This window comes from Ornithorhynchus anatinus, chromosome 15 (assembly GCF_004115215.2).
Source record: "Ornithorhynchus anatinus isolate Pmale09 chromosome 15, mOrnAna1.pri.v4, whole genome shotgun sequence".
NCBI classification, from domain to species: Eukaryota; Metazoa; Chordata; class Mammalia; order Monotremata; family Ornithorhynchidae; genus Ornithorhynchus; species Ornithorhynchus anatinus.
In genome coordinates, this window is record NC_041742.1 from 376378 (window position 1) to 649745 (window position 273368).

General features: G+C 61.5%; 10 protein-coding genes, 4 long non-coding RNA genes and 1 other non-coding gene across 20 annotated transcripts; 7 read left to right on the forward strand and 8 right to left on the reverse strand.

Annotated features, from left to right (window-relative positions):
- The first annotated feature begins 1011 nt into the window (after positions 1-1011).
- Positions 1012-15616, forward strand: ACSS2 (acyl-CoA synthetase short chain family member 2). The gene is made up of 18 exons (XM_029080068.2): positions 1012-1172; positions 4178-4373; positions 6183-6274; positions 6525-6628; positions 7704-7776; positions 8233-8308; positions 8710-8833; positions 9951-10088; positions 10947-11117; positions 11381-11514; positions 11785-11917; positions 12118-12174; positions 12518-12598; positions 12781-12889; positions 13037-13105; positions 13790-13966; positions 14108-14182; positions 14531-15616. The coding sequence occupies exons 1-18, from the start codon at positions 1046-1048 to the stop codon at positions 14656-14658; spliced, it is 2064 nt and encodes a 687-aa protein (XP_028935901.1). The 5' UTR covers positions 1012-1045; the 3' UTR covers positions 14659-15616.
- A 379-nt stretch (positions 15617-15995) lies between these two features.
- Positions 15996-28274, reverse strand: GSS (glutathione synthetase). Of its 3 annotated transcripts, XM_029080163.1 has the most exons (14): positions 28196-28274; positions 26205-26340; positions 24473-24618; positions 21493-21568; positions 21104-21243; positions 20680-20796; positions 20368-20448; positions 19800-19877; positions 19249-19315; positions 18578-18772; positions 18245-18322; positions 17510-17591; positions 16662-16851; positions 15996-16442 (listed from the first exon to the last, which is right to left on the reverse strand). In XM_029080163.1, exons 2-14 carry the CDS (start codon positions 26331-26333, stop codon positions 16319-16321), a joined length of 1503 nt encoding a protein of 500 aa, XP_028935996.1. In that variant the 5' UTR covers positions 26334-26340; positions 28196-28274; the 3' UTR covers positions 15996-16318. The 3 variants fall into 3 exon arrangements, with proteins under 3 accessions (XP_028935996.1, XP_039770128.1, XP_028935999.1); XM_039914194.1 differs by lacking the exon at positions 18245-18322; XM_029080166.1 differs by lacking the exons at positions 24473-24618; positions 26205-26340; positions 28196-28274 and adding an exon at positions 23317-23408.
- Positions 28275-35799: 7525 nt separating this feature from the next.
- On the forward strand, positions 35800-38498 carry LOC114817070. Its single transcript, XR_003764922.1, has 2 exons — positions 35800-35957; positions 38268-38498. It is a non-coding gene; the product is annotated as an uncharacterized LOC114817070 (long non-coding RNA).
- A 5693-nt stretch (positions 38499-44191) lies between these two features.
- On the forward strand, positions 44192-66824 carry MYH7B (myosin heavy chain 7B). The gene is given in 44 exon segments (XM_029079699.2): positions 44192-44277; positions 45008-45243; positions 45793-45896; positions 46574-46717; positions 47037-47193; positions 47525-47552; positions 48772-48868; positions 51077-51100; positions 51946-52038; positions 52331-52394; positions 52547-52645; positions 52945-53051; positions 53286-53424; positions 53621-53739; positions 53843-53992; positions 54078-54248; positions 54870-55049; positions 55346-55478; positions 55623-55699; positions 56167-56254; positions 56662-56779; positions 57014-57137; positions 58435-58571; positions 58686-58941; positions 59449-59691; positions 60253-60429; positions 60542-60687; positions 60846-60936; positions 61172-61561; positions 61686-61785; positions 61788-61811; positions 61908-62026; positions 62248-62444; positions 63252-63601; positions 63843-63967; positions 64085-64200; positions 64420-64612; positions 64756-64959; positions 65063-65188; positions 65336-65506; positions 65588-65692; positions 65887-65982; positions 66090-66227; positions 66515-66824. Coding segments are annotated over 43 exon segments (5832 nt in total). The 5' UTR covers positions 44192-44277; positions 45008-45152; the 3' UTR covers positions 66536-66824.
- Positions 55853-55943, forward strand: MIR499 (microRNA mir-499). The gene has a single exon (NR_034713.1). It is a non-coding gene; the product is annotated as a microRNA mir-499 (primary transcript).
- Positions 66825-66908: 84 nt separating the features above from the next.
- On the reverse strand, positions 66909-82817 carry LOC103164904 (transient receptor potential cation channel subfamily C member 4 associated protein). Its single transcript, XM_029080152.1, is given in 21 exon segments — positions 66909-67103; positions 67255-67466; positions 67469-67562; positions 67751-67957; positions 68070-68182; positions 71402-71510; positions 71749-71889; positions 72116-72206; positions 72503-72586; positions 72766-72867; positions 73333-73391; positions 73913-74044; positions 74220-74356; positions 74575-74763; positions 75099-75300; positions 75650-75778; positions 76194-76249; positions 76927-76984; positions 77621-77737; positions 78141-78269; positions 82706-82817. Coding segments are annotated over 21 exon segments (2643 nt in total). The 5' UTR covers positions 82793-82817.
- Positions 82818-87077: 4260 nt separating this feature from the next.
- EDEM2 (ER degradation enhancing alpha-mannosidase like protein 2) lies at positions 87078-94615 on the reverse strand. The gene is made up of 11 exons (XM_029080111.2): positions 94444-94615; positions 94198-94308; positions 92402-92441; positions 91769-91874; positions 90848-90973; positions 90408-90619; positions 90172-90313; positions 89056-89180; positions 88818-88962; positions 87833-87954; positions 87078-87611 (listed from the first exon to the last, which is right to left on the reverse strand). Exons 1-11 carry the CDS (start codon positions 94548-94550, stop codon positions 87138-87140), a joined length of 1710 nt encoding a protein of 569 aa, XP_028935944.1. The 5' UTR covers positions 94551-94615; the 3' UTR covers positions 87078-87137.
- Positions 94616-97745: 3130 nt separating this feature from the next.
- Positions 97746-101342, forward strand: DYNLRB1 (dynein light chain roadblock-type 1). The gene is made up of 4 exons (XM_029079592.2): positions 97746-97901; positions 99294-99369; positions 100282-100449; positions 101015-101342. Exons 1-4 carry the CDS (start codon positions 97899-97901, stop codon positions 101056-101058), a joined length of 291 nt encoding a protein of 96 aa, XP_028935425.1. The 5' UTR covers positions 97746-97898; the 3' UTR covers positions 101059-101342.
- A 2759-nt stretch (positions 101343-104101) lies between these two features.
- ITCH (itchy E3 ubiquitin protein ligase) lies at positions 104102-138209 on the reverse strand. 4 transcript variants are annotated; one of them, XM_029079765.2, is made up of 24 exons: positions 138133-138209; positions 129578-129672; positions 127823-127964; positions 125171-125295; positions 122964-123101; positions 121616-121658; positions 120417-120574; positions 118688-118931; positions 117678-117773; positions 116799-116973; positions 115388-115457; positions 114135-114219; positions 113480-113608; positions 112798-112870; positions 111976-112047; positions 109475-109563; positions 108085-108244; positions 107733-107866; positions 107234-107374; positions 106966-107086; positions 106676-106780; positions 105633-105729; positions 104784-104856; positions 104102-104304 (listed from the first exon to the last, which is right to left on the reverse strand). In XM_029079765.2, the coding sequence occupies exons 2-24, from the start codon at positions 129645-129647 to the stop codon at positions 104205-104207; spliced, it is 2640 nt and encodes an 879-aa protein (XP_028935598.1). In that variant the 5' UTR covers positions 129648-129672; positions 138133-138209; the 3' UTR covers positions 104102-104204. The 4 variants fall into 4 exon arrangements, with proteins under 4 accessions (XP_028935598.1, XP_028935597.1, XP_028935599.1 ...); XM_029079764.2 differs by lacking the exon at positions 138133-138209 and adding an exon at positions 132367-132642; XM_029079766.2 differs by lacking the exon at positions 138133-138209 and adding an exon at positions 130824-130996.
- Positions 138210-152002: 13793 nt separating this feature from the next.
- On the forward strand, positions 152003-159851 carry AHCY (adenosylhomocysteinase). Its single transcript, XM_029079999.2, has 10 exons — positions 152003-152126; positions 154862-155052; positions 155226-155301; positions 155649-155801; positions 157573-157685; positions 157803-158010; positions 158104-158191; positions 158301-158418; positions 158614-158808; positions 159640-159851. The coding sequence occupies exons 1-10, from the start codon at positions 152099-152101 to the stop codon at positions 159769-159771; spliced, it is 1302 nt and encodes a 433-aa protein (XP_028935832.1). The 5' UTR covers positions 152003-152098; the 3' UTR covers positions 159772-159851.
- A 13015-nt stretch (positions 159852-172866) lies between these two features.
- Positions 172867-179073, reverse strand: LOC114816897 (agouti signaling protein). Its single transcript, XM_029079604.1, has 4 exons — positions 178931-179073; positions 178598-178770; positions 174390-174487; positions 172867-173632 (listed from the first exon to the last, which is right to left on the reverse strand). The coding sequence occupies exons 1-4, from the start codon at positions 179056-179058 to the stop codon at positions 173462-173464; spliced, it is 570 nt and encodes a 189-aa protein (XP_028935437.1). The 5' UTR covers positions 179059-179073; the 3' UTR covers positions 172867-173461.
- A 35625-nt stretch (positions 179074-214698) lies between these two features.
- LOC114816979 lies at positions 214699-229912 on the reverse strand. The gene is made up of 5 exons (XR_005660876.1): positions 229463-229912; positions 229178-229321; positions 219901-219963; positions 219692-219748; positions 214699-216648 (listed from the first exon to the last, which is right to left on the reverse strand). It is a non-coding gene; the product is annotated as an uncharacterized LOC114816979 (long non-coding RNA).
- A 3238-nt stretch (positions 229913-233150) lies between these two features.
- LOC114816978 lies at positions 233151-246732 on the reverse strand. The gene is made up of 5 exons (XR_003764796.2): positions 246649-246732; positions 244095-245269; positions 241818-243869; positions 240517-240585; positions 233151-233520 (listed from the first exon to the last, which is right to left on the reverse strand). It is a non-coding gene; the product is annotated as an uncharacterized LOC114816978 (long non-coding RNA).
- EIF2S2 (eukaryotic translation initiation factor 2 subunit beta) lies at positions 239975-249088 on the forward strand. The gene is made up of 9 exons (XM_001509962.6): positions 239975-240120; positions 242025-242205; positions 242842-242945; positions 244119-244254; positions 244986-245086; positions 246702-246850; positions 247288-247344; positions 247952-248037; positions 248625-249088. The coding sequence occupies exons 1-9, from the start codon at positions 240106-240108 to the stop codon at positions 248798-248800; spliced, it is 1005 nt and encodes a 334-aa protein (XP_001510012.1). The 5' UTR covers positions 239975-240105; the 3' UTR covers positions 248801-249088.
- Positions 248991-252366, reverse strand: LOC114816980. Its single transcript, XR_003764801.2, has 2 exons — positions 252243-252366; positions 248991-249844 (listed from the first exon to the last, which is right to left on the reverse strand). It is a non-coding gene; the product is annotated as an uncharacterized LOC114816980 (long non-coding RNA).
- Positions 252367-273368: the final 21002 nt, after the last annotated feature.

Below are 273368 nucleotides of genomic sequence, written 5' to 3' on the forward strand. Positions count from 1 at the left end.
AGGAGATGAGAGGCGGGGCCGAGGGGACGAGGGCCGGGGCTGAGGGGAAAGGGCGTGGGGAGCCGAGAGGACGAGGCCTGCGGCTGAGAGGACGAGGGCCGGGGCTGAGGGGATTTGGAGTAGGGCGCCCAGAGGACGAGGAGCAGGACCGAGGGGAACGGGACACTGGGAGCTGAGAGGGCGAGAAGCGGGGCCGAGGGGACGAGGCCCGGGGCTGAGGGGAAAGGGCGTGGGGGGCCGAGAGGACGAGGCCCGGGGCTGAGGGGACTCGGAGTAGGGCGCCGAGAGGATAAGGAGCTGGACTGAAGGGAAGGGGACTCTGGGAGCTGAGAGGGCGAGAGGACGAGGCCCGGGGCTGAGGGGAAAGGGCGTGGGGAGCCGAGAGGACGAGGCCCGGGGCTGAGGGGACTCGGAGTAGGGCGCCCAGAGGATAAGGAGCAGGACTGAAGGGAAGGGGACGCTGGGAGCTGAGAGGGCGAGAAGTGGGGCCGAGGGGCCGAGGGCCGGGGCTGAGGGGACGAGGGCCGGGGCCGAGGGGACTCGGAGTAGGGCGCCGAGAGGATAAGGAGCAGGACCGAAGGGAAGGGGACGCTGGGAGCTGAGAGGGCGAGAAGCGGGGCCGAGGGGCCGAGGGCCGGGGCTGAGGGAAAGGGCGTGGGGGGCCGAGGGGACGAGGGCCGGGGCCGAGGGGACTCGGAGTAGGGCACCCAGAGGATAAGGAGCAGGACCGAAGGGAAGGGGACGCTGGGAGCTGAGAGGGCGAGAAGCGGGGCCGAAGGGACCAGGACCGGGGCTGAAGGAAAGGGCGTGGGGAGCCCAGGGGACGAGGGCCGGGGCAGGGCCGGGCTGAGGGGAGACGGTTTTGGGCTCGGGAGAAGGGGGCGCGGCCAGAGAGGGCAGGGGGCGGGTCTAAGGGGATGGGGGGCGGTGGCCTCGGGGCGGGGGGGGGCGGGGCGGGTTCCCGCCGTCCCCATTGGCCCATCCGGCCCCCCTCCCCACCGGGCGGCTTTCCGGGGTCGTCGGCGGGCCCCGGGTTGGGAGCGGGATGGAGACTCCGGAGGAGCGGCGCGGCCGGCCGCGGCCCCCGCCCCCCGACCTCAGCCGCTCGGCGCACGTCCCCTCCCTGCAGCGATACCGGGACCTGCACCGACGATCGCTGGACCGGCCGCACGGTGAGGACCCGGGCCGGAGACGGGACCGGCCCGGCCTTCCGCCCCACCGTCATCATCGCCGCCGCCACGGCTGAGCCCTCACCACGTGCCGTCGGAGGGCCGGTATTCGTCAAGCGCTTACCCTGCGCCAAGCGCTGGGGGGATAGATGCAGAGCCACCGGGTTGTCCCGATGGGGCTCCCGGGCTCAGTCCCCCTTTGACCGATGAGGCCCCCGGGGCACCGAGCGGAAGAATCATAACGCCGGTGTCCGTCACGCGCTTACTCCGCGCAGAGCGCCGTTCTCAAGCGCTTGGGGGATGCAAGGTGACGGGGTTGACCCCCCGTGGGGCTCACGGTTTTAATCCCCATTTGACCGGTGAGGTGACCGAGGCACCGAGAAGCGAAGGGACTCACCCGAGGTCACGCGGCTGACCGGCAGCAGAGCCGGGATCGGGACCCGTGACCTCCGACTCCCAAGCCCGCGCTCCTGCCACTGCGCCGCGCTGCCTCTCGCCTGTCCTGGGCGCTGGGGAGGTCACCGGGTCGGGCCCGCGCGGGCACGGTGGAGGCCACCGAGGCCCGCAGGAGCGAAGCGACTCGCCCCAGGTCGCCCGGCTGCCCGGAGGCGGGATTTGAACCCACCGCCACGCGGCCTCACCGTCGGCGGCGTCCTCGCGGTCGTCGAGCGCGCCGCCGAGGGCCTGAGCTGGGGTGGGAGGGTGGGGGCCGCCCCGAGGGATGGAGACGGCGCGGGGCCGGGGGTCCGACCCGGGCCCGGGGTCCCCCCCTTGACCCGCCGGGCCCGAGGGCGCGACGCTCGGGGACACGCCGGCGGGAGACGGCTTCGACTGCGGGAAGGAGTCCGGCTCGGCCCGCTGCTCCGCGAAGCCCTCTGCGGGTTCGTGCGGTCGTATTTATCGAGCGCCTGCCGCGTGCCGAGCCCCGTACTAAACGCCTGAAAAGTACAGTACAGCAATAGAGACGATCCCTGCCCACAAGGCGCTCGCGGTCTCGGGGGTGGTGGTGACAGCCGTCAATACGTTTTTAAATAGGTATCGATATAAATAGAATTATAGGCGTATACACAGAGAGCGAAGCAGCGTGGCTCAGTGAAAGAGCCACGGGTTTAGGAGTCGGCGATCGTGGGTTCTAATGATAACAGTGTTATTTGTTAATAATAATAATGTTGATGATTGTTAAGCGCTGACTATGTGCGGAGCACTGTTCTAAGCGCTGGGGAGATACAGGGTATTCAGGTTGTCCCACGTGAGGCTCACAGTTAATCCCTATTTTACAGATGCGGTAACTGAGGAACAGAGAGGTCAAGTGACTTGCCCACAGTCACACGGCTGACAAGCGTCAGAGCCGGGATTCAAACCCGAGACCTCTGACTCCCAAACCCGGAGCTCTTTCCACCGAGCCACGCCGCTTCTCGATCCCGGCCCCACGTCCTGTCGGCTGTGTGCCTTTGGGCAAGTCACTTCACTTCTCGGTGCCTCAGTGACCTCATCTGGAAAATGGGGATGAAGACTGTGGGCCTCACGCGGCGGGGCAACCTGACGACCCCGTATCTCCCCCGGCGCTCAGAACAGTGCTCGGCACATAGTGAGCGCTTAAAATACCAACATTATCATACCTAAGGGGTGGCGGGGGGGGGGCGGGAAGAGCAAGTCAGGGTGACGGAGAAGGGAGCTGAGAAAAAGCGGGGATTAGTCTGGGAAGGCTTCTTGGAGGAGGTGGGCCTGCGGTAGGGCTTTGTGGCTGCCAGGGACGGCGGGGGCTCTGAAGTCACTTCTCTGGGCCTCAGTGACCTCATCTGTAAAATGGGGATTATGATCGTGAGCCTCATGTGGGACAACCTGATGACCCTGTATCTGCCCGAGCGCTTAGAACAGTGCTCTGCACATAGTAAGCGCTTAACAAATACCAACATTATTATTATTATTATTATCTCCCTCACATCAAAAAAGAAAAAGGGAGGTGTGAAAGTGCTTGGGATAAGGGGAGGAGGAAGGAGGACACACGGGCTTCAGTCCAAGGTTTGTGAAAAATTGTCTAAAGCTAAACAAATTCAGCCCCTGCATCCAACCTGCGCCTACCCGGGTCGGGGTGCGCCCTCGGGCCACCTGAGGGAAGCCGCGTGTCCCAACGATAGCGCAGCAGCGCGGCAGCGAGCTCGGGCCTGCAAGTCAGAAGGTCGTGGGTTCTAATCCCGGCTCTTCCGCCCGTCCGCTGCGAGAACCTGGGCGGGTCACTTCACTTCTCTGTGCCTCGGTGAGCCCATCCGTAAAAGGGGCAGTAAGACTGTGAGCCCCACGTGGGACAACCTGATCACCTTGGTTCCTCCCCAGCGCTCAGAACGGTCCTTTGCACGTAGTAAGCGCTTAGCAAATGTCATCATCATTAAGTCACTTCACTTCTCTGTGCCTAAGTTACTTCATCTGTAAAATGGGGATGGAGACTGTGAGCCCCGTGTGGATGTCCCCCACCCGATTGGCCTGTTTCCACCCCAGCGCTCAGTACAGCGCCTGGCACACGGTGAGCACTCAAGCAGCGTGGCTCAGTGGAAAGAGCACGGGCTTTGAAGTCAGAGGTCATGGGTTCATATCCCTGCTCGGCCACAAGTCAGCCGTGTGACTTCGGGCAAGTCACTTAACTTCTCGGTGCCTCAGTGACCTCATCTGTAAAATGGGGATTAAGATTGTGAGCCCCACGTGGGACCACCTCATTCCCCTGTGTCTACCCCAGCGCTTAGAACGGTGCTCGGCACATAGTAAGCGCTTAACAAATACCAACATTATTATTATTGTTATTACCGTAACTAGTCGGGGGGCCGGGGTGTCTCCGACGGGCCCGAGAAGCTCCGAGCCCCGCGTCTCGCCCAGCGGCCGGGGCGGGCCTTTCCCCGCCGGCTTGTCCGTGGGGGCACTGGGACTGGCAGGGGGTGGGCAGGTCCCCGCACCTCTTCTCCGCCCCGCCCGGGTACCGCCGGCAACGCCCGCCTCTCCCTCTCTCTCGCGCGCAGAGTTCTGGGGAGACGTGGCCAAGGAGTTTTTCTGGAAAACCCCGTGCCCCGGGCCCTTTCTCGACCACAATTTCGACGTGACGAAAGGGAGGATCTTCATCGAATGGATGAAAGGGGCCACGACCAACGTCTGCTACAACGTGCTGGACCGGATCGTCGGGGACAAGGACCTCGGGGATAAAGTCGCCTTTTACTGGTAAAGTGTCTATTCTCCGGCCGAGGAGGCATCCAAACCGACCGGAGTTTGCCCCCGGGCCTCTCGACCCGGCAGCGAACGTTCGGAAACAGGTTTGGAAGCGAAAGCGGAGAACCCGCCTCGTGAACCTGCCCAGAAGGAAGTAAACTCCAGGGGACACGTAGTCTTGCTGCAGAAACCCATTGTGCAATAAGTCTGGGACCCGAGAGGGTGAAGGAAGAGGCCCGCCCCTCCTCCGCCCCGCTCCCCTCCCTCTGGCCCACCCCCTCGCCCGGTTCCTCTCCCTAACGACGATAATAACCGGGGGATTCGTCAAGCGCCGACCGGGCGCCAGGCACCGTACTAAACGCTGGGGTGGAGATGAGCGGATCGGGCCGGGCACGGTCCCTGTCCCCCGTGAGGCTCACGGTCTCCATCCCCGCTTTACAGATGAGGTCACCGAGGCCCGGAGAGGCGAAGCGGACTCGCCCCAGGTCACGCGGTAGACAAGAGGCAGGGCCGGGATTAGAACTCATGACCGCTCCGCCCTGCTGGGCCGGTCTGGCCCGGCCCACGCTGCCCCCGGGAGAGGGGATCCGAGAGCCACGGAAAGGTGGGCAGACTCAAGGGCAAGGCTGGTCCGGGCCAGACGCCGCTCGGGCCAGGGCCAGCCTAGGGGCTGGTGAGAGGAGCAGCACGGCCTAGTGAGTGGATCCACCACGGGTCCGGGAGTCGGAAGGTCACGGGTTCTAATCCCAGCTCCGCCACCCGTCTGCCGTGTGACCGTGGGCAAGTCACTTGGCTTCTCTGGGCCTCGGTTTCTTCATCTCTAAAACGGGGATTGAGACGGTGAGCCCCACTTGGGATAGGGACTGTGTCCCACCCACTTGGCTTGTATCCACCCCAGCGTTTAGTACAGTGCCTACGCAACACACAGCAAGCGCTCGACACGTACAACGATTATTATCATCATTATTACGTCCAGGCTAGGAGTTGGTCAGGATCGGGGGCGAGGGCCGGGGAGGGGCAGGGGCAGCGGCCGGTCCAGGCCGGTGCCCGGCTTTGGTGTTCTGTTCCCGCCCAGAGCGGGGAGGTTAGGAGGGGCTTCACCCCAGGGCACCGGGGGAGGGGCCTGAGCTCCCCCATGAAGTCACGCAGAAAAGCTCTGCCTCCATATCGTCGTGAGTCGGGAACGGGGAGCCCCCAGCAGTCTTTCTTGGCTGGCTGGGCCACTTCGTTCCCCCCGCCCCCTTTCCGTCCCCCCTACTCCCTCTCTTTCTGTGTCCTCCCCTTCCCACACAACACATACACACACACACTTGGGTAAAAGCCACCGAGAGAGAGAGAGAGCCGCGGCCCATCTGCCCAGTTCAGGCATGGGGCCCTGTCGCGCTGGGAGGGGTTTGCACTTTGCCCTGCGGGTCCCCGAGCCCGAGGAGATTTCTCTGCCCTGCGGCTGCTGACTCGACTTACTGTGCTCCCTGGACTCCGGCTGGGGGGCGGGGGACCCGGGGCCGAGGGCTGGGGGCAAGCGGCAGAGCTGGGGCGAGAATCCAGGCGCCCTGATTTCCAGTCCCCCGCTCTCCGCTGCCTCCCGGTGTAATATCCCCATGGTGACAGGGCTAAATCCCCCACCGCATCCCCCGGCGCCTTAATCCATCCGCCCTCCGCGGACCGCTCCGTCTGCGGCCGGGGGAGCCCCTGCCGGCTTCACCCCGAGGCGCCCGGGGGTCCTCCTTCCCACCAGACAGGGAGCGGGGGTGCTCCGGGGGTGCCGGGAGACCTCGGCCCCGGTCCGCTCCCGAAACGCATGCTGTCGGTGCCTTTCAGGGAAGGCAACCGGCCCGGGACGGCCTCCACGACCACCTACCGAGAGCTGCTGGCCCAGACGTGCCGGTTCGCCAACGTGCTCAAGACGCTAGGTGCGGCCAAGGCCGCCGGGCCCCGGGGGGCCGGGGGACGTTCCTCCTCCTCCTCCTCCCGCTCCCCCCGGCCCCGCGAGCCCGGCCCGAGACGGCAAGACCTCTGGGAACTGGGGGAAGGCGTTGGCCGCCGGGATCCCCCAACCCGCCGTCAGGCGGGTGGGGAGGGGGAGGAGAAGGGCGGGGAGGGGCACGCGCGCCTGCCGGGCCCGCTTCCCCTCTCCCATGGTCTCCCCTCCCTGTCCTGCAGGAATTAAGAAAGGCGACCGGGTGGCCATCTACATGCCCATGATTGTGGAGCTGGTGGTGGCCATGCTGGCCTGTGCCCGGATCGGAGCCGTCCACTCCGTCGTGGTAGGACTCGGTCCTGGCCCTCCCCCCGTCGCGGCGACTGACCGGGAGGCTGGCGGGCCTAGGGCCGCGGGGCGGGGATTACCCTGGTGGCCGACCGGACCCCGTGGGTGGCCGGGTCGCTGGTTGGGATCCGGGGTCGGCCGGGTCGCCGGCCGGGATCCGGGGATGGACCGTGTCCCTGGTTGGGATCCGGGGATGATTGGCTGGCCGGCCGGGAAGTGAAAGCAGAGATCCTGCCCGGCAGGTAGTGAATGCCTCTCCGTAGAAACCCCTCCTGCCAAACTCCTAGGACCCAAGAGGGCCTAGGCCCGCCGGTCCCCTGCCCCGTTCCTCTGCCTCCGGCCCGCCCCCGGCCTCGCGACGGGGGGGATCTCAGACCCATGAGAAGTTGGCAGACCGAGGAGCCGAACCTCCTTCAGGGCGGGGCCGGTCCGGCCCCGAGGCCGGTCAGGGGTAGGTCCGGCCTAGGGGCCGGTCAGGACCAGGAGCGGGCCCCGGCTAAGGGATGGGGGCCGGCTGGGATCCAGGAATGGCTTAGGATCCGGAGATGGGTGGGTGGCTGGAATGGGGGCAGGGCTGCAGCAGGAAGGGGGAAGGAGTGTCCAGGAGGCCGATTCAGGGCCGTCAAGCCCGCCACACGGGATCCGCAGATCCCCTCCTCCTCCCCCTCCTTGCAAGTTTCTCCTCCATTCCAGCTCTCCCCTCCCCGCTCCAGGTCCCTCCCCTGCCCCGGACCCCCTCCTCCTCTACCCCAGAGCAGTTAAGGTTTGAGGTCTCACAGATCCGGGCAGGGCTGCAGAGTCCGCGGTTCCGGCCCGTTCCGCTGCCGCCGGGAGGAAGCGCGGGGGGACTCCCGGAGGCCTCCGCGGCAAATCCGGCCGACCGAGTATCGCGGTCCTGGGTCCGGCGTTGACGGTCCGAGGCCCGGGCCACGCGCAACGTGGGCTGCAGGTCGCTTCGGGGTCTTGGCCCTGGGGGAGCCCTCGGCCAGGGCCAGGCTCCCGTGCTGGGCCCCCCACCGCCGCCCGGATCCAGCTGGCTACCTTTCCCTTGAAGTTGCCCCTTCCCCGCCCAGTTTGCAGGTTTCTCAGCTGAATCGCTGTGTGACCGCATCATGGACTCCAGCTGTGCCCTCCTCGTCACCGCAGGTGACTGCCCCCCACCCTGGGAAGGGACGGGACGGGACGGGGGACGGGGGGCGGGGGGAGCGTCCCCAGCCCTCCGATTCCATCCAGGGCCAGTCAGGAGAGGTCTCTGACCCTTGCTTGCACACGGAGGGGCAGCGGGAGCCGGGAAAGTGGGTGTGGGGGAGGTGGAGGGAAGTGGGACCCCAGAGACCTCGTGGGGAAGGAGGAGACCCTGAGACTGGGGGGTCGGGAGCGGGTCAGGGCCCGGGCAAACCCTCGGGCATCGTTCTCCCCTCCGGCTACCGAGGGCTCCCCGCTGGCCCGAGCCGGTGCCCCCGCAAGTCTCCAGCCAAACCCGAATTTCCCGGCTCCCGCTCTTCCCGCCGCCAACGGGCTCAGAGGTGGCCGGAGCGGGAAGGAGCCGGGGAGAGGAGGAGAAGCCCCCGGACGGGGCCTGATACGGCCCCCTCCTTCCAGATGCTTTTTTCCGCGGAGACAAGCTGGTTAACCTGAAAGAGATCGTGGACGAGGCTCTGAGAAAGTGCAGAGACAAGTAAGTTTCTGGGAAGGCCTCGTGGGAGGAAACGGAGCGGGGGCTCGGACGTGGCCCGGGGCCACCTTGCGGGCCCGAGGCGGAGCCGGATGGAGAAGCCGGCCGCCGGCCTCAGCCAGTCAACCCTATTTAGCGAGCGCTTACCGTGTGCGGAGCACTGTACTAAGTGATCGGAAGAGTACTTTATAAAAAACACATTCCCTGCCCATTACAAAATTACAGTCTAGAAGGGTGAGAGGGCAAATGTGTGGGAAGGGGGCAGGAAGGCTTGTGTTGGATGCAGCAAAGGTCAGTCGGGACTCCCTGTCCCGGAGGTGGCGGGGCAGAGAGCCTCCCGGCCTCCGGCTGCCCCTTCTCGGCCCGGCCCGGTTGTGACACGCGGCTGCCTCCGGCCCCGCCAGGGGCTTCGCCGTGCGCCACTGCATCGTGGCCAAGCACCTGTTCCGAGCAGCGCCGGCGGCTGACGGCCCGGGCGGACGGTCTCCCCCGTCCAAGCGGCCGTGTCCGGACGGGCAGGGCAAGCAGGTGGGTCCGGGACCGCCGGGGCCGGGGGTGGGGCCGGGGGCGCCGTCCCCGTTCCGCAGCGATGGGACCGTACCGGGTGCTTTCGCGTCGAGGAAGGCGGGGGTCCGGAGCGGCGCGGGGGCGGGGCTCCGGGCTAGCGAGGGGCCGGGGCTCCGGGCCAGGCGGGGCCGGCGGGGCGGGACCGGGCACGGCGTCTCTGTGAGAAGGGCAGATTCTGCGGGCTCCCCGCACGCAGACCGTGGGCACGGGGACGGCGGCGGCCCCCCGGGCTCCCGCATGCAGCCGTGGCCGCGGGGGCTGCGGCGGCCCCTCGGGGTCCCCTTCGCCTGCTCGTCGGGACTTGGTTCTGCCTGTGGACTGGAGCTGGGGACCCTGAGCCTCGTGACCCGGAGGGAGGGGAGCAGGCCCACCCCCACCCCAGCGCACCCGCACATTCCGCCCCTTGGGTTTCGGTCCCCGTGGGAAACTGGACTCGGCCCGAGTTCTCCCTTCAACCCAAAGCCGAGCTGGGGGGTCGCCGGGTCCCGCCCCCCGCCTCGTCCCCTCACGTTCTTTGACCAACATCCTCTTTCTGGCCTGCCCCGGAGACGGTCGCTGAGGCGGCGCTTCGGAGGACGCGGGGCCGAGGCCTAAAGCTTCTCCGCGCTCCCCGGACGACCAAAATGAGAACCCCCCCCCCGGCTCAGAGGCGGGCACGGGGCGGGGGCAGATACCCAACCAGATGGGCAGCCGCTGTGCCCACGGAGGCCGCTGGTTTCCGGTGGCCTCGGGCCAGCCCCGGCGGGGCGTAGCAGCGGTCGGCCCGGAGCGACGCTCAGGCCACAGCTCTGCTCCCGGTGCTGCCGCCGGCCTGATCCGGGCCCCGATCGAGGGTCGGCGAGTTCGGGCCAAGCCGAAGAAGGGAGCGGGAGAGGAAGGGAGGGGAGGGAGAGAGGCCGGTGAGTTCCACCTCCCTGACACGGCCTCGCTGGCCCCGTCCTCGGGGGCGCCGGGAGCGGTGGCGGCCATCGGTGCCCGGGGGCTCCGGATTCCCCCGCCTCGTCCCCGCTTGGGGGACCCGGGACCCGCCCCTCCCCCCGGCCCGGGATCCGGAACGCAGGACCTGTCGGGTCCCCAGATTCCCTGGAACGCGGACGTGGACCTCTGGTGGCACGAGCTGATGGGGGAGGCGGGCGACACGTGCGAGCCGGAGTGGTGTGACGCCGAGGACGTCCTCTTCATCCTCTACACCAGCGGCTCCACGGGCAAGCCCAAGGTTCGTCCGCCTGGGCCCGGGGCCGGAGGGACGCCCCGGATCTGGCTGGGCTTCGCCCCGGCCGGTCCCCCCCCCGGCTTCCCTAGTCCCCTCGGCCCACCGTGGCGTCTCTGGCCCCGGGAGAGGGGAGTCCGGGGGTGGGAGGCGGGATGGGCCCCGCCCCGTGTCGGCTGAGAGACTGGGCGGCTCAGCGCCAAGAGCCCGGGCTTGGGACTCAGAGGACGTGGGTTCCGATCCCCGCTCTGCCACTCGCCCGCTGCGTGACCTCGGGCAAGCCACCTAACTTCTCCGTGGCTCAGTTACCTCATCTGTGAGATGGGGAGTAAGCCTGTGAGCCCCACGTGGGACCAACCCGATAACCCTGTATCTACCCCAGCGCTTAGAATAGCGCTCGGCCCACAGTAAGCGACGAGAAGCAGCGTGGGTCAGCGGAAAGAGCCCGGGCTTAGGAGTCAGAGGTCGTGGGTTCTAATCCCCGCTCCGCCACCTGTCAGCTGTGTGACTTTGGGCCAGTCGCTTAACTTCTCTGGGCCTCAGTTACCTCATCTGTAAAATGGGGATTAAGCCCGTGAGCCCCACCTGGGACATCCTGATCACCTTATAGCCCCCCAGCACCTAAAACGGTGCGTCGCACACGGTAAGAGCTTATCGAATACCATCATCATCATTATTATTACTTAACTTCTGGGTGCCTCAGTTCCCTCATCTGTAAAACGGGGATGAAGCCGGTGAGCCTCACGTGGGACAACCTGATGACCCCGTATCTCCCCCAGCGCTTAGAACAGTGCCCCGCACGTAGTAAGCGCTTAACGGATACCAACATTATTATTATCGACGAATCCCATCATCTCACGGCAGGGCGTCGTGCACACGATGGGCGGCTACCTGCTCTTTGCCGCCACTTCGTTCAAATACGTCTTCGACTACCACCCGGACGACGTGTACTGGTGCACCGCCGACATCGGCTGGATCACCGGTCACTCCTACATCACCTACGGCCCCCTGGCCAACGGGGCCACCTGCGTCCTGGTGAGCCGCGGGGGGTCGGGAGGGCCCCTCTGAGCCCGGGTGCCGTCCCGGGAGGCCTCCGTCAAGTCGCAGGCCTGAACCTCGGGGGCAGAAGCCCCCGGAGTCAGCTGGTGGGGGCGGGTCTAGGACCCCCGGGCGGCGGGATCTCCCAGCCGAGCGCGGCGCGGGATCGGGCCGGGGGGGGGGGGCCCGGCGAGGGATCCGGGGGGCGGGGGCGGGCGGGGGAGCCGGGCGCCGGCGGGACGCAGCGTGGCTGTGCTCAGTTCGAAGGGCTCCCCACCCACCCCGACCCCGGCCGCGTGTGGAGCATCGTGGACAAGTACCAGGTGACCAAGCTCTACACGGCCCCCACGGCCATCCGGCTGCTCATGAAGTTTGGGGACGAGCCGGTCGCCAAGTGAGGCCGGGGACTGGGGGTCGCCGCCCCGTGGGGGTCCGCCCGGCTTGCCCCCCCTCCGTCCCCGTCCTCCCGGCCGTCCTCACTCGCTGGAATCGTCTGTCCGTCTGCCTCCCCTCGAGTCCACCCGAAGCTCCCGGAGGGCGGGGCGGGTACCTTACCTTGGCCGCCGCTCCCCACCCGCTTCCTCGGCCTGGTCGCCCCGGTGCCCCGCCCACGGCAGGCGCTCGGTAGGTAGCGCTTCCAGAGGCCGGTGCTGTCGGTTTGCAGGCACTGCAGGCGGTCTCTGAAGATCCTGGGTACCGTGGGCGAGCCCATCAACCCCGAGGCCTGGCTGTGGTACTACGCCGTGGTGGGGGAGGAGCGCTGCCCCGTGGTAGACACCTTCTGGCAGACTGAAACGGTCGGTAGACGCTCCCCGGTCGCCCTGGCCGGCGGGGGCGGGGGGGGGGGGTCTCTGCTGCCCAGGAGAGGAGGCGGTGGGAGAAGCCCCCCCACCCCTTAAGGACCGACCGCGAGCCCGGGGACGGGGTGGGAAGGGCGCCTGGGGCACCGGCTTCCGCCCCGGACACCCCGACTGACCGCCCATTTCCATCCCCGCAGGGTGGCCACATGCTGACCCCTCTCCCGGGGGCCACCCCCTTGAAGCCTGGCTCCGCGGTGAGTTCGCCCACCCCCCGACCCCGGCCCGGGGTCCCTCCTCCTCCCCCTAAGCTTCCAGAGCAGGGGAGAAGGGTGTGGAGGGTCCAGGCCCAGCCTGGGGGGTGTGGGTGGGAGTTAGGGAGGAGGGGAGAGGGCGGGACAGGACCGGGCCGCCCCGGAGCGGGCGAGGGGAGGGAGTCGAGAGGTCCCCGCCGGACTCCCGTGGCGGCCGCAGCTCTGCGCCCTGAGCTTTCCTGCCCCGAGGAGGGTCTCGGTGGGGGTCCGGGCCCTCCTGGCGAGGCGGCCCCGGAGGCGGCGCCGGCTGGGCCCCCGCCCCGGATTGGTAACCCGCATCTCGCAGACGTTCCCGTTCTTCGGCGTGCACCCTGCCATCCTCAACGAGGCTGGGGAGGAGCTGGAAGGAGAGGCCGAGGGCTACCTGGTCAGTGGGGGCGACCTGGTCAGCGGTGGGGGGTCGGAGGCTGGAGCCGCCAGGGGAGGGGAGAGTCGACCGCCCGCGGCTCGGCGAGGGCCACTGGACCGGGGAGAGGCGGAGGACGCGGGGGAGGATGGGCAGGCAGCACCCCCGGCCGACCCGGCCTCCCGCCTCGTCGGCCACCGCAGGTCTTCAAGCGTCCGTGGCCGGGCATCATGCGCACCATCCACGGCGACCACACGCGCTTCGAGGCCACTTACTTCCGCCGCTTCCCCGGTTACTTCGTGACGGGCGACGGTGAGGACCGGCCCCCGGGGCCGGGGGGTGCGGGGGAGCGTCGGAGGGGAGGAGGGGGGCTCCGTGCCGGCGGTCGCCGACTGGGAGGTGGGGGCGGGGGGAGGCCGAGGCCGGGATGGCGATGACGCCAAGCGTGGGACACTCCAGGCTGTCGGCGGGACCGGGACGGCTACTACTGGATCACCGGGCGTATGGACGACATGCTCAATGTCTCCGGTGAGCAGGGCCACTCCCTCCCCGTGCCACTCCTGGAGCCCGGAGCCCTCCCCAAGCTCCCCTCCCCCCCCCCAGCTGCCCCCAGGACCCGCCGTGAGCCGGGGCAGATCCCGGCTCTCGGGGGCACTTCGTACCCCGCCCTCCTTTAGACGGGAGTGATCACGACGCTGATGGTAATGACGGTATTTGCTAAGCGCTTACTACGTGCCGAGCACCGTTCTAAGCGCTGGGGTAGACACCAGATAATCAGGCTGGCCCACGCGGCACTCACGGTCTTAATCCCCATTTTACAGATGAGGTAACCGAGGCCCAGAGAAGTGAAGGGACCTGCCCCGAGTCACGCAGCTGACAAGTGGCGGAGCCGGGATTAGAACCCGCGACCTCCGACTCCCCGGTCCCGTGCTCTTTCCACCGAGCCACGCTGGGACGCCCCAGAGGGGGAGAGGGCAACACCTTCCCTTCTAGCCGAAGGGTCCCGAGAGCCCAAGCGTGGGAAACACCAGGGTGGGGAAACACCTGGGCCAATCTACGGCCAGCAGTCGCCCCCGGGGCAAGAACAGACCCCCCCTCCCCCCCAAGGACCCGGGCCCACGGACTCCCACGGAGACCCCCGGCCCCCGCCCCGCTCTCCCGGAGGGTGGCAGAGACCGTGACCCCGGGGGATTCTCCTCCCCCGTCCCGCAGGTCACCTGCTGAGCACGGCCGAGGTGGAGTCGGCGCTGCTGCAACACGAGGCCGTGTCCGAGGCGGCGGCGGTCAGCCGCCCCCACCCCATCAAAGGGGAGTGCCTCTACTGCTTCGTCACCCTCCGACAGGGCCTCGCCTTCACCCCCGCCCTCCAGGAGGAGCTGAGGCTGCAGGGTGAGTCCCGCCCCCGCGACGAGAGCCCCGGCGCGAGGCCGGAGGGCGTCCTGGAAGCGGACCGCGGGGCCGGGAGGTCGGGGGGTGGCGAGGCCGGGGCGGCCGCCGACCGTCAGGCGTCTCCCTCGCTCCCCCTCCCAGTTCGAGAGAAGATCGGCCCCATCGCCACGCCGGACTACATCCAGAACGCTCCGGGCCTGCCCAAGACGCGCTCGGGTACGACCGCCCCGCCCCTGCCCAGCCCGAGCCCCGGTCACCGACGGCCCGACGGGGGCGGGGGCGGAGGGAGGGCGCGGCGGGAGGCGCCTAAGAAAGAGGAGCCCGGGGCGAGGGGATGGATCCGCGACCCGGCATCCGGTCCGCGCTCGGCCCTGGCCCGCCGCTGACGGGACGAGGACAGGCCCCCGAGCGGCCCCGGGCCTCGGTTCCCTCCTCCGTAAGACGGGCGGACGGCCCCGGCGCGTCAGGCCGGAAGGGCGGAGGCGGCACCGGTCCACGGACGGGCTCTTCCCCCCGCCTTCGCCCCCGACCCTCCCCCTCACCCGCCGCCCCCGTCCTCTCCAGGGAAGATCGTGAGGCGGCTCCTGCGGAAGGTGGCCCGGAACGACCCAGACCTGGAGGACGTATCCACCGTGGCCGACCCCTCCGTCATGACTCACCTCTTCGAACACCGCCGCCCCGCGGCCCCGTGACCGGCGGGGCCGGCCCGGGAGGTCGGGGCGGGGATCCCGGGGTCCGGTGCCCTGCACGGAGTGAGCGCCCGATAGGAACGGTCGAACGGGCGAATGGCGGGGCGGAGGGGAATCCACCGGTGGCTGGGTCTCTCTCCTAGCGGAGCCGGCCCGGCCCGCCTTCCCGCTGCTCCTCTCCATTGCCCCGGACACCCCTTCCTCCGCCCCCGCTTCCTTCCTCCCTACTGTTGCTCCTCTTCACGGCTCACTGCCCCTCCTGCTTCTGCCCCGAGCCCCCCTCCCGCACCCCCGCTGCCTCCCCCCAAGCCCCGAGAACCCCCTCCTTCCCGCCGTCGCCGCGGACGCCCGCTCCCCCCCGCTACTTCCCATCTGCGGAGGGGAGCCCGTCCCCGGGGTTGACCCCAAGAGGGTTGGGAGGGGAGAAGGCGGCATCGAGGCCGGTCAACTCCTCCCTCCCTTCCCCCGCACCCCACGGCTGGGCAACACGTGCCCAGGCGGGGCGGACGGCGCCCCCCAGCCGCAAGCTGCCGTCGACGGTCTTCCCGGTGCGCGCCGAGCCGGCAGCGGAGGCGGCGCCCATCCGGCCACCCGTCCCTCCCCCGAGGGCGGCCGGTGCAGCGCAGCCTACGGGGCCCGACGCCTGCCCCGCCCTCACCGGGCCTGCACCCTCCGCCCCAGCCTGGCTGTCCGCAGAGCCCCGGCGGCGGCGCCGAGTCCCGGGCCCGGCCTCCGGAGGCCTGCGGCTGGGGGCCCGCACCCCGCCCTCGGGGCCGGGGAGGGATGGATGGTCGGACCTCCTCCTCCTCCTCCTCCAATCCCCTGGTTCCCTGCCCAGTCCTCGGGGCTGTGGTTTCCTCTGACGGAGGGCGAGGGGCCGCGGGGCTGTCCTCGCGTCCCACCCTGCCCACGCTTCCCCACGCTCTGCGCCGGGAGGGACAGGAATAAACGCCCAAGAGAACCTCGGTCCGTCTGTTCCGCGCCGTCCGCTGACGCGGGTCCGTGCCCCCGCCCAAGCGCCGGGTACAGTGCCTTGCGCACGGTAAGCGCCCGGTAAATACGAAGAATGGACGGATGGGGCCGAGCCTCCTCAGGGTCCTCTCCCCCGCCCACTCCCCACTTGCCTAGCCACGCTGGGTGCAGGGTCTGGAGAAGGGGAAAGTCCCGGGCCTGACTTTCACACAATCCCACGTCGGATCAGCGGCGCCCCCGACCAACGGCGGGGCTGTTGTGCCACGGGCCACCCGAGAGGGGGCAAACGGCCGGCCGAGCGGTCATCCCGGGGACCGGGCCCGCGGCGGGCCTAGGGAACGTGACGAACGCACACCCGCACACGCAAGCATCTTTAACCAACGGCTTTAATTAGGGGCCGAGGGAGGTGAGAGTTGGGACAGTCACTTGCACAGCCCCCGCCACCATATTCCCACCACCTGCCCCGGAGCCCCGGAGGGCAGCCCGCTTCCCGCCCGCCTTTGGCCCCCGGGCTCGCTCCTCCTTCCCCGCGGCCGCACTCCCCCGCCCCCCGGCCCCCTCCTGCCGGTCAGCTGCAGAGGGATTGGGAGCGGACGGGACCAACGGGTCGGTGCCCCACGGATCCCGGGAGGCGGCGGCGGCGGCGGCGGGGGGGCCCAGGCCCCAAGCGGCGAGCCGGCGCCCCCGGCTCTCACACCGGGTACGGGTTGTCCAGGACGGCCACCCCGGCGGCCACCCCGCCGTCCGCGTGCTCCACGGCCTTGGTGCGGAGGAGGTGCCCCGCGTGCTCGTTGACCAGCAGCTCGTCACCGCGCCTGGGGAGGGGCGCCCGACGCCCGTGGGACCCACACGGAGAATCTCTCACCCGACGCCCGGCCCACGGGCCCCGCCGGGACCGCCCCTTCGGGCCTCTCCCCTCTCCGACACTGATGGTCTGGGGGCTCGGGGCTCCACCCGGGCCGAGCCCGCCCCCCGGGGCCAGCTCCCGCTGGCCAACCCCCCTCGTAGGCGCCCGGGGCCCCCGGCCGGCTCACCTGACGTAGACCCCGAAGATGCCGAGCTCCGAGACGCAGTCGGCCAAGCGGACGGGGGCCCCGGGCCGCAGCAGGCAGGCCCGGAAGGGCTCGGGCTCGATCTTGTCCATGAGGATGTAGGAGGCCCGCTCCGCGCTGCCCTTCAGCCTCTCCAGCTCTCGCTTCATCTCTTCCCCGTACAGGTTGTTGCCTGGGGACGGACGGCCCCGTCACTCCCGCCCCTCGCGCCGGCCGCTGTCCTCGGGACCCCCGCTCCCAGCGGCCCCCAGATTATCGCCACCCACCACTCCCTGGGCCGGCCCAGAGGAAGGAAGCAGCCCGACCGACTCCCGGGGTTGTGGGGGTGGGCGCTGCAGAGAGCGGCAGTTCCCTGTAGGAAGCCGGGCAGCGACTGCATCCTCTCCCCAGGCCCCCACCCCGCCGCGCCGGAGCTCCCCTCCAGAATCCCGCAGGCCCCTAAGCCCCGGGTGGGCGGGACCCCCACCCCAGTTCCGAGGAGCCACCCCTCCGCACCAGGGCCGCGCCCGGCTCGGGGTGAGGCAGGGTCTGGAGGTCGGGAGGAAGCAGTAGCCTCCCCCAGGAGGAAGAGGCATCAGGGGCTCCCGGCGAAGGGCGGGGGGGAGGGACCGGGACCCTCGGAGGCCGACCCGAGTCGGCCACGGGAAGCTAATGTCTCCGGCCTTCGCATCTGCCCTTCCTCCCGAGCCCCCGTGCGCCCCCTTGCCTGGCAGGGGCACCCGCCCCCCACGACGACGAGCGCAGTCATACGTGCACAGGCGCGCGCACGCTCTCTCGCTCTCTCGCACGTACGTGCCCACAGACGAGGGCCCGGGGACACGACCACTCACCTCCGCCCTCCCTCTGGGGCTTGAGGACGAACCGGGCCGGGGCTGCGAGGGCCCGAGCTACCGCCCGGTCTCCTTCTTCCCCCTGGGGGAGCAGAGCGGTCGGCGTGGCCCTACGACCCGCCGGGGACAGGGTGGGGCCGGAGGAGGAGGAGTGGCGCCAGCTCCCTCCTAACCCCCCAGCCACCGTCTCCTCCTAGGTCATCTCCCATCTACCCGTCTCCCGCCGGATCCTGCTCTCCCAAGGGCTTAACACAGAGCTCTGCTTTCAGTAAGCGCTCAATAAATACGACCGACAGATCCTGCCTGCTGTTGAACTCTGCCCCACCCTCCCCTTCTCACCTCTCTGAAAGACTTGTTCCCCCCCTCCTTTCCTTCCTGACCACCGTCTTCCACCGCTGACACCCTGATGGCTCCTTTCCCGCTGCTTTTAAATATGCCCAAGCCTCCCCTAGCCGAAGATCCCTTCTCCGGCTTGCAGCCCGTGGCTCCTTTATTCTTTGCCAAACTCCTCTAGCAAGTCATCCCCACCCACTGTCTGTTTCCTTCTCTCCAGATCTCTCCTTGAGCCCTAATCTGGCTTCCACCCATCGGGTCCACGGAGAGCGCTCCCTCCGAGGCCCTAACGACCTCCCTCTCGCCAAATCCGACCGACTCTACACTAACCTCATCCCCCTCGACCTCTCGGCCGCCTTCGAAAACGGACCCCCACCTCTTCTCCTGGAAACATTATCCCACCTCGGCTTCACTGACCGTCCTCTCCCGCTTCTCCTCCTGGATCTCCGGTCGGTCCTTCTTGGTCTTTCGCCAACTCCCCTAATTCCGGGAGTCTCTCGGAGCTCAGTTCTGGGTCCCCTTCTGTCCTCCGTCTACACTCGTTCTCTGCCACGGCTTCGACTACCATCTCTAGGTGGATTATTCCCACATCTCCCTCCCCAACCCAGACCTCTCTCCTCCTCTGGCAGTCCCACATTTCCGCCTGCCCCGGGGACGGCTCGACCCGGACGTCTCACGCACACCTCAAGCTCGAGGCTTGAGGTCGGCGGGGTCGGAGGAGGCGGGGCCACGCACCAGGTCCAGGGAATAGAGGCCCACGAAGGTGGCCCGGAGCCGCGCGATGGACTCCGTCTGGCCGGGCAGCAGCGTCTCCAGGACCCCGGGGCGGCTCAGCTCCTGCTGAACCTTCTTGGTCCCGGCGAGGTGGGTGGCGATGTCCGGACACTTCACGGCACGCGACCTCTCCAGCAGCAGCCGGGCCTCCCAGTTCTGCGAGGGGAAACGAGAGGCGGCCCCGGCCCCGTCAGACGGGCTCACGGCTCCCCCTGCGCGATGCGGCGCGCTCCGGCACCGCGGCGGGCACGGGGGGATCCCCGCCCTGCCCGCTCGCGGGGAGGCAGAGCTGCACGAGGTCAGGGCGGCGAGTGGCCGAGGCCGCGGCCCCGGCCGGACTGGGGACGGCTGAGCCAGCCCACCTCCCCGCCCTCATACGTGCGCGCTCACGCAAAGAGGCGGGCGTACGCACAGACACGCCATGGTGATCGGAGATTGGGATTTTCCAGATCGGCACCCGTCCGCCACCGACAGCCCGTCTTCCCGCGCCCGCTGGGATTTTTTTCCCCCGCCGTCGCTCAGTGCCGGTCGGGCCGGCGATTCGGCCCGGGAACCGGACGGCGACGGGGGTGGCGGAGCGGGAGCCCTCCTCCCCCGGTGCTCCCGGCCCCTCTCCTGGGGCCCAGGCCAACCTGAGGGCTGTACTGAGCGGGCATGTAGCCGTCCCGGAAGTAGACCACGGCGATCTCCCGGCCGTCCCTGGAACGCAGAGCGGGAGGGCGGTCGGGCGGTCGGTCTCCCCGCTCCCCTGCCCTCGCCGCCGCCCCCCACTGCTCATTCTGCCGGGGTCCACCGAGGTCACCGTATCCTCCCAGGAATAACGCCGGGCTGGCTCGGCAGAGGCAGAAGGGCCCGTGACGACCGTGACGTCCCCATGGCCCAAGAAACCATCGCTCCCGGACGATCCGGAGCGTGGGGGAGTCAGGGGCCCGGCACCGGGGAGGTCAAGTCAGAGGCCAGAGACCAAGTCGGTGGCTGGAGGCCCGGCGTGGGGAAGACCCAGATGGGGGCTGGAATATTCCCCAGAGCTGCACCCGAGGACTCCTTTCTGGGCTTCTGCCAAGGAGCCGCAACTCATCGTTCAACTCGGGAGGGGCCCCGGGGTCTGGAGGGTCCCAGAGTCTTGACCATTTTTTCCCTCCCCCCGCCCACCCTTGGTCCAGGGGGTCGGCAGAGAACTCACAGGAACAGCTTTCGGTCCTTATCCAAAGCCGCTCTTTCAGAGACATCTTCAAACGTGCACCGGATCACCCGGATATTCCTGGGAGAGGCGAGGGCGAGGAAGTCGAGAGAGGAGCCCTGGGGACCGGGGAGCTGCGGCCAGCCTTCTGGCACGCGCGTCCCTCCTCCCTCCCGCCTCTCCCCCTCCCGGCCAGACACCTACTTTTCGGCCCCGCCCGGCCCAGGCCGCGGGATGTCTCCGGCTGAGGGCAGGGGAGGCCCCACTCTCCAGCCAGAACCCCCACCCTCGGGCTCACTTCCCTCCCTCCCCCTCTTCCCCAAAGGGCTGAGCCTCCACCGGCTCTCCGGGAAGCCAGCCTTGCTGCCGAGCAGGAAGGGGAGGAAGGAGGAGGCAAGAGGAAGCGATCCCCGGAGCCGCCCCGCGACCATCCGGCCCACCCGCGGCCGGCCGGCACCGCGCGAGCCCTCAGAAACCCGGGACGGGTGGACCCATACTAGGGCCGGAGGACGGGGGTGGGAGGGGGAGGAATCCCAATCCCCAACAGCGGCGACGAGCGCGGGTCACTCACCGGGCAGCCAGCTCATACTCCACATAGCGGTGGTCAAATATATTCCTTTCCTTCTCCTGAGCGACGAGCAGCACGACAGCCCTGAGAGCAGCGAGAGAGTCAGAACCGACCACGCCCTCTTCCAGGCGGGGCCTCCGGCCACCCGTCTCCGCGTGCCCCCTCCGGGAGCCCGTGGCCGCCGGGGTGCTCGGGGCCGAACCCGTTTCGGATTCCGGGGAGGGAAGGCCCGGGGCTCAATTCCACCCCGGGAGAGGGTCGGGCCGCGCCCGAACCAGGCACCCCGCGGCTAGCGGCCCACCCGCCGGCCCCTACCCGGAGCAGCCGTACAGCTCCCACGCCTTGGCGATGCCCCGCGCGAGCCCTTTGCTTGGGTTGTTGGGAAGGACTTCGGCCGCCTCCTCCGGCTTGCCCGACACGGCGAGCACGTGCCTGTGGAGAAGGAGGGCGGGCGGACATCACGGGTTGCGGGCCGGAGGGGGGCGGGCCGAGGGCTCGCTCCTTCCCTGGGATCGCCTGCCCGCAGCGGCTCCTCTCGCCCGAGTCAGAGCTTGGGGGGGTCGGGGGGAGGGATGGGGAGAAAAGCCCTCCCCCATCCTGCTCCGCCCACCGCAGAAAGAGAGAGGAGACGCGGAGAGACCCCCACAACGCCGCCCAGAGGGCAGAGACCATACCGCCCGCCACACCTCGCTCGGCCCCACTGACACCAAGCGACGCCGGGGTGGGCAGCGGGCCTCACCGATGGACGGCGGGGGTCTTGGAGGAGAGACCCCCGAAGCTGGCGGCGATAGTGTTGATCTCCACCTGCTTCAAGGCCGGGGGGCCGTCGGCGCCGCGGTGGAACATGTAATCGGAGCGGTTCAGTCCCAGGAACACCGTCTGCGGAAGGGAGCCGAGGGGCGGGCGGTCTGTTCGTCGTATTTACTGAGCGCCTACTGGGGGCGGAGCACTGCACGGAGCGCTCGGGAGAGTACGGTGTAATAACACAACAGGTTTACAGTCTACGGGGGGACACCCGTGCGTGACCATCACCGGATGACCGGCCCCCACCCCCCCCGAGCGGCAGCGGGGGGCGGGGGATGGGGGGGCAGCTTAACCTGGGCAGTGAGGTGGGGCGGTGGGGGTTACCTGGGCGAGACCCTCCTTCAGAACCTGCTTGTAGATGCTGAAGAGCTGAGCAACGAAGTCATCCATTTTGATGGTGCTGGAAGGGGTGGCGAGAGGGTGGGATGTCAAGGAGGCGTCCACCTCTCCCCCCCAGCGCCCCCCTTCTCCCCGCCGGCCCCTCCGACCCCGACAACTCTGCCACACCACCGAGGGCCCGTACCTCGGGCGGGGAGGGGCGGCTGAGCGACAGAGCCCCTTCCCCCTCCAGGCCCGGACTCCGGGAAGGGGAGCTCGAGCACACCTCTAGTTTTGGGCCCCCAAACTGACAGAGGCCCAGGGAGGCAAAGGCCCACCCCAGTAATCATCCGGTGGCCACCCCGATAATACCGATGATCATCATCTAGACGGTAAACTCGTCTCTAGATCTGTAGGCGCTTTTTTTTTTTTTTTTGCCGTTGGTCTAAGCGCTTACGACGCGCCAGACGCCGCTCGAAGCCCTGGGGTAGATACAGAGTCGTCGGGTTGGACGCAGTCCCCGTCCCGCATGGGGCTCCCGGCCTCGATCCCCACTTTACGGACGAGTAACCGAGGCACAGAGAAGGTAAGCCGCTTGGCCAAGGTCACAGCAGACAAGCGGTAGGGCTGGGATTCGAACCCGCGTCCGCCCGGCTCCCACGCTCCGTCCGCTAAGCCACGCTGCTTCTCCAGCTCGTTGTGGGCAGGGAACGTGTCTACCGACTCCCTTCTATCGTCCTCTCCCAAGCACGTAGTAAAGTGCTCTGCACACAGTAAGCGCTCAATAAATCTGAGTGAGAGAGTAATGATAACGGTGGGATCTGTGAAGCGCTTACTATGCGCGGAGCACTGCTTTAAGCGCTGGGGCGGATACAGGGTCATGAGGTCGTCCCACGTGAGGCTCACAGTCTTCATCCCCATTTTCCAGATGAGGGAACTGAGGCACAGAGAAATTAACTCACACAGCTGACAAGTGGCAGAGCGGGGATTCGGACCCATGACCTCGGACTCCCAAGCCCCGGCTCTTTCCACTGGGCTACGCTGCTTCTCCAGTGTAACAACGTACACCGTTGTTGTATTGTTACAGAACAACGTAACAATACAACAGAAGCGTTCCCTGCCCGCAGCACGCTTAGAATCTAGAGGGGGGCACACAGGCATGACCATCACCAGAGGGTGGCATCTTCTGAGCGCGTTCCGTGCCCCAGGCACTGCGATCGATAATCAGATTCGTACACAGTCCCTCACGGGGCTCCCGGTTTAAATAGGAAGGAGAAGCGGTGGGGAATCCCCATCTTAAAGATGAGGAAACCGAGGCCCGGAAAACTCCAGCGACGCCACCGAGGTGACCCGGCGGACGGACGGCGGAGCCGGGACGAGAGCCCGGGTTCCGACTTGCGGGCCCGCGCTCCGGCAGCAGGGCCGCAGCGGGCGGGGCTCGGACCGGGCAAGCATCCGCCGGCGGGCCTCCGGGTCGGACCGCCCGGCCGAATCCCAGAGATCCGAGAAGGAATCCGCCGTCGCCGCCCCGGCCGGGTTCGGCGCGGGGAGTGGCGCAAGGGGACACCGGGCCCGCCCGCGGTGACCGTGGGCGAACGGCCTCTGCCGTCCCGGTGGCGAGGAGGAGGCGCTGCTCTAAGCCAAGGCCGTAAGCCATCCGACGGTGCTATTTACTGAGCGCCGACTGCACGCCCGGCGTTATACTAAGCGTCCCGGAGAGTTCGGTAAAGCCGGTAGCCGCGATCTCCGCCCACAGGGAGTCTGCAGTCTACGGGGGGGGACGCAGACGCTGAAATAAATTACGGAGAGGGGACACGGACAGGGACGTACGTGCCGCGGGGCGAATATCAACTCCTTAGAGAAGCGGCGTGGCTCAGTGGAACGAGCCCGGGCTTGGGAGTCAGAGGTCTCGGGTTTGAATCCCGGCGGCGCCGCTCGTCAGCTGTGTGACCGTGGGCAAATCACTTCTCTGTGCCTCAGCGGCCTCATCTGGAAAATGGGGATGAAGACTGTGAGCCTCGGGTGGGCCAACCCGATGACGCCGTATCTACCCCAGTGCTCTGCACACAGTGAGCGCGTAACGCATACCGACATTACGGATCCGAGAGCGCAGACTTCCAAGCTCGTCTCTAGGCCGGAGGCTTGTCGTGGGCAGGGGGTGTGCCTGTTATATAGTGTTGGGTCGTACTCTCCCGGGCACCTAGTACAGTGCCCTGCGCACAGTGGGAGCTCGATAAATATGACTGGCAGATCGAGGACACAGAAGGGAGGGCGAGGGCAAGTTAGAGAAATCAGGGGTAAATCAGGGAAGGCCTCTTGGAGGACACATGACTTCAGAGTGGCTCTGAAGATGGTCGGAAGGGAGAGGCCAGAGGGAGGATGCGGGCAAGGGGTCGGCGGGATCGACGACACCGAGGAGGTGATAATATTAATACTAATAATACCGATAACCACGGTGTCTGTTAGGCGCTTACTATGGGACAGGCTCGTCTTCAGAGAGTTGGGGGTAGATGAAAGATAATCGGTTGGATAAAGCCCCGTCCCGTCGGGGGCTCACAGTCCTAATCCCCGTCTTAAAGATGAGGCGACTGAGGCACGGAGAAGTTAAAGCGACTCGCCTGAGGTGACACGGCGGACCGACGGCAGGGCCGGGATGAGAACCCAGGTCCTGCCGACTCCCGGGCCCGTGCTCTAACCGTTGGGCCACACGGCTCGGGGGCTGGGTTGTAGCGGGAAATGAGCGAGGCGAGGGAGGAGGGGGAGACAAGTGAGCGCTTAAACGCCGACGACGGGAGGCTCCCGAAGGGTGGCGAGATGCGGGCCGGGGCTTTTTTTAAAAGAGGACCGATCCAGGCCGCAGAGTGAAATACGGACGGAAGAGGGGAGAGCGAAGAGGCTGAGGCGGGAACGCAGGCAGGAGGTGACAGCGCTCGGATTGACGTGCCGGGGGTTGGGATGGAGGGGAGAAGGCGGACCCTACCCGTACCTGGCCAGCGTCCGCTCCAGGAAGGCCGGGCTGCGGCTGACGGCGTCCAGGAGCCGGTTGAAGTCGGCCTGCGCCGCGTAGGCCTGTTCCAGCAGGGCCCTCGGCACCGCCGACGGGAACAACGTGAACGGGGCGTAACTCACCACCTGAGCGGGGAGAGCCGCCGGGCACGGCTCATCAGCGTCCGCGCAAGGCCGGCCCTCCGTCCGGCGCCCGCCTCCCCCGGCTGCCTCGGAGCATCCCGGCGGAAATATTGACCCACGCGCTCCGCGAGCGCGAGATTCATCTTCTCACCGGGATTTACATTAATCCATCTCTCAGTGCTACTTTCGGAGCCCCTGCTATACGCAGAGGGCTGTACTCGGAGCCGGGGAAGGGTACGGTAAAACCCCCGATACCCGCCCTGTGGGAATTTACAATCTAGCTGGGTGGGGAGATGGACACAAAAGAATTTACAGACAGGAAGACAAAGGAAAAGAGGACAGGCTCTTAAGTCAGTGCTTAGGCATTATTGACCGCTGCAGATAATAATAATAGTACTTGCTAAACACCATCCTAATCCCTGGAATAGATACAAAACAATCCGCCGGACACAATCCCTGTCCCAAATAGGAGTTTACAGTCCTCATCCCCATTTTACAGATGAGGGAACAGAGGCCCAGAGAAGTGAAGTGACTTGCCCACAGTCGCAGATCCGGGATTCGAACCCACGACCACGGACTCCCCAGCCCGGGCTCTTTATAATGTCGGTATTTGTTAAGCGCTTACTATGTGCCTGTTGTAAGCGCTGGGGTAGATAAAGGGTCATCAGGTTGTCCCACGTGAGGCTCACAGTTAATCCCCATTTTACAGATGAGGTCACTGAGGCCCGGAGAAGTGAAGTGACTCGCCCACGGTCACACGGCTGACAAGCGGCAGGGCCGGGATTCGAGCTCGTGATCTTTCCACTGAGCTACTCCGCTTACGGGCAGAGCACTGTACGAAGCGCTCTCTCACCGCGCCCCGCGAGTCTCGGTGAGAATGTGGCCGACCGGGTCAAGGGCGGGCCGGTGGCCAACGCACACGTCCACTCTTGCACGGGGCAATTCGCTCAGGGGCCCGTTCGGGGTCGAGGTCTGTCCCGTATGTTCCCACCGGGAGACTCCGGCCCTCGGGAGCGCATTTTTCACAGGGAGGGCTGCGGTCACACAGAGGACGAGAAGTAACCTGCCTAGTGATTAGATCCCGGGCCTCGGAGTCAGAAAGTCACGGGTTCTAATCCCGGCTCTGCCGCTCGTCTGCTGTGTGACCCTGGATGAGTCACTTCGCTTCTCCGGGCCTCAGTTCCCTCATCTGGAAAATGGGGATCGAGACTGGGAGCCCCACGTGGGAGGGGGATCGCGTCCAACTCCATCTGCTCGGATCCACCCCAGAGTTCGGTGAGGGGCCCGGCACATATTAAGTGCTTAACAAATACCGTTACGATTTTTATTATTATTTTTTCTCCAAGTGCCTCGGCCCCCTCGGGGGCAGGGACCGCGTGCCCCGACTCCTCCGCCGGCGTCGGCCCGGCGCTCCATCAACCCGCTTGAGGGGTGGTTGGCCTGAGGTGCGGCGCCGCGCGGGAGGTGCCAGCGACCCCGGGGAAACTGAGGCCCTGGCGCCCCGGCTCCGGCCGCTCGCCCGAGAGAGACGATGACCGAATTCCCTATCCCGTGGCAGCCGGGGGAGGGGGGCGAGGGGCGAGCCTTACGTGGGACGAGCCGGGCGAGTCCTCGGTCCGCATCAGCACGCCCTCGACCAGGGCACGGTCGGCGGCCTGGGCCGCCAGCTCCTCCAGTTGGGGCCCTTCGGCCAAGGTGGCGGCCCAGCTGGTCGCCATCGCAGGTCTGGAGGGGAGACAGAGGTCGAGGGGGAGAGAAGGATCAGACCCCACGGGGACCCCCTCCCTGAGGGCCCGCCCTCAGCCACGCTCCCCCCGACCCCGACCCCCGGCTTCTCCCGACATGGAGGGGGTGGGAAGGGGAAGAGGAAGAGGAGGAAGGAGACAGAGGGGGAAGGAAGGGGCAGAGCGGTGCCGTGCACGTAATAAGCGCTCAATAAATACGATCGCGTGAAATACGGCTGAAAGAAAGGGGCAGAAGGGGAGGGAAGAGCGGAGGGGGAAGAGGAAGAGAGAGGTGTCGGAAGGGGAAGGAAGGGGCAGAGCAGTGCTGTGCACATAGGAAGCGCTCAATAAATACGACTGAGTGAAATTCGGTTGAATGAAAGTGGTAGAGGGGGAGGGAAGAGCGGAGGGGGAAGACGAAGGGGAGGAAGGAGACCGGGAGAAGAAAGGGGCAGTACAGTGGTCTGCACAGAGTTAGTGCTCAATAAATACGACTGAGTGAAATACGGATGAATGAAAGGGGCAGAGAGGCGAGGGAAGAGCGGAGAGGAAAGAGGAGGAGGGGGGAGGAAGGGGCGGTGCCGTGCACATAGTATGTGCTCAATAAATACGACTGAGTGAAATACGGTTCAATGAAATAATAATGTTGGCATTTGTTAAGCGCTTACTATGTGCAGAGCACTGTTCTAAGCTCTGGGGGAGACACAGGGTCATCAGGTTGTCTCACGTGAGGCTCACAGTCTCAATCCCCATTTTACAGATGAGGTCACTGAGGCCCAGAGAAGTGAAGTGAGCAGAGAGGGGAGGGAAGAGCAGAGGGGGAAGAGGAGGAGGAAGGAGATGGAGGCGGAAGGAAGGGGCAGAGCAGTGCTGTGCGCAGAGTAAGCGCTCAATAAAAACAATGGAATGAAAGGGGCAGAGAAAGGAGGGAAGAGGAGGAGAAAGAGGGGAAGGGTGAGAGCAGTGCTGTGCACACAGGGAGCGCTCAGTAAATACAATGCAGTGAAAGGGGCAGAGAGGGGAGGAAAGGGGGGTGGGAAGGGTCAGAGCAGTGCTGTGCACAGAGTGAGCGCTCAATAAATAGGATGGAATGAAAGGGGCAGAGAGAGGAAGGAAGAGTGGAGGGGGAGGAAAGGGTCAGAGCAGTGCTGGGCACATAGTAAGCGCTCATTAAATACAATGGAGTGAAAGGGGCAGAGAGGGGAGGAAAGGGGGGTGGGAAGGGTCAGAGCAGTGCTGTGCACAGAGTGAGCGCTCAATAAATAGGATGGAATGAAAGGGGCAGAGAGAGGAGGGAAGAGGAGGAGAAAGAGGGGAAGGGTGAGTAGCAGTGCTGGGCACAGAGTGAGCGCTCAGTAAATACAATGGAGTGAAAGGGGCAGAGAAAGGAGGGAAGAGGAAGAGGGGAAGGGTGAGTAGCAGTGCTGGGCACAGAGTGAGCGCTCAGTAAATACAATGGAGTGAAAGGGGCAGAGAAAGGAGGGAAGAGGAAGAGGGGAAGGGTGAGTAGCAGTGCTGGGCACAGAGTGAGCGCTCAGTAAATACAATGGAGTGAAAGGGGCAGAGAAAGGAGGGAAGAGGAAGAGGGGAAGGGTGAGAGGAGTGCTGGGCACAGAGTGAGCGCTCAGTAAATACAATGGAGTGAAAGGGGCAGAGAAAGGAGGGAAGAGGAAGAGGGGAAGGGTCAGAGCAGTGCTGGGCACAGAGTAAACGCTCAGTAAATAGGATGGAATGAAAAGGGCAGAGAGGGGAGGGGTGAAGGGGGCCGGCCCGTCCTGCGCGACCCCCGTCGGTCCCCAGGAAGGCCTCCCCCTCCCCCCCCGCCCCACCATCCCCCTGGGCGGGAGGGCGCGCACCCTGCTCGGGCTGTCCCCTCTCGGCCGCCGTCGTGGGCTGGGGGAGGAGGGCCCCGCCCCCCCGCGCCTGCGCGGTAGAGCCGGCGGACGCCCGGCCCGCCTCCGGGCTGCGCATGCGTCCCGCGGGGTGGGGGGGGCGAGCCGTCCGAGGGGGGCGGGACTTCCGGGCCCGCGCGCAAGGGAGGGCGGGAGTTTGGCCCTCTGGGCCCTGAAGCCTCCTGAACCATCGTCGTAGTCGTGATGGTGCTATTTGCTAAGCGCCTGTCGCAGTGATACTAATGATGGTGCTCTTTGCTGAGCAATTACTACGTACCAAGCCCTGTTACAAGCATGATGGCATTCGCTAAGCGCCTGTCGCAGTGATACTGATGATGGTGCTATTTGCTGAGCGCTTACTACGTACCAAGCCCCGTTACAATTACAATCGTGATGGCGTTCGCTAAGCGCCTGTCACAGTGATGCTGATGATGGTGCTGTTTGCTGAGCGCTTACTACGTACCAAGCCCCGTTACAATTACAATCGTGATGGCGTTCGCTAAGCGCCTGTCACAGTGATGCTGATGATGGTGCTGTTTGCTGAGCGCTTACTACGTACCAAGCCCCGTTACAATTACAATCGTGATGGCGTTTGCTAAGCCATTGCTACGTGCCAAGCCCTGTTACGATACTACTACTACTACTAATAATGTTGGTATTGATTAAGCGCTTACTATGTGCAGAGCACTGTAATAAGCGCTGGGGTGTACAGGGGAATGAGGTGGTCCCACATGAGGGTCACAGTCTTCATCCCCATTTTACAGATGAGGGAACCGAGGCCCAGAGAAGTGAAGAGACTCGCCCACAGTCACACAGCTGACAGGTGGCAGAGCTGGGATAATAATAATGTTGGTATTTGTTAAGCGCTTACTATGTGCAGAGCACCGTTCTAAGCGCTGGGGTAGACACGGGGGAATCAGGTTGTCCCACGTGGGGCTCACAGTCTCAATCCCCATTTTACAGATGAGGTCACTGAGGCGCAGAGAAGTGAAGTGACTCGCCCACAGTCACACAGCTGACGAGTGGCAGAGCCTGGATTCGAACCCATGACCTCTGACTCCCAATCCCGTGCTCTTTCCACTGAGCCACGCTAATGAGGGTTATATTTGCTAAGCGCTTACTATGTGCCACACACTATTACAATAATACTAGTGATGGTGCTATTTGCTAAGCGCTTACTACGTGCCAAGCCCTGTTGCAAGTATAATAATGGTGGCATTTGCTAAGCGCTTACTACGTGCCACGCACTATTACAATGATACTAATGATGGTGCTATTTGCTAAGCGCTTACTACGTGCCAACCCCTGTTAGAATGACAATAACGATGGTGGTATCTGTTAGGCGCTTACTACGTGCCACGTCCTGTTACAATGATACTAGCGATGGTGCTATTTGCTAAGCACTTACTATTAGTATCACAATAATACTAATGATGGTGCCAGGGAAGCAGCGTGGCTCAGTAGAAAGAGCCTGGACTGCGGAGTCAGCGGTCATGAGTTCGACTCCCGGCTCTGCCGCTCGTCAGCCGTGTGACCGTGGGCGAGTCGCTTCACTTCTCTGGGCCTCAGTGACCTCACCTGGAAAATGGGGATTAACTGTGAGCCTCACGTGGGGCGACCCGATGACCCTGGATCTCCCCCAGCGCTCAGAACGGTGCTCTGCACATAGGAAGCGCTTAACAAATACCAACATTATTATTAAGCGCTGACTACGCGCCACGCACTATTACAATAATACGAAAGATGGTGCTATTTGCTAAGCGCTTACTGTTAAAAACAGCATTCTGAGCATAGCAGCTCTCGATCTAAATGACTCTGTTTTTGTCTCAGGAAGTCCCCCATTTCAGGTGGGATGTATATCACATCCGCAAATTTCAAATTCCGGGGGACAGGAGATTGCTTCTTACCCAAAACAGAACAGATCAAGAGAAGCAGCGTGGCTCATTGGAAAGAGCACGGGCTTTGGAGTCAGGGCTCATGAGTTCGAATCCCAGCTCTGCCACTTGTCGGCTGTGTGACTGTGGGCGAGTCACTTCACTTCTCTGGGCCTCAGTTCCCTCATCTGTAAAATGGGGATGGAGACCGTGAGCCCCACGTGGGACAACCTGATTCCCCCGTGTCTACCCCAGCGCTTAGAACGGTGCTGGGCACATAGTAAGCGCTTAACAGATACCAACATTATTATTATTATTATCAGGCCTGCTAAGAAGAGTCTCTTTCGTCACTGAAGAAAACACACTTGTCCGAGTTCTTTTGACGTCGGCTACTTCTCCTACATGTTGCAAATAAAGGCCCAGCCCAACAGGAGAGAGGGGCCGTTGGGACACTCCTACGTGGCTCAGTGGAAAGAGCCCGGGCTTCGGAGTCAGAGGTCACGGGTTCGACTCCCGGCTCCGCCGCTTGTCAGCCGACTGGGGGCGAGTCATTTCACTTCTCGGTGCCTCGGTTGCCTCATCTGTAAAATGGGGATTAACCGCGAGCCTCACGTGGGACACCCTGATGACCCTGTATCCACCCCAGCGCTTACAACAGTGCTCTGCCCAGAGCGAGCGCTTAACAAATACCAACATTATTATTATTACCTCTCCGTAGGTGAACGGGCACTCGGTCACATTCCTCCCTTTTCCGATCTAACCAGCGCTGTCTCCGAGTGTTACTTTTCCTTGCTTGCGACACCACCTCGGGTTCGAATCCTCACTGCCTTTTTAGTTCCATTCTCTTTTCCAGCACACTTACTACGTGCCAAGCCCTGTTAGAATGACAAGGATGGTGCTATTTGCTAAGCGCTTACTACGTGCCACGCACTATTACAATAATACTAATGATGGTGCTATTTGCTAAGCGCTTACTACGTGCCACGCACTATTACAATAATACTAATGATGGGGGTATTTGCTAAGCGCTTACTACGTGCCAAGCCCTGTTAGAATTACAATAACGATGGTGGTATCTGTTAAGCGCTTACTACGTGCCACGCACTATTACAGTGATACTAATGATGGTGCTATTTGCTAAGCGCCATGTGCCAAGCCCTGTTAGAATAATACTACTGAAGGTGGTATTTGCTAAGCGCTTACTACCTGCCAAGCCCTGTTAAAATAATGCTAATGACGGCATTTGCTAAGCGCTTACTACGCGCCAGGCACGGTTAGAATTACAATAATGATGGTGGTATTTGCTAAGCGCTTATTACGTGCCACGCCCCGTTACAGTAATATCAATGATGGTGCTATTTGCTAAGCGCCATGTGCCAAGCCCTGTTAGAATAATACTACTGAAGGTGGTATTTGCTAAGCGCTTACTACCTGCCAAGCCCTGTTAGAATAATATTAATGATGGTGGTATTTGCTAAGCGCTTACCACCTGCCAAGCCCTGTTAGAATAATACTAATGATGGTGGTATTTGCTAAGCGCTTACTACTTGCCAAGCACTGTTACAATTACAATAATGATGGCGGTATTTGTTAAGCACTTACTAGGTGACAAGTACTGTTATAATAATACTAATGATGGTGCTATTTGCTAAACGCTTAAAGCGTGCCAAGCCCAGTTACAGTTATAATAATGATGGCATTTGTTAAGCGCTTACTATGTGCCAAGCGCCGTTATAATAATAATAATAATAATAATAATAATAACGATGGTATTTGTTAAGCGCTTACTACGTGCAAAGCACTGTTCTAAGCGCCGGGGGATACAAGGTGATTAGGTTGTCCCATGTGGGGTCACAACAGTCTTCATCCCCATTTTCCAGATGAGGGAACTGAGGCCCAGAGAAGTGAAGCGACTTGCCCAAAGTCACACAGCTGACAAGCGGCAGAGCGGGGATTAGAACCCACGACCTCTGACTCCCAAGCCCAAGCTCTGCCGCTTGTCAGCTGTGTGACTGTGGGCAAGTCACTTCTCTGGGCCTCAGTGACCTTATCTGGAAAATGGGGATGAAGACCGTGAGCCTCACGTGGGACAACCCGATGAGCCTGGATCTCCCCCAGCGCTTAGAACGGTGCTCTGCACATAGTAAGCGCTTAACACATACCGACATTAATTAATCGGAAGGTAAACGTTCTGTCCCACAGAGATCTCCGGGTCCAATCTAATTGTACTGTATCTACACCAGGACTGAGGCCTTGTGCTCGAAACAAAGCGCTTGGCAAAGAGCATTATTATTATTATTTGGCAAGCCCCAGGTCACACGGCAGGCAAGTGGGGGAGAGTGGGGATTGGAACCCAGGTCCCCGGTCTTCCGGGCCCGTCCCCTTTCCTCTGGGCTTCACAGCTTCTCCAGGTTCAAAACTAAGTGACCGCCAGCCAAACCGGATCGAAGCTTTCGGTCGGGGATCCACAGGCCCCCCCCCCCCCGGGGATTGTCCACCCGAGCGGCCGGCGGCCTCCCGTCTGATGGCGGCCGCCCTCGCGGACAGGGGCGGGTCGGTGGGAATTGGCGGCAGGTTTTTGGCTTGGTGGGGAAATTCTTCCCACAGCCCTTCGGCTCCAATGAACGTGCAGCTCTTCATATCCAAACTGCTGACAAAAGAGCGGCCTCTGCCAACGATGCGCAAGGAGCTCTGCCAAGCTCAGTCAATCAATCGACGGAATTGATCGAGTGCCCACCGTGCGCGGAGCACAGTGCTAAGTGCCCGGGAGAGTACAATCCGACCGACTTGGCACCCGCGTTCCCTCCCTACAAGGAGCTTACAGTGTAGAAGGGGCGACACACGTGAATATAAATAAAGAAATCCACGCCCGTCGCGCTACGAGTGGACTTTGCCCGCCTCCGGTTTTTCTCTGCTGCCTCTGGGGATTTTGCCGCAGGTTCAGGCATAAGCGATGGGCGTAAATCTGATCTTCCGCCTGCAGTCCGACGTTTAGAGAAGCAGCCTGGCTCTGTGGAAAGAGCCCGGGCTTGGGAGTCAGGGGTCATGGGTTCGAATCCCGGCTCTGCCACTTGGCAGCTGTGTGCCCGGGGGCGAGTCACTTCACTTCTCCGGGCCTCAGTGACCTCATCTGTCAAATGGGGATTCACCGTGAGCCTCACGTGGGACAACCCGATGACCCTGTATCTCCCCCAGCGCTTAGAACGGTGCTCTGCACATAGTAAGCGCTTAACAAATACCGACATCATTATTACCGCATGAGGAGGCGAAGCGGGATCCCCGGCCAACCTACGAAGGCTTCCTTACCCCGCTGTCCCGGCTGGAAATAATAATAATAATAATAATAATATTGGTATCTGTTAAGCGCTTACTATGTGCCGAGCACCGTTCTAAGCGCTGGGGTAGACATAGGGGAATCAGGTTGTCCCACGTGGGGCTCACAGTCTTAATCCCCATTTTACAGATGAGGGAACTGAGGCACAGAGAAGTTAAGTGACTCGCCCACAGTCACACAGCCGACAAGTGGCAGAGCTGGGATTCGAACTCATGAGCCCTGACTCCAAAGCCCGTGCTCTTTCCACTGAGCCACGCTGCTTCTCAATGAATGAGGGTCTTCCTCCTCACTGCGCCGTTGGCGCAAACCACGAGCACTGAAATCGATTCCTTTGAACGTCAAATTAGTCCCGAGGTCTCAGACTGGGGCCCCTCCATCAGCCCGGATGGGAGACTCTGTCATCACGATCACAGCGTCACGATGATAATAATAATCTTATATTAATAACGATGGCATTCGTTAAGTGCTTACTACGTCCCGAGCGCCGATAAGCACTGGGACAGATGTACGATAGTAAGGTCGGATGGAACCCGTCCCAGCCTCGCGGGGAGGGAGGTGGCTGTCCAGTTCCCATTTTACAGAAGAGGAAACTGAGGGATGGGGAAATGAAGGGTCTTGCCCAAGGTCACGCAGCCGGGGAGAAGCAGAGCTGGGATTACAGCGGCTCTCGGGCCCAAGCGCTTTCCACTAGGCCACGCCGCTCCTCTGAACGGTGCCCGGCACACGGGAGGTGTCCAATATGACGCTGCGCACGTGGCAGGCGCGCAATACAGTGCTCTGCACACTGTAGGGAAGGAGCTCGGACACTTCTTCTCCGCCAGCGGGCTGGGAGTCTGAGCCCGGCCCCCTGCATTCCCCAGACACTTCCGAGCCCGAATGGGACGCGGAATGAAGGATGGGGTCACGACGCACCGGTCGACGGTTGGGCCGGACCTCCGCTCCCCACCCCACCCCACCGACTCCCACTGAGTGCCCGTCCCCGGCTGTCCCGGGCCTCTCACGCACCGGCCCCCAGGCCCGGGACACGCACCGGCATTCATTCACTCATTCTCTCCATCGTATTTATTGAGCCCTTACGGTGTGCAGATCACTGGGCCAAGAGCTTGGGAGACAACGCTATAACCATAAAGAGACACGCTCCCGGACCACAGCGAGCTTACGGTCTAGAGGGGGAGGGAGAGAGAGACGTTAATATAAAGAAATAAATCACAGATAGGTACGGAAGTGTCGCGGGGCCGGGAAGGGGGATGAAGGAAGGGAGCGAGTCCGGGGGACGCAGAAGGGAGCGGGAGAAGAGGAAAGGAGGGCTTAGTCGGAGAGGGCCTCTTGGAGGAGGTGGCCTCCAGTAAGGCTTCGAAGCGGAGGGGGAGGGTAATCGACTTTCGGATTTGAGGAGGGAGGGTGTTCCGGGCCGGAGGCGGGAGGCGGGCGAGGGGTCGGCAGCGAGATGGACGGGATCGGGCCACAGCGAGAAGGTTGGCGTGAGAGGAGCGAAACGCGTGGGCCGGGTGGTAGAAGGAGAGCGGCGAGGTGAGGTTGGAGGGGGCGAGGCGACGGAGTGCTTTGAAGCCAATGCTGAGGAGCCGACCCCCGGCAAGGTGGGGCCTAGAGGAACCCTCCGTCCTCCCGCCGGGCCTCGGACGACGCCACCCCGAGGTGTCCCGGGACCCGGAAGGAGGACGGCGGCCCGCGCCGTGGAGGCCCGGCCTGGCTCGGTGGGCCACCTCGGGGCCCGGGAGAAGGCGAGGGGGCCCCGAGGGGCCGCCGGGAGCTCCAGCCACCGAGCCCGCACCAGCCAGGGAAGCCGGGGGGCTCCGTCCAGGGAGCGATACGGCAACAATGCGGGAGACACGGGAGGCATCTGGCACCGCCGAGAAACAAAGAGACAAACGACAGCAACTGGGTGTTATCTCCGAGCCCTAAGAATAGCAGCCCGAGCGCCAGGGACGGACAGCAAGGGGCACCGGGAGTGGGGCGCGGGGGCAGGGAGAGAGAGGGCTCCGGCTGTGGGGAGCCGGGGGGCAAGGGGCGGGGGGCCGGGAGCGCGGGATGCTGGAAGAGGGGTGCCAGCGCCGGGGGGGAGATGGGAGCGGGGTCCGGAGAGGACGCGGGGGCAGGCGGGAGCGGAGCCGAGCGGCCCGCGGCTCCCCCGTGTCAGCGCCGGGCCCCCCGGCTCCTCCTTCTGCCAAAGGACTGGAACGTCCTGACCGGAAAGACGGGGCCCGGGGGGCCAGGTGCGAGCGTCCCACCAAAATCCTCCATCGCCCATGGGCACTCCAACCCTCTGTCACCCTCTTTGGTCCAGCCACCCACGACGTCAGGTTCCTTCCACAGCACCGCCCTGTGTACAGACACACACACACGCACACACACGCACTTCCACACACCAGGTGTGACTGACCCCGTGGCCCATATTTCACGAGCTTTCACATATGCTGAGCCCCGGGAGGACACAGAAACCCTCAATGACACTCGTGATTTGGGTTTCAATGCTTCTCTTCTTCTGCCAGACTCCAGGGTGAGCGGGGTGAGCGTAGGCAAGAGAGAGGAGCGGACAGAGGGGAAAGGGGAGAGGAGGAGAAATCGGGGGGCACGGGGGGGACCGGAGGAGCGTTTCACGGATCCCTCGGGCCTCGACTCGGCGGGACGGGACCGGGGGCTCCGGAGGGGGCTGCTGCGGGAGCCCCTTATACCGGGCCAAGGAGGCCGGTCCCCGGGCCTCCCGCCCCCTAGCTCCACATATCAACCAGGGCCCCGGGATTCATTTCAGGGGGGTGGGGGGCAGGCTGGCGGGGGGCTAATCCTCCCCGGGCTATTGTTTGAAGTCGGGAACAACAATTGAAGGGCAAGGGAAGCTAAAGATAGGCCCGCAGCTGCTGCCGCCCGTCGCCGGCCCCTGGGGGCACCGTGCCCGGGCATTGTCTGCTGGGGGGGCAGTGCCATGGGGTACGTGGAGCCTGGGGGGGGGGTCACGGCCATTTATAGCAGGAGCCAGAAGCCCTCCCCTCCCCCTCCCGCCCACCCAGCTGGCACTCCCCGAGACGGAACCAGGGAGCTGGGGGCCGAGAGGGCAGAGACGGGCGGACCGACCAGCGGAGAGATGGAAAGAGCCGGAGGCGGGCAGGCGGTGGGATGGAGAGAGGCCGGGGCGGAGGCTTCAAATGCCCCCCACCCGACCGGTTCACTTCAGCCATCCCCCTGCCGCCAGGCAAGCCTCTGCAGCTCTGCCCAGCTGGACACGGCCCTTTCCAAGTTCTTGCGGAGCTCAGAGTGGCCTCCTCCCTCCCCTCCGGCCACTTTTCCTGTGGCTTGTGCCCCCTCACCTGAGGTGAAGAATAATAACAGTATTTATTAAGCGCTTACTGTGCGTCAAGGCCTGCTCACAGTCCCGGCCTTAATCCCCATTTTACAGAAGAGGTAACTGAGGCCCAGAGAAGGGAAGTGACTTGCCCAAGGTCACACAGCAGACACGTGGAGGAGGGGGGAAGAGAAGCAGCGTGGCTCAGTGGAAAGAGCCCGGGCTTTGGAGTCAGAGGTCATGGGTTCGAATCCCGGCTCGGCCACTTGTCAGCTGGGTGACTGTGGGCAGGTCACTTCACTTCTCTGTGCCTCAGTTCCCTCATCTGTAAAATGGGGATGAAGACTGGGAGCCCCACGTGGGACGACCTCATTCCCCTGTGTTGGTATTTGTTGGTATTTGTTAAGCGCTTACTATGTGCCGAGCGCTGTTCTAAGCGCTGGGGTAGATACAAGGAATCAGGTTGTCCCAAGAAGGGCTCACAGTCTGCATCCCCATTTTACAGATGAGGTAACTGAGGCACCGAGAAGTTAAGTGACTTGCCCAAAGTCACACAGCTGACAAGTGGCCAAGCCGGGATTCGAACCCATGACCTCTGACTCCAAAGCCCGTGCTCTTTCCACCGAGCCACGCTGCTTCTGTGTCTACCCCAGCGCTCGGAACAGTGCTCGGCACATAGTAAGCGCTTAACAAATACCAACGTCATCATCGACCCTGGTCCTTCCGACTATCTTATGCCCTTCTCCTCCTCCGGTGTTCTTGTTTGATCAAGATCATGATCACGATCTTTGATCATGTTTGATGATCAAGCACTTCGATGTTCCCCCTCACCCTAATCCCACAACACTCCTATCCATCTCCTCGTACTCTGTCTCTCCATCTCCTTACACTTCCCCATCTGTGATTTATTTTAACGTCTGTCTCCCCTACTAGACTGTGAGCTTCTTGAGGTGAGAGATCACATCAATCAAACCTGCCCTCTCCCAAGCGCTTAGTTCAATGTCCCCCACACGTTAAGTGCTCAGTAAATAGCACCGATCGTGTGACGGATATTCCCCAGGCTGGGCTCCTCACCACTTTCCCGGCTCCGGACGTGGATCCTGACTCCCACTGTCCTTCATCCCTTTGGGCCCTGTGGCTGCTGTTTGCCCGCCTGAGCCTCTCCCTTCTCTCCCTGAAGGGGCATCTGCTCATCTGCTCTCAGGGCTTCAGAGTGGCCAGACTCCTGGGATCCCCTTTGGGGAACACGGTGTTAGAACTGACACAGGGCTGACTCCCTCAAATCCCCTGAGGTCCCTTCCTCTTTGGCTCTTTTCTCCCAAAAGAGTGGCTGGTTTCCTCTTGTCCTTGTCCAATATCCTCTCCCCTTCCTCTTCTTCCCTCTCCATACTCACCCCTTCTCTCCTTCCTCCTCCTTCCATTGCCCCGTCCCCACTTTCCTCCTCCCTGTCTTGAGTCCTCCCTCCATACCCTCCTTTTCACCTTTTCCCCATTCTCCCTCCTTCTCCCTTCCTCTTGCTCCTCCTCCAGGGCCTCGCCCCGACTCCATCCTCCGGCACGGAATTCAGAGAGCCTCATACGCGCAAGGTTCTGGACGAGACACTGTAAAAGTCCTGGGATAATGAGAGGACGTGAGGCCCTCCCTCTAGGAGCTTACAAACCTAAGAAAACAACACTCGGGAAGGCACACGTGGTCAGTTCTCATTTATCTGCACCTGGAGACATGGCAAATAAGGAGGCAAATAAATAATCAAACCATCAGTCGTGGCTAGAAGTGGAAAAGAATTGCAGGAGGGGCAGGATACTGCCAGGAGGTGGGCATGTGAGCACGTGAAGCAGGTTGGTGAGGGTGAGTGGCAGGAATCCCTTGGGATCATTCAGAGTGGAGCGACGGTCAGGTGTGGGGAGGATCAGAGACGAGAGGCTGGTGGAGATGCTCGTTGCGGGCAGGGAATGTGTCTGTTTATTGTTATACTGTACTCTCCCACGTGCTTAGTACAGTGCTCTGCGCTCAGTAAGCGCTCAATAAATACCAGTGAGTGAATGGATGAATGAATAAGAGCTGACGAGGGGGCAGGGACGGTGGGGTGGCCACGATCCGGCAGGTAACCGGCGTCGTGGATAATGTGCAGGAAAAACGTGGGTCCGTCCTAGGCAGATGTCAACCTCTAAATCGGGTGTTTTCATTCTGTAGCAACCTGGGTGCGAGCTCTCTGGGGGAGGGGGTTGCGCCTGCAGCCTTGTCTCTCTCCCATAATCTCCACCCCAGGTGATCTCTCCATGACCCCTCCCCTCTTTGCATCTCTCCCAGTAAGATGGGGGCCAAGCCCCCACTGCTCACCCCCAGGAGCAGGGTCTGGACCTCGGGGGGTTCATGAGAAACCCTGGGCCCAGGGGGGAGAGAGCGTGCAACAGGTGCCGGACGAGGGCCCTCTGGAAAGGAGGAGAAAGACTCCAAACTTGCGCCCGACCTGGGAGGGAGATCGAGCCCCCAGACTTCCCTCATCTTCCCTCCCAAATCCTCTCCTCCCATACCCTTCCCATCCCAGTTGACGACTCCCCGACCTCCCTGTCTCAGAGGCCTGCAACCTCTGCGTTGACACGGTCCCGACCCTCTACTTCATTTACCGTATTCAGTCTGTTCACCAAATCTTGCCAGTTTTTCTCCAGAGTTGCAGCATTCACCCCTTTCTTTCCATCCAAGAGGCCACCCCACTGGCCCAGGAGCTCATCCCATCCGGCCTCCTCGCTGACCTCCCTGCCTCCTGTCTCTTCCCCGTCACTCTGCTGCCCGGATGTTTTGTCCAAAATCTCATCCTGAGCATGTTTCTCCACCTCGCAAGGGTCCCCGTCAGTCGTCCATTCCCATCTGCATCAAGCAGAAACTCCACTCTGTCGGCTTTAGGGCCGTCGGTCCTTCCCCAGCTACTCATCCTGCTCTCCTCTCCTACTACGCCCGAGCTCGCAATCTCCATTCCTCTTGTGCCAACCCACTCACTACTCTCCCGCTGCCGTCTTGCTCAGCCCTTAGATGGTGAGCCCCCCGACCCGAGGGACAGGGACTGTGTTTAATTCCCACCTGGGAATTCTCTAGCAGTACTGAGTAGGGTGGTCAGTACACAGTAAACACTTCATAAATGCAATCACTACTCTTTTCCCTCCTACCTAGAATTCTCTCACCCTTCACATCCAGCAGGCCTCTCCCCATCTCCAAAGTCCATCTGAAATCACAGGTCCTCCAGGAGGCCTTTCTTAACATTTTCTAGGGGGGAAATGCCAGGCCTGGGAGTCAGAGGACCTGGGTTCCCATTCCGACTCTACCACTTGACCGTTGTGTGATCTTGGATAAGTCACTTCACTTCTCCATGCCTCGATTTTTCAATCCCTGCCCTCTCCCCTACTTAGACCGAAAGCCACTGGTGGGACAGAGACTGTGCCCAACCTGATTATCTCCTATCTTCCCTAGTGCTTGGAACAGAGTAAGCGCTTACCAGATACCACGATTACTGTTATCCATCTCCATCTCTCCTCCCTATCCCCCCCTTCCCGACTCCCCGCCCCGATGCCGCTTGAGCGCTCCGGTCGCACTTAAGCCCTTCGGTGCTCACGTCTTTCCAGAGCACTTACGCAGACATCTAACGCAACCTGTTACTTAAGCACTAACTTCTCCACCTATCCTAGGAGAGCAGCTTGATATGTGCTGCATGAAAAAAGGACCTAGAGGTCAGAGGAGACCAATGGAAGTACATGCATCCATCGGGCAGGACTGCGGTCCCAACTCCAGCAAGACACCGTGGAGACGTGACCATCAAAGGGGAAAACTGAGAGCGGTCCTTTCATCCTTTCATTCCCCTCGCTGCTGCTGCTGCTGCTGCTGCTGCTTCCGTCGACCCTCGCACCCACTTCCGGGAGCCCCGATTAGGGAGGGTGGGGAGTGCTCTGAGAACACACAGTAGTGGGGAAGCAAACGGGACGAGGGGCAGAAGATTCAGGAAGCGGACGGCAGTGGGGCGGGGGTTGCGTGGCCTGACTGGAAAGAGCCCCGGCAAGGGCCAGGGCAGGCGGGGTGAGGAGCGGGGCCGGGTCCCTCCTGGAGTGGGGAATGAAGGGACCGACTTTTACGAACCCAGACCACTCAGGACTTCAGAAGCAGCCCGGTGTATTCATTCAATTGTTCAACCGCCAAACTAACTCTCTTCCCCTCTTCAAAGCCCGACTGAGAGCTCACCTCCTCCAAGAGGCCTTCCCAGACTGAGCTTCCCCTTTTCCCTCTGCTCCCTCTGTGCCCCCCTTCACCTCCCCTCGGCTAAGCCCCCTTTCCTCCCTTGCCTTCTGCTCCCTTCCCCTCAGCACTGTGCTTTGTACATATTTTTATTACCCTATTTATTTTGTTAATGAGGTGTCCATCCCCCTGATTCGATTTATCGTGATTAAGTTGTATTGTTTTTGTCCATCCGTCTCCCCCGATTAGACTACAAGCCCGTCAGTGGGCAGGGGTTGTCTCTATCTGTTGCCGAATTGTACATTCCAAGTGTCTAGTACAATGCTCTGCACATAGTAAGTGCTCAATAAATACTACTGAATGAATGAACGCCTGTGTGCAGAACACTGTACTAAGCGCTTGGGATGTACAATTCGGCAACAGAGAGAGACCATCCCTGCCCAACCAAGGGCTCACGGTCTAAACGGGGAAGACAGATAACAAAGCAGAGCCAGTAGTCAGGCCTCGATACCATCAAGATAAATAGAATCACACATCTCTACACATCATTAACAAAATAAATAGAGTAATAAATAATATATACAAATACGCACAAGTGCTGTGGGGAGGTGGGATCAGAAGGTCTTGGCTCCTAAGGCCAGCTCCACCACCTGAATGCTGTGTGACCTTGGGCAAATCCCTTAACCTCTCTGTACCTCGGTTACCTCATCTGTTTAAAAAAAAAAAAAGGGGGATTAAGAGCGTGAGCCCAATCCGGGACAGGGACCGTGCCCAACCCGATTAACTGGGATCTCCCTCAGTGCTTAGAACAGCGCTCGGCACCTAACGCATAACAAGGACCGTACTTGATGATTAACTTGTGAGCCAAAACTCCGGCCCCCTCTCGCCCCGTCCAGGGCCAGGGCCACAGCTGGGGGCTAATGGTCCTGGGTGAGCCACGAGCAACTCTGAGGAAGAGGAGAAAGGAGAAGAAGGGCTGTGCGGGGCAGGGGTTGGGAGGAGGAGAGGAGGGAAAGAGGCGGGGTACTCATTCATGGAAACTTCCCTGAAATAGCTGCGAGTCAGCGACCTCCTATCTAATCAGCCAAAGCTGTAGCGGCTCCTGTCCTGGGACCGCTGTCAGTGGGAGCCGTGCGGGGATGGAGGCTGTCAGCACCCGGCCCCCGCCCCCGGCACACATCCCCAAATCTTCCGACGGGCCCCATCTCCATCCTACACACTCCCCCCTACCCCGACACATCCCCCGGCCCCGCGGCCTAAGGCGGCTTGTTCTACCCCTGAACCCGGGTGGGCTCAGGGACTATTAACATTCAGTATTTCCTAGTTTTCTTTGGCTCTCTTGACTCTGTACAAGATCGTGCACTCGTTCAATCGTATTTATTGAGCGCTTACTGTACGCAGAGCGCCGTACGTGCAACTTCTAAGCCTTCCTTATGGCTGAGATCTTCCCTCTGGGCGCGGAATCCCCATCGCCGCTCAATGCTGCCCAGTTTAGGTTCGATCGGGTGGTCTCTCGCTGTCCTTCCTGGGCTTCGCCTAACCTGGGACCCCGGGCTGCTCTGCCAATTTTCCAGAGGGGAATCCCGCTTTCCCGAGCTGGACCCGGGGCAGGAGAGACGGTCTCCACTGTGTCCTCTCCAGGTGGAGCCCTAGGGACCCGGGATCCCCGAGACCTCAAGTCTCCCCAACATCAATGCGCCGATTTTTCTCTTCCCCTTGGCAGGCTGGGTGCCCCACCCTTGTGCCGGGACCCAACGAGACTCCATCACGGCCCCCCTTCCCCAAGGACCCCCACCAGCTGGAACACTACTAATAATAATGACGACGGCATTTGTTAAACGCTTACTCCGTGCCAGGCACTGTACTGAGAGCCGGGGTCGATACGAGAGAAGCAGAGAGGCAGGGTGGCCTGGTGAAGTGAGCACAGGCCCGGGAGTTCGGGGACCTGGGTTCGAATCTCGGGCCCCCTGCTTGCCCGGCTTTGCGGGACCTCTTACAAGTGACTTGATTTCTCCGTGCCTCGGTTTCTTCAACTGAAATATGGGGATCCAATACCTGTTCTCCTCCCCCCTTAGACCAGGAGCTCCATGCGGGGCAGGGACTGTGTCCGACCTGATTATCTTGTATCTGCCCGAGTGTTTCGTACAGTGCTTAGCCCATAGTAAGGGCTGACTCAATCAATCGTATTTATTGAGTTCTCACCGGGTGCGGGGCACTGTACCCATCTCTTGGGAGAGTACAAGACAACAGAATTAGCAGACACGTTCCCTGCCCTTAACGAGCTTAGAGTCTAGCTGAAGAAATACCACGATGATTATTATTATTATTATTGTTGTTCAAGAGACTCAGAGCAGGAGGGCCCCCCACCCCACTGCATTTTCCCCTCCCCAATCCACCGCAGGAGAGGACGACCACCACACTGGCCCCGTTCTCCTTACCCGTTGCCCACTGGGACCAGAGATGGGTAGGACCTTGGGTCCAGAGCCGATGCCCAGAGAGGAGGCCAGAGGCTGAGTAAGTAATAATCATAATATTAATAATGGTATTTGTTAAGTGTCTACTCCGTGCCGAGCCCCGTAATAAGTGTCGGGGGAGAATCAGAATAACCGGGCTGGGCACGGTCCGTCTCTCAAACGGGGCTCGCAATCTTAATCCCCATTTTACAGACGAGGTCACTGAGGCCCAGAGGAGTGAAGCGACTTGCCCGAGGTCACCCAACGGCCAAGGGCGGAGCCGGAATTAGAACCCGGGTCCTTCTGACTCCCAGGGTCGGGCTCTATCCACCAGACCCTGCTGTTTCCCTCGAGTAGCCACAGTAGCCCCTTCACCGTCCACCCCGGACCACGGCTCGGAAGGGGTGGCCCCCTGAGGGGGAGGGGGGGGCAACTAGGGGAAACCCCCCATCTGGGAAGACGGGGGAGCCTGGAATCTCTGGACCAAACCGGCCGGTCCAGGGTCCGTCTCTTTCCGCGGGGGAAACCCGGAGCCCCTCATCTGCCTCCGAGACAGCCACCGGGGGACGGAGCCGCCCCCTCCCCTGAATCTCTCCGTCTCTCTCCCTGCGCTATCTCTGCGAGTCTGTGTCTGGGCTCCGCCTGACAATACAGTAAAAATAGATGGAGGCGGCACTGAGGGGGGAGATAAAAGAGAATTTGCCTTTTGTGTCAGTGGCCGGTGGCGGGCGGGCCGGCCCCAATGGGGGCCCGTGACACATGGGGATTGCTCACATAACTTTCTCTGCTGACCTTGACGGGGACAATAAAAGGGACCAGGAGCCCGCCGGCCCCCAGACTCTCGCTTCTGGGTCTCTGCACTGGGGTTGGTGACCACGGCGGCCCCGGGGCGAGGCGCGGGGTGGCACTCGGGTGGGTCCTGGGGGGGGGGGGCGAGGCCTATGGGTGAGTAGGTACGAGAGAATGTGTGCCGGGAGGCGGGCGGGTTCACGGGATGGGCGGAGGACCGCCTGCACACGTACTCCAGCGGACGGTATCTGTGCTTGGCACTGTGGATGTGTGAGCAGGGTGGGAGCTGGTATGTTCTGTAAAACCAGCCTTCTCTTCTTACCTGAGGAGAATCCCCTAGTCTTACCGGTTGGGAGCAGAAGTGGAAGCGGAGAGGGAGTCGGAGGACTGGGGGGAGCGGAGGGGATGGGGATGCGGGTGTGGGATTTGGCGGGCCCCCCCCGACCCAACTTCCATCCTGTGCTCTGGGTGGGTCGAACCAGGTCGGAAAGCCAAAAGAGAGTCGGGATAGGGGAGGGCAGGAGCCGGGAATCACGCTTGAGTGGCTGGAGGAGGAGGAAAATGAGGCGGAGGAGGAGGAGGAGGAGGAGGAGGAGGAGGAGGAGGAGGAAAATGAGGAGGAGGAGGAGGAGGAGGAGGAGGAGGAGGAGGAGGAAAACGAGGAGGACGACGACGACTATGACCACGATGAGGAGGAAGCTCTGACGGCCCCAGCTCAGAGCCCACCTCCCCCAGTCAGGCCCACGGGGCTCAGGTCCCGCTCAGGGTCCCGGCGGCAGGCACCTGATCTCCTCTTCCTTTCCCAGGCTGGGGAGTCGGCGCGCCGAGGAGACCCACCTCACCGAGGACACCCGGCCGGTAGCTCCCGTCTCTCCCCACTCACAGCTCCGCGGTTTCGTCTCCGGGTCCGTCTCTGCTCCGTCCGCTCCCCTTACCTCCTCCTGCTCTGCCATGATGGACGTGAGCGAGCTGGGCGAGGCCGCCGGCTACCTGCGCGTGAGCCACAAGGAGCAGGCCAAGCTCCAGCCCAGCCCCTTCGAAGGTGAGAACCGGGGAACGTGCGCTCACACGTGCCTATTCGTACTCACTCGCAAGCACCTGCACCCACACAGACGCGCGTGACACACTCATAGAGACCTCCAGGAGAAATATCTATTCCTCCACGTGTACACACACCTCCCCGCTGCTCGGAAGGGGTGGGTGGGTTGTGGATTGGACTCCATGGGCCTGACCGGTGGGGTGTGGCTGGAGGTCCCTGGGGTATTATGGCAGAGACCAGGCCCATCCCAATCCCCCCCACCCCCCACAAGCCCGTCACCCTAACCCGATGGGCAGGGAGCAGGCCGAGCTCAGTCGAGGACCAGCGGCCGGGTGGGGAGGAGCGCCGGGGGGAGGAGAGCGGCAGCTATCGGGTTCTGTTCCAGGGAGAAAACTACGTGGTGGCGTTCGAGGTGGACGTTGGGGGAGATCTTTCAGGGTGCCGGGGGGAGGTTGTTAAGGGGGATGTGACCGACGATCCCCCCCCCCCCCGGCCCCAAAGGGGCCGCCCCCACCCTGACCTAAGCCACGCGTGCCCTCCTCCCAACCCCAGGGAAGCGGCGGGCCTGGATCCCAGACGAGAAGGAGGCCTACGTGGAGGTGGAGGTCAAAGAGGTCTCTGGTGGGAGAGTTACCGTGGAGACCAGGGATAAGAAGGTGAGGCCGCACCCCATCCCCCGGAGCAGCTCCCTGCCCCTGGGCCTCCCCCGCCCCCACAGCTCAGGGCCGCCCCTCCCCACGGGCACTGACCCTGCTCCCCTTGAGAGCCGTTAGACGCGGAGACGCAGACACGTGCAGACAGATGCGTGGACACCCCCCGCCCCACCTCCCGTCCCTACCGAGCCGGGGACCTGGTGTTCGACCCGACCCCACGGCGGCCCGGGAGAGCACCAGAACGGGGAACTTTGGCAGGAGCACTGTGGGAGGAAGGGGTGGCTCGAAGGGCCTGGACTGGGGGTAGGGAAGAGGGGGAGAAGTGGGGGAAATGACCTGGATTAGGGGGTGAGTGGGGCAGGGGCAGTCTGGTCAGTGGTGGATGGGAGGGATTCAGAGAGGGGTCCAGGCTGTGGTTGCACGGGGCGACGGGAAGGGTTCAGGAGGGGTCCGGACAGCGGTAGCGGGGGGTTCGGGCAGGAACGGAGATAGGGCAAGAGCAAGAAGGTCCCGGGCTGGAGGGATCGGAGGAGTCCAGGAGGAGTCTGGCCCAAGACAGGGGCAGGAGGGATCCGGACGGGGGGGGCCGGGAAGAGTCCAGAGGGGTCCGGGCCGAAGGGCCCGGGAGAGTCTGGGGAGGGCCCGGGGCGGTTCCGAGCCGAGCTCCGCCGGGCCCGCAGATCCTGACGGTGCGGGAGGACGACGTCCAACCTATGAACCCGCCCCAGTTCGACACGGCGGAGGATCTGGCCACGTTGAGCCACCTGAACGAGGCTTCCGTCCTGCACCACCTGCGACGCCGCTACGCGCAATGGATGATCTATGTGAGGGGCCCGGCCGGGCCGGGGGGAGGGGTCGGGGCGGGGGCCCGGGTGGCTCCGGAGCTCCGCCGGGTGAGGCTCCCGGCACCGCGGCTCCCCCGCCACCCGACCCCACGGTCGCGATCGGGTTGCAACGTACCGAGATCCGGAATCGGCCGCCATCTCGGGGTCGGGTTGGTGGAGGTCGGGGGAGAAGGGAGGGAAGGGCTCCCAGTTTAGGGAGTGGGAAGAGATGGGGACCCGGGGCAGGAGGCGCCCGGGCGGGGAACGGGGTTCGGCGCCCGGCGGCCTGCGTCCCAGCCCTCTGCCTCTGCTTCCCCAGACCTACTCGGGCCTGTTCTGCGTGACCATCAACCCCTACAAGTGGCTGCCGGTGTACACGGCACCTCTGGTGGCCGCCTACAAGGGCAAACGCCGCTCGGAGGCCCCTCCCCACATCTACGCCGTGGCGGACAACGCCTACAATGATATGCTGCGAAGTAAGGACTGACCCCCTGTCTCCCACCCCCTCCCACGGCCCCCATCACCACAGGCACGTGGGCGGTGGGTGACGGCGGCCCGGGGCTGCCCGCGTCTCCGGGGCCTCTACGGATGGCACGAGACGGCCCCTTCCCGCCTCGGACACGGCGGGCCCCGCTCGCCCTCTGGGGCGAACCCCGTCCAGGGCCGCCAGCTCCCATTCGGCGCGGGGACCCGGGCGGCCTCAACCGGCCGTGAGGCCCGGGCCGGGGTCGGACGGCCGGGGTCGGGACGGAGGGCGGGGGGACCGGGGCCGGCCCGCTCCGGCCGACTCTGCCCCCTCCTCTGCAGATCGTGAGAACCAGTCCATGCTCATCACGTGAGTGTCTCCCCCGACCCGGGGGCCTGGGTCCCCGCCCCACACCGGGCACCCAAGGGGAGGCGGGGGGGCTCACGGCGGGGTTGCCGGCGACGCGGGGTCGGGGGGGGCCGGGAAGAACACGGCGGCCCACTCTCTTCCCCGGGACCCCGGCCGGGGCCCGGTTGACCTCGGGCTGGTTCGGGCCCGGGGCGGGACGGTGCACGGGGGCGGAGGGGCGGAGGGGCGGGGTAGGAGAGAGAGGAAGAGCCGGGAGCCCAGGGGGAGGAGATTTCCGCTCCCTGGACAACTGAGGCCACGGGCTAAATAAAGCACGGTCGGAGCAGCCCGCTGCCAGGAGCCCAGTGTGCCCTAATTTGGGTTTCAGCCCCCGTCTGACCCAGCCGCCCCCAGCTGCGGAGCCGGGGGGAGGGGGTGGGGCAGGAGGGGTCTGGGAGCGTGAGGTCCGGTCATCCCACAGCTCCTTGGGCTCCGGGCCAGTTGGCAAGCGGGTCCCGCTGTCCGAAGGGCACCTCCCGTCACCCCACCCCGCCGCCCCATCCTCCGCGATCACCTCATCCCGACACCCCGCCTCTCCCCATCACCCCGCGCTCCTGCGAGGGGCCACGCCTCCCCCACGTCTCCCCCCCAGCCACCCCACGCTCCTCCGCCGTCACCCCACGCACCTTCACAATCCCCCACCACCTCGCACGCTCCCCGTCGTCGTTCGGTCGGCCTGACCGAGCGCTTACGGGGCGCGGAGGGCCGTGCCGAGCGCTTGGAAAGTACCCAACGGCAGTCAAGAGAGACAGTCCCTGCCCACGACACGCTCACGATCTCTACACCCTCATCCCCACAGCGGCCAGTCACCCTGCAGCCCGAAGCCAGGCAGTCAGGACACTGCTGACCTTCTGGGAATTGGCCACTCACCCCGGGATTAAGGGTCGTCGGGAGGAGGGGGCGGGTGGACCAGGGCCCCGGATCCTTCCAGCAGCAGCTCAAGCTTGGGGGGCGGGGGGGGGAGGGGGCCCGAGCTCCCCAGCCCTCCCACCCCCAGCGGAGCCCGGCTTCCCCGGGTCTCCCGGTCGGCTGCGAACGGCAGCTAGGAGAGGTGGGCCGGGGAAGGCGGGGCGGCAGCGGGGAGGGCCGGGTCGGTGCGCGACCGGAGACGGGCGGCGGGGGTTGGTGGGGGGGGGGTCGGGGGCTCCCGCCAATGACGATGTGTTTCTGTTGCCCTAAGCGGCGAGTCGGGCTCTGGTAAGACAGTTAACACCAAGCGGGTCATTCAGTACTTTGCCGTTGTGGCCGCCCTGGGCGAGGGGCCGACCAAGAAAGCCGTAAGACCCCGGGCCCGGCCGCGTTGGCCGCGAGCCTCTGCTTTTCTCCTCTTCCCTCCCGCGTCTGCGCCCGGCCCCCTGAGCCTGTGCCCGCAGGACTCGGGCCCAAGCAAGGCTTGACCTGCCCTGACTCTCCGTCCAGCAGCTGTGCCGGCCGGGCCGGCCGCTGATGCCCCCTGGGGAGGAACCGGCTCCTCCTCTGCCGGAGGAGGCAGCGTCCCCCCTTCCCCCTTGCCCGTTAAGCCTTGCTGTGGGAGATTTTCGCTCGTTTTGGCTTTTTCCCGGAGCTGAGGACTTTGGGTTGTTTTCTTTCCCCTGTGGGGCCTTTTTGAATTTTTCCTTTTTCAAGTTTGCTTTTCTTGTTTTCCCCCTATTCTTCCTCCTCCGTCTGACTCTCCTCCCTTCCGTCTTCCCTCGTTTTTCCTTCCTTCGTCCTGGAGATGCAGATGGGTACGCCACAGAAAGTAAAAACTAGGCCAGACCACTGAGGAGTACAAAAAAAAAATGCAGGCTAGCAGCGATAAAATCAGGAAAGCCCAAGCGAAAGAACCAAAAACCCAAACCAAAACAGCCGCCACGGGCAAGGCTCACTTATAACGGGAAAGGGCGTTTCAAGTTCCACCCGCTGGAAGGAGCCAGACCGGGAAGGAAGGCACTAGGATAAACAATAATAATAATAATAACCCTTTTCGCACAGCGCTCTGCACAGCGTAAGCGCACAATGAACGAGAGTCAATCGAATAACCGGTCGACGCTCGAACGTACCCACCTGAGCTCTCGGGTCTCATCCGAACGGGAACACCGACTGCTGAGAATCGTATGGTTCCTAAGAGAGAGAGAGGAAACTGCTCAGTGTTGACCTAATGAGAATCGTGGTATTTCTCATACACCGACTCTGTGCCGAGCACTGTGACTAAGCCCCGGGGTAGGTACCAGATGATGAGGTCAGACCCCGTCCCCTCGGGGCTCACCGTCGAGGCAGCAGAGGCTCCGGGGGTTTCCGTCTCGGCCTCGCCCGCAGTGAGTGTTATTCCTCTTGAAGGGCGGCAGAGATTCTAGGCCTCGGAGCGGGACCCGCCCCGTCTGCGGGGCTCGGGTCCCTCCGCCCGCCGGGGCAGGCGGTCCCGAGGGGAAGGGGACATTGCGTCCGCTCTGGGCTTAACGGGGTTCACGGCCCCAACCTGCGGGAGCAGGGCTGGCCACGTTGAAGATGAGGAGGGGGAGGAGGAAGGGCAGGACGATGGAGATCTTGAGGTCGCGAGGGGAGGGGGACCGGGGCGGGGTGGAAGAGTGTCCCCGGAGGGGCACCTCTCCCTCCCCGCCTCCCTCGTCCTCTTCCTCATCCGACGTCTGCAGGGATCGCGGGTCAGAGGAGACGGCCGGGGGGCTTGGACGGGGGAGAGGGTGCGGAAAACTGGCCAGAGCCCCAACCCCATCTGAGAAACTCTAGGTCCAGGGGCCAGGGCAGAGCAGGCGGGGGGCAGAGATCTCAGGTCGGGAAGGGGAAACGCCAGACCCCAGCGGTCAGCTCCATCCATACTGGAAGGGCGGAGGGCGACAACCTCTCCAAGGGTTAGGGTGAGAGCCGTGGGAAAGGACGCCTGGGGGAAGACGTTTAATCTTCTTCCCCTAAGAGATTCCAGACACATCGTCTGTGTGGCCTCCGACGGGTCCTATTGGCAGGGGTGGAGAGTGGGCGGTGGGAACGGGGATCTGATTTTTTTTCCTTTCTTCTCCTTCCCTTTCACCTCATGGAGTCATTGCTTCTCTCTCTAGGATACCTGAAGCTCCCTAAAGAGGCCCAGGGCACGGCAAGGCCCGAGGCCAGGACTGGGGACGGGGCTAGGAAGCAGGGGGGAGGGCAGGGCCAGCGCTGGGGACAAGAGGCAGGATTTGGGACGGGGCAGGGGCAGTGACAGGACAAACCAGCCGCTTCAGCCATCCACCAAGCAATACACCAACCCTTCCGCCCTTTCCCCCTCCCTGTGTGGAGGCTGCCCTCTTCCTCCCCCTGCTCTTTGGTGTTTTCTTCTTTACCTTTGCTCTATTCTAATCCATTTAACTAGTCTTCCTGGTCTCAAATGGTTTTCTCCTCTCCTCCTCTTTTGGGACCGTTTGGTGACTAAATGTTAACTCCCTTTCCCCGGCCTCCCCGGGCTCCTCGCCTCTCCGTCTCTCACCTCTGTCTCCTTTGCTCTCTCGTTCTAGCAATTCTTGGCCACCAAGACCGGGGTGAGTAGGAGCTGGTGGGGCGGGGTGGGAGGCCGGGCCGGGGAGAAATATCAGGGCGGTGGGTGGGGGGTGTGACAGAGGGAGGAGGGCAAGGAGGGCAGAGGTGGGCCCCTCGGCACTTTTGGCGTTATAAGAATCCCCCGGTCCTCCTCTGACCTGGAGGCAGGGGACACCAACGTCCCCACCCCGTCTTCTCTCCCTCACCTATTACGTTCAGAGAGCTGTGTCTCCCGGGGGCGGAGGAGTGGTGTGCTGGGCACGGACCACCGTAAGGCACGCCCATCAGGTGCAGATTGCTGCATTTTCTTGGGCGCATATGATGGCCCAGTCGCTGCCCCTCCTAGAGCTTACAGTCTAATGGGAGAAACGGGCAGACTGAGATAACAGTTAGATACAACAGGAACAAAATAAAACCTAAATACAACGGGTGGTAAGAGAGGTAAGCAATACGATGACTAAAGGAACCACCAACTGAGTAGGTTAAACCCTCTGAGACTCACCGATATCCGTGCGAGGGCTGGGGGGGAAGACTGATGGAAGAGGTGGGGATCAAGGATCCTCTGGAGGTGGGATTCAAGAGGCGGGGAAGGGCACGAGGGTGAGGGGGATGGAAGTTGCCGGGCTGGGGCCGGGGGAGGGTGGGGTTCCCTCCACTGAAGACGGAGATGGGGGAAAAGGAGGAGGGAGAAGGGGAGGAGGCTCCGAGCAGCCTTTGGGTCCTCGATGGGGGCTGGGGAGACGAGTCACCCGGTTGTAGGGGCTACTCGGTCTGGGGCAGGGACACAAGGGCCTCCCCCCTCCCCCGCCCCGAGCCCCCCACCCCACTGAGACGGCCCCTCCCGCAGGGGACCCTCGAGGACCAGATCATCGAGGCCAACCCGGCCATGGAGGCCTTCGGCAACGCCAAGACGTTGAGGAATGATAACTCCTCCCGCTTTGTACGCGGTTGTTGGGGGACGGGACGGGGCGCCGGCTGGGAGGCCGGGATGGGGTGCGGGGTGGCTGGGCTGGGGCGGGGGGGGGGGGGGCGGCTCGGGGCTGCCTGTCGGAGGCCACCCCGCTCTGGTCAAGGTTATTGTGAAAGCTTCTCGAGAATCTCCGGGACCCCAGGTGGAAAGTGCCAGGCCTCCCCTTCCCTTTGCTCCCGGGATGAAAGGACTGGGGCACGTGTGGGGGAATACCCGTCCTCCTCGGGCCCGGGCCAACCTCTGCCCCTCCCCGCTCCCCCAGGGCAAGTTTATCCGCATCCACTTCGGACCATCCGGGAAGCTGGCATCCGCGGATATCGACATATGTAAGCCGGGCCCGGCGGGGCAGAGTCGGGGTTTGGCCCAGGAGGCGGGACCCGGGCTCACCACCTCTTTTCTTTTCCCACCTTTCCATCCCCGCCCCCCCTCACCCCGGCTCCCATCCCGGGCCCGACCCGGCCCGTCGTCCCTCTCTCAGACCTCCTGGAGAAGTCCCGGGTGATCTTCCAGCAGGCGGGAGAGCGAAGCTACCACATCTACTACCAGATCCTGTCCGGGAAAAAGCCCGAGCTACAGGGTCAGCGGGCCGGAGGTCACGGGCAGGCCGGGGCCCGAGGGCGGGCTGGGGGACACGAGCCGGGAAGGGTCCCTGGCGGAGTTACAAAGGCGCGACTGGGGAGAGGGTGAACTCCAGGACACGGTCAGCCCGTCGCGTCTGCGGCGGACTCCGCCGTGCCCGCCCGTAGCTTCTCTCCCAGTGGGCGCTCGACCGCTGGTGGGGGAGCCCGGCCGGGAATTGCCCCGGTCCCTGGGCCAGCCCTATGGGGACGCCCTCCCCGGGGCCCAGCCTGACGAGGCCTCCCCGATGCCCTGCAGACATGTTGCTGCTGCTCTCCCGGAACCCCTACGACTACAACTTCTGCTCCCAGGGCGTCACCACGGTGGACAGCATGGACGACGGCGAAGAGCTGATAGGGACTGACGTGAGGAAGGCGAGGCGGTGATGGGGGGGGGGGATGGGGGGAGGCGGGGATGGGGGGGGATGGGGGGAGGCGGGGATGGGGGGGGTGGGGGGAGGCCAGAACCTCACCCACTTGGAAGTGCGGGCCAGCCCCCACCTCGGCCCCTCCCTCTTGGCCTCCCGCCATCCCACGCCTCCGCCCCGCCCTCTCGGCCCCAGCCCCTGCCCCCCCCTCACTTCTGCCCCACTCTCACAGCACGCCATGGACATCTTGGGCTTCAGCGTGGAAGAGAAGTGCGGCAGCTACAAGCTGGTCGGGGCCCTCATGCACTTCGGCAACATGAAGTTCAGACAGAAGCAGCGGGAGGAGCAGGCCGAGGCCGACGGCACGGAGAGTGAGCGAGGGTCCGCCCCCGCGCCCGGGCCCACCGCCCCCCCCCCCCCGGCCCCGGCTTCTAGGGCCCCCGACCCCCGGCGTCCGGCTCCCGCCCGCTCCAAGCCACCGGCCGCCCGCCCCGTGCCGGTGGCCCCAAGTCCCCCCGCGGCCCCCGCCCTCCTGACCCGCGGGCGGCCCGGCCCCCTCGCCCCCAGGTGCCGACAAGGCGGCCTACCTGATGGGAATCAGCAGCGGGGACCTGGTCAAGGGCTTGCTGCACCCACGCGTGAAGGTCGGGAACGAGTACGTGACCAAAGGGCAGAACGTGGAGCAGGTGAGCGGGACCCGGGAGGCCAAGGGGCCCGGAGAAGGAGCCCCGGTGGCCGGCTCCGGCCGGGTCTCTTCCTCCTCCCCCCTGACCCTGGCCCCTCGCACAGGTGATCTTCGCCGTGGGGGCTCTGGCCAAGGCCACGTACGACCGGCTGTTCAAGTGGTTGGTGACCCGCATCAACAGGACCCTGGACACCAAGCTCACGCGACAGTTCTTCATCGGGGTCTTAGACATCGCCGGCTTCGAGATCTTCGAGGTGGGCCGGCCCGCCGCGGCCGGGCGGGAGGGCCGGGCCGCCGGCGCGGAGCCCCCCTGAGGCCTCGCTGTCTGCCTCTCCCCAGTTCAACTCTTTCGAGCAGCTGTGTATCAACTTCACCAACGAGAAGCTGCAGCAGTTCTTCAACCACCACATGTTCGTGCTGGAGCAGGAGGAGTACAAAAAGGAAGGGATCGAGTGGGAGTTCATCGATTTCGGCATGGACCTGCAGGCCTGCATCGACCTCATCGAGAAGGTGAGGGCGGGGACGGGCCCCCGGCGTCCGGCCGCGGCAGCCCCGGGGCGGGGGCCGGGCCGGACCGAGGAACGGCACGGCCCGGCCCAGCGAAAAGAGCAAGGGCCCGGGAGTCGGAGGGTCCGGGTTCTAATCCCCGCTCCGCTCCTTGCCTGCGGTGTGAACTCCGGCAGATCGTTGAGCTTTTCTCTGCCGCAGCGAGCTCGTCTAGAAGACGGCGACTGAGGTTGTGGGTCCCACGTGGGACACGGACTGTGTCCGACCTGTCATGGGTTCTAATCTCGGCTCCGCTTGGGCCAATCACTCAACTTCTCTGCGCCTCGGTCGCCTGATCTGTAAAAAATGGGGATGAAGACCGTGAGCCCTACATGGGACGATCTGATGACCCTGGACCCGCCCCAGCGCTTAGAACGGTGCTTGGCACAGAGGGTGCGCTTAACAAACACCGACGTTATCGTCATCTACCTCGGCGCTCAGTACGGGGCCTGGGCCAGAGTGAGCACTTAACACAGACCCTGTTAAAAAACGCAAAAAGAGAGCGGACCGGGGCCACCAGCCCCCCGCCCGGCTTGGCCCCCGGCCTGGGCTCCAAACCGACCCTCCTCGCTCACCCGCTCCCAGCCCCTGGGGATCCTGTCCATCCTGGAGGAGGAGTGCATGTTCCCCAAGGCCTCTGACGCCAGCCTCCGGGCCAAACTGTACGACAACCACGCCGGCAAGTCCGCTCACTTCCAGAAACCGCGTCCTGACAAGAAGCGCAAGTTCGAGGCCCACTTTGAGCTGGTGCACTATGCTGGAGTGGTACGTCCTGCAGCCCCCCCGACCCCGGCCCCGGCCCCCGGGGCACCGAGCCCCGCAGCGGAAGCCGATGGCCCGACGCCCACCCGAGGACCTTCTAGACCGGGGGGCGTGGCGGTTGCCGGGAACTGGAGTCGGGCAGTTGCTCTGAGGCCGGGCCCCGGTCCCCCAAGCCCCAAATCCCTCTAAGAGGGAGGGTGTCCACGGTGGGCGAGGGGGGTGAGGAGCGGACGGGTCCGGCCCTCCCTGGTCCTCGGCGCCGCCCCAGTCGTCGGTTGCGGTCGGGGCGGGCCCCGCAGGTGCCGTACAGCATCGTGGGCTGGCTGGAGAAGAACAAGGATCCTCTGAACGAGACCGTGGTGGCCGTGTTCCAGAAGTCCCAGAACAAGCTTCTGGCCAGACTCTACGAGAGCTACGCCGGCTCCTACTCAGGTGGTTCGGGACGCCCGCTGCCTCCCTCTCCCCGTCAGCACTCGACCCCCCCTCCCCCCCCCACCGGCCCCGGGTAGAGGGGGAGGGGAGGGTCCCCGTCCCGGGGGAACGGGATCCCCGGCTGACGGGATACGTGCCCTGCAGCCGAGCCCCCGAAGGCGGGAGTAAAGGAGAAGAGGAAGAAGGCGGCTTCGTTCCAGACGGTGTCTCAGCTCCACAAGGTGACGGCCCCCCACCCCAGCCCAGGGGCAGGGACCCCACCGGTCCCGGCAGGCGGCGGGGACGGCGGGTAACACGGTAGCTTCACGTCCCTCGGGGGACCGGAGGGCTCCCGGCCCCTCCCCACACGCTCCCAGATGCCCCGCCGTGCCTTCAGCCTGGGGGGGCAGCGGTTAAGACTTGTAGTGATGTTTAGCTCATCTCCACGTGAACATCACTGCAAGTCTGTGCTGCTTCTCCCCTCCTCCCTGCCGTCGGAGCTGCAGTTCCAGGGGCCCGGGGAGGTCGGCCCGAAAGCCGGAGGGCCCGGGGTGAAAGGGCCCTGGGGCGGGGATCTGGCTCCACCATCCGACCCCCCAGATCCAGGAGCCGGGGTGGGCTCTGGGCAAGGGGGGGAGGAAGGGGGCTTCCACCCCTGCCCTCCTCCCCAGCCCCGCCTCACCCCCGCACTCCCTCTCTCGGCCCCCAGGAAAACCTGAACAAGCTGATGGCCAACCTGAGGGCCACCCAGCCACACTTCGTCCGCTGCATCATCCCCAACGAGACCAAGACCCCCGGTACCGGCCGCCCGCCTACTGGGGCGCTGGGGGAGGGACGGCTGTGGCCGCTGCCGCTCGCTCGGGGCGGGGGGCGGGGGGCGGGAGAGACCCGGCCGCTCGGCCCCGGGGGCGTCCCGGGGAAGGAGAGACACCGAGCCGTCCCGGGGGAGTAGACAGCCGCTGGTTTGTGGGCGAGTGGTCCCGGGGGAAGACAAATGGACTTCTTGGGGCTGCTACGTGGCGAGCCCAGCCGGCCCCCGCCCCCAGCTCCCCACGGACACACACACACACACACACACCCCAAACCCGGTTCCCCTCCTTGACCCTCCAGTCCCCGCCCGAGGCCAGAGACTGGGGGGGGAGGCCAGGGGCCTGGCGTCAAAGAGGGAGGTCTCTGAGCCCCTGTCCGGTCCCCCGTCCCCCAGGGACCATGGACGCCTTCATGGTGCTGCACCAGCTCCGCTGTAACGGGGTGCTGGAGGGAATTCGCATCTGCCGCAAGGGCTACCCCAACCGCATCCTCTACGCCGACTTCAAGCAGCGGTGAGACCCCCTCCCCGAGCCCCGAGCCCCTCCCCCCCCGCCCGCCGCAGACCCCACACCCGCAGCTGGGAGACGAGGCGGGGACTCCCGACCCGGCCCCGTCCGCCGCCCAGCCGGCGCCCGCCCCGTCGAGCTGGAGCCGGGGCCCCGTCACCTCTCCGACCCTCTTGCCGGGTTCCCCGGCTCCCTCCGCCACCGCCCTCCCCCGCGCCGACCCCTCGCCGCCTCCCACAGGTACCGCATCCTGAATCCCGGGGCCAGCCCGGACGACAAATTCGTGGACAGCAGGAAGGCCACGGAGAAGCTGCTGGGCTCCCTGGACCTGGACCGCACGCAATACAAGTTCGGTCACACCAAGGTCAGAGGGCCCGAGGGGAAGCGGGGCCGGATGTCGGGGCTAGGCCGAGGGCGGGGAGCCCGGAGGGCAGCGGGTCAGCGTTTTAGCATCCCCTCCCTCAACCGGGGGCTCCTTGAAGGCAGGGACCCGATCCCCTACTCTCTCTGTACTCTCCCAAGCTAAGTCCAGCGCTCTGCACGCAGCGGTCTCCCCGAACGGTGCTCCGCCTCTGGCCGGGCCCGGGGCCCGCAGAGCTTTGGTGGGTCTTTACCTTGCGTGGCTCGGTGGGAGGAGCCTGGGCCTCGGAGTCAGAGGTCATGGGTTCGACTCCCAGCTCTGCCACTTGCCGGCTGGGTGACTGTGGGCAAGCCGCTTAACTTCTCTGTGCCTCAGTGACCTCCTCTGTGAAATGGGGATTAACTGTGAGCCTCTCGTGGGACAACCTGATTACCCCGTATCTACCCCAGCGCTTAGAACAGTGCCCCGCACATAGTAGGCGCTTAACAAATACCGACATCATTATTATTATCCGTCCTCAGCGCGGCCTGGGTCGGCCCGGGCGCCGGTCAAGACCCGTGGGAGAAGGCGGCGTGTCCGTCTCAGCTGGGCAGGCCTGGGAGGGGGCGGCCGGCTCCCGGCTAGTCGGTCCGGGCTAAGGGCCGCCGCCGCCCTGACGGTCGTGACGGGGACGCCGGTGCCGTCACCCCCCTCGCTGCTTCCGCCGTCCTAATAATGATCATACCAATAGAGAAGCAGCGTGGCTCAGTGGAAAGAGCACGGGCTTCGGAGTCAGAGGTCATGGGTTCGAATCCCGGCTCGGCCCCCTGTCGGCCGTGTGACTTTGGGCGAGTCACTTCACTTCTCTGTGCCTCAGTTCCCTCATCTGTAAAATGGGGATGAAGACCGTGAGCCCCACGTGGGACAACCTGATTCCCCTGTGTCTACCCCAGCGCTTAGAACAGTGCTCGGCGCACAGTAAGCGCTTAACCAATACCAACATGATTATGATTATTAACGGTACTTGCTGAGCACTTACTACGTGCCAAAGACCGAACTAGGCACCGTTCTATGAGTCGATCAGGTCGGACCCAGTCCCCGTCCCCCCTGGGGCTCATAGTCTCGAGCCCCGTTTTACGGATGTGGTCCCCGAGGCCCAGAGTGGTGAAGTGACGGCCCCAGGTCACCCAGCAGGCACGCGGTGGAGCTGGGATTAGAAGCCCGGTCCTCCCGACTCCCGGGCCCGGGCTTCCGTCCACTAAGCCGCGCCGCTCCCCTCCTCGGCTCTTTCCCTTCCCCTCCCGGCTGCGTCCGGCCCCAGGTGTTCTTCAAGGCCGGGCTGCTGGGGGTCCTGGAGGGGATGCGGGACCGACGCCTGGCCAAGATCCTCACGCTGCTGCAGGCCCACAGCCGCGGCTGCCTCATGCGCGTCCGCTACCGGCGGCTGCTCAGCGGCAGGTGGGCCACCGGCGGCGGCCTGGGCGGCCCGCGCGGGATCGGGGGGGGGGGAGGGACGGGGCAGCCCTCCGCCCCGACCGCCCCCGACCCCCGGCGCCCCGTCTCCCCCGGCAGGGACGCCCTCCACACCATCCAGTGGAACATCCGGGCCTTCAACGCCGTCAAGAACTGGTCCTGGATGCGGCTCTTCTTCAAGATCAAACCGCTGCTGCGCTCGGCCCAGACGGAGCAGGAGATGGCGGCCCTCAAGGAGGAGGCCCGACGCGTCGGGGAGGCCCTGCGGAGGGCCGAGGCCCAGAGGAAGGAGCTGGAGGAGAAGCAAGTCACCATGACCCAGGAGAAGAATGACCTGGCCCTGCAGCTGCAGGCGGTGAGGACCGCTGAGAGGGAGGGCTCCCCCCAAATCCCCTCCGACCCCGGGGCGGGGACAGGCGGGGACAGCGGGGGATGGCGAGTCAGGAGCTGGAGGCCCGGTTCCTTCTTTGTCCTGCTCTCCCCCCGGGCAAGCCGCCCATCCTCTCTGAGCCTCAGTTTCCCCCTCTGCAAAAGGGGGATCCTAACAGCCACCTCCCGCTGCCGGCGCGAGGCTAACGTGACGACGAAACGGGACCGGTGTGCACGTGCTCCGGGAAAGAGGAAAAAAAAAATCTAAGCGTCATCCGCACGCCAAGCGTTACGGTCATTATCCTTTTGCCCGCCGATTTCCTCGAGCGTAGGGACTAGGTTCCCTATTCTCCGAGCTCCGGGCGACGGTGGGGGCGTGGGGTGGGATCCTACCCTCTGATGTCTGCCAGTCTTGGGCTTCTGCCTGGCTCTTTGGGGGGGGGGGATCCCGGGCCCCCACCAGCCCCGCCCTCCCCCCTCCCCCCTCTCCCAGGAGCAGGACAACCTGGCGGACGCAGAGGAGCGCTGCCATCTGCTCATCAAGTCCAAGGTGCAGCTGGAGGCCAAGGTGAAGGAGCTGAGCGAGAGGCTGGAGGACGAGGAGGAGATGAACTCGGACATGGCGGCACGCAAGCGGAAGCTCGAGGACGAGTGCTTGGAGCTGAAGAAGGACATCGATGACCTGGAGCTGACCCTGGCCAAGGTGGAGAAAGAGAAGCTCGCCACCGAGAACAAGGTGAGGGGAGAGCGTGGGGCGGGTCGGAGGCCCGGGGGACGGAGCGCGCCGGGGTCGGCGAGACCGGGCCCGGGGATCGGGGGAGCCCGGATGCGGATCCGTCGACCCCGCTCCCCCGAGCTGGAGCTCCCTCTCCTCTCCGTCGGCGGGGCGCAGCTGCCCCCGCCACCCCAGCCAGGCGGCCCTCCCCGGGGCCACGTTCCTCACCCTGGGCCAACTCGCCGGTCGCCCGCAGCACTTGCGTATTCACCCACCTTCATCCGTTCCTTATTTCTTCAGCACTCTGCAATCGCATTCTCGATCATTCTACCACTCACACCGTCAGTAAACGTTTCTCCCTCCCGAGCCCGAAGCTCCGAGGGCAGGGACTGCATCTTCTGCTTCCGTTGGACTTTCCCGACCGCCCAGTGCCAGGTCCCGCACGAGGCAGGCGGGGCCCCGCCTCAAAGACCGCGTAGACCCTCGAGGTTCGGGTCTCATTCCTACCCGTCCACTCTTTCCCACGGCGCTCTGCGGGCTGAAAGGACTCGATCCTATTACCGATCCCATTTATTATTCCAGGGCAAGAATCTTCTGGAGGAGATGGCAGCGAGGGACGAGACCATCGCCAAGCTGACCCTGGAGAAGAAGGCCCTGCAGGAAGCCCACCAACAGGCCCTCGATGACCTGCAGGCCGAGGAGGACAAGGCCAACACGCTCGGCAAGTCCAAGGTCAAGCTGGAGCAGCAGGTGGATGATGTGAGTAAAGCTGGGAGGGGTTCTCCTGGGGGGATGAGGGGAGATGGGGTGGCGGGGAGCGGGCGGGCGCCTCCGACGACGGGCCGGTCCCCCCCCCGTCCCTCCCCCGCAGGCCGAGAGCTCCCTGGAGCAGGAGAAGAAGCTGCGGCTGGAGCTGGAGCGAAGTCGTCGCAAGCTGGAGGGAGACCTGAAGCTGACACAGGAGTCCGTCATGGACCTGGACAATGACAAGCAGCAGCTGGACCAGAAGCTCAAGAAGTGAGCGGAGCAGAGGGCGGTGGTCCCAGAGATTGGGGGGGGGGGGGGGAAATGGGAGGAGAGGGGTAGGGGGGATGGATGGGGCGGAGAGAGGGCTGGCACTCCCGCCCTCTCTCCCTCACGCCCCCCCCCCCCCACCCGCTTCCCGGCCCCCGCAGGAAAGACTTCGAGCTGAGCCAGCTGAACTCACGCCTGGAGGACGAGCAGGTGCTCGGCTCCCAGCTGCAGAAGAAGATCAAGGAACTGCAGGTGTGTGTGGCGGGGGGGCGGGGGACGGGAGCAGAGGTAGGTGGGGGGAGGGCAAGGCTGTAGGCCGGTTCCGGGCAGGGAAGGTGTCTGTCAGAGCATCCTCTTCCAAGCGCTCGGCACGCCGGAAGCTCCAGATAAATACGAAGGAACGAAGGAACGAAGGGAGGCCCCCGTCCCTCCGCCCCCGGCACCCTGCGCGGTCCCCCCGACCCCATCCTTTGCCCCCCGCCGCCAGGCCCGCGCGGAAGAGCTGGAGGAGGAGGTGGAGGCGGAGCGGGCGGCCAGGGCCAAGGTGGAGAAGCAGCGGGCCGAGGTGGTCCGCGAGCTGGAGGAGCTGAGCGAGCGGCTGGAGGAGGCCGGCGGGGCCTCGGCCGTCCAGCTGGAGCTGGCCAAGACGCGCGAGGCCGACTTCCTGCGGCTGCGGCGGGACCTGGAGGCGGCCGCCCTGCGGCACGAGGCCACGGCCGCCGCCTGGCGCAAGAAGCACGCGGACGCGGCCGCCGAGCTGGGCGAGCAGGTGGACAGCCTGCAGCGCGTCAAGCAGAAGCTAGAGAAGGAGAAGAGCGAGCTGAAGATGGAGGTGGACGACCTGGCCTCCAACGTCGCCCACCTCGCCAAGGGCAAGGTGGGCGGCCGGCGGGAGGGGCCGGAGGGACGCGGGGGCGCGCGCCCCTTTGCCCGGCGCCTCGGCCCCGAGGAGGGACCGTGGCGGAAGGGCACAGGGGCCTCCTCCTCCGCCCCGCCGCCAGGCCAACGCGGAGAAGCTGTGCCGGACCTGCGAGGACCAGCTCGGGGAGGCCAGGGGCAGGGCGGACGAGCTGCAGCGGCAGCCTGGCGGACTGACCGCCCAGCAGGGCGGCTGCAGACGGAGAGCGGTGAGCGGGGGGGCCCGGGGGTCCGGGCGCCGCCGGAGGGGGGGACGGCCGGTCCCCTCCGGCCCCTCTGACGGGACTCCTCCAACCCCGTCCCAGGGGAGCTGAGCCGCCGGCTGGAGGAGAAGGAGTCGCTCGTCAGACAGCTGGGCCGAGGGAGGGCCGGCTTCGCCCAGGCCCTGGAGGAGCTCAAGAGGCAGCTGGAGGAGGAGACCAAGGTAGGGCTGGCCGGCCACGGGGAGCCCGGCCGGCGGTCACCCGTACGTGCCCGGCGCTCCCGGGGCGCGGGGGGCCGGCCGCGGGCTCGGGGGAGTAGCGTCTCACGGCGGACGCGTCCCCCGCCCCCGGCGAGCCTGCGGACCGGAGGGGGGCGGAGGAGGAGGGAGGAGAGGGCCGGAGGCGGCGGCCGCCCCGACTCACCCTGCCCACCGCCGCCCAGGCCAAGAGCTCGCTGGCCCACGCGGTGCAGGCCGCGCGCCACGACGGGGACCTGCTGCGGGAGCAGCTGGAGGAGGAGGCCGAGGCCCGGGGGGAGCTGCAGCGCTGCCTGTCCAAGGCCAACGCCGAGGTGGCGCAGTGGAGGGCCAAGTACGAGGCGGACGCCATCCAGCGCACCGAGGAGCTGGAGGAAGCCAAGTACGTCTCTCCCTTACCTCGCTCCGCCCCCCGGTCACCCCGACCCCTCTCCCTCGCCCGCCGTCCGTGACCGTTGAGCAGACCCTGGGGGTTAGGCACCCGACGGGTCACCGAGCCGGGGGGTTACCTCGGCTGGATCCCGGGGAACAGGGAGAGGAGGGGAAAACCACCGTTCCCGTCCTCGAGGAGCTTCCGGTCCGACGGGGGGGGGGAAGGGCCGGGAGCGGGGCCGGGAGCGGGCGGGCGAGAGAGCCGTCGTACGGGCCGGCAAGAGGACGACAGAAACACGGCGGCCGACGGCGAGGGTACGGAGCAGACTGACCCGGCGACGCCCACCTGAGCGCTACCGTAGATCGTGGTTGGCATTGGACCCTCCCGCGCGATTAGTACGGTGCTCTGCGCACACGAAGCGCTCCACAAAACCCAACCGAAGGAACGAATTAACGAGGTCGGGATGGCTCTGGGGAGGCCTCCCGGAGGAGGCGGGAGGTCTGGCGGACTTAAGGGAGGAGGGAGTTCCCGGCAGGGGGAAGGTGTGAGCAAGGGCGTTGCAGATGGGAGAGTGGAGGGGGAGGGCCGGCCAGAAGCCTCGAGCGCGAGCTGGGGGACGGTGGGAGAAGAGAGAGGAAAACGGACGAGACGAGAGACGGCGGGGAGACCGGAAGCCTCGACGCGGGGCTCCGTCTGATGAGGAGGAGGGGGGGAAGGCGCCGAGCCAGGTCGGGGACGACGTATCGGGGCGACCGTCGCCGCCCCCCGAACCCGAGCCTCCTCTCCGAGCCCCCTGACCGAGCCCCGGCCTCCCAGGAAGAAGCTGGCGGCCCGGCTGCAGGAGGCGGAGGCGGCGGTCGAGGCGGCCCACGCCAAGGGCTCGTCGCTGGAGAGGACCCGGCAGCGGCTGCAGACGGAGCTGGAGGACGCGACCCTGGAGCTGGGCCGGGCCCACGCCGCCGCCGCCGCGCTGGACAAGAAGCAGCGCAACTACGAGCGCGCGCTGGCCGAGGGCCGGCAGAAGCAGGAGGAGACGCGGGCCGAGCTGGAGGCGGCGCAGAAGGAGGCCCGAGGCCTCAGCTCCGACCTCTTCCGCCTGCGCAACGCCTACGAGGAGGCGCTGGAGGCCGGGGAGACCGTGCGGCGCGAGAACAAAAACCTGCAGGGTGAGGCGGGGGGGGGGGGCCCCCCGCCGTCCCCCTCCCGCTCGCCGGGGCCGCCGAGGAGGCCGGGGACGAGACGGGAGATGGGACGGGCGGTCTGACCCGCGGGACGGGGCCGGTTGGGGGGCGGGGGGGGGGGTCTTGGGGACTCGTCGCCTTCCCGGGGCCGTGGCGGGGGCCCGGGCTCGGCGCGGTCCGGTGAGGGGTGGCCTCTGACCGGAGTCCCGCCCCCGCCCCCCGGCAGAGGAGATCGCCGACTTGACGGACCAGGTCGGAGGCAGCAACAAGTGCCTGCACGAGCTGGAGAAAGTGAAGAAAGCGCTGGAGGGCGAGAAGAGTGAGACCCAGGCGGCCCTGGAGGAGGCCGAGGTCAGGGGAGGCGGGGGCCGAGGGGCGGCCGGGAGGGATCCCCTGGCAAGCGGGGGGCGGGGGGGGGGCTCTGGCTGATCCCCGGCCCCCCCCCCGGCGTCCGCCCCCACCCCCCAGGGCGCCCTCGAGCACGAGGAGAGCAAGACGCTCCGGATCCAGCTGGAGCTGGCCCAGGTCAAGGCGGACGTGGAGCGGAAGCTGGCCGAGAAGGAGGAGGAGCTGGATAACCTCAGGTGAGGCGGACCGAGGACCACAGAGTCGCCGGCGCGGGGGCCCCCCCGGCCTCCCCGCCGGTCCCCCCGCGACACCGGGGCCCGCCACGCAGGCCACCCCGGCTCTTCCCGGGTCGGGGGGGGGGGATCTGGGGCCGGACGGCGGCAGGGGGGGCCCGGGCTCCGGCCCCCTCCCCGGGCCGGAGGTCAGCCTCCCCCCTCCGGCGGCGTCCCACACAGGAGGAACCACCAGCGGGCCGCCGACTCCATGCAGGCGTCGCTGGAGGCCGAGGGCCGGGCCCGCGGGGAGGCCGTGCGGCTGAAGAAGAAGATGGAGGGGGACCTGAACGCCATGGAGATCCAGCTGGGCCACGCCCACCGCCAGGCTGCCGAGGCCCAGAAGGCCGGGCACCTGCTGCAGGCCCAGCTCAAGGTGGGCGGCGGGGGGCGGCCCGGACCTCGAGGGAGCCCAGCGGTCCGCGGGGAGTCGGGGGGCCGAGAGGGCGACGGGACCAACGGGAGGGGCCGGGCGCGGGGCGGTGACCCCGCTCGTTGCACCCCCCCCCGCCCCTGAAGGACGCGCAGGCCGAGCTGGGGGACGCGCAGCAGCGAATCGAGGAGCTGCAGGAGCAGGCGGGGACCCTGGAGCGAAGGAACGCGCTGCTGCTGGCCGAGGTGGACGAGCTGCGGGCGGCGCTGGAGCAGGCCGAGCGCGGGCGCAGGCTGGCCGAGCAGGAGCTCCTGGAGGCCACCGAGCGCGTCAACCTGCTCCACGCCCAGGTCCTGGCGCCGGGGCCCCGGGCCTCCCGCCCCCGTCCCTCCCCCCCCCCCCCGGCCCCGGCCCGCTGAGAACGAGCCTCACGGCTCCCTCCGCCTCCCACAGAACTCGGGGCTCGTCAACCAAAAGAAGAAGCTGGAGGCGGAGGTCTCGCAGCTGAGCGGGGAGGCGGAGGAGGCCCTGCAGGAGTGCCGGGACGCGGAGGAGAAGGCCAAGAAAGCCATCGCGGACGTGAGGACCCGACCGAGGAGGGGGCCGGGCGGGCCGGGGCCGAGCCGAAGGGGTCGTCCGGCGGAGGAGCCCGGGCTGGGGAAGGGCGACGCGGGGAGGGCTCGGGGGCGGGGCCGGGGCCGACCCGAGGCGACCCCCTCCCCCCAGGCGGCCCTGATGGCCGAGGAGCTGAAGAAGGAGCAGGACGGCGGCGCCCACCTGCAGCGGCTGAAGAAGAACACGGAGCAGACGGTCAAGGACCTGCAGATGCGCCTGGACGAGGCCGAGCAGGTGGCCCTCAAGGGGGGAAAGAAGCAGATCCAGAAGCTGGAGGCCAAGGTCAGCGCCCGCCGCCCCCGTGGGGGTCTCTGCCGGCCTCGCCCGCCGCCGGCCCTGAGCCCCGCTCCCCCGCCCCCGCAGGTGCGGGAGCTGGAGGGGGAACTGGACGGAGAGCAGAAGAAGAACGCCGAAGCCCAGAAGGGGCTCCGCAGGTCCGAGCGCAGGATCAAGGAGCTCATCTACCAGGTGAGCCCCCCCCGGCCCGGGCTCCTTCCTCACCCCCCGGCCCCCCGGCTCCGCTCCGGCCCCCCGCCCCGGGGCGAGGGACCCGCCGGTCACCGCCCGGGGTCGGGGGGGGGGTCGGGGGGGTGGGGGGGCGCCCGGTCGGGCGGAGCGGGCGAGGGGCCCCGCGGGACCCGTCTGACCCCGGCGGGCCGCAGGGCGAAGAGGACCGGAAGAACCTGGCGCGGATGCAGGATCTCGTCGACAAGCTGCAGAGCAAAGTCAAGAGCTACAAGCGCCAGTGCGAGGAGGCGGTGAGCGCCGGGGGGCTCCTCCACGCGGGCGCTGACGGGGCGGGGGGAGAGCCCCCGTGGGGAGGCGGGAGGGGCGGCGCCGACTCCGAGCCCCCGCCCCCTCACAGGAGCAGCAGGCCAACTCCAACCTGGCCAAGTACCGCAAGGTGCAGCACGAGCTGGACGACGCGGAGGAGCGGGCCGACATCGCCGAGACGCAGGCCAACAAGCTGCGGGCCCACACGCGCGACGCGCTCGGCGCCAGGGTGAGCGGGGCCGGCGGGGGCCGCGGGGGCCGGGTCGGCGGGAGCGGGGTCCTCGGGCACGGGCGAGGGGGGAAACGGTCGCCTCGCTCCCCGTCTCCGCAGCGGGAGGAGTGAGGCCGCCCCGACGGCCCCGACCCCGGCCCCCGCGCCCACCAGCGAGAGCCGGAGGGGCTTCGGCCGCGACGGCGGCCCCCCGCCGGGGCCCGGGCGGAAGGCCTGGTGAATAAGGACCGTCGACGCTGCCTCGTTTAAAATAAAGTTCTTTAATGGTTTCCATTTTCTTTTAGCCGGTGTCAATCCGTTCGTGAAACGTGGCAGACCCGGCCCCGTCTGCGCATACGCGGAGGCGGGGTCGCGGCGGCGGGGAGAGAGTTCGCGGGCCCTGTACCGCGCGGGTCCGGCCCCCCGGGGAAGCGGACCCCACGGGCCGGGGGGCGCGCGACGGAGGGGAGCTCTTGCTCCCCTCGGGCCCTGAGGTGCAGAAGGCGGGGGGAGAACACAGGCCCGGGGGGCAATCGGAGCCCCCGGGCCCCCACCCCCCGCGGGATACAACCACCCCGGCCCCAGAGGTCCCGGAAGGAGGCGGTCACCGCCGGCCGCGAGCGGGGGGGGAGGGGCGGGAGGGAGGGGGTGACAGCTCCGAGGGCCCCGAGGGCCCCCCACCCCGGCCCCCATCCCGAGTCAGAGTGGACGGCCGCGGACGGCTGGGGGCCGCCGGGCCACCTGGTCCCCGGGGCCTCGGCGGGCCCGGGTGGAGGGTGGCCGGAACCGGCTCGAGGGGCGCCTTGACCGGCGGGGCCCGCCCGGGGGCCGTTCGCCGGGGGAAGGGGCGGACTCCGGCTCCAGCCCGGAGGAGGCCAGGGAGGGCCGGACCCCCTCCCCCAGACCAAGTCCCCGCCCGGGTTCGCGGAGCCCGCCGCTCCGCCTCGCGCGGCCGGCGGACCGCGGGCCGGCAAGCGGCGGGAGCGGCGCCCACCCTCTCTCCCCCAGGCCCCCCTCGGGGGGGGGGAGGGGAGGGAGACAGTACCCCTAAGCCCGCCCGGACCGGCCCCCGCACCTCGGGCGAGGCCCAGGCTTCCTCCACCGACGTCTCGGCGGGCGGGGGGTCCCGGGGCCGCGGGCCGGGCGGGGAGGGCAGCTCGGCCCGGGGGCGGGTCCGGCGGCCCGGCGCCCGGCGGCTCCCGCCGGGCCGGGCGTTCAGTCCCTCCGCGAAGTCTCCGTCCACGTCCCTGAAGGCCGGTCGACGTAGGCGCCGACGGGCGTGGGCGACGTGGGTCCGGGCTCAGCAGGGCGGGACACCGTCTCCTTCCAGTAGGTAAAGCTGATGCGGGAGCTCTGGGGAGGGGGGGGCGGGGGAGACGGGTCAGGGCGGGGAGTCCGAGCTCGGAGCCCGGTCCCGGCGTCCGGCTGCGCACCTGACCCGGGAGGCCTCCCGTCCCCGTGCCTCCACCCGGCCGCCTGCCCGGTGAGGGCTGCGGGAGGCGCCGGGCGGGGGGTCCCCCGGCCTGCCCCCCGGCACACACGTTCTCCAGGCAGCTGCCGTCTTTGTCCTTGTGCAGGTAATGCTGCTGCCAGAAGCGCAGGAGGCTGTGGAAGTTGTTGAGGACGAAGCCCGGGTACTTCTCGTCGGCCTCCATCCGGCGCAGCGCTCGCAGGTAGAGGGGCAGCTCGCCCCTCCGCCGGGCCAGCATCAGGATCACCAGGCCCGTGTTCAAGCAGCTGACGTTCTCCTGCGGCGGCAGCGGCCCCCCCGGACGTCGGCATCCCCTCGCCCCCCGGCCCCCCCGAGAACCGCGGGGGCTCCGGCCGGGGGCGGGGGGGAGGGCGGAGGCGGCGACTCACCTGAGTCAGGGTCTGCACGCGGATGATGCTGAGCAGCCGGAAAAGGAAGGCCGTTCTGACGGGCGGCTGGGACACGTGGGCCAGCAGGCGACACCCGGACGCAACCCGGGTCGCTGCAGGGAAGGAACGGCCCCCGGCTCGGCCTCCGGCCCCGAGCCGCCGCCCCCCCTCCCGGCCCCGGGGGGACGCCCGGACGGGCAACCGGGGGACCCATCCGAGTGGGGCGGTGCCGCGCGCTCACACCTCCCACCTCTACCGCCTCCCTCTCGGGGGCGTCCGCGGACATCCACCCGCCGGCACGGCATCTGGAGACGGGAGGGGGCCGAAGACCCCGCTCCAGACGCCGGGCCGAGGGCGGGGATGACCCGAGTCGGGTGACCGGAGGACGGTTCCACCGTCTCCTCGACGTATGACCGGATGACTTCGCTGGCCGCCCCCCGGGATCTCTCAAACCCCCCCCCCCATTCCAGTCCTCTCCTCCGTCACCCGCCCCCTCGCCGCCGCCTCATCCCCGCAATCCCGTCCCGGTGCCACCCCTCGCCCGCCCGCCCCCGGGCCGGCCCCCGTCAACTCACCGCCATCCAAACCCTGGCGCCGTCCCCTCCCTGGCCGAACCGCTCCCACCCGAGCTTCAGCCAGGTTTGGCCTGTGGAGCCCCTGCTCCATCACGGGGAAGCGTCCCTTCATCCTTGACCTGTTCCTGACTCAGTCACTCCTCCCCTCCTCCTCCTCCTCGCCACCACTGAAACCCGGCTGTCGTCTCCCCCGCTGCTCTCTCCAGAGGGGGCCCCGTCTTCTCCCTCGACCCCCCCCCCCAGGCTCACTGCGAGAGGAGGAGGCTCGGGCTTCCTTGTCGCGTCGCGCCGTCGCCGTCGCACCATCCCACCTTCCCTCTCCTTCCGTTTCCCCTCCTTCAAAGGCCGTACCGTCCAACTCTACCACCCGCTCCGGATTCTGGTGGATTCCAATGTGAGCCCTTTCTCGCATCGCTTCTCTTTTTCCAGGCCTACGGTGATCCTCGGGGACTTGGACATCCCCGCAGACGTTCCCGACGACCCTTCCGCTGCCCGCCTTCTAACACACCTCAACTCCGCTGACCTCCCCTTCCACCCCGCTCACCAACTTGGACACCCAGTCCCTCTCATCTCTAGCCACCGCGCAACCCCTACCCTCACCGACTCTGAGATGCCTCTATCCGACCACGGCTTTCTCCCCGGCCGATCTCCCACAGGCCTCCTCCCCGCCAATCACGACCGTTGTCTCACAGAGACCTCTTGATCTTCCTCATCTCATCACGCCCCGCTTAGCTTCCGTAGCGAAACTATCTCCCCTTGACGTCCAAACTGACGCTCTCGACACCACCCTCTCTGTCCGACTCGATTCGCTCGCTCTCCTGACCCTTCGTCCCTCTCGGACCGCTCGCCCACGGCCCCGGATCACACGCACAGTTCGCCTCCTGCGATCCGTCGCACGGGTCGCAGAGCGCCGCTGGCGGAGATCTAAGTATCGGGCCGACTTTGTCCGCTTCGGGTTTAACCTTGAGGGCTTCAACTCTCTGCCCTCTCCTCTGCCTGGCAGAAGGATTTCTCCGACCTTATCGAGACCCACGCCCAACACCCTCGCTAGTTGTTCCAGGCTTTTAACTCCACCTCAGGCCTCCCGTCCCCCCGCCTCCCCCTTCCCTGGCCCCCAGTTGCCCGGCCACCTACTTTATTAAGAAAATTGACACTACCGGGCGTCATCTCTCTAAAATCTCCCTCGCCGCTCCTCGACTCTCCCATCTCTCCCAGGAGTATCTCTGGAGGAGCTCTCCCGCCTTCTCTCCAAATCCACCCCCTCCACCTGCGCATCTGACCGCATTCCTCTGCACCTTATCAGAACACCTGTCCCCTCCCCTCTTCCCTCCCTGACCGCCGTCTTCAACTGTGCGCTCTCCAGTGGCTTCTTCCCCACTTTCTAACACGCCCAAGTCTCCCCATCCTAAAAACACCCTCCCTTGACCCCGGGGCTCCCTCCGGTCATCGCCCCATCTCCCTCCTAAAATTCCTCTCCAAACTCCTTGAGCGAGTTTGTCTACACCCACCGCCTCAAATTCCTCTCTTCCAATTCTCTTCTTGACCCCCTCCAATCTGGCTTCTGCAGAAACCGCCCTTTCGAAGGTCACCAATGATCTCCTTCCCGCCAAATCCAACGGCCTCTACTCCATCCTAACCCTTCTCGACTTCTCAGCTGCCTCGCACACTCGTCCACCACCCCCTTCTCCTGGAAACGTTATCCGACTTTGGTTTCGCCGACACTGTCCTTTCCCGGTTTTCCTCTCACCTCTCGGGCCGCGCTTTCTCGGTCTCCTTCGCAGCCTCCTCCTCTGCCTCCCACCTCCTGTGTGGATTCAGTTCTGGGGCCCCTTGTATTCTCCATCTACACGCACTCCCTCGAAGAACTCATTCACTCCCGTGGCTTCGACTCCCACCTCTACGCGGATGATACCCAAGTCTCCATCTCCAGCTCTGTTCTCTCTCCCTCTCTGCAGTCTCACATTTCCTCCTGCCTTCAAGACATCTCTACCTGGGTGCCCTCCTGTCACCTCAAACACGTCCAAAAGAGAACTCCTCATTTTCCCTCCCCGACCCTGTCCCCCCCGACCTTCCCATCGCTACGGACGGCACCACCATCCTTCCCGTCTCACAAGCCCATAACCTGGGTGTCATCCTTCTCTCCTCCCTCTCACTCAACCCACGTGTCGGATCCGTCACTAAATCCCGTCGGTCCCACCTTCGCGACATGGCTAAAACCCGCCCTTTCCTCTCCATCCAAGTGCGACCACGTTAATCCAACCGCTTATCCTCTCCCGTCTAGTCTACTGCACCGGCTTCCTTGCTGCCTCTGCAGCCTCCTGTCTCTCTCCGCTCCGATCCATATTTCGCTCTGCTGCCCGCATCATTTTTCTACAGAAACGTTCGGAACACGTCCCCAACTCCGTCCACCTCCACATCGAACGAGATTTCCTCCCCATTGGCTTTAAAGCACTCGATCACCTTGTCCCCTCCTACCTCTAGACTGTAAGCCCGGTGTGGGCAGGGACTGTCGCTCTTGATTGCTGAATTGTACTCTCCAAGCACTTAGTACAGTGCTCTGCAGAGAGTAGGCGCTCAATAAACACGACTGAATGAACGCTTCGCCTCGCTACTCTCCTACTCTAACCCAGGGCGCACCCTCGGCTCCTCTAACGCTAGCCCTCTCGCTCCACCTCCATCTCGGCTCATCAGGCCCTCGCCGCGGGCCCGGCCCTTAATGGCGGGTGGCCGGCCCCTAGCCGGCCCCGGGCGACTCACCGTGGGCGCCGGGCCGGCTCTGGAAGTGGTCCAGGGACAGCGTGACGCAACGCACCAGCATGTTGGAGTCCACCAGGGAGTTGTTGATCTGGTCCAGGAAAACCTGAAACTGGAGCCCGGAGCAGGGGTTGGCACGGCCTGGCTGTGGGGGAAGGGGCTCGGCCGGGGGCCCCCTCCCCGCGCAGACCCCCCCCCCCCAGTCGCCTCTGTGACCCTGGGGCTCCTGTTCCTCCCCGCGAGTAACCCGAGGAGAAGAGACACTCCCCAAACCTGAGGCTGTCAGGGACGTGCCGGCTCCGGGACCCTCGGTCTTCCTCTGCCCCAGAGGCAGGCCGGGCCAGCCTCACCTTGGCGTCGGTGTCGATGTACTCGTTGAACTTCCCGAAGGCGTCGGCGTTGAACTTCATCAGTTCGCCCAGGAGGTCGAAGTAGCTCTGGAGGACGTCCCGCGAGCGGCACTCGCTGTCCACGATGCAGCTCAGGATGTGCTGGGGGAGGGACGCGGCTCGGCCTCCGGTCTCCGTCCCCTCCCCCCGCCCCCGCCGGCCGTCCCCTCCCCCGGCCCCCGCCGAGACCCGCCCCGCTGGGTGAACCGAGCGAGTCCCTCCGCGCCCACACCGAGTCCCCGCCGGGGTTCACTTCCGGGAGCGGATTCCCACACCGGGTCGCCTCCCCCCGACGACAACGTGGGGGGCGGGGGGGGGGGACTCTCACCTCCAGGAGGCCCCTGTTCAGCAGGAACATCTGGTCGGCATAGGAGGTGGTGCCCCGGAGGAAACTCTCCACGGCCCTCGCCTGCCAAAACCTGCGACGCACGCCGCCACTGCTCGGGTTCCCCGAGGCGCCCGCGGTAGCCGCCCCCGCTCCGGCCCCCGCCCCGGCCCCGGGATTCACTTGGGGCGACGTCCCGGGTCAGGCGGCAAAGAAGCCAAAACCCGCCCCGAGCGGCTGAGCCTCCCGCCCGGGCGGGCCGCTGTGGGGGGCCTCTCCCCGGGGGGGTCCCGGGAACCGCCAGACCCGCTGCCCACAGGTCCGCGGCTGCCGGGCGCCCCCGCCGCCGCGGCCCGGCGTACCTGGCTCCCGCCCCCTCCGCCCGCCCACCTGAACGACGAGTCGGCGGGTTCCTTCTTCATCACCTGCAGCAGGCGGGTCAACAGCCCGAGACTCCCATCGCAGATCAGGCTCCTGGGGCACGGAGAAGCCAATCGGGGTCGGGGGGCGGCGGGGCCGGGCTGAGCCCAGACGAGGCCGGCCACCCCGGGGGGAGACGCCGCCGCCGCCCGCTCGGCCCGGGGCTCGGCCGGCAGAGGAGGGGGGGACGGGGTCGGGGGCCAAGGGGAAGCTGGCGTCTTTCTCGCTCTCACCGGTCCGTGTTGACAACCGCCTCCACCTGAGGGATGTTGGCCTTGCGGGAGATGGCGCAGAGCTCATCCAGCTCAGGGCCGTTCAACAACAGATACTTGTTCCTGAGACAGCGCAGGCAGCCGGGGGGCGGGAGGAGATGAGGGGGCGGGGGGAGGGACCGGGGCGGGGTACGGAGAGGCGGGGGGTGTCGGAGGAGGACCGGGGAGGCGGGAGGAGGAGGAAGGGGCTCCGTCTGACCAAGGCCCGGGGGGCGGGGAGAGACGGGGATGCGACGGACAACGCCCCCCACCCTGACCTCCGCCCGGCTCCCCGCTCGCACGTCTCGCCCGCCCTTCCCCTCCCGCCAGCCCCTCCCCAGGGCTGAGCGCTCCGCGGACCCCCGAAGGAGGGTCAGCCGCACCGACCCCCTCGCCGCCGCCCCGATCGCCCCAGAGGCCGGAGGAGGGAAGGGGGCAGGGGGCAAAAGGAAGAGGAGGGGAGAGGATGGGGGCCACGGGAGGGAGGGAGGGAGGGAGAGGAACGCGACTGGCGGGACGGGGGGAGAGAGGGCCGAGGTCCAGACTTACTCGTGGTGATCGCTGAAACTCTGGAGAAGTCGCAAAAACTTAATCTTCAGAGAGACGTCCTTAGACGGAGAGAAAATTGAGGCCGAGTGGGTCATTTCTCCAAGTTCTCTCGGGGCCCCTTGCACCCCGCGCGGTGTGACGGGGCCCGTGGGTAGGAAGGCCGGGGGGAAGGCCGGCAGCGGGGGGGGGGGGCCGGGGCCGCCGCACGAAGCCGTCGGCAGCACCGGGGTAGGAGGGCGGGGGTGCGACCGCGGTGGGAAGAGGGCAGGAGCGTGAGGAAGGGGAGGGCAGGATCGGCGGGGGGAGCGGACTCCAACGTCGAGAGCCGTACGCTGCCGTCCGACCGCGGGGCACGAGGTCAAAGCCCCGTCCGGGGGACCCCCCCCCCCCGCCCCCGGGACGGGGGAGACGGGCAGGTGGGCAGGAGGGAGAGGGGGCCGTTGGCAAGTCACAAAAGATCGTGACGGGCGGCGGTGCCCGCGGCCCCCGAGACCACCGGGAGCCTCGCAGGTCGGTGCTGCTCCCCGTCCCCCCGCCCCCTCTCCGCCCGCCCCGTCGCCGGGGTTGCGGGCGGACTCACGGGGCTCCAGTCGCAGTTCTGGTTGTGGCCGGGCAGCACGAGGGTGGGACCCGAGTGCTCCCTCCAGATGAGCTCCTCGAACAGGCGGTTCAGCCCGGGCACCAGCCGGAACTTGGCGAGCAGCGTGTGGACCTGCGGGGAAATCCCGAGCCCGAAGGGGTGGCGGGGGAGGGCGGGGGAGGTGGGTCGGCCTCGGGGAAGGGGGCCCCTTCTCACCCGCCCCGGCTCCATCCCCGCGACGCCACGCTCGGCCGGGCAGGGCGCGCCCCCGGGCTCCCCCCTCCGCCGACCCCGACCCGCCGGTCACCTGACCGCGCTGGCTGCCCATCAGGAGCACGCCCAGGATGTAGAGCACCTCCAGCTTGTACATGACCTCGTGCATGACCTTCATGGCCTGGGGCACCCGGAGCCGGGCAGGGGTCGGGCCGCTCTCGTCCGGAGACTCTAGGCGAGACGCTACGACGTGAGCACCCGGACCCCTCTTGGGCCGGATGCGACGCCGGCGGGTGAGGAGCCCGCTCCCCTCCCCGCGGTTGGGACGGGGCCGTGCGGAGCCAACCCCGGCACCCCGCCCTTCCAGGATCCGCCCCTCGACAGCCCACCTTGACAGAGCGGGGAATCCCGGGGACCGGCGGGGCCGCGGGGGCGGGAGGCCCGGGTACCTGAGCCGCTGTGGTCAGGGTCGTCGTCGGCCCCGGGCAGCAGCAGGTCCAGCACCAGGGCGTTGTCCATCCACATGTACCACTCCTCCAGTTCCTGCAGGAAGCTCGAGGAGGCCGCGCCGTCCGCCACCTTGCGGGTGGCCAGCTGGCACAGCTTCTCCACGAAGCCCGGGATCTGCAGGAGGGTGGCTGCCGCGCGGGGCGGCGGGGGCGGGGGGGGACCCTCAGCGGACCGGCCGACCCCGTTCGCGGGCCCCGCCGCCTCCCAGTTGGCCACGGCGGCCGGGCCGAGCGAGCCCGGGGTGGCGGACCCTGCTCCGCGAGACCCCGGGGCCACCCAACTCCGGAGTGGCACCCTCATCGTCTCCCCAGGCGGCGGGCGGGTCCAGCAGCAGCGAGGCCCGGGAGAAGGCAGGTCCTTCCGAGGCCGGGCGTCCCCTGTGCCTCCGGCGCCCGGCTCGGGCGGCACCGGCCGCCCCGTCACCCGGGCCCCCCGGCGCGCCCGGAGAGCGCAGGCCCCTCACCTTGGTTGACCTCGGCCCGGGAGGGCCCCGGGTCTTTCCTGTGCAGGGCGTTCTTGGCGAGCAGAGTGCGCTTGTCGTCGGAACCGTCGTCCTGCTCGGAGATGGTGACGGCCAGGATGCGGCACAAGTTGGCCAGCTGCTGCTGGTCGAAGCTGGACACCAGGGTGGTGAGGTTGGGCACGTCCTCCAGGCGGATGATCTCCTGCGGGGCCCGCCGGCAGAGTCCCTGACTTCCCGGGCCGCGGGCCACCGACCGCCAGGGCCGCGCTGAGGGCTGGGGGACGGGCGGGGGTGTGTCCCGCCTCCCCCCGACTCAGGGAGGGCGGGCCCGCCGCCGCGGGGCACAGACGGTGAGGGACGCCGCGGCCAGCGGGCACCGGGCTCGCCGCCCGCCGGGCCGAGGCGGGTCGCCCGCCGCCGCGGCCCGGCCGGCCCCGGGCCCCGGGAGCCCAGCGGCCCGCCGGGGCGGGGTGAGGGGCAAAACCGCTCCGACGGCCCCCGGGCTCGCCGCCCTGCCCCTCCACCGCCCCGCGGGCTGGACGGCGTCCCACCTTTCTAACTCCCAGGACGTCCTCGATCAGCGTGACCGTCTGTAGGAAAATCTTCTTGTTGGTCATCAGGGAGAAGAGGAAGGGGACGAAGTCTTCTCGGTCCGCCAGGCGCCTGGACACGCCTTCTGTCTGCCCCGAAACAACCCAGGTGCGCGGCTCAAGCACGACCCGACGTGGCTGACCGCCCGGGACCCAGGGGATCCCGCTGCCGCCCCGGGAGGTGGGCGGGGGGGGTCGGATCCCAGCGAGGTCGGCGACGGGCCCGAGCGACGGCAGGCGAGCAACCTCCAGAGTGTCCGGAGGGGAGGGGGTGGGGAGGGGGGAGGAAGCGATCCTGCCTGGGGGGCACCGTCCAGCCCCCTCCTCCCTGCCGGCCTAGTCCACCTAGCGCCCATGCCCTCCCGTCCCGGAGAGAGGGAACCCGAAGCCCGGCGACCGGGAAGCTCCGGGGGGGAAGCCGGGCCTCGTGTCTCCTGGAGACGTCGGCGCGTCGAGCACCGAGGCCGGGGGGCCGGCGTCCGCCGCCCCGGGCGGGGACACTCACACATATACAGGTGTTGTACAGGATGCTCAGACACTCCTTGGTCAGGTCGTCGCTGACTGAAAGTCGACAGGGAGGAGAGCGGCCGGTTACCGGACGTTCCCTCCGGTCTGGGGCTCCGAGGCCGAGGGCCGACCGGGCGGTCGGATCGACGGTGACCGGCAGCGCGGGGAGGGCCCAAGCTCAGTCGTCACGCGAGACCGCCCACGCGCCCTTTTTTAACCGGTAATTGTTAAGGGGTCACTACGTGCCAGGCGCCGCGCTAAGGGCTGGGGCAGACAGGGGCTAATCGGGTCGGACCCGGTCGCTGGGGGCTCACAGCCCGCACCGGCACGTTACGGATGAGGGAACTGAGTCACAAGGAAGTTAAGAGACTGGCCCCGAGTCACCCAGGGGACAAGTGGCAGAGCTGGGATTAAAACCCGAGTCGCCTGACGCCCAGGCCCGGGCCCTCGGCACCAGATCACGCCGCTCTGAGCATGGGAGGCCCTTGGGGGGGGGGGGGGGGAGGGGGTCCCTGGGTTAAGAGGGGGAGTCTCAAGGCGAAAGGGGATGACCCTAGGAGGTTGGAAGGGGATGCCGGGGGCCACTGCTTCTACCGGCTAGAAGTCCTCACCCTCATTCTCGAGGGGCATCGCGGGCTTCGAAAGGGAAGAGGATGGAGGGGGCGGTCGGTGGGGCCTGGGAGGGAGGAAAGGAGGAAGGAGGGGTTTAGAGGCGGCCGGGGCGCACTTACTCTTGGGCTTGGTTATCTGTGGAGCGAGCGTTGGTTGCATGAGGATTTCCACGAGGAGCTGTGGAAGCAAAGAATCCGCTTCAATCTCAGAAGCCACGTCAGAGGCGCCTTCCGGAGTCCCCCGCCGCTCCGCGTGGGCCGGCGGCCTCGGGCCCACCGGAGCCACGTCACCGGCGCCCGAGGCCAGGACGTTCCGCTGCGGCCTCCTCGGCCACTTCCCTCTAGACCGTGAGCTCGTCGCGGGAACCGGTCGGCTATACTGTCCTATCCTATCTTCCAGCGCCCCGCACACGGCGAGCCCTCGGGAAATCCAGCCGACCGACCCCCTCGCGAGAACGTCAGCCCCTCCGTGGCAGGGACGGAGTCTTGGACGTCCACCGCTCTCTCCCGGGCTCTCGGTCCGTAACGGGCCCCCGGTAAGGAAGGACTTTCGCCCGACCAAAAGGACGGATTCCCATCGGCTTGGGCCACGAGCTCAGACGACAGTGGCCGCTTTTAGGGGAAGGGAGCAGACGCACTCCGGCTCGGCGTGGAGCCCCCACCCGCGGGCCGGACCCCGGACCCGTCGGCCTCCCCGGGCGGTCGGCGGCGGGGGGGGGGGGGCCGTCGGAGCGAGGCAGGCCTTTGTCCCCCGACCCCCGACGCACGACCAAAGGCGCGAACACGCCCACGGGCGCCGGACGTCCGAGCTCACATCGACTCCTCCGAAGAGGTCGAAGGTGTAGGTACTGGGGAAATTGGATTCCCGTATGGCTTTTCTCTCCTCGGTGACGAACACTATGGCCTCGACGGACAGCAGAGGGGCGATCTCCTGGGGAGACAGATGACCGGACACCGTCCCCCGGAGCCTCACCCCGTCCAACCTCACTTGGGCACCGCTGAGAGGCCGGCCCCCCGACCCCAACCTCCCTGCCCCCGGTCCGCCGAGGCGGGCGGGCCCGCTGGCCGGAGGGGAAGGAGGGGAAGGGGGGTATCCCGGGGGGCACGAACCAGCCTGGGCATCACACGGACCCCTAAGGGGCTCCCGTCTCCCCCACGCTTCTTCTTCACGCCTCTCCACCCAAGAGGCAACGGAGGTGACTTCCCCAGGGCCGCGGCGACCCAGCCCCGGGCCCGTTCCACACGAGAACGTCGGGGAACCCCAAGGACAACCCCGCGCGGTGCCCCGGCCGGGCCCGCCCGCCCCGTGCCCCGAGCCCCGCGTGGGCCGTTACCTTGAGGACCTTCTGGCACTTGGCGAAGTCGCCGTTGGGGCGGCTGTTCCGGTAGAGCTTCCGGATCAGAAGGGGGATCCCGTTCCAACCGGCCCGCTTATCCCTCTCCTTCAGAAAACCCTCCGGGAGCTGCGGCCGGACAGCGGGAGCCCAGTTAGAGCCGGCCCGGGGCCCCGGCTTCGGCCCGAGCGGGGCAACGTTCCCGCCGGGGTCCGGGAGCCGACCCGTTCACAACATATTCCGCGCGGGAAAACCGGCCGTCTCCCCGACGCCGTCGGCCCGCGTCCTCCTCCCCGGCGGAGGATTCTCTCCCAGAGCCCCGGGGCGGGGAGAGGCTTGGGGGGGAGGGCGGGGCAGGGTCCAGAGGGGCTAAGCGGCCGGCCCAAGGCGGCCCTGTCCGTCGTTACGCTGAGCGCTCGGCGGAGTGTCTGGCACGCGGTAAGTGCTCCGACAAGCCGACCGAAAGAACGGACGAGCGGAGCCGGGACCCGCTCTCTCCGCTAGATGCTTTCTGCAGCGGGGCTCGGTGGAAAGAGCCCGGGCTTTGGAGTCAGAGGTCATGGGTTCGAATCCCAGCTCCGCCACTTGTGGGCTGTGTGAGTGTGGGCGAGTCACTTCACTTCTCCGGGCCTCAGTTCCCTCATCTGTAAAATGGGGATTGAGACCGTGAGCCCCACGTGGGACAACCTGATTCGCCTGTGTCTACCCCAGCGCTTAGAATAGTGCCCTGCACATAGTAAGCGCTTAACAAATACCAACATCGTTACCTCGTCTTCCCTCGCTTTCACTGCCCGGAGCGGCCGACGGACTTCAGACTCCCCGAGACCTTGATCCTCGGCCATCGCTCCGTCCTCCGCTTTCCCTACCTGCAATTCTGCGTCCCTCTCCTCCCTTTACACCTTTCGTCTCTCCTAAGGTCTCCGGGAGAGCGCTCTGCCTAAGGCAGGGGCTCATGACGGGCTCCTTTCTGGCCGCCGATCCCCCACCGACAATAATAATCGCGGTAATAGATGCTTACTCCGTGCCGAGCACCGCGTTAAGGACGGGGACGGATCCTAGATCGTCAGGCCACGCACGGTCCCCATCCGTGAAGCCCCGTGGCTCCGCGGAAAGAGCCCGGGCTCGGGAGTCGGAGGTCACGGGTTCTAATCCCGGCTCGGCCGCTCGTCGGCGGCGTGACTTTGGGCGAGTCGCTTCTCTGAGCCTCGGTTATCCCATCTATAAAACGGGGATGAAGACTGTGAGCCCACGTAGGACAACCTGATCACCAGGTATCCTCCCCGGCGCTCAGGACAGTGCTTTGCACAGAGTAAGCGCTTAACCAATGCCGTCATCATCACTACCATTGTCCCTCACGGGGTTCACAGACCGACTAAAGGAAAGGAAAAAGAGGGACCGAATCTTCCTTTTACAGTTGAGGAAACTGCGATGAGGAGAAAGCCGCACGGCGGAGGAGGGGGAGGCTGGGATTTGAACCCCGGGCCGGACTCTTTCCACCAGGCCACGCTGCTCCTCATCTGACTCTTGCTCCGTGCGGCGCGGCCAGAGGAAAGCCTGCGGCTCAGGGAGTCCGAACCCCTGGATCCCACCCTCTTCCAGCTTGCCCGGTCCGGGGAGGTGAAGGCGTCCGGCCAAGCGCCCGGGCGGGGAGCTCCAGCGGGCGGCCGGGGGAGCCCGTGATGGACGCCCCCCAAAATTACAGCCCCACGCGGCCGCCCGGCCCAGGTCGCCCCTCTCCGGCACGGCAGCCGCACCGCGCCGCCGTCTTTCTGGAAAAAACCGTGGGAGGCGGCGCGGCTTTGCGGAGAGGAAGGGCCTGGGGCTCGGGGTCAGGAGATCCGGGTTCTAGTCTCAGATCCGCCGGTGGTCCGCTCGGTGACCTTGGGCGGGTCGCTTGGCTCCTCTGTGCCTCAGTTTCTAATCCCGTAAAATACGGCTTCGATGCCCGTCCTCCCTCCTACTTCGATCGTGAGATGGGGACCGCGTCTGAACCGGTTGCCGGGTCCCTCCCAGACCGCTGTGCTTGGCACACAGTGAGTGCTTACCAAACACCACCTACCCCAGCGCTTAGAACAGTGCTCGGCACACAGTAAGCGCTTAACAGATGCCATCATCATCAACCTGATCACCCTGTATCAACCCCGGCGCGCGGAAGAGTGCTGGGCACATAGCGCTTACCAGATGCCACCATCATCATCAACCTAATAATGTAATAATAACGTTGGTATCTGTTAAGCGCTCACTATGTGCCGAGCGCCGTTCTAAGCGCTGGGGTAGACACAGGGGAATCAGGTTGTCCCACGTGGGGCTCCCGGTCTTCATCCCCATTTTACAGATGAGGGAACTGAGGCCCAGAGAAGTGAAGTGACTCGCCCACGGTCACCCAGCCGACAAGTGGCAGAGCCGGGATTCGAACTCATGAGCCCTGACTCCAAAGCCCGGGCTCTTTCCACTGAGCCACGCTGCTTCTCTAGCAGCGTGGCTAGAGAACCTCAACCCGATAACCTTGTATCTACCCCAGCGTTTAGAACAGTGCTCGGCACGTAGCAGGCGCTTAACGAATGCCATCATCGACCTGAGGATCTTGTATCAATCCCGGCGCTCGGAACAGTGCTCGGCACATAGTCAGCGCTGAACAAACGTCATCATCATCATCCACCTGATCACCCTGTAGCAACCCCGGCGCTTAGAACGGCGCTCGGCACGGAGTCGGCGCTTAACGGACGCCCTCGTCATCATCAACCCGATTACGTTGTATTTACCCCAGCGTTTAGAACGGTGCTTGGGGCAAAGTCAGGGCCGAACAAACGCCATCGTCGTCATCCACCCGATCACCCCGGATCAACCCCGGCGCTTGGAAGGGTGCTCTGCACGCGGTCGGCGCTTCCCGAGCGCCATCGCCGACCCGATGACCTTGTTGGTATTTGTTAAGCGCTTACTATGTGCCGAGCACTGTTCTAAGCGCTGGGGTAGACACAGGGGAATCAGGTGGTCCCACGTGAGGCTCACAGTTAATCCCCATTTTACAGACGAGGTCAATGAGGCACGGAGAAGCGAAGTGACTCGCCCACGGTCACTCAGCCGAGGAGCGGCAGAGCCGGGAGTCGAACCCGTGACCTCCGACTCCCAAGCCCGGGCTCTTTCCACTGAGCCACGCTGCTTCCCCATAACCCTAGCGCTGAGCAGGGCGCTCGGCACCCAGTCGGCGCTTGCCAGATGCCATCGCCAACGCCATGACCTCGTATCAACCGTCATCATCGACAACCCGATGACCCCGTGTCCACCTCGGCGCTTAGAGGATTAGACCGCGCGCCCGTCGAACGGCGGGGACCGTCTCTATCTGTTGCCGACTTGTTCGTCCCAAGCGCTCAGTACAGTGCTCTGCACGTAGTAAGCGCTCAATAAATACTATAAATACTATTGAATTAGAGGAGTGCTCGGCACGCGGCCGGCGCCGAACCGACGCCATCATCGACCCCATCACCTCGGATCCCCCTCCCCCGGCGCTCAGAAGAGTGCTCGGCACGTGGCGAGGCAGCGTGGCTCGGCGGAAGGAGCCCGGGCTTGGGAGTCGGAGGCCATGGGTTCGAATCCCGGCTCCGCCGCCCGTCCGCTGCGTGACTTCGGGCAAGTCGCTCAACTTCTCCGGGCCTCGGTTCCCGCATCTGTAAAACGGGGATTAAGAGCCTCGCACGGGACAACCTGATTATCCCGTACCTCCCCCAGCGCTCAGAACGGGGCCCCGCACGTAGTAAGCGCTTAACAAGTACCAACGTTATCTTTATGATTATTCCGGCGCCGAACAAATGTCATCACGAACCCGATCACCTCGGATCCCCCGCCCCCGGCGCTTAGGAGAGTGCTCGGCACCAAGTCGGCGCGGGCCAGATGCCGTCGTCAACCTGATCGCCTCGGATCCCTTCTCCCCCAGCGCTTAGCGGAGTGCTTGGCACCCAGCACCGAAGAAATGTCATCATCGACCTGCTAACGATGACGTGGGCATTTACGAAGCGCTTCCTACGTGCGAAGCACCGTTCTAAGCGCTGGGGGAGATCCAGGGTCATCAGGTGGTCCCGCGTGGGGCTCAGTCCATTTTGCAGAGGAGGTCACTGAGGCCCAGGGAAGTGACTTGCCCACAGTGACACCGCTAAGTGTCAGAGCCGGGATTCGAACCCATGACCCCTGCCTCCCCGGCCCGGGCAGATCAGGGCAAGAGCCCCTGAGCCCCGCTGCTTCTCTGACACCTTGGATCGCCCCCAGCGCTTAGCACATAGTGGGCACTGACCAAATGGCCCTTTTAACCCGCTCGGCTGGGCTCCCCCTCCCCCGGGGCCAGGCGGAGCGCTTGGCACAAAGTGGGCGCTGGAAAGATGCCCCTTTTAACCCGCTCGACTGGGCTCCCCCTCCCCCGGCACCAGGCGGAGCGCTTGGCACAAAGTGGGCGCTGGAAAGATGCCCCTTTTAACCCGCTCAGCTGGGCTCCCCCTCCCCCGGGGCCAGGCGGAGCGCTTGGCACAAAGTGGGCGCTGGCCGGAGGCCAGGATGGTGCTGTGGGGGCCGCGCACCTGCGCCGGGCGGGCCAGGCCGTGGCCCGTCAGCTGCCCGCGTCGCAGCCGGGCCAGGAGGTTGTCCGTCGCGGCGGCCGCCGCCATGGCTCCCGCTGCTCCTGCTCCTGCAGCTGCAGCTCCTGCAGAGAGGAAGCAGCGGCGCTACGGGGCGCCCGAAGGGCCAAAACGGGGCAGTCCGCGCACGGCGCGCACGGCACGCACGGCACGCACGGCACGCACGACGCACGCCCCCGAGGGCTGCTGGGAAATGTAGTCCACCCGCCCCCCCCCCTTCGCCTCAGGCCTTCCCCACCCCAAGCCGCCATCATTAATAATAATAATAATAATGTTGGTATTTGTTAAGCGCTTACTATGTGCCGAGCACCGTTCTAAGCGCTGGGGTAGACACAGGGGAATCAGGTCGTCCCATGCGGGGCTCACGGTCTTCATCCCCATTTGACAGATGAGGGAACTGAGGCCCAGAGAAGTGAAGTGACTCGCCCACAGTCACACAGCCGACAAGGGGCAGAGCTGGGATTCGAACTCATGAGCGCTGACTCCAAAGCCCGGGCTCTTTCCACTGAGCCACGCGTTGATATTTATTGAGCGCTTCCTCTGTGCAGAGGACTGTTCTAAGCGCTGGGGGGGGGGGGGGGGATCCAGGGTCATCAGGTGGTCCCACGTGGGGCTCCCCTTCTTCACCCCCATTTTCCAGATGAGGTCACTGAGGCCCAGAGAAGTGACTCGCCCACAGTCACCCGGCGGGCGAGGGGCAGGGCGGGGATTCGAACTCACGGCCTCTGACTCCCAGGCCCGGGCTCTTTCCCCTGAGCCACGCTGCTTCTCATCTTATCATTAGTCATAATATGATCATAAGCCTAGACATTGATAATACGAGAGAGGAAGTCATGATAATAATAATAATAATGTTGGTATTCGTTAAGCGCTTACTATGCGCCGAGCGCCGTTCTAAGCGCTGGGGTAGACACAGGGGAATCAGGTTGTCCCACGTGGGGCTCACGGTCTTCATCCCCATTTGACAGAGGAGGGGACTGAGGCCCAGAGAAGTGAAGTGACTCGCCCACAGTCACACAGCCAAGTGGCAGAGCCGGGATTCGAACTCATGAGCCCTGACTCCAAAGCCCGGGCTCTTTCCACTGAGCCACGCTGCTTCTCCAATGTTGGTATTTGTTCAGTCCTTGCCAAATAAAAATATACCATCTTATTCAATAAAAATGAATAAATGGTATTGGTTAAGCGCTTACTATGTACAAAGCACCGTCCTAAGCGCTGGGGGGATACAAGGTGATCGGGTCGGCCCACGTGGGGCTCACGGTTTTGTAATCCCCGTTTGACAGATGAGGTAACTGAGGCACAGAGAGGTTAAGTGACTCGCTAGGTGCGGAGCGCCGCTCTAAGCGCCGGGGGGGGGGATCCAGGGTCATCAGCTGGTCCCACGTGGGGCTCACGGTCTTCATCCCCATTTGACAGATGAGGGAACTGAGGCCCAGAAAATAATAACGACGAGATCTGCTATGCGCTTACTATGTGCCGAGAGCTGTTCTAAGCGCTGGGGGAGATCCAGGGTCATCAGGTTGTCCCACGGGAGGCTCCCAGGCTTCATCCCCATTTGACAGATGAGGGAAACTGTGGCCCAGAGAAGTGAAGTGACTCGCCCACAGTCACCCAGCTGACAAGTGGCGGGGCCGGGATTCGAACCCATGACCTCGGACTCCCCAGCCAGGGCTCTTTCCACTGAGCCACGCTGCAATATACATTGATGATGATGATGATAATAATAGGACGAGAGAGGAAGAGGAATAGTAATGTTAATAATGTTGGTATTTGTTAAGCGCTTACCCTGTGCGGAGCGCTGTTCTAAGCGCTGGGGGAGATACGGGGTCATCAGGTGGTCCCACTTGGGGCTCACAGTCTTCATCCCCATTTTTATAATAATGATAATACTCATTCAATAGTATTTATTGAGCGCTTACTCTGTGCAGAGCGCTGCTCTAAGCGCCGGGGGAGATCCAGGGTCATCAGGTTGTCCCACGTGAGGCTCATAGTCTTCATCCCCATTTTACGGAGGAGGTCACTGAGGCACCGAGAAGTCAAACGACTTGCCCAAGGTCACACAGCTGAGTGGTGGCGGAGCCGGGATTAGAACCCATGACCTCTGACTCCTAAGCCCAGGCTCTTTCCACAGAGCCACGCTGCTTCTCTGATTATCATCATCATCAACATCAGAACGGCGGCATTCGTTAAGCGCTCGCTGTGCGCCGAGCACTCTTCCAAGCGCTGGGGAGGGTACGAGGACATCAGAAGCAGCGTGGCTCGGTGCTTAGGAGTCCGAGGTCACGGGTTCTAATCCCCGCTCCGCCACCCGTCACCTCTCGGTGCCTCAGTGACCTCACCCGGGAAATGGGGATGAAGACCGGGAGCCTCACGTGAGAGGCCCTGTGTCTACCCCAGCGCTTACAACGGTGCTCGGCCCCTAGTAATAATAATGTTGGTATTTGTTAAGCGCTTACTATGTGCCGAGCACTGTTCTAAGCGCTGGGGGAGATACAGGGTAATCGGGTGGTCCCACGTGAGGCTCACAGTTAATCCCCGTTTTAGCCACGCTACGATCAAGTCGTCCCACGTGGGGCTCACGGTCTTCACCCCCCTTTGACAGAGGAGGCCACTGAGGCCCAGAGCAGTGAAGTGACTCGCCCAAAGTCACCCAGCTGACAAGCGGCGGAGCGGGGATTTGAACCCGTGATCTCCGACTCCCCAGCCCGGGCTCTTTGCGCTGAGCCGCGCCGCTTCTCGCCCATCCCTTAATCCTGGCTCTTCATCGACTGGACTGGGTGCTTGGCCTCATAAGAATGAGGGTACTGGTTAAGCGCCTACTCCGCGCCGAGCACTGTTCTAAGCCCCGGGGTCGATACAGACTAGTCGGGTTGCCCCACGTGGAGCTCACGGTCCCCCATTTGACAGATGAGGGGACCGAGGCACAGAGGGGTGGAGTGACTTGCCCAAAGCCACACAGCTGACGGGTGGCGGAGCCGGGATGACGACGACGACGATAACGTTGGCATTTGTTAAGCGCTCACTATGTGCCGAGCACCGTTCTAAGCGCTGGGGGAGATCCAGGGTCATCGGGTTGTCCCACGTGAGGCTCAGTGAATTCCCATTTTACAGAAGAGGTAACTGAGGCACAGAGAAGTTACAGGGCTTGCCCCAAGTCACACAGCAGACGGGTGGCGGAGGGGGATTAGAACCCACGTCCTTGGACTCCCGAGCTACAGCCTCCACTACAGCTATCCCCACCCGGGCAACTGAAGTTGGACCGTGTCCACCCCGACCATCTCGGATCCGCCCCGGCGTTCAGCACAGCGCCCGGCGCGCGATGGGCGCTAAACGGAAATCCTTAAAAAAACGCCGATGCTACAAGATCACGAGGCGGGCGCCCGCCGGGCCCCCGAGGGCTCCGGGCTCCGGACGCAGGGAACGGGACTGGGCACCGGGCGAGGGGGCGCCGGCCGCAGGAGGAAGAGAAGGGCAAGGGGGAAGCTCTCTGTCCCACGAGGCAGAGAACGAGGCATCGGACTCAGAATCACCGTTAATCACGACCGGAGTATCTCTTCGGCCTTTCCGACGTGCCGGGCACCGGGACCGAATCGCGCCGAACACGGCTCCCGTCCCCTACGGGGCTCCCAGCCCCACGGCGGGGGGGGGGGGACGGGACGGACGGACGGACGACGAAATCCGGTATTTCATCCGCATTTTACAGATGAGAAAACTGAGGTCCCGAGAAGTCAAGCGACGCGCGCGTGGCGGGGTCGGGATGAGAACCCAGGTCCGCTGATTCCCAGGCCCGGACTCCTTCCACTAGGCCACACCGCTTTTCAAGTCCTCTTCTCCAAAGGGAACGGGGAAACCGCCGACTCGGACGGCACACAAATCCAAGACCGAGGAGAGGAAATGCCACTCGGTGGTCGCCCGGTTTAGCTCCCTTATTCACCCCCCCCCCGAACTTCCGTAGACGCCCCCCCCGCCTCTTGGGGGGGGGGGGGTCCCGGGGCCCGGGTGCGGGGGGGGTCTCCGCGGGGCCGGAGTCTAGCAGGACACGGCGTTACACCGTACCGTCCCAAGCGATGAGTCCAGCGCTCTGCACGCAGTAAGCGCTCGACAGACGCGACCGAACGAACCCACCCCGTCCTCCACCTCTTCCCCCGCAGTCTCCCCATCCCGGGGATCCCCCACGACCCAAAGGGTCGGCCGCGGCCCGAGCGGAAACTCCAGAAACGAGGAAGATCGAGTCCCGCCCCGTCCGGATACCTCGGGGGGGGGGGGGGGGGCGGCACCCCTCTCCTCCCCCCGGACCCCGAAACCCAGCCACATCAGCGGGCGGCGCGGGCCGTTTATTCGGGTGGGCCGATCCCCCAACCCCGGCGCCGTCACGTCACGCGGGGTCTAGGAAGACCTGTCCGTGCAGCGCCAGCTTGGCGGCGAAGGGCTGCACGGGGCAGCTCAGCGGGGAGCCCCTCCTCCGCCGGGGGTCCGCCCCGCTCCCCGCCGGGGGCCGCCGCGGCCCCTCCGGCCCGGGCCCGCCGGCCGCGCCCGGGGGGCCGGGCCCGCGCCGGGGGCCGGGGGAGCGCAGCTCCCTCAGCAGGTCCTCGACCAGCCAGCGGTCCCGCGGCGGCCTGCGGCAGCAGTGCAGGGCGCCGGGGTCGATGGGGTGGGCCTCCGTGTTGAAGACGTAGCCGCCGGCCCCCAGGACGCACTCCCCGTAGGGCGTCGCCACCGCCTCGAAGGCCGAGCCGTCGCCGTGGATGAAGTTGCCGGGGTCGAACAGCAGGTACAGGTACTTCACCGTCTCGGCCAGGAAGAAGGACTCCATGCGGTTGTCCAGCCTGTGGTCCCTCAGGTCTTTGATCTTCCACCGGGGAAGGCGGGGAGGGGCGGTCGGGGCGGCGTCCGGGGGTCCCCCGTGACACCGGCGGTCGCGAGCCCGACGGGGGGGCGACGGGGACCCCCGAGGCCCAGCGGCCCCCCCCCCCACCCCGCGGCATCGGACGGCCCCCCCCGGGCGCCTGGCCGGGGGTGGGTCGGCGGGGAGGGACGGGGTGGGGGGGCGGCTCGACCGGGGACACTGACCGTGGCGAATCCGCAGTCCACCTTGCCGATCTTCTCGATGGACTCCACCACGTCCCTCCCGAGCTCCAGCAGCGTGGGGTCCCCCGTGGCGCGATAGAGGTACATGGCGCTTTCCACCAGCTCTGTGGAGCTCACGGGGACAGCCCGTCACCCGGCCGCGCCCACGGACGTTCACGCGCGGGCACAGTTCCACGCCTGACCCCCGCGGGAAAGCATCGGACCCGCCCCGGGAAGGAAAAGCTCAGCCCGGCACCGGGGGCAGAGAGGGGCGGGGTGACCCGGTGGAAAGAGCCCGGGTACGGGGGGGTCACTAGGAACCGGGATTCTAGCGCCGGCTCTGCCGCTTTGCCGCGTGACCGCGGGCGAGACACGTCTCTGTGCCCCAGTTCCCCCATCTGTAAGATGGGGATTAAGACCGTGAGCCCCAGGGGGGACAGGGACCGCGTCCAACCTCGTTAGCTTCTATCTACCCCGGCACCTAGTAAGTGGATAACGAACGGTACCCTCCCCCGAAAAGGGCCGACGGGTTCTGGAGAGAGGAAGGGGCGCGGGGAGAGGCACCGGCCCCCGCTCGATCCGGAGAGCGACGGGAGACCCTGCGGACGCCACGGTGGCCTCCGGGTCACGGACCCTTGTCGCTCCCCCGAAAGCTCACGGGGGGGGGGGGGGGGGGGCCTGAGCGGAGGCGGGCGGCAGGAAGATCCGGGAGCCGGGGGGCGCCGCGGCGAGTGGGAGATCCGGGGGGCGGCCCGGAGTCGGGGTGAAAGCAGGACGTGCCGCGGCGGGGGTGCCCCGCCCCGGCGGCTGACGCTCGCCGCTGGACGTCGGCCCCGGGGGGACCCCGGGGTGCAAGAACGGAAGGCCGACGGGAGACCCCGGCCGGGGGTGGCCGATCCCCGGGAACGCAGCGCACGTCCCACCGAGAAACGCCAGCTCCCCTCCCGCCCTTCCCTCCCCTCCTGGCTCCCCGGGTGGTCCCTCTCACCGGGCCTCAGGGGGTATCCTTCCCGCTTCTCCACGGTGTAGCCCTGGGGGATGTTGTAGAACTCGGGCAGGCCCCCGAACTGCTTCCACACCGTGTAGTAGTTGAGCAGCGAGCGCATGGCGCTGTCGATGTCCCCGATGAGGCTCTGCGGGGCCGGGAGAGTCACCGCCGGACCGCTGGCCCGGGACCCCTCCCTCCCGCCCCGCCGCTCCCCGGCCCGGCCGTCTCCGTCCCCTACCTGCAAGCCCGGCCAGTAGGCCTCCAGAGACTGGAAGACGGGCATGGACACGGTCCCTTTGTACATGTGCACCCACAGGTACCAGTCGTCAAACAGGGTGAAGTTGCGAATGGCCTTGTTGTACTCTGCACCGAGGACGGGAGGAGGGGAGGCTCCGCTCGGGACCCGGGGAGACGGGGTCGGGGCCGAGGACGGGCCGGAGGGGTCCGCGTCGCCCCACACCTCCACTCCAACCTCCGCGTTCAACACGTCGTCGGCTTCAAGGTCCTCGATCGACCCGCCCCCTCCACCCTCACCTGCCCGATCTACTACACCCCAGCCCCCGAACGCGGCTCCTCTAAGGCCCATCTACTCGCCGTACCCCGATCTTGTCTCTCTCGCGGCCGACCCCTCCCTCTGGCCTGCGACCCCCTCCCTCTTCACATCCGACATCTTCAAAACCGTCTTCGAATGACATCTCCTCCAAGAGCCCTTTCCCGACCGAGGCTTCGTTTCCCCTTCGGCGAGGTCCACGCGCGGGGACCCGTACCCCGACGTTCGCCCCGGCCCATCTGTCCATCTTTTTTATACCCTGCCGTTTCCCCTCTCTGTAATATCTTTCTGCGTCCGTCTCCCGCCGGAGACTGGAAGCTCCTGGTGGACAGGGAAGAAGTCTAACAGCTCTGTCGCGGGGCAGTCTCCCAAGCGCTTAGCACCGTGCTCCGCACCCAGTAAGCGCTCGATAAATGGCCCCGATGAACCGATCAGCTCCGAAGCCGCGTGGCCCGGCGGATAGGGCACGGGCCCGAGAGCCAGAAGGATCTGGGTTCCCACCCCGGCTTTGCCGCTTGTCCGCCCGCGTGACCTCGGACGGGTCGCTTCCCCTTCTCTGTGCCTCGGTTGCCCCATCTGCAGAAGGGGGATGAAGGCCGTGCGTCCCACAGGGGACACGGACGGCGTCCAACCCGACTGGCTGGCGTCTACCCGAGCGTTCGGTGCCTGGCGTCGAGTGAGCGTTTAACCGACACCGTTAAGAGAAACCCCCAAAGGAGCCGCGAAAAAAAAGCGGTCGGCCCATCCGCGGCCGCCCCGAGCCTCCCCCGGCCTCAGGCCGCCCCGCGCGGGCCCCCGCCTCACCCAGGAACATGGACATCAGCTCCCGGTCCTGGAGCAGGATGGCCCCCTTCACCAGGTACTCGAAGTAGGAGTCCACCCCGGCCCCGATGCCGGCATCCTGGGCCAGCCACTTCCCCGTCAGCACGTCGATGTGGTTGCCCACCTGCGGGGAGGTGAGGGTGGGAGTGAAGACGAACCGGGACGCCGCCCCCCCAGCCCCCCGAGAGCCCGGCCCGGCCCGGCGGGGCGCCACTCACCAGGCCGATGTCGGAGCGGCTGCGCCACAGGCCCCGGAGGGCCGCCCGGGCCGCGTCCTCGAACACGGGGTCGCCCGTCAGGCTGCTCAGAGTGGCGAACTCCACGATGAACGTGCCGATCCCGGCCGTGCAGGTCACGGGCGTCTCGCCGGGGTTCACGCCGCGCAGCAGGTTCACGGTTCCGTACGGCATCCCCGTGGGCGTCTGGAAGGCTGCGAGGCCGACGCGGGCGGGAGCGGCGGCGGGGAGGGAGGAGGCGGGGGGGGGGGGGGGGAGCTGAGTCCGGAGCCGGGCCGGAGCCCCCCGTGGCGGCGGCGCCCGGAGGAGGCGGCGGCACGGCCCTCGACGCGCGGCAGCGGGCCGCCCCCTCCCCTCCCCGCTCGGGACGGGCCCGCTCCTTCCCGCGGCGACCGATGTCGGGACGGAGCGGGAACGCTTACCCGGGAGGAGCCTCCGGGCGGCTTCCTCGGCCATCCTGAGGAGGGGCCCGGAGCACGGCCATCCCTCCTCCACAAGCGCGCCCGCCTTCTTGGACAGCAGGTGGGCCGACAGCAGACCTCCGACCACTGCCCAGGAGCCGCGAGGTCAGGGCCGGGTCAGCGACCCCCCCCCCCCCCCGGGCCCTCCCGGGATCCGCTGGGCGCGACTGGGGATCCCCGGCGCGAGAGGCGGAGCCGGGAAGAGGCCGGCAAACCCCGGGTTTGCCGCCGGGCACCCTCTGACCCGCCTCGCTTGCCGGGCACTCTGTCCCCTCCCTACTCCTCTCGCCTCCCCCAGCCGGACCGAGAGGGTCCGCCCGAGGCTTAAGGCCAACCCGAGAGGCAGCCGACCTCCCAACGTGCCGAGCGACGCCGTTCCCCTCTCTGGGGCCCCATCGCCCACACCATCGGCCGATCCTCCCCCTCGCCTAGGGTCGTCGCCGGGGCCGCCGGCGCCACCGGGTAGGCGCGGTCCCCGGTCGACGCTTACGATCTGCCGAGAGACCATCTCGACTCCCCTTCCCCGGAGGCCTCGTCCGAGGCCCTGGGGCAGGGGCCGGGCGGCGGGGGGACACAGCGATGGGAGGGTTGGGACACTGCGGGTGAGGGGAGGGGTTTCCACGGAGGGGGCCGAGCGGCAGCTCCTTCCTCAGGCGGGGCTGGGGGGGACGACACTCGCCCCGTCCACCCTTCCCCACCTCAAGTAGGACAAGGCGGTTGAGAAGCCCCGACAGGTCCTGCCGTCAGGCCGCCGTGGACGACTTCAGTCGGTCCCTTCTGGGTTGGCACCGGAGGTCCCGCCGGGGCCGGGATCTGGGCCCGAGCTCCCCGCCTCCGCCTCCCCACCCCCCGGCAGAGAGAAGAGGCCCGTGGGGAACTCACCGCGGATGTTGGTCTCAAACACCGAGGCGTTGACGTCCACGTCGAAGTCCACCGATTCCTGCAGCACGTGGACGACCCTCTGGAACTCCGTGACGTTCCCCAAGATCTGGGCGGAGAGAAACAGTCCCGCGGCCACCGGTGCACCGTACCCGGGCCCCGGAAACGAGGAGCGGGGGCTCGGCCTCGTCCACCAACGTCCCCCTTCCCGAAACAGCTCTCGGGAAGGGCCGGGCGCCCCCGGCTACAAACGGGGGCCTCTCGGGGCCCATCCGGGGCTGGGCAACTGCTTTCGGCGGAAGGGCCGCGGACCCGGACACCGGCTGGGAATTCCAGAAAGGAGCAGCGTAGCCTAGCGGATGGAGCCCGGGCCTCGGAGTCCAAAGGACCTGGGTGCTAATCCCGGCTCCGCCGCCTGTCCGCTGGGCAACCTTGGACCAGTCACTGCACTTCTCTGTACCTCAGTCAGCTCATCTCTACAACGGAAACTAAGCCCGAGAGTCCCACGTGGGGACGAGGACCGTGTCCTAGCTGATTAACTTGAATCTAGGCCGGTGTTTAGGACAGCTAAGACGAGGGGCTTAGCAGAGACCTTAATAAACAACTCGGTGAAAAAGGAGTAGTCCGGATGCTTACCAGCAAGGTGTCCAAGGCGTCGATCAGGGTCAGAGAGAAGCTGCAAAACAACCGAGTTCCCGGTCGTCGCCCCACGGACGCAGCGGGACGACCCGCCGGCCCTTCCTCCGCACCGGCTCCCCGACCCACCCCGGCCCGGTCCGACGGCTCATGGGCCTCCTCGCCTCCGGCCTCTCATTCAATCGTATTTATTGAGCGCTTACTACGTGCAGAGCACCGTACTAAGCGCTTGGAATGAACGAGTCGGCAACAGATAGAGACGGTCCCTGCCGTCTGACGGGCTTACGGTCTCATCGACGCCGAACGGTACCTCGCCCTTGGTCCCGCCCGCCTCCAACCCTTGGCTTTTGTCGCTCTTCGAATCCCAGCTCTGCCACTTAATAATAATGTTGGTATTTGTTAAGCGCTTTACTATGTGCCGAGCACCGTTCTAAGCGCTGGGGGAGATACAGGGTCATCAGGTGGTCCCACGTGAGGCTCACAGTTAATCCCCATTTTCCAGATGAGGGAACTGAGGCACAGAGAAGTGAAGCGACTCGCCCACAGTCACACAGCTGACAGCGCGGCTCGGTGGAAAAGAGCCTGGGCTTCGGAGTCAGAGGTCATGAGTTCGACTCCCAGCTCTGCCACTTGTCAGCTGGGTGACCGTGGGCGAGTCCCTTCACTTCTCTGGGCCTCAGTTTTCCCATCTGGAAAATGGGGATTAACTGGGAGCCTCACGTGGGACCACCTGATGACCCTGTATCTACCCCAGGGCTTAGAACGGTGCTCTGCACATAGTAAGCGCTTACCAAATACCAAGTCTGCTCAGAACCGGTCCTCGCCACCTCAACCTCCGGCCCCGCCACCCCAGGCCGAGAGCCACGGCACCCATCGATCCTTCGTCGGCCGCTTCATCCCGCCACTCCTCCGGCTCCTCCCCGCGTGCCCTACTTCTTCCTCACGCTCCCGCGATTCGGAATAATAACGTTGGCATTGGTTAAGCGCTTACTATGTGCCGAGCACTGTTCTAAGCGCTGGGGTGGACACAAGGGAATCAGGTTGTCCCACGTGGGGCTCACAGTCTTAATCCCCATTTTACAGATGAGGGAACTGAGGCCCAGAGAAGTGAAGTGACTCGCCCACGGTCACACAACTGACAGGTGGCAGAGCTGGGATTCGAACTCACGACCTCTGACTCCAAAGCCCGGGCTCTTTCCACTGAACGTCCGCGTGCCCCTCCGCGTGGAACCGTCTCCTTGAGGATGGGGAACGTGGGGAAGGAGAAGGAGGAGAGGCTCGGGCCAGTGGGCGGAAGGAGGGTTTCCAGGGCGTTCGGGGGCAACCGAGATGGCCCAGGTCGTTCGTTTCCAACCCTTTCTGAGGAAGACCGAGGGGGCGTCCTGAAGCGGGCGACTGGGGGAGGAGGCCGAGCGGGGAGAGGCCGGGGGTCCCGCGGGGGAGGCGGGGATGGGCAATACGGGGAACACGGAGCGGGCTGGGGCCGTTCTCCTCCGGCGCTTGGTGTCTCGGCCGTAGGAGGAGGAACAGTGATAATAACGTTGCTATTTGTTAAGCGCTTCCTATGTGCAGAGCACCGTTGTGAGCGCTGGGGGGGGGGGATCCAGGGTCATCAGGTCGTCCCGCTTGAGGCTCCCGGTCTTCATCCCCATTTGACAGATGAGGGAACTGAGGCCCGGAGGAGCGGCCGGGTGGCGGGGTCGGGATTCGAACCCGTGGCCTCCGACTCCCAAGCCCGGGCTCGTTCCCCCGCTCCTCTGGGGCAGCCCCCCTCGTCGACCCTCTCCGGGCCGCACCTGCCCCAGGTGTCCTGGCCGTCGCAGGTCAGGGGCCTCAGCTCGTCGTAAGGGAAGGCGTGGTCCAGGTAGCTGTTGTAGGCGTGGTAGAACATGGCCCGCACCCGCTCCCTGCAGGGGGGGAAGAAAAATGGTCAACCTCCACCAAGCTCCCAGACGCCCCCGCGCCTCCGGCCAACCCCCCGCGCTCCCAGACGCCCCCGCGGCCGGGGGACAGGACCGGCCCTGCCCAGGAGAAGGGGCCACCTGTAGTGGGCGGGGTCCGGCGCCGTGCCCTCGGGCCCGGGGGCATTGCGGTGCAGGGGCAGCACGGCAAACAGGAGACACAGCGAGTAGAGGGGGCAGCGGGGCATGGGGAGCGCCCACCGTCCGGCCGCCCGCCCGCCTCGCCTTTCGAGCTCCACCGCGCCTGCGCCCCCTTCCCGAAAAAACTACAGACCCCAGCATGCAGCGGGGCACGGGCAGCGCCCGCCCGCCCGCCGCGGCTTTCGAGCTCCAGTGCGCCTGCGCCTGGCCGCCCCCCCCCCCTCCGCGGAAAAACTACAGATCCCAGCATGCAGCGGGGCACGGGCAGCGCCCGCCCGCCCGCCGCGGCTTTCGAGCTCCAGTACGCCTGCGCCTGGCCCCCCCCCCCCCGCGGAAAAACTACAGATCCCAGCATGCAGCGGGGCACGGGCAGCGCCCGCCCGCCGCGGCTTTCGAGCTCCAGTGCGCCTGCGCCTGGCCGCCCCCCCTCCGCGGAAAAACTACAGATCCCAGCATGCAGCAGGGCACGGGCAGCGCCCTCCCGCCCGCCGCGGCTTTCGAGCTCCAGTGCGCCTGCGCCTGGCCGCCCCCTCCCCCGCGGAAAAACTACAGATCCCAGCATGCAGCGGAGCACGCTGACGCAACGGCTCCCTGGTGCGCAGGCGCCGGCCGGGAATCCGGCTTCATGCATTCATTCAGTCGTATTTCTTCATTCGGTCGTATTTCTGGAGCGCTCACTACGTGCAGAGCTAAGCAAGCCCCGTCCGACGACGGGCTCACAGTCTAAGCACTGTTCCAAGCGCTGGGTTAATAATAATAACCATAATGTTGGTATTTAAAAGCTTACTATGTGCTGAGCACTGCTCATTCATTCATTCATTCAATAGTATTTATTGAGCGCTTACTCTGTGCAGAGCACTGTACTAAGCGCTTGGAATGGACAAATCGGCAACAGATAGAGACAGTCCCTGCCCTTTGACGGGCGCACAGTCTAATCGGGGGAGACGGGCAGATAAGAACAAGGGCAACAAATAGGGTCGAGGGGAAGAACATCTCATAAAAACAATGGCAAATAAATAGAATCAGGGTGAGGTACGTCTCATTAAACAAAATAAGCGCTGGGGTAGATCCAGGGTCATCGGGTTGTCCCACGTGGGGCTCCCAGTCTGCATCCCCATTTGACAGATGAGGGAACTGAGGCACCGAGAAGTGAAGTGACTCGCCCAAAGTCGCACGGCTGACAGGTGGCGGAGCGGGAATGAGAATCCCTGACCTCTGACTCCTAAGCCTGGGCTCTTTCCACTGAGCCACACTGCTTCTCTATTATTATTCTCTATTCATCGAGCGCTTCCTGGGTGCAGAACGCTGTACTAAGCGCTTGGCAAGTACAATTCGGTAGAGAGAGACAATCCCTGCCCGACGGAGGGTTCCCCGAGGCCCTCGCGACCGTGGGCTGGGCCCGGCCATCCGATGGGTACGATAGGTTTAGCACAAAGAGTAATAACCTGTTATTTATTTATATTCGTGTCTGTCTCCCCGTCTAGACCGTAAACTCGTTGTGGGCGGGGGAATGGGTCTACTACTACACTCTACTTTCCAAACTCTCAACAAATCCGATCGAATAAAGGAATAATAACAATCATTTGATTCATTCATTCATCCGATAGTATTCACTGAGCGCTTACTATGTGCAGAGCGCCGTACTAAGCGCTTGGAATGGACGACTGGTTACGTTCCGACCTCGTGCCCGACACTGTACTGGGGGCCGGAGTATAAGAGAGGCGGCGTGGCTCAGTGGAAAGAGCCCGGGCTTGGGAGTCGGAGGTCATGGGTTCGAATCCCAACTCTGCCCCTTGTCAGCTGGGTGACCGTGGGCGAGTCATTTCACTTCTCTGGGCCTCAGTTCCCTCATCTGGGCAATGGGGATGAAGACTGTGAGCCCCACGTGGGACAACCTGATGACCCTGGATCTCCCCCAGCGCTTAGAACAGTGCTCCGCACATAGTGAGCGCTTAACAGATACCGACATTATTATTATAAGATAATCACCACCCCTGTACCACAGGGAGGTCGCAATCCAAGAGAGAGGGTGAACAGGTTCTGGATCCCCCGGCTGAGGCTCGTTTCTGGCCCCAAATCACACAACAGACAAGTGACGGAGGCGGGATGCCGATTCGAGCGTCCCCGACTCCAGGGCCGCGCCGGGGTAGGAACGAGATAATCAGGTTGGGGCCGGTCCCTTGACCCACGTGGGGCTCGTCCTTTTGTCCCCATTTTCCAGATGAGGTAACCGAGGCCCAGGCAAGTTAATAGTAATAACGTTGGTATTTGTTAAGCGCTTACTATGTGCAGAGCACTGTTCTAAGCGCTGGGGTAGATTAAGCGACTTGCCCAGGGTCACCCGGCAGACGTGGGCCCGCGGCCTCGGCTGCCCTAGAAACTGGGCCTGAGCGGGGGACAAACTCCACCGGGCCCCACCCAGAGCCCTCAGCAACCCCATCCCTCGGGGCAATTGTTACTGCCCCATCTGCCCCCTACCCCCCCGGGGGGCTTGGGAACCCCTTCTCCTCCCCGGTCCCCCCCCCCCCACTTCAGCCCCTCTGTATTGTAGCGTGGCTCGGTGGAAAGAGCCCTGGCTTGGGAGTCAGGGGTCATGGGTTCGAATCCCCCCTCGGCCCCCCGTCAGCTGCGTGACTGTGGGCAAGTCCCTTCCCTTCTCTGTGCCTCAGTTCCCTCATCTGGAAGATGGGGATGAAGACTGCGAGCCTCACGTGGGACCACCTGATGACCCTGGATCTCCCCCGTCGCTTAGAAAAGTGCTCTGCACATAGTAAGCGCTTAACAAATATCAACATTATTGTCTGGGCCTCAGTTCCCTCATCTGGGAAATGGGGATGATGACTGTGAGTCCTACAGGGGGGCGCCTGATGACCCTGGATCTCCCCCGGCGCTTAGAACAGTGCTTGGCACATAGTAGGCTTCTCTGTGCCTCAGTTCCCTCATCTGTAAAATGGGGATGAAAACTGTGAGCCCCACGTGGGGCCACCTGATTCCCCTGTGTCTCCCCCAGCGCTCAGAACAGTGCCCTGCACCTAGTAAGCGCTTAACAGATACCAACATTATTAGGCGCTTAACAAATCTCATCATTATTCCTCTTATGGTGATGAGGGTTCGGGCGGCGCCCGGTGAAGCGCCCTGAATGATTGGCGTGGGGAAGGCCCCGCCTCCTCCGTGTAGCGTCGATCCCATTGGTCGAGGGAGCTGTCCGTCACGGCCCGCGGGGCTGGCGCGCCTGCGCAGAACCGTCGGACCCAGCGTCGGGCCCGGCGCGCCTGCGCGGGATTCTTCGGTCAAGCGTCGGGCCCGGCGCGCCTGCGCAGAAGCGTTTGGTCAAGCTTCGGGCCTGGGCGAAGGAGAGGCGGAGCAGCAGAGCCTTGGACCCCCCCCCCCCCGAGATGGTGAGGGGGTCACCTGGGGGGTCCCCACCCTCTCCCCTCCGACCCCCGAGGCCGAGGGGAGGTCGAGGAGTTGGGGTGGGGGCGGCGGGGCCCCGTGCAGGGCAGGACCAGACCCTCCGCCCATCCCTAGTTGGCGTCGTTCCCATGGCAGCGGCTGCCCATCCTTCGGCCCCCTGCCCCCACCCACCCTGCCGCCTTCCTAATCATAATGCTGCCCCCTGCTAAGCGCTTACCCTGTGCCCAGCACTGTTCGAAGCGCCCGGAGAGGATACGAGCTCATCAGGCTGCCCCACCTGGGGTTCGCAGTTTTCATCCCCATTTGACACACGAGGTCCAGAGAAGAAGAAGAAGAAGAATGCTGGAATTTGGTACGCTTTTACTCAGTGCCAAGCACCGATCCCAGCGCCGGAGAGGATACCAGGTCATCAGGCCGTCCCATTTGGGGCTCACCCTCTTCATCCCCGTTGTAGAGATGAGGCCCAGCGAATAATAATAATAATGATGTTGGTATTTGGTAAACGCTAACTATGTGCCAAGTACTGTTCTAAGCGCTGGAGAGAGTACAGGGTCATCAGGTTGTCCCACCTGGGGGCTCACGGTCTTCATCCCCATTTTCCCGGCCGAGGTCACCGAGGCCCAGAGAAGTGACTTGCCCAAAGTCATCTTGGAGCCGGAGGTTATGGGTTCGAATCCCGGCTCTGCCACTTGTCAGCTGTGTGACAGTGGGCGAGTCCCTTCACTTCTCTGGGCCTCAGTTCCCTCATCTGTAAAATGGGGATGAAGACTGTGAGCCCCACGTGGGACAACCTGATTCCCCTGTGTCTACCCCAGCGCTTAGAACAGTGCTCTGCACATAGTAAGCGCTTAACAAGTGCCAACGTCGTTATTATCATCATCCAGCTGACAAGCGGCGGAGCCTGGATTCGAACCCGGGACCTCCGACCGCCACGCCCGGGTTCTTTCCATTGAGCCACGCTGCTTCTCTCCCCTCCCCCGCGATGAGCGCCCTGTCCGGTCCCCGGCGCCCGGCCTTTAGAGAAGAGCCTCCCGGAGGGCCGCTCGGGGGAGGAAGCGGCCGCCCTCGGGCCCCGGGGCCGGCCGGGTGGGCCGGAAGGAGCATCTGCGACGGCAGGGCGGACCGGCCCCCCCGGCCGGGCTTCCCGACCCGGAGATCTGCCCAGAGGGGCGTCCCACCACCGCCTTGGGCGGGGGGCCGGGGTGGGTGACCCCTTTCCGGGCCCGTCCGGCTTCCGGCCTAGTTCCACCGTCCAGGTTTCCGGTTGGTCTAGGAGCAGCACCCGAAGCGGCCCCGGGCCCGGCCGGACCCTACCCGCCCCGCCGGCCGTGCGGCCCGGGTCACCGCGGCTTCCCCGCTCTTCCCTCTCTTCACAGGCAGAGGTGGAAGAAACCCTGAAGCGGATCCAGAGCCAAAAGGGCGTGCAGGGCATCATTGTCGTCAATGCGGAAGGTAGCCGGCGGTCGGGGGTGGGCGCCCGCCAGGGGCACGAGGCGGCCTCGAGCCTGGTGGTCGGGGTGTCGCCGGACGGAGCCCGCTCCCCTCTCTGTGGGGAGGGCCCTTAGGAAAAATAACAACGATGACGGTATTTGTTAAGCGCTTACTACGTGCCGAGCGCTGGGGTTGATACGAGGTCATCAGGTTGTCCCAAGTGGGGCTCCCAGTCTTCACCTCCATTTTGCAACCGAGGCACGGAGAAGTTGAGCGGCTGGCCCAAGGGCACGCAGCAGACAAGTGGCAGAACGGGGATCGGGACCCACGTCCTCCGACTCCCAGGCCCGTGCTCTTGCCGCTGGTCCGGGTGCCCTTACGTCTCTCGCGGAGGGGTGGCCGGCGGGTCGGCACTCCCGTCCCCGGGCCTCTGGCCGCCCGCCCGCGGCGCCTCGGTATCCGCCTGCTGCCTCGGTGCGTCCGCGGGTTCGGAGCCGTTTGGGACTCCCGAGGTTTCCGCCCTTCCTTTCGTCGGGGAGCCCCGGAGACCCCGCTCTCGGACAAGAATAAGTGCCGGGGGTTTAGCTGGGGCGGGGGGTGGGGCAGGTGGGGTCAGCCGGGGGTGTAGACGCGCCCGGGCTTTGGCTGGGGCAGGTCCGGCCCGGGGTGGTTCCCTTACCCCCCCTCCCCTTGGCTCTCGGTTTCTTCCCAAGCAAACCGACGGTGTCGACTGTGACCGCTTCCATCTCAGGCGGAGGCGGGGTTGGGATCCTTCCCAGCTCCGGCCTCGAGTGGCGTCCGTACGGGTCTGAGCCCGGCCAGCCCAGTTCCCGCCCCCCCAGAAGGGGCCCTGATGGGGGGCGGGTCGGAGGCGGTTCGGGGCCCGGGCCTCGGACCCCCGGTTAACGCGTCGGACCCCGTTGCCGCCCGCAGGCATCCCCATCAAAAGCACCATGGACAACACCACCACCGTGCAGTACGCGGGTCTGATGCACAACTTCATCATGAAGGCCCGGGGGACCGTCCGGGACATCGACCCGCAGAACGATCTCACGTTCCTGCGGATCCGTTCCAAAAAGAACGAGATCATGGTCGCCCCAGGTGAGCGTGGCGGAAGACCCTTCCCTCGGCCGGGGCGGGGGGGGGCTTTCCCAGGTCCGGCAAATGCCCTGCCTCTCACCGACGAGGGCCAGCCACGGCCCGGGGCTTCCAGGCACCGTCTCTGGGCGGCCGGGGTTATCTCCGCGGCCCGCGGAGGCAGCCCGAGGGGGCTGGACCTGGGGTGGGGGAGCATTGCCCACAAATAACTCGGTAGGGCCGGCCCCCCCGGGGCTGGATGGCCCCGGGGCCCTTCCCGGAGCGACCAGACCAAGTAGACCCCGACCCCCGGGCCCTTGAGGTCCAAGTCGGGGTGGAGGTGAGCCTCCCGCTCCTCTGGCATCCCTGCCGGCTCCACCCTCTCACGCGGGCCCGACGCAGGGTGGTCAGAGGGGGTGCCGGCCCTCACTCCTCCAGGGCAGGGGCCGTGTCCGCATCCCCCCTGGGGCTCATCACGGCGCTACGCGCCCAGTAAGCGCTTGATGATAAATCCCACGGGTTGGGCGACGGGCAGGGGCGTCCGCCCGGGGCGTGGGGGCCGCTGACCGCGGCTTTTCTCTCTCTGCAGACAAAGACTACTTCCTGATCGTCATCCAGAACCCAACGGAATAAAGTAGTCACCGGGCCTCCTTTCTCCTTAACTTAATAGCATTCCCGGAGCTCTGTCGTCTGCCGTCGTCCCGGGCCCCCGAGAGGCGAGGCGGAAACCACGCAGCTCGCCGACCGGGTGGCCGAGGCCCGGGTCGGCGGCATCCGGCCGGGCCTCCGGGCGGCCGCGCGGGGACCCGGCTCGACCCGCTCCGTGGGGCCGACCTTTCTCCTGACCATGGTGAACCCCTTCTCCCTCCTCCTCCTCCTCCTCCAAGCGGAAATAGGAAACGCTTGCTTGCCACTTACCACTTGGGCTCTCTGTCCGTCATTTCGGTGCCTTTTTTTTTTCTTTAAAAACGTCCGGGGTGTTAACGCTCTTGTTGCCTCTCTGACTCGAGTGGCGGGCGAGCGTTTACCCTGGGTAACCGTGGCGAGAGCCGTGTCCCCAGAGGTGCCCCGGGGACCCGGCCCCTGCCCCGGGGCGCCCGGGATGTTTCCGGGCCTCCCGAGGCTTAGCGGCCACGGGACCTGACCGGGAGAGACGAAGGGCCCGGGGCTCTCTGGCCAAAGTTGCCCCGTGGGCCCTCGACCCCGGAGAGCCTTCGATCGCCGGGGTCCGGTGCCCCGGCTGGGAAGCGGCCGCTCTGTTGCTGGGGCTCGGTGAGGTGGGGAGGGAGGGGGCCGGCGGGGACGCTCCCCACCCGAGCGGACCCCACGCCACCAGGCTCGGGCTCGTGTTCCCTCTCCCGGGACCCTCCTCCTCTTCCCACCCACCTCCACGCCGTCCTCCCCGCGTCCCGCTTCCCGTCCCCGCCGCGTTCAGCCCGGCTGGCGTGGTGCCGAGCAAGAGTCCGGGGGCCGGCTCGAACGCGGGGCATTTGACACGGCCCCCCCGGGGGAACCCGTCCGGCCCTACGCCCGCCCCCGCCCGCCCCGTAGTCGCGGAGACTACCCCCCGCGTCGCCAGCCGGGCAGAGGGCGAGTGGCAAAAAGGTTTAATTCAATACAAATGCAGTTTTACACCTCGTAAGGAATGCGCGAGAGCTGGCTTCTTATAAAACGACTTGGCTGACTGAGACGTGAGGACGGTTTCCTGAGTATTTGAAGATTCCACAGTGGGAGGGAGGGAGGGTCTCCCCGTGCCGTGAGATACAGTCCAGTGCAGCGGAGCCCGCCGGGGCCGACCGACCGCGCCGACCCCGGCTCCGACGGGACCCCGGAGCGGGCTGCCGCGGGGCCCGGGCCGGCGCCGGGGGAGAGGGCGGGCGCCCGGCCGCGGGGCCGGGGGCCGGGGGCCGCGAGACGACTTTCCCCCGCCCCCGGCTGAGCGCTGCCCGCCTCGGGGGCCGGCCGTCCCGCCCCTCCCCCGTCCCCGACCGGGACCCCTAGCTCAGGAGGGTCGGCGTCCACCTCGACCCCGGGGGCTCCTCCCCGCCGCCGGCCGGCCGCTATTGCTTTATCGCCACGGCGGGGCGTGCGGGGAACCGCCGGGATGCGTCGGCGGAGACGGTGCTCGCCGGGAGGATTTTAGAAATCTGATCCGACGCCTAAAACAAATCTATACCTAAACGATCCGGTGGGATCGGAGAGTAGGGTTCCGTCAGCTCCACGTCGGCCTCTTCGGTCTGTGCGTTGGTTTTTAGGTGCCCGGTGGGGCGGGGGAGACCCAGCCCCCACGTTTTCCTAGGGTAGCAGCAGAGATTCACCGCGGCGGGGAGGGGAAGGGCGCTTAAATTAGAGGGAGAAAACGGAACAGGGAGGCCCCAGACTGCAGAAAAATATCTACAAGCGGATTAGCCTCGGCCGGAGCGCGACATCTCATCCATAAAAATAGGGGACGGCCAGCCCTATAGAACTAGGGCTGGGGCTATTTCCGTTAGAACAATTCTGTCGTTTTAAAAATATAAGGGAGAGATTTATACGCAAGATCTCTCGTTCTCGCACAAGTCGCAGAGCTTTATGGAGACCCACAAAGAAGCTTGCTCTGTTCCAACGATCTCACTCGATTTACTCTCGGATCAAAACCCGCCTGGGAGTGTCTCGGGCCCGAGGCCCGGTTGTGGTGGGCGGGAAGGGTAGGTGGGATCTCCGCCCGGGGGCGGGGGGAGCCCCGCGCCACCGGAGGGTCTCCCGGGCCGGGGTCCGTTCGGCCGGCCGGGGCCCGACCCCCGCGCCCCGAAGGCCGGGCCGAAGGCGAGGGAGGCCGGCGGTGGCGACGGGCGGGCGGGCGGGCGGGGGGGACGCCGCCCCGGTCAGAGGCGCGACCGACCGACCGCTACCGCGAGTCCAAAGTGCATTCGTCTTTCCGAGGGTGACCCGTCGGCTCCTGGGGAACGGCGACGCAAACAGCTTCTTCCCCGAGGGCGGAGGGAGCCGGCCCGGCGGGGGCCGCTCGGCTCCCCCGCCGCCCTCTCCGTGCCCCCGGGCCGGGGTGGGACGCCTAGGTTCCCCGCCTGCCCCACCGACCGCCCCCGGCCCTCGGGACACCCCCTAAACGGACAGAGAGGCCGTCGGGCTAAAGGCCGGGGGGAGGGAGCGTCCCGCCCGGCCCCGAGCCGCCGGTCGAAGTCTCTCGCGGCAACCGTCTTCGGCCTCGGTCTGGGGCGGCCGAGGGCGCCGGCCTCCGCCCGGCCCGATGCCCCTCCGCTTCCGCCTCCGCCCGTACGGACGGAATCCGGAAATGCCGGGACGGAGGCCCTCGGGGAGATTAGTGTTTCGCCGGGGCGGCCGCAGGCCCCGCTGGCTTGTCTGAACGGCCTCCCGGTCAACGGATTCCCCCCCCGCCGGAGGCGGGAGGGAGAGGGGAGGGCCCGGGAGGGCCTCGGCTCTGGACGGGGCTGCCCGGGGTCGGGGGGGGGGGGGGGTCCCCGCGCCCCCCCCGGTGGAAGAAGAGCGGCCGCAGGGCGAAGCTGGGGCCCGCGGGGAGAGGGGCGGGCTGGGCGGCGGCGGGCTCACCGGGAACCTAGTGCACGGGCAGGCACCTCCTGCCCCACGTCCCCGCCCGCCCGTCCGTCCCCAGAGCCGTGCCCGCCAGACCCTCCGAGATCACGTGCAATTAGCTGGGGGGGGGGGGGGCGGTGGGGCGGGGGGCGGCGGGGAGGGAGGGGAGAGGTTAACAGGAGGAGGGCACACGGTGGCTCAAACCGGTTGGATCCTCCGGCCCCCGGTCACTCCTGCCCAAACCCTTCTGTCTCTTCTATGGCGAACAGGAGCTTCTCCTTCAGCTGCTCGTAGCTCTTGTAGGGCGGCAGGTCGAGCCGGTTGAAACTGAGAAGGGGAGGGCGGGCTCAGGCCGAAAGCGAGGGCGGAGGACCGCCAGGGCGTGCGGGGAGAGGTCGCGGGGGGAGTGGGGGGGCTCCCCATCCCAGCCGTGGGCCGCGGGGGGCCTCGGGGCCCGGAGGCTCCGGTCGGCGGCGGCGGCCCCGCGCCCACGGGCCGGGTCCCTCCCCTTCCCCAGTCCCCGCCGGGCACCGGCCCCGAGGCCGCGCCGGGGGAGCCCGACGGGGCCGACGGGGAGGGGGCCGAGAGGGAGGCGGGAGGCCGAGGGCCGGGGGTGGAGACCCGGGGTGGAGGCTGCCTCACCCAGGAGGCTCCCGCGGCTTCTGCGGGTTAACGGGGAGCTGAGGATCTGGGCCAGGCCGGCGGCACGCGGCCGCGCCCCCCCCCGCCGGCAGGTGCCGCCGCCCCGCCGCCCCGCGACACGGGGGGCAGACCGGACGAGGGGAGACGCGGCGTTTCGCTCTTACCAGGTATGGCTTCTGGGTAACCAATTTTCCTTGCCCACTTTTTCGATACAAAACTTCTGCGGTCCATTGCTCCCTGGAACGGAAGCCACGACACAGAGTCACCCGCCCGCGCGGTGGCGGGAGGCGAGGGGGCCGTCGGCCGCCCGCGCTCCGGTGAGACGCACGGGCCCCGCTGTGGTTGACTGGGCCCACCGGTCCACGGAACCCCTCACCCTCCCACTGCCCCACGGGTAGGGCGCTGGGGGTTTCAACCATTTTCCTGAAACCGTCTCTCGCGAGTAAAATCCGGTTTTTCAAATCGCGACTTGGTTCGGGTGACCGCCCCCCCTTGCCACAGCAACCCAGTGGGACCGGGCGTCGAGTTCGTGGGACTGGGCTCATCTGCCAGCGGCAGGGACCAGCCCGGCAGGCACCGGGCAGCGTGTCGGCCGCCGGGCACCGCTTCCCCGCACCCCTTTCAAGCCCACCGATTCGCCGCTCTTTACTGCGGAGGGCGGCCTGCGGAGCCAAAGGAGCGGGGACTCTCACGGGGGAGGCAGGAGAGCTGACCCCAAGGGCGGAGACGTGGCTCCATCCCCCCTCCCTGCTGCCCCCGGGCCTCCCCCCATACCACCGTGGCTCTCCTCCGCCCCGTCCCGCTACCTTCGGGGCATCAGCCGGCGGGCGCGGCCACCCCCGGCTCCCCACAGAGCAGCCCCAGCCCGTGGGAGCGTCCGCGCCCCGACCGGGCACCGGCCCGGGCCGGCCAGCGGCTAGGAGGAAGATTTTTCAGGCCGGGGCGGTGCCAGGCGCGGGGAGGAACAACCCCCGGGTGAGGGAGGGCTCCCGGCGGGCTCCGGGAACACGTACCCATCAGGTCGGCAAATCCTCCCACGGGAAGCCTGCACGTGCCCGTGACAAACTGCAACAGCCGCATCCTCTTCTCGTTGTCGATTTCTTTCACCAGCTGCAAGGGAACGGAGGCCGGTGAGCCGGGCGGTGGGGAGGGAGGGGAGGAGGCCGGAGGCGGGCTCCCACCCCGGAGGCCGGGGGGTGACGCGGCCAGAGGCCGGCCCTGGTAACCCGAGGGGTCAGAGCCCCGGACGGGAGGGCTCCCTGCGGACGGCGCAGACCGAGGCCGGCGAGGGCCGGGAGGAAACCCGGCCCGCCGCGGGCGAGCCTCGGGGCCTCTCCGGGCCCCCGTTTCCTCCTCCACCGCGTCTCGGTGGGCGTGACGATCCTGGCCCCCTTCTGTGACCCAGAGAGAGATGCGCTGCCCCGGGACCGTGTTTTGCACCCACGGGACCCCCATCCCAGGCCCCGGCCCCACCCCCCGGCTGCTCGTACGAAGACCGGGGAGGAAGCCGAGGGAGAGGAAGCACAGCGTGGGCTGGAAGGAGGAGTCGTCATCCACACCACACACCTGTCAGACTAGCCGCCCTCCTTCTCGCAGCAACATAAAAAGGGGTCCACGGGACCCCCGAGTGAGCCTCCCCCGACCTTTCTTTCTTCACAGAAGTTAACTGTGAAAACTCTAGCATTTCGTCAGCATTAAGCGCCGCTTCAACAAGTTGCACACACCTTCAGGGCACGCACGACCCCGGGAGCGAGGGCGACGGGGAGGGGGGAGGGATCGGTCCCCTGGAGGACCGTCCACCTGGCGGGACGGGTGACCCGGCACCGACTCTAAAGGCTTCCCGCCCGACACGCCCTGACCCCCGTCTGTGCCGGAGCCCCCGCCGGCCAACTGGGGAGGCGGGGGGCGGTCTCCGAGGGGGCAACCGCCCGCGGGCCCCCCTCCGGTCGGCCAAGCCCTCACACCCCCAGGAGCCGGAGGGCCGGTCCGTCGGGACCCGGCCCGCGGCCGGCCGCGGGTCCGCGTTGAGGGGGGCGGGAGGGGATCGGCTCCGAACCTGCCAGAACCAGGCAATCTGCTTGCTCGTCCTGGTGTAGTGGCGGTAGACGGCGTGCCTCTGCCAGTCGTTCAAGTCGATCTCCTGCATCCCGCAAAGAAGGACCTGGGGCAGACGAGCACGCCGTTAGATCCCGGGAATCCACCGGGTACGCCGGGACGCGCAACCGCCCGGGTGCCCCGCGCCCAACAGCCCGGGCCCAGAGGGACCGCCGCCACACAGGTGGACGAGCTGCCCCGTCCCCAACCGACCAGTGCTTGGGGGGGGGGGACCGAGGGGGGTCTTCTCACCTCCAGCTCCTTAGCATCGAAGTACTGCAGGTACTGCTGAGGAAGGATTTCGTTGAAGCCCTCGAAGAAAGCCTGGGTCTGTTCCTCCACGCCCCGAGACAGCCTCCATTCGGCCACCATCCTGAGGCGATAACGCGGACGCCCCGCGTCACCGAGGGAGGGGCTCACGGGGAGGGTCTCGGAGCTCGTCCCTCTTCTGCTCGGGCCGGGCCCAGATGAGGGTCGGGGGGGGGGGGGGTCCGGCCCGTCACCGTCCTGGCTCTCTTACCGGATGTACTCCTCCTTGTTGGCCTCGGTGACCAGGATGTTGCTTCCGTCGGGCTTCAGCTCGTGGCTTTTGATTTCCCCGAGAATTTCCTTGTCTACGGAGAAGTACATTTCCAAGCCGCACTCTTCGATGTTATTTTCCCTGGAGAGGAGACATCCCCCGACGATCGATAACGTCGTCGACACCCTAACGACAGCCACGCTAACGACCGGGGCACCTGTCGAGTGACTCCCCGGGGCCAAACGCCGCGCCGAGTGCCGAAGCAGATAGGGGATCGTCAGTGCCCTGTCCCGCCCGGGGTAGCCGGTCGAGGAGCGGGGGTCTCCGAGACCCCGCGGCGAGGGTCCGGAGAGGCCGCGTCACTTCCCAGTCACCCATCGCCCCTATCTATCCATCGGCAGCCCGGCGGCCGGAGAGGCAGAAGCCGGGGCGGAGAAATCCACGGGGTCCACCCGGGATCTCGACCTCGGGGGAGCGGGGCCTCGGGCGGGCAACTCACTTCACCCAGATGAGAGAGTTGTAGAACTCGGGGTCAATGGACTCCAGGTCTTTGATCCCCACAGGCTTATTGAGGATCCGCTTGTAGAACGGCAAGGAGAAGCCCGTGTCGATGAACTTGCCGTGGAACAGGGCCTGAGGGACGGGAGGGAAGGGACCTGCGGTGAAGCGGGCGCCGGAGGCCAGCTCCCTCCCCCCGACCCTCGGGCCGGGAGAGGCAGGCGGCGGGCGGCCGGTGAGGAGCGCGGGCTCGGTCCCGACGGCGACCGGCCGCGGCCAGAACCCGGCGGCTCCACGGGCTGGGGGCGGGAGCCCCGAGGGGGACGGGGCCCTCCCTCCCCGCAGCTCCTCACCATGGCAATGAACCTGCCGATGAATCGGAAGTATTTGAGGTGATCGGGGTTGATGTAGGAGGCCGGGTTGATCTGGAGGCAGTAGTTGTCCTTGCCTGCGTATTCAAACAGGCAGTACATGGGGTTCAGCACCTCGTGGGACAAAAGGAAGAACCACTCTCTGAAAGGGAAAGGAAACCGGGGTCAGAGTGGACCCCAGAGAGGTCACGACGAGTGCGGCCGCGCCGCTCGCCCGCCAGAACCGCGGCCCCTCCTTCCCGGGCGGAGTCTTCAGCAGCACGAGCGCGCACGAGTGCCTGTACGCTTGCGTGTGTGTACGCGTGTGCGTCTCTACGCCGGGGAGTGCCCGGCGTTATCCCGCCTCCACCGGCTGTTCTGTTCCCCCAACCCGCCCACCGGACACCGGCTCTTGGGCTGGCACCGCCGCGTCGGCCGCGGCAGGGCCTTCGGCCAAGTGGAAGCGGACCAGCCCCTGGCCTGGATCTACCCGGCACGCGGCGAGGGGTGGCGCGGGGCCCCAGGGAGGGAGGGAGCCGAGGGCTCAAAAACCAGAGGCTTCACACTTATCCGCACTTGGCTCCCGCCTCCCTCCGCCAGCCTCGGAGCCGGCCCCGGGGTCGGCCGGGGTCCCCAGGGAGGGGACGGAATCGGAAAAGGAGGCGGCGCCGGGGAGCCGGGCGGGAGGCCGAGGCTAAATCCGACCCCGGGGCTCTGGCGCGCTCGCCGCCGAGGGGCCGAGGCCGGCTGAGGGGCGGCCGGCTCCGGCAGGGCAGCAGGAGGAGGGTCCGCGGCCCGAGGACACCGGAGACGGAAGAGCGCAGGGTTGAGCCCAGGGTGGCGGAGGCTGCCGGCCCCTCAAGGCCGGACCCGCGGCTTCAAACTGAAGTCTCTAACGGCCGAGGTGTCGGCACGGGCCTGAGACGGAGCAGGAGGGTTTCCGGTTTCCCTCACCGACGCCCCTCTTCTATCTGAAACCCACCGAGCTCATCCTGGCGCCACCGGGAAGCGCACGCTTTCTCCGAGCCCCGCTTCGGCGGTGACTTGGGCCGGGTCGCCTTGGTCCGCGTCCACAGAGGTACGGGGGTTCGGCCGGGAGTCCCGCCTGGACCTTTTTAAGCCGGGCCGGAAGGAGGGATCCCATCTAATTCAGATCCCTCGTTCCTTCCATTCCAGCGGGCGAGGCACAAGCGGGTTCGGTTACAGATCATTTCACTCGCCCGCCTGCTCCTTGGTCCCCGACCGCCCCCTCGCCGGCCAAGGGGCCGGCGGAAACCCGCCCTGCCTCGGTTTCCTCGGGTACAAGGCGGGGAAGTGCCAGTCGCGGGGAGAGCGGGCGGAAATCTTTAGCGGAAAGGAGATGTTCGGTTCGGAGCGTCCGGTCCGTCGTTACCTGGCCACGCCTCCGTAATCCAAGCCTTCTTCTCCGGGGAAAATGACCCACAAGCGTCTCCGCAGGTCCGGCGGGTTGAAGCTCATTATCTAGAAACCAAATATCCAAGTCAAAATGGTCATCACCCACATCCGGTCCCATCTCGGCACACGGGGAAGAGGAGGAGGAGTCCGCCAACGTGCCGCCACTCGGGTGGAGAACCCGCCGGCGGAGGAAAACCCAAGCTGCACGCCAAGCCCCCGGCGGGGCCGGGTCTCCTTCGGCGTCGACTCGGTGAGGCCCAGGCACCTGCCGGAGGGGGGAGGGACACGCCGGACCGCCGGACCCACCCCGGGGCCGCCCAGACCCTGGCGAGAGCCGTCGACGGGCGGCGCGTAGAGCGCGGCGGGCCGAACCGGCCCCGGGCCGGAGAGGCCGAGCTCCGCCGACCTTCCCTTGCGCTGTCCGCCCTCACCACAGCAGAGGACCGGTGCTCTCCCCCGCAAGCTACGGACCCTGGAACCAGGTGGGCAAAAGCGCTGACGGTGCCCGGGGCTCAGCGGGGACCGGTCCACGACCCGACGAGCCGATCCCAACTGAAGCCAGTCGCTGAAGACGCTACCTCGCTCCTCGAACCCCCAAGTAGATCTCTCGCCCCGAACGACCTGGCCCCCCGGCTCTGGCCACCACTCTAACATCTTCCCTGATCTTCTCCAGGCCCCTCCCTCTTCCTGCCCCTTCTTCAACACTCCCATCTTTCCCACCGGTATCTCAAGAGATCTCCCGCCTCCTCTCAAAATCCAGCTCCTTCGACTAAATCTCCGACCCCATCCCTTCGCGCCTCAGCAAAACCCTTGCCCCTCTCTTCTTCCCTCCCTGACCGCCATCTTCAACTCTTTCTTCTCCAGTGGCTTCTTCCCCGCCGGTTTCAAACATGCTCATGTCTCCCCATCCTAAAAAACCCCCCACCCTTAACTCCACGACACCCGCCGGTCACCACCCCGTCTCCTTCCTACCATTCCTCCCCACACGCCTCGAGCAGGTCGCCTATACCCACAATCTCCAATTCTCTTCTGGACCCCTACCAGTCTGGCCTCCGCTCCCTTCGCTCCACCAAACCGCCCTCTCCGAGGTCACCGATGATCTCCTTCTTGGAAAATCCCAACAGCCCGTACTCCGTCCTAATCCTCCTTGACCTCTCGGCCGCCTTGGAGGCCGTCGACCGCCCCTTTCTCCCGGGAACAGCGTCTAAACTCAGCTTCCCTGACACTGTCCTCACCCGGTTCTCCTCCCCTCTCTCCGGCTGCTTCTTCTCAGGCTCCTCCTCTGCCTCCCATCCCCTAACTGTGGGAGCCCCTCCAAGGTTCAGTTTCGGGTCCCGTTCTCTTCTCCATCTACACCCGCTCCCTCGGAGGACTCATTCGGTAAGCGCTCCATAAATACGATCGAACGAATGCATTAATTCGCTCCCATGGCTTCGACCACCAATCTCTACAGGGATGATTTCCGAATCTACATCCCCAGTCTTCATCTCTCGCCCTCTCTGCGGTTTCCCTACTTGAAAATCCTGCACACCCCACATATTCAATCCATCCCTAAATCCCGTCTGTCCCGCCTTCACGACGTCGCTAAAATTCACCCTTTCCTCTCCATCCAAACCGCCACCACGGGAACAAAATCACTCATCCTATCCCTCCCGGATGACCGCGTCGGCCTCCCGTCTCTCCCCACTCCAGTCCGGACTTCACTCGACTGCCCGGATCGTTCAGGACGTGTCACCGCGCTCCTCGAAACACTCCAGGGGTTGCCCGTCCACCTCCGCATCGAACGAAAACTCCTCACCTTTGGCTCTGGAGCACTCTGTCGCCCTGTCCCCTCCTCTCTCGCCTCCCTGATTTCCTACTACAACCCAGCCCGCCCACTCCACTCCCACGCCATCCTACTCGCCGTACCTCGACGTCCCCTCTCACCGCCGACCCCTTGCCTGCCTCCTGCCTTGGGCCCGGCCCTACCTCCGTCTTCATATCCAACAGACGGTCACTCTCCCTGCTTCGGTGCCTTATTAAAAGCACGGCGCCTCCAAGAGGCCTTCCCCGACTGAGCCCTCATCTCCTCTTTTCCCACTCCCTTCCGCATCACCCCCACGCTGGGATTTGCACCCCTCATTCACCCCTCCCTCAGCCCCGTAGCGCTTACGTACAGGTCTGTAATTTATAGTAACATCTGTCTCTCCCTTTAGACGGAGAGCTCGCTGTGGGCAGAGAACAGGTCCGCCGACTCTGTTATACTATCCCAAGCGCTTAGGACAGAGCTCCGCAAACAGCAAGCGCTCAATAAATGCGACTGACTGAAGGCCACGGGCCCACCCCGGCCGGCCCACCCCAGCAAGCCTCCGGCCCGAAGCCCCCATCCACCCGGGAGTGGGGTGCGGAGAGATCTCCTCCGGCCGGAGGCCTCCGCCTCTCCGCGCAAGCCCCGGGCTAAAACCGACAACTCGAGACGTGGGGGAAGCGAGTCGACACCTGCTGAAACGAGTCCTCAAACAGCGTTTTCCTCGTCACGGTGATCTTTATGTGCTGCGGCATGGCCAGTTGCTGAAACACAAGGGAATCTCCGGTCAGGCCGCCGCACCGACGGGATGACGGGCAGGTGGGTGGGGACTGTATCCGTTGCCTGACTGCACTTTCCGAGCGCTCAGGACAGTGCTCCGCACACAGTAAGCGCTCGATAGATGCGACCGAACTGACGAATGAACCCCAGTCTCAGGAAAGGCAACTTGGGTCTCGGGCCCAGAAGAGCGACGGCCCCGTGACGTGGCGAGCCGTCTGCTCCGGGTTGCCCCATCCCGGCTTGGGCCCGGGAGGGATGCGGTTGCCGGGCTGTGATACGGCCACAGACCAAGTTCAGCTACTCGTGGACACTCCTGTCTACGTCTGAAGCTGAGCCTCGGCTCCGTTTCGTTTGCCAACCGGCAGGCACTTCACCAAGGGGCGAAGGGAGGAAGGGGAGGAGGGAGTAGAATCGCGGCCCCCTCCACTCCCCTCCCGCCTCCCCAGCCCCTCTTCTGGGAGTCACCGAGGCAGGCCAGAAGGGTCCGAGGGGCGACGGCTGCTGCCTGAGCGGAGCTGTCTATAGGGCCCGGCCAGGCGAGCCTCTGACCCACGACTCCGGGGCCCACGGCCCAGGACCAACACCTGCTGGCCCGAGGTCCCTGACGCCGGACTCGGGGGGGGGGGGTCCCACGGGTCCGCGCGTGCTCTCGTCCCGGTGGTCGCTTAAACCGATCCCGACCCGGAAAGGACGGAACCTTGCCGGTGAAGCAGCCCCGGTATCTAAATACTCACCTGGCACCAGAACCGGAAATACTGAACCTTCGCCTTAAAGTCTCGAACGTAGGCAATGTGGGGACCGTTGTCTCTGCGAAGAGGGAAGCGACAGGAGGAGCTGCTGACTCGCCCCCACCACCGCGGGTCAGCGGAGGTTTGCGTACGAGACCGTGGCCGCCCGGCGAGCCGGGACGGCGTCCGGACGGGCAGCCGCTGGGAAGCAGGGCACCGGAGCCAAGCGCCGACCCTCCGCTGGAATCCAGGGGGCCGGCGGTTTGCCCCGGCTCGACGCTGTTAGGGCCCCAGGGCGCTCGCGAACCCCGGTTCCCGGGTTCGGATGAACCCGGGGGCAGGGAGACCGGGTGGTTGGCAGCCAGGCAGCGGGCTCTGATGCTCGCAGGACCTGGGAAAGGCAACTCGTGAGAGCGTGGATCCGCCATCGGTGGCGGATGAAGAGAGCCTCAGGTTTTCGGCTGACTGAAGGTGAAGGAGAGAGGACCTAGCTGACGGAAGAGGAGGAGGGGGCAAGGAGAGCGGGGAGCGGTTTGGGGGACCCCGGGCACCGTGGACAGTTTGGTGCGCGTACAGGGTGAAGGGGGGGAGAGGCAGTTTCGGGGGAGGTGGGCAACAGGGCCCACTGGGGGAGAAAACGGCACAGGGAGAGGTCACGAGGAAGCGGGACGCCGGGCGGGCCACTCACAGGGCAGATTTCCCAGTCCGGGGGTCGATGTACGTCGTGGTCCGGCGGTTGTGATCCACGAAGTAGGGGATGCCATCCACCGTGAACCGCATCTCCCAGCCTTCCGGCAACGGCTTCTCATTCAGCTGCCTGGGGACCCGGTGGGGGCGGGGGCGGAGATGGGGGACGCCGGTCGGTCGCCCGGCACCCACCCCCACGAGCCTCCCCGGGATTCGGGCAGACCCTGGGGCCGGCCCGCCCGGGTCCGCGCGCGGGCGGGCTGGCGTGGCACCGCTGCCGAGGCCGAGGGGTACGCGGAGCCAAGCAGGGGCCCCACGGACCCGCTCCGTGGGCGCGACCGAAGCCCCGAGGGGCCCGAGGGCCGGGCGTCTGAGGCCAATCAATCCACAGGGAGTGTGGGGACGGGAGCGTAGGGGCCCGCAGGACGAGGACTGTGGGGTCCGTCCATCCCAATCAAATTTCACCCCCGCCTACAAGCCCTCCGAGTTCTCCCAGCTGCCACTCTTAAAACACGCTACCACAAGCATCACCTTCCCTCCTTCAAAATCTCAGGACCCTTCGAGGCCTCAGGAGAGCGCTCGGTTCCCGGCCGGTTCCAGCCCCCTCCCGCCCCTCCGCTAAAGGCCGGAGGGTGACACCCCCGGGGAGCCCTCACCCCTGGCTCCGCGGGTCCTCCCACTGCGTGACGCGGGTGTTGTGGTTGACGAAGTAGAGTCTGCCATTACTGTCCGTCCTCTTTTCTGAAACACCGCAAGATCGAGAAAGCCGACGGGGCTCGAGCCAACGTCCCTCACCGTTCTCTTCCAGCACCCAGCTCCCCAGACGGGCCCCGGACACTTCGGCACCAGGAGACCAACACGGGCGTCCAAAATGGCCGGGGGAACTGAGGACTCCCATCGAGTCTGGGGACTCCCTGCTCTAACGATTCTTCAGAGCCCCGAACCCAGAATTGCCATCGTGCTCCTGCAGTGGGGACACTTCCTCCTCCTCCTCCAAGCCGGCAGTTACGCTGGGCTGAGCCTCTCTGCCTTGACCCGCGGTGTCGCCGCTTTGCTCAGGTCAAGTGGCCGAGTCCACGCGTCTGAGGAGCCGAGTGGGGTCCCAGCCCCGACCCCACTTCTAGCACCGCTCCTCTTGGGGTCGGCTCCGGCTCAGTTGCCGGGCCACCCCGAGACGGGGCAAGATTGGCCGCTTCCCTCCACGCTCGCGGGCCTCGGCCCCGGTTCCTCCGAGAGCGCCGGGTTCGACGGCAGAGGCGGCTCTCGGGGCCCGACTAGGCCACGAGCCCAAGGAAGACACCAACCGACCTGTTCCCGCCGCCTCCTCGGGCCGGTGAAGGGGGTCCGGGAGGGGGGGGGGTACCGCGGCAGGGGGCCGGGCCTCCCGATCACCGCCCGGGCCCTCTGCGAGCCCTGATCTCAAGCCCAGGTCCATCCCACCCCCGAACGCCCAGCCCGCCTCACCTCAAGGACCTTCCGTTCCTCCCTCTCTAAGACCGCCCCAGCTCGGATCGAACTACTTCGCCGGGGGGTGGCGACGATCCCCGGATCGCCCCTAATTACGCTCGTTGCGGAGGAGATCCGGATGTCGTTACCGGCGCTGCCGTCACCGCCGGGAACACAGGCCGATCCAGGCCCAGTCCATCCCTTAACCGGGACGCCCCGAGCGATACCCCGCTTCGGGAGAACGAGGGGAGCCCCGACGTTTCTCAGAACGCTCTCGTCCCAGGCACCGCCCTACTGGGAGGGATCCCGACGACGACTCGTTGCTCACTCGGGACCCGCATTTCAGAGGCCCAAAATCCAAATTCGAATCGAGCCAACCGCTCACCACAACTATCCGATGGGATCATTTCTTGGGAGCCGGTTTGACTCTAAGGGGAAAACTCACCGTGTGAAGGGGACTTACCCCATCCTGTTGGCAGGGGCCCCAGGGGATCGAATTCTTTATTCTGGGTCGAAGTAAACAAATCTTGATTCTACAAGACACAGACAAGAGGCGTCAAAGCCCGGCGGACGTCGCCGGGCGGCTAACGCCAAGGCTCGGGGTCCCCTTCCGGGGCCGGGAACGTCTGGGGCTTCGGGAGTTCCCAGTCCGGCCCCTGGCAAAACACCCACCCCGGTGCGGGTCCGCAGTACGCTTCCCACCGGGTCCAGCCCTAATCTCTCCGAGCTCCCTCTCTCCCCAGTTCCCACCCCAAACCGAAGCTGAAGCGGTAACTCCAACCGGGGAGGGAGGGCGGGCCCGTGGAGGGCAGACGGTGATGGGGAGGGGCACGGCTGGGGAGGAGGAAGCCGGCAGGCAGGCGGGGGACAGACAGGCCTCCAGAGCTAAACCTCGAACCCAAGGGTCAGCGGGGGACTACCGGGGTCGTCCCGCTCGGCCAGGGCAGCAGGCGAGGCCACCTCAGAGAGCAAGAGACGGCCCGGTGACCGGAGGAGCCGGAGGAGCAAGGGAGAAGAGGTTGTTGCCGAGGAAGCTGAGGCAACCGGAGTCTGTGCCGACGCTGGCCTCCTTCCGGCTCTCCTCAGCCCCTGGGGCCGGAGAGGACGCCCGCTCGGTAGCGGGGCCCGGGGGGCACCCGGAAGGAAGCGGAGACCGTCACCCTCCGGACCACGCAGGCCCCGAGACGCACGCTTTGGCGAGGGTTAACGGGTCAGACCGTCGCGACCGGCCAGGTGAACCGGGAGGCCACTCGGCTTGGCGTGGGGGGGGGGGTCCTAGCCGGTGGGCCTCGAGGGAACCGCCGACTGGGGGGCTGCGGGGGGAAGGGCCGGGGAGTGAGACGGGGGGAGGGGGGAAAGGCGGACGTGTAGGCGGAGTGGCGGGGGGGACGGCGGGTGGAGTCAGGGAGAGCAAGGACGGGGGAGTCGGTGGGCTTGCCGAGGGGCGACAGCGGCCCGTCGAAGGGGTCGGGACCGGGGCGGTCTAGGGGGCAGGGGAGGACGGAAGCTCCGTCAGATGCCGCGGGGTGATTTTTCGTTTCGATCCGGGAGTCGCACGCGCAGTCCGGCTACTCTCCCGACCGCAGAACAGACGGCCTAAAGGACCTTCTCGGCTAGGGAAAGGTCGAAGCCCTTGGAGAACTTGGTGCGGGGGGCAGGCCCACCGGGGCGGAGCACGGAATCGTCCACGACGACGGCGCCGTCTGCTCCACCCCCGAAGGGGGGGGGAAACGTCCGCACACCTGATCTCTGCGACGGAGATCCCCCGCCGCCCTCGGGACGGAGTCGGCGACGGAGCCTAGCGCGCGGGCCCCCCGCCCCTCCCCAACCCCCGGCGTGGGCCCCCCGGGGGCCGGCTCCCCACGCCCGCTCACCCCGTAGATGAATCTCTGGTTGAACTGCTGCATGGCCCCTTGGAGCTGACTCCGCTGCAGCTGCCACTGCTCGTAGTTGCGGACGGACTCCAGCGTGGGCCGCTGCCAGGTGGTGGTCCTGGTGAAATGGTCCACGTAGTAGATGCGTCCCATGTTGTCCACTCGCCGCTCCCAACTGCGGGATGCACAGGGCAACGCTGAATGCCCGAGACCAGGCCCGTGGGCGCCTGGGGCGCGGGGGGTGGGGCCAGGAAACCGGGCACTGGCGCGGGTCCTCCCGCATTCCGGGCCAGGATCCCGCTCGCTCCCAACGCCCCAAGGCGTCCGCTGGTTGGCCCGGAGGGAAAGCGGTGACTGGCCCTCACGAGCCTCCTGCGTCCTCCCCCTCACGTCCGCCGGTGAACAGAAATATCGGTCCGGCGAGGTGGGTTCCTCCCCTGCCCCCGTTGGGGAAATACGCCCGGTCTCCCAAACGGCCGCCCCGCACCCTGGCAGACGAGGCCCCGGGCGGTGAGGTCGGGCTCCGGGGGCCGGGCCGGGAGTCCACCACTCTTCCGCTACGAGCCCAGGCAAAAGGGGGCCCCGGTTCCGCCCCGGGGTCCCGCCCGTTCACTCCTTCCTCTCAGGGCCTCTGCGCGAAGAGAGCCAACTGTCTCCAGCCCGCTGGGCACCGGGCCGGGGTCCGTGGGCCACCGCGGTCTCTCGGCCGTGAAGCCGTCTGGAGCGGCACTTTCCCGCCCCCTCGTTCGCGGCTGCTCCCCACTCGGAGAACGTGTGGGACGGGGAGTCTCGGTGAACTAGCGCGCAGATGGGAATCGGTACGGAAGCGTGGCTCAGATTCCCGCTCTCTTTCTCCCTCTCTACCCCCTGCAGACTCACCCCGGAGGAAGGGGCTCCGGCCTGTCCCACGTGGTCCTCTTCTCCACATGGTCCACGTAGTACACTCGCCCGTGCTGGTCCACCCTCTGCTCCCACCTGAGGCGACCAAGCAGAAAGACTCGCCCCGCTCAGGTCGGAAGGCTCTACGGACAGAGGGAGCGGGGCCGGCCGCTCAGGGCGAGAGCGCGGGGGCCCGAGGGGGATCGGGGCGGCGGTAAGGGTGGGGCCCGGCTTCGGACGGCCCATTCCCCATCTTTCCCTCCCCGACCAGAAGCGCTCGGGCGCTATCAGAGAGCTGGGACGGGCGAGGCGGGGAGCAGGCCTCTCAATCTGGGGGCGGTCGCCCTCGGGGAGTGAGCTCCCGCGACGACGGGTCGGACCGTTCGACGGGCACCGACGCCGGCCAAGCCCGGGTCAATTTCGACCTCGAATTACGGAAACGTGAGCCCTGCTGGCCATCAGAACCCGATACGAACAGGCCCTCCGACCCCCCGACCAAACCGGGGTGTAAGGGAGGCACCGCTCCTTCCCTTCTGGGGGCGGAGGGGGAGTTTGTCGCTCTCGGGGCCGGGGGGCCCCGGTGAAGAGTCCGTCCTCGATCTGAATGGAAGCCGGTCCCTCTCCAGAGCCCCCGGCCCGGGTCCCAAACTGAGCCCCCGGGGACCGCCTCGGGGAGCAGGGCGGTCCCGAAATTCCAAGGGCTTTGGGATCCGCACCGGGCGCTCAGAAGCCGCGGGGACGGCACCGCTGAACACCTTGGGCCCCGCTCCTCGGTCACCGCCCCAGATGCCGTCAACCCCCGGACCCCGTGCCCCAGCCCACCGGGGGAGGGGGCGGGTAACCCTACCAGGGGATTCCCCACATCCGCGCGGGTCACGCCGCCCGGAGCTTCTTGTTGCTTGGCAACAAGGCCAAAGGCAACGGGCGGTCGACAGATGCGATCCCTGCCACTCGGCAGTGAGGGGTTTGACCGCCGGAAGGAACCCCGGGAAAAGGGGTCTGACACCCACCCTGGGGGCAGAGGGCCCTGGTTGGCGGCGCCGAGCTGCTGGGAGCCGGGGTTTCCGGGCTGCCCGGGCCGGGCGGCCGGAGGAGCGGTCACGGCCCCGGGGGCGGGCGAGGGGGCTGCGGCGGCGGGGGCGGCGGCTCCTTCCGGACCCCTCTCCGACGGCGCGCCCGCGCTCCCGGCCGGCGACGAGCCCGCGCCGGACGTCTCGGCTTCCGGGAGGGCGATCGGCGAGCTGGTGACGGAGGCTGTCGGGTGACAGGATTCGTCCGTGACACACGAGCGGGGGGATCGGGGCATCCACCCGGACGGCGCTCCTCAGATGCGGGCAACGCCAAGCAGCCGGGAGCCAAGGGGAGAGCCCGACGCCCCCCCCCGCCCCGGTCCGGCTGAGCCGTTGGGGGAGGGGCGGTCCCTACCTGAGACCATCGCCCCTCAGGAGAGCCGGGACCCTCGAAGCAGAATAATAATGTTAATGTTGGTATTTGTTAAGCGCTTACGATGTGCAGAGCACCGTTCTAAGCGCTGGGGTAGACACAGGGGAATCAGGTTGTCCCACGTGGGGCTCACGGTCTTAATCCCCATTTTACAGATGAGGGAACTGAGGCACAGAGAAGTTAAGTGACTTGCCCACAGTCACACAGCTGACGAGCGGCAGAAGCGAGAGGGATCGGGATGGCCGGCCCTCGGCTGCAGGGTCCCCGCCCGGGAGGGAAGCTTCGGCCCAGGAGCCCGTCGGGCGCTCCCCGGCCCAAGCCACCCGGCCCTTCTCGCCCACTCAAACTCCTAGGCTCCATCAGCTCGGACAACTAGCTTTCGTCTGCGGTCTGACCCCGGGTCCCGCTCCCGGTTCCCCACTAGAGCTCAAGGGGCTCGGCCGGCCCGGTCCACCCGCCCGCTGGGCCCGCGCTCGGGAGGACTAGGTCCACCCACTCGCGGGTCCTCTGGCTAATCACCACGGTACATGGTAACCGTCCATTCCAAGCGCTCAGTACGGTGCTCTGCACATAGTAAGCGCTCGATAAATACTACCGAATAATGACCGAGCATCTCGACCTCGCAGGTCCCCGCCTCTGGCGGTTCGACTGCCAGCCCCCGGGGGCGGGGGTCAGTTTCACCTTCCTGTCGGTTCGAGTGGGGGAGGGGGTGTGGAATAAACTGGGCCCACCCCCGTCGGTGACGGATTTCAGACGGAGAGCTCCTTGAGGGCAGGGATCACGTCGACTAACTGCTGTATTGTCCCCAGAGCTCCGTACGGCGCTCTGCGCACGGTTCATCATCAGCTCCTCGAGGGGCTGTACAGACTAACCATCGGATGCTCCCACGCGCTTCCTGCGCCCCGCCCGCGGCAGGCGCTCCGTAAAAATGGATGGGCGATCGATCCCGGGCCCTGGCCGGTGGTCAAGAACCACGAGAGCACAGCGCAGGGTCCAGAGGAACACATCAAAGCCGGGAAGGAACCGGCTTCTCCCTCGGGGGGGGGGGGGCAGGAAGCCGGGGGAGAACCCAGGGACCCCTGCGGCTACCTGAGGGCGGCGATCCCGGCGGGGAACGTCGCGGGCTCGGCGGGAGAGCCTCGCCGCCCGCCGCAGAGGTGGCCACGGCTCCCGGGGAACGAGCCCTCAGGAAAACCGGGGATGCCCTGACCCTCCGAGCCTTCCGTACCAAACCCGCGGCCCGGCTCGGGGCGGCGGGCGGGCCTACCGGCCGTGGCTCCACGGGCTCCGACTCACCTGGTTTCCGCGGGGTGGGCGGGGGGGGCCGGGAGGGCCTCGGAGGCCTGGAGGGCTTGCAAGCGCCGTTCGGGAGGGAGGGAGAATCGTTGCCGTTGACTCTCCCGCTTTCACCGGACCCCGCTTCCTCACGGCTCTCGGGAACGTCGTTGCTCTGTCTGTGGGGAGACAGGGGAACCCTCTCGGAACCTCGCGGGAGAAACCGGAACCCGGCCTCGGATCTCACGGGCTAGGTTCACCGAGTCCAACGTCAACTCGGTCCCCGTAGGCCGCCCGACCGCAAACGTCCCCACGGATCCGGCTGGCCGTCCGCCCGGACGCACCGGAATTAACGGGGGGGGAGCAGGGCCGAGGGATCCAGATCTCACCCGGCACCGGAAGCCGACGGAGGCCGGCCGGGGGTGAGCGGGGGAGTCGGCCGTCGCTCCGACTGGGCTGGGAAATTATCATTACTTTTATTATCATCACGGTATTTGTTCAAGTGCATTCTCCACGACAAGCATCGTTTTAAGCGCTAGGGGTAGACAAGAGTTAAACCGGGTTGGACGCGATCCCGGTCCCAGGTGGGGCTCACAGTCTAAGCGGGACGGAGGAAGATTGAACCCCCTTGCTTTTCCCCCCGGGGGAACTAAGGCACGGAGAAGTTAAGTGACTGGCCCAGGATCACACAGCGAGCAACTGGCAGAGCCATGATCAGAACCCAGATCCTCTGAATCCCAAGGTCCGTGCGCTTTCCGCTTCGGCGCCCTGGGGGCCTGTCGGCAGGGGGAGAGTCCCCACGGGCGCAGAGCCGGTGGCTAGGAACGCTCAGCCGGGCCAGACTCCACCGGCGGGGTTCACAGCGGACTGGCCCGGGGCAGGGGGCTGGAGAGGAGGAGGAGCAAGAGGAGGAGGAGCAGGGGCGGGGAGGAGGAGGAAGAGTTGCCATCTGGGTGCGGGGAGGCTGTACGAGAGGCTTGAGAGAGTACAGTAGAAGAACACGCCACTCCCGCTCCCAAAGAGCTCACACCCTAACGCCAAGTTAGGCCAGGGTGGGCCGGTCCCCCGGATTTCAGCTCCGACAGCTCCCCTCCCCTACATTTCTGTCCCATTCACCCTCGCCGACCCCGTCCCGGCTCCGGCCTAAAAGGCGAGCCTCTCCGGTAGCGGGGCGGTCCGGGCGCCGGGCCCCCCGGCCGCCGCTCGGGGCCGGGCCTCACCTGCCTTCCGTCTTGGCTCTGGTTTCATCGTTCTCGGTGGGACCTGGAGGAGCAGTGAAACAGAGACAGAATTCACTTGGAGAATTTCCTCTCGACAGTCTCTTTCTGAGACGGATTCTACCAGCGGCGTTTCCACTTTCGCCTCCGGCGCGGCCTGGAGGAAAGAGCGCGGGCCCGTGAGTCGGCAGACCCAGTCCTCAACCGAGCTCTCCCATTCGCCTTCCGGGGGAACCTCGGGCAAGTCATTTTATGCCTCTGTAACTCCGTTTCCTCATCGGTAAAAGCGTGGTTAAATACCTCTCCTCCCTCCCCGTCAGCCTCTCGGCCCCGACGAGGGGCAGCGACCGTGTCCAACCCGCCTATCTTGTACTCGGCCCGGAGCTTATTACGGTGCACGGCACAGAGTGAACGCTTGGCAAATACCACAATTACCATCAGAACGGATCTCTGCGTCTCAGCCAGGAGTCATGCCGGCTCTTTGCCGGGGGGCTGCCCGGCCGCCTCGCCCGGGGCCCCGCGGCCCCCGGTGAGACCCCGGCAGACGGCCAGCTGACGGGAGCGAGGGAGCGCGGCCTTATCGGGGCCATCCCAGTGCCTTCACACCTTCACGCCTGACCTTCCCGGCCACATTCCGTAGGGATATCCCTCTCCCCACCCCCGGGATACCCTTCCCCTCGCCCACGAGGTCCCGACGGAACGCACGCGCCCCGGGTCCCCCCCAACACCCTCCCAAGTCCACCCGGGGCCCCCCGGAATTTCTCCCCGGGGTCCCACTGGGAGCTTCTCGGTGTCCCTCCAGGAAGACCCTAGGGCAACCCAGCGGCGGAATCAAAGACCTTTACGGGGAACCCGGTGACCACAGTGAGCCCCTGGGAGGGCGGGCCTTTCGTCAGGCCAAGACAGCGACTCAGCCAGTGGGAGACCTGGCTCACGAAGCCCTGGATATTAGCTCGTCTGTGACAAAGGAGAGAGGAGAGTCACTTTCTCTTTCTTTGCCTACTTGATGAGGCACTGGAATGGTAAACGCAGCGTCCGCTTTTAACACCCTTATCGTAAAACCAGCCACCCAGGGTCAGGAAACCAAAACTACACTCCAAGTAGAAGGGGGAGAACTGGCCAACAAACCGCTAACAAAAACTCCCGAGAATACGTTGCAAATCCGTTCACTAACCACCACCGGGCTCGGTTAACCAACCAAGAGGAAGGACCCAACGTTTCAATCGCCTGATCGGGCATGAAGTGAAAACGATTAGTCTTCGTCCTCCACACGTTACCTCCGCTGCTAGGCATCCACGGACAGGTCTGGGGGAGACGAGGGTCTCACCCTCCTCGCTGCAACGCTACGTACTGTGAGATCGGATCCCGCTGCCGTTGATGAGGATCTCCGGATCGACGTGCATCCCGTCTAGACACACCGACAGGTCTCCCACAATTTCCGCCGGCTCCTTATCCCCGGCCAGCTGCAACGTCACCACCACCTCGTCCACTGAATCGGAGAAAACGGCCGGTCAGTTGCCGCTTTTAACTACCACGCCGCTGAGTGCCAACTAAAGAGCAGGGAGTCTAGCCCTTCCCAGGGCAGGACTCTGAGAGGGGCCGAGGAGCGGAGCCCGGGAGTAGAGCCTTTCGGAACCAAAGGCAACTGAGATACAAGTCGCCGGGTCACAGAAGATACAGTCGCCGGGTCACAAACTCCTCACTCTAGGCTTCGAGGCTCTCCGTCACCTGGCCCCTTCCTACCTCTCCTCCCTTCTCTCTTTCCACCGCCCACCCCGCACGCTCCGCTCCTCCGCCGCCCGCCTCCTCGCCGTCCCCCGGTCTCGCCCGTCCCGCCGTCGACCCCCGGGTCGCGTCCTCCCGCGGTCCCGGAACGCCCTCCCTCCTCACCTCCGCCAAACCGATTCTCTTTCCCTCTTCAAAACCCTACTTAAAAATCACCTCCTCCGAGAGGCGTTCCCAGACCGAGCTCCTCTTCCCCCTCTACTCCCTCTGCCATCCCCCCTTTACCTCTCCGCAGCTAAAGCCTCATTTTCCCCTTTTCCCTCTGCTCCTCCACCTCTCCCTTCCCATCCCCACGGCGCCGTACTCGTCCGCTCGACTGTATATATTTCCGTTACCCTACTTATTTTGTTAATGAATTGTACATCGCCTCGATTCTATTTAGTCGCCATCGGTTTTTACGAGACGTTCTTCCCCTCGACGCTGTTTATCGGCATCGTTCTCGTCCGTCCGTCTCCCCCGATTAGACCGTGAGCCCGTCAGACGGCAGGGACCGTCTCCATCTGTTGCCGACTTGTTCATCCCAAGCGCTTAGTACAGTGCTCTGCACATAGTAAGCGCTCAATAAATACTATCGAAAGAAGAGCAGATCCTGCGACTCACGGGTCCCCGTTCCCCGGGGGTGGGGAGCGGCCCCCGCAGCGGCCCCCCAGCCCTCCCACAAAACCTGGCAGTTTCTAATCTGGACGGAAAAGACCCACCCGCCGTGGCGGCATTCTGGCCCATTCGCTTTTTTTTTTTTACGGTATTTTTTAAGCACTTACTATGTGCCAAGCTCTCTACTAAGCACAGGGAGAGATACAAGATAAGCAGGTTGGACGCAGTCCCTGTCCCGCACAAGGCTCGGTCTCGATCCTCATTCTGCAGATGAAGGAACTGAGGCACAGAGAAGTGAAGCGACGTGTCCCAGGTCAGACGACAGACAAGTGGCAGAGCCAGGATTAGAAGCCACGTCCTTCTGATTCCCAGGCCCATGTTGTAACCGCTAGGCCCTTCTGCTTCCCGGGCCTTATCCACGCTAAAACCCGGCCCCTTTCTGCAATGTCGCGCTCCCAATAAAAAGGGGTCCTTCTGCCAAGATTCCTCACGGACCACCCCCTCCCCAGAGGCCGGACGCACTTAGCTCCGCAGGGACCGGGGGGAGCTGAGAGCCGGAGCCAGGGCAGTCCAGTCCGCTTCCCAACGTTTTCAGAATTACTCATTCTTCCAGCCACCCATCCCATTTCAGTTCCTCATCTTCACGGCTTGGGATCTCCAGGGGGGCGGGGGGACGGGGGCTGTCCTCGCTGCCAGGGGGCGAGGGCCACGGAGCAAGATCAGCCAGAATGCGGCTCAGCACGTGAGAGGCTTCGGGCCCCCGGCTAGAGAGGCAGGCGGGCATCCGGGCCCGGCCGGGGCGAGTCTTCCCCGGGAAAGAGAGGGGTGAGAAAGGGGCCTGCGTTCCCCACTCTTGTCCTCTAGACTGTAAGCTCACTGTGGGCGGGGAGTACGTCTGTTTGTTGTGTTCTCAAGCGCTGAGAAAGAGCTTTGCGCAGAGTAAGCGCTCAATAGATACAACTGACTGAACGTCCAGATGGATCCCGGGGAGAGAAGCAACCCCCAGCTCGGAAAACAAAACCTGCCACGACCTCGCTGCCTTCGACCCTTCACACGAGACTGGAAACGACAGGCTGTCCGTGTGCGAACCTCGGGCCAGCAGACCGAAACACCCACCCACCCGCAGGCGGGCAACCCCCCGCGGCGGAGAACCGCTCGGTCTACTCTGTGCAAACGTACGCTTCATGTTGTTCGACTTCAGCGTCTCCTGGATATCCAGAACCGCGCTGCCCAGCGAAATGTCCGATTTCAACGTCTGGTGACTCCAGACGCGAAAACTGAGTTTACTGACAGGAGTGACGATCCTAGGGAGAGGAAAAATCAATGAAAAGAAAAAAAAAAAATCGGTCAACATTATAGCTCGCGCAGCTACTCGCTACGCATCCCGCCCCGCCGGCCACAAACAAGGCTTATCAATTTATGTTTGAACCCCGACAGGATACGTTCGAGGGTTAACCACCAAGTTCAACTGTTTATTATTTGTCGGAATACCGCAAAGGACACCAGCAGCCTTTTTAGCCGACTGCACCACCGTGGAGGAACAGGATGTCTGTCTGTCCGTCTCCCCGATTAGACCGTAAGCCCGTCAAACGGCAGGGACCGTCTCTATCTGTTGCCGACTTGTTCATCCCAAGCGCTTAGTACAGTGCTCTGCACATAGTGAGCGCTCAATAAATACTATTGAATGAATGAAAGGATGTCTGTGGGAGATGTGCTCCCCTGCATCACCAGTGTGAAAGACACTACACGTCTTCAGGGTCTGTACGGGTCACACCTCCCCGGGCCAGGGTGGAAGGCACCGGATCTCCCGTGTCTCCGCGGTTCTCCCCGCCGGGTCGGAGGCGGGGAGCACTGCGTCTCTGGCATCCGCACAGTACGTTCCGCCGCGTCGGTGTGGGCAGCGCTCAAGTCCCGGTGTCTCTAGGTGGTACGTTCTACTGCGCCCGTCTGTTTCGCAGTGTGTCACCGCTATCTACACGGCACCCTGCGCTGGGCCAGTGTGGAAAGCACTCCAACCCCGGCGGTCGTCCGCGGTGTGCCCCGCCAGGCCAGGGAGGCGACCCCCCGGGACGCGCCACCTCGGCAGTGTGGAAAAGCGATTCGTTCCTCTGTGTTCGCGGTCCGCTCCGCTCTGCCAGGATAGGCAGCGCTGTATCTCGGGCGTCTATCCGGTACGCTCCACTGCACCGGCGCGAAGAGCGCCGGCACGGCAGAATCCGCCGTGCCGGTGAGCGGGAAAACCCCTGGACTCCTTGGGGCTCATACGCCGTCGCTGTGCCGCACACGGAGTCTCTGCTGCCCGCGTGCGGTACGTTTCACCTCGGCGGTGCGGGAAGCGGTCTATTCCCCGGGGCCCGCAAGCAGTCCACGCCTCTGCGCCGGGGTAGAAAGCGCTTCGTCCCCAGGTTGAAAACCGGTTTTCCACTAGCGTGGCCCAGAGATATCAGCCCAAGTTCATCGCTTCGCAAGAGTCCGTGACCGGAGCAGGGAAGCGATCGGTTGCCGAGGTTCCTTCCGGCTGCCGGTTCTGGGATCGGGAGGAGCAGATCCCGCAGAAGACCGGGGATCGGGTGCCCGCGGCCGCCGACCCAGCCTCTACCGAGAACCTGTCCGACTTGGAGCCAGAAGCCCACCGTTCCCGAGAACCGGTTCCTCCTCGAGATCCCCGGGACGGACGCGTGCACGCTTCGCTTTCGTTTCCTAACAGGAGAACTGAATTAAAGAACCACAGGTCAACCTGCCGGACTTCCACGGTCGCCGATGACCACCCTGAGCCCGGAGGGCACGAGCACCGGAACCTGCAGCGTGAGGCTCTTCCACGGCCGTTTACAGGGCGGTGCCCAAGAGAGCGACGGGACAGAAACACACCTGCAAAATTTCCCACCCTTTCACCTCCCTGACGGGTGGTGCCTCGGTTCCCCCGCCTCAATCAAATGGGGAATCAATCCTACTTTCCCTAATATGACTGCGAGCCCCACGTGGGGCAGAGGCTGTGTCCAACCTGACGACTGTCGCTCTACCCCAGCGTTTAGTACAGTCCCTGGCATAGGGTGAGCGTTGAACAAATTCCACAGTTATTATTGTTTCAAGAGCTTACAGTCGAGTGAGGGAGAATAAATCACAAGTTGCAGGAAGCAAAAGGGCTGAGAAGGGAGGGTCGGGGAACTGGGGACACTGGATGCGGGAGAAGGCCGAGGGTGTAGGATGTGGGAGAGGGAAGGAGCGTGGCTTAATGGCCAGAGCCTGGGCCGGGGAGTCAGGAGGACCCGGGTTCTAAATCCGGCTCCACCGCCTGTCTGTCGTGTGAACTTGGACAAGTCACTTCACTCCTCCGTGCCTCAGTCCCCTCATCTGTAAAAGGGGGATAAGAGCGTGAGCCCCATGTAGGGCAGGGACCGCGTCCCAACTAATTAACTTCCATCGACCCCAGCGCTCAGAACAGTGCTGGGCACACGGTAAGCACTTAACAAGTACCATAATTGCCACAATGATTTTTTTATCATCATTACTATTATTATTATTAGAGAGCCAGTGTGGGGAGGGAGGCAGGAGAGGGCCGGGCGGGGAGGACCGAGCCGACGTCCCCGCCGGCTCCATTCCAGTGGGAGCCGGGCCGAATCGGGCAGTCGGAGGTTGGGGAGGCGGGAGGGCGGACTCTGGCTTTGCCAGGGAGGGAAGGAGACCAGAATCAAATGGAGGGGCAAGAGAAGAAAAGAAAAGGCAAGAGAGGAAGGGGAAAGGGAGGCGGAGTAGGCGAGGAAGGGAGAGGGAGGCCCGAGCGAGTCGGTGGCTGCCGGCCCCCTCCCCGGGGACGGGAACTTTCCAACCTACACGGTGAGCGGCTGCTTCCACTTGGGGCTGCTCGTATTGCTGCACTTGTCCGTCTTCTTGGACTGCCCGTCCACCGACACTTCCACGTAAGGGCTCGGTCCAAACCAGTTCTTCTTGTTTTCCTTGAGTTTCGCCGAGATGACTGTGGAGAAACAAGGAGGGAAGTCTCAGGTTTTCACTCCGAGAGACCCAAGTCTCACCGCCGGAAAAGGCCGGCCCGGTCGGCGCGCGCACTGCTCGACTGCGGAAGCGGCGGGGCCGCCCGTCCCCTCGAGAACCGGGTCGGTGCTCTCCCCCCAGCTTGGCCGGGCTAAGCCAGGGGACCGACGGCCCGCGGGAGGCCGGCCCCTCGGCCTCGGCCCGCGCTCGTCCGAGACACTCTCCCCCCGCCAAACTCTCACGAGATCCAAGCGGAGGGCTCGAAAGCGAGCACTGGAAACGTCACTGGGAACGTGCGGTCCCAGAGGGAAGGGAAGCCGGTGGCGCGGCTGCTGTCGCCCACGCTAGCGAGGCGGAGGAGACGGGAGTGGGGGAGGCCGTGGGGCGGGCGAGGAATGCCGACCCTTCGCATCCCCGTCTCTGCCAAGTGCTCGGGGTGAGCGTGTGGGGGGGTGTGGGTACACTCTCAATCAAGTGTACATTCGGCTATTCATTTTACTCATGCCATGTGTAAGTCCTTCTGCACCCGTCTCCCCCACTAGACGGGAAGCTCCCCGAGGACAGGAGATGCGTCGCTTCTTCGTTTTGAACTTCCCAAGCGCTGAACGCAACGCTCTGCCCTCAGTGGGCACTCCCTAAAGGTACAACTCCCACCCACTCCCCCCGCTTCAACTCCGAGTCCTAGTCCTCTCCTCGGACTGTTTAGTTTTAGGTGTCTACATTCCTCGGCTCCTCCCTCTCCGGGTTCCGCGTGAGCATTCGGCCGCCGAGCCCCGGAAGGAGACCCGTGGCCCCGGCCGCGACTAAAACTGGCCGGCAAGAAGAGGCGGTCCCCGTGGTCGCCGCCCCTCTGGGCTCCTCGACCCAATGGGAAGCAAGGAAGAGACGCCTGGAGGCCCGGGGCACCCTCTTGGTCCTGGCGAGTTTTCACCTACTGACAGAGACGGATTCTTGTCGTTCCAAAGATCGTCCTCCGCGAACCCGGAACGGTGTCCCGGGCTGGCTGAGTGCGGGGGGCGGGGGAGGGCCCGGGCCGCACCGCCCACAGGCCAGGGATTGGCCGGACGAGGTGCTCGCCCTCCGTCACGTTTCGGGTCACGGGGCCCCGCGGTCCTCACCCTACAAGCGACTCTGAAACTTCAAATCGACGCCGCGGAGGGTGAAAAAACTCCCCCCCCCGCGACACGCGGTTCGTCCTGTTGCTTCCCTGGGGGACTGACTGCTCCTCCAGGGCGGGGATGGCGGCCACTCTCTACTGACCTCTCGCCGGCACTCGGTAGAGCGCCATGCCCCCACAGTAGACTGTCGGCTCCTCAAAGGCAGGGATCGCGCCCACTCGCTCTGTCGTCCTCTCCCTGGCGCTCAGTACAGCTCTCTGCCCCCACGGTAGACCGCCACTTCCTTGAGGGCAAACAGCGGGTCCGCTCCCCCCCGACTGGACTCCCCCCAACCCCTCAACGCCCAGCAGATGCCCGGGGCAGCGATCCGCCCCCAGGCAACGCTCGGCGAATACCATCCATCCCACTGGCCGACCGACCGGTCGCTCGGCCTCGCTCGCTCACGGAATCGTCCGGAAGCCCCTGCCCGGTGACCTACCCGTGATCTGCAGTTGGGATTTCATGGTCAGTCCGGGCGCCGTCCCCGGTCGCGCCGCACCGCTCGTCATGCCGCTGGCCGGCCGGCCGGGAACCCTGAGAGAAGCGGAGACGTCTTGAGCACCCCCTCCGCCACCATCACCACTCCCGGGTCGCTCGCTCCCCGGAAACTTATCAGCTCGGCCGGGACCGCAGAGGCTCCGCCGGTCCGGCGTCCGGCCCCGACCTCGCCAGCACCACCCGGGCCCACCGCGGCCCCTCTCCCGGCTCACTCTGACCCTCGGCCATCCGGGAGACTGCAGACACGGGTGTCCTCGGCCACCCTGCCTCTCCCCGAGGGGCACGGCTCCCGGCGGGGGCAGCCCCCGGTCCCTCTGCGGCCCCTGGATGCGTTCCGCCTCGCTCTCGTCTCTGTCCCCCCATCTCCCCGCTCACTCCGTCCCCCGAATTGGAACACGGTCCCTCCCTCCCGCCCCAAAACCAACGGACCCCAGCTCTCCCTACAGTCGGAGCCCGCTTAAAGTCCCAACTCCTCCAACCGGCCTTCCCCGACTCATCTCCCAGGGCCCTGAGCCGGGCTACTCCCTCGGCCTACTTTGACACATCGATTTATTTACACCCTTCTCGACACTCCCGTACGCGTCCTTATTCCATTTTTTATTCTGACCGCTGGAGAGGTAAATATCCGTACGCCTGCCTCCCCCACTACAGGGTAAACTTCTGGAGGTCGGGGAAGGTGTCGCTCGGTTATTCGATTCACAGCTTAGGACTGTGCGGCACGGGGAGTGGGTGCTCAATAAATACTACTTCTACCGTCTGTCCACCGCCGGGTGCCATCGCGGGGGATGCCAATCTGCCCTCTGCCTATGAAATTGAGGGAAGACTGGGCTGGGTGGGCCGCTACAGTGGCCCTGGCCACCACGGGCAACCTGGAGCTGGAGCAAGGAGAAAACGCCGCCCTTAAAAGCCCCGTCAAGGACAGGGACGACCGGCCTTCTGTGTGTTTTCCCAAGGCAGAGTTGAAAGGAAATGAAAATGCTGTCGGGGGAGCAAACGTCCCAGACGATAGGCTTTTGGGTTCCATCTTTCTATCCAGCCCCAACCGACTCGATTTACGGGTTTTGGGTTTTTTTGTTGTTTTTTTTAACTCTCCCATCCTTTTGCCAGTCACGGCTCTGCTCCAAACAGGATCTGAGACTAGATGACGAAACGGATTTGAGCAATTTTCACGTGTGTCAACGCCCAACCTGAAAATAATCGGGCGCTGTTGTTGTTCCACTCCCACTATGACATCGCAGATGCTGAAAATCCCTCCCTCCACAGATCGCAATTCACAGCTGTGCCGACGTGACGTCGTCTGCCAGAAACCCGAAGGCCGAGAAGGGGCTCAGAAGACGGACGAGGTGTCGGCGGACAACCGACGGGGTCGGAGGTCGGAGAGGGGGCGTTTCCCCCCCCCCCCGGTCGCCCTCGGAGCCGTTTGGAGAACCGGAGGCAGCGTCCTGGCACCAGACGCCGACCCCCTCAGACTTCAGAAGAGGGCTGGGGGTAGCCAGCCGGCCAGCGGGGAGAAGGAAGCCAGCGGCCCGGAGACGGGTCCTAGCAAGAAGAGGAGACCCGGAAGAAAGACTCAGAGGGAAGGGGCAGAGTGGAGGCCGCCGGAAAAGTCAGAGAGCAGGAGAGCCCTTGGGGCCCCCCGAAGCCCAGACAGGTCACGCCGACCCCCGGCGCATCCCCTCCGATGCCCGGTCCGCTCTGCCTCCCGGGCCCTGGGGAGCCTGGTGGTAGGGGCTTTTCACCATAGGCTCCGTGCTCAGTCGGGCCCAGAGGCAGGGGCTGAGGGAGGAAAGCAGGGGCAGGAGGGAGGCCGGGGAGGCAGAGGAGCAAGTAGGACCCCAGGGAGTGGGGCAACGGCTCCCTTGGGGCAAAAGCCAGGTTATTCGGGCCACCGGCTCCTCCTCGAGACCTCAACGGTGGACAGAGAGAGAGAGAGAGAGACCCTCGGCACTGCCGCGAGCTGGCGGAGGTGGGAGAGAGAGGGAAGCCAGGCCGGGCCGGGCCTTCGAGGCCTCGGACATGGGCAAAACCCCTCTGGCCGGGTCTCGGCGTTCGGTGCGGGCGCTACCGTGAACTCGACCCTCGCCACCTCCGCGCGTCACCCCAGCCCGGCCCGGGGTCTCGGCCGTCCACCGCCAGCTTCCTCCGGCCCCGGGGGGACGGCCGGGCAGACCTCTGCCAGGAACCGGGAAAGGGAGTGGCGGCCGGATGACCGAGGGGGACTCTGGGACACCCGCACCCGGTCAGACGAACGAAGGTGGTCTTTGCCCTGGGGCGTAAAACGGCTGCTCCGCAGGGCGGCCTGGAAAGGGGGTAGGAAGGAAGGGAGAAAAGGAGGGAGGAACGCAGGGAGACCAGCCCCAGGGCGCACATTCAGGAAGACCTTTCCGGTCAGAACGAGGGTCCGGCCCGGGGGGAGCTGCGGCAGGGCAGAGCCTCGGGGGGGGCCCCGTTCCCCAGATGGGGAGGTGTGTGTGGGTGGGGGGGAATCATTCAGCTACGGCATCCTCCCAAAGCTCAGAGCCCTCCCGAGATCCCTCACCGACTCCCGGCACTGCCAGTCGTCTCAACCACCGTCTGTCCCCGGCACCCACCGACCCAACTCGGGTCCCCGGCACCCGGCTAGTCGACCGTTCGGTCCCTTTCTGATTTTCAGTAAGCTGTCGGGAAAGACTCTCCCGGCGTCTCCCCTCATTTAGAGAGGAGAAGCGCCTTAACGCATCACTTGCTTACCGTGCCTTCCCCAGCACCTCGGATAAAGCAGGGCTCCCGCCGGGGGGCTGGGTAAAGACCATTCCTTCTGCTGCTACTATCGTTTTCAAACAGCCACCGAGCCAGGACTGTCACCCCAAACCCCATCCCCCAATCTGCGGCGAGTTAAAGAGTCACCGATGTGAACCGTGGCATTCGTTAAGCACTCACTACGTGCCAGACGCCGAAACTAAACGCCGGGGTGAACACAAGCAAACTGGGTCGGGGGCGGTGCCCGTGCGACGTGGAGCTCGCGGACTTCATACCCATTTGGCAGACGAGGGAACTGAGGCACAGGGAAGAGACCTGCCCGAGGTCACAAAGGAGAGGAGAGGCGGAGCCGGGATTAGAAACGAGGTCCCCCGACTCCCAGGTGCGCCATCTTCCCAGTAGGCCGTGATCGACAACATCGCCCCGGGATTGTTTCCCAGAGCTCGAGCCCATCTCCCGGACCGGTGTCTCCCAGCGAGCCCAAGAGCGGAGCCCGGACCGGGACATTTCTTCCGCGCCTTAACCCAGCTTTCCTCAAAAGGAGATGCGGCCTTTATCCCTCCTAGGCCCCCGCCTTCCCACCCTGAAATCATTCCCGTCTTCAGAGCGGGGCAACCTCCAAGTGGCTTTGTGATGCTTTCCCTTCCTTCCCGCTTCCGCAAGGAAAAAGCGAACAAAAATCCCCTTGCACTCGGGTACGAGACCCGACTCTGGCCCTGGGTCCCGGGCACAGAATAGCCGCCACGGGGATGGACTCGAGTCGTTCGGTCCAATCTACTGAGCGCTTATTGTGTGCGGGACACTGTACTAAGCACTCGGGAGGGGAAGCTGTAACAACAGAGAGACACATCTCCCGCCCACAACAGGTTTACGGTCTAGAGGACTCGTGTCCTAGCCCGGCCACCCCCTCCACGCTGGGCCGGCGTGGGCTGAGCCCACGGGGACGTTGGCAGAATTGATATCGCAACCGATATCCACCGGGACCTCTGCGCGTCACTGAGGAAAACGTCTTTCAACAACGTGGGGTCTGATATCGGAAGGGACGAGCTGCCCTCGCCACCCGGCCCCGGGGGGGGCATTCGGGGAAGACGAGCCCGAAGGGAAGCCCGATAAAACTAACGGAGCCGCAGCGGGTTGGGAGGGCAGCCGGGCTCCGTTCCGGCCTGCGCCGGGGCCCCCACGCCGGACGGTCACGTCTCCGCGAGGCAAGGAGTTACCGCCTTCGGAAAAATTCCAACGCAAAATCGGAACGCGGAGGCCTCTTTTTCCCCGCAGACTTCGCGACGGATTTAAAGAGTCTGCCTTTTTCAGCCGGGAGGGGCCCGGCGGGCAGTACGGCCCGAGCGGAGGCCGGTCGGGAGAGGATCCGGAGCTCACCCGGCCCGCGGGGTCGGTTCTGTGAGGTTCCCCCGGGCCCCACTGGCCGGCTGGAGAAGACTCTGAGCCGGGAACGTCTGCGGCGAGTAGTCGCCCCGGGCCCGCCTCCCCGCGACTCGAGCCAAGGAGGAAGCAGGAGCGGGAAGGGAGAGGGAAGGGAAGACCCAGAGAGGTTGCGGAGGGTGAGTCACTCCTCGGCTCCTACTCCTTGTCATCTGCTGCTTCTGCCGGTTTAGGGCCGACGGGCCCAACGGGGGGCTGGCCGCTCACTCGGGATCCCGGGATCCCGCTCAGGCATCCCCTCCGGGAATCCCCGGAGACGATCGATTCCAGGTACGCTCCGGCGAGCACGGCACCTGGGCACCGACCTCACTGGCTCGACGTCTTGGGCGAGAAGGCCCGTGTGCAGATCCACGGAAGCGACGGAGCCGACGGAACACGGGCCTGGGGGCCCAGGGGGTCACGGGTTCCAATCCCGGCTCCGCCACTTGTCCGCTGGGTGACCTTGGGCGGATCACATCACTCGGGGAAGCAGCGTGGCTCAGGGGAAAGAGCCCGGGCTTGGGTGTCAGAGGTCACGGGTTCGAATCCCGGCTCTGCCGCGGGTCAGCTGTGTGACCGTGGGCGAGTCACTTCACTTCTCTGGGCCTCAGTTACCTCATCTGTAAATGGGGGTGAAGACTGTGAGCCTCAGGTGGGACAACCTGATTATCCTGTATCTACCCCAGCGCTTAGAACAGTGCTCTGCCCAGAGTAAGCGCTTAACAAATACCAACGTTATTATTATTGTTATTATTACCACTTCTCGGTGCCCGAGTTACCTCATCTGTAAAATGGGGATCGAAACTGCGAGCCCCACGTGGGACAGAAACGGCGTGGAACCTGATTTACCGGCGTCCACCCCGGCACTTAGTACACTGCCTGGCACGTAGTAAGCGCTTAACTAATACCATAATTACCAGTATTATCATTATCCAAGCAGGGAGAGTCCGTACGGAGCAGGAAGGAGAGAACTCCTCTTTGGGAGCACTGCGGAACTGCTCGGGGAAGCCAAAGGTTTTCCAGAGAAAGCAGAGCCAGAAAAGGTGGAAGGAAATCCTAAAAGCGTCACCGTAGAAAGGCCCATCCTCCCTCACGGCGACCCCCTGCCGCCTCCCGAAACAAGGGCTGAGGAAGTAAGCGGACGGGGGCCCCGTCCCCGCAGGTTAACGACGCCGCCCGCTCGACCCCCGACTTCGGGGCACGCTGTTCTTTACCCGAGCGGAGAAACCCAAAGCCAAAAGTGGAGCGGAGGGAATTTCTCGAATAGGACCGATCTCTCCAGTAATCAACCGTGGTACCCGTTAAGTGCTCACTATGTGCCGAGCACTGAATTAAGCACTGGGGTAGATACGAGGTAATGGGATAGGACACAGTCCCTGTCCTACACGGGCTCAGAGTCTCCATTCCTATTTTCAGACGAGGCAGCTGAGGCCCAGAGAAGGGCGGTGATCTGCTCGACGGCACAGTGCTGACAAGTGGCAGAGCCAGGATCGGAACCCAGACCTTTCTGACCCCCCAGGCCCGGGGTTCTGTTCCACTAGGTCGCTCTGCTTCTCGACTGCTGTTACCAGTCGTCCCCCGACCTGCCCGAAGCCCCCGGGCCCCGTCGGTTTTCCAATCTTGCTCGGTCCACCCCACGCGTCTCCTCCGCGTCCCCTGCCCTGGAGGGGCCCGGGCCGGGCACGGGGGCAGTCCGTCCGGGCCTCGCCGTCTCCGCCGCTTCCTGGGCTCTGCAGCCAAGCGGCCAGCACGACTCGAGCGCCGAGGGATGAGAGAGACCCCGGGAGGAGGCGAGAGGCAACGGGGGCGACTCCGGTCTCCTGGAGAGGGACCTCGGAGTGGAGGACGGGCCTCCCCGCTTAGAACCCGGGACGCCGACACCCTCCCGCGGCGAGGTTGCGGCTGAGGGTGTCAGCCCCATACCCACGGCGTCTCTCCCGCGCCGCCCAGTCCCAGCCGCTGAGGTGGAACAGCACCCCATTATCCGGCAAAGGGCGAGAAGGGGCCCTTCCGCAGGGTTGACTGAAGTTGTCGTAGAGGGAGGGGAAGAGTTAGCGGCCGGGAGGCGCAGCCGTGCCCCGCTACCCGCCCTGTCCAAGGATGCTCGTTCCAGGGCTGACTATCCTCCGCGACAGACAAGGAACGGTGCCGAACGACGGCGGCGGCTCACGTCGCTGGCTGCCTGCTCCGTACGAGTGAGGCGCCCGACGGAACGCCTTCGTCTAGGCCCCGCGTCCCGCCGGCCCCGACCCGCTGTCGGCGTAAGTCCTCGGTCCGGTCGGCCCGCGCTCGCAGGGAAGCACCGTTCGCGGGAGCCCCGCGGACACGGGCTCTCTCGGGCGAGGCGCCCCGAGCGTCCGGGCAGTGGCGGAAGGAGAATTTTGAGGATAACTGCCGCCGCAGGCCACCATCACACTCAGAGTCCGTGTCGCCGCCGCCTCCCGTCCCACAACTAAGCGTCCGGCCGCCCACCGGGGGCCGGCTCGGGGGAAGGCAGCGGCGCCCGGGGTGCGGACACCATCAAGTGGGGAAACGAAGCAGGGCCGCTCCCCGGTCCGGGGCCCCAGAGCCCCTGCCGGGTCACGGACGCGCCAATATGTCCAGACCCTTCGGCTCCGTTGCTTCCGCTCCCCGGAATTTATCCTCACGTCTGGCTCCCCCGCTACGCTGTCGGCTCACTGGGGCAAGTGGGGGTGTCTACCGCCTCCGCTGCACTTTAACCACCCGAGTGCCCCGCGCGGTGCACGGCGAGCACTCGACGGATATCAAGGACTGGCCAAGGGACCGGTCACTCTGGTGCTCCCGGCTAGGCGGGCCTCGATCCGCCAGGACGATCCCCTCCGGAGCCGGGGCCGGGGGGGCGACGGAGCGGGTGGGCGAGAGGCGTCGGCGGGGCTCGCTCGAGACCGCGCCCTTCTAACCTGCCGCGCGTTTCGGGGAATCGCTCTGCACGCCCCGTACGTACTCGGAGGGAAAACGCCGGCCATCGGGCCGGCTCGAGCATTAGCTTCGTCTCAAAATCCTCGTTCAGTGGTTAAAATGAGCCTCCGGCTCACGATCTGGAGGAAAATCGAGTCCGGTGAGCAAGCGGGCAATCGGAGCATTCTTTCCCAGTGGCCCACGTTGGGCACCGCCTTTCTTCGGTGAAAGAGGGCCCGGGAAATGACACTCGTCCGTTTAGGGTGATGGAGCTCTGGGGGCCCGGGGGGGGGGTGGGGGGGGGGAGACTTTTTTAGGGCTACGGTTCTGCGAACCGAGCCACCCGACCTTCTCCGCATCGCGGACGGGGGACGTGACGGCCAGCGGCCGACGGAACGAACCGTGGCCGACGGTCGGCCACTTGGGCTTTCCGAAGCGGGAGCGACGGACCGTGCCGCGGCAGGAACTCGCGGGGCGAAGCTGAGCCCCGATGCGGGTGAGCTAAAGGAGGACCTCTCCGGGTCGTCGCGTCGGGAGGGCAACGGGCGTTTCGGCCCACGGTTTTCCAAGTCCCGGGGGGCGGTCCCCGGCCCGGGTCGGCCGCACGTCCCGGCACGGTCGAATCCGTGACGCCCAGCGTGCCCCTTGGCCGGAGGATGCTCTTCTCTCGCCGCCGCCAAGTCCCACGTCCCGGGTTCGGCCTTCGACGGACAGGTCTCCCCGGGGAGGGGAGGGAAAAAAACTGCCACATCATCCGCCTCCCCGTCCGGTCTTTCGGACTTTCTCACGTCCCCGAAGGGCGGCCGGGCCACGGGACGGGGGAGCGGCGTGTCTCGGTGACGAGGGCCCGGGAGTCGCAGGTGGTGGGTTCAAATCCCGGCTCCGCCCCTCGCCTGCTCGGTGACCTCGGGCAAGTCGCTTCACCGGACCGTGGGGGGGTCCAAGGGCGAGCCTCCCGGGGGACGACCCGGTGACCTTGGCAGGGCCCCGGCCCTCGGCACGTAGTGAGCGCCTAACCAACACCATCACCCCCCGCGTTTAGAAGGGGAGGGGGGGTTCACGAATAGGAGCATCGTTACGGAGGACTGACCCGCGCGACGGGGGAGGGGGCGACGACCCCCGGCCGGCTCCCCTGCCAACAGGAGGGGCAGGGGTAGGGCCTCGACGGGGGAGGTTAAAGGTCACGGGGGTGGGGGGGTGGGAGAGGGGTCCTCGGCACCCCCAAAAGGGGACGGTTCGGAGGGGCGGCGCTCTCCTGGCTCCGTCCGGTCCTGGAGGACCTGCCCCCGTGCCAGAGCTGGCAGAGGGCAGGGTCCCCTCCCTGACCTGCGCCCCCCACCCCACCGGGGAGGGAAGCGCCTGCCCCCGCCGGGGGCACAGCACCTGCGCGGGGCGCTCGGCCCGTCCGCGGGGGTTTACCGGGAGGTGGGGCGGAGGCGGCGGCGGTCCTCGCCTAAGATGGCAGCCCAAGCCGGGGCCACCCGAGCCAGCGGCCGGAGGCGGCCGCCACTGCGCAGGCGCAGTGGCCGCCGGGGGGCGGGAGGCCTCGGCGCCGCGGACTACAAGTCCCGGCAGCCCCCGCGACGAGCCCACGTGACCCCCCCCCTCCCCTCCAACGACCTCCTCAGGGCCTCCTCCACCCAGGCTTCATCCCCATTTTGCAGATGAGGGCCCCAGAGAAGTGACTCGCCCACCGTGGCACAGCTGCCAAGGGGAATCATAATCACGAGGGTGGTTGTGAAGGGCTATGTGCGGAGCGCTGGCCGAGATCCAGGGTGATCAGGGGGTCCCACTTGAGGCCGCCAGGCTTCACCCCCATTTTGCAGATGAGGGAACTGAGGCCCAGAGAAGTCAAGTGACCCACAGTCGCACAGCTGCCAAGGGGAATCGTAATCATAATGGTGGTTGTGAAGCGCTGACTATGTGCAGAGCGCTGGCCTAAGCGCTGGGGGAGATCCAGGGTCATCATGTGGTCCCACTTGAGGCCCCCCAGGCTTCACCCCCATTTTGTAGATGAGGGAACTGAGGGCCAGAGAAGTGACTCGCCCACAGTCGCACAGCTGCCAAGGGGAATCGTAATCATAATGGTGGTTGTGAAGCGCTGACTATGAGCAGAGCGCTGTCCTAAGCGCTGGGGGAGATCCAGCGTCATCATGTGGTCCCACTTGAGGCCCCCCGGGCTTCATCCCCATTTTGTAGATGAGGGAACTGAGGGCCAGAGAAGTCAAGTGACCCACAGTCGCACAGCTGCCAAGGGGAATCGTAATCATAATGGTGGTTGTGAATAGCTGATTATGTACAGAGCACTGTCCTAAGCGCTGGGGGAGATCCAGGGTCATCATGTGGTTAGTATTTGTTAGTATTGGTTAAGCGCTTACTATGTGCCGAGCACTGTTCTAAGCGCTGGGGTAGACACGGGGGAATCAGGTCGTCCCACGTGGGGCTCAGAGTCTTCATCCCCATTTTACAGATGAGGTAACTGAGGCACCGAGAAGTTAAGTGACTTGCCCAAAGTCACACGGCTGACAAGTCGTAGAGCCGGGGTCCCACTTGAGGCGCCCGGGCTTCATCCCCATTTTGCAGATGAGGGAACTGAGGCCCAGAGACGTGAAGTGACTCGCCCACAGTCACACAGCTGACAAGGGGCAGAGCCGGGATAATAATAATTATTAATAATAATAATAATGTTGGTATTTGTTAAGAGCGTACCATGTGCAGAGCCCTGTTCTAAGCTCTTGGGGAGAGACAGGGTCATCAGGTTGTCCCAAGTGAGCCTCACAGTCTTCATCCCCATTTTCCAGATGAGGGAGCTGAGGCACAGAGAAGTGAAGTGACTTGCCCACAGTCACACAGCTGACAAGGGGCAGAACCGGGATAATAGTGATTATTAACAATAATAATAATAATAATAATATTGGTATTTGTTAAGCGCTCACTATGTGCCGAGCACTGTTCCAAGGGCTGGGGGAGATAGAGAAGCAGCGTGGCTCAGTGGAAAGAGCCTGGACTTGGGAGTCAGAGGTCATGGGTTCGAATCCCCGCTCTACCACTTGGCAGCTGGGTGACTGTGGGCAAGTCGCTTCACTACTCTGGGCCTCAGTTACCTCATCTGGAAAATGGGGATTAACTGTGAGCCTCACGTGGGACAACCCGATTACCCTGTCTCTCCCCCAGCGCTTAGAACGGTGCTCTGCACATAGTAAGCACCTAACAAATACCAACATTATTATTATTATAGAGGGCAATCAGGTGGTCCCACATGAGGCTCCCAGTCTTCATCCCCATTTGACAGATGAGGGAACTGAAGCCTCAAGAAGTGAAGGGACTTGCTCAAAATCACCCAGCTGACAGGTGGCGGAGCTGGGATTAGAACCCATGACCTCTGACTCTCAAGCCTGTGATCTTTCCACTGAGCCACGCAATGTCAGGGGAGGCCTCCGTCAACCGGCCTCCAGCTGCCGTGGGCCCCCCCACCTACCCCACCCACGCCCCCCCTTCCCCGGCTTTTCTCCTTCGAGGCAAACGATAATAATAATAAAATTATGGTATTTGTTAAGCGCTTACTATGTGCAGAGCACTGTTCTAAGCGCTGGGGCAGATACAGGGTCATCAGATTGTCCCTCACGGGGCTCACATTTTTCAATCCCCATTTTTACAGATGAGGGAACTGAGGCACGGAGAAGTTAAGTGACTTGCCCAAAGTCACACAGCAGACAAGTGGCGGAGCCAGGATTGGAACCCACGACCTCTGACTCCCAAGCCCGTGCTCTTTCCACTAAGCCACGCTGCTTCTCTAACAGGCGGGCAGGGTCTGGTCAGCTGCCATGCGGTGAACGGGCGACGCCTGCAATGGACGGCGTCGCCCCTCACCTCCCCCGGGAAGCCTTCCCCGGTCCAACTCCACCCCTACACCTGAGGCCGATCCCGGCAGCTCCTTCAGTACTTACGTATTTGCAGTCAGACGGATCGGGGGCAGAGCGGGGGCCTTTTCTGAGGGCTAAGCGCGGTGGGTGGACAAAAACGTCCGAGGCCCAGTTCTGCCAACAGAGGGCCTGTGGTACCTCTTTATCAGGGTCTCCTCCATCTCCGTCGGTCAGAGGACGGTTGTGGCTTATTGGAAAGAACACGGACTCGGGAGTCAGAGGTCGTGGGTTCTAATCCCGGCCCCGCCACTTATCGGCTGTGTGATTATGGGCCGGCCACTTCTCTGGGCCTCGGTGACCGCATCTGTCAAATGGGGATTCAAACTATGAGCCCCTCGTGGGCAACCTGATTACCCCGTATCTATCTCGGCACTTGGAACGGGGCTTGGCACATAGTGAGGGCTTAACAAATACCGTCATTATCAGTATTAATTATAACTTATTGAGCACTTACTGTGGGAGGAGCACATTAATAATAATAATAATAATAATGTTGGAATTCGTTAAGCGCTTACTATGTGCACAGCACTGTTCCAAGCGCTGGGGTAGATACAGGATCGTCAGGTTGTCCCACGTGGGGCTCACAGTCTTCCTCCCCATTTGACAGATGAGGTCACTGAGGCCCAGGGAAGGGAAGTGACCTGAGAAGCAGCGTGGCTCAGTGGAAAGAGCCCGGGCTGGGGAGTAAATGTGAGACGGCAGAGAGGGAGAGCGTACGGAGTAGCGATATAACAAACATATCCCCTGCCCAAAGCGAGCTCACGGTCTAGAGGGGGAGCAGATATTAATATAAATAAATTACAGAGGCGTACGTAAGCGCTGTGGGGTTGGGAGGGAGGGATGTATAAAGGGAGCCAGTCAGGGCGACACAGAAGGGAGTGGAAGAAGAGGAAAAGAGGGCTTCGATTAGGTCAGGCCTCGCGGAGGAGATGTGCCTTCGATAAGTGGGGAGAGTAGTCCGTCAGATATGAGGAGGGAGGGCGTTCCAGAACGGAAGCAGGATGTGGGCGAGAGGCTGGCGAAGAAATAAATGAAACCGAGGTCGAGTGAGCAGATCAGCATTAGAGGAGCAAAGGGAGTGGGTTGGGTTGTAGGAGGAGGGTCGGGAGGTGTGGTGGGAGGGGGCGAGGGGATTGAGTGCTTTAAAGTCAATGGCGAGGAGTTTCCGTTTGATGCAGAAGGAGATGGGCAACCTCTGGAGGTTCTTGAGGAGAGGTGACAGTTGTGGTAGAAAAATGATGCAGGCAGCAGAGTTGGATGGATATGGACGGACTGGAGTGGAGAGAGACAAGAGGCTGGGAGGCCGGCAAGGAGGCTGACAGAGTAATCGAGGCGGGAAAGGATAAATGACCGGCTTAATGTGGTAATGGTTTGGATGGAGAGGAAAGGGAGGATTTTGTGAAGGTGGAACCGACGGTATTTAGCGATGGTTTGAACATGTGGGTTCGAGGAGAGAGAGGAGTCGAGGATAATGCCAAGGTTTGGGGCTTGGGAGACAGAAAGGTTGGGGGTGCCATCTACAGTGATGGGAAAGTCAAGGGGAGGACGGGGTTTGGGTGGGAAGAGTTCTGTTCGCGACATGTTAAATTTGAAGTGAGGGGAGGACAGCCGAACAGAGATGACTCGAAGGCAGGAGGAAATGCGAGGCTGCAGAGGGGGAGAGAGATCAGGGGAGGAGATGGAGAACTTGGGTTTTAACCCCACAGAGATGGTAGTTGAAGCCATGGGCAAGAATGAGTTCCCGGTGAGGGGGTGGGAGGCAGAGAAGGAGCCCGGGAAAGAGACGGAGAACGAGCGGCCGGAGAGACGGGAGGAGAACCAAGAGAGGAACGGTGTCGGTGCAGATCAGGTAGGATAATGTTTCCAGGGGGAGGGAGCGGTCAGTGTCGAGAAGGTCGAGGAGAATTGGACGGAGTAGAGGCCGCTGGATTTGGCAAGAGGGAGAGCATCTGTGACCTTCGAGAGGGCGGTTTCTGGGGAGCAAAGGAGAGGGAAGCCAGACTGGTGGGGGGGTCAAGGAGAGAACAGGAAGAGAGGAACTTGAAGCAGAGGGGGTAGAAAACTCACTCAAGGAGTTTGGAGAGGAAGGGTAGGGCTCGAGGGATGGCGAGTCCCTCCGGGGCAGGGACACCCAGGATTGAATCCGAGCCCAACTTTGTCATCTCCCAGTGTTGGGCGGCTCCTTCATCCCAGCGGCCCAGTCTCCTCTGGACTGAGGAACGGAGAGAAATCTAAAGTCAATTGTCCGGACGGTGTCTGCTGGCCCCACCCCTGTGAATCAATGATGGGAGTGTTTCGGCAGCACTGACCCGATGCCAAGCACTGGGCTGACCCGGGGGTAGATCCAAGATAATTAGATAGGTGGGATCCCTGTCCCTCAAGGGGTCCGAGGGCTGTCCCCGTCAGTGGAACTTATGGAGCAGTCTAAGTGTATAGAGCACCATTCTAAGTGGTTGGGAGAGTACAATGTCAACCAATCAGTCATTTATCAAGCACTTACTGTGTGCAGAGCACTGTACAAAGCACTCGGGAGAGCACGATATAAAAGAGTTGGTAGACTCCTACAGTCCAGAACGAGTTCAGAGGGGAAGACGGACATTAATATAAATAAAATACGGCTATGTACGTAAGTGCTGTGGGGGCGAGGGAGAGGTAAAAAAAAAAAAAAGGAGCAAATCGAAGAGCAAGGGGGACCCGGAAGGGAGTGGGAGAAGAGGAAATGAGGGCTTAGTCAGGAAAGGCCTGACTATCCCTCATCCACCTACCCTTCTCCTAAGCCCCCACTCCGGCCTGGAACACTCTCCCTCCTCAAATCCGACAGACAATTACTCGCCCCCTCTTCAAAGCCTTTCGGAAGGCACATCTCCTCCAACAGGCCTCCTTTCCTCATCTCCCACTCCCTTCTGCGTCGTCTTGACTTGCTCCCTTTATTCCTCCCTCCCTCCTACCCCCGCATCGCTTATGTACCCATCTGTAATTTATTCATATTAATGCCCGTCTCCCCCTCTAGACTGTAAGCTCACCGTGGACAGGGAACGTGTCCGCTGTTCTCTTGTACTCTCCCAAGAGCTTAGTACAGTGCTCTGCACACAGTAAGCACTCGTTAAATACGATTGAACGAAGGACTGAAAGGTCCCTGGGGGAGATGTGCCTTCGGTAAGGCTTTGAAGTTTGGGGAGAGGCGTCAGATACGAGGAGGATGGGCGTTCGAGGCCAGCGGCGGGACATGGGCCAGAGGTCAGCGGCCGAGATAATACAGGGACGTGCCGGTGGGAGGTGGAGTGCTAAGAGGTACGGACTCACGTGCAAAGGAAACAGAGAAGCGAGGGGATATAGGGTGGGGAAATGAGGGGTTAGTCACGGAAGGCTTCTTGGAGGAGATACGATTTTAGTAGGCCCCTGAAAATGGGGAGAGTGGTGGTCTCTCAGATCTGAAGGGCAAGAGAGAACACGAGCAAGGGGTTGGCAGGGAGAGAGAGACACGATCGAGCTGTAGCGAATACGTTGGTGTAAGAGGAGCCAAGTGTGCACACTTGGCTGGGTTAATCTGGGAAGCCAGATTAGGTGGGAGCAGGAGGGCTGAGTGCCTTAAATAAATAATAATAATAATAATGATGGTACTTGTTAAGCGCTTACTACGTGCCAGGCAATCTTCCGAACGCCGGGGTAGGTACAAGGTAATCAGGTTGTCCCACGCAAGGCTCACAGACTTCATCTCCATTTTACAGATGAGGTCACGGAGGCCCAGAGAGGTGAAGCGACCCAGCTGCCGAGTGGCAGAGGCGGGATTAGAACCCACAATCTCCGACTCTCGAGCCCGGGCTCTTTCCTCTGAGCCACGCTGCTCCTCTAAAAGCCGGTGGAAAGGAGCCTCTGTTTAACGCGGAGGTGGACGGGCGACGACCGGAGGCACTTGAGGACCGGGAGGGGTTGCGGAGAAAGATTTTTTTCGAAGAAACCCTGGAAGCAGAGTGAAGTCCCCACCCTCCTACTACAACCCGGTCTGCCCACTTCGCTCCTCTGGTGCTCACTGTGGCTCCAATTTACCCACCTCGCCGCCCACATCCTGCCTCCGGCCCCGACCGCCCTCCCTCTTCACGTCCGACAGAGATTTATTCTCCCCCGCTTCAAAGTCTTAGTGAAGGCACATCACCTTCATGAGGCCTTCCCTGACCAAGCCCTCCTTTCCTCTTCCCCCACTCCCTTCTGCATCCTCCTGACTTGCTCCCTTTATTCATCGCCCCCCTTCCCAGCATATCTGTCACTTAATTGATTTATATTCATGTCCGTGTCCCCCTCTAACCCGTAAGCTCACCGTGGGCGGGGAGTTTGTTTGTTTAACGTGGCACTGTACTCTCCCAAATACCCTCCGCCGGGTTCGAGCCATTGGTTGGGATTATTGTTTGTTGTATTTTCGCAACCAGTGTAGTGGAGAGCGCAGGCCCGGGAATCAGAAGGTCACAGGTTCTCGTCCCGGCTCTGCCGCTTGTCCGCGTGACCCGGGCCAGGTCACTTCACTTCTCTGTGCCTCAGTCACCTCATCTGTAAAATGGGAATTGAGACCGTGAGCCCCACGGGGGAAAGGGACTGTGTCCAAGTTGATTTTCTGGTATCCACCCCAGCTCTTAGTACGGTGCCTGGTACCCAGTAAGCTCTTACTTACATCATCGTCGTTATTATTCTTCATCACAGTGCTCTGCACACAGTAAGCGTTTAATAAACACGATCGAATGAATGATTATTGTTCAGCCTAGGGCTGTCGATTCTCCAGTGCCCGTCAGGGACTGCAGGGCACTCTGTCAGTCCATCGGGAGTACTGATTGAGCGCTTATTCAGCGCCCAGGAGCGGACCAGGCTCTGGGGAGAATACACTAGCTTTAGGACACACGTTACCTGCCCTCGACGAGCTCACCGGCTAGCAGGGGGGACGGGCGCTAAAATCAATTCCAGCTAGGGAGAGGCCACAGAGCTAAAAAATAAAATCATCGAAAGGCAAACAGGGTCCCCGCCAAGAGGCAACCACGTCTGGGTCCTGAGCAAAGCATGTTGGGCAGGGCGGCCTCCGCCCTCTTGGAATTTGGTCTCCGACGAACCGTGTCAATAAGCAAAGGTCCGATCGTCCAACCGAGAAACACGGGACGGGGGGCAGATTCTAGGCTACACGACGGGGTCGAGGCCCCACGCGGTCACGCTCCGCCGCGGCCACTGCTCAAGCTGCGGCCGGGGGAGGGTCGGCAGGGGTCGGCAAAAGGGTCCCCGGGGTGGGGATCGTCGGGGAGGACGAAGAGGCTCCCACCACACCGACGCTCTCGAAAACCAAGTGGGAAACGGCGAACCGATCGAAGGAGTGGAAGGGGTCGAGTAACTCCTCAGAGTAACCCAAATCAAGGGGCGATCCTAGCCGGGAGGAGGAGGGACAGCTTGAAAGGAGAGATGGGACCCTTAATTGGTTCATTCAAGAGCGCAGACCGTTATCCTAACGATTACGGGACGCGTTAAACGCTTACTCTGTGCCAAACACTGTTCTAAGCGCCAGGGTGGATACAAGTAAATCAGGCGGGACGCAATCGCCATCCCACATGGGGCTCATCTTCTTGATCCCCATTCTACAGAAGAGCGAACCGAGGTCCGGAGAGGTTAAACGACTCACCCAGTCACGCGGCAGACACGTGGCAGAGCCGGTAGTAGAAGTCAGGTCCTTCTGACCCCCTGAGCCACGCTCCGTCCACTAGGCCACGCTTCTCCTCCAAGTGGCCGTCTGGGACCCTGAGCCCCACGAGGGACAGAGGCCGGTCGTGTCTACCGGCCCCTCTTCCAGCGCTCCGTACGGTGCCCCGTGCACCTAGTAAGCACTTCACAGACCCTGAGCTCCCCCCTCTAGACTGGAAGCTTGATGCGGGCAGGGAACGTGTCTGTTTACTGTTGTACTGTACTCTCCCGATCGCTCGGTACCGCGCTCTGCACGCAGAAAGCACCCAACACGTCCGATCGACCGACCGACACAGATGCCGTGACTACTCCCTTGACGGTCGGCGACACCCCGGGGCGGGATGGGAGGCGACGGCATCCCCGCGGGGGCGGGGGCCGGCCGAGCCCAACGGGCAGAGCGACCGGTCGCCCGGGCCCTCGGAAACCTCGCCATCCAACCCGGCATCGGGGATCGCCGAAGGAGTGGGGCGGCGGACCGCGTGGTCGGTCCGGCCCCGGGTCACGCCTCCCCAGGCCCCTGCCGCGGGGGAGAAATCCACCTCGGGCCCAACGAGGAGGGGCACCTCGGTAGCAGATGCCCCATTGCAAAATTGATCTCTGGGAATTTCCCCAGTTTCAGCAGCCACAGCAATTGGCCCAACCCAGAGGCGGAACCTCCCTCACGGACCGGTGGCTCACCGCCGCGAGGCCCTCCCCTGCTTTTCCTTCCCTCCAGTGCCCGAGTCCCTCCCCTCCTCCCCCTGCCCTGCTCTGCCCAAGGCCCCGGTTTTGAGGACAAAAGCAAACAGATAAGCGACAGGTCCAAAGTCCCACCCGGGACGGGGCGGGCCGTTGGCGCCCGCGCCGGAATCGGCCAATAATCGGGAGGGGTCGCGGGGTCGGCGAGCCGGTGGCCAGGCGGGAGGGCCGGCCGGCCCCCCCAACGAGACCCCACGATGGCCCCGGCCAGACCGGGAGCCCCCCTCTTCACTCCTGACCCGAGGGAGACAGACGGCGCCACCACAGTCGCGGGCCCGACGTCCCCGTCGGGCGCTCGGCCGCCTCCCGGGGCACGAGCGGCAGCCCCGCGGCTCGCTCTGCTCAGGTCGGAGCTGCTCCGGATTCTGTCTGAGTCCGCGCTCCAGGGCTGCCCGGAAACGCTCGTCCGAGCTGCCCCGCTGGGCATTCAACCGAGTCGGAGCCCCGTCACCAAATGCTGTGGCCAACTGCTCGGGGACCCCGCGGCCAGTCACCCTCCTCACTCGGCCCGACCTGCCCGGCCCAGCCCCAGGTCTTCCTTTCTTCGGGGCTTCTAAGCGGCTAGTCAGATTACTGTCTTCTCCCTCTCACACGTACGTTGCCTTGGCCTCCCCACCCACACACAACCTTGGACCCCCCCCCCAACCCCACACACACGGTGCCTCGGGGCGCGCACGCAAACACATTCCTTGGCCCACATACACACATTAACACACTGCCCCGTGCCCGCCCCCGCACAAGATGCCTTGGCCGCCCCCCTCCCTTCCCCACACACGTTGCCTTGGCCCTCGTGTACGTACAGACGCAGGCACAGATATGTTACCTCGCGCCCCCACCCCAACGGACACACACGTCGCCTTGGCCCACCCCACCGCCATCACTGTACCTGTCTAAAGACGACGTTTCCCACCCCTGCCGGAACTCGGCTCCCGGCCCCGACCCCGGCCCCGTCCGCGACCCGTGAGGCGGGGGGACTGGCGGCGATGGCGAGGGCGGTAAGGTGGTATCGACGCCGGGAGTTACCGTCCTGGAAGACGGGATGCGGAATCCCAGTTTGGGCCGGGAATTCTCAGCGGAAAAGCCACGGGGGGTCCAAGAGCAACTTCTGAGCGCGGGCCGGTCCCTGCGGTCCGGTCTAAGCCGAGAGAGGCCCGTCCCCTCCCTCGGCCGAGTCGGTGGGCGGCGGTAGCCCCGCAGGGACTGACCGCCCAGGGACCAGGCGAGCCTTTTCACGGCACCCTCTTCCAAGGGGAAAGGCGGCCCCCGCCACCTCGGAGTCGAAACGTCACCTCGTGACCGCTGGAGCTAGCAGAGTGCAATTCAGGGCCGCCGCCCCCCAAACCCCCCGTACACCCCGAGCCGAGAGCGAGGAAGAAGACGTCCCTCACCCCGGGGTCAACTGAATAAGGTCCGGGGGAGTGGAGGGTGGGGGGGGGGGGGATTAGCCGAGCGGAATCTGGACGCCCAAACAGTCCGGAAGGAAAGGTAATAAATTCCCGCCGCCTCCGACATCCCGGGCAGCGGATCGAGACTTGCAGCAGACCGCTGCCAGGTCGCCCCGGCCCGGAGGGAGGGATGCCCACCCCGTCGGCGCCGAGCGAGGAGCCGCTTGGTGAGTTAGGGGAAGCGGCGTGGCTCAGTGGAAAAGAGCCCGGGCTTCGGAGTCAGAGGTCATGAGTTCGACTCCCGGCTCTGCCACTTGTCAGCCGCGTGACTGTGGGCGAGTCACTTCACTTCTCTGTGCCTCAGTGACCTCATCTATAAAATGGGGATTCAATGTGAGCCTCACGTGGGACAACCCGATTCCCCTGTATCTACCCCGGCGCTTAGAACAGTGCTCTGCACATAGTAAGCGCTTAACAAATACCAACATTATTATGAGTGTCCCACTGCACGGTGGGAAGCGTTCACGAGCAGGAGCTCGGTGCTTCGCCAAGGGCGAGTCGCGCCTTAGTGGGTTTCTCTAGAGAGTGAAGCATTCGTCGGGCTGAGGGTGCCAAACCCAAATAAGCGTACGCCTCCCTGGGGGGAAGTTCAATGTGCTGCGAATGAAAAATTAAAAATATTTCCCCCCTGCCCCCGATAGGGAAGTGCAATTGCCACAAGGAAAAATTTTGGCTGGCTCAGCCTTCCTGACTCCGGCCTCTCACCCTGGCCGAACCTCGAACCCGTCTTCGCGCGAAGGCCAACACCCCCAGAGTGGTTTTCTCCCTATTTTCACCCATTCCTAAACTGCACTCTAAAAATTCCTCACCGGGCCAGGCGGGGACCGTCTCTCCTCCTTCATTGGCCGTCTCTCCTCCTTCATTCACCGTTCAGTCGATCGTATTTGCTGAGCGCTTACGCTGTGGAGAACGCCGAACTAAGCGTTGGGGAGAGTACGGTATAACGCTGGACCCATTCCCCGCCCCCCACAAGACAACGGGTATCGAATCCCCATTTTACGGATGAGGAAGCAGAGGCTCGGAGAAGTGGACTGATTTGCCTAAGGTCACGCACGAGGCGAGGGGTGGAGCTGGGATTAGAACCCAGGTCCTCCGACTCCCAGGCCCGGGCTCCCTCTCCGCTAAGCTGCACCGCTTAGACGGCGAGCCCGGCGTGGGGCAGGGATCGTCTCTGTTGGCAAATTGTACATTCCAGGCGGTTAGTACAGTGCTCTGCGCACCGTCAGCGCTCAATAAATAGGATTGAACGAAGAGTCGCCGAAGTCTGGGGCCGGGCACGCCCTGACCTCCTCGAAATGCCAGGGATGATAATAAGAATAATAATGTCGGCATTTGTAAAGCGCTTACTACGTGCAGAGCACTGTTCTAAGCGCCGGGGGAGATACGGGGTCATCGGGTTGTCCCAAGTGAGGCTCCCAGGCTCCATCCCCATTTTCCAGATGAGGTCACTGAGGCCCAGAGAAGTGAAGCGACTCGCCCGCAGTCACACAGCCGACAAGGGGCGGAGCCGGGATTCGAACCCATGACGTCTGACTCCCGAGCCCGGGCTCTTTCCACTGAGCCACGCTGCTTCTCTAGGTTAGGGAGGGTGTCACTAACAAGGGGCCAGGAAGGGCGAGCTCATATCGCCGTCGCTATTACTGTTACGGCGATTACTCTAATCACCGTTACTAATATTGCAATCACTCTGATATAATAATAATAATTATGGTATTCGTTAGGGGCTTAGACACTAAGTACTGCGGCGGAGGATACAGCGTGGCTCAGTGGAAAGAGCACGGGCTTTGGAGTTAAAGGTCATGAGTTCGAATCCCGGCTCTGCCCCTTGTCAGCTGGGTGCCTGTGGGCAAGTCACTTCACTTCTCCGGGCCTCAGTGACCTCCTCTGTAAAATGGGGATGAAGACTGTGAGCCCCACGTGGGACAACCTGATTCCCCTGTGTCTACTCCAGCGCTTAGAACAATGCTCTGCACATAGTAAGCGCTTAACAAATACCAACATTATTTATACAAGCAAACTGGGTTGGGCGTAGTCCCCGTCCCATGTGGGGGGGGTCACGGTCTCAATCCTCATTTTACAGAAGAGGGAACTGAGGCCCCCCCCCCGAAGTGACGTGATTTGCCTAAGGTCGCCCGGCAGACAAGGGGCAAGGTCGAGATCAGAACCCGTGACCTTCCGACTCTATCCACGTCGCCAGGCCGCCCCTCACGGCTCCTACTCCCGTCATCACCGATGAGCCGTGAATAGGTACAACCCTTTGACCCCCTGAGGAGAAGCAGCACGGCCTAGCGGAAAGAGCCCAGATTTAGGAGTCAGAGGACCTGGGTTCGAATGCCGTCTCTGCCAAATGCTTGCCGTGTCATCTCGGGCGAGTCACTTAACCTCTCTGTGCCTTAGTTTCCTCACTGGTAAAATGAAGATTCTGTACCGGATCTCCCTCCTCCTCCGATTGTGAGTCCCTTATGGGACAGGAATTGTTTCCAACCTGATAATCTTGTATCTAACCCAATATTTAGAGAAGAGATTTGTAAGAATATTTGTAGAGAAGCAGCATGACGTAGTGGATAGAGCATGGACCTGGGAGTGAGAAGGTCGTGGGTTCTAATCCTGGTTCCGCCACTTGTCTGCTGTGTGACCTTGGGCAAGTCACTTCACTTCTCTGGGCCTCAGTTCCCTCATCTGTAAACTGGGGATAATAATGTTGGTATTTGCTAAGCGCTTACTACGTGCAGAGCACTGTTCTAAGCGCTGGGGGGGGGGTACAAGGTCATCAGGTTGTCCCACGTGGGGCTCACGGCTTTAATCCCCATTTGACAGATGAGGTAACTGAGGCACCGAGAAGTGAAGTGACTCGCCCACAGTCACCCAGCTGACAAGTGGCGGAGCCTGGATTCGAACCCGTGACCTCTGACTCCCAAGCCCGGCCTCTTTCCACTGAGCCACGCCGCTTCTCTAGACTGTGAGATGAAGCCTGTGAGCCTCACGAGGGACAACCTGATGACCCTGGATCTCCCCCAGCGCTTAGAACAGTGCTGTGCACATAGTAAGCGCCTAACAAATGCCCACATTATTATTACATTATTATTATTTATCGCGATTAGGTTGTCATGTTTTTGTCCGTCTCCGCCGATTAGACTGCGAGCCCGTCACCGGGCAGGGACCGTCTCTTATGTGTTGCCGACTTGTTCATTCCAAGCGCTTAGTACAGTGCTCTGCACAGAGTAAGCGCTCAATAAATAGTACTGAATGAATGAATACTATTGAATGAATGAATGACTAATCGAGGAGAGGGCGGCCCAGGGCCTGGAGGGGGGCCCCGCCCCCTTACGCACGGGTCACGTACCATGACGTAACCACGTCCCGCACGCTCCGCCCCCGCCCCCTCCCGCGCCCCCTCGCGGTGCCCCGCGGGCGGGCAGCTCATGAATATGCAAATGAAGAGGGGGCTACTTAAAGGGCCCGCCGCGGCGCGCCGTTCCCCTCCCCGGCCGGCCCTTGCAGCGGCTCCTCCCGCCCCTCCGCCGGGACGCGGAGTTCTTCCCCCGCCTCGGTCCCCGCGGAGGCTCCAGCATGTCGGACAAGCTGCCCTACAAAGTCGGTAAGAACCGGGGATCGGCGGGATGCCACTGAAGGCGGCTGCAGAGGGGGAGCTGGGGACCGCGCCGACATATGGCTTGCACGGCCCTGGGGGGCTCGGCTGGGTGGGAAGCAGCCGAATCCCTTTTCCCTCTGCAGATCTTACGACCCTATTCATTTTGTCAATAAGGTGCGTGTCTCCTTGCTTCTGTTGATCCGATGTCCTGTTTTGCTTTGCCGTCTTCCCCGTTTAGACCGTCAGCCCCTCCTTGGGCAAGGACGGGCCCCTCTCCCTGTTGCCCGATTGTCCCTTGCAAGCGCTTAGTCCGGTGCTCTGCACCTAGGAAGCGCTCCATAAATGCGACTGAATGGAGCAGGTGAAAACTGCGTGCCCGCGCGCCGCTCCACCGCTTGGCACTGGAAGCCCAAGAAAAATGTGCTGCCCCCAGCGGCCTCGCAGCGCGCCTGCGCGGTGGCGGCCGGCGCCTGTAGTTCGTGGCCGCCGGGCCGCTCCCGGGGGACTACAAGTCCCAGCAGGCCCCGCGCGCGGGGGCGGCCGGAAGTTGTAGTTCTCCCGCCGCCCGCCCTCCGCCAGGAGGCGTTCGGGGGCCGCTCCGCAGGGACTACAAGTCCCAGCGGGCCCCGCGCGCGGGGGCAGCCGGAAGTTGTAGTTCTCAGGGAGGCCGCCGGCCGGGGACTTCAAGTCCCAGCAGGCACCGCGGCCCCTTCCCCCTACGGCCCAGGGCGGGCGACTGCTGGTGGAGAGGAGCTGCTGGACCTGGGGGGTGGGTGTGAATGGGTATGCGTGGGTTTGTCTAGGTGTGCATGCACGTGTGCATGCATGCACGCACGTACGTGTGCATGCGTGCATGTGCTGGGGGGACGGGGGAGCCCGGGCCTGACAGAGCCCTGGGTGTCTCGGTGAGCTGGCAGCACGTGGCCCTTGAGGGATTCGACGGGGAGCCCCCAGAGGGGGGATCCGAGGCCGGGCATACTCTACAATACACACTGTGGAAACCGTCCAGGACTCTGACCCCCGGCCGGGGACGCACTACCGTGTCTGAATGCAGCCAGAGAAGCAGCTTAGACTCCGCGTGAAGCTGCCCTAACTTGCAATTAGGGGAGCCGTGCCAGGCTCCTCCCTTGGCGCCCGGGGCGCCTCGAGGGTCATAACTGTCCCATCCGCCCCGCAGTCCGTTATCCCTTGCAACGGATTTCAAATCGGCCCCCAAGGCTGCAACGGCCCTTAGGGGGGATTTCTCCCCCCATTAATAGTGATCGCGGTATTGAAGTCAACACTCGGTGATAAGCACTGGGATAGACACATGGTAATCAGGTCGGCTACGGTCCCCGTGCCATGTGGCATTCACAGTCTAGGAGGGAGGTGAGGTATTGAATCCAAATTTTAGAGATGAGGAAACTGAGACCCAGAAAGGTCAAGTTCATTCGGTCGTATTGAGCGAGCGCGTCTTTGGAGAGTAGATGAGTGCTCTGGTCAAGGTCGCCCGCGGACAAGTGGCAGAGCGGGGATTAGAACCCAAGTCCTCCTGACTTCCAGGCCTGCGGTCCTTCCTCAGGTTCCAGGGTTTCTCCAATTCCCAGCCATTAATGGTTGTTTCAGGTGATTCCCCACCCCTAACATCCCAACAGTTGTCACGGGGGATTCCAAGCCTACCTCCCAGTGTTGTGACGGGATTCCGATCCCAGAGGCGGGGAGGGGGCTACTCACCATTTGTGGGATCCCCCCTAATGGCGCCTTCCGGAAAGAGGTGTCGCAGCAGCCGGTTCAGGAGCGTAGCCGTCCGGGGGCAGCACGGAGGGCAAACGCGAGGACGGCCCGCACCGTAACGACCCCCGAGGGGGAAGGAGATGCCGGGCGGGTAGCCGATCCGCAGCACCGGGGAACTCCATCTCTCTTGGACCGCTCCCCCATACCCGCTTTGGTTTCTCTTGGATCATTTGCTCCGAGTTCCCTCTGTTCCCCCTCCGCTGAAGACGCGGAGCCCGGTGGGATCCCGGCGGGAGCCGTGCCCAGCAGTGGGATCCCGGCGGGAGCCGTGCCCAGCACGGCTTAGGTGCTCACAGTGCCCAGGATGAGCAAGCGCTCGTAGCACCCGGCACAGGTAAACGCCCGTAACGCCAGGCAGGAATAAGCGCACGGCCACGGGGTAGCTTCTCGGTCGGCGCCGGACTATCAACTTGGCCGGGAGCCCGGGGTGAGCCACCCCCGCTTCGGCCCTGGTCCTCCGGCAAATGGGGCGACAGGGCAGGTCCTCGTAGGGCGTGGGGGGGGGAGGCCCCAGCTTCTGGGCTCCTCAGGACTCGACCTTCGGACACCGGGGAGGCGCCCGTTAGAGGTAGGAGAGGCCGTTGGGTGGGTCCGGGGAGACACAGGGACGGAGCAGCACGGAGATGGGGCTCAGGCGGGGCACCGGAGGGCCGTTGCGCCGGCTTTGAAGAAGCCCCACGGGCCCGACCCGAGGCAGGGGTCTGGACTTTGCCACCACGGGGGGCTCCGAGCCCGACGGGGACCCTGCAGAGGAAACGGGGGTGTCGGCCGTGGGCCGGGGAGCCAGACGGCGGGAGCCCAGCCGGACCATCGGCCTGCCCCTCCCAGGAGCTTGGCCCGGAGCGGGCGGGGTCGGGCAAGTTAAGTCCCGGCCCCGGGGGCGGCGGGGATGAGCCCGAGCCCTCTCACGAGGGCGGGGGAGGGCGGGGGGGGGGGGTCAGCTCAGGACGGCCCCCGTCTCCCCACAGCTGACATCGGGTTGGCCGAATGGGGTCGCAAGGCGCTGGACGTGGCAGAGAACGAGATGCCGGGCCTGATGAAGATGCGCGAGATGTACGGGGCCTCCAAACCGCTCAAGGGGGCCCGCATCGCCGGCTGCCTCCACATGACCGTGCAGACGGCCGTCCTCATCGAGACCCTGGTGGCCCTGGGCGCCGAGGTCAGGCCGCCCCTACCTCCGCACCCGTGCACGCCGACACACACGCGTGCGCGCTCCTGACGGGGGAAGCCTAGCCCCCGGGGTCGGCCCTTCCCTCCGGGCCCTTTCGCGGCGGGGGTCCCCCCGGTGCGGACCCCGGCCGGGGGCTGACCCGCCCGTTCCGGCCGTTCCAGGTGCAGTGGTCCAGCTGCAATATCTTCTCCACGCAGGACCACGCCGCAGCCGCCATGGCCAAGGCCGGCATTCCCGGTGGGTGCGGTGGGGACGGGCCGGGCCCGGGGCGGGCCGAGGAAGACACCCTCTGAGGGGGCGGCGCGTGGAGGGGACACCCTTCCCTCCCCCCCCCCCCACACCCCCACATACACACACGCCTACCTCCACCCCCTCTTCTCGAGGGGAAGATCCCAGCCGGTGGTCTGTCGGGCCCGAAGAGCCGCCCTCCCCCCCCCCCCCGGCCACCCCGCCTCGGAGAATGGCACCCTGCCCTTGGGGGTGGGACCGAGACTCCGGGACCAGAGGGCCGCTGAGGGGCGGGGGGGTCTTCCCGCTGGACCCCGGCCGGGGGCTGACGGGGTCTTCCCGGCCGGCCGCTGCAGTGTACGCGTGGAAGGGGGAGACGGACGAGGAGTACCTGTGGTGCATCGAGCAGACCCTGTACTTCCAGGACGGCCGACCCCTCAACATGATCCTGGACGACGGCGGAGACCTCACTAACCTGGTCCACACCAAGTACCCCCAGCTCCTCAAGGGTGAGGGGCCGGCCGACCCTCCGCAAGGGGGAGGGCGGGGAACGCTTCCGTGCTCCCTCTCTGCCAAACACCGCTCGGCCCCTGGGTCCATTCAAGGTGGTCACGGCGGACACGGTTCCTTAACTGCGCTAGGGATTCACGGTCTAAGAGGGACGGAGAAAGCAGTTCTTTTCCACCCGTTTTTCAAGCGAGGAGACTGAGGCCCAGAGGGGTTAGGGGACTGACCCAAAGTCGCACAGCAAGCCCAGGGTCCAGCCAAGACTAACGCCCCGGTGCCTGGGCTCCCGGCCCTAGGCTCGGTCCATTAGGCCACACTACCGCGGGTCTGGGGAGGGCCTGGGGGATGGGCACGGGTTCCGCTGGGCTGAACCTGGGAGGGCGGCGGGGGCTGGAGAGAAGGGTCCAAGGCCAGAGCCGTCTCAGATTCACTCATTCAATAGTATTTATTGAGCGCTCACCGTGCAGAGCACTGTACTAAGCGCTTGGACTGGACAATTCGGCAACGGATAGACAGGATCCCCGCCCACTGACGGGCTCTCACGCTGGGCTGGGCCAGAGGCTGGGCTGGGGGAAGCAGAGGGGCTGCTTCCCAAGAGGGGCGAGCCCCGGTCCCGAAGGAGGCTGAGATTCCCGCCTCCCGCCACGGGAGCGGCTGCCTTGGCGCATCCCAGGGGGCCCGGTGCGCCTGCCGGTGGGGAAGCGCCACAAGAGGGTCACTTGGCCACGCTCGCCACCCTCCTCTGGGGTTCCGGGCACGGGCCGGGGGTCTCCGGGTGCCTCGCCCGGCGGACGGGCGGTCATCCCCGTGGAAAAGGAGCCGTCGAGCGGGCTGTGCCACAGCAGATCCCCTGGGGTGAGAGCCCGGGCCCTTTGACCTGGCTCCTGGGGAGGCCTCCGGGACGGGGAGCCAGTAGGGCTGACTTTGGACCCGGCTCCCACCTCCCTGGCGGTCCATCCTCCAGCCGAGTCCCTGTCGGGTGGGCTTTCGGACCTCTTCCCTTAGCCGGCAGCTGAGGGGGCCTCTTCACGGTCCCCATCCCCCCGGCTTCCGGAGCCTGCCGCCTTACCTGGGCTGGCCTGAGCTCTCATCGCTCTATCTGTTGCCGGTTTATACATTCCAAGCGCTTAATACAGTGCTCTGCACAAAGTAAGCGCTCAGGTAATACTATTGAATACTACCGAATGAATGGCAGCACGTCCGGGGGCTGCCCTCCCCATCCTCTGCCTCCTCTGGCAGCCCTGCCTCCATTGATCCCGCCTTCGCCCCGACGTCCCTCTTCACCTATCACTTATTTGTCCTTTTTTGGCCATCAATCAGGCCTCTCTGTGTTTGCGCTCGTCCCCACTGGAGGTATGAGATTCGTCTGGCTGGCTCCCCAATGGATCCTAAGCCCCTGGAGGGCAGGATCTCCCGTAGTCAGCTTTTGTTGGAGGCTCCCAAACTCTCCCTTGGCTCCTCGATCCCCAGTGGGTGCCCAAACCCAGCCCGCTGCCCCCCCGGGGTAAATACCGAAAAGGCGGTACGGCCAATTTCCGCTCCGCTTTCTTGGAATTTACTCTCTAGGAGAAAGGGGCGGTGGGATGTGGGGTAAGAGTGACCGAGGAATGTCTCGCTAGTTGGGGACCCCAGCCCGGGGAGGCCCCGAACCAAGGGTCCCCGCTCGGGGGAAGCATCGGGTGCCAGCGGGCACCGTGGAGCCCGAGCCTCGGCCCCACGGTCGGTCTGGCTCCCGCGTGCTCGGCTCGGGCCCACCGGCCCCCTCTCCCGCAGGCATCAGGGGTGTCTCCGAGGAGACCACCACCGGCGTCCACAACCTGTACAAGATGAAAGCCAACGGCGTCCTGAAGGTTCCGGCCATCAACGTGAACGACTCCGTGACCAAGGTAGCCGCCTCCCCTGCCCCTCCAGCCCCGGGGGGGGGGGGGGGGGTGGGTCGGAGGCTCCCTCCGCCACCCCCCGGCCCGGGCCTCACGGGGCTCCCCGGACCCTCCCCCTCACAGAGCAAATTCGACAATCTCTACGGCTGCCGCGAGAGCCTCATCGACGGCATCAAGCGCGCCACCGACGTGATGATCGCCGGCAAGGTGGCCGTGGTGGCCGGCTACGGCGACGTGGGCAAGGGCTGCGCCCAGGCCCTGCGCGGCTTCGGGGCCCGCGTCATCATCACCGAGGTCGACCCCATCAACGCCCTCCAGGCCACCATGGAGGGTGAGGGGACGGGGAGGGTCGGGCCTGAAGCGGCGGGGGCGGGAGGGGAGGTCGCCCACCCCACGGAGGCTGGGAAGGTCCTCTGTGCCCTAGGTTACGAGGTCACCACGATGGAAGAGGCCTGCAAAGAAGGGGGCATCTTCGTCACCACCACCGGCTGCACCGACATCATCCTGGGCAGGTGCGGATCGGGGCCCCCCCGACCCCCGGCGCCTCCCCACCCCCTCGCTCCTCTCCCCTCCACCCTCCCGGCCCCTGACCCGGCCTTCCCGGCCCCGACTCCCCGACAGGCACTTCGAGCAGATGAAGGACGACGCCATCGTGTGTAACATCGGCCATTTCGACGTGGAGCTCGACGTCAAGTGGCTGAATGACCACGCGGCCGAGAAAGTCAACATTAAACCACAGGTGCGCGGGCCTCGACTGGGAGGAGCCCGTGGACCGGGGTCCTTCGCTCTCCAAGGGAGCGCAGGCCTGTCTCCCTACCCACCCCGAGAGCCCTAGAGGTGAAGGAGACCGCCGGGCGAGAGCCCGCCGGACCGCCCGCCCAACCTCCTGCCTCCCGGCCCTCCCCCAACGCCGTGCTGGCCCTCGCCCTTGCAGGTGGACCGCTACACGCTGAAGAACGGGCGCCACATCATCCTGCTGGCCGAGGGCCGGCTGGTCAACCTCGGCTGCGCCATGGGCCACCCCAGCTTCGTCATGAGCAACTCCTTCACCAACCAGGTCCTGGCCCAGATCGAGCTGTGGACCCACACGGACAAGTACCCCGTGGGCGTGCACTTCCTGCCCAAGAAGGTGAGCCGCGGCCCGGCGTCCGGGCTCCGGCCCTCTCCCCACACTGGCCGGGGCGGGGAGCTTTCCTCCCTCCGCCCGACTCTCCACCCGTCAGGACCCTCGCCGGACGCGGGGTGCTGAGCTGGAGGGTGCGGGCCGAGCCTGCTGCTTCTCGCTAGTGGCCTCCGGGGAGGGTCCCTCCTCCCGGGCTCACGACATCGGGGTGCGGCCTGGAAGCGGGATCCCGGCACCCGGGGCCACCGTCCCCGAGGTCCCGTGGTCCCGGCTCGGCCGAGACCCGCCCCTCCCGCCCCCCACGACCCCCGACTTCCCGGCTCCCGAGTCCGGGCGTCGGGGAGGGGCGAAGCCGCGGGAAGGGAGAGACGGATGGACGGACCCAGCGACGGCCTGGCCGCCCCCACGCTCCGCTCCCCCTTCCCGTCTCTAATTTGCCGTCCTCCTCCTCCCGGCGCCTTTCAGGCAGCCCGTCCCCGTTCCGCCCTTTGTTGTGCGGCTCTGGCTCTTGTCACAGGCAGGGAATTCTTTATCGAGGGAAACCGGCATCTCCCCCATCTGCTCCTCATTTTCTGCTACAGACTGTGGAGCGTAAGGGAGCCGGGGGCCCGGAGGGTTCGGAGGGGGGAGCGCCGGGCCGCCCCTCAGCCGGGGGGGGGGACCACGGCGACACCTCCCCTGGCCCGACCGGAGGCCGGGAGCCGAGGAGCCGGGGGCTGCGTGGCAGGGCCGGGGAGGGCGCGGGAGTCCCCCCGCGGGACTGCCCGACGCGTCCCGGCCCCGACTCGGGATCCCGCGGCGGTCTCGGCCCCCCCTGACCCGCTCTCCCGCCCGCAGCTGGACGAAGCCGTGGCCTCGGCCCACCTGAGCAAGCTGGGCGTGAAGCTGACGGAGCTGACCGACAAGCAAGCCAAGTACCTGGGCCTGCCCAGGGAAGGCCCCTTCAAACCGGACCACTACCGCTACTGAGAACCCGCAGCCCAGACCCCCCGCCCTCCCTCCCCGAACCCCCGTCAGAGAATAAACATAGATCTGCATTTCTCTCCCCACCCCGTCCTCCATCCCTCAGGGAGCGGGGTTCACCCAGACCCGGCGAGGGGAGCCGGGACGGACGGTCGTGGTGCCCCTCAACTGGTCTTTTCTTCAGAAACCACAGGGCGGGGGGGGGGGGGGTCAAACAAATAACACTCCTGCTGCGGTGTAGGGGAGGGGACAGGAAACAACGCTCCGGCGGGGCGCCGAGGAAGGGCACGGGATGTAAACCTTCTTCCCGTCCCGGGGGAGGACACAGGAAGCAGCCGTTCTTGCCTAGGCTTTTGCGGGCCGTGGCCGTTCCGGTCCAGGGGCCACCCTGACCCCGCTTTTGACCTCTCGGCTCCCCTCCACACTGCTCTGCCACCCTCCTTTTCCTCCCTCCAGAAGAGCCTCTGGGCTGAGGGACCTGTGGCCTAGAAGGTGGGGAAATAGCCTCATGGATAGAAACCCGGGCCTGGGTTCTAATCCCTGTTCTGTTAGTCTGCTGTGTGACCTTGGGGAAAGCATTTCACCTCTGTGCCTCATCTGTGAAATGGGGATTAAGACAGGAGCCCCGTGTGGGACACGGACCCTCGTCCCAACTGATTAACTTGTAGCCACCCCGGCGCTCAGTAAGGTGCACGGTACATATTCATTCGGTGGTATTGAATGCTTATTGTGTGCGGAGCACTGTATTAAGCACTTGGAAAGTCCAGTTTAGCAACGGAGACAATCCCTGCCCACAGCAGGCTCAGTTGGGGAGCGGGGAGACACATCTGAACAAGTAAACGGGCATCAATAACATCAATATAAATAAGGGTTGGTATTGAGTGTTTACTATGTGCCCAGCACTGTTCTAAGCGCTGGGGGTGACACAGGGTGGTCACGTCGTCCCACGTGAGGCTCACGGCCCCATTTTACAGATGAGGTAACCGAGGGACAGAGAAGTGAAGTGACTTGCCCACAGTCACACAGCTGACGGGTGGCGGAGCCGCGACAGAATCAGAGATCTACACATACGCATCAGAACAAGTAAAACGGGCATTAATGCAAAAAAGGATTATAGATAGGGACATGTGCACCTAAGTGCCGTGGGGAAGGGGAAGCTGAGGAAAAGGAAGGCGTGGCTCGGTGGAAAGATCCCAGGCTTGGGAGTCAGAGGTCATGGATTCGAATCCCCGAATCCCTGCTGTGCCATTCATCAGTTGTGTAACTGGGCAAGTCGCTTCATTTGATAATAATGTTGGTATTTTGTTAAATGCTTACTGTGTGCAGAGCACTGTTCTAAGCGCTGGGTAGATACAGGGTAATCAGGTTGTCCCACGTGGGGCTCACAGTCTTTATCCCCATTTGACAGATGAGGGAACTGAGGCCCAGAGAAGTGAAGTGACTCGCCCACAGTCACACAGCTGACAAGTGGCAGAGTGGGGAATCGAACTCGTGACCTCCGACTCCCAAGCCCGGGCTCTTTCCACCGAGCCACGCTGCTTCCTATTTCTCTGGGCCTCAGTGACCTCATGTCAGCTGGGTGACTGGGCAAGTCACTTCACTTCTCTGGGCCTCAGTTCCCTCATCTGTAAAATGGGGCTGAAGACTGAGCCTCACGTGGGAGAACCTCATCCCCCTGTATCTACCCCAGCGTTTAGAACAGCGCTCTGCACGTAGTAGGCGCTTGACAAGTACCAACATTATTAAAATACGGATGACGACTGAGTCCCACATGGGATAACCTTCGCGTGGCTCACTGGAAAGAGCATGGGCTTTGGAGTCAGAGGTCATGGGTTCGAACCCCGGCCCTACCACTTGTCAGCTGTGTGACTTTGGGCAAGTCACTTAACTTCTCGGTGCCTCAGTTACCTCATCTGTAAAATGGGGATGAAGACTGTGAACCCCACGTGGGACAACCTGATTCCCCTGTGTCTACCCCAGCGCTTAGAACAGTGCTCGGCACATAGTAAGCGCTTAACAAATACCAACATTATTATTATTATGGCTCTGTATCTCCCCTGGTGCTCTGCACGTAGGAAGCGCTTAAACACCAACATTATTATTGCCTGGAGGAGGTGAGCCTTCAACAGGGCTTTGAAGGGGGAAGACAGTGACTTTGGCAAATCTGAGGAGGGAGGGCATTCCAGGTAAGCGGTGGGACGCGGGCCAGGGGTCGAGGGGGGGACGGGGGAGGTGGAGGCCCAGAGAGGAGGGGAGCGGAGCGTGCGGGTTGGGACGCAGGAGAGAAAGGAGGTGAAGTAGGAGGGGGCAAGGGGATGGACTGCTTGGAAGCCAAGAGTGAGGAGTCGTAGCACCTAACGCACCACAGTTATAATAATGTTGGCATTTGTTAAGCGCCTACTATGCGCCGAGCGCCGTTCTAAGCGCTGGGGTAGACACAGGGGAATCAGGTTGTCCCACGTGGGGCTCACAGTCTTCATCCCCATTTTACAGATGAGGGATCTGAGGCACAGAGAAGTGAAGTGACTCGCCCACGGTCAGCTGACAAGTGGCCGAGCCGGGATTCGAACCCATGACCTCTGACTCCAAAGCCCGTGCTCTTTCCACTGAGCCACGCTCCTTCTCCAATTGTAATAATATTGGTATTCGTTAAGCGCTTACTATGTGCAGAGCACTGTTCTAAGCGCTGGGGGAGATACGGGGTAATAAGGTGGTCCCACGTGAGGCTCACAGTTCATCCCCATTTTACAGATGAGGGAACTGAGGCCCAGAGAAGTGACTTGCCGACAAGTGGCAGGGCCGGGAGTCGAACCCATGACCTCTGACTCCGAAACCCAGGCTCTTTCCACTCCCCGCTCTGCTGTATTCATTCACTCAATCGTACTTACTGAGCGCTCACTGTGTGCACAGCACTGGACTAAGCGCTTGAAAGGGACAGTTCGTCAACAGATGGAGACAATCGTGCCCAGCGCCGGGGTCACAGTCCAAAAGGGGCGACGGCAAGACAAGGAGACAGGCAGCGATGCCATCAGAATAGAATCAGATGTGTACACACATCACTAATGAAAGAGAAAAATAAATAATATATAGACACAAGGGCCGTGGGGAAGGGGGGAGAGCAGAGGAAAAGGGGGAGCTCAGTGTGGGAAGGCCTCCTGGAGGAGGTGAGCTCTCAGGAGGGCTTTGAAGAGGGGAAGACGGTGAGTTTGGCGGAGGTGAGGAGGGTGGGCGTGTCACCGTCTCCCCCAACCTGCCCCCACCCCCGGCAACCCCTTCAGCCCCCCACCTGTGGGGTTAGAGAGCCGGGCTGGGGAGTCACAGGTCGTGGGTTCTAATCCCCCCTCCGCCGCTTGTCAGCTGGCTGACCTGGAGCCAGTCACTTCACTTCTCTGGGCCTCAGTTCCCTCATCAGGAAAGTGGGGATGACGACCGGGAGCCCCACGGGGGACCACCTGATGAGCTTGTATCTCCCCCCAGCGCTTAGAACAGTGCTTGGCACAGAGTAAGCGCTCAACAAATACCGACATCATCATCATTCACCCACCCGCTGTGCCCACCCCCCGGGGAAGGCAGGGCTGGGGGGCTCCACCCAGATTGCAACCCCCGGGCAGGGTGGTTCGGTGGCAAGAGCCCGGCCTGGGGAGTCAGAGGACGTGGGTTCTAATCCTACCTCCGCCACTCGTCCGCTGTGTGACCTGGGGCGAGCCGCTTCGCTTCTCTGGGCCTCATCTGGAGAATGGGGTTCGAGACTGAGCCGCACCTGGAACGACCCGATGACCTTCCATCTACCCCAGAGCTTAGAACAGAGTAAGCTCTTAACGAATACCACACTGTTATTCTCTGTGCCTCAGTTTCTTCATCTTTAAATGGGGATTAAGACTGAGTCCCACGTGGGACAACCTATTTACCTTGAATCTCCCCCAGCGCTTAAAACAGTGCTTGGCACAGTGTAAGCGCTTAATCAATACCACCCTTATCACTATTCTCCGTGCCTCAGTTCCCTCATCGATAAAATGGGGATGAAGACTGTGAGCCCCACGTGGGACAAACTGATTACCTTGAATCCTCCCCAGCGCTTAGAACAGTGCTTGGCACAGAGTAAGCGCTTAACCGATACCATATTATTATTCTCCGTGCCTCAGTTCCCTCTTCCGTAAAATGGGGATTAAGACTGAGCCCCACATGGGACAACCTGATCACCTAGTATCTACCCCAGGGCTTAGAACAGGGGTTGGCACAGAGTAAGCGCTTAACTAATACCACATTGTTATTCTCCGTGCCTCAGTTTCCTCATCTGTAAAATGGGGATGAAGACTGTGAGCCCTATGTGGGACGGGGACTGGGTCCCACCCGAATATCGTGGGTCTACCCCAGCGCTTAGAACAGTGCTTAGCACAGAGTAAGCGCTTAAGGAATACCATCTTATTATTATTCTCTGTGCCTCAGTTCCCTAGAGAAGCAGCGTGGCTTGAGTGGAAAGAGCCCGGCCTTGGGAGTCAGAGGTCACGGGTTCTAATCCCCACTCTGCCACTTGTCAGCTGTGTGACTTTGGGCGAATCACTTCAATTCTCTGGGCCTCAGTTCCCTCACCTGGAAAAGGGGGATGAAGACTGTGAGCCACACCTGGGGCCACCTGATAACCTTGTATCTCCCCCAGCGCTTAGAACAGTGCTTGGCACATAGTAAGCTTAACAAATATCATCATCCTTATTATCATTACCCCACTGCTTAGAACAGTGCTCGGCACAGAGTGAGTGTGTAACAAATACCATCTTATTATTCTCTGGGCCTCAGTTCCCTCATCTGTAAAATGGGGATGAAGATAGGGAGCCCCACGTGGGACAACCTATTTACCCTGTACCCACCCCAGCGCTAAAAGTGCTTGGCACATAGTAAGCGCTTAACAAATACCATCATTATTATTATTACTGTTTCCCCAGTGTTGAGAACAGTAAGCGCTTAACCAGTACCACCATGATTATTATTCTCCGTGCTTCAGTTTCCTCATCTGTAAAATGGGCACGAAGACTGTGAGCCCCAAGTGGGACAACCTGATTATCCTGTATCCACCCCAGCGCTTAGAACAGTGCCTCGCACATAGTAAGCGCTTAACAAATACCATCGGTAGTATTATTATTAAGACCGTGAGCCCTTTGTCGGACAAGGACTGGGACCAACCCGAATATGTGGGGTCTGCCCCGGCGTTTAGAGCAGTGCCTGGCACAGAGTTAGGCGCTTAAGAGATACCATCATTCTTATAACGATTAGGGGGGTGGGACTGTTAGTATTTGTATTTGTTAAGCGCTTACTATGTGCAGAGCACTGTTCTAAGCACTGGGGGTAGATACAGGCTAATCAGGTTGTCCCACGTGAGGCTCACGGTCTCAATCCCCGTTTTCCAGATGAGGTCACTGAGGCCCAGAGAAGTTAAGTGACTTGCCCACAGTCACACAGCTGCCAAGCCCGTTCTCTACCACTCACGAGGTCTGGGGGGAAGGCGGGGTCCGGGCCCATCTTTCCCCGGCGGAGAGTTTAGCAGAGTTGGCTGGGAACGGGCAGGACCCCGGAGACCCCCGTCGCCCCCTTTCCCGGAGGGGTGGGGGGGTGGGAAAAGGAAAAAAGGGTTTCCTCTAACCCCTTTCAAACGTCTGGAGGCCCTGCCCCTGAGCAGTGGGGCAGTCAGGTGCGCCCCCTCCTCCCCCCTCCACCCCCCATGACCGGCCCGGGGGGCCAGGTGCGCGCCCACCTGCCCGGCCCACCTGCCCAGCGCTGGCCAAGGCCGACCCCATTTCCCAGATGAAGGAACTGAGGCCCAGGGAAGTCAAGCGCCTTCCCCCCAGGTCACGCAGCAGGCCGCAGACAACCGGCCCGGCTCGGGGGAAAGAGTCCGGCCTTGGAAGTCAGAGGTCGTGGGTTCTAATCCCCGCTCCGACACCTGTCAGCCGGGTGACTTTGGGCCGGTCACTTCACTTCTCTGGGCCTCAGTTTCCTCATCTGTAAAATGGGGATGAAGACGATGAGCCCCACGTGGGACGACCTGCTCACCTTGTATCCCCCCAGCGCTTAGAACAGGGCTCCGCATATAGTAAGCGCTTAACAAATACCGACGTTACTGTTATTAAGTTTAGGTTGTGAGCCCGTGATTGGGCAGGGCTTGTCTCTACCTGTTGCCCAATTGTCCATTCCAAGCCATCAGTACAGTGCTCTGCATAGAGTAAGCGCTCAATAAATACGACCGAATGAAGTGAAGCGGCGTCGCTCAGTGGCAAGAGCCCGGGCTTGGGAGGGGAGGTCGTGGGTTCTGATCCTCTCTCTGCCACCTGTCAGCTGGGTGACTTTGGGCCAGTGGCTTCACTTGTCTGGGCCTCGTTTACCTCATCTGTCAAATGGGGACGTGGAACAACCCGATTACCCTGTATCTATCTCAGAACAGTGCTTGGCACAAAGTAAGCGCTTACCAAATACCATACCATGACTATTATTAGTAGTATTAATTATTAAGTGGCAGAGCTGGGATTAGAATCCACCTTCTCTGACTCCCAAGCCCGTGCTCTTTCCCCCGAGCCACGCCGCTCACCGTCTCTCTAGAGAAGCAGCGTGGCTCAGGGGAAAGAGCCCGGGTTTAGGAGTCAGAGGTCGTGGGTTCTAATCCCAGCACCTCCACTTGTCCGCTGTGTGACGCTGGGCAAGTCACTTGACTTCTCGGTGCCTCAGCTCCCTCATCTGTAACGTGGGGATGAAGACTGTGAGCCCCACGGGGGACAACCTGATTCCCCTGTATCTCCCCCAGCGCTTAGAACAGTGCTCTGCACATAGTAAGAGCTTAACAGATACCGACATTATTATTATTATTATTTTTATATCTCACGCGATGAGGAACTGGCGTTGGGGGCGAGGCGGGCTTCCTCCTCCAGGAAGGCCCCGGGATTGGAAGGTGCCGACAGCAGGCTCCTTGGCGCCCGGTAGCTCGAGTCGGACGGGGCGATGGGCCAGGGAAGCGGGCAGGGGCCCGACTGAGCCAGGGATTCATTCATTCACTGGTATCTGTTGAGCGCTTACCGTGTGCAGAACACTGAACGAAGCGCTTGGACAGTAGAATTTGGCATCAGATAGAGACAATCCCTACCCAACAGCGGGCTCCCCCGGCGAGAGGGTTTTGCAGTAATCTGTGGAGGAGCAGCGCGGCTCGGTGGAAAGAGCCCGGGCTTGGGAGTCAGAGGTCAAGGGTTCGAATCCTGACTCCGCCGCTTGCCAGCTGTGTGACTTTGGGCAAGTCACTTACCGTCTCTGTGCCTCGGTTACCTCATCTGGAAAATGGGGATTAAAACTGTGAGCCCCACGTGGGACAACCTGATCGGCTGGTATAACCTCCCCCCCCAGCCTTTAGAACAGTGCTTCGCACATAGTAAGTGCTTAACAAATACTACCATTATTATTATTAATTCGGAGTCCGTGGACAGTGACCCTCCGAGGCCTCCCCTCCCTCTGAGTGGCCCGAGAGAGAGAGGTGCCCTACCCTCCCTCTTCCCCCTGGTGCAGAATTTGGAGAACCGGTGTGTGCGCAGAGAAACCAATTACCCTGGGCCTGCTGGTTCCCAGCGTTCTTCAAAGCGTTGGTTTGGCAGAGGTTCCCTGAGGTGGGAGGGGCAGGAAATGGGAGCCTCATTTTGCAGAAAGGGGAACCCTGGGCCCACGGGGCAGTTCGTGAGTCACGGGGATCATGAGACTTGATTTAGGGCAGGTGGGGTTGTGTGCCTGCCGGAGGAGGAAGATGTGAGGCTACTTCCATCGTAAAATCCTTTAGAAGTTCCTGCTTGTGAGGATGTCCAGCTGCAATGCCTCAACTTCTAGGAATCACCTGATGATGACGATGATGAGGATAATAGTATCCATTCGACATTTTAAATTAGCCTAAGCACTGTAGTCAGCGGACGAGAAACCGACCGGACACGGTCCCTGTCCAAACTGGGGCTCACGATCTCATAAGGGAGAGAGAGCAGGGACCCGAGTCCCATTTTAGAGACGCGGAAACTGAGGTTCTGAGATTAAGGGATTTACCCGGAGACTCACAAGAGGCCCGAGGGGCGACTAGAGGTCAGAGGGTGAAGCATTCTGTATTTTTAGCCTTAAATTGAATCTTCTCCAAGAGGCCTTCTCTAGCTAAACTCTAATTTTCCTTATTTCCTCTCCCTTCTCTGTCACCTTGCACTTGAATTGGGGGAAGCAGCACGGCTAGGTGTAAAGAGCACGGGTTTGGGAGTCAGAGGTCATGGGTTCTGCTCCCCGCTCCGCCACTTGTCAGCTGTGTGACTTTGGGCAAGTCACTTAACTTCTCTGTGCCTCAGTGGCCTCATCTGGAAAATGGGGATGAAGACTGTGAGCCCCGTAAGGGACAACCTGATTGCCTTGTATCTCCCCCAGCACTTAGAACAGTGCTTGGCACATAATAAGCGCTTAACAAAGGCCAACATTATTATTATTACTTCTCATTCACCCCACGCTCAGCCCCACCACACTTATGTACGTAGCTATACTTTATTTATTATTAATATCTGTCTCCCTCTCCAGACTATAAGATCACTGTGGGCAGGGAACCTGTCTACCAACTCTCTTATTTTATACTCTTCCAAGCACTTAGGACAGTGTCCTACACACAGTCATCATTCGATAAATGCCACTGATTGATTCCAGCCCTGTGCTCTTTCCACCAGGTCTACCTATCTTCTCTCACCTGGAGACCTGCTTCCTGCTAAGAATTCTTCCATGTAGTGGACTAGGGCCTCCCTGAATATCTCCTGGGCGGGAGGGAAGAGAAAGAGAGTGAAAAAGAGAGTGACTTTTCCCAGAGAAACGAGGGAAGGAAAGAGTGAGGCAGAGAAGGCTCCAGCTGCCTTTCCATCAAGGATTTGCTCCCTTAATCAGACACACAAGAACAGCCAGAGAGTGTGCCCGGAAGATTGTGTTTATCTGTGGGGAGGGGGGAGGAAGAAGACGTGAATTACCCTTCTGACTCTCCTCCAGTCTGTGGGAGTCACTGACCCTCTCCGATCACCCCCTTTCCTGCTGAGAAAACCGAGGAACAGTACCCACCGCGGAGGAAGGCGAGACAGTGAAAGCCAGGGGCGTCGAGGGCCGTACAAGTTTGGACACTGTCCTCCTGCCACCAACGAGCTCGATTCTCCCCTTGGGCCTGGATCGTCCGCGGTCGGAGTGAACGACGGGCAAACAGCAGGGGAGGGGACCCTCGGCCGAGTTTCTCGGGCGGCTTCGCCCGGTTCACGCCGGCGGAGCTGAACTGCGGCCGGGAGTCCCGGCAACCATTGCCTTCTCGCTGAAACACAGGATCGGGGGCTCAGGGAGTCCTGGACCCTCCCCAGCCCCGCCTCCCGCAATAATCCACCCCTCTCTCACTCCCGTCCAGTCCGCCCAATTCGGCTCCACTCCCGGGTGGAGACCACAGTCTGGGACCAAGTGTCCTCCCACCGACTCAATGGAATTTCCCACCGGAGGTAGAGAGAGGAGCATCCGTGGCTGGATTGAGGGGTGCTCAACCAGGAACGTCCCTCCCTTCCTCCCGCTCCTTCCAAGGCTTTTCTGAGTGGCCTGGGAAGCCGGGGTCCTCAGTAGCCTCCGCCAGGGTCTCTCCCCTCCCGGCTCCGCTGGGGGCCGGAGAGGGAGTGAGGGTAGGCGGCGTCCGGAGGTTTGGCGGCGGCCGGGGGACCGCGGCCAGGGTCGGGATAAAACCCTGTTGGCGTCACGGGGTCCGGGCTCGTTCTGCTGTCGGGGGCATTGGGGTGGGGGGCAGGTGCTGAGAGCTGGGGGCGTTTGCTGGGCGCCGAGTGAGCAGGGTCAGGGAGGGAGGCCAACCCGGAGCGGGTGCGGGCCCACAGACAAGGCGCCTCAGCCCGACGTCCGCGGCTTGGCCAGCGTCGGGGAGCACCTAAGGAAAAACAGACCGACTCTCCTCCTGTTGCTGGTCAGAGTGAGTTTATTGCACGAACAAGCGGCTAACAATTGCGAGTGCAGACAGAAGCCCCGGGAAAAATCTGCGGGAACAATACGTGGAGTTTACAAGAAGATACTGATAGGAGAAGCAAAGGTGCCAGTGACTGGGCCCCCCAACTAGTCCAAAGGCACAGAGACCGGGAGCCCGGAGACCCGGGTTCTAGCCCCAGAATCGCACCCGGCCTGCTACGTAAACCTGGGCAAATCACTTCATCTGTCTGGGCCCAGTTTCCTCATCTGTAAAGTGGGGGTAATCCCCGCCCCTCCCTCCCAGAATGAGATAAATGAGGTGAAAGGGCTCTGGACCCGGCGGTTCTATTCGAGTTCAGGGTCAGCCGGGATCCCTACGTCCCTGGCTGCGGTCTCAGGCACTCAGGGGCGGTGTTCCCCGGGTTCCCGGTGTTCCCGGGGGAGTGGTGTGCTGGAAGTCCCCGGGCTGGGGGACGCTCCGGGAGAGCCTGGCTTCTGGCTTCAACCGAGCGCCAGCCGTCAGCCAGGCTGGGAGTTCGAAACCTGGATCTCGGAGGTCAGAGTCAGGCGGGGCTGCGGGGTGGGGGGCGGGCCGGGAGAATCACCAGGGTCCTGGCTTTAGCCAGGGCCACCAGTTTGGGGGAAGACATCTAGGGTGGGATCCCTGGGGGCAGGCTGAGACTGAGTAGCTGGTGTCAGGAGCCAAACTCCGGGCTGCCACACTGGCAGGTTGGGTGGGGCTTTGGTCCAGAGATTTTTCCCCCTTCGGGTCCCAGACGGGAGGGAGTGGGGCATTCGAGCCTCAGCCCTGGGCCCAGAAACCACACCCCATTACCCAGGCTGGGGCCTCTGCCAGAAGCCTGTCCATTTTCACTCCTGCAGGTGGGTAAAGTGATAATAATAACCGTGGTACTTGTTAAGCGCTTACTCTGTGCCAGGCACTGTTCTAAGCACTGGAGTGATTACGAGCAAATCGGGGCGGACGCAGTCCCGGTCCCGCATAAAACTCATAAGCTTAGACTCCATTTTACAGATGAGGTAACTGCGAGTAAAGTGACTCACCCAAGGTTACACAGCAAACATGTGGTGGAGTCGGGATTAGAACCCGGGTTCTTCTGACGCCCGGGCCCACGCTCTACCCGTTAGGCCACGCTGTTTCAGAGCAACTATGCCCACGTGTGAGCGGGGACCTGCCGGGACCACGAGCGGCCTCCACCCCGGCCTCCCCGACGATGACGTGCGAGGACTGGGGTTACTTGAAGCTGGAACCAACGGAGCCAGGAGAGCCTCGGGCCCGCGGGAGGGCACTGCACACCGGGGGGGGGGCCAGAAAGACCCGGGCACCATCCCGGAAGGCGGAGCCCGATCCCGGCTGCGGCTCCCGTTCCCGCGACCCTCCGCCCGGCCCGAGTACCGGCCTCCGGCCCCCGGCGCTGGGTTCGGTTGAAGCAAAGGACGTCGGGAAGCCGGAGTGCGGGTGGAGAGAGCGATGAGATCTGTGAGTCGGAGAAGAGGGGTCACGGCCCCTCGGAAATGGAGCTCTCTCCTGTTGGAGGCCCGGGTCCATCCCTCCACGGCCCCGAGGGGCTCCCGCCCCCCGGAGTCTGCTAACCGGACCCAGAGATCGGCCCCGGTCCCGCCGCCGGGCCACATGTGGGCCACCCCGCCCCGGCACATGGAAAAAAGCGACAATTTGTTGTTCCCGAAGAGCGGGCCCGTCGCCCGCCCTCCACCCTCCCCTCCCGGGGCTCGGTGGGGGCAGAGTGAGGCACAGCGGAGGAGGCTCTTCGGGCCGCTGGCTGGACGGAGCCTGGCTCTCCTCCCTGAGCTGTTTTCGGCTCGGACGGTGAACCGGGCCAACGGGAGAGCTGTGCCACCCGGAGGAGAGTTAACGGGAGGCCCGTCAGGCGGGTCGTGGTACAATCGGATGAGCCGCAGCCGTGCGCGCCCAACCGCAGCACGGTCCGGGTATGGGCGGCCTCTTTGGCCGAGGGGCTGGGCGGCGGCGCCTTGCCGGGCGTGGGGTTTCTCCCGCGCCTGCTCAAGGCCTTTGGTCACCTGGAGGAAAGGACTCCTCCCAGTTGGGGTTCAGAGAGCTGGCTGGAGGCAGGGGACGAGGGGGTCCCCCTGGGTCTGGACCGGCAGCCACCTGGTGCCCCGGGGAGGAGGAGGAGGAGGAGGAGAGGGAGCTATCTATCACTTTGGATACCGGGGGTCAGGCCCGTTCTCTGGCCGGATGCTGGACCAGCTCTCTGGGGAATCTGCTTTTTCCTTTCCCTCTCTCCGTGTATGGACAGATCGTTTACAGACCCACCGAGATGACTCAGAGGAGCGGTAACGGACATGTCCTGGGGAAGACTTGGCAGCTCCGAAGCGGATCGCGGACCCGTCGGTGCTGACCCACTCTTCACCCATCGTGGCTTGGACGGATCTCCCTCGCTCTCGTCTTAGCGCTGTTGGGCTGCTCTGGACAGCTGGAACGAGCATCTCCTTTCTGGAAACATCTGGCCTTGAGAGTCACCATCTTGGCGCCGACGAGCTCGGAAACCAAACATCAGTGCCGAACGAGGCCCGCCGGAGTTGCCCCGTGCCTCCCCCGACCCTCGACTCCCTGGAGGCCGAGTCCCGCCCAGGCAGGAGGACTGAGAGCAGCCCCGAGAACGAGGCCCGGCTGGATCATGCCCGTCCTCGCTGCCAAAACGCTCCAGGGAGGCGGCGTGGAGTGCCCAGAAAACCCAGCCAGGAGTGAGCGGACAGCACCGGCTCCCCCGGCCCGGACCTGCGACCCCCGGAGTCGGCCGGAGCGCAGCGCCTCTGGAGGTGAGCCGCCGGGTGCAGCCCGGATCCTGGCGCCTGGTGTCGGTGATTTCCCCCAACCAGGACCCGGTGCCTGAGGCCGGGGGGGGGCCGGGGAGAGGTCGAGGAGGAGGGGTGGAGACCTCAGATAGGCATAGTGAGGGTCTCTGGTGGCGGGGGTGACTCGGTAAGGGGCCCAGAGCCCGCCCCCGAGCCAGGAGAATAATAATGATGGCATTTTTTAAGCGCTTACTATGTGCCAAGCACTGTTGTACTGTGAGCTGATTGTGGGCAGGGAATGCCACTTTTTAGTGTTGTACTTTCCCAAGCGCTCAGTACAGCGCTCTGCACACGGTAAGTGCTTAATAAATACGACTGAATGAAAAAGGGGTGGGCAGGGGAGCTCCCCGGAAGACGGGAAGAGGTGCGGGCTGGGACCTAGAGGCCCCCAAGAGACCACACAGGTGGGAGCGGCAGGAGCCAGGAGGAGGCTGGAAGGAGACACCCTGGGGAAACCAAGCCGAAGAGGGAGTTCAGCGGGATCCGCTCCCAAGCCGCCTCCTGCCCGGTCTCGGCCCAGGCCCGCTCTGGGATCCCGAGGGCCGTGAGCTTTGCTTGGGGTACAGAGAAGGGCGGAGGGTCAGAGGAGCCCCAGGGGAAGCCTTCAATTAAAAATTCCGGCTTAGCTGGCGAAGCGCCGGAGGGCAAGGGCCCACCCCAAGGGAACGGGCAGAAGCCTGGCTTGCAGCCCCCCCCGGCCCCCCTCCCTTCTGGCACCTGTTGCTCACCTGGCCACTCGGCCCTCTCCCTCGTTGCAAGAAACTGGGGGTTGAGGGCAGAGCCCCGGGTGGTCTGGAGGCAAACACAAGGAGACAGAGATGCAATCCTATAAGCGCGGAGGGGCCTCCTCGGTGGTGCCGGGGGCTTAGCAGTGAGGATTGAGCACGCGGCAGAAGCAGATGGTCTGGAAGAGCCGGCAGTGGCAGAAAGCGCAGGGGTCACAGCACGGTCCCGACGGCGGCCTGCACCTGGCCCCGGTGGCCACGCAGTTAGCCGGGGGCGAAGGCCGGGGCGCCTTCTTCGGTAAAGCCTTTTTCTGGTGGGGAAGGGTGAATTAGTACATGGGTCCGAGGATCCCCTGACTGACCCCACCCCATCCTCTGGAGGCGAGGAGAGGGGCCGGGCACCTCTCGCCCAACGGCCATCTCCGCGGCCGCGGATCTGGGGAGCCGGGTTGCTGCCCCTCCTCGTCCCTCCCTTCCAGGGCCCCAGCCTGGCAGCCCCGGGCTCTCTGGAGATCCGAGCGTCAGCTCCAAGGGCCCGGAGGCTGCCGCTGGGGCTTGGGAAATGACCCGCTCCATCGCCCCAGAGTGGGAACGGGCCCTCCGTGGCAGGCTCCCAACCGAGCAGCGATACCCCCGGCTCTCGGTGGTCCGGAGTAAAGTGCTCGGTGCCTGCCTGGGGCCCCGAACTGTGCCCACCCTCCCCAGGCCCGTCTGGCCCAAGTGTCAACCAGAAGCTCCTGGAGGTCAGGGGTTTGGAAGAGGGGAGAGAGAAGGAGGCGGGAGGCGCTGCCGCTGGGTGGGAGGGGCCCCAAGAAGCCGGATGCTGGGGGAAGCAGGTGCTTGTTTGGCCCACAGCCAAAGGACCTACTTCCTATTGCCCATTCCCTTCTCTCCTCAAGGGAACAAGGGAGACCCAGCAGTACTGACCGCCCCTGCCTGCTGTGGGCAGGGCAGGAGGTAAGGGGGTCAGGGGGAGGGCACGGAGGGGACGGAAGGAAGGGAGGATGGAAGGAGGGGAGGATGGAAGGGATTCTCACTCCACCTTCCGTTGCCGAAGGTGAGGCTCACCGTGGGAGAGGGGTTCTTCTTCTTATTCTTCTTCTTCGCAGTGGCCACCGCCTTCTCAGCCTCTTTCCTGCTGATCTTCTTGTACCCCTTGGTCATAGCTTTGGGAGAAGCGGAGAGAACACAACACAGGGCGGCGTGTCAGGAGGGGCAGCGGCCAGGTGGGAGGGACAGCGGAGTCGGGGACTCCCAGGGGGACGGGCCGCTAGGACCGTGCCGGCTCGGCGCCGCTCTCCCGGCTTTTCTCCCCACCGCTTGGAGCACGGTGCTCGCTTGCTTGATCTCGGGAAGCTTGTCCACGGGATGCCCACCCCTGGGGAGCCTGGCCTCAGGAAGCCTGGCCCCGGAGACAGTGAGGACAGTGCCCACGATGACGGTGACGTGGCAGTACCATTTGGTCCCGGCACACGAGGCAGGGTCGGGGAGGGACAGAGATTGACCGTCTCCTCGCACCCCCAGCCGATACCCTCGATCCTGGCCCTCTCTGCCGTGCGCCCCCGGCTCGGAACTCCCTCCCTCCCCAAGGCGGGCAGATCCCACTTCTCAGAGTCCTCCTAAAACCCCACCTTCTCCAACAAGCCTTTCCCTGATTCATGTCCCAGCACCCCGAGTCAGACCGTCCCCCGTTCCGGCTCCAGTGCCCATTTATGCCTTCTTTACCACTCGTCTGCGCAGGATCACTTAGTCCGACCACTCGAACTGTAAATATTTTTAAGTCTGTCTTCCCCTCTTGAAGTGGAGGTTCACCGCATAGGTGGGGAACGAGTTCCCTGAATGGTGTTTACGGAGTGCTTAGTCGATGCAGAACATTGTACTAAGCCTTTGGGTGTGTACAAAAGACTCGGTAGGTACGATCCTCGCCCTCGGGGAGCTTAAAACCCAGCAGGGAGACAGAAAATCAGAGCAGTTAACAGTAAACAAGAGAAAGACGCAGTGTTTCAGAGACACACGTGATAAACTGAAAAAGAAATGGAAGCAGAGCCGATTGGAGTAGAAGGCTAAAACGAGATACGATCGAGAATATGATATCTGACTAAATGAGATATCAACCGCTGCCACCCAAAATCTCAACAGCTCTGCAACTCCAAACCACCCAGCATGCCAACAGATGAGTGAGGTGGGGGCCAGAGGGGAGGGGGCCAGATACTTCCGCATTCCTCTTTGCTTTAACCAAAGAGGGGGATTTCGCCCTCTGCGGATGGAAATTTCATATCTTCGCATCGGAAAACCATTCTTGAGAGAAACGGATGAAAATGCAACGGCAACGATTCTGAAGAAAAAAAAGAAACCAGGCAGAGCCAACGGCCTGCCAACCTGGACTGACACGAGGGGAACACGGCACCGTGGGCTTGCCTGGCCATGGGAAGAACCCCTAGGGGAAACGGGGAAGCCCCAGAAGACGGGCTAAAGACACCGCACAGCAGCAAAAGACGGGGATCGGCAGAAACTACCGAAATCCCGATCTCACGGGCAGCGGCCAAAACTTGCCGTCTCGATTCCAACCCTCTGGAAATCGCAGGCACCAACACGCCATTTCAGCAACTGGAATCTGCCCAGAGGAAAGTCCACTTTTGGCGAGACGCAGTGGCTCCTCTTGGGTCGCAGAGCTAAGGGGCCCGCTTAAGCGAGCCGAGGCCAGCATCGCACGACTCTCCTGGGCCGAGTTAGACCGCCGGAGGCGAGATGGAACTCAACGGCGGCGTGAGAGACTCAGGCCCGCGCCCGGGCGGGAGGACGTGGCGAAACCCCTCCTCTGGCAAGGGCAGGACGGTCGCCGGGGGAGGTGTTCTTTGGGAAGAAAGTCAGAGACGGATTCCCAGCCAACTCTGGAAGGAAACCAGTGGAGAGAACACTTAATAGCAACATGATGACAAGGAGACAGAGGAAAGGCTGTTGGGCCGTCTCGATTAAAGAAGGATGAGGAAGTGAGTTTGCTCAACTCACCTCCGTATCCGATGACTTTCGGGGGGGTGACTCTTCGGGGGGGGGCGGTGAACGTCAGGGATAGGGGTGTGGGAAGGTGGGGAAGGGGCGCGCCAGACCTGGAAAAGAGGGAATCTGCCTGGAAGAACGGAGGCGGCGCCTTTGCCTGTGGATGCGGGTGGCCGGGAAATGGAACAGAGGACGGTGACCGGGCACGGGGAAGCCATGTGTCGTGATGGGGAGGAAGCCGGACCAGGTCGGGCAAGTGGGAAGATCGCCAGAAAATTGAATAGAAACTTTTCTAAGTGTGGTGTGGGGTGGGGGGGGGCCATGGGCAAGACACTGGGGGCGGGTGGAGCAGGTAGGGTCCCGTCCACTCCTCCCCCGCAAAATGACCCGCTACAGCTGGGTGGGACGCCCCCACCACCACCTGGGCTCACCAGACGAGCTCCGGGGCCAATTGTGGCTCCGGGCCCTGGTGGGGGCGGGAATTCCTGCCCGAATTGAACAAACTCCCGGCTCTGCTCCTGCTGGCCGGGATTCGCTGTGGGATGGCGCTAGAGAACTGGAATCTGCCACCAGCCCGGCACCGGACCCCGGCCCGCCTCCGCCGGAAGGCTCCCCGAACCAGGTGTCCCCTCGCTCCCCAGCCGTCGATGTTTCCGGCCCCTGGGAGAACCCCCAGCCGGGCGGCTCTTTCCCAAGCTGGCGGGAGCCTTGGGCATCTCCGGACCCCGGCCGCCAACTCGGGCCTGAGCAGCCCCGTCCAGCACAGCTGCCGGAGCGCAAGGCTGAGCCACGAGTCTAAAGATGTCTCTGTATACACCCGGGATACAGTCAAGCTCCGCGAAACAAAACCACGGTACGTTGCCAGCTCCCCGGTCGCCTCTGGCTGGGGTTGGGGGCGGGGGGCTTTCTGGGACAGCTAACGGCCGCTTCCCACAAGTGAATTTGGCTTGGGAGCAGCTGGAGAACATCTGGCCCGTCAGCGTAACCTAGTTACTCTGGAGAGGAAACAAAACCAGAGGATTCCTTTTACCGCCCGGAGTTTTAGGACCTCGGGACGGTGAGGTTGGAAAGGCCTTGGACAGGTCACCCGGTCCAACCCATCGCCTCTAGGCACAGCTTCAAGGACCCGGGCCTAGAGAGAATGCGGATGGGCCCCAGATTTAGAATCAGCCCATCAGGGCCAACTGACCGTTTTTTTGTCTTGTGGTATTTTGTAAAGCGCTTGCTATGTGCCGAGCACTGTATTAAGCGCCCTGGTCAACGCAAGCAAATCAGGATGGACACAGCCCCTGTCCCACCTGGGGCTCAGAGTATCAATCCCCATTTTACAGATGAGGTAACGGAGGCACAGAGAAGTAAAGTGACTTGGCTAAGGTCACAAAGCAGACAAGCGACGGAGTGGGAATTAGAACCCATGACCTTCTGACTCTCAGACCCACGTTCCGTCCGCTACGCCATGCTGTTTGTCACACTGTTAGAGTCTACCCTTCCAAGTGCTCGGCACGGAGCTCTGCACATAGTAAGCGCTCAATAAATAGGAGGGAATGAACCAACGGACATGACGGTTCACAGGGCTGGCCCCGTCCCTCCGGGGAGCGTTTGGGCTTCCCGGGGTGGGGTGTAGCGGTCATCCCGAACCCAAAGCAGACAGGTGGGGTCTAGGGGGTCCTCATCAGCCAGAGTCCCCCGCTGGAGCCTTCGACACTGCCCAGCCGCCCTCAGTGACTAATAACGCCTCCACTGGGGAAGCTCTCTTGGGTCTCACCTAAATCGTTCTCGTTGCAGGGGAAGCCCGGGCTCCTCTGTTGGGCCTCCGGTAGCATCGGTTTCCCCACCATCTGCTGAGCATTTCCCCATGAATACGGGGCGACCCTCTCTCAAACCCACACTCCCTTTCGCTCAGGTGTTATTCCGGGAGCCCTTCCAATCAACCAGCGTCGGCCCAGTCTCGGCGTGCTGCTGGGACTTCAATTCCGGGAAGCACACGTACAGACCTTGGGAGGATGCGATTTGGTTCCCGCCTTATGGCGGTGTTTCTGGGTGCTGCCTCTCCCCCGCCTTCATGGAGGATGAGAAGGGCAGGAGCACAGGAGGCAGGCATTTCCCACAGGTCCCGACCTTCAGATTGTCTACCCTCACCAGCCCTCAGACAGCCCACCTCTGTTGTGGCCCCCCTGCGGGCAGGACGGCATCCTCACCCCCCCAACTCCACTGTTGCGGCCGGAGTCTTTCCCCGCCCCGGTTAGGGGCCGCCCCGCGGGGTCAGCGGGGCCACTCACCCACGATGGAAACGGGAGGCGAGGCCCGAGGCTCCATGGCATCGTGGTTCTGCAGGCTGTTCTTGGGGTTCTGCTCGTTCCCCTCCTCCGTCAGGTGGGAGTAGGTGACCACGCAGAGCGCCCAGGCCAGGAGGGCCCCGAAGACGAGAGGCTTCGGCTCCATCAGGGAGAACCTGCAGGAAAGAGGGGAGGGGTGGTCGCTCAGACCTGGAGCTGGGAGGCAGCAGCAGCAAGCCAGGGTCCTTCTGGCTCTTGAGCCCTGTCTCTCCCAACCCTGCTGTCCCCGCCGCTCTTAACATCCCCCGACCCCCGGCGTCGGTCCCCCTGGGGTACCTCAGCGGGGTTCCAGGGATCTCCGGCAGGGCAGAACAAGCAGGGCAGAGTAGGCAAGACAGGACAGGGTAGCACAGAGTGGAGGAGTGAGGGTTCCCCGAGTTGGGTGTCTCTTTTTCTAGCCGCATGACTTCCACGCCCTCCTAGCTGGAAGGCATCTGCGGGGCAGGGAGAGGTGTGGCCACTCTCACAAGTGCCCCGTGACTCCCGGGAGCCGCCCGCGGAGCCGGGGCCTCGGGGAGCGGCCAGGCCACCGGGCCACGGCGGGGAGCCGGCTGGTGGGAGAGGGCGGAGGGGAAGCCGTGATCTCCGGCAGAGGGTCCGGTGGGCTAGGGGTCTCAGAGCCTCCATGGAATCCAGGGGGCAGGAAGGTGTCTTGGGCCGACCTTTTCTGGGAGAATCCGGGTGGCAAAAAGAGCCGAGACAGGGGGACGAGAGCCGCTGCGGGGCCAGAGCCGGGTCGGACCGGCCCTCTTGGGGTTTAGCACCCAGCCACAGGATAAAGGCCAGGCTTCCTGGAGAGCCAAGAGACCAGGGGCGGGGGTTCTGCAGGGAGGGGTGGCGGTCTCCACGTACTAGGCACGACGTGCGGGGAGATGGCATGGGGAGGCAGAGACAGAAAGATGGAGAGAGAGACACAGAGGGAGATGGGATGGGGCGGCATATAGAGACAGAGAGACAGACAGACGGGGCCAATGTAGATAGCGTGGCCACTGGTCCAGTTTGTAGCGCTGCCCCAACCACGGTCCCAGCAGGGCCAGCTCTCACGTCTGGCCTGTCCACTACCCTTCGCTGCCCGCTCCCTCCAGGTAGCTGGAGATGGACGAGCTTGAGGGCTGCAGGGAGGTGGAGAAACCCGAACCCCTTCCACGTCGTGTTTTACCCTCCCAACCATCCCCGAGAGGGACGGATCATCGCGCGTGTTTTCCGGAGGAGGAAACCGAGGTCCAAAGCGGGTCAGCGATGAGGCCCAAGTCCCACTGCAGGGCAATGGCCGAGCTGGGCCTAGAACCAGAGTCCCGGGTCTCCGGATGCCCGACACTGGCCCCATTCCCCCAGGGTGCCACCCGGCCAGGATCCCGCCAGGAAAAAGCTCGCTGGCCTGGCACAGGTTGGCCCTCAGCCACCCCCAATGTGGGCTCTGCCAACGGGAGCGATAGGGACGGCGTCGGCAGCCTCTCCTCGCCGTGCTCGAGGAGCAGCCTGAGCCCGCTGGATCTCCAGGCTTCCGGGATCGGCCAACAGAAGCTCCCGGGAGCTGCGGGGAAGGCTCGAGGGATGGCCGGCGACTCCGACTCGGTGGCCGAGCGGGCCCGGATGCCTCGGGGACCCACGGAACCAACCCGTCCCCCTGCCGGATACGACGTCCAAAGCTTTGAAGGTCACCCGCCCAACCCACTGCCTCTGGACCTGGGGACCTTGGCCGGAAAAAGTGCTTTCCCCTTTCCTAAGAAGCCTGGAGAGAAAACGACCCTCCCCCTCCTGCCCAGCTGGTTTGGGGTACGCCTGAGGCCTTCCAGCTCCCTCCTCCGGAAGGTCTTCTCAAAGTCCAACTTAATCCCTCCTGCCACAATTCATGAACCCCCTCTCCTTGCTAGAAACCATCTCAGACAGATGGCGCCCGCAGCCTCCGAGACCGTGGCTTTTATCTTCACAAAAACCTCAAAAAATGTTGGTGCTCTGCCTCAACCTAGCTCCGTTCCCGTTTGCATTACGGCACTTTGAAGGTCACGGAGACTTCGGAAAGCCCGACGACAGTGCTCGGGGGGAGAGAACGTTGAAGTGAGCTGGTTTGGGAAGCACAACAGTTGGAAAAATAAGGTTCAGGGGTGGTTTATCCCCAAGCTCGTTCATCGCGCCCCCACCCCCCATGAAGGTGGGGCGGCACCCCAAGTCCCACTGGCCCGGGACGCTCGGAGGCGGCGGGTACCAAAAAACCTGAGGGAAATGTATTCTTCCCCTGGCAGGCGCCGGACCCGTGGGGCTTGTTAATTGGGAAGCTTGTGTGGGTAGAAACTTAAATCACTTAAAAAAGAAGCATTCTGTGGGTGACGGAGGGCTGGTGTGGTTTTTCCCAGGGGAAAGTTAGGGATGGGAGTGAGGTGGGGGTGAGCCCGGGGAGAAGTGGGAGCGAGGTAATAATAATAATTATAGTACTTGTTAAGAGGTTACTCTGTGCCGAGCACTGTTCTAAGCACCGGGGAAGATACCAGTTAATCAGGTTGGACACGGTCCCTTTCCCACATGGGGCTCACGCTCTCGATCCCCATTTTCCAGATGAGGTAACTGAGGCCCAGAGAAGAGAAGCGACGTGCCCAAGGTCACAGAGCAGACGTGTGGTGGAGCCGGGATTGGAACCCAGATCTTTCTGACTCCCAGGTCGGCGAAGCCACTTCCAACTGGTTGACGGGCGACTCCCCGGGGCCCCGGATTTGGGGACTAGGGGAGGTGTGGATGAGGCTGGGGAGAGGTGGGAGTGAAGTGGGGAAAAAGCAAGGGAGCGCTCCATCTCCTCCAAAGGGCCTTTCCCACTGGTTCCCTTTTCACCTACGCACTTGGCTTCATTCATTCAATAGTATTTATCGAGCGCTTACTAAGTGCAGAGCACTGTACTAAGCGCTTGGAATGGACAATTCGGATCAGTGATCTGTGGGCTTGTGGGCGAGGTGACAGGTTTGCGGGGAGGCTGTGGTCAGAAGATGACAACTGAGAGTTGGTATAGCTTGGGACGGTAAAGGACACTTGGACGTGAGCCTTATCTATTGTGCCATTTGTGACATTATGCCTGTCACCCCCTCTAGAATGTAAACTCGCTGTGGACAGGGAAAGTGACTACAAACTCTGTTGTGCTGTACTCTCTCAAGTGCTCAGTTCAGTGCTCTGCACACAGTAACCGCTCAATAAACACCCTCGACGACGAGAGCCCGGGGAAAGGCCGGGACGAGGTCGGAGTAAGGCCAGAAGGCCAGAAGCAGCCCGGCCTAGGGGATAGAGGCCCGGCCTGGGAGTCAGAAGGACCTGGGTTCCGATCCCAGCTCTGCCGCTTTTCTGTAAAATGGGGATTGAGTCTGTGAGCCCCGTATGCGACAGGGACCGTGTCCAACCCGATTATCGAGCACCTACCCTAGTCCTTACTCTACTAGCACTAGGGTAGGTGCTCGATAATCGGGAGAGTAGGTACTTCATCCTTAGTTTATAGGTGAAGGACCTGAGGCCTAGTGACTTGCCTAAGATCACAGAGGCAAGTGGAGGAGCCAAAATTAGTACCCAGCTCCTCTGACTCTCGGACCCATGCTCTTTCCACTAGGCCAAACCCGGATACGGGCAGGGGACAGGTCTGCTCATTCTGTTGCACCGCACTCTCCCAAGCGCCTAGTACAGTGCTCTGCACATAGGATGAGCTCAATCAATCCCACCGATTGACTGATCGACTGAAGATCCCCGCCAGGGGAGATCTCAAAAATCTGCTCCCTGGACGGCACGCTGATGCGTGCGGCGTTGTAGAAAACCAAATCCAAAAGGCCAGCACATCCTCCGGGGATTGTCAGAGTGAAGCGGCAGTAGGGAATCGGGCTCCAGGCCAAACCGAAGGGCTCCAGAACTGGGATGCTGTCCAACCTTCTCTACGGCCGGGAGAGCGGGACCCCACGCACAATCCCATTCGATTCTTTGAGCCGCGCTCTCTGTTTCACTAACGGGCCAGACTCAGCATCAAACACTAAGGGAGGATCACAGACAAGCTAGTTCTGGAACGAAGTCACTGAAACTAGGCTCACCTCGACATAGCTGAGCCGCGTAGGATCGGTGAAGAGAGAGGATGACAGCAGGATGCCAGAACGGCTGCTATACGATGAGTTGGGTGGGAAATATGAGGAGAATGGAAGACGGCAAGATATTCAAACGGCAAGATTAGAGAAGCAGCGTGGCTCAGTGGAAAGGGCACGGGCTTTGGAGTCAGAGATCATGGGTTCGAATCCCGGCTCCGCCACTTGTCAGCTGTGTGGCTGTGGGCAAGTCACTTAACTTCTCTGTGCCTCAGTGACCTCATCTGTAAAATGGGGATGAAGACTGTGAGCCCCACGTGGGACAACCTGATTCCCCTGTGTCTACCCCAGCGCTTAGAACAGTGCTCTGCACATAGTAAGCGCTTAACAAATACCAACATTATTATTATTATTCAAACAGCTACCTCAAGATGACTGGGTGGGATATGTGAGGAGAATGGATGACACCAGGGTGCCCGAACAACAACTCTAGGCTTATATTAATATCTGTCTCCCCTTCTACACTGTAAGCTCATTGTGGGCGGGGGAATGTGTCTGTTGATCGTTACACATATTCTCCCAAGAGCTTAGTACGGTGCTCTGCACACAGGATGCGCTCAACAAATACGCCCGAATCAATGAAAGAATGAGCTGAAACTAGACAAATGAAAAAAAGGGACAGAGGAGGTGCTGGAGAACGTTGTAAAACAAAGCCTCAGAAAACGCCGCCTCTCAGCTGAAAACCAGGAGAGAGGCGACGCGCCGTCCCGCAGGCGGGGAAGGAGTGGCTCTTTTTAAACAGAAGCTTCGAGAGGATCGTGAGCCAAGGTGGCAAATGTGAAAACAGCACCAGGCACTGCAGATAGGAAACAGGCAGGTAGAGCAAGGGACAACAGGCAGATGTGTGTGTGCGGGTGTTTACAGAGCACATGCAGAGGTCAGTGCCTTTTCAGCCACTCATTAATCAACCTTATTTACTGAGAGCTTACAGTGTGCAGAGTACTGTCCTAAAGTGCTTGGGAGAGTCCAAAACTACAACAGACACATTCCCTGCCCACAACGAGCTTAGAGAATGCATCCACACTTGAATTTCACTCAGCAAAGTCTCCTTTGGGCGTCAAGAACAGCTACGTATATTCTTAATAGGATAAATTCAGGCTAAGTTGGATAAATATGTGCTCGGTTATATACCTGCTAAGATAAAATAGGTACTAGGACATCATCATCAGTAGTATTTATTGAGCACTTATTGTGTGAGCAGAGCACTGTATTTCAGCATTTGGGAGAGTACAACAGAGTTGGTAGACACTTTCCCCGCCTACAAGGAGCGTACAGTCTAGAGGATATTTGGTAAGATAGTGGTACGTGTGCTAAGAAATGTACGCTCCAGGCCAGAGGGAGGACCTGGGCGAGGGGCTGGTGGTGAGAGAGAGACGAAATTGAGGTGCAGATTGGGGTGACTGGAGTGAAGTGTGCAAGTTGGGGCTGAGGTTCGGTAGCGAGCGGAATGGCCTAGTGGCAAGAGTATGGGCCTGGGGGTCAGAGGACCCGGGTTCTAATTCTGGCTCCCTAATCTATCTGCTGTGTGACTCTGGGCAAATCATTTCATTTCTCTGTGCCTCAGTTTTCTCATGTGCAAAATCTGCAAGTGCCCCGGCCCATTTAGGAGAAACAGGAGTCGGGGCAGGCGTTCAAGACTGTAAACTCCAGACTGTAAGCTCACTGTGGGAAGGGGATGTGTTTTCTGTTATACTGTACTCTCCCAAGCACTTAGTACAGTGCTCTGCACACAGTAAGCACTCAGTAAATATGACTTTTCTGTGCTCCTGCTTGGTGATGTGCTCTACGGCTTGGTGGAAAGAGCACAGGCTTGGGAGTCAGGGAACGTGGGTTCTAATCCCGGCTCCGCCACGTGTCTGCTGTGTGACCTTGGACAAGTCACTTCACTTCTCTGTGCCTCAGTCACCTCCTCTGTAAAATGGGGATTAAAACTGGGAGCCCCACGTGGGACAACGTGATTACCCTATATCTACATCAGTGCTTGACACATAGTAAGCGCTTAACAAATACCATCATCATCATTATTATTATTATTACCAGGGGCTGGGGAAGCACCGAAGGAAGCAGAATCTTCTTCCCGACTGGAAGAGATGTTTACCGGGGTCAGACTCGTACCCAACAGTGACTCATTCGATCTAAAAGAGAATCCCTGGGAGCCAAAAAGAGAATATTCCTGAAGCCATCAGGGGAAAAGAGTTCTAATCCCTCAGAACCCCAAAAGAATCCAAAGACTCCAGGGACATACTGCCTGCCAAAGGACGAGGAAACGACGGAGCGGTTCGACTTTCCTGTACGGGATCAGGCAGAAAGTGGAACTCCCGCAACCTGACAGTGCTCAGCGGCGGTTTGGCAACTCTCTGGCAGATTCCTTCATCAGAGATCAAATGGTGACTGGAATAAGCAATGAGGACATTTGGAAAAAACTCCTGCAAGTGGAAGAACTAGGTTTAGAGAAAATCATCAAAATATGTCCAGCAGCTGAGGCTAATTCGGCACGTCTGCCACTGATTGGGGAGGGAATGGGGGGGGGGGGGCGAAGAAAGGGAAGAACGCCAAGGTCGGAGGGAAAACCAGAATTAGGTCCAGGAGGAAAGAATGATAAAGCCCTGGCACTAGTGGGGAGGAAGGTGGGGAGATAGTGGGGGAAAGGCATTCAAATACAGAGTGTGTGATTCAAGTCATCAACCACCAATACAGAGTGTGTGATTCAAGTCATCAACCACCAACGCTTCCTCACCACATACAATCGCCTGGGTGTTTGCAAGAGCAAAAAGGAGCCTGATTCAAAGAGAAGTGACTGGGCAATCAATCAATGACAGATGACTGCAGGCCACATCTGACCAACTCACAAAGAGTAAGAAAGACCGTCAGCTGAGGGTGGCCCAAGGCACAACCTTGGCTGGGAGCCCTGGAAAAGAAAGAGCAGAGCGCAGGGCAAAGTCAGGAGCCAACGTAGTGTAGAGAGCTGAAGTATGCTTTTGGCTAAAATGAGGAGTTCAGATAAATAAGAGCACACACAAAAAAAGTCCTGGTATCCACGGCACATTTACAACAAATTACTAACGAAACCAGAATGATCCAACGGGTCAGAGGGATGACTCTGATGACCGAAAACCAGAACCACGGCCTCTTGTCCGGTTCCGTTACGATTTCAATAGAAAGGGAAAACGGTAGAATTTTTTGGTAAGGGGACTGTTGTAGTAAATGGAGAATAAAAGCAGGCTTGGTGCATGCGTTCATTAAAACAGTACATTCTATCGCTAGAAGCTAGTGAGAAGGTTACAGGTCCATTCCGGGAAGTAATGAGGCCCCCAGGGACTTGGGCATCAACTGTCAAACCCTTGGGGGAGGGGCCATTTGAGGCCACAGATGGCTAGGAGCATCGAGCCTGGCTGTCACTTTAAGGGGAGGACAAACACCCTGACCCAAATGGAGATGCAAGCAAGGGGTGTCCCTCTCCCAGGGGGAAGGTGACCTATCGAGACCGTCCACACCGACCAACCGGACGACTGGGTGACTACGCTTGGCTGCTCAGACTTCTCCACGAGCCTGGGGGCCGGGGATGGGAACGGAAGGCCCGAGGCCGACGCACGGATTGGGCTCCCATCAGGAACTCGGCCGAGGGGTCCGAGCAGATGCCCATTACAAAGCCCACTAGGGGCAGGAGCCTGAACAAAAGCGAGTGGTGATTTCGATGGAAGGAAATTTCTTATTTAGGGGGAAATGATCAGCAGATGCTATAGATATAAATCAAAACGGAGTCCGGGCAAGGGCCAGCCCTGCTGTTCCTCCGCCGCGGGCGAGGGAGAGCTGTGGGCAGATCTGAGGGAAACCAAACCCAGAAATTAAAGGTGTCGGGAAACCGAACCCAGGGATGAAAGGTGTCGTGATCTTTTCTCTGACAAAGAGAGAGGTGGGGGCCGGGGGGGAAGAGGTTTCAGGTGGGCCTATATTTGAATGTCAAGAAAACAAAGATCGTGACAACCGCAAGTTTTAACACGATCGTAGTGGTTGGAGAAATGACTGAAATAGCTGACAATTTTTCTCTCCTGGGATCGATAATCAATAATAAAGGAAATAGTAGCCAAGATATATGCAGAAGATTAATATTAGGAAGACTTGCTATGAAGAGCCTGGAAAAAGTCATGAAATGTGCTGAAGTAACTATTACCACAAAAATACAGATTGTCAATTCTGTGGTATTTCCAGTGACAGTGGATGGATCCAAAAGCTGGACAGTGAAAAAACAGGAGAGAAAGAACATCGATTCTTTTGAAATCTGGTGTTGGAGAAGGTTTTTGAGAATACCGTGGACTGCCCGAAAGACAAACGGATTTTAGAGCAAATTAAGCCAAAGTGGTCTTTGGAAGGCCAAATGACTCGACTTAGATTAGCATATTTTGGACACATAATCAGAAGGACTACTTTTCTGGAGAAGACACTAATGCTAGGAAAAGTCCAGGGAAAACGTGGAAGAGGCAGACCAGCAGCTAGATGGATAGAAACCACAACAACGATAACGGAAGAACCGTTAGAAAGCTTGCGGATCATGGCAGAGGACAGGACGTTCTGGAGAAAGTATATCCATGGAGCCGCTATGAATCGGAACCGACTCGACGGCACTTAGTAATAATAATAAACCCGGGGAGCACCGGCAAATGGGGGGGTTGGGCGGATGCCAAACCCCGGCAGATGCTTTGAGGCCAGAACGAGGAGCAACGTGCAGGCGCGGGGCGCTGCGTCTTGGCCGACAACAGCGACAGAAACACAGAGGCAGGAGGCTGAAGTGTAGAGAGGATGGGTTCATCGCTTGCCTACACAAAGAAACAAGAGAAAAGCTGCTCTTTTAATCTGGCAGCTCATTCCCCGCAGAAACTCCAAGGGATGACTTGGAAAGAAAAATCCGTGACCCTTCTCTGTAAGCGCAAAGGTCGTTTTAAGTCCATCAGAATGTTCTGCAGTTGTGTTTGCTCCAGGGAAATGATTAATTTTCACGTCTGCACCGTCGAAAACTTATGCACGAGGGGCGGAGAGGGAGAGAGAAAGAGAGGTTTAAATACCTGTTCTCCCTCCAACCTGGACTGTGAGCCCCATGTGGGATAGGGACAGGGTCCAATCCACACCACTGTTTAGCACAGGGCTTAAAACGGCTCTGATGGAGCAGTAGCTTCCAGAGGACAGGGAGCCCGGGCACCCACACAACTGAGGATTCAGTGTGTGCACGCGGGCGTGCTTGCTCGTTCTCTCTCCCTGTCACACACACATTCACACAAGCCTTCAAGTTCAAAAAGTAGGTCCCTGCCCTTGAGGGGCTGAGGAGTTTACAATCTAATGGGGTTCTCGGGCTGACGCACGCTATACACAGACACAGGGAACAGGAGGAAAAAGAAAGTGAACTACCCGCTTGGGACAGGTCGGATGGGGGTAATGGGGGAGGCAGCAGGGTGAACTGTCCCAGGAGGCGGGGGATCGATCAGAAAAGGCCTCCCGGGCGGGGACAGGGCTTCTCAGGCAGCCTGTGGAGGCGGGGAGGGACATGGGCTGGCCGTATGGGAGGGAAGCTGAGTCTTCTTTTTTGGGATTGTCAGAACTGAAGGTGGGGGAGGAAAGGGAAACACAGGTGGTGAACGTAGCTTAAGTTGAAACTTTTTTGGAAAGAAGAAATAAATCAGAACTGTTATTCTCAAAGAGCCAACTCTCAAGGGCTTTCTTATTGCTGGGCCCCAGGGCTACTGGGGCAGGCAGAGCTGACCTGACTCACCCCACCCCCACCTGCCAGCCCCCCGAGGGGCCCTCAGCACCCCTCTCCTCCAGGATTTAGCAAAGCGGTGACTGAGGGTCCAGCAGCAAGGGGCGATCGGCCTGAAAATGAAGGCCAGGTGTGGAAGTCTGGCTATCAGTGGTCCCAAATTGCGGGGGCGCATCTGTGATCAATAACCTTCTGTGCAAACCAAAGAGCGGCTTTCTGACTTGCAGCAAACAGACCTCAAATGCCAACGCAGCAACTGGAGCAAAAACTTCAGAAAGAGTGATCGCCGGGCTCCGGGCTCCGGCAACCCGTGGCAGGAAGCCCCAAACCACGGGACCGGGGAGGCTCCCGTGGGAGCTGGCCTGGGGCACCCATTCCCTGCCCACCTGAGGTGGGGACGCAGACCGAGAGACTGACCAGATTTCACAGGGAAGGAATTCCTCTTTCTGAGGTCTCCGTCCTCTGTCCCCGGCACTCCCCGTCAAACCGAAGCCTCCCCCGGGGACCCTGGAAAATGTGCTCTTGGAAAGCGAGGGTCTGGCTTGACTCAGGGGGAGTACTCATTTGCAGGAGAAAAACCAGCCCCTCTCCATCTTACTCCCGGTGCCACAGTTTTCTTTTTGTTTGGCCCAGAGAAACCGGGGAGCCAGGGCTCCCCGTGGCCGGCAAGTGGATGGATGTGTGAGATAAGGTGAGGAGGGGGCCGGAGGGGGCTGGGAACGGGCCTTTTGGCCCCAGGGTGGAAAAAGGAAACATCTGAAATTCTGGGGAGTCGGGCCCCTGTGAGTAGATGGCCCAACACCAACCCTGCCCAGCCCCAAACCTGACCCCAGACCCTCTCTTCAAACCCAGCCCCGCTCTGCCAGGGCCAGGAAACACCTTCCCCTTACTTCCCCTGAAGGGTGGGTGGATTTGGTGAATTCTTGCCCATTTCGATGTTTCCACTGTGCCAAACGCAGGCCCCCATCCACCTTGGGACCAGCTGCGACCCTCCTCGGGGAGAGCTACGGGGCCATTTTTGGCCCGTAAATAAACAAACCAGATGAAACCCCAGGGAGAGGGCCCAGCTGACACTGGGGGAACAACAGCAACATTTACTAAGCACTTACCGTGTGCAAAGCACCCTAGCTAGCACTCAAGAAGAAAACTCAGGTGGGCAGTAGACACGGCCCCTGGACCTCAAGGGGCTTCACATCTATGAATGGAAGGGAAGGAGAGGCGGCCGGGGCCAGACGCATCAGGAGTGACGATGCAATAAAACGCCGTGACCGCGGCCCAGGCAAGGACTAATGCACAAAATCAAGCCTAACTCGGTAGGGTGCTGCGGCTAAGGGAGAAGGGCAGACCTGTCTGACCTCGACAACCAGTGGTGGGAAGGGAAGGGCTCGGGGTCCTCCCGCGGGAAGGGCCCCGGCGGCCAGCGGAGTCGAGGGGCCGGCTGCCAGGCCGGTGACGGACGTGGCGTCCGAACGAGGTCTCGCATCTCCAGAGAGGTCCGCGGGGCTCAATACCCTCCCCTCAACCCCACCCGGCCTCATGGCCACACGGAGCCGGGGTCGGTCCTGGGGATTCGGGGTGCTCCCGGGGCTATTTTAGTAAAAGACCTGTCCAGCCAGAGCACGCAAATCCCCAGGAAGAGGTACTGGAGAAGTGCCCGGGGAAGCGGAGAGCACAGGCCTCGCTTTTAATAATCCTCCGATACTCACCACGGATCCAGGGAAAGGGGTTGGGAACGGCCGGGGAAATAAATGGGGCCGGACCTCTCGACCCCGACTCCCCACTCATCAAGGCGGGTCAAGGGTCTCGGCTCCCGCTGCGCGTTCGGGGGCAGCGGAGAGGCTCTCGGGACAGAGGAGAGGTTTTGGCCCACAGTGTGCCGAGGAGGAAACGGGGAAGTGGCGCGGGGAGGAATTCTCGGGGCGCTCGCTAACTTCCAAGAGAGCCAGCAGGGAGGGAAGTTGAGCGACGGGCAAATCCCCGGAAAATGGAGCCGGTCAAACGGACCCCTGACAAACCACTCCGGACCAGAATCTGCCGCTCCAACCCGCTCCGCCAGCGGACATTTGAAGGTGAAAGAGGCGCTCTCAGGGAACAAGCAAGTCAACTGAGGTTAGGCTGTCCGGGGTCTCCCGGGAAGGGGAATACGGGGAAATGCCTTGTGCTGGGGCTAAATCCTCCCCTGCTGGAGAAAACCTTCACCCGAGGTTTCCTTCCTCGGCGCTGGCACAGATTCGGCCAGCTGCCCAGCCTGCATGGACAGGTGTCCGGGTGACTTCGGAGGGAGCCGTCAGGCCCCCCGCCTGCCGGCCCCCTGTCCGGACCCCGGTGACACGCCCAAAAATCAAAGCCTGGGGACCCGGGGAGCAGAGGAGCCAGCCCGAGAGGCAAGCCAAATCAGAGCCCAAAACAACTGTCCGAGGGCCCCGAGACAAATGGAAATGGGAAACTGGGCTCAAATTGGATTCTTCTGCCGCCCGCCAGTGAAAGGATTAATTCAGAAACACTCCCAAGGCGCGGGGAGGACTTGGGGAAGAGAAATCGAACCTCTGCAAGGCCAGCCACTCCCTTCCCCCGACGGTTCCCGGAGGCTGAGCGGCCGGTCGGGCCAGTCTCACTCCCTGGCCCGTCTCCCCGGCCAGCAGTGAAGGAGCACAGAGCCGGCAGGGGGGCGGGAGCCTGAGAGCGGCTCCGCCGAGGTAAAAACCACTTCACTGTCCCGGTAGAGGAGCAGAGGCCCTCTCATTCCTCGCCCCTCCTTCCCGGCACCAGCACAGCTCAAAAGGGTCTGATTCTCAGCTTGTCAAAGAGCAGCCTGGGCTTCTGCCTACGATTATGATAAAACGAAAAGGAGGGAAGCCAGATCAAGGAAACTATTTCAAACTCTGGGGGAAAAACAGGGATCGAAAAATCCCTTGCAGTTCGAACCCAAGGTGTGTCAAGAAGAACATTCTCTGGGGCCAAACCCACCCAAACACCCAGGTAACTGCAATGGAGCTGGGGAGGGAGCAGACCCGATACGCTCCACGCCGGGGAGGAAACCTCGCTGGGGCTTCGGGCAGGGGGCAGAGGCCAGAGCTTGTGACTTTGGGCAGCGTCGGCAGGGCGCGAGACAGTGCGTCTATGTGGACCGGGCGGTGCCGTCCCACAGCGCCGGAGCCCGGATCCGCAGGGAGAGGGAGCGCCTCCCAACCTACCTCCGGAGCGAGGGGTCGGATGCTCGCCGACCTCTCCGAGGCAAATCCGGGCCGTCACACTTCTGGTTCCGGCGGCCGCGGCTGGGCCCGGGAGAAGTTTGACGTCTTCGCGGACCCTCCGAGCCCGGCACAGCTCGGGCTCCCTCCAAGGCAAACGCCGTCCAGTCCGAGCTGGCCCTCGGGCGGGAGAGAAGGGCCGCGAGACCCGTGCCTTGGACCGGCTTTATTTGGAACCAGTGTTGACACCGAGGTTGGGAGGGATTTTGGGGTGGGGAGGGAGCAGGATGGGGGGAGGGGGGTGGTTTTCCAAATCCTTCAGCTCACGGGAGGCTGGAGGTCTGCCTTTCCCATGGCTCTTGCCGACAGAGAGCTAACCCGGTAAGCACGCTCCGCGCAGATCGAGGAGGGCTGGGACGTGGCTTCCTCCGTAAAACCGCAGAGCCAGAAGCTCGGTTGGCCCCGAGGAGCGGTGACCCGAACTTCTGAAGTCGGCCGGCCTGTCACCATTCAACGCAGTTGTCTTTGGAGCTGTGGTTTCTTGCCCCGATGGATTTCCAGGATTTGGGTGGAAATCTTAATAAGCGGGATGGCAGCCTCTCTGTTGATTGCTGGAGTCATTTCCTGGCGACAATCATGGGGCTCCCCTCCAGTTACTGTGGGGCCCTCAAAGTAAAATGCAACTGCTCAAGGTAGCAATTTATGGCTGCAATAAAATCCTGACCCTCTTCCTGCCTCAACACCTCTGCCCTCCCAGAGGTCACCGAGAGCCACCTCGACAGGCGCCTTCCGCCGGCCCCTCCCCACTGGCCCCTCAGCCTCCAATTCCATTCCAAGGGGTAGCGTGGCCTCAGGCTGGAGCCGGGCGGTCCCCAGAGACCCTCGACGAGGCGGCAGCCGCGGCCGGGAAAGTCACAACATGTCCAGCCGTGCAGCCCCCTAACCGGGCAGACAGCAGCAGCAGCGCCCGGCTGGTGGCCGAGCACCTACTGGGCACAGAGCGCCGGGCCCCAGGTGCTCGGCAACACACAGAGAAACAGGAGATACGCTCCCTGTCCTCGAGGCCGTAGCGGGCAGCTTCCGTCGGGGACCCGGACGGGTTTACGTCGACGACAGTGGGAACGAAAGGGAAAACGGCACAGCTAGTGATGACAAAATGAAAGCAGGCTGGAAATGAGGTTGAAGGAAATGAGTGGAAATAGTCACCCGAGAGCTAAGGAAAAATACATAAACCAGCAGTCTCCACGTGGCTGAGGGGATGACCAGCCTGGGGTGGTGGGGCTTGACCGGAGCAGAGAAGGAAAAGGGAGGCCTCTTGGAGGAGGGGGCTTTTCTGTTCACTGTTAAGGGGAGGAGGGAGCTCCGGGTAGGGGGAGGTTTGAAGCAGGTGATGTGGAGATGGACGGATGGCCAGCAGGTGAGAGTGGCTGAAGAAGAGACTCCTCAACACTCAACCATCCTGGAGAGCTTTTCCTTTTACACCAAAGGCCAGAGCACCAAGCGACGCCCACAGCAAGGGCTTGCTCACTGACGGTCAGCGACTCTGAAGCTCGTGGTCGCAATCCCGTGGCTCAGCCCCGGTCATCTTCTGGTCCCAGGGCCAACTGGCACCCTCGCTAAGAGGACGGGAGGGTGGGTCTGGAGCAGACCGGCCGGCACGGCTTTCCCAAAGAGAGAGGGGGTCACGCTCACTCCATTTCTCGGGGTGGGCCGTGGAGAGGCGAGGTGCCCTCACCTGACTGGGCACAGGCCCCTAAGCCAGATGCCAGGCTGAAAACGGAACCCGGTGGAGAGCCTTGCGAGGGTTTGGAGCAGCGGCTCACAGGGTAAACTGGAGACGGAAGGGAGAGGGATCGTCCGGCCCGGGGTGGACCGTGATCCGGCCGGGGGAGGCCAACTGTAAAGCGGAAACATCCGACTGAGCGCTCACTATGTGCTGAGTGCCGTGTTGAGCACCAGGAGAGGTACAGGCTAAGCAGGTTGGTCACAGCCCCTATCCCAGCCAGGACCCACTGCCTAAGAGGGAGGGAGAGCAGGCCTCTTCCCCCCATTTTACAGGTGAGGAAACTGATGCCCTGAGACGTTAAGCGACTCGCCCAAGGTCGCTCGCCGGGCAAGTGACCGGGCCGGGATTGTAACTCGGATCTCCGGCCCCCCAGGCCAGGGCTCCTCCCACCTGGCTCCGCTGCCTCCCAATATGGGGATTTGATGAGAACTGACCTATCCTCTCCGGGCCAGGCACGGGGGCTTCGGTGACCTGGAAGCGATCCCAACTCCCCCCTCCACGACCGCTCTCGGCGGCCCGTCCGAAGACGGTACAGACCACTTCGACCCGCCCGATGGCAGCCAGGTCGGGTAGGAGTTTCTCCCACTCTCCCATGGGCTTCCTTGGGCTCTGAGGCCCAGCCCCCGAGGAGTCAGGTGGGAGTGGGGAGGGCGTGGGGGGCCCTGGGACCACCAAGCTCCAGCCCCAAGGATGACTGCTGCTGCTGCCAGTGCTCACTGTTCCTCTAACCCAGGGCTCTCTCCGCCGGTCTCCGTGTACTCCCGTCAGCCCGCCCCGCTCCCTCATCTGAACCCCTCTCCCCGGCTCCTGACCTTACCCTCGGGGGTCTCCCGGTGTTCTGTGGACCTCACCCAGACAATGGGTGCCAGAGAAGTATTTGGGGTCCCGGCGGGAGCTACAAATTCCCACCAACAGAGAAAGTTTGAGAGAGAATTCCCACTCTGCTCCCCTCTGGGGTCATCACTTTTAATAGGGGCCATTGCTCGCTCTTGCATGAGCAACCACGTCTCTCTCTCAGCAAGGCGAAGGGCAGCTGCCGTGGGTCTGAGGCACAAACTATCTGACAGGCAGTTCGTCTAAGGGTGTTTTTTTTATGTCCCGAAACTACCCAGCCTCCAAGGTGTTGAAAGATTCAGATTTTGTGCGTGAATCACATGAAACAACCGGGAAGCAATCTTTCCACTCCCCCGGGGCCGGTCAGACTCTCCTTGGAGTCCAGGGCCTCGTTCCGCTGGCCAGGCAGAACATCCGAACTTTCCAAAGGATGGTGTGGGGGTGGGAGGTCCTAGAAGGTAACCGGGGGGGGGGGGGGGGGGGGGGCGTGCAGCAGTAAAAGGTAGCACAGACAGGAAAGGTGTGAGGAACTGGGGTCATTAATCCTGGAGGCGGGGTGGCGGCCAAGCAAACGGGGGGCTCCTTCGGGAGGGGGCTGACCACTCACTCGCTGAGTCTGGAAAGGAAAGCAAGGGAGATTTTGATCAAGAGGAAGAAGGATTACTGTGGTCCCTGGGGCTATAAAGCCCTGGAACGGGCTAGTGGAAGGTTATGGGATCCCTTTCTTTGGGGAGCTTTGAGGAAAATTAGCTTGCCATTGGTCCTGGGTGGTCTGTTTCGACTGCAGGAGGGAGGATGGACCGGAGATGTGGGGTTGCAAACTGAGTAGGCATTTCAGCCTGTGAACCCCAAGAAAAACCTTGGATGTTCGACTTCCCTGGGGAATGAGAAGCAAAGCGATCACATCCCATCTCACTCCTTCCCTTCCAGAAGAGTCCTAAAGAGTGGGTGTGTGTGAGGGAGAGAGAGAGGGAGGGAGAGAGACTGTGCGTGTATGTGTTGGGGGGGGCTTCAGGAGGGTAAACAGATTCACAACTGGGTCAACATGGGCCAGAAGCTCTTTCCAATCCAGGGAGATTCTTGTTATTGAAACTCAAAAAATTCCCGAAAAAGACGCCTTCCTTAAGCAGACAAGGCCCACAGAATGACAAATCCGGCACCCTGGGTCACGCCCACTCCCGCAACCTACATCACAATCCTTAGCTTCAGGTGACAAGGGGGGAAACTAAGGCCCAGAAACAGGTACCTCAGCTTCCCCCGCTCTCCTGCCCTGGCCTTCTCCCTGATCCAAGAGCCACCTGTTGCTCCCCTTCCAGGTCCTTCAGTGGGCTGGGAGGGTGAGGCCTGGGCAACGGCAAGATTCCTGCCCCCCGCACCACAGGACTGCATTAGAAAAACTAGAGATACAGCTGCTGCCTGGGTTCTAATCCTGGCGCCACCACTTGTCGGCTGTGTGACTTTGGGCAAACCGTTTAACTTCTCTGTGCCTCAGTTACCTCATTTATAAATCGGGGTTTAAGACTCTAAGCCCCACGGGGGACAACCTGATCACCTTGGGTCTACCCCCAGAGCTTAGCAAAGTGCTTGGCACATGGTAAGCGTTTAACAAATAATATTATTATTATTATTGTCACAGGCCCAGGATCTAGGACAGGAAAGTTAGGGGAAGTATAGGATGGGTCTGGGGAAGGGGAGACGCTTCCATGGGGCACGATTTTTGAGTTTTCATCTGGATGGCTCTTGGCAGGAGGCCCCCATGACCCGAAATCAAGCCCTGGTCAGGACCGGCTCGCCGCCCCCGCCCCCAGCTTCGAATCGAGGATCCCCGGCCCGGCTTCCGTCGTAACGGCTCTGACCCCCTCCCTGGCTCAGACCAGACCGGCCCCAGGGGAAACGACATTTGGGGTGCGTGAGGCAGAGAGAGAGAACCGCTTCTCGGCAATCTCCACAGGGAAAGGCGGCTGGCCAGAGAAAGGTCATGAGGATCGAGGTCACCCTCGACCCCGACATCAGCCCCGAACGGCTAACGGGGTACGGAGGCCAGAAACGGACTCATGGGGCCCGGCTGTGGATGCCCGGCAGGCGAGGAAGCCAGCGAGAGGAACGGGGGACGGCCCCACTCCCCGGCCCTTCCCTCCGGAGACCCCTGACCGCTGGGGAGGGGGGCCAGTGAGGATCTCCGCAGGAGGAGAGGCTTCTCGGAAACCGTTCTCCAGAGACGGTACCGAGGCAGACGGAGATCAGCCCTTCTGGCTTGCCAAGAGCCATCCAGCCTTCCTCCCCAGGCTCTACGATTCCGAAGCTGAAATTGCTTTCCGATTGCAAAACCCCGTCTGGAATGACTACAGCGCGGGGCGGTGGCACTCTGAAGGCTCCTGCCCCGGAAGCCTCCTCTCATTAGGCTGGACTTCGAGGCACAGGGGATGGGGCAATGATGGGGCACTGTTGGGTCTGGTGGTTGCCCGCCGCACTCAGATTCCCACCACTGGGGCTTTGCCCTCCCCGCTTCTTTCCCAGCAACGGCCTCTGGGGGAAACGCAACCTGCCGGCCTCTGATCCCTCCACCAGTCCCAAGCACAGGAAATGCTGGGTCTGCCGCCCTCAAAGAGTCTCTGAACCTCGGGTTCTGAAGCCTCGCGGAGCGTCCGCCTTCGGGCAGCGGGAGTGCGGCCTGTCTACAAGTTGGGGCAGGGAGGAGCGGCTTGCAGCTCTCCAACCGAGGTGCCCAGAGGGCAGAGTACTCTCCGTCATATGAGCGCCCGCCTGACTCGCGACCCGTGACCACAGAGACTCCAACCTGCTCTCCTGGGCCATGCCTCCGACCTCCGACTTCCCCCTTCCCTCCCGACCCGTTCCCGGAGAGCCGACCCTCAGGCGGCCGCTCCAGGGGTGATTCCTATGGGGGGGCGGAGAGAGAGATCGGGGTGCGGTGGGGAGGCTGGTCTGGTGAGTTCAAGGCAGACACCTGCTAAGAGGCACGGCTGCTAGGGAGATTCCCGACGCGGCTTGGGAAAAGAGATGGGGAGCGATGGTCTCGCCCACTCTCCTGGGCACTCGCCGACCCCCGGCCTGCCTCTGGGAGAACCATGTGGGTCGTCACTGCACTGAGCACCTGGGGGGTCAATGGGCGGCCCCACGGCTCCCCAGAGATGAAATCTGGGAGCGGGGGCAGGTGACGGAAGAGCGGAGCGGGGAAACCGGTAATGCTTAGCTGGGCCCTGGAACCCCAGGAGGGGGGCCTGGGAGCCGATCCAGGGGAGAAGGTGGAGCAGAGATGGTGCTAGGTGGCCCAGTTCGCCCTGCAAAGGTTTCTTAGGGTCAGGATCAGGGTGAGCTGTTAGAACCCGACTCTCCCGGACCGGACACCCTATTGTTTGGAAACTGGGCTTGGCAAGGAGGAAAAGCTACCGAGAATTCTGACCACCTTCCTCTGCCGGGCCCTGGGCATCACTGGCCTGCCCCGTGGGGCGCCCAGCCGGCTCCAACACAGAAGCGGATCCTCGTCCGTTCAAACTCAATCCCAGAGCTCAACCCTGGGGCGGCACGGCCGGGACGGCTACACGTCGGCAGGTCAGCCTGCAAATCGATGGTTCCGCCCTCGGATCACCACGGGCCGCCGCCTGTCTGGGCCAAAGCGGATCCCTGCTTCTCTCTCCCGACTCGCCCGACCCGAGTTCTCTCTCCACCTGAGGTCACCGCTCCCCCAGCTGCGTTTATGACTTGAACCGGTCCCCAGACCGGGGGTGCGGACTTTTCATCAGGAATGTGGGCATAATGGGGGTAGAGCTGTGACAGGGAGGAGACAGCCGCTAGAGCACAAACAGATCAGATGACCACCATCTTGGGCCCCCCGTGAGGCCTGGCGGAAGCTGTTGAGGTTGTGCCGGGGGGGATGAGCCGATCTGGGAGTCCACTCACACCCTGCTGCCTGGGGGGGGACCCTCATTCTGTCCCCCAGCTCCGGCACCACTGCAGGGCACCCACCACCTCAACACGAAGCTACACGAGTCCCGCAGTTTCGAGGACAGAGAGACTCGCCTGAGTCAAGGCCCTTTAAACCGACTAATCGATGGGTGACATTTACAGAGTGCTTTCTGGATACTAAGCGTCTGGGAGAGGTTGATTCGACAGAGTTGGAAGCTCCGGAGTCGGGGCAGAGTTTTGGGGACGACGGAGCCGGACCCACTTCTGCCAATAGGTTCAGCGCCCGCCTCTCCCTGCGAAAGGAAATCAGTTACCGTTCCAAAAAAATCACGTTAACCGCCTTCGGCGCGGCTTCCGTCATAAACGAGTTATTATTTTGCTTCTGCGAATCAAGTGCCCGTAGCTCAGAGGGCAGGGTCCTACATATAACGGGTCAGGTCGGAAGCTGGTTCAGTGACCACGTAGGTTTTTCCCAGATGTGTTCTGATCCACTTGAACTTCTTCATAACAACTGCTTTTCACCATCCATATGTGATGTCAAACCGCCTTAGGGAGCCTATTTTCAAACCGGGCTTGGCACAGTAAGTCAGAAAACTATTGCAGACCTTCTCCGCCAAGCACTGTGGTCTAAGACTGTGGTTCCGAAACGACAGGAATAATAACAACAGAAATAATAATCCAGGAAGGGCCTACTTACTCAAGAGTCCATGCGAGTGGCTTATTTGGAATGAGAAAAAGCTGGGTCATCCACCGGGATGACGTGCGGTTTGCCGAATTTGTAAATCCAAGTGGCTCCTGCTGGGCACCGCGGTTATTAGCGAGAGCTCAGCGACCGACACGGGGAATCCTCCCTCTCCTCCCCAGTCGGTGGTGGTCGTGGCAAGCCGGGCCGCTGGGGCCGGGGCGGGTAGACCGAAGATGGGGGGCACCACCCCCAAGGAGAAGAGAATTCCTTAGACTTCACCCCGGAACCCAAAATTATGGGACAGGCTTGAATGGTCCACCTAAAATGCTGGGAGCCCGCCCCGCCCCCGGCCCCCCAGCCCCCCAACACCCTGAGGCGGCCGAAGACCGGCAAGCTGGCCATCGCCAGGCCGGGATGGGGAAGGGCTCTGGGGTCAGAGTTTCCTCATATCTGTGAAATAAGAATGAAATCCTACTCTCTCCTCGTTAAACCGTGAGCCCCTGTGGGACGGGGACCGAGTCCAACCTGATTATCCTGCATCTGCCCCGGCACTTAGTGGAGTCCTGGGCACAGAGTTAAATTCTCATATATCGCAGTTATTATCGGTTACAGTAGGGGACTCGACACCCGCTTTTCAAGAGCTTCCAAGTAAGTGGGTGACACAGACACTTAAATAAAGACGGGGGGGGGGGAGTAAGAGAGTATAAAAGATGTACCTAAGTGCAATGGGAGGAAAGTGGGAATATCTGAGTGTTCTGGTCAAACGGAAGTGCTGAAGAGGCAGGAGAGGGGGGATAGAGGTTAATCAGGGAAGGCTTCCCGGAGGAGGTGTGTTTTCAGAAGAGGCTTGAAGAGTGGTGGCCTGCCAGATGTGAGAGGGGAGGGAGCACCAGGAAGGAGAGAGGGTGTGAGTAAGAGTCGGGGGCACAGAGAAGACAACCAGCTCCCCGCACATGGCAGGTGCCCAGCCCCGGGCCCCACACGTGGGAAGCACTCAGCCTAGGCCCCGCAGAGGGCAGGTGCCCGGCCCGGTGTCCCGCACGAGACAGGGGTCCGGGTGATAGTGAATTGGGGAATGAATGGATGCACTTTCCTGCCGATTCAGGCCCCAGGTGAGACCGTGTCTCCTTTGGGGAGGCTTGAACCGCATCTGTCCACCACCTGGGACGGGCAGCATTAAAGGGGCGAGGGAACCGACCTCCTCTCCTTTCCCGATGGGGTGACAGGGCTCCCGAGTAGCCAAAACCGTGGGGCTGGTGGCCGGGAGTCCCTCCTCGGGCCCCTCTCTCCTTTACCCGGAAGACATATGTGTGAGTACACAAAGGGCAGGCTGTTCCGAGCCACGGGGATCACAGGCCTCCAGCTAAAAAATCCTGGGCAAAGGAGTGCCCGCCCCCCCCCCCCCCCGGCCCTCCTCCCTGCTCCCCACCCTCCCATCCGCTGCCCCTCCCGCTCATCGTGACATTTCTCCCAGGGATCGACGGCAGAAAGGAGGGTCCTGGGACGGGCAGATGCCCGGGATCTCCCTGAAGATGCCTCCGCATGTGGCTGTGGGTCTCCTGCGGATTTACCGCTTGTTCGTACAGTGAGAAACGGCAGACGGATGGAACGCCGTCCAGCCGTTCCGAAAGAAACAGCCCGGAGTCGCGGCTGCTCCCGCTCTCCCCGGCTACCCTGGCTGGGCAGGACGGCCAGGCCGGATTTCAGATTCCCTCGGTCAAAATGGCACTCTTCCCTCAGGCCCCTGCGACCCTTGGGCTGGCTGACCGCCCGGGATCACCCCGGATGCCCCTGGCAAACCCCTTCTCCCCCTCCGCCCGGATCTCACTCTGCCGGCATTCCCCCCTCGCCCCAGAGTGGGGGTGCGGGCACCCAGCCCAGCCCCGAGCCACGTCCCGTTCCGATGCGGAGGGCCCAGCCGCGGTGGCCCGGTCGTGGCAGCCACATGGGGGTGGGATGCCCGGGGGGCAGCCGGCGGGGACTGGGAGGAGGCAGAGGCTCGGGTGGTTTCGGGCCCCTGGCAGGGTGGGGAACGGAGCCGGCAGGGACCCCCTCAAAGCTGGCTTCGCCCTGGCGGCTCTTGGAGGAGAGAGCGGGCACCCACCCCTGCCTGCGGCATCTCGTTCGGGACTGAAGGAGTTAATTAAAAAAAGTGAACTCGGTGCCTCTTAGGGATCCTTCCTCTGCTCTGGAATTTCAAGTGAAAGCCCCAAGGAAGCCGGAGGGAGAGAGGATTCCCGCTAGAAGGAGAATCGACCGAGCTCCGGAGCCGGCTGGGTCTGCACACGTTTCCCGAGCAAATGTAGGAAGAGAGGCCTCCGGCTCGGGCAGAGAAGCCCCGGTTGGACGGAGGAAGCTTTCTCCGAGAGCCCCCCAGCCGGGCTGGCGGACGGCCCCCAGAGACTCCCGTCCCCGCCGCCTAGAGCCTCGTCTAGATGGTCGGAGCCTTCGCAAGGCCTCGGCCGTTCGCAAGGTGAGGAGGGCCGGAACAGCCGTCCCCGGCCAGAGGCCGATGCCCGGCTCACACAGACTCCGCTCCCGCCCCCAGGGTCTCTTCCCATTGAGAGCCCTCCGCCGTCCAGGACATCCCCCTCGGCCCGATGTCCCAGGGCCCTCAAGTTAACTCTGGGCGCGGGCTGGAGCGCCGGCAGGACGAACTGCAGCCTGTCAAGTCGGGAAGATCAGGAAAAGAGCCATCGGACGGGGGCCGGGGGACCTACGGCTCCGGAAATCTCTACTTCCTGCTAGACCTTCCCTTTGAGATTCCAAAGCAGTTCGGGGCAGGGAGGGAGGACCAACTGAATCTCCTAATTGAAAACGAACTCTTCGAAAATGGTTTTTCATCCTTCCAAAACCCCAGCTACGAAAGAGCGGGTCCGGGGATTCGTGTCCGGGAGGCAACGGGGGCTTCAACGAAAACTCAGGCGACAGAGAGGCCCCCTCCGACGAACGAGGTTTTCCGCACCGGGGGATGCGGGTTGGGAAGTGGGCTCTTGGAGCTGGGGGTGGGGCGAGGGTCCCCAAAACCCATGGCAGAGCCTGTCGCCATAACGGGGTTGGAGAAGGTTCCGGCAAGTCAATATTCTCTGGCGCTGACCAGGCCGCTGATTTTGGCTCTCCAGAAATCCTCCCGCTTGAGATAATAATAAGACCGGAGGCTGGAGGACAGAGGTTCGAAATTCCTTTCCCCCGGACCCAGCCCTTCTGCACGACCTAATCGCTGAAGCGGAATCCTGTTAAACTGAGCCGGGGGGAGCCCCGAGAGCAGACGCTCTGAATCCCCGGGGAGATCTTGCCGACCCTGCGGGGACCACGAAACCCCCCGGCCCCGAAAAGAGACTCTGTCCCCGGGGCTGCCTGCCCTGCCAGGGAGCCAGGAGACCACTCGGGGCCAGTTCTCGGTGGACGCGGGGTCTCCTCAGCCCGCCTGGGTGGCGGAGGAGGGGAGGCTTCACCCGACACCCCCGAGAACATCTCCTGACTTCCAGACTTCGAGCGACCCCTCAAGCGTCTCTTTGGCCCATCCGGCGCCAGCTGAGTTTGCCGTCTCAAGGTGAAGTCTGATTTTTTTCCCTTTCTGATCACACGGTCGTCTACAGATGAAAGGGGCTCTGATCCCCGCGTGGTCCGGGGCACCAGGATGGGCCTTTCAACTTCTAACGACTCTGAACCTTCCCACTTTTCCTTCACGCGAGTGCTGCCGGCCGGCCGCCGCCTCACGGGACTTCCCGACGGGGAAGGCGATATCTTGGTGGGAGGCAAGGGGCCCGACAGCCGGCTCGGCTTGCCCTCGCCGGCTCCGGCTCCTGCGACACACGAGTCTGCCTGTTTGGAAACCGCCACCCACCCACCCCACACACACGTTCCGGGGAAACAGCTCAGTCTCGGACCCCGGGCAGCGATACTGTGAGTTGACGGGCAAATTTCCGCGTCGGAAGAAGCCACAGAAACAATAACTTTTGCGTCGGGGCCGGGGAGGGGCCATTTGACATCGGCCGCCGAAGCGCAGTCTCGGGCCGGGGATCGGACCCCGCTCTCGAGGAGGACTTTATCATGAACCGTCAGTCCGTTGGTATTCTGATCGAGGAAACACACGGCGCGCCTCTCCGGGGTCAAAAACCGCGACCTTCCATTTGGTTTTCATCATCCAGAAGACCTCACCCCGTCCGGCTCCTTCTCTCAGCGAGCGGACGGAGAGGGAGCCCGCGCGGTGAGCGGAGCGCTCAGCCGCCGCGGCCCCCGCCGGACTCCAGCCCCGTCCGGCGCCGGTCCCGACGGCAACGTCTGGGAGTTTTGGCCCCGTCCAAACCCCGAGGCCCCCACCCGGCCCGCCTCAGCCTTCCGGGGCCATCCGGCCTCCCACCGCAACCCCCATCGCACCCCCGTAGGACTTCTGGCGGTTGGGGAGAGGGGGGCGGATGGGTGTGAGCCTGGCTTTCCTCACCCTGACGGCCCGAGGCCTAGCCCGATCCCGCCGGGGCAGCAGGACGGACGCTGCCCGCTCTCCAACGGGGAGGGGGCGCACGGCCCCGCAGCCCCTCAGAGTCTCCAGGTCCCTCCCTAACCCGACAGAGCCGCGGGCGTGCTGGCAATCGACTCCCCGGGGCTCAACAGGGAGCGGCCCCGATCGAGACATCTACCGCCCCTCTGCAAAGCGCCAGGTGTTCACGTGCCGGGTGACCCCGGGAGACTTCGCTGACGTCCCCGCCCCTCTCAGGGGTCCAGATCCCTCGGCTCTACGGCACGCGGCTGTCGCCTGATGCCCACGGGGACCGTCCGGGGCGCCGGCGGGGCCGACGCGGACTCGGGCGTCCGGGACCACCGGCCCCGGCCCCGGGAGAAGGAAGAGTGCCCGGGAACCGGCCCCCAGGGCCACTCCGGGAGAGCCCGTGACCTACCTCGCTAGGAGCCCCGCGCGCACGACCGGCGCGGGAACGGGTCCGGAGAGAGGTCCTCCTGGGCTCCCCGAAGAGCGGCCGGACGAGGGTCGGCCAATGACACTCACCCGCCAGACGCCTCTACCGGCCTGCTTATATCGGCTGCCGGAGACTCATCGGCAGGGGGCGGGAACTCTCAGGGGACTGCACGGGCCTACGCACGCTCACGCATGCACACGCATGCACATACCCACAGACTCACGCACCACTAGAGTGACAATTGCCACGCTCAGGGACCCACAGGCTCCTTCCCGCGTCGCCTGACCCAGTCGGGGCCATCCGCTTCCCACGGGCACAGCCCCAAACCAGCCCTTCCGCACCGAGAGGCCGCGGAAACAAGTCCGCGTTTCTGCGTTTGATCCGGGCGAGGGCGGCGACCGGCGGCTGGCCGGGAGCGGTCGGGCCCGGCGGACCCCAGCCGCCCAACTGGACCTGTCCCGGACGGGGCTGCCGGAGGCTTCTCCCGGGCGAGGGCCCCTTCCCGCCAACGGCCGCGTAACAGCCTAATGGTTCCTGCGGCCCCTTACGGCTCAAGCACGAGCCCTGGGAATCTTCCTCACATCCCAGCAACGGTTTGACTTCTGGGGATCGGCCATCCCGGAATGTTCTAGCTGAGCGGTGGGTCACGAGGATCTAGAAATCTCATCGCATGGGTACTCCGACAGGCCCGGGGCCCAGAACGGGCCAGGAAGGTCTTCACGGCCGGCAACGGGATGCTCGGAAGAGAGCGTAGGATGGCTGTCTACCAGACCCCTGGCTGTTCATCCTCAGGCACCTACCCCTCCTCCGGCTACTCCCCTCCTCCCGCCAGGCACCATCTTCCCCGGGCGCCCCCCCCCCCCCCGCCTCGTCCCCTCGGCCCCTTTTCTTTCCCTCCTCCCCTCCCGGGGCTGTCGGGTGTCACCCGCCATCCCCTGCTAACGCTTGGCACGGAGAGCCGCCTTGGAATGCCCTACTACGACTTGATCCGAGCTTCTCCCGAACCTGTGATATTCTGGGCTGCCCGGCCCCTCGGGATAATGAGTCCCACATGCTCCCTCCCCCCCCCCCCGCCCGCCAACGCCCCTGCCACGGGAAGAAGTGTTTCCTTTATTTTGGTTTCCTGCCACCTCCAGGCATTGATGGGGGGAAGGGAGGAGTGTGAGCGAGAGACAGAGAGAGAGCTGGAGAGAGAGAGGGAGAGAGTGTGGGCATAAATGTGTGTGCTTGTGTGTCTGCACGTCCACCGCACAAGCCGGCCTCCGGGTCTGGCTCTGGGGATCTGGGAAGCGGCAATTCCACAAGTGAGCAGCCCGGGCCACCCTCAATCCTGCACCTTTCCAGCCGGGAGAGCGCCGGCCTCTGCTCTCTCCTCAGACGGAAGAAGCTCCGGGCCCCGGGCAAGGATCGGGGAATCCTGGCTCTCCGCAACCCAAATGCACGCCAACAGGATGGCCAAAGGAGGAAAGGGAGACGGCTGGACAGGACCCAGCCCGTCCAGTGGTCATAGCGGGCCGAGCCGATGAGCTGGTCGCCTTTGCTGGAGCTTCTGCCGTTCCACTGACCTGGCTTCCACCTCCTCATCTGGCACCGGCTCCTTCCCTGACCACAGAGACCCGGGGAAGCCTGGCCGTCACGTCTACCGCTCTTCGGGGATTGCCGCTGCCCAGACATCTCCGCTAGAGCCATCGCTCGCTGCACACGCCCTGGCGCCTGGCATCACGTCCCGCACACAGCCCACACCCTGGCCTGCACGAAGCCGGCAACCACATCCTGCACCGGGCACCACGTCCTGCCCACGACACGCCTCTGGCCCGATGCCAGGCATACGGCCGGCCTCCACGCCCTGCAGAGAGCCGGCACTGGCACGCGCCCCTGACGGCTCGATCTGCTCTCCAGGTGCTCCGTTTCTTCTTCTCATTAATCCTGAGGCTGCAGCCGGGCGTTCGTTCACTCTTTCAATCATATTTAGGGAGCGCTCACACTGTACTAAGCACTTGGAGGAGTCCAACGTAACAATAAACAGACATATTCCCTGCCCACGTTAGCTTACGGCCTAGAGGGGAAGACAGACGGACAGACGTTAATATAAATAAATTACAGATATGAACGTAAGTGGCGTGGGGCCGGGAAGGGGGACGAATAAAGGGAGCAAGTCAGGGCGACGCAGAAGGGAGTGGGAGAAGAGGAAGGGGGGGGCTTAGTCAGGGTGGACCTCTTGGAGGAGATGGGCCTTCGATAAGTCTTTGAAGAGGGGCGAAGAATAATCGTCTGTCGGATTTCAGGAGAGGAGACGATCCGGGCCAGAGGGAGGACACGGGTGAGGGCTGTCGACGGCAAGACAGATGAGATGAGAGGCCAGCATTAGAGGAGCGAAGCGCGCGGACCGGGTTGTAGTAGGAGAGGAGCGAGGTGAGGTAGGAGAGCGCAGGGTGATTGAGTACTTTAAAGCCAATGGTGAGGAGTTTTTGTTCGACGCGGCAGTAGCTGGGCAACCCCTGGAGGTTGTTGAGGAGTGGGGAGACACGTCCTTAACACTTTTGTAGCAAAATGACCCGGGCAGCAGAGTGAAGTGTGGACTAGAGTGGGGAGAGATAAGAGTCTGGGGGGTCAACGAAGAGGCCGATAGAGTCATCAGGGTGGGATAGGATAAGTGATTATATTAAGGAGGTTTAGTGGGAGAGGAAAGGGCGGATTTCAGAGATGGAAAGGGGGCCGGAGTCGAGAACTGCCGTCCCTTCCGCGAGGCTCTACTTGGCTCTCCCAGCCCCCAAATGCTCCTCGCGCGGGGTGAATCCCTCTGGTCGGGTTTCTCTCAACCTGCTCCAAGCCCCTCTGGCTTACAGGAACAGCCGGCTCTCCCCCCGACCCTCCGTGGGACCTGGGGTCCCGGAAGGGAGAAGGAAACTGATGCAAGAAAATGGGGGAGAAAACAAGATAGGTCAAGTTCTTTCGATGCTCAGAGACCCCCTCGAACCTACCTCCGGGAGGGGGCGGCCCTGATGCTCTCCTGAAAGGAGGCAAGAGGCAGACCCGGGGACCTCTGGCTATCGGGGGGCGGGAGCGACTCCCCCAGATCGGCCCGAGGCCCGGCTGGAATCGGGGGAGCTGGCGGCGGGGAGGGAGTACCGGTCACCCTCGCTTTGGCCGGCAGCCCGTGTCACTACTTGGCTCTCAAAGCCGTCTGTCCTCCCTTGCTCGGGGGGGCCAACGGCGGGACCACGCGCACAGACGGCATCCCGTGCCTACGCCCAGTTGCCTCGGCAGCCCGGGGTCCAGAGTGGCTCGGACGTAATGGGTCGCGGTCCTGCCCTGAACCCTGAGGAGCAGCGGGAGAAGGGGGGACCGAATGGGGACCAGCTCCCTCTCCAGAAGGCAGGCTCAAGGGGGTCTCCAGACCCGGGTGAAACCCAACGGAATTGGAAGCGACTGAGCGGCCGCTGCGGGCCCTGCCATCGACAGGAGCGCCGGGACAGGTGGAGACCCGGACCCCCACAAGCGCGAGCGCAGGATTCGGCCGTGGGACGGGCAGCGCCCGGGCGCTGATCACGAGCTGGGGGAGACTGGTTGGAGGAGGCAAGGAGGGCTGAGGTGGGTCTGGGAATAATTGCGGTATTTGTTAGGTGCTTACAACGTGCCAGGCACTGTGCTGAGCACCGGGGTGGAGACAAGCAAATCGGGTTGGACGCGGTCCCTGTCCCAGGTGGGGCTCAGGGTCTCAAATCCCCGTTTTACAGATGAGGTCACTGAGGCACAGAGAAGCGAAGTGATTTGTCTACCCTGCGCCAGGCACCGAACCGGGCTCTGGGATGGATATAGGCGTTTGACACAGTGGGCTCCACACAACGAGCGCTCGATAAATACCATTGATTATTATTACTACTACTGATGATGACGGTGATACTCGTTTAGTACTTACTATAAGCCAAGCCCTCTACCAAGGGCCGGGGGAGACGCAAGATCATCAGGTCCCACTTGGGGTTCGCCACCTAAGTCGGAGGGAGGACGGGGATCTAATGCCCGTTTTGCAGAGGTGCCACTGAGGCCCAGAGAGGTGAGCCCGAAGTCACCGAGCAGACAAATGGCAGAGGCGGGACCGGCCCTCCCCGTGGCCCTCGGGGGCGGGAGCCGTGAGGGAGAGACCAAGGAACCTCTGACCGAAGGGCAGCCGGGACCGGCAGCCGCACCTTGGGAGAAACCGGACAAACGGTCGGTCGAGCCGGAGGCGGGCGGTGGTGCCCTCCTTGCCACAGCCCCTGCCATCGCTGCCGTCCCGACCGCCTTGGCCCGGACCTGCCACGGTTGCTTTGCTCCGACTGGACCGGTGCCCACCCTGCCCGCTGGTGAAGCCCAGGGGCTCCCGGCCCCAAGGAGGCCGGACTGGAGTGGCGGGTCTGGCCGCAGGACTCGGGCCCGTCCGTGGACCTGCCCTGCCCCCTGGTGCCCACATCGCTGCAATAATAATATTAATAATAATTATTATTATTATTATGGCACTTGTTAAGTGCTTACTATTGCAAAGCACTGTTCTAAGCACTGGGGGCAAATACCAGGTCATCAGGTTGTCCCCCGTGGGGCTCCCAGTCTTCATCCCCATTTGACAGATGAGGTCACTGAGGCCCGGAGAAGTGAAGTGACTTGCCCAAGGTCACACAGCTGGCAAGCGGCCGGACGGGGATTTGAACCCGTGACCTCTGACTCCCAAGCCCGGGCTCTTTCCTCTGAGCCACGCTGCAAGGCCCCGGGACTTGCCCCAGGACCACCTGAGAGGCGGCGGCGGTGGGGCAGTCCCCTCCCTGGGACACAACCGTCCCCCCGGACCATCCCTAGGCGGCCAGGGCGGGGGGATCCTCACCCGGCGTACCGCTCCGGGTCACCCACGACCCAGGGAACGTGGAGGGGAAGGGGAGCAGGTGGGAGAGGAGGACGAGGAGGGGGACGACAACGCGATTCCCTCACACGGCACACTCCTCTGGGCTGCCCCACTGCCCGCTGGGTGGAGGAGGAGAAGGGCAAGGGGGTCCCTCACGGTGCACACCCCTCTGGGGCCGCCCCACGGCCCGGTGGGACGGGTGGGGGAGGAGGAAGAGAAGAAGAACGAGGAGGAGGAGGAGGTGGTGGAGGAGGGAAGGGAGTCTCTCACACCCAGCACCGCTCTGGGCCGTCCCACAGGCCGAGGCGGGGAAGAGAAGCGAATCCCCTCACCCCTGCCTGTCCAGCAGCACCATCATCCTTCTTCCCGGACCCCGGGCGGTGGGGCCGGGCCCTGTTACTTCCCCCTGCCTGGAGCTCCCGCCTCCCTCCCATCAATCAAACCGCATTCCACCTGACCTCTGAGAACTACACAAACCCCCACCTCCTCCAGGAGGCCTTCCCTGACCTCTCACTACGGCGCCTAACTACATCTCCCCCAAATCCACCTTTAGCACGTACACAGGGAGATACGGCTTTATTTCCACATCTCGTTGCCGTTTTCCCCGGTTCACTTTTTCCTAATCTTGCCGCTGCCAGTTATGGGCGCTTTTCCTCCGGCTTCCATTCCGAGAGACTGTGGGAAACCCACCGATTGAACGGACAAGAGCTTCCCGACCCTCTCCCGGCAAAGAGGTCATCCAGGCCGGGCGAGGGTGAAATTGGGCTGAAATGAAGGCGGGAACACGGCCGCCCAGACTTCAGGGCTGCAGAATTACACTGTGCTGGCCCGACACATGCTGAGTGCAGAGCGCCGTGCTGAGGGGCAGGCTGGGGAACGATCCTTCACACGTTCGCCCCAAGGCCCTAACAGGCCGGGATGACGCCAGACCCCAAGAATTAGAGAATGGGGACTCGGGAGCCAGCAGAAGCACTAAGACAAGCACCGCAATCCCTCAAGCGCCGCCGCCAAGGGACGGAGGCCGCGATCCAGCGCCCCCGAACAAGAGGTTCCGGGCTCCCCGTCGTTCACGGTGGAGCGGGGGTGGGGGTGGGGAGCTGTCCAGACCCAGCTGCCCCAGCGGTCCCTGCGGTTCCTGCCTTGGCGTCAGTCTACCAAGGGGGAAGACGGGCAGCTCCTGTCTAGCACGGGGGTGCAGGGCTACCCCCGGCGATACGAGATGGGGCAGAGAGGACCGGAGGGCGGCCGGACGGGTTCGCTCCGCGGGTCCCGGGTCCCCGGTGGAGGCGGATGCCGGGTCGGGAGACCCACCCACCCCCCGGGCCCAGCCATTCCCCAGCCCGGCATCTACATCGGGCTTCCCTTATTTCTTTCCGCCCCACCTCATCCTGGCACTGCTATTGGACTTTCGTAGTTTCCGAGAAGTGGCACGGCCTAGTGGAAAGAGCGCAAGCTTGGGAGTCAGAAGACCTGGGCCTTCAGTTACCTCATCGGTAAAATGGGGATCCCATACCTGTTCTCCCTCCATCTTTGACTTGGAGATCCTGGCATGACAGGATCTGAACTATCCTGTACCTACCCCGGCACTTAGCCCAACGCTTCACACATAGCAAGCGCTTAAATACCACAGATTGTTATTATCGTTGATATTCTTAATGTCTCTGGCGGCCCCAATCCCATCGATACCAGGCTTCCCTTGTTCTCCCGCACCGATGGATGGCGGGGCCTTCACCCTCACCTGCCCCAGCTGTGCCCGTGCTCACCTGGAGGCCGGGCAGGAGGGAGACAGGAGAGCCGGACGTGAAGCCCCCACTTCGCCGGTGTGTCGGGGTTAGGATTTGCACTGACCCGGCCATCACCCTCAGAGGGGACACTTGACGGAGATGCTTCAAAAACCTATGCCCCTACACTCACCGTCCCGCTCCCCGCGCTCTTCCCTCTCACCGGGCAGCCCCGATGACGAGGAGGAAGGCCTGGGCCTCAGAGGAAGGTCAGGCCCGCAGTGGTATTAAAATCTCCCCTTCCCCGGAGCCCGATGTCTTTTCGAGGCTGGGCCCCCGGGGCCGGCGCTAACCTGCATGGCTGGCTTAAAGTACGGTCACCTTTGAACTTACCTGGGAAAGTCGTGGCCGGGAAGGAGGATGAGAAAGAGGAGGAGGAGGCAGTGGCCATGAAGACCGGAGCCCGTCGATGACTCCGGTGACCCCACCGGCTCTCGGTGGCTCTCTTACGGAGCCCTCCCGCTAATGGCCTCCAGTTGTGGGCCCTCGCCTCTGACCGCCTGCCGGTTCTGCCTGACTTCCCGGCTGGGCATCTCTTAAAGGGAGAAAGGGGTGGTGGGTCCTGCCCGCCCCCCCCTCACTCTTGTCCCTTCACACCCCCGCCTCCCCCCGACACCAGCTCCGCCCGGGACCTTCCCCAGGACAGCAGTTTGAGGTTAAGGTGCTAAAAAGCAGACCGAGTCACGGGGCGCAATGAATTAACTGCAAGCGGCTTTCAGCAGCGGTCTCTGGAGCGGCGCCTGCCCCCGAAGACCCACGTTCATCTTCACGGGGATGCGCTAATTGGAAACAGCATCCCGCCTGGCCCGCGGACCTGGGGCTCCCTCCGGTCCCGGGGCTCCCTCCAGCTGAGCACAGGGATTCCCCGGCTCCCGCCTTCCCGGCTCCTGCCTTCCAGGTCCTGCCCCGGGGAACGGGGCTGAGGCCCTGAGCCTTGGGCAGGGGTCGGGTCGTAGGGGCGGGGTCGTATCCTCCGTCCCCTGGGGTTCGGAGCCAGGGTTTGCCATGGAAACCCTTAATTAGTACACTGCAGGCTTTGTGGTTTGTGGGTCTTATCCTCTAGTGCTTAGAACAGAGAATCAGGCCCTTTAAGGAGGCTATTCTCCAACTGTCTCAATTCAGGCCTGGACACTTTCACAGCTGCGTTTTTCCAGATGCCCTACGCGCTCTGGCCGCGGGACGGCCCGGGAGGGGCGACCTGCGCTAGGTCCATCGCGGCAGGGAGGCCGAGAGGTGGCCCGGACGTCCATGTCGAAGGTAGGGCTGCGATCCCGATCTGACCAGGAATGCCGTTAGGAAGGCAACCTATCTCCCTATTAAACCGTTCGGCTCTCGGAGGACACAGGCCACGGTTTTAAGTTTTATCGTTGGCACCCAGCAAGGCTCTCTACTCCCGGCACGGACCTCTGCGTCCGGCTGGCGCTCAACACGGCCCTCCGCCCCCAGCTGGTGTTCGATAAATGCAATACCTGCCACCCAGGGTAAAGAGGAGAGCAGAGTTCAAGCAGCAGAACAGAAAAAAATTCCTCGGGAGGTCTTCATCGCTAAGAGTTCATCTAGATGCATCTTCGGGGTTGCAGCGGATACCATCGAGAGAGTCTAGCAAGCTAACGGGTCTGTTTCTGTTCCACGCTTCATTTGAAAAGTTCAGTCGGGTGCTTTGAAGTCTAGTCTCTGGGTCGAGTTCTGCCGTGGGAGTTGCCCAAGGACAACTTCAAGGAACAGGGAAGAGGCAGAAGGTTGCCGAGCTACTGATCTGGGGTCCCGCATTAGAGGAACGTGAGAGGAGGCTTGACAGATGTCGGCTACGACGCACGGCACCGAAGAGAAGTGCGTAAACGTTTAGTTTGATAGACAGGGTGGCCTAGTGGGAAGAGCCCTGGGCTGGGAGTCCAGAGAGCAGAGTTCTAGTCCCCGCCCTGCCCTTTACCTTCTGGATAACCTTGGGCAAATCACTTCATTTTTCTGGGCCTCAGTTTCCTCATCGGTAAAAAGGGAATTCAACACTTGTTCTCCCTCCCCGTTAAATTGTGAGTCCCACGTGGGATGGGGACTGGGTCCGACCCGATTCCCTTATTTGGATCTAGCCCAGGATCTAGCCCAGTAAGCACTGAACAAACCCCACAGTTGTTATTAAATTATTAAACTAATGAGAATAATCTTCGTTTGATGGCACGTAGCCCTCTAGACTGTAAACTCGTTATGGGTGTTTCTGTTGAACTCTCCCAGGTGCTTAGTACGATGCCCAGCACACGGCACACGCTCGATAAATACCACTGACAGACGAACCAAGCACTGACCGTGCAGCTGGACGCCGGGGTAGTTCGGATGCGGTCCGTCCGTGGACCTCCCCGCAGTCCGGTTCCACCTCTGACTCCACGCAGCTGCCCGTCACCTCCCTTGGCCAGGTTGCTTCTTGCTTTCTGCCACTTTTTCCGAGGAGGAGTGAGAGAGGGGGGAGGGAGACCTGAGGGAGAAGCGAGGGAGGGATGAGCCTGAAGACCGTGGGAGAGATAGGTAGGAGTGCTCCTGTAGAGCGCGGAACTCCCGTCTCCATGGAGGGAGATGAGGAAGGGAGGGAGGGGATGAGTACCTAAGCACCAGCCACCCGACCGGCTCCCCAGATGCCTCTCCCGGCGATGTCACCACCGTTTGACAACGGGCGGGAGAAACCGGGGGGAAAGGAGAGAACTGAGGCACAGGGGGTGGTGGGGAAGTGTGGGGGAAGAGTGGGGATCTTGATTGAGAAAGACATCAGGCACTGCTGGGGTTATAAAACAACTTGCTCGTTTAGAGGAGTAAACTGTTTAAAAGCGAATCCCTGTCGAGCTCTTTTCTGTGCTCTTTGCTCTGCTGCAGTCCTCGCCGCGCTCCTGAGAACCTTCCTCTCTTAGAGGCCTAACACGGGATTGGGGGGCGGGTGGGGGACGGACACCCAACCGCCAAGGGCCAAGAGCCTTCGTTCTTCCTCATTATTCATATTTATCGAGTGCTTAGTGTGCGAAGAGCGCTGTACAACTGTTGGGAGAGTTCAACAATGTACAGACACATTCCCTGCCCAAACAGCTTGCATCCTAGAGGGAGAGACAGACGTTCATACAAATCGATAAAATGACAGATATGTAGAGAAGGGCTGTGGGGCTGTAAGGGGTGGTGAATAAAGGGAGCAAATCAGGGTGGTGCAGAAGGGAGTGGGAGAAAAGGAAATGAGGGCTTAGTCAGGGAAGGCCTCTTGGAGGAGATGTGCCCTCAGTAAGGCTTTGAGGTGGGAAGAGTAATCGTCTGTCGGATATGAAGGGAGAGGGCGCTCCGGGCCAGAGGCGAGACACGGGCGAGAGTTCACTGGCGAGATGGACGAGATGGAAGCGCAGCGAGTAGGTTGGCATTTATGATCATCGTAAAAATGACGATGGCATTTGTTAGAGGAGCAGAGCACGTGGGCTAGGTTGTAGTAGGAGAGCAGCGAGGTAAGGTAGGAGGAGGCAAGGTGATCGACTGCTTTAAAGCTGATGCCAAGGAGTCTCCGTTCGATGCGGAGGTGGATCCACCGGAGGTTCTCGAGGAGTGGGGAGACACGGACTGAGCATTTTTAAAGAAAAACGATCCAGGCAGCAGAGTGAAGTATGACCTGGAGGGGGGAGAGACAGCGAGGAGGCCGAGAGAGTAATCAAAGCGGGATAAGTGCTTGGAATGACGTGATAACAGCTTGGATGGAGGGGAAAGGGCCGGGGGAGAAAACAAAATCCAGGTCAGTTGCTGGATCCACAGCCAACATTTAACTTTTCTGATGATTTCCTGTCACCTGACCTGCAGGGTCACCCTCCTCCCCAGTCCCGGGGCCCCGGGGTCATGGGGCCGGGCCCCAACCGACAGCAGGAGGAACGGAGGCCGGGGGCAGGGGGCCCACTTCCACTAAGAGGACCGGCAACATCTCAAGCGGGGCTTTAAACGGCCTCGTCCCCTCTCTCGAGGCTGGCCGGCCTCACGCTGCCGCTACCCTCCCTGGACTGGGAATGAAAGGGATTCAATGAGCAGGAATGAACTGGAAGAATGGGAAGATCTTGACAAGGAGGAAACTGGTGACATTCAGGCGGCCCAAGATTAAGGGGAAACAGCTTGCTTGGAGAGACGCTCGGTACATGCTATTTGAGTTTAATTAGGAGGAATATAATTAACCCAAATTGGTTTGTGAATTATCCGTCAAACAAAAGAACACAAGGGAAGAATAAGGAACGGTTTAGGAACTGATACATCAAGACAATAGGATTTATTAAAACAAAACATGTCTCTTAAGGCGCATTCCTTCCATACAAAGGAGGAAAGGGTTTCAATTCAGGCTTTAAATCCCCATCTGGGATCATCATTTATCAAGGGCTGTAAAGATGTCAGGTCGGACAGAACCGCTCAGCTTTGTTCGGGCTTGAAACGGTCCGGCTCGCACGGCCTCCCCGAACACCCGGCCGGTCCGAAGGCTTTCCGGCTGCCTATCCCGGCGGGCCTGGCGGGCCGAACCGGGCCCGACCTCATCTCCCCCAGAATGCTCCCGAGAACCGAGTGGAGGGAGACCCGCTTGAGTCGGGCCGAACCCGGAAAGGTCCGGCCTACCGCCCCGCGCGCAGCCGATCCACAGCTTCTCCCGCTCCGCGTCGCCCGTCTACCCGAAGCCAGAGTATCCCGCCCCGCCGGCACGACTGAGTCAAACCTTGTCCCGGGTCTTCCCGGCAAATAATAGCTTGGGAGGAGCCACGTTGCGAGCAGAATGCACAGTGATGGCAACTTGGAACCTGTCCGCTTGAGGCTTCCAGCCTTCAGCCTAGATGAAGCCGAGAGATTCCTCCTCCATCAACCACAGAGAGCCCAGAGACCTCTGCCCTCCTGCCGGGCACCACTACAGCCAACACAAGGGGCGGGGCGGGCAGGCGGTCCCTCAGGGCTCCAGGCTCAGCCCCGGGGGTCTCTTGAGACGCTCCCTGAGCCCCACTCCCCAAAAACAATAGGGATGGTTGAGAGACAGGTGGAGAGGGCCGGGCAGGAAATGGCAAATGGAAGCGTTGGGAGCTGCCTGGCAACAAGCTGGCCCACAGCTGGCAACTCCGTGGCGGCCAGCAGGGCAGACCTGCATCCTCCCCCAAGCACGGGGGCTGGAGATGAACCCGGCCGTGGTCCCCCTGTGAGCCACCTGGCTCTCCCCCGGGGAAATGACCAGCCGACCCCGTGTGCCGGGTCGCCTCCGGACAAGAACGTTCGTCCGTCGTCCACGCAATCGCTGCATCAGGGAAACGGCCGAGACGATCGTTTCCAGACCGCTGGATGAAATGTACAGATGCCAAATCCCTAATACCCCTGCTGGAGATGTATCGGAATGCCCCGCACGCCCACGCGCACGCCCGCGAGCAAACCCACACATATGCGCACTACACAAACTTGTTTACAGGGCACATGAGCTGTCTCAGGTTTGTTCTCTCACCGGTGCAAATCTCTGGCTTATTTATTATTTTCTTGAGTTGGTCAAAGCGGCGAAGAACCTTACGGAAAGGAGGCGCCCTGGCTATTCCGCTACTAAAACGACCACTGTTTCCCAAATGAGGAGCAGATCATCTCGGTTGCCATGACCTCCAGAGGCCCACTTTCAGGGGAAAGGAGGTCCCGCTTGTACCGGCAGTGGGAGGGAACGCCCGACTTTGAACTTGGCCACTGTTTTTCATTACAAATCGGGTCAAAGATCAAGTGGTTCAGTCCCCAGAAAGGATGCTGAGTCTTCTTACTTGCCTCATGTACCCATTAGACTTAAGATCCCCGTGGGCGGGGGCAGTGGGGTGGGGAATATGTTTCTTTCGCTTCTACCGGTCAAGTGCTTAGTAAAATGTTTTGCGTTTAGTAGAAACTTAATAAATGCTGACAGATGGATCCACCGGTCGACTGGATGACCAGGATTGAACCTGCAGCCTGATAAAGAAGACGGAGGTGTTCCCCACCTTCAAATCACCTACAGCCTCCCAGTTGGCTTCACGTCCGATCGGAATCCCTTCGACTACAGATGCCGCTCCTTCTCTGAAAACTGTTTGGTTTTCTCATTGTGCTTTTTTCAAATGACCCCACTGTCAGGGCAGCAGCTTCCCATTCCTCCAGGACCTCCAGGAATGTTGGGTTTTGCTCTAATGAGAAACAGAGAGGTTTGGGGTGGGGGTGGGGGTGAGAGTCACAAAGAAGGTGCGATGCGGGGTCGGGGGAAGAGAGGGAACAACACAACTGCAAATGTCCAGTGACACAAACTCGATGTAGAAAGAGCTTAAAATGTGCTGCTATTCCAGATCGCAGTGGGGGAACAGGATTTCTCCAGGGATGGGGCCAGTGGGGCAATAATTAGGCAAGAAAGGGGAAAGGCCCAGGGAGAAAGGCAGACCGACAGCCGAAGAAAGAAAAGCACAAAGAGGAATTTGGGAATGAAGGCACACACACACACACACACACACACACACAGAGGGCAAAGCACCCAAAACTCTTGCCCTCAGGGTCCGGGGAGGAGCAGGACGGTAGCAATGTGTTAGAAGGGAGGGGACAGCGAGAAGTGAAGGAGGTGAAGAGGGGTTTTCCCTTTTTTACACCCTCTATTCCTAAACCGACGGGACCCAGCACAGAGGGAGAACCCAGCACTGCCATGCCCTCGGGGGCAGAGGGGGCACCTAAGGATCGATTTAGGATCTGAGGCCTCTAACTTTGCATCTTCAAACTCCCACTGTACCGTCTCTGCAGTCTGGGGCCAGCCAGGCCCCTCCGCCCCGGGGTTAAATGAGTCGGCCACCGGGCACCCGCCCGTTGGCGCATTACACGGCTCCTGTTGGACTGGCTTGGTCTCCAGCGGCGGGGCCGGTGGGAGCCAACGGGTCCGCGTGGAAAATGAGCTCTGTCTTGCCCTCCGTGGAAAGAGCACGGGCTTTGGAGTCAGGTGTCATGGGTTCGAATCCCGGCTCTGCCACTTGTCAGCTGTGTGACTGGCGTTAAGTCACTTCACTTCTCTGGGCCTCAGTGACCTCATCTGTAAAACGGGGATTAAGACTGCGAGCCCCACGTGGGACAACCTGATTCCCCTATGTCTACCCCAGAGATTAGAACAGTGCTCTATGCATAGTAAGCGCTTAACAAATACCAGCATTATCGTTATTATTATTATTGCGCTTTTGAGAAATCATTAGCAAGACCACGTCGACTCTCCAACCCAAACTGAAGCGGCGGGGGAGAAGGCACACGGGGCAGGGCATCGGGACTGCCGGCCTCACCGCCACACCCTGGGCTCTGTGGCCCGGTCATCGTGCTTCTCCCTTCAGCCCTCCCTACTCCCCATCACTGCCAAATACCAAGAAGAGACGCCTGCGGTGGCCGAACCGACCTCTGTCCGCCGGAAGGCCGGGGATGCCCGGGGCACTCTGAACGTAGGCCCTTTCACCGGAGAGACTCTGCTCCCGAAACGCCAACTCCTGCTCTGAGCCAGTTTCCTTCCTCTTCTTCCCCTACATCCTCGTGCGTCTGTCTCCCATACCAGACTCTCTGAAGACAGCGACCCTGTCTTCTAACTTCACTGCTTAAACTGTTTCACAGGAAACAGTTGAAGCATCTGGGGCTGGGCAAGTCACTGATCAAGACGGGCACGATGAGAGAACCTTCCTTCGGGCCTCTGATTTTTTTCCCGAAGACGACGGGCCTAGATCGTTGTGAGCAGGGCACGTGTCTGTTTATCGTGATACCGTCCTCTCCCAACACTCAGTACAGTGCTCTGCACACAATAAATACGACCGAATGAATAGATCCGGAAAAGGGTTCCCGAGAGGAGGCTCTAACACCCCCCTCACCTCAGAGAAGGAGAATCGGTGCCACGGCTCATCAGTCTAACTCCGTCAGAGCCCGACAAGGGGAACTATAGTCGATGAGCCGACGATTTCTCGATCGGGGTTGACCAAAGGCTACCGGGACAGTTGAACGATTCAGATTTCAGTGAAGAAAAAGGCAGAAAACGGAACTTCGATCGCTCGGTGTGCTAAAAGATCTTAATCCAAGTAGTAGTTTGGGAACTGTGACAGAGCCTTTCTCTGGCGATCAGACGGCGACGGGAATAAGGAATGACGTATGGGGGAAGAAAGCTACCGGAAGGGACCGAAAGCAAACCCATTAGAACAAGTCCGCCAGCTAAGGCGTAGAATCAGTTATGAGTCGGGACGTGTGCCGAGCCGGGCGCGAGTGACGGCAAACTCTTACGGGTGGAGGAGAGAGCAGAATTTGCCAGGTGGATCAAATAAGAAACCATGACAATCCATCTAGAATGGAAATGTCATAATACCGCTGAAAAAAATACAGTAGGAATGATCAACCACAAAGATGTCCCGCACTGGGAAAAAATCTGCTGCCACTATAAGAAATCTCATCGTTTGGCATTTGCTGGTTATAGCATACGACCGGAACCACCACAGGAAAGCAAGGGTGGCCGATCCATGGAAAATGGCAGCCGTATATTGGAACGACCTAGTGAGAGGCAGGAACGGAGGAACGGAGCGATGGGGGGGGGGGGACACCAGTTAACGGGAGGTAACACATCAAATGCACGCCGCTCTGACCGTACCCAAGAGCTCCTACCGAACGAAACTGGAGGAGCGGTTTCGGCTACGCGCCAGGGCCCAAGCCGATAAACCCCATCAGCCTTACAACACGTGAAAAACACCAGCGGGACTGGGCACGTGCTCACTGGTAACCCTCACATCGAACACTGGAAATTATGTTCCGGAACGGGGTTCTGGCAAAACTCCCAAGCAACCGAGGCCTGAAAAGGGAAGCGAACCACTGCCAGTCAAAGAGAAGGATGGGGCCGTTTGGGAATAACAGATGGGTCTAGTCCCTCGCTTAATGGCGGGGGCAAGGATCCCGGCCAGAAGGGACAGTGAACGTGGAGCTGAGGTATCAGAAGGAAGGTAAAGGCCCGGAGAGGTGAAACCAGCGGTAAAACCGAGACCAAAGGGTGACATCAAGGAGGAGCCCGTCGGAAACCGCTGAACCTAGAGCTTCTCTCCAGGGGGAATCCAACCCATTGCCAAGCCCCCGGGTTGCCCACCCACACCCCCGTCAACGTCGGCATCACACGCGGCCCGGGCCTCTCAGGCTTTCATCCGCTACCTCCCCAAGGCCGCAGCGACCTGAGGCGGCGGCTCTCACCCGGTGTTCCATCGGAAGCCGGCCTAAGGCTTTGGTCACAGGCCGTGGTCCGCCAACCTACACGGGTAAACGAAGAGAGGGTCTTAGCAAATTGGAAGCATAAAGAAGAGCAGAGGAAAAGGGCGGCCCTCCAGAATGGCGGCGGAATCCGACGCTTTGATCCCTGCCCGAGAACCGGGTGAACCCCTATCAAGAAAACACTTTCTCACTTCCAGAGGAGGGGAGGCACCGGGTGAAAGGGCAGGACCCCAGACTGCTTCCTCGCTGGGTTCCTGGGGAAACAGAGACGATGAAGAGATTAAAAAATTAAATAATGGCATCTGTTAAGCGCTTACTACGGGCAAAGCACTGTTCTAAGCGCTGGGGGGGGATACAAGGTGATCAGGTTGTCCCACGTGGGGCTCACGGTCTTCATCCCCATTTTACCGATGAGGGAACCGAGGCCCAGAGAAGTGAAGTGACTTGCCCAAGGTCCCACAGCTGACAAGGGACCGAGAGGGGATTAGAACTCATGACCTCTGACTCCCAAGCCCGCGCTCTTTCCACTGAGCCATTAAGCGCCGGCTTCCCGTTCAGCTGGAGCGCTGCAGAGAAAACTTTATAAACCTTGAGAAATGCCGTGAAGACCAGCCCCTGAAAAGAGCCAACCAGGGAAGCAGTGTGGCCTAGTGACTGGTGGCCTTGACCTGGGAGTCAGAGGACCCGAGTTCTAATCCCAGCTCTGCCACGTCTCCGCTGCGTGACCTGGGACAAGTCACTCTACTTCCCTGGGCCTCAGTGCACTCAGTTAAAAAGGGAGATTAAATCCTATCCCTTCTTATTTAGACTGCGAGCACCAGGCTGGGAAGGGACTCTGTCCACCCTGATTAGTTTCTACCTAATCCAGTGCTTAGAACAGTGCTTGGCAAACAGTCAACGCTTAACAAATACCATAATTAGCATTACCGCACATGGAGAATCATTTTCGATGACACGACTGACAGCAAGACCGTCACCTGGGTGGCCGGACAGAGCTCCGGGAGAGACTTGCAGCCCATCCCCAGGTCTCAGGCCCGCCAGCTAGAGCCTGGCCAAGATGACGGGTGTGTCCGGGGCAGATCTGCCTCAGTTTCCCACTCTCCCCAGGGGGCCTTTGGAGAGCAGTTGGGAGAGACTGCTCTCGGCTTCGAGCCGATGGGTCCCCCGCCCTGGCCCCGGAGCACTGTTCGAGACGATGCTCCCCTGGGTCTTTAAGCCTCGGCCGTGGGCAGGGAATGTGTCCGTCGACTGCTATACCGTGCTCTCACAGAGGCTTAGGACGGTGCTCTACGCGCAGCAGGCGTTCAATAGATACGACCGACTGACCGACTGATGTGTTATCTGGGTGGAAAGTAGGTCTTACGGGGAAAAGAGAGTTTTACAAGGGAAGCGGTGTGAAAAATGAATGAGGTTGAAACAGTAGCGGGAAGGCTCTACAGAAGGAATAAGCTGAGACGAATTCAACCACGGAACAAGGCAAGAAGTTTTTTTGTGAGGCTGCGGGAAGCACACAAGAGGAAGATGAAGGAAATATCCTATACCATGTTGCCATACGGAGGAAATCAGCAGCAGCGGCATTTGCAGACCCCCAGGGTGAAGAGCACAGTACAGGGCACATAACGACTGAAGTTGTAGCCTAGTGGATAGAGCCCGGGCCTCGGTGTTTCATAAGGACCTGGGTTCTAATCCCGACCCCACCACTTGTCTGTCGTGTGACTGTGGGCAAGTCGCTTTAATAATAATAATGTTGGTATTTGTTAAGCGCTTACTATGTGCAGAGCACTGTTCTAAGCGCTGGGGTAGATACAGGGTCATCAGGTTGTTCCACGTGAGGCTCTCAGTCTTAACCCCCATTTTCCAGATGAGGGAACTGAGGCACAGAGAAGTCAAGTGATTTGCCCTCAGTCACACAGCTGACAAGTGGCAGAGCCGGGATTCGAACCCATGACCTCTGACTCCCAAGCCCGGCTCCTTCCACTGAGCCACGCTGCTTCTCTACTTTACTTCTACACTCTACTTCTCTGTGCCTTGGTAACCTCGTCGGTAAAGTGGGGATTGAGACCGTAAGCCCCCCGTGGGACGGCGACTGCGTGCAACCCAATTTGCCTGTAACCACCCCAGTGATTAGTGTAGTGCCTGGCACAGAGTAAACGCTCAACAAATACCAATTACTATTATTACTATTATTATTATTAAGTACAAGGGATGTCTCTAAAAGACGATTCATGTGGCAGCAGGTAGGATGGCAAGGAGAGAAGCTAGAGGTGGGGATACTAGCAAGGGGCTCGTATCAAGTTGAAGGCTGGAGTGTGATGACGATGATGATGATGGCACTTGTTAAGCGCTTACTATGTGCCGAGCACTGTTCTAAGCACTGGGGGAGATACAAGGTCAGCAGGTTGGCTCAAGTAGGGCTCAAAGTTTTCATCTCCGTTTTGCAGATGAGGTAACCGAGGCACAGAGAGGTTTAGCGACTTGCCCAAGGTACTGTGTCTACTAGCTTTATCGTACCCCGTCAAGTAGCTAGTAGAGTGCTCTAGGCAGAGCACACGCTCCATAAATACCACGGCCTGACCACTGGGCCGGGCCACTTTTTTTATTTAATGGATATTTCTTCAGCGCTTACTACGGTGCCAAGCACTGTACTAAGAGCTGGGGCGGATACAAGCAAATCGGGTTAGACACCGTCCCCGTCTCATACGGAGCTCACAGTCTTGGACTCCATTTTACATCTCTGAAATCAAATACCATCATTATTATATTACGGACGGGGGAAGCGAGGCAGAGTGTAGTCAAGTGACTTTGCCAAGGTCACGCATCAGACAAGTGGCGGGGTCGGGGACAGGACCCAGGTCCTTCAGACTCCGGGGCCCGAGCTCCCCCGACCAGGCCGCCCTGCCTCTTCACCTACCCCGGGTCGTGAGAGAGGGCCCCTCTCTGTCCTCCGCCTCTCAGGGTCTCCGGCCGGAAAAGGAGAGTCGAGCCGCTGGCGGCCCCGGTCCGCGGCAGCGCGGCGTTCTGCACACAGTAAGCGCTGAATAAATACGACTGAATGAATCAATGAGAGGCACCAGGAGAAGCTACGGCCTCAAGGCCGGGCAAATGTTCGCTGGCGGCAACTCCCGCAGCCGTTCTCATGGGCCCTGCCCCCAAACCCCCAGGACAGACCCTGCCCCCCAATACCCCAGGACGGACCCCACCCCCCTAATCCTCCGGAAAAGACCCCGCCCTCCTCCCCGCACCGCGCCCTAGGCCCGGCCGGGGCAGTCCCTTTTGGGGAACACATTCTAGACTGAGAGCTCCTTGCGGGTGGGAATGTGTCTCTCTGTCGTTCTATTGTACTCTCCCAAGCCCTCAGTATACAGTGAGCGCTCGATAAATATGATAGAATGAATGAAATACGCTAAAAAGGGTCAGGCGATGAGGAGACACCGGACTCGGACTCGGTTTAATCTTTTCTCAGCCCTGATGGACCACCAGCTGAAGCCTCCTGCCTTTGTACCAGGAAAGGGTGGGCAGGTGGGGTGGGGGAGTAACCTGTGGACCAGGAGAAGTAATGGGCAGAAAGTACCTGGGCAGGTGGTGTCCCCACCGTGTCCTGTCCTATTTAAATATATATTATATATATATACAGGCCTGCCCTGCCCATGAAACCTGCGACATTCACAATTTACCTGGCCCTCCCTGTACAGCGTAAGCCTTCTTCTCAACTGGCAGCTCCTTGTTCGCAGGGAGCATTTCTACCGGCTCTGCTGTATTCTACTCCCCAAGCGCTTAGAGAAGCAGCATGGCCTAGTGGATGGAGCACGGGCCTGGGAGACAGAAGGTCATGGGTTCTAATCCCAGCTCTGCCACTGTCGGCTGTGTGACTGCGGGCAAGTCACTTCACGTCTCTCTGTGCCTCAGTCACCTCGTCCGTAAAAGTGGACGGAGACTGAGGACGATGGGGGACAGGGACCATGTCCAACCCTATTTGCTTGTATCCTCCCCAGCACTTAGTACAGCACCTGGCACACGACAGTAATAATAATGTTGGTAGTCGCTAAGCGCTTGCTATGTGCAGAGCACTGTTCTAAGCGCTGGGGTAGATACAGGGTAATCAGGTTGCCCCACGTGAGGCTCACAGTCTTAAAGTCCATTTTAAAGATGAGGGAACTGAGGCACAGAGAAGTGAAGTGAATATGTACACAAATACCAGAAAAAACCCCCCCAAAAAACCAGCATAGTGCCCCGCACACAGAAATCGCTCAGTAAATACCATTGAATAATTGATCGACTAATTGAAACCTCTGCTTAACCCCTCCCTTCTCCGCTCCGTTCTTCCTCCAAGTTCCAAGCATATACAGATCCCTTCCTGGGAGAGAGTTCCAAAGCCGGTCCGGCACCGGGTAGTCCCCCCCAAATACCTGCTCCTGGCTACCGGCTCCCAAAAACCGGGCCTGGGGCTGACGGCCCTCGCGGGTGAAAACAATTCCCAAGGCATCGGAGCAACTTAAGCAGGCAAAGCCTTGTCCCAGGAGAAACGGTGTTAATGTCCAGGTTTCTCTCCCTCTGCTCCTCACACATCTCAGTCCGTCAGCTTCAAAAAGGCGTCCGTTGGACTCGGAAAGAGCCCCTTCTCGTGACGGGGTAGCCATCCCCATCTCCTCTTCTTCTCCTCTCCCTCCGCGTCGGGCCGTCGAAGCCGAAGCCGTAACAGGAGCAGCGGCACCCCGCCGTTCAGAGCCGCCCAGTTGGGTTTCTGACTGAGCTGCCTTACCGAGCCGCCCCGTTTAAGAACCCGGCCTTCCTCCCAAACCGAGATATGGGCTACGTCGCTTTAAGTGACCTGAGGTCGGGAGCCCTTGGCTCCGCAGGGTGAAGGACGGCACGGGCGCTGGGAGGTAGAGGAAGCAGAACCTGAGGATCCCTCACCCACCCCGGAACCCCAAGGCAGTGTGCTCGTGCCCTGTGCTACTGACACGGCTGAGAAGACGTACCCGAGTTAATCGATCAGTGCTATTTATGGAGCGCGTACTGTGTTCGGAACACTATGCTAACCCCACGGGAGAGTAGAATACGACAGTGTTGGTCAAACAGGCCCTCCGCACACGGACTAGAGAAGGAGCTAAGAGTCTACAGGGTCTCTTTATCATCATCAGCATCGTTTTCATCAGCAGGAGAACGCTGTCCTGGGCATCTAAGGTGGGAGCACCGGCGTTGTCCTGCTGACGGAAATGACGATGACTGTAGAGTGTCCTGGCGGGGCTTGGCTTGGGTCAGTCGGCGGTGGAGGGAAGGGCTTCACTTCAGGGGTTGCGGAAGGAGCGGAAGGGGATCAAAGCCGCTGACAGAGTCCGTGCCGGGAGGAAAGGGTTTTTCTGGCAGCGGCTCCGGACCCACTGTGGACAGAGCGTGGTCCTGGGAGCCTCCCGTGGGCGGGACGCTGTCCCGGGACCTTGGAAACAAGTAGAAGACCCAGCTCCCGGGGAAAGAGCACCAGGATGGCAGCGACTTTCCCTCTTGAGACCTTACCCCAGGGATAGGGACCAAGGGGCCAAACCCTGTCCCTTCAAAAGCCGGGCACCGGCGGTGCCCTGCGAACAACAGCCAAGAGGCTAAGGGATTTTGGAGGCAAACTGAGGAGCGGGCCGGGAGGCCTGGGGCTGCTTAGTGAACGAGACCCAGACCAGGAGCCGAGCCATCTCGTGTTCCCAGCTGCACGAACGATCCCTCCCACGTATCCAGCCGCACGAACGATCCCTCCCTGCCGGGACCTGCGCCAGTCAGCCTCCCCTGGTTCCCAGCTCCCTGGCGGGGCTTGGCTCGGGTCAGTCGGGTCAGCGGAGCGAAGGGCATCACTTTAGGGGTCGCGGAGGGAGCGGGAGGGGATCGGAGCCGCCGACAAAGGCCACGCTGGGAGGAGGCCTCCCGGGTGACTCTCCACCCGGCCGCACGCAGGGTTTTTCCGCGTGGGGGAGGCAGGGCCCGGCCGGGCTCCGGACCCTCTGGCACAGCCCTGGAGGGCAGGGAAACTCCCCTTAATGTCCTCTGGGAAGGCTCATCCCTCCGTTCTCCGGGGGGCGGGGTGATCTGGGGGGAGACTACCTCACCCTGGGCTCCCAAGAGCCAGCCAGGCTCTACGTTAGTCAACCTCTGCTTCTGCCTAGTGCTCCCAAAACAGGGGCTTTGAATCACAGAGGACTTTTCTGCTAATTATTAAACCCATATGCGTTTGAAGGGAAATTTAATCCACATTTATGATTCCCGCACACTCAATTCATCACAATATTGCCTTTAAGGGTTATTTGATGTTCAAGAAGCCATGGGAATCCTTTAAAGCCCCTTTTCTGAGAAAAAGGGAATGTTTGGCAAAGATTAAACAAAGCGGAATGCCGAAGGACACTTCAAATCCGGGAGGATTAAGCGGGGTTTTAATTGAGAGAGACATTTTATGCCATCCCTGCTTTTAAGACTCCGAGTGGCTTTGCAGTGGGGTCTCCGGGGACTTCCACATCATCATTAAGCGCTTCGGCCAGGGGACCCCAGGGAAGTGCCGAGGGAGGCACGGGCCTCGACGACTCCGCGGGGGGACCGAGGGCCAGGAGAGCTGGGGTCTGCGGACCTCCCCCGCCCCCCCCCCCCCGACCAGCCTGAACCTCTTGCTACTAGGGCCTCAGTTTCTCCACCTAGCCAACGGGGACAGAAGCTCGCTCCACGGGCCTCCCCGATCTGGTCAGCACCCAGCTAAGCAGTCAGGCAGGTGGCGTGGAAGCCTCTTGCTACCACGTGGCCCGGCGAGGGAAGCCAAGGCACCACATCAGGACCGAGCGGCAAGCTCACGGGGCTGGGACTTCTCTCCCAGCTCTGCCCATGGCTTAAATTGTGGTATCTGTTAAGCGCTTACTATGTGCAAAGCACTGTTCTAAGCGCTGGGGGATACAAGGTGATCAGGTTGTCCCACGTGGGGCTCACGGTTTTTTAATCCCCATTTGACAGATGACGTAACTGAGGCACAGAGAAGTTAAGTGAGGTGCCCAAGATCACACAGCTGACTAGCGGCGGAGCTGGGATTAGAACCCGTGACCTCTGACTCCCGAGCCCGCGCTCTTTCCACTGAGCTACGCTGGCTTGCTTTGTGACCTCAGGCAAGTCCCTTAACCTCTCAGCGCCTCAGTTTTCTCACGCGTAAAACGGGGCTAGGGTACGTGCTCTCCCTCCCTCTTAGACCGAGTCCCGTGAGTTCGGTTGGATTATTTCGTACCTCCCCCACAGAGCCCGGCCCCTCGAACGCCGGCCGAAGACATTCGGCAACAATAATAACGATGATCGATTGGCTAAGACTGGACCCCTCGCCTTCCCTGCCCAACGATGCCCAGCGGACAGCGCCGCGTGGGCAGCAGGGAGAGGAATTCCGCTGGGGTGTAGTAACCAAGGGCTCCCGACGGCCAGGGCCGGGGCCGTGTTTGGAGGCTGGCGAACGGTTCGGCTCGAGGACGCGGGACGACGGACTGGCAAGGACTCAACTGGCCGCCGCTCGCCAGGATGGGCAAGGAGCTGGGGTCCCTTCTGGGGTCAGGGATGCCACCTCCCCGGGCCCTCCCCTGAACGGTTCTCTCTAGCTTTCATTCACCCTGCCAACCGGGGTGCCAAGTTCACTCACGTTCTTCTGAGGCGACCCCTTCCGCTCCATTTCCGGGGGTCGGAGCAAGGACCTAGGGCGGCCGCCCATCCCTGAGAGGCGCAGTCAATCAATCGATCGTATTTACTGAGCGCTTACTTTGTGTAGAGCACTATATTAAGCCCTTGGGAGAGTACAAAATAACAATATGACGTATTCCCCGCCCACAACGAGCTTACGTCAGTCCGGAGGCCCGGTCACGACTTATATCCTTTCCACGGACAAGGACATCGCTTATTCTCGACCCCGGAGAAGGTCCCGCTCCTCGGCGGGTGGCGAGGAGTCGCACGATCCGCCTGAAGGCCTCCGCTCCCGCGGGGAAAGTCCTAGAGAACCGGGACCGAGGCCCAGGGTGTTCCTGCATCCCCGGCCAGAGCCCGTTAGGCCCTGAAACGGGGTTGATGGAAATGAAGTCACCTGAAGTCAGGCCCTGAGTCTCCGCCCTGAGGGATACCCAAGGAACCAGGGTTCGAGAGAGCCGGGGTGTGAGTTTAAACCCCGCCTCGGCCCCACCGGTTACTAGTAGCTTAAGTCAGGCCACCTCCACCCGCTTTCGCTTCCTCACCTGGAATATGGGTCTAAGCAGAACTCTGGGAGCAAAGCTCAGGGTTGTTGAAAGGAGAGGCAGAGGCAGAGCTTCTCCCGCTCTGCGCTCCCCTCATCCCCCAGCCCAACGGACTCTGACCGCATCTGGTCCACGGGGAGGGAAGGAGGGACTTCGGGGCTTCCCTGACTCTGCTCTCCCCACCTCTGCCGCCCAGGATCGAGTGAGCTGAGTTTGGCTCAGGGTCACTAGGTCGCAGGGTCAGACACCCAAGAAGCGGGACCAGAGTCGCTGACTGCCTCAGTCTCTTGCCCCTCTTAACCCCTGGCTCTCAGTGCAGGGGGCCACCACGCTCCCCGACACTCTTGGGTTTCACTACCGGTCACTTTCTCCACCCCGGAAATATTAAAGGGCAATTCCTCCACTGGGCTTCCCCACTAGTTAACACCTTGCCCAGAGTCAAACCTCAGGGTGTCCTCTTGGGCTTCTCACTCGAGGCCCTCTCCTCTGTCTCCTCCCCGGCTGATATGGGCCACAGATGGGGTGAAGAGGAACCACTGGGAGTCAGTCACGCATTAAGATGTTAAGTAACCACGGGCTCTATCACCTTCCCGCTGCCACCCAGCACACCGGGGCCCTCCAGCTTCCCAGGACGCCACGGCTCGGCCGTAGCCGAGCAGCTCTTGGCCTCATTGGCTGGAACGACAGAGCTGGGATGCGTGAGAAGCCTCTCCACACATCGCGGGGTCGGGAGTGGGAGCCGAGTCCCCTCCGGCTTTGCCACTCCCTCGAGAGCCCCTGATATCATCCCACGAGGAGCGAGTGTTTGGCTCCTTGGGGATCTTCGTCCGACATCTTTGCTAACATTTTCCCCATCCTCGTCCCTCTTTCCCCCCGCGCTCCGGGGGTTCGGAACCTCGCCCGCTACTGCCCACTGGCTCCACACGATCCAAATCTTCTTCCTGTCCCCGGCCACCTGCCCGGCCTTTACGTTCGTCCCACTCCACTCGCGCTCACCCAACAATCCCGCCCGGCTGGCCACCGGCATCCCCCGTTTCCACTCTCCCTCCCCGGGGGTGGGCTGAGGATCGGGGAGGGGAAGAGAAGCTCAAGTGCGACGGAAGGAGGCCGGGGAGAGTAAAAACCTACGGCCCGGTTCAAATCCCGTGACAGCGGCCGGGACCAGCGGGATCTGGGGGTTGGGGGAAAGCGGCTGAGCTCCCACGGGTCTTGGGGAGCAGGCTTCCTTCCCGGGGAAGCTCACCTTGGGGCCCGAGGTCTCGGCTAGAGGAGCCCGGTAGCTCCGGATAAAACTGGAACAGTAGCCACACTCCCAGGTGCCCTGGGGGCAGGAGAGGGCTTGGACGTCAACCAGGGAGCAGCACCGTTACAGCGGGCGGCACGGACGCTAGAATTGGAAAACAGACAAGATCGAGTTACCCAAATTATGTTCTTTTCATCTCAACGCAGTGGCAGGTACAGTCCACACCCTGGACAGGAGTGAGTCCAGCGTTTTGAGCTGCTGCCTCTGGAGAAGGTTTTCACTCACTAAGAGGGTCTGTTGGGGGGCCGCTTCCTGGGCCCCAGGGCAGGACAGCCCTCTGCAAAACAGTCGGCTCTCAGGTCCCACCGCCTGGCCCCAGGCCAAGGATAAACGGCCCTCCCAACGGTAACGGCCACAAGATCCGAACGATGACGCCTTGCCCGCCGGAACCTCAGCTGTTAAAACAGAAAAACGACCGGTCGGGGGAGGAGGTGGACGCGGGGGAAGCAGGTCGGGCGTGCCTTCCCTCCCCCGGAGCCTGAGACTGGGGGCGCCAATCGACGGAGGCACTGGCCAGGGCGGAAACGCAGAAGTAATGGTGCGTTAGTATAAATATTTCCCGAGCGCCCGGATTGTGCAGCGCAACGTTCTGGGCACCAGACAGGTACAGAATAAAAAAGCGGCAGGTTCCAGGCCCCCAGGGCGCTTCCATTCAATCGCATTTATTGAGCACTTACTGCGTGCAGGGCACTGGACTAAGCGCTTGGAAGGTACAATTCGACAACAGGTCGAGACCATCCCCGCCCAACGACGGGCTCGCGGACTAAAAGGGGGAGACGGCAAAACAAAACAAGTAGGCGGGCATCAGTACCATCGAAATAAACCGAATCGCAGATATGTACACATGATAAAATAGAGTAATAAATAATATATAAATAGACACAAGCGCCGTGGGGAGGGGAAGGGGGTAGAGCAGAGGGAGGGAGGAGGGGCGATGGGGAGGAGGGAAAGGGAGGGCTCAGTCTGGGAAGGCCTCCCGGAGGAGGTGAGCTCTCAGTAGGGTTTTGAAGAGGGGAAGAGAGTGAGTTTGGCGGCTGTGAGGAGGAAGGACATTCCAGGTCCGCGATAGGAGGCGGGCCAGGGATCGACGGCGGGACAGGCGAGAACGGGGGACGGCGAGGAGGGGAGCGGCAGAGGGGCGGAGTGTGAAGGCCGGGATGAAGGAGGAGAGAAGGGAGGGGAGGTGGGAGGGACAGCTTGGAAGCCAAGAGCGAGGAGTTTTCGCTTCGTGCGAAGGTTGACAGGCAGATTTTCGAGGAGGGGAGTGACGTGCCCGGAGCGTTTCTGCAGAAAGATGATCCGGGCAGCGGAGTGAAGTACAGACTGAAGCGGGGAGAGACAGGAGGTCGGGAGATCCGAAAGGAGGCTGACGCAGTAATCCGGTCGGGATAACAGGAGAGGTTAGACCAGCAAGGTAGCAGTTTGGATGGAGAGGAAAGGGCGGATCTCGGGGATGTCGCGAAGGTGAGAGCGGCGGGTTTTGGTGACGGATTCAACGGGGGCGGCCTCCGGGGGCTTCTGGAGAGTCCCAGGCCTCTCCCTTTCCCTTTCCAGCCCTCCCGCGTCGGGCCCGACCGAAGGTGCCGATGACGCGCGGGCCGGCGTCGGCCCCAAAGCCGCCCACCTCCCGCCCCAACTGCACCGGGCCCCGGGGTGCGAGACTCGTGGGTCTCCCCATCTCTCCCCAGCCGGACCGTCTCGACCCCTCTCTCTGCACGGCAACGTACCGCTCCCGGGCCGGGGCCAGCTCAGACGTCCCCAACCAAGCCCGGCACCGTCCACCCCTCGGTTGGCTCTCCGGGGGGAAGCAGGGGCCGGGCCGGTCCGGTTCCCGCCTTCTCTTCCCGCGGCACCTGCCGTTCGCGACGGCCGGTTTTTGACCGACAGACTCCTTCTTCTGAAAATCCAAATGGGGGAGAGGAGGGGACCGAAGACGCCGGGAATACCGGGAGGGGGTTGGCTGGCAGACTCCCTGAAAACAAAATCCTGCTCGCATTCACCATCATCGTACGTCTCCCCCGTTAGAGGACCGGGTCCGTGAGCACGGGCTCCCGGGTTTAACACGGTACACTCCACCCAGTGGGTGTTCTATGAATCCCGTTACTACTGCTATTATTAATAACAATAATAATAATCATAATAAAAATGACGATGGTATTTATTAAGCGCTCACTACGCGCCAAGCACTGTTCCAAGCGTTGGGGTAGATACGAGGTGATCGGGTCGTCCCACGTGGGGCTCACAGTCTTCATCCCCAATTCGCAGATGAGGTCACTGAGACACAGAGACGTGAAGTGACTGGCCCAAGGTCACCCAGCTGACGAGCGGCGGGGCGGGGATTAGAACCCAGGACCTCTGAACCCGGCTCTTTCCACTGACTCTGGGCACCGTGACTATTAGAGAAGCGGCTTGGCTCAGCGGAAAGAGCCCGGGGCTTGGGGGGTCAGAGGTCGTGGGTTCGAATCCCGCCTTTGCCACTTGTCAGCTGGGTGACTGTGGGCGAGTCACTTCACTTCTCTGTGCCTCAGTTACCTCATCTGGAAAATGGGGATTAAGACTGTGAGCCTCACATAGAACAACCTGATTATCCTGTATCTCCCCCAGCACTTAGAACACTGCTCTGCACATAGTAAGCGCTTAACAAATACCAACATTACTATTATTATTAATAACAATAATTACGGTACCTGTTGTGCGTTTACTATGTGCTAGGCACCAAACTAAGCACTGGGGGGGATACAAGCAAATTGGGTTGGACACAGTCCCTGTCCTACATGGGGCTCACCGTCTTAATCCCCATTTTACAGATGAGGGAAGTGAGGCACAGATGTAAGAGAAGTGACTTGCCCAAGGTCTCAAGGCCGACAAGTGGCAGAGCTGCAATTCGAACCCGGGTCCTTCCGACTCTCCCCGGGCCACGCTCTACCCACTAGGCCACGCAACTATCACGGTTTTCAACAAAGTCCCAGAGATTCACCGACAGCGTCAAACAGTGAGATTCGAAGTCGTCTCTTTTCTACCCCATGTGCCTCGCTGCAAATTTCCTTGACCACGTCACCAGGGACAGGTCGGGGGGGCGGGGGCGAAACGATCAGAAAGCTGCGGGGCCATATTGGATGCCTAGCGGATGCCCAGGGCTGGACTGGGCACCTATTGGGTGCGGAGGGCTGGAGGAGCTGGTGAGAAAATCGGGTGGGTTTGGGCAACACGGGATGGGTTTTGTGGAAATAAGAAGAAGAAGAAAAAATGTTGGTATTCAAGCGCTTACTACGTGCAGAGCACCGTTCTAAGCGCTGGGCGAGATCCAGGGTCATCGGGTCGTCCCACGTGAGGCTCACGGTTAATCCCCATTTTACAGATGAGGGAACCGAGGCCCAGAGAAGTGAAGCGACTGGCCCACAGTCACACAGCTGCCAAGTGGCGGAGCCGGGATTCGAACCCACGACCTCTGACTCCCAAGCCCGGGCTCTTTCCGCTGAGCCACGCTGCTTCTCTTAATTTAAAGGGTTGGTATCGCCCACAAGACTTGGGGTTTTACGCCTGGAAATCACTACCTCTCTGCCCTCCTTTATCATCATGAAAATACTTGAATTTTCCAGGTTTTACAGTCACGGAGGCCCTTCCAGAGCTTATATTTACTCTGGCATTACCAGGTGGCTATCTGAAATAACCGCGCCCTCCACCCCCCGCCACATCCCACCCCGACCCCCCCCCCGCCCCGAAGGGCTCCACGTCCACTCGGCCGGCAAAATGTGGCCAGAGGACTCGGGGGACAAACTCACCTTTCGACCTGGGCCAGCCGGGCCTTTCCAAAGTCCGGTGCCGCTTCTGAAACGGGACGGTCCCGGTGTTGGCCGTTTTGCCCTTCTTGGGGGAATCCACCGGGGTGTCGGCTAGTTTGAACCCCCCCTTCCGTCCCCCCAACATACCCGGGGGCTTCCGTGGGGCAGAACGCCGCCTCGGGCGAGTGCGGAAGGCGCTCTGGACCCCCGATGGAACCCCCCCCGCCCCGCGCCCGAGGCCAACGTCCGGCCCCGTCGGGCCGCCTGCTGCTCACGTCGGAGTCCCGGGGCTCCGCGAGGCGGCACACGCGATCGACGGATGCCGGGGCCGCGGGCCTCCACCGGCTCTTGTAAAGACGACCCCGCCGCCCTCCTGGCACGGAAGGCAACGGGTCGCTGTGGGAGCCGAGTCCCTGGGGCCGGCCCGTGGTCTTCTCCGACGGAGTCCCCCGACGCCGGTGAGTCCCTGCTACTCAAATCCGAGAGCGTTCGGCGCTCCATCTGGCGGAGCGAAAGGAAGGGCGAGGTTACGGGGGCCCAGAGTTGCGACTCCTAAAACTCTGCGGGGGACAGGTCGGGTGGGCCGGGTCCGCGGGGGCGCGGGAGGAGGGTGAGGCCGGGGGCAGACTGGGGACTGGGTTCCCGGCTGGCCCCCCGTCTCGTTCACCGAGCCGAGAAGGCCTCGGCCCTCCCTCCTTGGGCTTCGGTTCTTCTCCTGGGAGATGCATTTAACAGCTTTAACTGGAAAACTGGGTAAACTGAGGCAAGGGAAGAAACGGATTTTCTATCAAAAATATTTGTTTTTTGGAGGAAGGGCGCATAGGCCTCTCCACCTTCCCCACCGGCTCACCGCACCTTGGGCTCATCTCGCCAGCTAAATCCCACAAAAACGAGGGAAAATGCTTCTTTCCCCCCCGAACACCTCGCTAACGGTCACTGGCCTCACAGACCCGCCTTAACGATCGACAGACGGAGCTTGGCGTCCTCTTAATGATGTTCAGGTTCCTTTCATTCAATAGGATTTATTCAATAGTATTTATTGAGCGCTTACTCTGTGCAGAGCACTGTACCGAGCGCTTGGAATGAACAAGTTCCTGCCATCGCTCCCCGCCCCCGGCGCCATCCATCAGATCGACCGCATTCATTCAGCCCTTACGTCGAGCGGAGGGCTGTGTACTCGGTGGGCAGCGTGGCTCGGTGGAAAGAGCCCGGGCCCGGGAGTCAGAGGTCATGGGTGCGAATCCCGGCTCGGCCACTTGGCAGCTGTGTGACGGTGGGCGAGTCGCTTCACTTCTCTGGGCCTCAGTGACCTCAGCTGTAAAATGGGGATTAACTGGGAGCCTCACGGGGGACGACTCCATTACCCTGTATCTCCCCCAGCGCTTAGAACAGTGCTCGGCACAGAGTGAGCGCTTAACAAATACCAAAATTATCATCAAGTGCTCGGAAGAGTATCACAGAAAAGGGTCGGCGGACAAATCTCCTGCCCACGGTAAGCTTACGGCCCCGAGGGGACCCAATTTTCCTCTTCATGGCGCGCTTCTCTTCGATTGAAACCTCAGCCAATACCTTCCTCTCCCCACCTCTTACCTAGGCAGGGCAAGGTTCATTCATTTATTCATTCAATAGTATTTACTGAGCGCTTACGACGTGCAGAGCACTGTACTAAGCGCTTGGAATGGACAATCGGGCACCAGATGGAGACCGTCCCTGCCCACCGACGGGCTGACGGTCTAATGGGGGGAGACGGACGAAATACAACTTAATCACGATAGATAGACACCTCATTAACAAAATTAAGAGGCTAATAAAATATATACAAGATCAAACGACCGGAGCGCTCGGGCGCCCGCTCAGAGCCGAGGCGCGACGGGGTCTCCCCTTGGGCTTTCTGCCAGATGACGATAATAATGTCGGTATTTGTTAAGCGCTTCCTAGGTGCAGAGCACCGTCCTAAGCGCCGGGGTAGACGCGGGGGAACGAGGTCGTCCCACGTGGGGCTCGCGGTCTCAATCCCCATTTTCCAGATGAGGTCACCGAGGCCCGGAGAAGTGAAGTGGCTCACCCGGCTGACAGGCGGCGGAGCCGGGATTCGAACCCGTGACCTCTGACTCCAAAGCCCGGGCCCTTTCCACCGAGCCACGCTGCTTCTCCAGGGGAAGGGGCACCGTCGCCTTCTGGGGTTAGGGGGGTGGGGGGAGTCGGGGGCCACGCTCACCCCGCGAGCGACGGCCGGGGGTTGCGGTCGATTTCCCAGGTGGAGCCAAGAGGGGGGTCAAAAAGCTCCGGCTTTTCCGGGACGCCGGCTCGGCTAATAACAGCCGCCCCGCGGCGGCGGCGGCATTTTTGCGGCCCCTTTCATCTAGGGGTTCCATCGTCCCCTGAGTATTAATTTCCGTTCTCCCCAGGAGCGGAGGGAGGCCGGCCTCCGCCTCCGCAAGCAGGGGAGGAGACGGAGCGGAGAAGCGGACTCGCGGCGGGACGCGGGTCCCGGCCCTTCTCCGGGCTCGGCCTGACGCTCCGCCTCGCCCCAGGTGACAGAGATCCAACAGCCTTCGCGTCGGGGGCAAGCCGAAGATTCGAACGGCGCGCCGGGGCAGCCCCCGAATCCCACGCGAAAACACGCGTCAGCCCAGCCTCCCGGGGATCACTATCCCAGGGAAGCAGCGCGGCTCGGCGGAGAGGGCCCGGGCTTGGGAGTCACGGGGCGTGGGTTCGGATCCCCGCCGCTGCCTCGCGTCGGCTGGGTGACCGTGGGCGAGTCACTTGGCTTCTCTGGGCCTCACTTCCCTCATCTGGAAAATGGGGACCAAGACGATGAGCCCCACGTGGGACCACCTCATCGCCCTGAATCTCCCCCGGCGCTGAGAACGGTGCCCTGCACGTAGTGAGCGCTTAACAAATACCAACACTATTATTCACAACAATTACGACGGATGCTGGGCTATTGAAAGTGCTTAACCGGAAGAGACGGAAGCTAATCGGGTCAGACACGGTCCCGGTGGCCCACGGGTTCGCACTCTAAAAGGGAAGGAGAACTGGGTGCGAATCTCCCTTCTACAGATGAAGAAACGGAGAGCCGGAAAAATTAGGGGACTCGCTCCCGGTGCCAGAGTAGGCAAGTGGCCGAGCCGGACTTCGAACCCAGATCCTCGGCCTCCCGGGCCCGTGCCCTTTCCACTAGGGAGGAGGGGAGGGCCGGGTCACCGGCATCAGGTCAGAGGGCCTCCGTCGCCGTCAACAGGGCCGAGCACTTACTCTAGGACGGGGCCCGTGCCCGATTTTGATTATCTGTGTCCACCCCGGCGCTCGGCGCACAGTAGCTGCGCAATACATGCTATCCTCGAGAAGCAGCGCGGCCCCGCGGACGGAGCCCGGGCCTGGGAGTCGGAGGCCACGGGTTCGAATCCCGGCTCTGCGTGACCGTGGGCGAGTCACTTCGCTTCTCTGGGCCTCGGTTCCCCCCCCTCCGGAAAATGGGGATGAAGACTGGAAGCCGCACGTGGGCCTGACGACCCTGTACCTCCCCCGGCGCTTAGAACGGTGCTCCGCATGTAGGAAGCGCTTCACAAATGCCGCTTTTTTTTTTTTTTAGAGGAGCGCGGCTCAGTGGAAAGAGGCCGGGCTTGGGAGTCGGAGGTCACGGGTTCGAATCCCGGCCGTGTGACTGGGGGCCCGTCACTTCACTGCTCTGTGCCTCGGTGACCTCATCTGTAAAATGGGGATGAAGACCGGGAGCCTCACGTGGGACGACCCGATGACCCCGCATCTCCCCCAGCGCTTAGAACGGTGCTCTGCACATAGTAAGCGCTTAACAAGCACCAACGTGATTATTATTAGTAATAATAATCATAAAGGTAGTTTAGCGCTTACTAAGCACTGTACTAAGCACTGGGGTAGATATAAGCAAACCGGGTTAGATACCACAGTCCCCGTCCCAAGTGGGGCTCGCAGTCTCCATCCCCATTTTACAGGTGAGGTGACCGAGGCTCCGAGGAGTGGAGTGACTTGCCCGGGGTCACCCGGCAGACATGTGGAGAAGCGGCGTGGCTCAGTGGAAAGAGCCCGGGCTTTGGAGTCAGAGGTCATGGGTTCGAATCCCGGCTCTGCCACTTGTCCGCTGTGGGACTGTGGGCGAGTCACTTCACTTCTCTGGGCCTCCGTTCCCTCATCTGTAAAATGGGGATGAAGACCGTGAGTCCCACGTGGGACAACCTGATTCCCCTGTGTCTCCCCCAGCGCTTAGAACGGTGCTCGGCACATAGTAAGCGCTTAACAAATACCAACGTTATTATTATAATTATTATCATGTGGCAGAGCGGGGATTAGAACCCATGACCTCCTTCTCTGTGCCTCAGTTCCCTCATCTGTAAAATGGGGATGAAGACCGTGAGTCCCACGTGGGACAACCTGATTCCTCTGCGTCTCCCCCAGCGCTTAGAACGGTGCTCGGCACATAGTAAGCGCTTAACGAATACCAACATTATTATTATTATTATGTGGCAGAGCGGGGATTAGAACCCATGACCTCCTTCTCTGTGCCTCAGTTCCCTCACCTGTAAAATGGGGATGAGGACCGTGAGCCCCACGTGGGACAACCTGATTCCCCTGCGTCTCCCCCAGCGCTTAGAACGGTGCTCGGCACCTAGTAAGCGCTTAACAAATAGCAACATTATTACCGACTCCCAGGCCCGTGCTCTACCCACTGTGCCATGTAGGACAAGCGCTTAGTACAGTGCTCCACACGCAGTAAGCGTTCAATAAGTACGACCCAACGATGATGAGGGTACGTGTTAAGGGCTTACGAGGTGCCGAGCACCGTTCTAAACGCCGAACCACTATGGCATCTGTTATATCGATGACCTCGAACCCCCCTTTCCAGCACTTAAAACAGTGCTTTGCACATAGTAAGCGCTTCCTACGCGCCGGGCACAGGGGTAGATACGATCAAATCTATGTGGACACGGTCATTCGTTCAGTCGTATTTATTGAGCGCTTCCTGTGCGCAGGGCACTGTACTAAGCGGCAACGGCACGCGCAACTCGGCAACCGACAGAGACGATCCCCGCCCAGCGACGATACTCACAGTCTCCATCCTCATTTTGCAGACGAGGTAACCGAGGCACGGAGAAGGAAAGCGACTTAATAATAATAATAACAACGTTGGTATCGGTTAAGCGCTTACTAGGTGCCGAGCACTGTTCTAAGCGCTGGGGGAGAAACAGGGTGATCGGGGTGTCCCACGTGGGGCTCACGCACTTTTAATCCCCATTTTACAGATGGGGGAACCGAGGCACAGAGAAGTGAAGTGACACGCCCACAGTCACACAGCTGACGAGCGGCAGAGCCGGGAGTCGAACCCATGACCTCTGACTCTGAAGCCCGGGCTCTTTCCGCTGAGCCGCGCGGCAAGGTAGTCGGGTTGTCCCCTATGGGGCTCCCAGTCTTCATCCCCATTTTACAGATTATAATGACGTTGGTATTTGTTGAGCGCTTACTCTGGGCCAAGCACCGTTCTAAGCGCCGGGGGAGATACCAGGTGATCGTGGTGTAAAATCCCCATTTTACAGATGAGGTCACTGAGGCCTAGGGAAGTGAAGCAACTCCCCCAAAGCCACCCAGCTGACAAGGGGCGGAGGCGGGATTAGAACCCACCACCTCTCACTCCCCAATCCGGCGGGGCTGTTGCTCTTGGAGAAGCAGCGTGGCTCGGTGGAAAGACCCTGGGCCGGGGAGTCACCGGTCATGGGTTCTAATTCCCACCCCGCCGCTTGCCAGCTGTGTGGCTTTGGACGAGCCGCTTCACTTCTCTGGGCCTCAGTTCCCTCCTCTGGAAAATGGGGATGAAAAGTGGGACCACCTGATGACCCTGTATCCCACCCCCAGCGCTTACAACAGTGCTTGGCACAGAGTAAGCGCTTAACAAATACCATCATCATCATCATCATTCTCTGGGCCTCAGTGACCTCCTCTGGAAAATGGGGATGGAGACAGGGAAGCCCCACGGGGCACATCCTGATCACCTTGTAGCCACCCCAGCGCTTAGAACAGTGCTGGGCACCTAGTAAGCGCTTAACAAATACCACCATTCTCATTCTCTGGGCCTCAGTTTCCTCCTCTGGAAAATGGGGATGAAGACAGGGAGCCCCACGGGGGACAACCTGATGACCTTGTATCCCCACCCCCACCCTTAGCACATAGTAAGCGCTTAATAATGTTGGTATCTGTTAAGCGCTTACTATGTGCAGAGCACCGTTCTAAGCGCTGGGGTAGACACAGGGGAATCAGGTTGTCCCACGTGGGGCTCACGGTCTTAATCCCCATTTTACAGATGAGGGAACTGAGGCACAGAGAAGTGAAGTGACTTGCCCACAGTCACACAGCTGACAAGTGGCAGAGCTGGGATTCGAACTCATGAGCCCTGACTCCAAAGCTTAACAATTACCATCACCATCATCATTCTTTGGGCCTCAGTGACCTCCTCTGGAAAAGGGGGATGAAGCCTGGGAGCCCCACGGGGGGCCACCTGATGACCCTGGATCTCCCCCAGCGCTCAGCACAGTGCTCTGCACTGAATAAGCGCTGAACAAATACCATCATCCTTCTCTGGGCCTCGGTTTCCCCCTCTGGGAAATGGGGATGAAGCCTGGGAGCCCCACGGGGGACCACCTGATGACCCTGGATCTCCCCCAGCGCTCAGCACAGGGCTCTGCACATAGTAGGCGCTCAGCAAATGCCAACATGACTTCCACTGCGCGCCGCTCCTTCCCCTCCAGGGCGAGGGCCGCCATTTCGCGACCGGCCCCCCCCCCCGGGACACGAGGTGGAACCTTCCGCTCCCCCCCCCGCCCCCGCGGAGGAGATGGATCCTCCCGCCCCCCGTTTGGAACTACAACTCCCGGCAGGCCCCGGGGCGCCGGGCGGGTCTCGCGAGAGTTGCGGGCGGCGCAGGCGCCGTGGGGCGGGCGGCGGCGGAGGAGGGAAGGCGCCCCGCTCGCTGATGCAAGAGGCTGGTGCGGCCGCCGGAGCCGTCGCCGCCGGGGTCTGAGTTCGAATCGCGGCGCGCCGCCACCCTCGGGCGCGGCCATGTCCGGGGACGAGGTGAGGGGGGTGCGGGGGGAGGGGGAAGGGAGGGTCGGGGCCGAGCTGGGAGGCAGGGGAGGTTGGGCCCGGGAGCTGCAGCAGCTGCAGGAGCTGCAGCAGCTGCAGGAGCTGCAGCAGCTGCAGCTGCAGGAGGAGGAGGAGGCAAGGCCGCCCCCCTCGTTGGCCTTTTAGGCCTCCGGGGTCTCGACGTGCTGGGCCTCGTGCTCCCCGGCCCAGGCGGGGTGGGGCCCGCCCCCCTCCCCCCCCCCCCCCCCCCGATCATTCGTAATACTATCGGTAATCGATCAGCTCTTCCCCTGGGCCCGGCCCAGGTGATGAAGGCGGCCCACGTGGGGCGCAAGGCCTTCTTCCCCGTTTGGCAGGGAGGAGCGAGGGCATTTGTTAGGGGCTTACCATGTGCCAAGCGCCGGGGCGGGCCCAGGTGAGGGGGGGGTGGTCCCCGAGGGTCCGAGGGCTCCATCCCTGTTTGGCAGAGAGTAAGGATGGCGTTGGTTAAGGGGTTACTAGGTGCCAAGGGTGGCGGGGGGGGGGGGGGGTCCAAGGGGATGGGGCTGGCCCCCGAGGGTCAAAGGTCTTCAGCTCCATTTTGCAGAGAGTAATGATGGCACTGGTTAAGGGCTTACTAGGTGCCGAGGGGGGCGGGGGGGGGTCCAAGGGGATCGGGGTGGCCCCCGAGGGTCAAAGGTCTTCAGCCCCCTTTTTCAGATGAGAACGATGGCATCTGTTAAGCGCTTACCACGTGCCCAGGGCCGGGGCGGTCCTGGGTGATCGGGGTGGCCCCCGAGGGTCAAAAGGTCTCCGTCCCCATTTTACTGATGATAATGATGGCATTTCTTAAGCGCTTACCGTGCGCCGAGCACTGTTCTAAGCGCGGGGGGGGGTGATCAGGGTGTCCCACAAGGGTCAACGGCCCTCACCCCCATCTTACAGGTAGTAATGATGGCATTCTTTAGGCGCTTACTATGTGCCGAGCACTGTTTTAAGCCCCCGGGGGGGATCCAAGGTGATCGGGGCCTCCCACCTGGGGCTCACGGGCTTCATCCCCATTTTACGGATGAGGGAACCGAGGCCCAGAGAAGTTAGGCCACTTGCCCAGAGTCACACAGCTGACAAGCGGCGGAGCTGGGATTGGAACCCGTGACCTCGGACTCCCAGGCCCGGGCTCTTTCCACTGAGATCCCGCCCGTTCTGCCGGGCGTGTAACACACGTCCCTCCCGGGCCGATGGGCACAGCACAGCGTGCTACACGCCGGGGGATCCATCGGTCGTATTCGGCGAGAAGCAGCGTGGCTCAGTGGAAAGAGCCCGGGCTGGGGAGTCAGAGGGCTTGGGTTCTAATCCCTGCCTCCGCCACTCATCAGCTGTGTGACTTGGGGGCCCGTCACTTCACTTCTCTGGGCCTCATCTGTAAAATGGGGATTGGGACCGCAAGCTCCGTGTGGGACAAGCTGATTACCTTGTAGCTCCCCCAGGGCTTTAGAACAGTGCTTGGCGCAGAGTAAGCGCTCAACAGATGCCATCATTATTATTCTTGAGTGCCGAGGGCTTGCTGGGGGAGTAAAGCACGGCGATTTCACAAAGGAATCGCCTGCCCCCACGAGTTTACAGTCGAGGAAAGCACAAAAGGAGCGAGTCGGAGACTCTGGAGGCTGGAGGCTGTCCACCGGCCCTTCCACTGTCCCTGTGGAACTTACACCGTGAAAGAAGATGGGCCCGGGTCCCCGGGCTGCATCTCTCAGTGCTTTCTTTTACCGGCCGAGGTGTCCCAGCGAGCAGTTGCGTATTTCAGGCCGGGCCCGGGAGAGGAATCTACTGGGTTTAGTCGGGGGGGGTGTGCGTGGAGAGGTCTGCGACGCCCTTCCCGGAAACCGGAGCTTCCGATAAGCCGTCTGTTCCAACAGATGATTTTCGACCCGACGATGAGCAAGAAGAAGAAGAAGAAGAAGAAGCCCTTTATGCTGGACGAAGAAGGGGGCGACGTCCAGACGGAGGAGACTCAGCCGTCCGAGACGAAGGAAGTGGAGCCGGAGCCGGCGGAGGACAGAGACCTGGAGGCCGATGAAGAGGACAGTCGGAAGAAAGGTGACCCCGGCCCCGATTTGGGGACCAGACAGCCAAGCTCGGGGCCCGCCTGGTTTCTTGCACCTGCGTCCTGGGGCTGGGAATCTCCCTGGCCCGGTCCCGGGGGTCGAGGTCTTGCTCCCCCCGCGTGACTGTACCGTGTGGCCACGAGGCTGATCCGCAAAGGGGCCGGCGGCCCTCTCCCGTTGTTCCAGACACGGAGCTTCGGCTCTTCATCCGAGCCTATCGGTAGTTGCTCCTGGGCGCCCGATGTGTGCGAAGCCCCGAGGGGGAGTACGATCGGGTTAGTAGCCACGATCCTTCCAGTTCTGTGGCTCGTCCACCTCCCCGGCTACTCCCTTGCTCCTCGTTCCTCTGGCTGTTGACTTCTGCCCACGGGGCTTCTCTCAACAGCCCTCCACACGTTTTTCTGGGAGGAGCTTGGAATTTCTGCCTCCGAGGAGGCCTTTGGACTCCGGATTTGCTGTCCAGAATGTCCAGGCTCCTCCCGGCTAAGACGTTCGCAAGGGCACTTGATAGGAAGTCAGTAGGTGCTTTCGGGGCCGGCCTGCGGCCCCAGCCCCGCACGCGGGCCTCGACCGGGGACTTTGGCCGGCGGAGGGACGAGGCTGCTAATCACTGGTCCTGCCTTTTCAGATGCATCTGATGATTTGGATGACTTGAACTTCTTCAATCAAAAGAAAAAGAAGAAAAAAACAAAAAAGATCTTTGATATCGATGAGGCGGAAGAAGGCATAAAGGTTCGTCTCGTGCTGGTGGTGATGGTTCCCTCGAGACTGGCTCGTTCTGTGCCGGTTGTGATGTGTGTATGTGTGCTGCGGGGGAGGTGGGGGGTCCCCTGGTTAGGGCCACCCGCCATTTGGGCCACTGTCGCCGAGGGGATTGGTTACCCCGGCCCCGGCGGGCCAAGCATCCCAGGTGTTTGAAAAGTCAGGCATTGAAATGTGCCCGGGTGTACCCTGCGAGAGATTTTCCTGCTCCGTGGGCTTTGGGGTGTTACACGGGGGAGGAGAGATGTGGCCTACTGGGTTTCAGGCCTATTCTCTAGACTCCAGAAGCATCGGCTCTCACCCTCTGCAGTTCGCCACGTGCTGTCAGTGCAGGTCTCCCCACTGGCTCTTGCTTAGCCGCGTTCTCTCGGTCCCAGTCCTGACCACCCAGTGCTGTTTAGAGCCAGGAGAAGCGGAGGGGACACAGTCCCTGCCCCACGGGCTCACAGCAGGGACCTGAGGCCCAGACCGGGGATGTGACGACTTACCCAGGGTCACAGAGAAGGGTCAGACCGCAGAGTCCCCGCCCAGGATCTATCCGCCGGGCTATCTGGCTTCTCAACTTGGGCCAGATTTGGAGCTTGAGTAAAAGACGTAAAGCTTCTTAGAGGGACACTGGAAGAACAAAGGTCCCTGTTGAAGCTCTTCCCTTGGTCCTCTCCAAGTCTCCGTGGAGCCGGGGGAAGGGGGAACGGATGAGCCCTATCAGGCTGTGCCCCTGGTGACCCGTGCACAGCCAGACTCGGGCAGCTTTCCGGTGGACGGGCTGCGTGTCGGGACAACTGGGCTCTGGGCACCGTCGGCGGGAAAGCAAGCAGGTCTGGCTCGGAATCACTTCGGCCGGGAGGGGGACTGGTCTTGCCCTTGTGCTCCGTGGAAGTTCACCGAGGTGATCTGGGGGGGAAGAGAAATGGAAAGACGCTTGTAACTCGAGTCAAAGGTGGTCCCTTCACCCCCGTCTTCCAGAGAGTTTGGAGCGAAGCCGGCTGGGGGTTGGGAGTCGCGTCGGCCGCGGCTGCCCACTCGGGAATCCGGATCTGTGCGATTCTGTGCGGTGCTCGGGCTGGAGCCTTCCAGACGCCCCCCTCTGAAGCAGACCCCTTTACGGTTCGGACTTACACGCGTCTGTTTCTGGTTTCTTAGGAGCTGAAAATCGAGAGTGATGTGCCAGAGCCAGCGGAACCCGAAGACGATCTTGATATCATGCTGGGCAACAAGAAGAAGAAGAAGAAGAATGTGAAATTCCCCGACGAGGATGAGATTCTCGAGAAGGATGAAGGTAACCGGGGCCTTTCGACCCATTTCAGAACCTGCCCCACTGCCAACGTTCCCCCCCAATGCCTCAGAAGTGCCCAGGGGGTCGAGGTGGGGGAGTGGGAGTTGGACATGCAGCGGAGAGAAATAGCAGCCCAGAAACACCAGAATCCATGGTAAAAAGCAACTGATCCCTGAGCTTCCCCTCTCTGCCTGCCTTCCTCTGTTATCTGGTGGTCCGAAGCCTCCTCCGGTGAGGTTTGGTGAATGAAGCCAGGCCCACTCGGTCCTTCTACACCATCCGCACTGGGCCGTGCTTGGGAGAAGGTCCGGGAAATCCCGCCGGAAGACTGAGCACTTGGGGCCTCTGCCCACCTGTCGTGCTCTGCCCTGGGCCTCTACGGGCGTTCCCCTGCCCCCTCAATTCTCTTCCATCCCAACGTGGCATCGGAGGCAGGAAGAGAGGCCGGTGTCGTTGCACCCCACGGATCTGCTGCCCACTCCCGGCACCCCGCCTCGGGACCCAGGGTCCGGGCCTATTCTAAAATCCCGATTTCATGGTCTGCTGGTGACCTTTTCACACGTTGGGATCTGGCGCCGGGATGGGCAACCTTGGTTCTGGAGACCGGGGGCTCCTGCCCCCGGCTCAAAGGCCCCACGTAGCTTACAGGGGAGGAGGGCGGTCGTCTCCAGGGAACTGCTCTGTGCCCTCACGTGGGGTCGGTCCCCCTCCTAAACGCTGTTTCTCACCTGCAGCTCTGGAGGATGAAGACAACAAAAAGGATGATGGCATCTCATTTAGCAATCAGACGGGTCCTGCCTGGGCTGGCTCAGAAAGAGATTACACGTATGATGAGGTAGGAGGGGCGTGTTCCGCATTCCCACGTCAGCCTGGCTGGGAAAGAGGCCCATAACTCCGTCAGAGCCGGCCCCAGATGAGTCCTTCCTCGTTGTCCAGCGAGGGATGGGCGGGGCGTCCGGTGGGCCCCCGATTCTTTCCCTTCGGCTGGGGACCATCTCTTCCTTGGGCCACCGGGCTCCTGTGGTTGGAGGAGACCAAGCAAAATATCAGAGCCTGGGGTCACACGCTCGAAGGGGGACGGCTGGGACACTTAGGAGGTTGCACGGGCAAGAGCCCGTTGTCGGGGTAGGGCGGGGGCGCTTGGGTCAAAAAAGGAGAGAATGGTAGGGTGGGGGCATCTGCCTTAACTACCCTGAGCTCACCCACTTCTCCCAGAACGTGTGCTGGGCAAGACCTGTTCCTGCATGAGCTATACGCAGTGCTAAGTCCCGGGTTCCAGGCCTGGACAGGCCCTGCCCCCCCTGGGGGGGGGGGGGGGGTCACAATCATTTAATCGTATTTATTGAGCGCTTTACTAGGTGCAGAGTGCTGTACTGAGCGCTTGGAATGGACAAGTGGGCAACAGGTAGAGAGAGTCCCTGACCTTGGATGGGCTTAGAGTCTAATCGGGGCAAACAGGCAGACCGGAACAATGGCGATAAACAGAGTCAAGGGGAAGAACATCTCATAAAAACACTGGCAAATAAATAGAATCAGGGTGATGTACATCTCATTAAACAAAATAAAATAAATAGGTTTGGTGACAGATGGAGACCATCCCTGCCCAATAACGGGCTCACAGTCTAAACGGGGGCATCAGAGAGCAAAACGGAACAAAACAAGTTTTGTTGAACTTTGCTCATCACCCAGAGGTGACCTTGAAGAGGGGGAGTCATTTTGGAGCATTTAGACGTCGGAGAACACGAGGACACTTTAGCATTTGCATATCGATAGAGGACCCAACCTGATTAGCTTCTCTCTATCACGGAACTTAGGGCAGTTCCTTCTCCCCGTTTAATAATAATAATAATAATGATATTTGTTAAGCGCTTACCATGGGCCGGGCACTGTACTGAGTGCGGGGGTGAATACAAGCAAATCAGATTGGACCCGGTCCCTGTCCCACGTGGAGCTCCCGGTCTCAATCCCCATTTTACAAAAGAGGTAACCGAGGCCGGGCGAAGTGAGGGCGGACAAGTGATGGAGCAGGGATTAGAACCCACGGCCTTCTGACTCTGCCCTGCCGCTTCTCCGTTTGCCAGATGAGCTCTGGGGAGGTTAAGGGATTTGCTCCACGTCATCCAGCCCATCAGGGGCAGGGCCGGACTAAGTTCTCTACCACCCTGCCTCCCCCGGAGAGGTGGAAGGAGACCCAACAACCACCCCTCGAGGTGCTTAGGATGGAACACAAAAGGCAGTGGGCACCCTTAGAGCGAGGAGGGGAAAATGCTCGAATAGGAGAGGGTAAAGCAGGCGGAGGAGCGCGGGGCCGGTCGGCCCCTGAGCGAGGTCGGGGCCCCGAGCGGTTTCTGGTCCGTCCTCCCCCTTGCTCCTCGCACGCAAGCGTCGCCGGCTCACCTTTGGGCGTGCTCGCTCCTGTGCCTGACGCTTCGGCTCTGCCGTCTCTCCAGCTGCTCAATCGGGTGTTCACCATCATGCGGGAGAAGAACCCAGACATGGTCGCTGGGGAGAAGAGGAAATTTGTCATGAAACCGCCTCAGGTTGTCAGAGTAGGAACTAAGAAGACATCTTTTGTCAACTTCACAGACATCTGCAAACTGTAAGTTTGGGGCCCGGCTGATACTGGCTTGCAAAATCCCCCGAGATCTTGCGCTAGCCCAGCCGCCGGGCCCGGCGGGAGCGGTCAGCTGCCCGACGGTCCGGTCCGAACCGCGGCCGTGAGGATCCGGAGAAATAGCCGGGGGGTGATGGGCCGCATTAGCCGCGTAGGCCCGTTTCCCCAGCAAGATTCCTCCCGTCGTACTAAGTGGATTACACCGGGTTATGACTCGGCGCTCACGCCTTCCTCCTGTTTTTACTTCTCACCTGGACATAGCCGTGCCAGTTTTCCTTCTTCCTTCTCGCCCACGCCTCCTGGGCACAGCACCCCGAACACTGTGATGTCCCAAACCGTTTAGGCACACTGGTGCCCGGCCAAGGGAAGACAGGAGCTGGGCTGGGAGAAGAATAAAGGTTAATGTTGTCCTCTGCTCCTAGATTGCATCGTCAACCTAAACATCTCCTGGCATTTTTACTGGCTGAATTGGGTACAAGGTAAGCACATGAGACGCCATCTGACAGTGGTGGTGAGGAAGGGCTTCCAGGGTGCTTGGGGGAGGTTCAAGAGAATCAGGTCAGACACAGTCCCTGTCCCCACTTGACAGACGAGGAAAACTGAGGCCCACAGGACGGGGACTCAGACTCGGCTCTTGCGGCGCCCAGCCGCTCGTGCTCTGCCCTAGGCTGCGCCGCCTCAGCTGGCCCGCAGATTAGTGGGCTGGCGGTGCGGGTGGATAGAACCCACTTCCGCAGGTTGTCAGGGTAACGGGGAGACGGAAGACGAGCGGGCCATTCTTCGGGCACGGCCGGGAAAGAGCCCTGGCAGCCGGAGGGCAAGGGGACCCGGGCTCGCGTCGGGGAGCCCCATCTCTGCGGACCCCTTAGCCTGGGCATCGGGGTCGGGCCGCTTGAGGGGCGTCTCGGGGGCACAGACAGGAGTCACGGGCCCCCAGAGCGAACTGGGGTGGGGGATGCGCGGGTGCCGGCGCGCTCCCGGAAGTGGTTTTATTGAATGAGCCCTCGGGGTGGGCCAGAGCGGGACCTTGGCTTCCCTCCCAGGAACATCTCCCTCCTGAAAGAGCCATTTTCTTTTCCCCAACAGCGGATCCATAGACGGAAACAACCAACTTGTCATCAAGGGAAGATTCCAGCAGAAACAGATAGAAAACGTCTTGAGGAGATACATCAGTGAGTGGGGGGGGGGGGGGGGCGGGGCACCCGTGGGGCTCAGCACGCGGCCCACGCCTCGCCCACCCCCGCCATAAGGAAGACTCGCACGGGTGTGGGCGCGCCCCTGCAGCCGTCCTTTCCCGCGTCCTCTCTCTCCACGTGGCGCCAGCCTCCAGTCCAAGGGGCGTTGGGTACGGTGCTCACGCACCGGCCCGTAAGACAGCCGACGCCAGGGTTCACCGAGCCTCCGCTCGCCTCTCTCCGGGGCCCTGGCCTCGGGTCCACCTTCTAGCAAGGCTCCGTGACTTGTCCCGTGTCGGTTCTCCCACCAGCAAAGACTGTTGGGTTTTCAAGGGACTCGGGGTAGAGGAACAGCGAGGGCCCGAGCGCCGCACTCAGCCCGGTAGGAGTAGGAGACGTGTCCTCCCGGGACTGACGGCCGTGAGGCCGCTCTCCCCCCGGGCCGCAGCGGGCACTGCCCCCCGGGCCGCCGAGTGCCAGGGCCTCCCTGGCACTCGGGGCACCCCGGACCGGGTGGCTCCCGAGCGAGCGTGTGGGTCGCCCCCGAGGCAGGCGGGTCGTGACCGGCTCTTCCTTCCCCGCAGAGGAGTACGTGACCTGCCACACGTGCCGCTCCCCGGACACCATCCTGCAGAAGGACACGCGCCTCTACTTCCTGCAGTGTGAGACCTGCCACTCCCGCTGCTCCGTCGCCAGCATCAAAACCGGTTTCCAGGCCGTCACGGGCAAGAGGGCACAGCTCCGAGCCAAGGCCAACTAGCCCAGCCTGAGTTGGGCGTGTGCGCAGCGAGCTCGGAGGGGCGGGTGGATCGGAGCGAGGCGCGGGACCCGCCGCCCCCGCCGCCGCCGCCAACCACTTACTACTCTCTGGCTTGGGGCAGGTGGGCGCCGCAGTCTGTCCCACGAGCTGCCGGTCTCCAAGCTGGGCACGTGTTCATGGATGTATTTTACCGCCGGCCACAGAAACACAGGGGAAGGGAGGTGCTTTTTTTAAAACCGTTCCTAGAGTTCTGTACAATGCAAGATAAATTAAAATTATTATAAGTCAGCCTCTCGTTGCCTTTGTCTCCGTTGGGAAACGGGCCTGACCCGCGGGGGACAGCTGCTGCTCGGGCGCGGCCGAGCCAGACGGCGGCCCCGGGACGGGGGCGCCGACGGCCCCTCTCCCCGACGGTGGCCTTGCATCTTTTCCTCCTCCGAACCCTGTCTGATGAAAACAGACGGGTCCCTTTTCTCTCCATCTGCGGCTAAGGGATCCAACGCCCGATCTGGCATCAAGAGCCAGCCGGGTGCGGTGGTCCAGTTGAGCGTCTGCGTGTAGAGGCCGGCGTCGCTGCCCCCGGGGAGCCGCGTCCAAACAAACGACTCCCGAAATTGCCCTGGTCTCTTAAGTGGCTAATTCCCAAGGCTCCAGCCTCTCCAGTCTTGGGTTTCCTCCTGCCTTCGGGACACCTCAACCTGGATGTCCCGCACTGACTTCCGACTCACCGCGTCCGGAGCGCCATCGCTCATCTTCCCCTTGGAAACCTCCACCTCCGACTCGCCCCTTCCCTGCGGACGTCACCGCCCTCCTCGTCCCACAAGCCGAAGATCTAGAGGCCTTGTCCTCGACTCATCTTGCGTTCGGCCCGCGTACGCGGCCGGTCGCCGGATCCCGCCCCTTCTACCTTGGTGACGTCCTCGGACTCCTCCCTCTCCGGTTGCGACCACGCCGCTCCACGTGCCCGTCGGACTCGGCCTCGACATCGGCCTCCTTATCCTCTCCCTGCCTCCGGCTTCTCCCGGCTTGGTTTACCTCCGCTTCCTGGAACGTTGTAATGAAAAGCTTGTCTTTTCCCCGTTTCCTCAGAAACCTGGTGGTTTCCCATCCATCTCCCCAGCCCCCCGAAACCCCTCCACATTGGCTTTCGGGGTCTTTAATCATCTCTCCCCTTCCTATCTCCACTTGCTCCTCGTCCAGGGCAACCCAGTGCTCACGTAACAGAGAACCCGGACGTTTCCGAAGCTTGAGATGTAGGTTTAAATCCTATTATTCTAGAAATGAGAGGACTTTAACCTCTCTAATTTACATTGCTCCCTCCAACACCCACCGCTTCACACTCTTCCCTCAAAATCATCTCTCCCCGCGGGCCTCCCGCCTCCGACTCCCCCATCCTATCTGACACACGGCTCCTCTCCCCAACCTTCCAAGCCCTGCTAAAATCACACTTCCTCCAAGAAGCCTTCCTCGTTTCCCCACCTCATCCTCCCTTTCGCATCGCCTGCCCGCTTGGGTCCCGACCCCCCAAACCCTTCGATGATCACTCCCCACCCCAACAGCGCTCCTGTCCGCATCCTTAGTCCCCGCGACTTCCCCTATCTCTAATTTATTTAAAATTCGGTCACCAGCAGCGGGGATCGCGCGGCAGGCACGACGGCTATTGTAGAGAAGCCGTGTGGCTCACTGGAAAGAGCACGGGCTTTGGAGTCAGAGATCATGGGTTCGAATCCCGGCTCTGCCACTTGTCAGCTGTGTGACTTTGGGCAAGTCACTTCTCTGTGCCTCAGTTACCTCATCTGTAAAATGGGGATTAAGACCGTGAGCCCCACGTGGGACAACCTGATTTCCTTGTGTCTACCCCAGCGCTTAGAACAGTGCTCTGCACATAGTAAGCGCTTAACAAATACCAACATTATTACTCCCACGCGCTCATCACAGCGCTCTGCACGTAGTAGGCACTCATGAAATACCACTCACTAAATACCACCGGGTGATCGTTGGCGACCTAAGCGTTATGGACGTCTCCACCGCTTTTTTTCACGGTATTTGCTTAGCGCTTACGAGGGGCCAGGCGCTGTTCAAAAGGCTGGGGTAGATAGGAGCTCGTCGGGAGGGACAGAGTCCGTGTCCCGCCTGGGGCTCCCGGTCTTTATTCCCATTTTACAGATGAGCTCACGGGCACAGACAAATGACTCGTCCAAGGTCATGCAGCAGACGAGTGCGGCGGAGCCCGCGACCCCCTCCCACTCCTCATCCAAACGCCTTCGGGTGGATCCTCTACTCGTTCATGCAGTCGTATTTATTGAGCGCTAGGTGCGGAGCAGTGTATCCTCCCCCGCGCTTAGGACGGTGCTTTGCCCGTCGTAAGGGCTTCCCGAATGCCGTCATTATTATGGGGATTCAGACTGGGAGCCCCAGGTGGGGCAACCCGATGACCTGGTCTCTACCGCGGCGTTTAGAACAGTGCTTGGCACATAGTAAGCGCTTAACAAATACCGTCATCATTATTATTATCAGGCCATCTCCGGAACTCAGCACCCCCGGCGAAGGGCGGTGAAGGCCCGGGGAGCCGGGATTTGGAAATGGGAGCGGGGTGGGGGGCGGGAAGAGGGAGGAGGGAAGGGAAGTGCCTAGGTTTGGGTTCCTTCAGCGACCCCGCTCCTGGCTGCCCCGTCTCTCAGTCATTCGTTCATTCGATGGTATTTACTGAGCGCCTACTGCGCGCAGACCCCCGTACTAAGCGCCTGGGAGGGTACAATTCAGCAACAGAGACAATCCCTGTCCACAACGGGCTCACAGCCTACAAGGGGGGAGGCGGACATCAAAAAAAGTAAATAGGCATCCATGTAAACAGAATTAGAGATATTTATATGCACGTCTATTCATTCGATCGCATTTATTGAACGCTTGCTGTGTGCAGGGCACTCTACTAAGCACTTTGGAGAGTACAAGTTAGCAGCAAAGAGAAACAATCCCTGCCCACAACGGGCTCAAAGGCCACGACGGGGGATAAAGACATCAAAAAGAGTACAGAGGAATCAATAGCATCGAAATAATAATAATAATATCGGTATCTGTTAAGCGCTCACTACGTGCAGACCTCTGTTCTAAGCGCCGGGGGAGATCCAGGGTCATCGGGCTGTCCCACGTGAGCCTCACAGTGAATCCCCATTTTCCAGATGAGGTCACTGAGGCCCAGGGAAGTGAAGTGACTTGCCCCCAGTCACCCAGCTGACAAGTGGCAGAGCCGGGATTGGAACCCATGACCTCTGACTCCCAGAGCTCTTTCCACCGAGCCACGCTGCTTCTATGGAAATATACACGCACACACACATATATATACGTATATATATATATATACATATATATGTTATATATATATATTATATATACATATATATATGCACATTCATTCATTCAATTGTACTTATTGAGCGCTTACTCTGTGCAGAGCACTTTCCTTTTTTTGACGTCTTTCTTCCCCTTGGTGGCCTTTGTGCCCGTCGTGGGCAGGGATTGACTCTCTTGGTGGCTGAATCGTACTCTCCCAAGTGCTGAGTAGGGAGGCATCTAGAGGATCAATATAAACAGAATTAGATCGATCCACACACATATATATATACACACATTCATTCAATCGTATTTACTGAGCGCTTACTGTGTGCAGAGCACTGGACTAAGCGCTTGGAACGCACAATTCGGCAACGGATAGAGACCATCCCTGCCCAATGACGGACTCACAGCCTAATTAGTCTGTCTTCTCTAGACTCTAAGTTCACTGTGGGCAGGGGATGTGTCTTTTTATTGTTATAGTGTACTCCCCCGAGCGCTTAATAATAGTAGTAATTAAAATTATTATTATTATTAGGGCACGTTAAGTGCTATGTGCCAGGCACCGACCTGAGCGCCGGGGCAGATACAATCAAATCACGTCGGACACGGTCCCCTGTCCGGCTCACAGTCTCCATCCCCGTTTTACAGATGAGGTAACTGAGGCACGGAGAATAACAACAACAACGTTGGTATCTGTTCAGCGCTTAGTACGTGCAGAGCACTGTTCCAAGCGCTGGGGGAGATCCAGGGTCATCAGGTTGTCCCACGTGGGGCTCACGGGCTTCTTCCCCATTTCACAGAGGAGGGAACTGAGGCACGGAGAGGTCGGGTGACTTGCCCAAGGTCACCCAGCTGATGAGCGACGGAGCCGGGATTAGAACCCAGGACCTGCTGCCTCCCAGGCCGGCGATCTAGGCACTACGGCACACTGCTGCTGGCACACAGTAAGCGCGCGATCGATACAATTAAATAAAAGAGACGCTTAGGGAGGGGGACCGACGGGCCCAGCCGCCGAGAGAAGCAGTGTGGCCTCGTGGCGAGAGCCCGGGCCTGGGAGTCGGAGGTTGTGGGTTCTAATCCCGGCTCCGCCACTGCTGTGTGCCCTTGGGCAAGTCCCTTAACTTCTCTGTGCCTCGGTTCCCTCATCAGTAAAATGGGGATTAAAAGAACTGTGAGCCCCACGTGGGACGACGTTGGGCCTGCCGCTTCACTTCTCTGGGCCTCAGTTACCTCAGCTGCAAAATGGGGATAAAAAACCCCACGTGGGAGGGCCGTGGACAAACCCATTTCACTTCTCGGGGCCTCGGCTACCTCAGCCCCACGTGGGACAACCTAATTACCTTTTACCCACCCCAGCGCTTAGAACAGTGCTCGGCACCTAGTAAGAGCATAACAAGTAGCACGTTTCGACTCTGAGCCCGGTCGCTGGGCCGGGTTTTGTCTCTATCTGTTGCCGAACTGTCCATTCCACGCGTTTAGTCCAGTGCTCTGCACGTAGTAGGCGCTCCATAAATACGACTGAATGAATTATTATTACTATTATCATTAATCAACTCCTTCCACCAAACCGTAAACTCCTCGAGGGCAGGGAGCGCATCCATTCATTCATTCAATCATATTGACTGAGCGCTGACTGTACTTTCCAAGCGCTCAGTACAGTGCTCTGCACCCAGGAAGTGCTCGATAAATACGATCTGAAAGAATGAATGGGTGCAGAGCATAGGCGCTCAATAAATAAGATTTGAATGAATGAATGGGTGCAGAGCATGGGCGCTCAATAAATACGACTGAATGAATGGGTGCGGAGCATGGGCGCTCAATAAATACGACTGAACGGGTGCGGAGCACAGGCGCTCAGTAAATACGTCTGAATGAATGAATGGGTGCAGAGCATGGGCGCTCAATACGTACGACTGAATGAATGGGTGCAGAGCACGGGTGCTCAGTAAATACGTCTGAATGAATGAATGGGTGCAGAGCATGGGTGCTCAATAAATACGACTGAATGACTGGGGGCTGAGCAAAGGCGCTCAATAAATTCGACTGAATGAATGAATGGGTGCAGAGCACAGGTGCTCAATAAATTCGACTGACTGAATGAATGGGTACGGAGCATAGGCGCTCAATAAATACGACTGAATGAATGGGTGCAAAGCATAGGCGCTCAATAGATACAATTTGAATGAATGAATGGGCGCTGAGCAAAGGCGCTCAATAAATACGACTGAATGAATGAATGGGTGCAGAGCACAGGCGCTCAATAAATGCCACTGAATGAATGGGTGCAGAGCATAGGCGCTCAATAAATACGTTTGAATGAATGAATGGGGGCAGAGCATAAGCGCCCAATAAATACGATTGAATGAAGGTGTGCAGCATGTAGGCGCTCAATAAATACGATCTGAAGGAATGAACGTATGCAGAGAAAAGGCGCTCAATAGATACGATTTGAATGAATGAAGGGGTGCGGAGCAGAGGCGCTCAACAGATAGGACCGGATGAATGAAGGGGTGCGGGGCAGAGGCGCTCAATAGATAGGACCGAATGAATGAAGGGGTGCGGGGGCAGAGGCGCTCAATAGATAGGACCGGATGAATGAAGGGGTGCGGGGCAGAGGCGCTCAATAGATAGGACCGGATGAATGAAGGGGTGCGGGGGCAGAGGCGCTCAATGGATAGGACCGGATGAATGAAGGGGTGCGGGGCAGAGGCGCTCAATAGATAGGACCGGATGAATGAAGGGGTGCGGGGGCAGAGGCGCTCAATAGATAGGACCGGATGAATGAAGGGGTGCGGGGCAGAGGCGCTCAAGAAATGCAATCTGAACACATGACTGGGGGCAGAGCACGGGCGCTCAATAAATAGGTTTGAATGCAGGGGTGCAGAGCAGTGTACTGAGCGCCAGGAAAGCCCCCATCGGGCAATAAGGGGAGACGATCCCCGGGCAGAGCGGGGTGGGAGGCCCCGAAGGGGGCGGCGGGCAGCGAAAGGGGTGTCTATTACGTGGTCCTGTCCCGGAGGCGCACAAGACGCCGAGTACCTAGCGCGGGCGCACGGCGGGTGCAGCTCCCTTACCTGCCCCGGCGGGAGCCGCAGGACGGGACGGCACTTCACCGCACGGCACGGCACGGCACTGCACTGGACGCCGGCGGAAGCGGAGCGCAGCGCGCGGCCGCACGGACGACCAACAAGTAGCCGCGCCCACCGCCAAGCCCCGCCCCCTCCGCGCGCGGCGCCCCCAGGCCCCGCCCCCTCCGCGCGCGACGCCCCCAGGCCCCGCCCCCTCCGCGCGCGACGCCCCCAGGCCCCGCCCCCTCCGCGCGCGACGCCCCCAAGTCCCGCCCCCTCCGCGCGCGACGCCCCCAAGTCCCGCCCCCTCAACGCGTGCCCCCTGTCAATCCCCGCCCCCTGACCGCACGCAGACCCTCCCCAAGCCCCGCCCCCTCTGCGCGCACCGCCCCACAAGCCCCGCCCCCTCCGCGCGCCACTCCCCAAGCCCCGCCCCCTCCGCGCGCGACTGTAACCAAGCCCCGCCCCCTCCGCGCGTGCCCCCGTCAATCCCCGCCCCCTGACCGCGAGCCGCTCCACCACCCCCCGCCCCCTGAGCGCGCGCCGCCTCCCAAGCCCCGCCCCCCTGACCGCGCGCCACCCGACAGGCCCCGCCCCCTGACCGCGTACCCCCTGTCAGTCCCCACCCCCTGACCGCGCCCAGCCTGTCAATCCCCGCCGCCTCAAGCCCTGCCCCCCGCCCCCCCCCCCCGAGCTCGCGCCGCCCGTCAATCCCACCCCCTGAGCGCGCGACTGTCGTCAAGCCCCGCCCCCGGACCACGCGCCACCCGCCAGGCCCCGCCCTCCGAGCGCGCGACTGTCACCGAGGCCCGCCCCCTTTCAATCCCCACCCCCGGACCCCCGTCAGCACCCGCCCCTGAGCGCGCGCCGCCTGTCAATCCCCGCCCCTGAGCGCGCGCCGCCTGTCAATCCCCGCCCCCCGAGCGCGCGCCGCCCGCCTGGCCCCGCCCCCTGAGCGCGCGCCCCAGCCCCCGCCTGCACACCTCCCTCCCGCCCGCCCCTGACCCCACGCTTCCCGTCATGCCCCGCCCCCGGAGGGCCCGCCCCCCGCTAGGCCCCGCCCCCTGACGTCACGCCTCCCTCGATTTCCCCCCCCCCCCCAACGCATTCCTCTCGAGATGCCCCTCCCCCGGCCTCCTTGCGCACCCCCTCCAATTCAGTCATTCATTCCAGCCTACTTATTGAGCGCTTACTGCGTGCAGAGCACTCTACTAAACGCTTGGAAAGTACAACTCGGCAATAAAGAGGGACAAACCCTGCCCGCAGCGGGCTCACAGTTTAGGGGGTGGAGACAGACATCAAAAGAAGAAAAGAGGCAGCAATAAAAGCTAAATAGAGTTGTAGATATGTACCTATAGGCATAAATGCTGTAGGGAGGGGAAGGAGAATAGAGCATGAGGCGGGGAGGAGGGGCAGAGGGAAAGGGAGGGCTCAGGCCGGGAAGGCCTCCTGGAGGAGGTGAGCTCTCAGGAGGGATTTGAGGAGGGGAAGAGAGTGAGTTTGGCGGCTGTGAGGAGGGAGGGCATTCCGGGTCAGTGGTAGGAGGTGGGCCAGGGGTCGATGGAGGGACAGGAGAGAAGGAGGCCTAATGAGCAGCTGAGCAGTTACAGAGGAGCAGAGGGTGCGGGAGGGGATGAAGGAGGAGAGAAGGGAGGTGAGGTAGGAGCGAGCAAGGGGATGGACAGCTTGGAAGCCAAGAGCGAGAACTTTTTGCTTCATGCAAAGAATGATAATAATAATAATGTTGGTATTTGTTAAGCGCTTACTATGTGCCGAGCACTGTTCTAAGCGCTGGAGGGGGGGGGGATACAAGGTGATCAGGTTGTCCCACGTGGGGCTCACAATCTTCATTCCCATTTTACAGATGAGGTAGCTGAGGCCCAGAGAAGTCAAGTGACTTGCCCCCAAGTCACACAGCTGACAAGCGGCGGAGCCGGTACTGAGCGCTTACTTTCCGCCCGTCTTTGTCTGACAACCGAATTATGAGATGACAGGATAAGAACTCGCCACCAACTTTCTTTATTCTTCATATAATAAGAAGAAGAATAATATTTATGAAGCGCTCATTATATGCCAAGCATCAAGTGGTTACAAGCAAATGGGGTTGGACACAGCCCCCGCCCCGCATAGGGCTCACAGTCTTATTCCCCATTTGACAGATGAGGACACTGAGGCACAGGGAAGTGAAGTGACTTGCCCAAGGTCACACAGCGGACGTGGTTCGTTCACTCATTCAATCGTATCTATCGGTCGCTTACACTGGACTAAGCGCTGGGAAAGTACACTTCGGCAAGAGAGACAATTCCTGCCCACCCCGGGCTTACAGTCTAGGAGGGGGGAGACAAACATCAAAACAAGTAAAGAGGTCTCAGTGTAAATAAATAGAATTCTAGATAAATACACATCGAAACGAGTAAAGAGGCCTCAATATAAATAAATAGAATTATAGATAAATACACATCGAAACAAGTAGAGGCATCAGTATAAATAAACCCCCTCGCTTAGTACGGGGCCTAGCACATAGTGAGCACTAAACAAATACCATAAAAAAGGAAAATAATGTTGGTATTTGTTGAGCGCTTACTATGTGCCGAGCACTGTTCTAAGCGCTGGGGGAGATACAGGGTCATCAGGTTGTCCCACGTGAGGCTCACGGTTAATATTGTGGCGCAGTGGAAAGAGCACGGGCTTTGGAGGCAGGGCTCATGAGTTCTAATCCCAGCTCTGCCACTTGTCAGCTGTGTGACTGTGGGCAAGTCACTTCACTTCTCTGTGCCTCAGTTCCCTCATCTGTAAAATGGGGATTAAGACTGTGAGCCCCACGTGGGACAACCTGATTCCCCTGTCTACCCCAGCGTTTAGAACAGTGCTCTGCACATACTAAGTGCTTAACAAATACCAACATTATTAGAGAAGCAGCGTGGCTCAGTGGAAAGAGCCCGGGCTTTGGAGTCAGAGGTCAGGGGTTCGAATCCCGACTCGGCCGCTTGTCAGCTGTGTGACTTTGGGCGAGTCACTTAACTTCTCGGTGCCTCAGTTCCCTCAACTGTAAAATGAGGATTAAGACTGTGAGCCCCTCGTGGGACAACCTGATTCCCCTGTGTCTACCCCAGCGCTTAGAACAGTGCTCGGCACATAGTAAGCGGTTAACAAATACCAACATTTTACAGATGAGGGAAGTGAGGCACTGAGAAGTTAAGTATCCATTGCCCCTCTACTGTAGAATTACAGTGCATGAAGTCGTTTGGGGACGAAGTGGTGGGGGTTTTCTATTTGGTCAATGGCGGGGATGGGGGTGGCTAGTGATGGTGATCGGAGAAAAAGGGTCAGAGAAGAACCGTCCCTGCCCCTCGGCGTCCTCAGCAGGCACCACTGGCCACGAGGGGCTGAGGGGAGACGAGGGGCTGAGGAGAGGGGAGAGGGTGAGGGGAGATGAGGGGCTCAGGGAAGGGGAGACGTGGGGCTGAGGGGAGACGGGGGGCTGAGCAGAAGGGAGAAGGTGAGGGGAGACATGGGGCTGAGGGGACACGAGGGCCTGAGGAGAGCAGAGAGGGTGATGGGAGATGAGGGGCTGAGGGGAGACGAGGGGCTGAGGGGAGACGAGGGGCTGAGGAGAGACGAGAGGGGCTGAGGGGAGACGAGAGGGGCTGAGGGGAGACGAGGGGCTGAGGAGAGACGAGAGGGGCTGAGGGGAGACGAGGGGCCGAGGAGAGAGAAGAGAGTGATGGGAGACATGGGGCTGAGGGGAGACGAGGGGCTGAGGCGAGACAAGGGGCTGAGGGGAGACGAGGGGCTGAAGAGAGATGAGGGGCTGAGGGGAAACGAAGGGCTGAGGAGAGATGAGGGGCTGAGGAGAGACGAGAGGGGCTGAGGCGGGGGACGAGGGGCTGAGGGGAGATGAGGGCCTGAGGAGAGGGGAGACGGGCTGAGGGGAGAGGAGGGGCTGAGGAGAGAGGAGAGCGGCTGAGAAGGCCGGAGAGAGTGATGGGAGATGAGGGGCCGAGGAGAGACGAGAGGGGCTGAGGAGACAAGGGCTTGAGGAGGGACGAGAGACTGAGGAGAGATGAGGGGCTGAGGAGAGGCGAGAGGGACTGAGGAGAGACGAGGGCCTGAGGGGGGATGAGGGGCTGAGGGGAGACGGGCAGAGGAGGGTGGAGAGGGTGATGGGAGATGAGGGGCTGAGGGGAGACAAGGGCCTGAGGATAGGGGAGAGGGGCTGAGCGGAGACGAGGGGCCGAGGAGAGAGGAGAGGGTGATGGGAGACATGGGACTGAGGGGAGACATGGGGCTGAGGGGAGACGAGGGCCTGAGGGGAGACGGGAGGGGCCGAAGGGAGATAGGTTACTTCAAATCATTTCGTGACCACTTTCTATAAAATCGGCTCAGAACGGAGCTGTTCTTCTCATCCTTTTTATCCATCAGGATGGGTCAATTCCTCCGTTGTCCTCACAGAACATCTCCCCCAACTCAGAGTCAGTGAAGAGGACTCCAGGGGCTTTCCTTGAGTCAGAGAATTTAGCCTTTCTTAAAAGATGCGAGGTAGGAAATGGAGAATAAGAGTTTGAGTGACCTGACCAAAACCATGGGGCCTCCTCTAGCCAAGCCACCATTAAAGAAGAGTTTGCCATATTCTGCGCAAATCATCTTTTAAGAGCTCAGTTTAGCTACTATTTGCATTTTAGCCCGGGAAAGAACTAAAATGAACTATTTTCCCCAACCTTTCTCCCTCCACCAGTCTTTCAGGGAAAGAGACCACAGGTACCTGATATTTTCAGCTGGACTTAAAATGATGTAGTCGGTCTGAAAGAGCAGTGAGCATTCTCTAAGGAAAGATTTTCATTCATTTGATAGATATTTCCTTCAATATTTACCAGGAAAAAATTACTATTGTCATGAAATTGAGACCCAACATTACTATGTAACAATTTAAAAGAAGCAATTGGTACTTGTTCGTGTTGTAGGAAAACTTGAGTGAAGGTGTGTGCTCAAATATAGATTGATTTCCTTCCAACCAATGCTCAGAGACCAGGACATTCACAGGAGAGAGGGGCTGACTACCTGCTAGGGAAAAAAAATAAGTACCTTATATTATTTCTGAAGTGGGAGAGGAAATTCTAATTTTGTACTCTACAAATAAATCTTCAAAAATCCGTTTTTACCCATTGCATATTCATTTGAAACTTTATTTATTCAAAAGAAAAAGTGGTTCACATTTTCCCTCAGAGTTTTTCCCTAATCCCTAATGTTTTCAGTGGGAGAAAGCATATGTTATACGTTTTATACGTTTGTAATTTAGCCAGGGAGCGAAAGATGTTTAAGTTAGGCCTTGAGAAAATTAACGCAAAGTTAAATAGAACCTTAAGTGAAATTGACTCAGAAAACTCAAGGAGAAATTTAAAAGTAGGTTAAAAAGAAATCTGATTTGTTAATTCCCTGAGAAAATTTACTTAAAATCTTTGTAAAACCTCATAAATTTCTTGTTAGAATTCACTGATATAAGTAGTTTTCTCCACTGATTAATAATAATAATGATAATAATAATAATGTCGATATTTGTTAAGCATTTACTATGTGCCAAGCACTGTTTTAAGCAATCAGGTTGTCCCACGTGGGGCTCAAAGTCTTCCTCCCCATTTTCCAGATGAGGTAGCTGAGACACAGAGAAGTGAAATGACTTGCCCAAAGTCACACAGTTGATAAGTGGCAGGGCCGGGATTAGAACCCACGACCTCTGACTCCCAAGTCCGGCCTCTTTCCCCTGAGCCACGCTGCTTCTACTTTGTGATTACTGACACAGAGTCAATAATAAGAGAGGTGAAATTTCCTAGGCCTTTAGTTCGGTGCAGGAGCATTCCCAAAGAAGGAATCCCCGTTATTATCGAAGAAGATTTCGGGGAGGAATTTTGCTCTAACCCAGTTGATTCATTTCAGGAATTTGTACTCCCTGCTCAAGTCACCTGCCTCATCAGAGTTGAGGGGCTGCCTCAGGCCCGGATGCCCAAGGTGCCAGTTCCAATTCAGTCCCTCTGCCCTGCCAAAGTCTCCTCCAGGAAAATCAGGTTTCCAGCCATAGAGTGGGAAGAAGGAAAGAGGGAAATTCCACGTGGTCCTAAAGATTAGACGTCAAGGGTGAAGGGGACACTACTACTGAAGGAGGAACAGATTCACGCTACAGCCGGTCTGTAGATGAATCTGTGGGCCGAGGGAAGGCTATTTCTGGACAGATTCTTTCAAGATCTTTATTTTTCTAGGTTTTCTCTGAAGAAATTGGGAAGAAATTTAGCCTGCCGTGAAAAGGAAACGGGTAGGGGGTCCTTGGGAGTTCGTTCTGCACTTTTGTGTCATTCAGGTGCCTGGGGAAATATCCTGATGGATTCAGGGTAGACAGACGAAGGCCCACTGGAGGAGGGAGAGCTACCCCCGATCAAACAGATGCAAGGAACCCAAGGATGTTTGCGGAGGAGATATGGACTTGGCTGCCTGACTTAAGAAAATAAGCACCTCAATTAATTTCTGATATCGGAGACGAAATTATCTTGCTTTTTCAAATATACCTTTGAAAAATCTGTCACTGGTTTTACCTCGGAAATATTTCTCTTAAACTTTATATCCCAAATAAAAAAAAAGGAAATGTGTTAATATTATCCTCACTGTACTTTCCCCCAATCTGTTTTCAGTGGATGGAACTTGAGGTACAGGAAAACGCTCTGGGACTGTCACTCCACTTCTTAAAAACCTCCAGTGGTTGCCTATCAACCTCCGCACAAAACAAAAACTCCTCACTCTAGGCTTCAAGGCTCTCCATCACCTTGCCCCTTCCTTCCTCTCCTCCCTTCTCTCTTTCCACTGCCCACCCCGCACGCTCCGCTCCTCTGTCGCCCATCTCCTCACCGTCCCCCGTTCTCGCCCGTCCCGCCGTCGACCCCTGGGCCACGTCCTCCCGCGGTCCTGGAACGCCCTCCCTCCTCACCTCCACCAAACTCATTCTCTTCCCCTCTTCAAAACCCTACTTAAAGCTCACCTCCTCCAAGAGGCCTTCCCAGACTGAGCTCCCCTTCTCCCTCTGCTCCCTCTACCCCCCCTTCACCTCTCCGCAGCTAAACCCTCTTCTCCCCCTTTTCCCTCCCCTCCTCCCCCTCTCCCATCCCATCCCCTCAGCACTGTACTCGTCGGCTCAACTGTATATATCTTCATCACCCTATTTATTTTGTTAATGAGATGTACATCACCTTGATTCTATTTATTTGCTATTGTTTTAATGAGATGATCTTCCCCTTGATTCTACTGATTGCCATTGTTCTTGTCTGTCCGTCTCCCCCGATTAGACCGTAAGCCCGTCAAAGGGCAGGGACTGTCTCTATCTGTTACCAATTTGTACATTCCAAGCGCTTAGTACAGTGCTTTGCACATAGTAAGCGCTCATTAAATACTATTGAATGAATGAATATGTTTATATTTCAGGCAGGAAGAGAAAGGAGGCATAGGTAGCATTTAGGCAATTATCAAGACTTACGTAGAATTTAAACTGGGGTTAACTAGGAAAAACATGAGCATGACATTTTAAAGGTAGCTGACAAAAGAACCTGACTGCAAATTTCCTCAGGAAATTTACTTCAAATCCCTTTAATGCCAAATACGTGTCTCACTAGAAATCCCTGTATTAGATTGCGTTTTCTCCACTGATGACTGGCACTGGGTAATGTTCTAAGTGAGGAAATTGATAAACTTTTAAAAGGAGCACAGAAATGTCAGAGTCCTGTAGCTCTATGCTGTAGCTTTTTTGGAGAAGGGATCTCCATTTTAGTGATTTGGGTGAGGCTTTGTGCTCAAACCTAGTTGATTCTTTTCAGGAATATGTACTGCCTGCCCAAGTCACCAGGATCTTCAGACTTCAGGGAACGCTTCAGGACAGGAATCCCAAGGTGCCAAATCCCACTTTCTGCCCCTGCCTCTGAGCCAGGTACTCAATCGGGAGAGTCAGCTTCACTCACCAGGCACTGACATGCTGGCAGCAACCTCAGGGAGGGAAGGTGGGTAAAGAGAAATGCAGTGTGGTTCTAAAGATTAGGAGTAGGGGTTTCAAAAGTTTGGGGGTTTTTTTGTTATTGTATTTTTGTTTTTGTCTGAAGAAATTAGGAAGGAATTAAATGTGCTGGGAGAAGGAAAGTGATGTGGGGATTTCTGGAAGTTTGGTCTGCACTGTTGTGTCACTTCAATGCCTGAGGAAATATCCCGAAGGGATTCGAAGTGGACAGAGCCAGGCCCAAGGAGGAGGAAGAGGAGGAAGAAGAGGGAGAGCTGCCTCGGATCCAGTAGACCAGGACACGTGCCTCTAAATTCAGGAGCAGAAAGACTGCCTGTCTCTGAAAATAAGTACCTCAATTAATTTCTGATACTGGAAACAAGATGTAATTTCTACGTTTTCCAAATTTACCTTGTAAAAGGTATTTGCTGGCATCGTCTTTATCCTTGAAATATTTCTCTTAAACATATAAAGGGAGAAATTTTTTAACATCATCCTCACAGTATTTTTCCCCAAGCTGTTTTCAGTGGAAGAAACTCGAGGTTATGGGTTTTATACCATGGCATTTCAGTCAGGGATAGATAGGTGGTATAGTAAAGCCTTGAGGTAATCAAGCAAAGTTAAAAAGAATGTAAAGTGAGGTTACCCAGGAAAAACCTAGTAGGAAATTTTAAAAGTAGGTAAAAAGGAACTTGATTATAAATTTCCTCAGGAAATCTACTTAAAACCAACTGAATTCCTCCCTGAAATCACTGTGAATGATACGGTTTTCTCCACCCACTACTCGAACTGGGTAATGTTTTAAGTGAGGAAAATGATACACTTTAAGAGAGACCAAAGAAATTTCTTAGGCCTCTAGTTCTGTGATGCAGCATTATTGGAAAAGGAATTCTCACTGTTATCTAGGAAGAGTTTGGTAAGGCTCTGTGCTCAAACCTCACTTGATTCTTTCCAGAAACTTGTATTGCTCACTTCTTCATCTGTGGCTCCGGGGTTCAAGGGAATCCTCAGGTCCAGAAGCTTGATGTTCAAGTTCTACCTCTCAGCAGGCTCCATCCACCCAGCTAGATATTCTACAGGGGAAGACAGGTAGGTTGCAGCAGCTGCAGGGCAAGAAAATGGTGGTGAGAAATTCCTCTGATTTACAGATTAGAAGGAGGCAACATGACAAGACCTACCGTTAAGGGATTGATCGATTTATGCTATCGCCTTTCTGCAGGTGAATTTGTGTGTTGAGGGAATGCTACTTCTAGACAGCTTCTGAGATGGGCTTTTTATTACTGAAAATTTCACCCAGGATATTAGGAAGAAATTCAGCCTCTTTGAAGAGAAAAAAGAAAAGGGGCTGGATATTCCTTGAGATTTGTGCCCGAGGTGCCTGAGGAAATACCCCAAAGGAATTCAGTGTGAACAGAACCCTCCCCAAAGGAAGGGAAAGAGGACTGCCTGAGATCCAACATTTCCACAGACATAAGGACATTTGCAGTGGAGATAAGGAGTTGACTCTCTGAAAAAAAAAAGTGTCTTTAATTTACTTCTAGATGTTGGAGAGAAAATTCCATTTCTAAGTTTTCCAAATTTTCCTTTGAAAAAGGTTTTGCCACTGATATTGGAATAAAGAAATATTTTTAACTCTAGAACCAAAATAAAGGATTGATTGATTAAAAGAAGGACATTAGTTCCTATCTTTCTCACATAACTTCTCCAATCTGTTTTCAGTGGAAAAAAAACTACAAGTACTCTGCTTTCATACCTTTAAATTTCAGTCAGGGAGAGAGATAGGTGTTATAGTTAAGCCTGGAGGCAATTAGGCCAAGTTTAAGACAATGTAAAGTTAGGTTAATCAGGAAAAATATGAGTAGGAAATTTTAAAAAATAGATAAAAAGAACCTTGATTTTTTAAATTTCCTGAGGAAATTTACCTAAAATCTCTTTAGTCACTTCAAATTCTCATCAGCAATCATTGTCTTAGATAGTTTTCTCCAGGGACTACTAGCACTTGGTAATGCTCTATGTGAGGAAAATGATACATTTTAAAAGAAGCCAGTGAAATTTCTTAGGCCTCTGTCGTTCTATGTGGTATCAGTATTGGAGAAGGAATCGCTGTTGTTATTCTGGAAAATTTCAGTGAGAGTTTGCGCTCAAACCAGGTTATTTTCAGGGACTTGGGCTGCCCACAACACTCTGGAAGGACCAGTTCCAGGGCTCAGCTGCCTCCACCCGGCCTGCAGACACTGATCTACCCGTTGGCAGTAGCCACAGGGCCTGAAGATGGAGAGAAATCCGTCTGTTTTAAAGATTAGATAAAAGAGGCGGTATGGGACTGACTATTGAGGTATGAATACGTTGATCAATTTATGCTATTGCTTGTCTGCAGGTGAGTGTGGGGTGCTATTTTTCAGATTTTTGTTTGATCTACTTAGGAAGGAATTTAACCTTCTCTGAGGAGAAAAGGAAAAGGGGAGGAGGACTGCTGGGAGTTTGTTCTGACTGTAAGCACTCAATAAATACGCTCGAGTGAATGAACGAATGAACGAACTTAGGTCTCTGAGGAAATATCCTGAGGAGATCCAGAGTGGACAGAGCTGGGCTCGCTGGAGGAGGAATAGCTGATCCAGAAGAGCTGTGGAGATCAAGAAGTTCACCGAGAAGATAAGGAGTGGACAACGTGACTGGAAAAGATAAGTACCACAGTTCATTTCTGATATTGTACAGGAAATACTAGTTCTATGTTTTCCAAATATACCTCTGAAAAAACTGTTGCCACTAGGTGTATTTTTTTTCTTAACTCAGAGATGTTTCTCTTAAACTTCTTATCCCAAATAAAAAGGGAGAAACATTGATATTTTCCTCAGAGAACTTTTCCGAAATCTGTCTTCAGTGGAAAAAAAACAGAAGTACTACTTTTATACCTTTACATATTAGGCAGGGAGATAAAGTGGACCAGTTGGCATTTAGTCAATTGTCCATAATTAAAAAGAGTGTAAACTGAAATTAACTAGAGGACAAATGTGAGCAGAAAATTCTTACAGTAGGTAAAAAGGAAGAATAGAGTGAATTTCCTCAGGAAATTTACTTAAAAACCTCCCAAAATTCATATTAGGCAGCATAGGGATAGATTCAGTTTTCTCCACTGACTACTGGCACTGGCCGTTGTTCTAAGTGAGGAAACAGGTGCACTTAAAAAAAGAGCAGTGAAATTTCTTAGCGCTGCAATTCTGTGATGTAGTATTATTGGGGAAGGAATCCTGGTTATCTAGGAAAATTGGGGGGAAGCTTTGCACTCAAACCCAGTTGATTCCTTTCAGGAATTTGTACCGACTCCCGGAGTCATCTGTATTCCCAGAATTCAGTGGATCCTTCAGACTGGGAAGCTCAGGGACCCGGGTCCAGCTCACAGCTGCCTCCGCTCAGCCACGGTCTCCAATGGGAAAGTTGGTTTTACCCACCAAGTATCCGCATGCTGGCACTGACTACAGGGCAAGAAGATGGTGAGTGAGACATTCCTCCATTTTAAGACTTACATGTATGCGGCAGAGGATGATCTACTGTTGAAAGATGGATACCTTAATCAACAGTTAAACAACCTTTGTCCAAAACGATGCTTAATTTTATCATCTAACTTTATGCACTGTCATTTTGGGGGTGAGAGTTTAAAAACTCATACTGGGATGAGAAACGTAACTGGCTCCTCCTCCTTTCTCTGTGTCAGAGCAGGTAATGAGAAAGGCCCCAAGAAAGCTACGTGTGCCTCACACAGCCAAGAAAACCAAAATATTCACTCAATTGGGGAAAACTGATAAAAAATACAATGCTAATTTGGGATAAGTATTTTTGATGTCATTAATGTGGGGTTTGACTTGCGTTGTTTCCCTCCAAAGGATCTGACCAAAAGCCAAAAATTCCAAAAGGCTTGGATTCTCCACAGTAAAAGCCAACTGGAATAAGGAAGACAATGAGGAGGAAAGTAGAAGGATGGATCAAATTGCAGACAACTGGGCAAGAGTTGGATAAAGGGAAACTCTTTTAAACCCTAGGCACATCCCCCAGAGGCTTGTAAGAGATCTGCTCTGGGCCTTTATGGCCAGGAAGATGAAGGGAGAAAAAAAAGTAAGATTTGAGATAAAAATGGAGAGAAATTCACATTCTTCTAAAAATGCCACTAAAACCACCTAAGAAATCTATGTCTCTTTAGCCTGGTTAGTAGAGAGAAAAATCTTGTGAAATAACCCTAAGAATCTGAAAATTCAGTTTAAAGGGAAACGTGAATATTTAAAGGAAAAAGAGGAAAGTGGTCTGTGGAAATATCTAGTGCAGCTAAATGAAAATAAGACCTCAATGTTTGTGTCCCAGATCCTGGAGGGAGAGAAGGAGATTGGTTTCATGCCAAATATCCTGCTTACTTTACTTCAGATCTTCAAGACCGTGCTACTTTTTGACACTTAATTCTCTCTTTCAGGGCCTCACAGCCAGGGTTCTTGAGAGGGCAGAGAGGAAAAGGAGAGATTGGCTTCATGCCCCCATATCCTGTTGTTATTTCCTTTGCAGGTCTTCACGACCTACTGAATTCTCCCTTTAAGGTCTTCACAACCAGTGTATTTGAAACCAAAGTGAATATTTGAGGGGGACAAGGAAATATTGGCTTCATGCTACATATCTTGTTTGAATTTTCCCTGCAAGTCTTCAGGACGTATTTAATTCTCCCTTTCAGGTCTTGCAAAGCAAAGTGAAAAGGGGGAGAAGGAGAAAGAGAAGGAGCTTCAGGCCATTACCCTGTCTGACCTTCCACTGCAACGTTTTCACAGCCTGTTTAATTCCCCCATTTAATTTTCTACTTCAGGTCTTCGTGGCTTGTTTAATTCGTCAAGTTAATTCTCCCCTTCAGGTCTTCATGGCCTGTTTAATTGTCTCCTTCAGGTATTTATAACCTATGTTCTCCAGAGAGCAGAAAGACTATCTGAAGGGCAAAGGGGAGATTTGCCTTCGATCTTTTGTGAATTTCCACTGCAGGTCTTCAAGGCCTGTTGAAGTCTCCCATTGTCCTTCAGGTCTTCATGGCCTGTTTGTGTTTCCACTGCAGGTCCTGACTGCCTGCATACTTGAAAGTAAAGAGAATATTTGAGGGGGAAAAGGAAAAATGGGCTTCATGCCATTCATCCCATTTGAATTTCTATGTCAGGTCTTCAAGGCTTGTTAAATTCTTTCATTCAGGATCTCCTTTCAGGTCTTCATGACCTGTGTAATTCTCCCCATCAGGTCTTCACGGCCTGTATACTCAAAGCAGAGAGAACATTTGAGGGGTAAAAGAAAAGCTTGGCTTCAGGCCATTTATCTTGGTTGAATCTCCACTACAGGTCTTCCCAGCCTGTTTAATTCTCCCATTCAGTTCTCTCCTTCAGGTCTTCAAGGCTTATTTCATTCCACAATTTCATTCTCCCCTGCAGGTCTTCATGGCCTGTTTAATCACCTCCTTCAGGTCTTTATGACCTGTGTTCTCCACAGAACGGTGAGAATATTTGAAGGGCAACGGAGAGATTTGCCTTTTATGCCGTACATCATTTGTGAATTCCCACTGCAGGTCTTCAAAGCCTGTTGAATTCTCCCACTTTCCTCCAGGTCTTCATGGCCTCTTTTTCTTTCTACTGCAGGACTTCACCACCTCCCTCCTGGAATGCAAAGAGAATGGTAGAGGTGGGGAAAAGGAGAGCTGGGTGCCATTCATCCTATTTGAATTTCCACAGCAGGTCTTCAAGGCTTGTGGAATTACATCACTGAATAATCTCCTTTCCGGTCTTCACGGCCTGCTTAATTCTACCATTTACTTCTTTCCTTCAGGTCTTCAAGGCCAGTGTACTCAAAACTAAAGAGAACATTTGAGGGGGAAGCACAGAGATTGACTTGATCCCTCTTCATCCTGGTTTGACGTTCCACTGCAGGACTTCGAGGCCCTTTCAGTTCTCCAATTTAATTTTACCTTATTGGGTCTTCATGGCCTGTCTAGGGATCCCATTTGATTTTCTCCTTCACATCTTCAGGCCCTGGACACTTGAAATCAAAGTGAATATTTGAGGGCATCAGGAGCAAATGCCTTCATGCCATTTATCCTGTTTGACATCCCATTGCAGGTCTTCAAGCCCTGTTTAATTCTCTCATTAAGGTCTTCGTTGCCTGTTTGAGTTTCCTCTGCGGGCCTGCAGGGCCTATTTCATTCTCTCATTTAATTCTCTCTTTCAGGTCTTCATGGCCTTTGAACTCTAAAGCAAAAAGGATGTTTTCTGGGAAAAAGGGGAGATTGGCTTCATGCATTTTACCCCATCTTCTCGACCTGTTTAATTTTCACATCGAATCCTCTCCTTCGTGCCTTCACGGCTTGTCCAATTCCCTCTTCTAGGTCTTGTCGGCCTGTTTAATTCTCAAACTCAGGATTTCGTGGCTGGTATAATTACTCCATTTAATTCTCCCTTGCAGGTCTTTATGGTCTGCTGAATTCTCTCCTTCAGGTCTTTTCAGTCTGCTCAAAACCGGCCTTCACGGCCTATTTAATTCTCCCACGAACTTCTCTCCTTCAGGTCTTGGTAGCAAGCTTAATTCTTCCTTTCAGGTCTTTAGGGCCTGTGTTCTCCAGGAAACTGGGAGAATATTTGAATGTATTGGCTTCATGCCATCTATCCTGCTGAATTCTCTCCTTCAGGTCTTCATGACCATTTTAATTCCTCTATTTAATTTCCTCCTCCAGGTATGTTCATCTTTCCTCCAGCTCTTTATGGCCTGTCAAATTCTCCCCTTCAAGCCTTCATGGCCTGCTTAAGGTTCTTGTTCTGGTCTTCACGGTACCCCAATTTCATTCATTGGGTCTTTATAGCCTGAGTCCTGACGACAGCAAAGAGATTATTTGACGGGTAAAGGGAGATATTAGCTTCACGCAAAATCTCTTAGATCACCCTTTAGCCCGGGTCTTAATGGCACTGACTGCTCGAGAGGAAATATTTGAGATGGCAATAGAGAAGAGGCTCAGGATAATTCACCCGCACTCTCCCTGGAAGAGTTTCCCTTTTATCCCCTCATTCCATTCCATTCCATGTGCCTGATGTGTAACCTTGAGCAAATCACTTCACTTCTCTGTGCCTCAGTGACCTCATCTGTAAAATGGGGATTAAGTCTGCGAGCCCCAAGTAGGACAGGGACTGTGTCCCACCTGATTATCTTATATCCACCTTAATGCTTGGCACATAATAAGCGCCTAAAAACCATAATTATTAAGAATGTGCTTAACAAATACCAAAGCAGCAAGGTGCAGTGGCTAGAGCACTGGCCTGGGAGTCAGAAGGTCATGGGTTCTAATCCCAGCTCTGCCACCTGTCTGCCGGGTGACTTTGGGCAAGTCACTTCGCTTCTCTGTGCCTCAGTTCTGTCATCTGTAAAATGAGGATTCAGACTGTCAGCTCCACGTGGGACAGCCTGATTGGCTTGTATCTACAGAAGAAGCAGCGTGGCTTAGTGGAAAGAGCCCGGGCTTGGGAGTCAGAGGTCATGGGTTCTAATCCCGGCTTCGCCACTTGTCTGCTGCGTGACTTTGGGTAAGTCACTTCACTTCTCTGGGCCTCAGTGACCTCACCTGTAAAATGGGGATGAAGATGGTGAGTCCCACGTAGCACCACTTGATTACCCTGCATCTACCCCATTGCTTAGAACAGTGCTCAGCACATAGTTAGAGAAGCAGCGTGGCTCAGTGGAAAGAGCACGGGCTTGAGAGTCAGGGATCATGGGTTCGAATCCTGGCTCTGCCACTTGTCAGCTGGGTGTCTGTGGGCAAGTCACTTAAGTTCTCTGTGCCTTAATCACCTCCTCTGTCAAATGGGGATTAAGACTGTGAGCCTCATGTGGGACAACCAGATGACCCTGTATCTGCCCCAGCGCTTAGAACAGTGCTCTGCACATAGTAAGTACTTAACAAATACCAATATTATTATTATTATTATTATTATTAAGCGCTTAAAACCAACATTCTTATCTACCCCAGCGATTAGAACAGGGCTTGGCACAAGGTAAGCGCTTAATAAATACATCCCCTTGACTCTATTTATTGCTATTGTTTTTGTCTGCCTCCCCCGATTAGACTGTTAGCCTGTCAATGGGCAGGGACTGTCTCTATGTGATGCCTAATTGTCCATTCCAAGCGCTTAGTACAGTGCTCTGCACATAGTAAGCACTCACTAAATGCTACTAAGTGAGAGGCAGCATGGCTCAGTGGAAAGAGCATGGGCTTTGGAGTCAGAGGTCATGAGTTCGAATCCCAGCTCTGCCCCTTGTCAACTGTGTGACTGTGGGCAAGTCACTTCACTTCTCTGGACCTCAGTGACCTCATCTGTAAAATGGGGATTAAGACTGTGAGCCCCATGTGGGACAACCTGATTCCCCTGTGTCTACCCCGGCGATTAGACTGTAAGCCCGTCAAACGGCAGGGACTGTCTCTATCTGTTGCTGCCTTGTTCATTCCAAGCGCTTAGTACAGTGCTCTGCACATAGTAAGCGCTCAATAAATACTATTGAATGAATGAATGAATGCTTAGAACAGTGCTCTGCACATAGTAAGCGCTTAACAAATACCAACATTATTATTACTGAATGAATGAAATACCAACATTATTTTGATTATTGTTTATCCCCTCCTCCTCCAGGGCCAGTGGGGAGGCCGATGCGATGGAGAGGGTCGGGGCGGCCACTGTGCGGCCACCGGCCGGATCGGGGTGGTCGCCTCCCCGTTCCCTGCCCAGCCCTCTGACAGCCCACCCATGCGGGCGCCATCGAGAGGAGCTGGGCTAGAGCGCCCACCGGGGGAACCATAGAGCACCAACCGGGGGGAGGATAGAGCGCCCACCGGGGATCATAGAGCGCCAACGGAGGAGGGAATAGAGCGCCAACCGAGGAACCATAGAGCGCCAACGGAGGACAGGATAGAGCGCCAACCGGGGGGGAGCATAGAGCGCCAACGGAGGCGGGGATAGAGCGCCAACCGAGGAACCATAGAGCGCCAACGGAGGACAGGATAGAGCGCCAACCGGGGGGAGCATAGAGCGCCAACGGAGGAGGGGATAGAGCGCCGACCGGGGGAATCATAGAGCGCCAACGGAGGACGAGATAGAGCGCCAACGGAGGAGGGGATAGAGAGCCAACCGGGGGGAGCATAGAGTGCCAACGGAGGGGGGATAGAGCGCCAACGAGGGGAGCATAGAGTGCTAACGGAGGAGGGGATAGAGCGCCAACGAGGAGGGGGAGGATAGCTGTGTGGCCTCGGGCAAGCCATGTCACTTCTCTGTGCCTCAGTTCCCTCATCTGTAAAATGGGACTGAAGAGTGTGAGCCCAGGTGGGACACCCTGATGAGCTGGTCCCTACCCCAGCGCTTAGAACAGTGCTTGGCACGTATTAACGAATACCATCGTCGTCAAAGAGCGGAAAGATTGTGAGCCCCATGTGGGGCAACCTGATTTGCTGCTTATGGTTAATAAATTATTATTATATATTATTATTATTAATAAGAAAGCAGCTGCCAGATCTGACAGGAGCTGAGGGCAGAGGGATTTAAGGCATCTAACCCCCGAGGGCGGGGGTCAGGCCTACCAACTCTGTCTGATGATAATAATAATACTAATGGTGTTTGAAATAATAATAATGATGTGGTATTTGTTAAGCACTTACTATGTGCAGAGCACTGTTCAAAGCGCTGGGGGAGATCCAGGGTCATCAGGTGGTCCCACGTGAGGCTGCCAGTCTTCATCCCCATTTTCCAGATGAGGTCACTGAGGCCCAGGGAAGGGAAGTGACTCGCCCACAGTCACACAGCTAAGTGGCAGAGCCGGGATTCGAACCCATGACCTCTGACTCCCAAGCCCGGCCTCTTTCCACTGAGCCACGTATAATAATAATGTTGGTATTTGTTAAGCGCTTACTATGTGCCGAGCACTGTTCTAAGCGCTGGGGTAGACATAGGGGAATCAGGTTGTCCCACGTGGGGCTCACCGTCTTCATCCCCATTTTACAGATGAGGGAACTGAGGCGCAGAGAAGTGAAGTGACTTGCCCACAGTCACACAGCTGACAAGTGGCAGAGCAGGGAGTCGAACTCATGACCTCTGACTCCGAAGCC

Coding starts and splice junctions, on each gene's coding strand:
- AHCY (XM_029079999.2), top strand. CDS start 152,099: ATGTCGGACAAGCTGCCCTACAAAGTCG. Junction 152,127..154,861: donor CAAGCTGCCCTACAAAGTCG/GTAAGAACCGGG, acceptor GTCTCCCCACAG/CTGACATCGGGTTGGCCGAA. Junction 155,302..155,648: donor GGCCAAGGCCGGCATTCCCG/GTGGGTGCGGTG, acceptor CGGCCGCTGCAG/TGTACGCGTGGAAGGGGGAG.
- ITCH (XM_029079764.2), bottom strand. CDS start 132,428: ATGGTCTTTACCCAGCCCCCCGGCGGGAGCCCTGCTTTATCCGAGGTG. Junction 129,673..132,366: donor GAGGTGCTGGGGAAGGCACG/GTAAGCAAGTGA, acceptor CGCTTCTCTCAG/GGTTCCCGGCCGGCCGGCCA. Junction 113,609..114,134: donor GAGGACCCGCGGAGCCAGGG/GTGAGGGCTCCC, acceptor CCGGGTCCCCAG/GCAGCTGAATGAGAAGCCGT.
- LOC114816897 (XM_029079604.1), bottom strand. CDS start 179,058: ATGCGGCTAGAAAAAGAGACACCCAACTCGGGGAACCCTCACTCCTCC. Junction 178,771..178,930: donor ATCCCTGGAACCCCGCTGAG/GTACCCCAGGGG, acceptor TCTTTCCTGCAG/GTTCTCCCTGATGGAGCCGA. Junction 173,633..174,389: donor AGAAGAACCCCTCTCCCACG/GTGAGCCTCACC, acceptor CTTCCCCACCAG/AAAAAGGCTTTACCGAAGAA.
- GSS (XM_029080163.1), bottom strand. CDS start 26,333: ATGGCGACCAGCTGGGCCGCCACCTTGGCCGAAGGGCCCCAACTGGAG. Junction 19,316..19,799: donor AAGGACCGAAAGCTGTTCCT/GTGAGTTCTCTG, acceptor TCTGCGTTCCAG/GGACGGCCGGGAGATCGCCG. Junction 17,592..18,244: donor GGACGGTCAGTGAAGCCGAG/GTGGGATAATGT, acceptor CTGCTCCCCCAG/GGGGAAGAAGGAGACCGGGC.
- EDEM2 (XM_029080111.2), bottom strand. CDS start 94,550: ATGCCCCGCTGCCCCCTCTACTCGCTGTGTCTCCTGTTTGCCGTGCTG. Junction 89,181..90,171: donor GCTGATGTCCATGTTCCTGG/GTGAGGCGGGGG, acceptor TCCTCGGTGCAG/AGTACAACAAGGCCATTCGC. Junction 87,612..87,832: donor TGGACTGCGGATTCGCCACG/GTCAGTGTCCCC, acceptor CCCCGGTGGAAG/ATCAAAGACCTGAGGGACCA.
- EIF2S2 (XM_001509962.6), top strand. Junction 242,946..244,118: donor AGGCGGAAGAAGGCATAAAG/GTTCGTCTCGTG, acceptor CTGGTTTCTTAG/GAGCTGAAAATCGAGAGTGA. Junction 248,038..248,624: donor CGTCTTGAGGAGATACATCA/GTGAGTGGGGGG, acceptor CCTTCCCCGCAG/AGGAGTACGTGACCTGCCAC.
- ACSS2 (XM_029080068.2), top strand. CDS start 1,046: ATGGAGACTCCGGAGGAGCGGCGCGGCCGGCCGCGGCCCCCGCCCCCC. Junction 4,374..6,182: donor GATAAAGTCGCCTTTTACTG/GTAAAGTGTCTA, acceptor GGTGCCTTTCAG/GGAAGGCAACCGGCCCGGGA. Junction 11,118..11,380: donor ACGGGGCCACCTGCGTCCTG/GTGAGCCGCGGG, acceptor GGCTGTGCTCAG/TTCGAAGGGCTCCCCACCCA.
- DYNLRB1 (XM_029079592.2), top strand. Junction 99,370..100,281: donor CATTGTCGTCAATGCGGAAG/GTAGCCGGCGGT, acceptor TGCCGCCCGCAG/GCATCCCCATCAAAAGCACC. Junction 100,450..101,014: donor CGAGATCATGGTCGCCCCAG/GTGAGCGTGGCG, acceptor CTCTCTCTGCAG/ACAAAGACTACTTCCTGATC.